This window comes from Haliotis cracherodii, unplaced genomic scaffold (assembly GCF_022045235.1).
Source record: "Haliotis cracherodii isolate W230 unplaced genomic scaffold, xgHalCrac1.p SCAF_17, whole genome shotgun sequence".
Taxonomy (NCBI): domain Eukaryota; kingdom Metazoa; phylum Mollusca; class Gastropoda; order Lepetellida; family Haliotidae; genus Haliotis; species Haliotis cracherodii.
In genome coordinates this window covers 21,287,602-21,493,121 of record NW_027266272.1, presented here as the reverse complement: position 1 = coordinate 21,493,121, position 205,520 = coordinate 21,287,602, and the positions used below count along the sequence as shown (strand labels likewise).

The window sequence follows — 205,520 nt, the reverse complement described above, 5'->3', positions numbered from 1 at the left end:
ATCAGAAGGCTAATATTTGCTCATAATTAGACGGGCGACTTGCTTAAAGACTTATCGTCAAGATGGCCGCGAAACTCGGTGTGCAAATAGCTTTAGTAATATGAGCATCTTTAAGTGGCTTCCTGCCTTAATTACTCATAGCATCGTCAGTGTTATACCACAACGTTTCGATTTCTGCCTGAGGACTCTGTGATGGGGCCATGAAGACGTGACAAGAAAATAAATACAAACCACTTAAAAGTTACAGAACTTTAATGCACCCATTCGGTATACATTCACACATGGTAACATCTAATGTATTTTGAAAGTATGCTGCGGATAAATGTTGTTTGTAGTTTGGTTTGAAATTGTATTTTCTTACATTTCTGCATTTGGCTTTTAGTTTTGTTATTGTGTGTTATTGAATGATTATCACGCTCTCTCAATGGCTTTACTTACGGGAAGGTACGGGGTAAGTGCTTTACCAATATAAACACTTACAGTGATGGTAATGTACTGATGGGATGGAAATGTCTGCGTCTTCTTGGATCCGTCATCCGATTATCTGTTTTCGTGTTGTTGTACATAAATAACATTCAAGGTAAATATGTTTACATAATATGTAGGTATATGCTACAGGTGTTTGATTCAAAGTTGTGACGGTTGTGTGTGTTGAGGTTTTTTTTCCAGTAAACACTACAAAAAGACTCACACACAGAAATAAAATTTATATCTTTCGCTGGTAAAGTTGGTTGGCCCGAAAAAAATATTTCGAAAACAATTTCTTTTAAAAAAATACCGAATTTTCAGAATGTGGGCATGTTTTCCGTGTGTGACAAAAACACGCCACGTGTCATATTGTACACGAGATGCACGTGCTGCACACACTACTAAGAAATGTACATCCTTCAGTTCAGTTGAGTGATGTGGTAACGAGTTATATTTTGACAAGCGCCGTCCGTTGAGTGGGTGAGTGAGTGAGTTGGGTTTAACGCCGCCTTTAACAGTATTCCAGTTATATCACGGCGTGTCAGCTCAATGTGGGAGGAAAGGCCGAAGTGATGCAGGTCTCTGACGTGTACCACTTCGGTGAAAACCCCGAGCTCGGGTATGGTGCTGAAAAACCTAGAAACATAATCGGGGCGAACCGGGATTCGAACCCGCAATCATAGGTTTCTGGCGTGCCTTTCGTTGAGGTTTAATGTCTTCATGTATGGCACCCATTTCTGAAACAGCTTGAACAGTGATAGCATCACATGGACCATTCTGGTTCTGCCTGTGACATGATGTCAAAACACGTTTGATTCAAGCTGCAACGATGAATTAAAGGGTTCATGTTCTAGACATACTAAATGCAGCAAAACAGGTGGAGATGAGGTGAAAATGAGGTTTTAATGTATACCCCAATAAGACACATTATACTAACTCCGAGACCAGTGAAAATCCAGGTTAGAATAGTTCTTCAGCAACCCGTAAAAGGCGACTATGCTTGTCGTAAGAGGCGACTAACTGATTCAGGTGGTCAGGCTAGCTGACTTGGTTGATGATTTTCACGGGTCTAATGACCGTAAACTGGACATGGTAACAGTACGAAGCAATCTCAAAGGCGATCGTTACATCCAGGACATCATTAATTCTGTTGTTGTGCCACATTTTGACAACCATGCACGTGCCACTCGACCTGTGTTTATCATCTTCCCGAGGTAAGTGAGTTAACCGAACTGGGATGGAATTCCTGGGCTCGATCTGTGGCTATCACGAGTTATGTCCCTTCTATGCCTGTCCTATGGACCAATCAGATTCCACCTATCACGTATCACGTATCACTTGCATTTGCTACAAACAAAATGGCAGCGTCAAGTCAAGACGATCTGATCGGTTATCCATGGCCAGATCTATAATTCTGATAAAACGGGCCTCACATCGCGAAGTGCATCAAATCACGTGAGCACCTCAATTAAAAACATGAAAAGATTTGAAAAATAAGTGTTGGCAGTGCACATGCTTTGCAAACCCAGCAATCGACCAAAATGTGCATCACAGTTTACGAAAGGAGTTCGATTTCGTTGCGCGATTTTGATTGGACTGTGCATAGACTCGTTAGTCCAGCCACAATATAACTCCTTAATACCAGCCTAGATCGGCAAGGGTGGAAACTGGACTTTTACAGTCAGTTAACTCTCTTGCCTCGGGAAGATGTGTGTTTACAGACGACAACATGGTTCTCGTGGTGAGGATGCATTTCGGCAAGGACACGCTATTGGCCCTTTGTCTTGCCCGCTATGAGTCCAGATTTGAATCTGTTTGAAACATCTTTGGGACATCTTTGGGCGTCTGTTGCAGGCAGTGGATCCACCAGTACTGAATATGGCAGTTTCAGAGGCAGCATTGCATCGAGAGCGGCAGCTGTTATCCCGTGATCGTATCAGAAGTCTCACTGGGGGGGATGATAAGAAAGGGAGAATCTGTTATCCAGGCACAGGACGGTTACACTCGCTACTGATTTTCAGGATTTGATTATTCTTGTAAGACAGCAATGAACGTTTTAGGACAGTAATTGTCGTTCATACCTGATCATGGAACTTCCTAGATCCATAGTTTTCGTGGTTATCGATTTTGCCCAACTATCGCAGCTTTGTTATTATTGCAATTAAAATATTGAACATATGCATCATTCTCAGTGTTTTCATTGGTAAAGGGTCTCAGCTTACACAAGACATTTAATTCTCCAACATAGCTCAGAATTGACGCGAATGATACCTTGTTGTTTGATAGATAATATTGCAAAACCCGGGGTGCTTAATTAATTTCCAGGTGTATATTTAGGTCAGGTTTTTCTTTAGGTCTTCCAGCCTTTGGGTGTAGCTCCATGGCTTCCTTAAGCTTATCGAAGAGTTTACTTATCTGTGTCTACAATTCCAATATCCCACATACGTCGACATCACAGAGTAAGCCCTCAAGGATTGTCTGCTTCTGTGGCTGCTCGTACTGCTCCGGACTTATGCCATATTTAGAGCTCGCCTGAGATACCATGCCGCAGTGGAACATGAATACCCAACTCAGACACAGTATACTGATTACGAGCCGACCAGTCCTTGTTTTAGCCCTTTAATGCCAAGCAGCAGGCACGGTAACAGCAAGTACCATCGTTTAACGGCTTTTGGTATGACGCGGCCGGGGATCGAACCCCGGACATTCCGCTCTCCGGGCAAACGCTCTATCCACTACACCAGTCGACATGTGATCTACGAGACAACTCAGGATAACTACAGGCAAACCACCTTCGCTGTTATGGTCTGGCTTATTGGTACACAATTACCAGCGCTCAACCCATATCCCACACCCCGACCCCCTCATCCCTCATCCCGACCCCCATACACCCGAAAAACATATAACTTCAGGTATGGGTGGCTCGTCTGTATTCATCTTCCCGAGGCAAGGGAGTTAACTGAAAGTCCAGTTCCCACCCTTGCCGACCTAGGTTGGAATTTCTTGGCTCGATCTTAGCGCCACCAGTGTATATTTCGAGTTATGTCCCTTCTATGCCCCTCCTATTGACCAATTAGATGCCACCTCTCATATCACTTGCATTTGCTCCAAACAAAATGACGGCGCCCAGTCAAGACGATCTAATGGATGATCAAGATATATATTGTAGTACAAAAGGTCTTACCTCTCGAAGTGCATCAAATCGCGTGAGCACCTTGATTAAAAACGTGAAAAGATTTAGAAAAGATCTGTCGACGCCAAGTTGACGGTACACATCCTTACAAATCCTGCAGTCGACCGACATCTGCAGGTTGAAATCCATGTTGTTTACGAACAGGATGTCGATTTCGTCACGCGATTTTGATTGGGCTATGTATAGACTCGTTAGTCCAGCCACAATATAACTCCATAATTCCAGCTAAGTCCGGTAAGGGTGGAAGCAGGATTTTTAGCGTCAGTTTACTCCCTTGCCTTGGGATTTGCTTGGTTCGATTTTTAACGTCGCTCTCAGCAATATTCCAGCTATATGACGGCGGTCTGTAAATAATCTAGTCTGGACCAGACAATCCAGTGATTAATATCATGAGCATCGATCCACGCAATTGGGATCGATGACATGCATCAACCAAGTCAGCGAGCCTGACCACCCGATACCGTTAGTCGCCTCTTACGACAAGCATAGTCGCCTCTTGCCTCGTGAAGATGGCCGGTATAACACCGTTGTTCGACGTACTGACTGGCACCACTCATCCCTGAGTCACACGCCCCGATTATGTCCCCTGGTGTGTCATCACAGTCGCTCACTGGCCCCACCCTGGTTGGCAATGTCAACCATGTTCGTGAATTCGGACTTCGATCGTTTGAAACCCATTTCTGGTGTCCCCCGCCGTGATATTGCTGGAATATTGCTAAAAGCGGTGTAAAACCATACTCACTCACTCACTCGGACTTCGATCAGACATTACGCTGGCGCGTTGTGATATAAATAAAACGCTGATCAAAGCGGCGTAAAACCCAACTCAATCAATCCCGTTTTATTCATAAAGACCGTTCGGGTCACAGGTTACACGGTGATATTGAATCTTATCGTTAGCAAATAACAAAGTCAAGCCTACGCTTGGGGGTTAACCGTCTCGAATCAATACTTTACAAGGGCTGATTAGTAGACCCCCGTACATGTAGGTACAGTATGATATTTTCTTATATATTGTATACATAGCTTTAAGGGCACTTACCTTGTCATTTGGACAAGTTATTGTGATTGATCAAACACATATGTAAGTTACAAGAGGAAATATTACGTTTGTGCGATGGGTTATATAAGTTTGTGTTGGTCAACTGTCTCGTCGGAGAATAAGGTAGGTTACATCACATTTAACCGTATCGTGAACCTCCTGTAAGAGTTTATACAACAAGCGTATATATTGTGTTTCAAGTGAAGTGTACACATTTCACGCTGAAAGCTCGTTTACCACATAAGTACAACATATGAAGTCCATTGATGGCGACCCCTGCTGTGATATTGCTGGAAACGTTAAATTAAACTTAAATAAATAAATAATGTGAAATGGCTTACGACTCTACTCACACAATCACTATTTCGACCCCTGAAGATCCGTGTAAGAATTGATCTTCAGCAACCCATGCTTGCCCTAAAAGGGGACGATGCTGTTGCAGGAGGCGACCGACGGGATCGAGTGGTCAGGCTCGCTGACTTGGTTGATGCATGCCATCGTATCCCAAGTGCGTAGATCGATGCTCATGATGTCAATCACTGCTTTGCCTGTTCCAGACTCGATTATTTACAGACCGCCGTAATATAGCTGGAAGATTGCCGAGTGCGGCGTTAAACAACAAAACAAACCAAGTGTACAGTACATACAATATGTGCACTTAAAAGAACCCACTCATCCGATAGTAGATGATCATCACGACTGATGCAATAACCAAAAACACATACACACACACACACACATATATATATATATAGACACAAAGACACACGCAAACACCCACACACACCCACCCATTAACACACAGACACACAGAGCAACATACAGAAACACACACAGACACACAAACACACACAGACACCCACCCATTCACACACAGACACACAGAGCAACATACAGAAACACACACACACACAAACACACACAGACACCCACCCATTCACACACAGACACACAGAGAAACATACAGAAACACACACAGACACACAAACACACAGAGACACCCACACTTACACACACAATTCTAATTGCATTTATTGGTAAATCTGAAACGTACGGCTACTGTTCAATGACGTATCGACTACTGTCATAACCAAGAAATCCTGCTTCAGACAGATCAGCGCATCTACGCTGTATATGACCTGTATCGCCTCAGACAGCTATGTGTTATATGTGGGTGATAAGCATTTTCATCCAATAAAACGGGCTATATATCATTTATTACGCAACACGTCATTAACATTTTCGATGATATTCAAACATGTGGTCATTCTTACACTATAAAACTGCCAATTGTGAAACATCGTGTAGTTTTAGCAGATGAATCACACAGTGACGTAGATTCAAGTGTTGTAGCGTGTCATAGATGACGTATTTTCCCGTGTTCTTCAAACATCACGTGCAGGAATCGTACTCCTAATAATCAATATGTTTTACTTTACTATTCTATCAGATTGTTTTTCAAACAACGATACCTGTATGCAGTTTAACTGCTTAGTAATGTACTCATGCATGTGTTGCATCGACTGATTTTCGTTTCGTTGTGATGGATCTGAATGTATATTTTTTATTTCTTACAGTCGACGACGAATGTCATCTGGAGTACCGTTATGCTGATGCAGTAACACAGAATGACGTTTAATATCGTGAATATTGCATCATTCTTCACGCAATCACAAGCTCTGCAACAGTGCCATCGATTAAAACTCATTCACTTTTAATGACATTGTTCATAGTAAAGGAAACGAACATCCATTAACAGAAAACTTCCGTGTGGAAATATGTGTTCAAATGTTCTGAAAGTCCCATTAAGCATGGGTATGGGAGTTTAAAGTGCTGAACAGGCAGTCTCTTGAGTGTTAAGACAAAGCGACGAGTCGAACCATGACGAAGTGGCTGTTATATGTTCTGTGAATGACACAAGAGGATATCATTATGATTCGAGGTTATTCAGGCTACCGCCAATGAAGCTCCGCCGTTAAATGATGTATTTACTGCGTGACTGTAAACCTCACTGCTGAACACGCCGACAGCGCTCAGCCGAGAGAGAGAGAGGTCGGCTGCGATTCGTTGCCAGTTGATTATTCAAAGGAAACGCGCGACGGATAAAGCCAGTTGATTAAAGTCGTCAACGTTCCCTGTCGTTGCTGTCGTTCACTCGCAATCATGAATGAGGTGGTCAGAGAAAGCTGATTTTCTGTATCGGATTACCATTGTAAAACATCAGCGATGCTCCAAGTGAGAGGTGTTTTGTCCTGGGGTCTGCTCTTCACGTGTATGTTTACATCAGGGGAGGGGGCAGTGACGTCGTGTCGGGACAGGTATGGGGTTCTCCCCCTCCCCACCTTCAAGGTGTGGTCATGTACGATGTGTTTTTCCTACCTATTCAGAGATCAGTTCGAGTTAAGGGCGAATCTCCCTAAACCCGAACTTGTGGCTGTGAATGGCTCGCGTTTCCAGTCCGGCACGACGTTCTTACCTGACATAGAAAACAACACCGTGGTTGATGTCATATGTGGGGCCTTGAATGCCGAGGACTGTGAACGATGGACGACTTGTTGCCATGCGGCCCTCAAGTGCTGTCACCGCCAGAACCGTCTCCCCCCTCCCGACCCCCAGGGACAATACTGTCCCCGCACCTGGGACGGCTTCGGGTGTTTTGATGACACCCCCGCTGGACAAAAGACCCACATTAAGTGTCCTGCCTACATCGAGCACAGCAACCCGAGAAGTAAGTTTTGAATTAGTTTTTAATATTATATTTTATTACCATTGACCCTGACTCGTAATATTTTCATAACGCGAAGGTGGTATGCTCAGAAACCAATGGATTAGTGTTCGGTATCACATCAGATGAAAGTATGAAGTGTCCTATATAGTTTTTGTATTCACCGATATGGATTCTAAAACAGAAGCGACTTCATATTATATATGCGGAGATTCAAGTTAATATAAGATTCCTAAGAGCTGTAATCTTTTTGAGCGATTTTTTAAGGTGTAAATAAGTTACCCATTACATAGGAAGCAAACTTGAAATTCGTTATGTGTCACCAATCACGTTGGGAATGTAAATAAATGTAAGGATTAACCTCCTACATAAGGGTAGTTATTTACGTGTTTGTAAACACATCTAGATAGTAAATCACGTGTTCTATATCTAGTACATTTACCCTGACATTTTTTCTGTGCGTCGTTGTAAACAACACATTTCGTAACCTACCAACCTCCCATTGGAAACAAACACAGACCTAGCAAACAAACGCTTTATCTACAAGGGTGCGCAGATGCAGTCACCGCAGTACGGAACTAGATGCAGTTACTGTAGCAGATGAAAGAGTTGGTCAATGATTTAACAACAGTTAAACAGACTTGGTCCGGCGCGCCGACCGCCGACCAACACCTCGTTCACACGCAGCTAACGACTGAGCCCCTCCCTGTCAAACTGGAACTAGGTGCGATATTTACTGCCTGATAAGACTTAAGGAATGTTTGCCTATCACAATGACATATTTATCGGTAATACCAACGAGTGGGGCGACCGCCGGACAAGGGGTGGGGATGACGAAACATTGGTGGTGGGGGGAGGGGGAAGGGAGGGGTGCTCTCTGGTGTTGAGGATGCAGGTTGAAAAAATATATTTAGCATCATATAAACATGTTATTATTATGCCATTATACACATTTATATACGTATACCACAGATATCAAGGTACTAGCATCTGCTCAAATGCGGTTTTATTTGTTCCCGACCAGTGGATCCGTTTTCATTCCAGTTACCATTCTCAACTCCCTGTGGAGTATACAACCTGAGCTACCTAGGGGCGCTAGAAGGTTTTTACATCCACCTGACATATCAGGTACCCATTCCCTGCTGGGTGAACAGAGGCACATTTGAACTAAGTCGCTTGCCAGAGTGACAGCACATACAAGTTGTGACACTTGTGTTTTGAGTGTCTGTACTTATTCGTGTTTCCACCATCTGGTCATCTACCATCGGATGAGTGGGTTCTTTTGAGTACACAGATGTACTGTACACTAAGCAGATAGGCTATATGGTGATGTATTTAATACAGGTATAAAAGTTGTGTTTTGGACCTTAATTTGCAGTGTTTGCAGACAGCTAAGTGACGTTTTGATACCGTTTGTAATTTGTTGATCAAATCCAATTTCAATTGTATACTTACTTTTGCCCGTCAGTTAATATCGTTAGGGCGGGGTCATGGTGGGGTGACGAAAACTAGAATTTAGTGGGGGTACTCAAGGCAGAGTGGAGTTACGTCCCTTAGGCGTGCAAGAATCCTATGATCGTGAACTCGATGTTTCTATTTCTATGTTTGTCACGCCATACCCGTGCTGGTGGCTTTATACCAGGTAGTATAATTGTCTGAAACCTGCCGACACAATAGGCCTGTCTACCGTCTTAGCTGACTTACTCTACTGTTCAAAGTGCAGTTTACTGAAACCAACACAATCACTCGCAAAATTCACTCCCTTATTCATTTCTCTTAAACTCACTTATTCACAGGGGCGGTCGGGTAGCCTAGTGTTTAACGCGTACGCTCGTCACGCTGAAGACCCGGGTTCGATTCCCGACATGGGTACAATGTGTGAAGCCCATTTCTGGTGTCCCCCGCCGTGATATTGCTGGAATATTGCTAAAAGCGGCGAAAAACCATACTCACTCACTCAACTCACTTATTCACAGTAATGTGTTTAACTCATTAAATTACCTCTGATCATGTTCAATGCAAGCTGCTATATATTGAACGTCAAGTTATTGTTTATACTTTTTTACATTAATGCTCATCTTTCAACAACACTATTAATATACCATGAAGAAATATACACATTAAAAGACCATATGATCTAAGAATAAACATTCGTCGTGTTGACCGTCATAGCAGGAGGTCGAATTCAAACATTTTGGGGAAACAAACAATAATGTTAAACAGGAAATTATGTTGTTAGTTTGTGCACGCATATGTACATTGTACAGGACATGAATACATGATAACCTCCAGCCACCCCAATACTGTAGTACAAAACAATTAAAACGAGAGAAAGACAATCATCTAACCAGTTCCACAAGGCAGCAGCTTGACATGTTTGAACAGAAGGCGATACTGTTTGTAGTTAACAGGTGTTTCACCGGCGTCGTGATTTTGTAGATAACGATGAAAATTATACTTCGAATTTCAAACGCCATTTTAACTCATGGTGTGCATTTTACGCCATTTTGTTGAAAAGGCAACGTAGAAGCTCCCATTGTCTGCGTTCATCAATCCCACGAAGAGATGGTATACTGTGATACAGGTGAATTACCCTTCATGCAAAAACCGAAATGTAGCTCACTCACGCAGTCACTCACTCAAATATTAAATCAGCATTCGCGTCGGAAAAGCATACTGAGCGATTAAGCATTATTAGTTATTTCTTCTTCTTTTGTTGTTGAGAGCGAGCGAGGGAAATAGAGAGAGGGAGGCACGGAGAGAGAGAGAGAGAGAGAGAGAGAGAGAGAGAGAGAGAGAGAGAGAGAGAGAGAGTGTAAAACCTGCAATCAAAGTTATGACATCAGAGCATTCACATGTTTATCCACATAGGCAGACAGTATCGCTACGCAGGCCAAAGCGGAGCCTTGCCTTGTTAACCGAGAACTTAGGTAGTGGCATGGATCGTTGTGAGAAGCTTTTGCTGTTCCCCAGAAAGATGCACAAGCTACTAATGAATAAAGCCCAGTCGGGGCTCGTCTGTTGTAAATCAGAGAGAAAGAGAGAATGTAGGGAAGAGGAGGGAAGGGAAGGAGATGAGGAGAGGGGCGAAGGAGGGAAGGGGAGAGAGAGGGGGAGGTGAGACTACACGACCACCCTGCCCGAAAACAGTTCACTGATCAAAAAAGGTTTATTGAACGAGTGATGCAGGAATTTGCTGCTTATCACAATATGGTAATCATGTGGTCTGTCTCGCTGGCTGGGTTGGTTGCTTATCGTGCCCCGACGGGAAGGTCGTTGCTCATTGTCTCAACAGCTGGTTTGCGTGGTCCAAAAACGATTTACAAACCGCCATGACATATTGGGAATATTGCTAAGTGCAGCTTAAAACCAAACCCAAATCTGCATTCACATTCTCCGATATCCATCTTCCCGAGGTAAGAGGATTATGGAGTAAGATTTTGGCTGGACTAACGAGCCTATGCATAGTCCAATCAAAATCGCGCACCGAAATCGAAATCCGGTTCGTAAACTGTCATGCACATATCGGTCGATTGCAGGATTTGCACAGCATGTGCACCGCCAACTCGTTGTCAACAGATATTTTCCAAATCTTTTCAAGTTTTTAATCAAGGTGCTCACATGATTTAAGCACTTCGCATAAGACCCGTTTTCTCACAATATAGATCTTGATTGTCCATCAGATCGCCTTGACAGGGCCGCCATTTTGTTTGAAGCAAATGCAAGTGATACGAGAGGTGGAATCTGATTGGTCCATAGGAGAGGCATAGAAGGGATTTAACTCGTAACAGTCACTGTTGGCGCTACGATCGAGCCCAGGAATTCCAGCCTAGTTCGGCAAGGGTGGAACCTGGACTTTTAAAGTCAGTTAACTCCCTTTCCTCAGGAAGATGCCGTCCTTGTACCCACTTGCACCTTCCTGTGTATTGACGTGAGCCCTGGGTGCAAAACCTTGAATCATTCTTCCCCGGCCACAGGTCTCGAGGCAGTAGAATAAGGATGACACTCTTCCACTGACACGATAAACTGAGTCTTCATCTCTTGCCCATTAGATAAATATCTACCATGATGTATTGCTCCTCGTTGCGCGATGAGTGAGTCACCCAGATCATCAATCGCGACACATTCCATCATATAGACAAGACTCAAATCAAGGGAATGGGGAAGATTAATAGAAAAAACGTTATCAGGAACAAATCACTATCTGTGTGTTTTTCTCAAAACATTTTACATCTGACACATCACTGACTGGAATGCATTATAGTTTTTATCTGGGATGGGATTTTGAAAAGATCTATTTCGCGAAATTAACTCATGACAGTTATTTCATGAGACGCTTGGTCAACCTGGACACATTATTGTCCGCTGATTTACAACAGACGAGCCCCGACTGGGCTTTATTCATTAGTAGCTTGTGCATCTTTCTGGGGAACAGCAAAAGCTTCTCACAACGATCCATGCCACTACCTAAGTTCTCGGTTAACAAGGCAAGGCTCCGCTTTGGCTTGCGTAGCGATACTGTCTGCCTATGTGGATAAACATGTGAATGCTCTGATGTCATAACTTTGATTGCAGGTTTTACTCTCTCTCTCTCTCTCTCTCTCTCTCTCTCTCTCTCTCTCTCTCTCTCTCTCTCTCTCTCTCCTATACCTTGTTGTGTGTTTCCATTGTGTATGGACGTGGAGGGATAGGATGAGCGGAAACAACAGTTTTAAATTGACAGTAAGTCAATCAGTCACACCAAGATCACCTGCGATGTTTATTGGTTCTCTGGCGTATTGTAACAGTTGCTGTCATTACGCCCATACTTTATCATAGCCCTCTTTATAGAATCAGGCCCCGGGGCAAGTCATAACCTGAGCTTTCACCTCATACTGGATATTTGTCATTGAATAACGGTATGATATAGTATCATATTGGATATTTGTCATTGAATAACGGTGTAATATAGTAAATTGGATATTTGTCATTGAATAACGGTATCATATGGTATCCTATTGGATATTTGTCATTGAATATCGGTATAATATAGTATCATATTTGACATTTGTCATTGAATAACTGTATAATATAGTATCATATTGGATATTTGTCTTTGAATAACGGTATAATATAGTATCATATTAGATATTTGTCATTGAATAACGGGATAATATAGTATCCTATTGGATATTTGTCATTAAATAACGGTATAATATAGTATCATATTGGATGTTTGTCATTGAATAACTGTATAATATAGTATCTTACTGGATATTTGTCATTGAATAACGGTATAATATAGTATCATATTGGATATTTGTCATTGAATAACTGAAAATATAGTATCATATTGGATATTTGTCATTGAATAACGGTATAATATATTATCCCATTGGATATTTGTCATTGAATAACGGTATAATATTGTATCATACTTGATAATTGTCATTGAATAACAGTATAATATAGTATCATATTGGATATTTGTCATTGAATAACGGTGTAATATAGTATCATCCTGGATATTTGCCATTTAATAACGGTATAATATAGTATCCTATTGGATATTTGTCATTGAAAAACAGTATAATATACATTTAGTATCACATTGGATATTTGCCAGTAAATACCGATATCATATAGTATTATATTAGATATTTATCTATTTGTATGGATTTCCAAGATATTCATCTCTGATTCATGTGAGGTATGTGTGGCGGATAGTGTTACAACAATGTATAACTTTACGTTTCACCAGCTCAACTCATAAAATATGCGCTATTTTCAATGTTTATAACATGGACACGGTGGTATTTAGTCTATATCCAAGGACATGCTGAAATACATTTCTTGTCTCTCGTGACCAATCCTAAGGTTGTCCCCGTCTCAAATATGATTTGTATTTTTAAGTCCTGTTAACAAACGCTTTTGGTTATGCACCGGGGTCAAAATTTTGGGTAGCCTCGTCATTCACAGGGTGTCGGATTCAAGATGTGGTCACCTACGTGGGCCTGCCTCTTCACGCGCAGAGTTGAGTGGGCGTGGCCAAAACAGGCCACGAGTGTGCTTGGTACACGTGATTCTAGGCTTTGTTCACTTTGGAGATGTGAAATCTGCTTCAGAAAACAATTCCTGACTCTACACAGATAACGTTCAGTCGAGCGTCATACCAAAAGAGGTTAGAGGATCGTTCTTGTTGTTTCCCTGCATGGCGCTCGGCATTAAGGTGTTAAGACAAGGACTGATCAGCTCGGAGTCAGTATACTGTTTCTGAGTTGGGTATTCATGTTAAACAACGGCATGGTATCTCAGTGGGCTATAAAACACACGCTTTAAAACCGGCGATAGTCCGGAGTAGTGTAAACAGACACACACAAGTGCAATAATCTTCAACGCTACGTCAAACCCCATTTCACCTCAAGTGCTAAATATCAGCATTATCATCGTCATCATCATCATCATCATCATCATCATCATCATCATCATGTACATATTAAAATAAATAATTGAAACAAGAGGGTTGGAGTGATTCAGGCACAGGTAGACTGGTTAGGCCAGACAGCGAATGGGACTTCTCCCAGGAAGCCCACCCAGACCTTTTCGGAGAATGTGAAGACTCTCCAACATTTCAGTCTTCTGCATTACCCAGATTGTTAGAAGGGCTGTATTCCTGGTAGCAAACCCGGGTACTCTCTCAATGTCAGTCAGCAGTCTGCAGTGATTGGCAGTCTGATATATTGCAACTTCATGACAACCGTTACTGCCAAGTGAATGGCAGCATAGTTGAATGAATGTTGTTTTACGCTGGAGGAACATTAAACTAAAACTAAATAATCGAATATGCAAGATTGAATAACTTGTTGATATTGACACAGAGATCAAACAATTTAGCGCAAACGTTGTAATGACTGACATATTCGACTCTATCGGGAGCCTCAAAGCCTTTTTACTTACCACATACCCACATCGCTTAGGGATTGGTGCTAAGTGTTCAGAGCGCTCGGCATTCCCCGGAGTATGCTTAATTAGTGGACATCTGGAGACATCATCAGACTCTCCACAATAGAACCTGGGCCATCTGGACACCGTGATTAGTAGTTATAACTAACAGTTAACGTAATAACGATTTGAAATTGAATTCCGTTATTATGGCCGGAATGTGACATTCGCAAACAAGACAAATGACGGGTCAATGTGGTTTTGTACTAGCAGCAGCTTACAGGAAGATGTTTAAAAGCTGCTGCAGATAATGGTCACAGCCTGGGGTTTGCTGTGGATGGTGTTGCTGATTACACAGTAGAATCGCGTTAGTTCGGCCCCCGTTAATCTGGAAACCTCGCAATCCGGACAACCTGGTAACGTCATGTTTCAGTCAAAGGCAACATTACTGGGCCTGCATTATTCAGGAATGCAGAAATTCGTTAATCTGGATGATTGTATCATGAACGGTATAGTCCGATTAACAAGGTTTTATTGTGTATACAATCATTGGTGATGTTACCGTATAACAGTGACTTTACACCGCTTGAAATATAGGCTCTTTCTAAATGCTTACACATGAACCGCACATGAAATACTTACACATGAGACAATGATACGTGAAACATGAAACACTTACACATGAAATACACATGAAACACCAACACATAAAGTACTTACACATGAAACACGTGAAACACTTACACATGAAACACCTACGCATGAAATATGAAATGCTTACACAGGAAATACTTACACATGAAATATTAGATGCTTACACATGAAACACACTTGAAAAACTTACACATGAAGTATGAAGCAATTACACATGAAATACACATGAAACACCAACACATGAAGTACTTACACATGAAACACGTGAAACACTTACACATGAAACACTTACACGTGAAACACTTACTCATGAAACACTTACACATGCAACACTTAGATATGGAACACTTACACATGAAACACTTACTCATGAAACACTAACACATGAAACACTTACACATGCAACACTTACACATGCAACACTTACACGTGAAACACTTACACATGAAACACTTACTCATGAAACACTAACACATGAAACACTTACACATGAAACACCTCCACATGAAACACTTACTCATGAAACACTTACACATGCAACACTTACACATGAAACACTTACACATAAACACTTACTCATGAAACACTTACTCATGAAACACTTACACATGCAACACTTACACGTGAAACACTTACACATGAAACACTTACTCATGAAACACTTACTCATGAAACACTTACACATGCAACACTTACTCATGAAACACTTACACATGAAACACTTACTCATGAAACACTTACACATGAAACACTTACACATAAACACTTACTCATGAAACACTTACAATGAAACACTTACACATAAACACTTACTCATGAAACACTTACACATGATACATTTACACATGAAACACTTACACATGCAACACTTACACATGCAACACTTACACATAAACACTTACACATGAAACACTTACACATGCAACTCTTACACATGAAACACTTACACATGCAACACTTACACATGAAACACTTAAACATGAAACACCTACTCATGAAACACTTACTCATGCAACACTTACACATGAAACACTAACACATGAAACACTTACACATAAACCCTTACACATGAAACACTTACACATGCAACACATACACATGAAACACAAACACATGAAACACTTACACATAAACCCTTACACATGAAACACTTACATATAAATCCTTACACATGAAACACTTACACATAAACCCTTACATATGAAACACTTACACATAAACCCTTACACATGAAACACTTACACATGCAACACTTACTCATGAAACACTTACTCTTGAAACACTTACACATGCAACACACACTAATCTGTTTGAATCCCAGGTAAGAATTTCTAATGAGTATTGGTTTGTCGGCATCATATATACCGTTACTGGAGTTTCAACAAAGCTGTGGATCCCTACGACCTGCCTGTAGTTTGGGTTTACCCAACACTTTAAACTGACACGCCGTGATATAACCGACACGCTACACATAGTGGCGTAAATCCGAACTCACTCAGTGTTAGAAACTCGATAATAGATTCTTAGAAATTCTTAGAAATTTACGATTCACCAATGAATGAGTTGGATTTAGTACCACCGAGAACGCATGTCTTAGACGTTTACAACCTTGGTACATCCCACATGCGGGTGTGGTGCTGACAAACCAAGAAACATTACGCCAGGCGAACCTTAGCTCCGTCCGACCGCCTCCGTGGTCTAGTGGTAGAGCGTCCGCCCGGAGAGCGGAAGGTCCGGGGTTCGATCCCCGACCGCGTCATACCAAAAGACGTTAAAAGATGGTACTTGTTGTTACCCTGTCTGGCGCTCGGCATTAAGGGGCTAAACAAGGATTGGTCGGCTCGGAGTCAGTATACTGTGTCTGAGTGGGGTATTCATGTTAAACTGCGGCATGGTATCTCAGTGAGCTAGCACTACAAATCGGCATCAGTCCGGACTAGTACAAGCAGCCACACAAACACACACACGTACATGCACGTCGCTATATAAGTTCAATAATCTTGGACGCGACGTTAAACCCCATTTCACCTCACCTCCTATGGTTGGTCCAGCACGCCAAGGGCCGCAACTCTGCACACGGAATTGGGGCACAGGACAACTGGACCACCAATGCCCCCCGCCCCCCCCCCCCCCCCCCCCCCCCCCCCACACACACACACACACTTACTGATGCTGATATGTAGACTTTAGTCTATTGTATTTATATAGCTATGGTTACAGTGACCTATATACTACTAATAGACGTGTCACGAATAAAAAAGAATGAAAAAGATGTGCGAGTCATAATGAAGCAAGCATTTTAGCAACGACAAATATGTAAACTGGTCGTGTATAGGTCACGTGACAAACCACTGGCACACGTGTACTACAGGCAACAAAAACAACGCGCTGTTTCGCGAATAAATGAATGTGCTCAATAATTTGACCAAATATGTAAATATATTTATTTCACTATCCCAGTTTTTATGTTTCAAATACAAGCTGTCAAACATTCCAAAATTGATTAATAAATTTTTCGTGTCAATTTGAATAAAGCGTTATTTCAAAATGTATGGCTTTTCTAATGTGATAAGTTGTTGCAATAATATTCGTTACAGTTTGCACGTTCCAACGAAAGAATAAACACCAGGACTTATTCCAAAAAGATAAGTACTGTGAATAAACTGGATGAATTAATGGTTCTGATCTTTTTGTCCCGGGTCGCTGGCGGGTAATTTACATGTGTATGTATCCGGTTTTCGGCCGACATATTGGCCTACAGGAACAAGGTGCTATTTACAACGGCTTAGCACTGTGGAAGCGTTGTCGACACCTGTTGTTATCGCTGTCATTTCAGCATAATTATGTTGTTTTAATGACGACTTGTTGTTCAAGAATGCTAAGCGTGTCCGTTACCAAGTGTTGTTAGGTCATGTGGAGCTGTGGAATGTAGATTGGCTGAGAAATTTCCTCAGCTGACCTTTCAGCTTACATATTTCATACTATTTGTATGTTTGTTTGTTGTTTAACGCCGCACTCAGCAATATTCCGGCTATATGGCGGCGGTCTGTAAAATAATCGAGTCTGACCACCCGATCCCGTTAGTCGCCTTTTACGAGAAGCAAAGTTGCCTTTTATGGCAAGCATGGGTTGCTGAAGACCAATTCTATTCCAGATCTTCACGGGTCGGGAAGTAGGGAGGATGGAGGGGGAATAGTGAGGATGGAGGGGAAGTAGGGATGATGGAAGGGAAGTATGGAGGATGGAGTTGAAGGAATGATAGAGGGGGAAGTAGAGAGGATGGAGTGGAATTAGTGAGTGAGTGAGTGAGTGAGTTGGGTTTAACGCCGCTTTTAACAGTATTCCAGTTATATCAAGGCGTGTCAGCTTAATGTGGAAGGAAAGCCCGAAGTGATGCAGGTCTCAGATGTTTACCACTTCGGTGAAACCGACGAGCACGGGTATGGTGCTGACAAACCTAGAAACATAATCGGGGCGAACTTGGATTTGAACCCACAATCATAGGTTTCTGGCGTGCCCAAGAGACGCAACTCTGCACAGCGAATCGCGTCGCCTTAGACGAATGGGCCACCCGTGTCCCCAGTGGAATTAGTGAGGATGGAGGGGGAAGTAGTGGGTAGTCGCCTTTTACGGCGAGCATGGATTGCTGAAGACCTATTCTACCCCGGAATCTTCAAGGGTCTATTTCATACTATTAACATAAGTCACAGGGTCTCATAGTTTAAGGGATCTCACACGTAACATGCATATTCCAAACGCGTCAAATACACGCCCTAATGCCTGCTCAATGCGCTACATTGTTGCACCCGTCAACGGATCAGTGTTCACGATTTTCATTCTCAACTCCCTGGGGAGTAAACAACCCAAGCCGCATGTAAGGCGCCAGAAGGTTAACAGCCTCGGGTTACGGTAAGATATTCAGAATACTGGTATTTATATTGAGTCAATTAATTAACTTTAATTATATAAACAGGCTTATGAATATGAATTTACTCATAACCACTCTGCAAAAATATTCATTGGAGCAACATCGAAATCTTTTCTGCGTTTGTTTTTTTTTCTCATTATTTGGTATGATTGATTAAGCCCTATACCTCTGTGACAGGTCACCGTGACATCCTCGGCAGACCTAATACCCATGTTCTGGTAAAGTAGTCCCTTAGTCAACTATGCCAGACTTCAGTGAATGAATCAATTATTGAATAAAGTCCTGTAGTCTTATATGTGTAATGCAAAACCAGCTCCAATACGGCTTTTCGAATTTGAAAGAGAAGGGACGAAAATTAGAAAGACGCTACTTCTTTTATCCACCATAATGTAGACTTACAGATGAGGGTATAGGCTAAATATTTGTCAGTGGAACGCTTCTATACTGAAGCATGATAGAAACGCAACATGAAGGCTTCTGCAGGTTCTGTCAAGGATGACCATTGTACGACGAGTGAGTGAGTGAGTGAGTGAGCTGGGTTTAACGCCGCTTTTAACAGTATTCCAGTTATATCACGGCGTGTCAGCTTAATGTGGGGAGAAATCCCGAAGTGAAGCAGGACATTTATTTCGGTGAAACCCACGTGCACAGGTATGGTACTGATAAGCCAAGAAACAATTAGGGCGAACCGGGATTCGAACCCACAACCATAGATTTCTGGCATTCCCAAAGGACGCAACTCTGCACAGCGAATCGCGGCGCCTAAGACGAGTGGGCCACTCGTGCATTGCCGACGAATACCAATGCGTTTAATGTTTAGGGATATAATACTGAAGTTTTCAGATCATAGTATTTGTGCTCTCTTATTCACTCCATCACACAAGTCCACCCCTTGCTCATCCTCTCAGCCCACCCCACACCATCCCACCCTACACCACCCCAACGCACACCCCCCCCCCCCCCCCCCCCCCAGTGCTGCGGCGACTGTCCATATATCACTGATCTATTGCCACTAAAATCTTACCTGTCTCCCCCTTGTGTTGAATGAGACATCTAATGTTGGCGTGTATCAAAGTGCACCGCCTACTGTGTGTTGTAAAAGGACTTCTACACAACCTTTAATCGTTATATAAAGATAAGAATGTTTTTGTCAGTAATAAATGTTGTGTCTCATTGCCTCTTTATACACAATCTTGTAGCTGTATCGTTACGTAGCATAATCGCAACACCAGGTGCCTAGCTGTCTAGGGTTCATGTCAAGTTTTAGATAAGGTCCGTTTTAGTCACCTCAAATACTCGAACACTAACACCTCGTTACATCAGGAGCTGGCTGTGCATAAGAGTGGGGATGTCTACTTCTTGCCTAAACATCTGCGCCTCCGTGGCCTAGTGGTGTCCGCCCGAAAAGCGGAATGTCCGGATTTCGATCCCCGGCTGCGTCATACCAAAAGACTTTAAAAGATGGTACTTGTTGTTACCCTGTCTGGCGCTCGTCATTAAAGGACTGGTCGGCTCGGAGTCAGTATACGGAGTATACTATACACACACACACACACACACGCACGCACGCACGCACGCACGCACGCACGCACGCACGCACGCACGCACGCACGCACACACGCACACACACACACAATCAATAGCTACTTTAACATACGTTCATTTTAAGATGAATATACATTGACACTATTCACTATGCAAAGTTGAGTCCCTTGGACGTGCCAGAAAATTTGATCTTGGGTTCGAATCCCGCTTCGCCCTGTTTTTCGGCGCCATATCGTGCACGTGGGTTTAGCCAATGTGGCAATCTTCAAAGACCTTCATCACCTCGGCTTTCCTCCTTCATCAGCTCACTCACTCACTCGACCCGAGAAGATCCAGCGTAGGATAGGTCTTCAGCAACCCATGCTTGCCATAAAGGCGACTATGCTTGTCGTAAGGGGCGACTAACGGGATCGGGTGGTCAGGCTTGCTGATTTGATTGATGCATGTCATCGATCCCAAATGCGTAGATCGATCCTCATGATATCAATCACTGGATTGTCTGGTCCAGACTCGATTATTCAGACAGCCGCCATATCGCCGGAATATTACTGAATGCGGCGTTAAACAACAAACAAACAAATTCACTCACTCACTCATTCATCGAGATGCCTTACGGGTTCAGAGGCAGATCACCAATACACCGTGCATATTTGGGTGATCCCAATATGTGACCTAGCTGATGTGTGTCAGTCAACGTTGACGTCGCGGTTAAATATTCACGTCAGTCCAGATTTGGTTATTTAGAAGCCGCTATATTGTAACAGTAATATCACGGACAGCCACAAACATTCCCTCACTCACCATACAACGACAGCTGTGGTGTCAAACACATAAGGGGCGGTGTAGTAGCCTGGTGGTTAAAGTGTTCACTCGTTACACCGAAGACCCGGGTTCGATTCCCCACATGGGTACAATGTGTGAAGCCCATTTCTCGTGCCCCCTGTCGTGATATTGCTGGAATATTTCTAAAAGCGGGGTAAATCAATACTCACTCACTCAAACACATAGATTCAAAAATGAGTTGCGTTTAGATTTTATGACTATTATCCATCAGGGAATATAGGGTTCGGTATCGCATGAACGATCAAATCTAGGTATCGATTGAGAATGTTTTTATCTCAACACATCCACTGGACATGACTGAGTATAAACTGTATGAATCCACGTAGAGGATTCTTATCAAAGTTTGCACATCGATTTTTCGATTCATACCTCAATGAATCGAAAAAATACACAGTCAATGCTTATGATTAAATTCGACAACGTAAATCATGATTTTCATGTTTAACCCAAAACAGTCGTATATATCAAAACAGACAAAAATAACGAGATTGATAAACATTCCAGGTGTATGAATATGTACTGTGGCGTGACATGGATCAGGTGATCGTTTAATTTATGCACACAACTTGACACGCCTACACAGTCAGTAGCCAATCAACGGAGAGTAGGATCAAAAACAATGTTCATTGGGCCTCTCAATCAAGGCAAGAGGCGATGACAACTGCAACAGTCAGACTGTAACGAACCGAAAGAAATAGTCAGGGAGAAGACGGCTGTTTCAGATAACATGGTCAGTTACCGCCAGATTTAAACATTACTTCCCTGAAAACACACTTGGAAAAGTGCTAGTTGGAAATGAAACCCGAAGACATGAAAGTTGAACTGAGGCGAGCGTGAAAAAACAGTTGAGCGAGCCTGCACGTTTGCTGTTTCATTCATTCTAGGCCTTCTGTTTCAAAGGGTAGTTTGGACAATGAATATGCATGAATGTCGCTAAATGTCCTGTGCATGACTATACACGTGAGCAGAAAGGGAATTCCTTCGACTGTAATATTGGGATTCCTAAACATTCCGCAGTAATAGAGGTGAAATGAGGTGAAATGGGGTTTATCGTCCCGTCCAAGCTTATTGCACTTATATAGCGACGTGCATGTACGTTTGTGTGTTTGTGTGGCTGCGTGTACTAGTCCGGACTGATGCCGATTTATAGTGCTTGCCCACTGAGATACCATGCCACAGTTTAACATGAATACCCCACTCAGACACAGTATACTGACTCCGAGCCGACCAGTCCTTGTTTTAGCCCTTTAATGCCGAGCGCCAGACAGGGTAACAACAAGTACCATCTTGTAACGTCTTTTGGTATGACGCGGCCGGGGATCGAACCCCGGACCTTCCGCTTTCCGGGCGGACGCTCTACAACTAGACCACGGAGGCGGTCCCCGCAGTAATAGAAATAGTGCGCCTGGGTTGGCGTGGCTTATTTTTTTACATTCATTGGGAAATGAAAGCAATAACACGTAACCAATTCATCTAATCAAAATGCAGGAATTTCAATGAACACAACGAAAATTTAATTATTAAATATTGAATAATTACCCTAATGCCGCTCACGGGTAGGTGTAAATTCTGTACGACCCTTCTCTGTTGTGCCCGTTTCTAAGACTCTTCTCGATACCACTGTCTTATCTTAGCTTTATGTTCAAGTGTGGTGTTAAGTACACTTACTTTTATGTTTTACGATGCCACAATTCACTCTCTTAAATCCTTCCAGGTTAAATTTAAACATGTATAAAGTGTCATTGGGTTGCTGTCTACTGCAACAGATCCACGTCAGATAGCGTCTGTGTACATACTTCGATATCGTATTAATACCTGGTAAGGCCTTACGGTTTTCTGTTACCGGCCCTAATCATGTTTACGTAATACTATTTTGTAACTCTGTATGTCAGTTCATACCTGTCATCAAGATGACGCGTTGACAGACACGTGGCTTATTTGAGTAATACTATTGCCCCGTCTTTACAAAAGACCACTCTGGCACCCCTCAAGGAAGGACATTTGGAGATTAAAATAACTTTATCTCGATCCAGACCTGGTGCTTTGTGAGATTAATGACACACATTTGGTTAAATACAACCGCGTTATCTTTATTGCACTTGTCAAATGACTTTAGCGATCGACATACCGCGCCCCCTCGTAGGAGCTTCGTTCAGTGTTACGGGGCGGTCGGGTAGCCCAGTGGTTAAAGCGTTCGCTCGTCACGCCGAAGACCTGGGTTCGATTCCCGACATGGGTACATTGTGTGAAACCCATTTCTGGTGTCCCCCGCCGTGATATTGCTGGAATATTGCTAAAAGCGGCGTAAAACCATACTCACTCAATCAATCTTTCAGTGTTACAAACAGCACTTTCAAAGTGTAGTGGTTACAGAACCACCAATGCCATAAAGCGTCCTCATTCAGTAAGACGATTGGGGCTACTGCTACATACACCATATGTTTTTATTGAGTGGGAAGGATGGCGTTTCTAGGCATCGGTTAATTACAGTAGTGTTCGCGCAGTGCCTGTTACAAACCAGACCCTAGAGCCACGCCCACACCAACACCCCCTTTCATTCAGCATAACGACTGGCGATCGACGCGGTTGGTTTATGTGTCCACTTACTGTAACGACCCTTACACCACCATCATTCTCTACATCCATTCAGACGAACTGGGCGTCTGGTCCCGGATCTCAGTAACCTTCAGTGTCCATCCCCCCCCCCCCCCCCCCCCTCCCTTCCCTCCTCCCTTCCTCTTAACCTTCAAATTCCCCGTCAGATGTAGCGTGACCTTCACATTGTTCCTCCGTTGGATCTATCTCAGGACCACCTGCCTCTGATGTCTGTCTATTCAAATGAAGACGTATGGCTAACCAAATTAGATAATTTGGTGGTTCAAACGTGAAGCCTCAAAGTGGTTAACACGGAAAGAGATTACCATATTCATGACACGTAAAGTTGCTTAATTTCTTCTGCGTTCCGTACAATAGACTGTGTAAACAATCATGAACCTGTTGGCCCTGGGTGTTAGCAGGCCCGGGGGGCTCTGAATCTGTCACCGAGTTACATCGGAAAATCTAGAATATGGAACGAGTCTTGAGGTCATAATGGCCTGGTCAGAACTGTCTGGAGCTGACTCAGGGATGTCACATTATACATGCATATGCTATGACGATGTTGAAGTCGCTTACTGGTTGAGCGATGTTTCTGTATGGTAGGCCTTTAGCATATATGAAGATTTTTATGGGCAAAGCGTACGAATTTCTTTTTTTACCAGGATCTACGAGAATTCCAATGTTAATAATGTGCAAGGAAATTTAAACGGCGACTGGCGCTGTGCAGACTTACGTCCATTGAGAACACCAGAAACCTATGGTTGTTGGTTCGAATACTGGTTCGCCCCGATTATATTTCTGGGTTTGTCAGTACCTTCCCCGTGCTCATGGGTTTCACCGAAGTGGTAAGTTTCTTTGACTTGCATCACTTTGGGATGCTTTTATTCAAACCTACCACGCTGCTGAATGTGAGGGTCGGTCGGGTAGCCTAGTGGCTAAAGCGTTCACTCGTCACACCGAAGACCCACCGAAGATTCCCGACATGGTTTCAATGTGTGAAGCCCATTTCTGGTGTCCCCCGCCGTGATATTGTTACAGTATTTCTAAAAGCGGCGTAAAACCATACTCGCTCGCTCGCTGAGTGTGTTTTTGTTTTTCTGTTGCTCTAAGCCATCGGGACAATGTGACCCAGGTATCGGATCCAAGCCTCTCCAGAACAACCGCCCACCAAGACTCACCGGTATCATTGCTATATGACTTTTATCCTTCTAACCTTATCGATATAACAATATATTCCATTGGTATTTCTATTTGAATTCACAGTCATTGAAAAATATACGTCAGTAATGACACTTCTTTGCTGTTTCCAAAGATAGAAATATATACTGACGGCCAAAGAAATACATTTTGGCACAGCCGTAGGAGCAGTATGTTTATATATTGAATGTTTAACAGCTGCAAATTCATATTAGTGCTGATGGAGGGAGACATTCCAAGACACATTTCCTCAAATCTCCCATAATGTCTATTTTTTTGCCTGAACCCCGATCCTAACATGGCGAAAATGAAAGCAATTACGTCGATGCGTGACATCTTTGAGCAGGCTTTCTCCCAGAACATTCCGGATTCCGGAAACACTGATGGATAACAACGTTTGGTATAAGTGTAGTTTAGACTAGCATCTGAATGATTTGTCTTTTCCACAGACACGGATGCTGTAATTCACGTAATCCGCCCCGACACATGTCAATAGATATAGGTTTGAGCCGAGCCAGATTCACGCAATGGATACCATAATTGACGTGCGTTCAAGTAAACGCTACACTGAGGACGATTCCTGACGTCAGTTATGAAGGGAGATAATCAATGTCTTGTGTTCCTGGAAAAGGAAGCGAATTTTCGAATGGCAGATATTATTATTCTTCAATCAAAGACCTAGGCCCACGTGCACAAGGCATATCTGTTGTACTCCTCTGTTTCTAGTTACAATAAGCCAAGCGCAGTGATCATTTCCTGCAAGCTTAGTCTATAAACTGTTTATAATCACAGTTAGGTGTGTGTGTGTGTGTGTGTGTGTGTGTGTGTGTGTGTGTGTGTGTGTGTGTGTGTGCGTGTGCGTGTGTGTGTGTTATGCATTCAGTAATTGCTTCAAAACATTTATGTGAAAGATATCGTGAAATTAAATTTAAACACAAAATCCTCCATATGTATTTTTTTACTTGTGGCACGTGACATGAGGTGAACGTTACTTTGTACTGCGTGTGACTTTGTGTTGAGATTCTATTCACGCCGATGGGTGAACCAGCCGCTAGAGCGTTAGCCTGTCACGTCAGAGGTCGGGTTCGATTCCAAACATGGGTCAATGTTGAGAGCCCTTGTTAAGCCCCTTGACGCAATGTGACTGGACTATAGGTGGCGTACCAGAACACTGCAGAAAACGCTACATTCATGACGATTCTTGACGTAAGTTATGAAGTGAGATTATCAGTGTCTTGTGTTCTTGGAAAAGGAAGTGAATTTTCGAATGCTAGATAATATTTTCCTTCCTATTATGATAACAGCGGGAGGCATGGGATGGAGGCAAACGATGTTAATGTAGTTTTCTATGAGTATTGTTTCCACTTGACGTTCCTGGATGTTGACAGTAATCACATTTGAAAAGATGTTTTGAAACAATCGCTATTTGCACGATATACTAAAACGATTACTGGAATAAAACTGACCATTCTACGATGATCGAACAAATAGTATTTAGTGCATCAAATATTACTTACTCACCGACAAAAGAAACGCTAATACCATAATATATGAAGAATTACTCATATTCAAGAGATAATAGATTGGTTCGACGCACAAACGAACATGCTGGTATGTTGTGTGAATCGAGGCTCATGAACGCATCACATGTGACGTCATAGATCCATGACTCGAGAGGCACCATTAGTCTCGTGCAGGATTAACTTGTACAGTTTGAAAATCACGTGCAGCATATCGTGATAAGATTAAAGACATAGCGGTAACACTTGACTGATTGTTAGTTTTGTCATTAAGCGGTACACATTGTGGAAAATCCCTTCTAAACGGACATATTTCTCAATGTGTTTCTATGGTTCGCGTTTCTTTTGGCGGTGAGTATATATACAATTATTTTAACGATTTTAATTGTTTGACAAGTTGGCGTAAGACACAAAGCAACCAAAGAGCCATTATGACACCTACACGAGGTTGTGGAATCAGCTGTTAATACAAGGTGTGCATGTCGTCATGTGTCTGATTCGCCAGTCAAAATGTATTGTGAAAGGTCATTTAAGAAAACAAGATAGCACTGATTACATCAGGCCTAGACTTTCAATACATGGCCATGACATATGATCTAAGGCGTTATGGCCAGTGTGTGTATGTTGGATAAACAGGAGCTAGGCACGGGAAAATGTACAGTGTCAGAAAGTTTTAGAAGATCATTGAAACATCGCAGTTGTCTGCTAACTCAGGTATCACGATGTAGATCAGTCATGCCATGACATATTTCACATTATTTTAACAAATTATTATGTTTCACTTTATTTATCACCCAGTCTAGGATCAATCTGGAAATAGTGAGTGAGTGAGTACGGTTTTACGCCGCTTTGAGCAATATTCCAGCAATATCACGGCGGGGGACACCAGAAATGGGCTTCACACATTGTACCCATGTCGGGAATCGAACCCGGGTCTTCGGCGTGACGGGCGAACGCTGTAACCACTAGGCTACCCGACCGCCCCCAATCTGGAAATAACTTCAGAAGGAGCACGCATGGAGATGGTGTTAAATGTTTACCATCAGACTGTACTGTCTGCTGCATGAATTAACCATCATTTTGCAAAATATTTTCACAACCGTTATATTGAATTCCCCAAGCTCCACGCAGAGATATAGTGTTTCCTGCTGACAGACAGCGCACGCGTCACGGACTGTGTTTAACCATACTCATATAAACTGGGTCCTGTCTCTCGGGCCGGACACAAGGCTAGAATGTTGTTGTGTAGGTTCAGGTCGCCGTGATATAGTTTGAATATTGCTGATGGAGTTAAACATCATTCGCTCCTTCCCTCCCCCCATCCCTCCCTCACGCACACACGCACGCACTCACTCAAACTACGTCAGGCGGGGAATGTCACCATTTTGTTAGAGCCAGTTCAATGTCTTGTTTGTAGAGTGTGGCCAGCATGACATGTGTCGAGTGAGTCAGTTGTGTTTAACGCCGCTTTTAACAGTATTCCAGTTATATCTCGGCGTGTCAGCTTAATGTGGGAGAAAAGCCCGAAGTGATTCAGGTCTCAGACGTTTACCACTTCGGTGAAACCCACGAGCACAGGTATGGTGCTGACAAACCTAGAAACATAATCGGGGCGAACCGGGATTCCAACCCACAATCATAGGTTTCTGGTGCGCCCAAGGGACGCAACTCTGCACAGCGAATCGCGGCGCCTTAGACGACTGGGCCACCCGTGCCCCCGGCATGTGTGAAGCAAGGTGGTCATCGCCATGCTAATAGGTGACATGTCCGATGAGCGTGCTGACCATGGTACTAGATGTCGTATTCAGCAAGTTGTGAACAATTCGCGGAACGTGTGGCGTTGTGACGCAAAGAGGTCGTCAGTGCCAGTACTATTGTTCAATACGCAGAATACCATTGAGTGAGTTCAGTGCATCATGGCTGAACGATATGCCAGTTATATCACGTCATGCCGAAGTGATGCAGATCTTGGACAAATTGTTTGATAGGCATTACTTAGAAGTTGATGAATGACAAGGTACTATCTTGAGATCTTGGACAGTTACCAATGTGAAACGCACAAACGCGGGTATGAAAACCCTAGAACGATTACCGGTGAGACCTGGATTCGAACCCACGATCAAACTTCCTGGGGTGCCTAAGGGAAGAAACTCTGCACGGCTTATTGTAGCTCCTATAGGCGACTGGGCGTTAGATCGACATCTATGATGACGGGTCTGATGGTCAGTGTCCGCACAAAGTGCTGAAGACTCCCCCACCCATACACACTCGTCATCTACTATCAGTTCTGTGGAGCCAGAATCCGATTATATCAGGAAACAGGTCTCTGTCAAACCCCCAGTGTCATCAGTACATGGTCGTGGCCAAACTCAATCTCCGTCGACGATGTTGCACTGTCAGCGTAATACCATGCTATGATCAATAGGCATGGATGCCAATGTACTTCAGCTGAGGACAAGGCACGAAGGCATGTAAAGCTGATGACGTCATAGTTAGAAGAAGATTCAGAAGATGAATGGTTCATTCATATCGGTAATCCTGTGCCCGGGTATCACGAAGTGTCCGTTCCTGTGTGGTGGCCCAGTGGGGACATCGTTTTATCGACTTCAATTACGATCGCGAGATTGCGATAAAGTGAACAACAGGAGACGAGAAAGCGATAGTTTCTCTCGCAACGATATCGCTTTCTCGTCTCGTGTAATCGCTTTCTCATACATACATAAATATTCACTAACAAAAGGAAATAAAATGCCCTTGCAATTGTATTCTAACATCCCAATAATGCCGAATACTTATTATCACGATCGCGTCAGTGTCGCTTGCTCTCCTAAACTAAACATCTCCTTCTAAACAAAAGGTTGTTATGGATATAACCAAAAGCTAAATTCATAACATTATTTACTTCCGGTACCATCATAATAATATTGATAATAAGACACGCGTGTATAGGGGAATTACTTCACTTCAAAGAGTCATCATACGACTCTTGCGAAAATAATTGTTTGATCACGGTAACAACATTCAAGGTCTCAGTAAAGTTTTCATGGAAGATATGTGTAGGGCATTTCCGATTTTGACGCATCAGTTACAAAAATGATGCTTGATGCTATTCCCGATTTTGACTTGTACCTTATAATTCCGTGTTTATTCAGATGAACAATTGACTTGCCTTTGAATGTGTTGGTGACGGGTGCCACAGGTCGGACAGGATAAGCTCACCATTTCGCGAACACATTGTATCATAACTATTTTTGATTCATATACTCATGATGTAGTCGCAATTGCACAATCAACTCTGCTTTTGGCAGAGACTTTTTTAAATATTGAACGGGTTTGGGCGCTTATTTATGTATGATTACATAACATCATATAACTAAAAGATCTTAATCCAAATAAACAAATAGAATGTGTTTATCTGAAAGAGACCACAATCTAACGGTGAGGTGAAATTGGGTTTAACGTCGCGTCCAACATTATTGCCATTATATAGCGACATGCATGCACGGGTGTGTGTGTGGCTGCTTGTACTAGTCCGGACTGATGCCGATTTATAGTGCGAGCCCACTGAGATACCATGCCACAGTTTAACATGAATACCCCACTCAGACACAGTATACTGACTCCGAGCCGACCAGTCCTTGTTTTAGCCCCTTAATGCGGAGCGCCAGACAGGGTAACAACAAGTACCATCTTTTAACGTCTTTTGGTATGACGCGGCCGGGGATCGAGCCCCGGACCTTCCCCTCTCCGGGCGGACGCTCTACCACTCGACCACGGAGGCGGTCCACAATCTAAAGCCAATGGAAGTATAATATAACGACATCAATGCCCTACTAGATAAAAAGGTCATGATAAAACTATGAAAGGATCATAATCCACTCTGGAAACACATTTTTATCCAGAAAACTCACGCTCTATCATGCCGTCATTTCCGGTTTTTGTTGATGGTATAACGGATCCTTCCCCCTGTGCATTCCGTGGTCCGAAACCTCCTGGAAGGCACAGTTGATGGGCATTTTATATTATTTATTCATTCAATAACGGAACATCTATCCTCAGAAACCTGCAAGGGATATTTTCATTGTTTAGATCGTGTTTGCCCGTGATTGCACTTAGCTTATTTCATTTAGCGACCATCAGTGAGCCGCTGGTTTTATAGAGAGACTTGGTAAGCCATCATCATCGGATAACACTATCAATCTATGGCGTTAGAAGCACTTATTCAAAAAGACAAATGTGTAAATAATTTCACGAATAAATGTTTCACATAACACAGGCTATTTTTGTCAAAAACAATTTCTTGTAAATATGTGGGTATATATTTATCCAACAGGGCTACAAAAACGCCTTAAATAAAGATTCTGCGTTGCCGTAGAGCAATCTTGGAGCGGTGCAATACTATATTTTTATAATGTTTGTTTGTTCTGAATGAGGAATCGAAACATAAACCGGTCTGTCCCCTTGTACATCAGTGTTGAATAAGATCCCTTCCGTGGTCTAGTGGTAGAACCTTCGCCCGGAGAGCGAAAGGTCCGGGGTTCGATACCCGGCCGCGTCATACCAAAAGACGTAAAAGATGATACTTGTTGTCTGGCGCTCGGCATTAAGGGGCTAAAACAAGGGCTCGGAGTCAGTATTCTGTGTCTGAGTGGGGTATTCATGTTAAACTGTGGCATGGTATCTCAGTGAGCTAGCACTATAAATCGGCATCAGTCCGGACTAGTACAAGCAGCCACAGACACACACGAGCATGCACGTCGCTATATAAGTGCAATTATCTTGGACGCGATTTCACACCATTTCACCACCTCATCAATCTTGAATAAATGTACTGCCGCTCCGTGCGTGTAGGTTACAATTCCACACATAGTGTTGGTTGTTAACTAACTATATCTGAAGGTTATTGTAAACTCTCGTTTATTTAAAACATATCATTTCACACTTGTCGCCTGTTTATATGCATGATTTCGACAGCATGCATTCTTTCTAGCACGAAGGTGTAGAATGTAGTATACTCGCCGCCAAATAATCTTGAACGCGACATTAAACCCCATGTCACCTCACCTACTTTGAAGTTAATGTAATGTCATTTGCCAAAAATGCCTATAAAAATAATAACCCCCAAAATCACATTTTTTTAAAATGTGGATGGAAATCTTATTACATATTTTTGTGGCTTGAAGAAATTATATTTTTTTCAAATCTGCTGATATGGCATAAAGTAATATTCACTCACTTCAGAGCTCCTTCCCTGAAAAGTAATACAAACACGGTTAATATAATCACCGCTAAATGAAACGCAAAACATACTATTTAGGAACATATTGAGAAGTATGTACGTTAAGATGAGATGTTTCCAATGTGTACCAATTAATGACAAAACTAACAATCAGTCAAGTGATACCACAGAGTGTCTTTATTCTTATCACGATATGCTGCACGTAATTTTCAAACATTACATGCTAATCCTGCACGAGACAAATGGTGCATCTCGAGTCATTGATCTATGACGTCACATATGATGCGTTCATAAGCATCGGTTAACGCACCATACCATTATGTTCCTTTGTGCATCGAGCCAATCCAATATCTCCTGAATGTGATTAACCTTCATATACTGACCAACATATATGGTATTCGCCACGCGAGAGAAACCTATGATTGTGGGTTCGAATACCGGTTCGCCCCGATGTGTCTCGATTATGTACTCGTGGGTTTCACCGAAGTGGTAAACGTCTGAGACCTGCATAACTTCGGGCTTTCCTCACACATCAAGCTGACACGCCTTGACATAACTGGAATACTGTTAAACGCGGCGTTAAACCCAACTCACTCACTCACTATTCAATATCATACATATTAAGTTGAATTCCTCCCTACTCCTTTCCAACATTCTAAAATCTTCATGAAATATTAGTGACGACATTTGGACCTTTGGAAGTGGCCATAGTTGTTCAACAATAGTTTCTACTGTTTCTGTTTCTTCAGGCAACAATTTCGCCTATCAGCCCAACTATGCACTTGTTATCATGATGACCTAGCCGTGTCCCGAGAGACATATGCGGTTATTTATTAACCAAGCATGTCCTCGGTGCTTTTCGTAATCAATAGTGGGGGTCAAAGTAACATCCAATTACGCCTTGTCGCCGACCCGAAAGTATTACAAGTACGACCCAGCTCGTTGTCGACCTATTTGCCATGAGTATCAGCTGCAGGTGATAGCACAGACTCTCACAGGGTGTAATGGTGCTAATACTGCCTTGACGTGCCTCCTCCCTCACACCCTCATCGTGTATTGTCAGAAAATAATTACAAAAAAGGGGATGTCTAGTGTTTACATCTCTCGAGTCATTACCTTGCACGTACTTCCTATAAGACTAACTGATAGTAAACTTAGGGAGATTGGGTCCAAATCTGGATAATGTCAGTTGATGGTGGCAAAAAGTATCCCCTTCTGTAGACCAGTTAGGTGATAAAGTTTTGATTCATTAAATTCTTATCATGTGTCGTAGCATTCCCATGTCGTTGAACGTGATCATGTACATACATAATGTCTATTAAGTATATTGTGACCTTCGAGTTATTTCTTTATCTCGATAATTATCATCCAAAACGCTTCCACATGATACATCGCTTAGGTGTGATCAAGGGATATCCCTGAGGAGATGTCGCTACAATGAAATTACATCACCATGCTTATGCTCTGGAAGCCTTTGTGACGTCCTCTATTATCATGACGTCACAATCAAAAGACATCGCTTATCTCTCTGCCACTGAAGTTGGTTATCTGTGCATTTTACCAAAAATGGATGACACATACAATCTCACCCTCGTGTGCTTTGTGATAATTTATATCGTCAAAAGGGGGGCACGGGTGGCCCTGTTGTCTAAGGCGCCGCGATTCGCTGTGCAGAGTTGCGTCCCTTGGGCACGTCAGAAACCTATGGTTGTGGGTTCGAATCCCGGTTCGCCCCGAATTTGTTTCTAGGTTTGTCAGCACCATACCCGAGCTCGTGGGTTTCATCGGAGTGGTAAATATATGAGACCTGCATCACTTCGGGCTTTCCTCCCATATTAAGCTGACACGCCTTGATATAACTTGAGTATTGTTAAAAGCGGCGTTAAACCAAACTCACTCACTCCCTCGTCGAAAAATAGTTAAAATCTCCTCGGCAAGCCGCAGAGTTTTGAAATTTTAACGACTCCTGTTGATATATTTGATGTCAAAACACACTCGTGCGAGATGCTATATATATCGTTTAAGTCGATTAAATATTATCCGGCAGAATCACTAAATGCATTACGCTCTATGACTCAGCTTAATCTTGAGACACGCAGAGCTCAAATACAGTCGATGTTCTCAAAGACTGTATGTGTCAGCGAATATGGGTGACAGTCATGTATTGTTTAAGTCGCTGTCCTCGTAGGATCCTTTCAATGTAGTCTATGATCACTCGTTGTCTCAAACAACGGATAACTCGAATATATTTGATGATCCCCTTTTTCAAGTCAGCTGTTTGTGTGAACGTTTCAGTCGGTGACGTCGTTGAGATTCCGGGTTCCAATCGACCCCAGTGCCAGATGTAAGAGTCAAAGGATCGTGTGGTCCGACTCGGTGACGTGGTTTATTCTGTGTGAGCACCCCGACGGCTTTGAACGTTGTTCACAATATCAATCAGTGGATTGTCTGGTCCAGATTCGATTATTTACAAACCGCCATCATCTAGCTGTAATATTGCTGAATGCAGCGTTAAACAAACAAACAAACAAAGATGCACATATTCTTCGATTATTGTGAGCTGATTTTGTCAATACTCCCACGCTGACGTAAGTATGGATTTTATGACACAGTTCAACGTCAGAATTGTAGAGCTCTGCACGTTGTTTCTACCATCTATTGTCATTCCCTACATCTTCTAGACGGCACGGCTAAATATAACTGTGTTACAGATAATATTGACACAGAGGCTCCAACGCATGGACCACTTATGACAACAGTGACAGCAAGGTTAATCGCTCAGTTTTTCAAGACAATTTATCAAGCATTATTTCGCTGACAGCGTAAAACGGTTTGAATTCCGGTTCAGGGCCTGTTTCTATTCAAGCCCATATCACGCCTTATAAGTGGATGTGCGACTCGTGTGTATTATGTTCTGTCGTATTTTGGGGGATCGGTTTGATTTGTCAAATACTTGTAGAAACAGCGGACCGTTATGTTTGTCCCTTGAGCTGGGTTTTTGTTTCTGACGTAATCGTGATCTTTGGCTGACAACCATCCTGTCAAATCTGTTGGGATCTGAAGTGGCCTGGCGAACTGGACGAATGAACGAAAATAGTGTCAACTAAAGACTGGTTTAATTAGCATCTCTTCCCTAACAGATCCCGTCACACTGTGTCCAACGCGGAGTTAACCGACTGGCGGATCAGAGAACAATTTGTCTCAGCCCCATACAAATTAGTCCGTGTATTCCACCGGATGACGCGTATCGATTTGAGAGGGTTTGTAATAAATCTCGTCAAGATCTCGTTCGAAACGTCAAATGACGTTACTTTCTTTTTGATGACGTTCACCTGCATATCGTCTTGTTGGCAGTGTTGTAATTTCTAAACGCGACGAATAACGCATTTAAAGCGTGATGACGAGAGGATGGAGGTTTATAGAAACCCCTGCACACAGGGACATTCTATCACCGCGTGTATAAATTGATGAGAAGTAATAGTTCTTAGAACTGCGGCGAGATGAATCGTGTTAAGATACGAGCAAATGAAATTAAGCCCCTTTCGTGTAAAAAGAATACATTAAAACCTTTACAAAAGTGTTACGTAGAACTGTGAACTATAGCTAACATTAAAGATATACAGCGGAAAAGGATACCGGAATAGAGTTCCACATGTCACAGGTAACACACGCGAACATGCTTGTCGTAAGAGGCGACATGGTCGGATGACTTGGTTGATGCATGTCATCGTTTCCCAATTGCGTAGATCGGTGTTCATGACATCAATCACTGGATTGTCTCGTCCAGACTCTATTAGTTACAGACCGCCGTCATATAGCTGGACTATTGCTAAGCGCGGCGTTAGACAACAAAAATAAACAAACATGTCTCGAGTAATATATGCTTGCCGTGACAACACAAGGGATAGGGCGGTCAAGCTCAGTGACTGGTTGATTGCGTGTCATACTGCCCCAACGGGCGGTCGGGTAGCCTAGTGGTTAAAGCGTTAGCTCGTCACGCCGAAGACCCAGGTTCGATTCCCGACATGGGTACAATGTGTCAAGCCCATTTCTGGTGTCCCCCGCCGTGATATTGCTGGAATATTGCTAAAGGCGGCGTAAAACCAAACTCACTCACTCACTCACTACTACCCCAACGGCGTTAATCGTAGCTTCTAAGGCGGCCAACGGTCTGGTGGGTCTAGACTTGACCACCAATACTTGCTGCCATGTTATGGCTGGAATACACCTGGCTGTTGCGTAAAACGACAAACAAACAATTATGTTAATATCACTTGTGCAGTCAAGTCAAATATCCCGATGAACAAGACTATAAGTTGGTCTGAGCTCTATAAGAACTTTGCAAGAATTTGTTCAAATGTGTACGTGGTACGTTAATCACTCAACATTAATTTAACAATAAGCAGCTTCTTTCATCGCCATACTGAACACGTACATTATGATTGCTGTCAATCGAATGTTTAGTCGTTGGTAGCGACTATGACAAAAACGATCCATCTGTTTCTGTCGTTAAACCAAAACATTTCAGATGAGGTTTGTCTTCTTCGCCATCAAAACGAAATCCTATTCCTGTACACGGAACATGTCAATCATGTTAATTTTGAATCTACATGTTTGAAAGGCTGTGCCTATAAATGGCAGACAGTGCATATCGACTTTGGACTAAAACGTCATGAGCACTAGACTACGTCGTAGTAACGGGCCCAGACATCACCGTTTGTTAAGAGAGGAAAAGTTCGGTTTAACGTCACGTTCTGGATCACTACACTAAGGTGTGTGTGTGTGTGTGTGTGTGTGTGTGTGTGTGTGTGTGTGTGTGTGTGTGTGTGTGTGTGTGTGTGTGTTTGTGTGCGTTTGTGTGTGTGTGTGCGTGTGTGTGTGTTGTGTGTGTATGTTTGTGTTTGTGTGTGTGTGTGTTCGCGCGTGCCTGTGTGCGTGTTTGTGTGATTGTGTGTGTGTGTGCGTGCGTGCGTGCGTGCAGGCGTGCGTGCGTGCGTGCGTGCGTCCATATGAAACATACGTACTTTATCGTCTCCGAGGTCAATACACTCCGGCCAATGACGCCTCGAATGCCTGGATCACACTGGTGATGTAAAAAGTCCCCACGGGAAATCTGCCCACATGTGTGTGTGTGTGTGTGTGTGTGTGTGTGTGTTGCTGCTTGTACAACTCCGGTTTTACAATGCTTGCCCACAGAGATGCCACAGTTTAACATGAATACCCCACTCAGACACAGTATACTGACTCCGAGCTGACTAGTTTCATTCCCTAGTGCCGTCGGCTAGACCACGGAGGCGGTTGACATGACAATTCACACAGATGAGGCTGGTCAATTGGTGTGGATAGTAAACAACCTGCTAGGAGCCATTGATGGACATTTTGGAGAAAGTGAAGCTGTGTAGATTTTCCTGAATTTTACAATACAATCTCTCAGAGTTTGTTCGTCAAGTTTCCGCCTGATATATGTTACCACACTTGCTGTTAATACTATAGGAACTGCATGACATTATTTAGAAACGTCAGTGAAGTGAGATCAGTAATTGAAATTGTCAAACGGACAGGTTTGCAAAAAAAAGTCGAATATGTCAGAATTAATTATCGTCCAGGCTATTTTAGTAACCAATAATCGCTGTGAAAAGTTTATCTTTTCATTTAAGGTTCATTTCATTTGTGTTGAATTGTACAGATTATTAAGGTTCCAATGCACTATAAATCGGCTGAAGGGTCAGTTGGGCCATGACGCTGTTCCGTGAAAGGGTCTCTAGTCGTGGGGAGTGGTGCGCCCGTCTCGCCCCTTTCATAAGCCGTACGGTACGTGGTTAATGTCTTGTCATGAAGTATTCGTGATACAGTAATTGCCAATTAATATTGTGCATACAAATATACTAATAGCTATTTGACATACAGTAAGCCTGTGTGGACATGATGGTAACGAAGGAGCAAATGTGTTGCTTGCTGCTATCCGTGCACACAAAAATATTTAAATGTTTAAGTGACAACAGAAAAATGCCATAGTGCCGGCGCACATTGGACAGTTGGTTAATGATCGCAATTAAGCCAGTGATCAGGCTTTGTGCTATACTGAGACGAAGGGTAGTGATTTCCCCTGTTGCGGAAGTGAGTGACACAGCTGGCGGAAGGATATACATCTGAGGCAGGCGGGAAATCAGCATTTCCGTCTCCGTGAGTAATATCCCTCTTGGACCTCGAAGTAGTACTCGTTTTATCTTTAAAAGGCCATTGTCGTGATACGTTTAATAGGCTCATATTGACACGTTCAGAACACCGACGGGTGCCCAGTCGTGTAAAGCGCTGCAATTCGGTGTGCAGTGTCCCTTTAGCGTGCAACAAACTCATGATCCCGAGTGGAAATCCGGTTCGCTCTGACAATGCGTCTGAGCTTGTCGGTAGCATTGCCTTGGTGGTGGGTTGAACCAGAGTTATAGATGTCTAAGACCTGCATGACTTCTGTATTTCATGATTTGGTGTAACTGAAATAAGGTTTAAAGTCTCTCACCCAGAACAAAGGTCGAATATAGCCGTACAGTGATTGAGTGAGTTTTAACACTGCATTCTTAGACGTTTACCACTTCCGTGAAACCCACGATCACGGGTATGGTACTGACAAACTTTAGTTACAAAAATAATCTGGGTCAACCGGGATTCGAACCACCGATCATTGGTTTCTGGTGTGCTCAAGGGACGTGACTCTACACAAAGAATTGCGGCACCTTAGGCACAAAGAGCTGTATAGAAGCTGTTAATACCATTTTTACTGACATTGATTAAGTATGAGTATTTAGATTTTTTTAAACGTATTATCTTTTTGTATTAAATTATCAATTGTTTGATAGGTGTTTGTTCGTTTGTTGTTTAACGCCGTACTCAGCAATATTCCAGCTATATGACGGCGGTCTGTAAATAATCGAGTCTGGACCAGACACTCCAGTGATTAACATCATGAGCATCGGTCTACGCAATTGGGATACGATGACATGCATCAACCAAGTCAGCGAGCCTGACCTCCCAATCCCGTTTGTCGCTTCTTACGACAAACATGGGTTGCTGAATTTCAATTCTAATCCGGAATCTTCACGGGACTGTTTGATATGCATTTCTCAGGTGTTGACGGATAACAAAGTAGACATTCTACTTTATCAAGTTATTGGTGTTGAAATCCTCGAAGTAAATGAAGAGCACGGGTTTATATCAATAAAAATCATTATAGGAAATCAGAATTGTTCCTATATCGCTGAGTTTATTTACTCAACCATTCCTTTACCTAGATGGTTTATTTAATCAAACATATCGGAAACTATGCACGTTTTTTAACAACTTCTCTCGTCGCATGTAGTTTATGGAATGAAACATTTCCTTTACGGGTATTTTTTTATTTCAACATTATTTCTGGTGGAAACCATCTTCCCGAGGCAAGAGAGTTAACTGACTTTAAAAGTCCAGTTTCCATCGTTTCCATCGTTGCGCTTTCTGTGGCTATTACGAATGAAGTCCCTTCCATGCCTCTCCTGTTGACCAATCAGATTCCACCTCTCGTATCACTTGCATTTGCTACAAACAAAATGGCGGCCCCTCATCTATACGATCTGGTCGATAATAAAGATCTATAGTGTGATAAAACGAGTCTTACATCGAGAAGTGCACCAAATCACGTGAACACCTCAATTAAAAACATGTAAAGATTTGGAAAATAACTGTTGACAACGAGTTGGCGGTGCACATGCTTTACAACTCCTCCAATCGACCGTAATCTGCCTGACAATTTACGAACCGGATTTCGATTTCGTTGTGGGATGTTGATTGGACTATGCATAGACTCGTTCGTCCAGCCAAAATGTAACTACATAATACCAGCCTAGTTCGGCAAGTGTGGAAACTGGACTTTTATAGTCAGTTTAATTCCTTGCCTCGGGAAGATTGGTGGATATTTCTGCATTGCAAGTTTCAGTTTCGTGAGCCGAGGGAACAGTCAATATCTTGTGTTTTAGGTCGTTACCGTTATCTTGACATGAACAGAGTTACGTATATCTGTAGTAAGTTCATTTGAAAAACACATGTCTACTTCTCGTCCCTTTTTAAGTCTGTATTACCATATATATGAACATGCATAACTGATGTTTCTGAAATGAGTTGACCTTTAAAATGGTCTTAATCTGACGTAGAGTAGAGTGATTGGTTACAGTGAATGGAGTATTGTTTTGGATGTGTATAGTAATACATCCACGGCCTTGATGGCCTTGGAAGATCGATCTGTCTGTCTGTCTGTCAGTTATACTAATTTAAAGTGCACGTTCAGAATGGCTATAGCGGGACGTCATCATATGATGATGATTTCCCTCTACAAGAGCGCGGGGGTTTGTACTACTACTGCTACTACAACAACAACTACTACTACTACTACTACTGCTGCTGCTGCTGCTGCTGCTGCTCTACTACTTCTGCAACTAGCTTGTCAACCAGCTTCCGATCCGATTCCGCTACTACATGTACTACTGTTAGTTGAAAACACTAACACGAAGTGCCATCTCTGATACAACGTGTGAGGCTCTCTGAAGATCGAGGAATGCAATTTGATTATCTGTGCCTCAGAGTGGGGTTTTCACACGAATGCCCTCATTATCACACGCCGTGGCGTTAAGTCCGTCCTCAGTACCAGGCTATGTAGTCTCTATCTTAGGCCACACACGACACATGGGCAATGGCAGTCGTCATCTTCATCCAATCAAAAGTCTGTAATTACAAATCTTAAGTACCTGCTCAGTCGGTTAAGACCCGGACCAGTTCGTGTGCATAATTTAGACGTAAGGGATATGAAGGAGAAACAGCTATCGTTTAATGACGAGTTTGGGCTAAAGGGTCACGCGGGCATTCGTCACCACTCGTGAGTTGGTCACGAATATACGCCGGACAGTGGGACAGCGAAGTAGGTCATTCGTGACCAACTCATGTATTCTGGGACAAGCCGAAAAGCGACTCGTGCCCCTCTCGTGGCCATTTTGTGCGACTTGGTTCCGTCTAAGCGATAACGGGCATAGCTAAAAGTATTGTCAACTCTTCGCGTAATGATTCACGTATATTTCCCCCATATATCATAAGTGGGTGAGTGAGTGATTATGGGTTTACGCCGCTTTTAACAATATTCCAGCAAATTCACGGCGGGGGACACCGGAAAATGGGCTTCACACATTTTACCCATGTTGGGAATCGAACCCGTCCTTCGGCGTGACGAGACAACGCTTTAACCACTAGATGTTATTGAAACACATGGGGACTTACGGTATTATACGGTATGATTGAACACATAAACTGTAGGACAAAAGAAACGCCGACAAATAAATAATAGTCGTCAGTTTTCAACAAAATTGCCAAACAGCACGAAAACAGTTGGGAACACAAAGCTGAAATTCAACTTACCTTTTTCCCTGTGAACATGTGCACGCGCTTCACGTGATTTGCGAGAAAAGTGAATTTAATCACGAAAAAGGGCAAAATGTGCACAAAGTTACCCGTATGAAAATCTGGTATAAAACATGAGCAGGATTGTACTCTCTCATCACATGAAACTCGACTAACCGCAGAGCAGAGGGAGAGAGCCATCGGTATGTTGCAAATGGGAGCGACGCAGGAGCACTCTGCCAGGATCATGGGCTGCTTCAAGTGCACAATTGCCAGATTTGTCACCTGTCACAGGCAAACTGACAGTACTTGCAGCCAGGCGAAAGAGTGGAAGACCCAAGGTCACGATCCCACAGGAAGACCGGTATTTACGGGTGGTCTAGATTCCGAACTGTGACGTCATCATCCGCAAACAGTCTTGGACATTCAGTCACCAGAAGGACCGTTGCTAGACGGCTGTATGGTCTCCGTGCCTATCGACCTTTCAAGGGCATGACGTTAACGTTTCTACACCGACGTCACAGACTGAGATGGGCCAGGTCTGTACAGCAGTGGCAGCAGAGAAATTGGCGAAGAGTGCTCTTCAGCGACGAGAGTAGGTGCCAGCTCTTCAAGTCTGAATCGGGTTTGAATCTACCGACGACGTTGTGAACGGACGGCACGTTGTTACGTCCAAGACGTGGAGCCTGATGGAGGTGGTAGTGGCATGGTCTGGGGTGGTCAAGACAACGCCACTCCTCACGCAGCTCGAGTCACTAGCGACTTTCTGAACAACGTGACCGTATTACAGTGGCCAGCCAGATCACCGGACCTGTCGCCCACAAAGCACCTCCTTGGACGCAGGATTCGGAAACGTCAACAGTCGCCATTGACAAGGGATGCATTGGCAATTGCCCTGCAGGAAGAATGGCGTAGGATCCCTAATCAGGATGTCTGGACACTCGCGTACTCGGTTCGACGTCGTATTAGGGCGTTGTTTGTTGCTCGAGGGGGTCACATCCGATACTGAGCCATGTGTGTAGCACGGGTCTTAAAAAGAGATCGACGTCGATTCTGCGGGTGTGATCGAATACTGGACAGTGCACCCAGCATGATAAACGTGTCTGAAGAACTTTAAGTACATGTTTTTTATCTTGTCATTTTCAAATACCGTTTTTGAATAATTTTGGGTTTTTTTATAATAAAACATCAACTGTTACTAAATTTTGCGTCTGTTTTGTTTTAGACCAGAAAGTTGTTTAGTGGCGTTTCTTTAATTTATAACTGTATCTTGGATACATATTTAGATGCAAGACATATGCAAAATCATTTATTATTCTTGAGGCATTTCGGGCTCTGTGAGAGTGTACAGTTACCACGGAGTGTTCTTTATAGATATGAAACAAAAAAAAGTATGTCGAAACATGAAATATGACGACAAAAAATTGTTTCAACAACATGTGATATGTCGATTAAAAATATAACTTGACTTCTCTGTCCCTCCTGGAAAGTAGATTCGACCGCACCGGGACAGTTTTACACGTGCAACACCTCTTGTGACAAAAAATAGCTCACTCACTCATAAACGTTTCCTGGGCGGTCAGATAGCCTAGTGGTTAAAGCGTTTGCTCGTCACGCCGAAGACCCGGGTTTGATTCCCGACATGGGTACAATGTGTGAAGCCCATTTCGCCGTGATGTTGCTGGAATATTGCCAAAAGCGGCGTAAAACCATACTCACTCACTCACTCATAAACGTTTCCTTTATGAGGATGCATCGTGACATTTGTAGGGTGACGTCATTGGATGTTTAAGATATGGAAAACGGTTTATCGCCTCATTCAGTAGTTATTGCAAATACGTCAAACATTTACGTCAAGATTATTGGGTTTTGTTCGAGGTGGCACGTGAGTGGGAAGACAAAACGACATTTATTAGCTGTACACGGCTCGCATGTTTACAGCCGAGATTCATGGGCAATGACGTGACATTGTGACTGACCTGACAAGGTATTTTGACAGCCAAATGCTACTTGGGAAACGGGCTGAAGTCCTGTAATTTTCCGTGTCTGTATTTTTATTAATGACCCATCATTTGATAACACCAAATGCCACGTGTTACATGTTTCCCGAACACGGCACATGTGCTGACAGTATTATCTATAGTATATAAGGTCAATATGGATCGTAGACAGAGAGGACCGCCTCCGCGATGCAGTGGGTAGAGAGTCTGCCCGGAGAGCGGAAGGTCGGTGGTTTGATGTCTTTGATGGCACACCAAAAGATTTTACCTGTCATTATCCTGACCAACACTTAGTCAATGAGAACATTTCTTTAAAACAATTATCATTATATTTCTTCGAAAGAACCTGTCCTCTTCTGTTGTTTTCAAATGGGTATCGGGGCGGTCGGGTAGCCTAGTGGTTAAAGCGTTCCCTCGTCTCGCCGAAGACCCGGGTTCGATTCCAAACATGGGTACAATGTTTGACGCCCATTTCTGGTGTCCACCGCCGTGATATTGCTGGATAATTGCTAAAAGTGGCGTAAAACCATTCTCACTCATATGTGAATCAAGCAAACTAGACTTGGTTAGTTTGATCAAGACTTGCCTAGGCTTTTAGTAAAGAGAAATACCTTAAAAATCATTAAAGTCATTATCCTGACTGGCGCTTGGCCTTACCAGGATACGAACTGGTCAGCTTGAAGTCATTATTATGTGAGGCACATAGTAAAGTACGTTTATAACGAACACGCTTATAGCGAACTGGCCGATGGAACGAACTTATTTTTTAGTCCCGTCCATTTGTTGTATAAATGCTGTATATATGCCTATAACGAGCTACGGTTATTACGAACTAGAATTAGTGGTCCCTTTGAGTTCGTTATAACCGTAGTTTAATGTAGTAGCTCGGTGGGCTAGCACCATAAAACCCGGGTTCGTGTCCGGAATTTGCGAAACACTTGATATCTGCCTTCGATTACAGTGTCGACGTGTGTATTGCTAAGCGCGGTAAAATCTACGTACGTCATGTATTACCAGTGCGTTGAATAACGTTATAACGTTCTACTGGCCCTTTTTAGGTTTCGTTTGCAGTTTTAGGTATCAATGCTACGTCAGCATGTCAAAGACGAGAGGGTTATCATTAAGCCCAGATATTAATGTGCATTGGAGAAATTGATGACGTTTCATTAAGGTTGATTGAATCTTGCGGTAGTCATTTGTTAACTTAGAAATGTTCAAATGACAAGTCGTTTATTTATTATCATAGACAAGCAACACGTCGTAAAGTAAAAAATAATAATCATTAGGCCTGTTGAGCTTAGAATATTCTCATAAAAGTTAATCGCGTATTCAAGTTGTTGAAACACCATAGACGGTGAATGGATACTTTAAGTCATCAGTCAGTCTGTTTAACCAGGTTTCCCTTGGGGAATTGATACCTTTGACCTTAGCTAAAATTGATCGTGTTAATGTTCTTTGTCTTCTTGATTCCGACATTGTGTCACAGATTGCAAGGTGCGTTCTCGTTATAAGGACCATACCGGCACCAAATCGAATGACATGACGCACATTGAGTAATGTATGACATTTTGAATTTTTGTGTCTGCTAATATCAGATTTATCATGCTAAACTAATAAATGGAATGTCTTTTTATGTGATTAATATTAGTTCAGAAATCATTTAAATCTTTCTCAACGAAGTATTTTCGTTACTCTGCTCGTTTTAACACAATTTACAAAATTCTGTGTGACAGATATTAATATAAACCAAATAGCTGTTCCTGGTTATTTAGTGGCTTAAATAAAGCGACAAAACCCTTTCCATATCCAATAGAAATCTCTGCATAAAGTAGAATCGATTGAACGATGCCGACTATATCTTGAGCATGTGTTTATGAATTACTATCAAATAGTGATGATACCAGGTGTTCGCGAAAAGGTGACCGTATCCTGTCTCACAAACACATGCAAAGGCAAGTCAACGTTCACCTGAGAAAACGCTGTCCCTGTTGCAAGTGGTAACACTGTGTACATCCATAAGTTAATGTCGACTCACATGTTTTCCCGCTATGACGCACAATTCTCATTTACATACTAGAAACCCTTTGGGCCATAAACTCTCCGCGCTGTGGCCAGCAAAGCTATTTACAAACTTTAACATGCTGCTTTCATGGTTGTATTTCTAAAAATTCCAAATTTAAACTAAGTTGCCCATGTGCGAGAATATTTTCCTTTGCTCAAAACACATCTTATTTGTTGTGCAAATAAAGGTGTGTCTACAAGTATAATGACACATAATTCAGCGAAGTGTAAATTCATTCAACAAATTTATAGCCTTATCAAAATATCTCGCGCATGGGCGAGAATATTTGTCTTTGCTCAAAACTCATGTTTTTGTTTTTCAAATACATAAGGGAGTGTCCACAAGCATCATGACACATTATTCAACTCATTTTAAATTAGTTCAACTGATAGTGCAATAATATATCTCGTGCATGAGCGAAAACAGTCTGGCCCCTACCATCAAAGTGTCCACGAGGGCAGGACATGCTATCACTGACATATACTCTGCAAAATAATTAATGCAAAAGTAATAAAGTCGTGAATATCCGACAGTTTTGCCGACATCCAAACGTAATACCCAGAATGAGCTGGTCTTGTCTGCATGGATTGGGATTGATTTGTGTGGAAATAATGAGGTACTACAGAAATTTGAAAACATCACTTGTTGGGCTGTAAAATCGTGGGGTTTTCATTTGCATGTCATCACAATCTTACAGCAAGTGAACAGCGAAAACATGCCACTACAGACGGAAGCCCTACACAACGACGCCATCGGCCGACTGCAAACAGGAGAATCATCTCCAGCTGTAGCACCAAGCACCATATACAAGACCGTGGAACCGCCATCAGATACACGGGACAACACAGGACCTTCCCAGATCCGATCCACCACGTATCACTAATAGAGCACACCACAGATTCATACGGCGACGTCACTAAAAAACCACCACGGCCACCTCTACAACTACGGCAATAGCAGGATTGCTTTTTTCGCGCTAGGCGACCAGTTCGAGGTGTCCTTTTGATGGACCTGCGACAAAGATGGAGACAAGTTTGGTTCAGTGACGAGTCACGTTTTATATTTCGCCGTGCGGGTGGTAGACGTCGTGTTTTACGCGTGTCCCGGGGAAATACAGCAAACTGCATACAGTAAATGGACAGATTTGGTGGTGGTAGCGTGGTGATGTGGGCAGCCATCTCCTACACTGGCAGAACAGTCTTGGTGCAAGTTCTGGGGAATTTAAACGGATGCGATTCTTCGGCCGACTGACAATAGCCCTTTGCAGGAGTCACAACACCCAGGTCTTGCCATGGGCCTTCAGGTCTCTAGATTTAAAACCAATCGAAAATTTATGGGATGCACTGAATACACGACTGCCAGCACGTCAGCAGCAACCTCAACAGCTGGCAAAAGCACTGCAGGCAGAGTGGGTGAACATTCCCCAGGCCACAATTCGGGATCTGATTTCTTCCATGGGACAACGATGCCAGTCAGTTTGGCCTCTAATGGTGGTCATACAAGATATTAAGAACAGATGACCTTCATTTGAAAATCTACTGTTCCATGTGTGCTATAATGATGAACAATCGAGTACAATCTGTTAATTATTCATATGATATATAAACTATACATCTAAAATCACCTAAACGTTTCTTTCTTTTTGCAGAGTACATATTATGCCTCTTTGAACAGTTTTTCAGTTATAACATGGCATATCAGGTTGATGTGGAGGGAAAGCCCGAATTGATGCAGGGCTTAGACGTTTACCACACCAACCAATGAGTACCGGCTGATAAACCTAGAAACGTATTCGGACGTATCTGGGAGCATCTTCCCGAGGCAAGAGAGTTACATGTAACTGACTTTAAAAGCCCAGTTTGCACCCTTGCCGAACTAGGCTGGAATTTCTGGGCTCGATCATAGCGCCACCAGTGGCTATTACGAGTTATGTCCCTTCTAAGCCTCTCCTATTGACCAATCAGATTCCACCTCTCGTATCACTTGCATTTGCTTCAAACACAATGGCGGCGCCAAGGCAAGACGATCTGATCGATAATCAAGATCTATATTGTTATAAAACGGGTCTTATATCGCAAAGTGAATTAAAGCACGCCAGCATCTTGATTAAAAACATGAAAAGATTTGGAAAATATCTGTTAACAACGACTTAGCGGTGCACATGTTTTGCAAATCCTGCATTCGACCGAAATCTGCCTGACAAGTTACGAACCGGATTTCGATTTCGGTGCGCAATTTTGATTGGACTATGCATAGACTCGTTAGTCCAGCCAAACTGGAACTCCATAATACCAGCCTAGTTCGGCAAGGGTGGAAACTGGACTTTTATAGTCAGTTAACTCCCTTGCCTCGGGAAGATGACCTGGGAGCCGAACCCACAATTATTGGTGTATGCCACGTCTAAGGGACGTTGCTCTGCACATGAATCGCAGCCCGTATCAATTAACCGAATAGAATAGAGAGATGAGACGCTGAACAACTAAGTATCATATAACTGCTGAAAAGTAAAAGGCATTGTTATAAGTCAAAATAGGACATTGCATCCGACATCATTGCTGTCACCGATGCGTCACATTTGGAAATGTCCTCCACATGGCTACCATAAAATGTTTTTAAAGCTTTGCTTTGACCTTAAATGTTGTAACCCTGGTCAACTTTATAGCAAGAATCTTATGCAGTTCTTTCAAATCTTGAGTTACTGACAAGAGAGGTGGCGACTTGACGTCGCTTGTGAAACGAAGCTAGGATGCTGAGAAGGTTCATGGTATTTATCGGAACAGAATTAACATATAATACGCTGGATAATCACAGATGCGTCAATTAGAGACGACATTTGACCGAGGTTTCTTCACAACGCGAAGTTTCCCAACCTGGTGTTTGTGTCTGAAAACAGCGCAATCCCATTCACTCGATATGCCGTTAAAGATGTTGTAGGTCCATGGGTCCGACAGTTGTTGTGGATAATATAGTAGAATATCGACACTCCGCCTTGAACTGTACATAATTTTATATGTTATCGAAGGCGCCTTGGACTTGAACGTGTTGAGATTATCTGGGTTTTTTATTAATGGACACGAGCTCCCTGTGTTGCACTGCAACCAGAATATTTGATATATGGCCTGGGAGTTGATCAAAGAAATATATTGTCCCCAAAATTGAATAATAAAATTTTGCTTTTCAGTTTCATACTGTTGAGAAAAAATCTTTTTTTGCCACGAAAAATACACTGTCATAAGATTTTAAAAAAAATTAAAATAATTAAAGCTCATGGTTTTCATGAAGAATATATCTCTTTTTGTAGTTAAAGATGAAACTCTATCAAGTCTCCACACAAAATTCCAGCCTACCCCTACCCACAACAACACCCCCATCCCCATCCCGACCTACACCCCCATCCCCGTCCCCGCCCACGACCCCACATCCGACCCGAAAATAGAACGGTTGATCCCTTACAAGCTAATCAAATAATTGACGGACAAGTTGATAACATTCATGAACGAATCTGTATCAATTCAATAAATTTCCCACGAACCGAGGCTGTGAAACATACGATATAGACAAATTCATAAAGTTATTCATATCCGCTAAAACGTGATCACTGAATTTCGCTGACATACGTAAAGATAGTTTTTTTGCTGTTGTTTGCCTAATTAGTCAAATGCATTTCATTTAAAGCAGGCCAGGTTAAGGGGTCATATTAGGGAACGGGTTGACGACCTCCCAGTTCCTTTGAATTGGCTGGTTTAATGTTTCGTAATAACCGTAGTTCGTTATAGGCATATATACAAATGGCTTTCCGCTAATGTTTAACAGACACACCGGTTTTGTTTGTTGTTAAATGCCGCAATCAGTACATGTTCTATTGTACTGCTCTGGATATTTGTTAGACCCTTGAAGATCCGTGTTAGAACAGATCATCAGCAACCCTTGCTTGTCATAAGAAGCGACTAACGGGATCGGGTGGTTAGGCTCGCTGACTTTGTTCATGCCTGTCATCGTATCTCAATTGCGTGGATCGATACTCATGATGTCAATCACTGGATTGTCTGGTCATGACCGCAGTCATATAGCTGGAATATTACTGAGGTTTCGCGGAGTTAAACAACAAACAAACTTAGCTTCGTTTAACTAAAAGGCCAACTGCGTTCTATGAACTGTTGTTGAAATGTATTCATTCCATTGGGTAAATGACATGGAGTACATAGGACGTGGTATATCATTGTAGATATCAGGAAATAACACAGGAATGGTGATGATATCAGTACTTGAGAGAGCGGGAACTGTCTGGGAGGTGAACACTTAAGACTGACAGCCCCTCAGCTGTACGTTGTCCAGTTGATATAGAGGTCAGTGGCCTAAGACGGATGGTCATCACTACCTCTTCAGCCTGAATCAACGTTGCTAGGTCACGTGACGTGATCGTGATGTCGGCAATTTAAAAGTGATGATTGCTAGCAATGTGCTTTCCAGCCCCGTGTTATATAGCATACAATCTATTCTGTAAAATGTCCAGGGGAAGTATCGTAGTTCCAATTGGTCCAAAGGTCTCTCTGATTGTCCTGATTTGGCTAAATATTCAAAAAACAATTTGACATGCAAATCATAGCCTTAACGTCGAGCATCATTGTCCTAACTTATTTTCAGGTCGATTTAGAACACAATAGCCATACGCTGACACACATCACAAAGCAATAGGATACGTTTGTGTCACCATAACTATCATCTTCCCATGTGTACGTGGTATTTAGCTTGTGTCAAGGACTGTAAACGAAAACCAAACAGAAGTGATTTTTAATGAAAGTTATTATCCCTTTATCCTTCAAAGTTTTCAAAACATTTTTTTCCAGAAAATTGAAACCGACTCAATCGTTCTTTTGTTATATTACACAAGTGCTGTTTCCACTTAAAATAGACGCTTTCACATTTATAAGAACGCTAAACGTACAAGCTAAGTTTACAAGGGATCAGGTTGTTTGTGTTTGTCAATCATTGCTTGAAACAGAAGTCTATACAATTTCATGATGATTGCAATAAAAAATGTTGAAGAAGCTTCATCGGATGAGGTTAAGGAGACAGTTGATGACGTTCAGATTTCACCATAAGACTGAAATGTGAAACGACTTTTAAATTGTTAAAGGTTAATATTGTTATCAAGTTTTATAAAGTTGATTACATTCTTCCAATTTAAAGTTAAGAGTAAGTTTGAATTGGTAATTTGCACATATCTTTTCATAAAACAAAGCAGAAGACGATAAGGTGAGATTGAGACAAAACAGTGAAACTCCCAGGAGGCGGGTGAGATTAGAGCGCGGGGTGGAGGGGTGTGTGGGTCTGACGTCATGAGATCTGAGCTTCAGGGGTTTCTCTGTAAGGGCTACCGTGACCGCCTCCGTGGCGTAGTGGAAAGACTGTCTGCCCGGAGAGCGAAAGGTCGGTGGTTCGATCCCTGACGCATCATTCCAAAGACGTTCAAAGATAGCGCTTGTTGTCTCCATGCCGGACGCTCGGCATTAAGGGGTTGGAGCAAGGACTGGTCGGCTCGGTGTCAGTATACTCTGATTGGCGTATCCATGTTAAAATGCGGCATGGTATCTCGGGAGGCATGTTCGTCACTATGTAAGGGCCATAATCTTGAACGCGAGGTTACACCCCATTTCACCCCACCCCAACACACCCCAACACACCCCACCTCACACCACCACACCCCACCCCACCCCTTGAGGATACGTACGTAATGCCAGTGCCATTTGAAACTAATTTCGCTGGTGGGCTCTGTGGTGTTACGGTGATTCATAACGGCGTCCGTGAGATATTGAACAGTTTCCAATACCAATAACGAAATAGTTATTTAAAAATTATAACTTTTTAAAAAATACCTCATAAATATAAAACGTCGATGGAAGAGAATAACCAGGCTTGATTATCCACCGAAACAGATTCCATTTGGCGCAAAGGGCAACATAGCTGTGAAAGTTGAAAATGGTGATCTGGTTATTAGTTTTGAAAAAGGGTGACAGTGATTTTGAACACGAATGCTGTGTACTTGCAGACTGTAACTTGTCTGCACTTCGTTTGTTTTTATTTGGGATATTTTACACATGTGATGCTGCCTCGGAAATCCATTTATTCCGATGATTTAAGGAAACACACCATCCAGATGATGTGGTGTGGCACATCATCCAACATACTGCACACCTGTCGTTGGAACTTGGTTTGGGTATCTCCCAGGGAATTAACTGAGAATTTACTTTGAGTGTACGCTGACCTAAAGAGTTATAATGATGAAGTGTCATCTGGCGATTATTATTATTATTATTATTATTATTATTATTATTATTATTATTATTATTATTATTATTATTATCATCATCATCATCATCATCATCATCATCATCATCATCATTATTATTATTATTATTATTATTATTATTATTATTATTTTTATGTACAGATTAAAATTTAAAAATGTAGCAAAGGAGGTTTGGGGGATCCTGGCACACTCATCATCAGCTCAGGGCCCTTGCCCCCCTCTACACGCAGCCCAGACAGTGAATGGGACTTCTCCCAGGAAGCGCTGCCTTGTCAAACCCACCCAGAAGTTTTCGGAGAATGTGAAGACTCCCCAGCATTGCAGCCTTCTGCATTACCCAGATTGTCAGAAGGGCTGTATTCCTGGTAGCATACCCGGGTACTCTCCTAATGTCAGTCAACAGATTGGGAGGTACCAAAGCTAAGGCACCGAGAACAATGGGGAGTCGGACAACTTGGTACTTGGGATGCAAGCGTGATACGGGTCTATTCCAAAGCATTTTGTATTGATCATTTTCCATGACGCCCTCTATATTTTCTGGGTCGGACCATGGATAGACCTCTGTGTCAAAACCACAAGCATGGCGAAGACGGTAATAAAAGGATCGAGCCACTCCACCATGTCGCTTAAGATACTGTGTTTGTGCCAAGGTTGGGCATCCACTGACAATGTGTTAGACAGTCTCATCAAATCATCAACATTTCATCCTTACATTTTGGTGCAAAATCACAAATTGACGGTTTCGAGTAAGGAGTGACTGGTCCTGAGCAGCAAACAGAAAGCCTTCTATTTCACTTTTCAGGCCAGCCGACTTCATGTAAGCGAAGGACGCTGCAAAGTTGCTGGTCTTTTCATGCAGGGGTCGTTCTGATAGTCTCTTATTGAAAAACTGAGTCTGAGCCGATTTGATATGGCACTTCGCTCGCTTGACACTCATTGCTGTACCGTCCAGCAGTACAGAACCATCAACATAATCAACACTGATATTGAAATTATGTTATTCATCCTTGGCTCGTTAACTGTTGAATTCCATGTTTTCATCATGAGTCTTGACATGCTTCACAAGAGGATCGTCAGCCAAATTAATGTGTGCAGAAGGGCACAATACAGTTGTCATGAAGAGCCTCCACGTTAATCAAACCACACACTCCCATAATGAATGGTAAATATAAACGATTGAGGGAAGAGCGGTGGTGGTGGGATCTATTGTCTGACATGATTCTTCGAATGAGGGTGCCAATGCCCTGAATGTCTTGTTTCGCCCAACTAACAACACCAAAAGAATACGAAAGGACGGACACAGCAAATGTATTTGTGGCTACCCAGGTAGAACACACCAGATGTGCATTCCGTTTAGCATTGCAACGCATTCCTAAACATGTCTTGTCTGTGTTTACATTCTTAACACATATTTACAGTGCGGTTTAAGGAATGAATTATACTAATTTGATATACTAATCTTATTCGTACAATCGACCGGGAGTAAAAGCGCAGTTTACTTACCCTCAGGTCGCTGATCTTAATCAAATCAGAAGAATTCACAAGACCTTTTTTCTCGGTGTATAGAAGTAGATCATATGGTGCCATAACTTTGGCATCTGAAGAAATACTGAGTAGCGTACTCGCCTATCGAAACACAGGAACAAGAAGGTGAGGTGAAATGGGATTTAACGTCGCGTCCAAGATAATTGCACTTATATAGCGACGTGCATGCACGTGTATGAGTGTGGCTGCTTGTACTAGTCCGGACTGATGCCGATTTATAGTGCAAGCACATTGAGATACCATGCCGCAGTTTAACATGAATACCCCACTCAGACACAGTATACTGACTCCGAGCCGACCAGTCCTTGTTTTAGCCCCTTAATGCCGAGCGCCAGACAGGGTAACAACAAGTACCGTCTTTTGGTATGACGCGGTCGGGGATCGAACCCTGGACCTTCCGCTCCCCGGGCGGACGCTCTACCACTAGACCACGGAGGCGCTCGTATGTGACTTGAACACCATCCAGAGTGAATGTCTGCTTACCCATTTAACCACGCCACATAATAGATGTATGTATCAAACGGTTATCATTTCATATTTTACGTAATAAGTCTCCGAATTGCATGTCACCAAAACTTAGCTGCATTAATATGAAATGAAAATAAGAAATATAACGAAACCTTCACTGAAAGGTTGAATTTTTAACGATTGAAATCTTCGTGTTTCTGTGTGGGTAGTCAAGTCATGTAAACGAAACGCGTGTTTTAGATATCATCATTTGGACTTCATTTCCTGCCCAAGGGCATTACCACTACATCCAGCCGTCCAAGTCCCGGGGCTCTGTAATTAATACGGGATACCCGCTTATTTCCTTGGCTGAAATTGACATGTCGGTCTTGTTTCAACAGCTGAGATTCCGGGAAAATAGACAAGCCTTTAAAGACAACTTCTGAAACTGACACGCAATTAGCACGAGTTTATGGTTTTAATGCCCTAGTCCCCGACTCGAGTGTTTGGATTTCAAATCTAATTTTGCGAGATATTATGCATGCATACCACAGAATATAACTCGAGTTGATTGTCGTACACGTCAAACTGACAAGGGTTAGCTGTGAGAAGCCTAGTCCATAGAGACACACGTTAAACAGACATCGGTTAGCTGTGAGAAGCCTAGTCCATAGAGACACACGTTAAACAGACATCGGTTAGCTGTGAGAAGCCTAGTCCATAGAGACACACGTTAAACAGACATCGGTTAGCTGTGAGAAGCCTGGTCCATAGAGACATACGTTAAACAGACATCGGTTAGCTGTGAGAAGCCTAGTCCATAGAGACATACGTTAAACAGACATCGGTTAGCTGTGAGAAGCCTGATCCATAGAGACACACGTTAAACAGACATCGGTTAGCTGTGAGAAGCCTGGTCTATAGAGACACACGTTAAACAGACATCGGTTAGCTGTGAGAAGCCTGATCCATAGAGACACACGTTAAACAGACATCGGTTAGCTGTGAGAAGCCTAGTCCATAGAGACACACGTTAAACAGACATCGGTTAGCTGTGAGAAGCCTGGTCCATAGAGACACACGTTAAACAGACATCGGTTAGCTGTGAGAAGCCTGGTCCATAGAGACACACGTTAAACAGACATCGGTTAGCTGTGAGAAGCCTGGTCGACCGGTCGGTTTACTGTCGGGTGTAAATGTAAATACATTATACACATATGACAACAGAACCCAGACGCCAAGGATTGCGACAGTGAGTATGTGAGTATGTGGTTTAGTGAGTGTCTGAGTGAGTGCATGAGTGAATGGATTGGTGTCTGAGTGCGTATGCGAGTGTGTGATTTAGTGTCTGAGTTTGTGAGTGTGTGGTTTAGTGAGTGTTTGAGTGAGTATGTGAGTGTGTGGTTTAGTGAGTGTTTGAGTGAGTATGTGAGTGTGTTGTTTAGTATCGGAGTGAGTATATGAGTGAGTGGTTAGTGTCTGAGTGAGTATGTGAGTGTGTGGTTTAGTGTCTGGGTGAGTATGTGAGTGTGTGGTTTAGTGTCTGAGTACGTGTGAGAGTGTGTTGTTTAGTGAGTGTTTGAGTGAGTATGTGGTTTAGTGTCTGAGTGAGTATGTGAGAGTGTGGTTTAGTGTTTGAGTGAGTATGTGGTTTAGTGAGTGTCTGAGTGAGTATGTGAGTGTGTGGTTAGTGAATGAGTGGGTGTGTGAGTGTGTGGTTTAATGTGAGTATGTGTGTGGTTTAGCGTCTGAGTGAGTATGTGGTTTAGTGAGTGTCTGAGTGAGTATGTGAGTGTGTGGTTTAGTGTCTGAGTGAGTATGTGAGTGTGGTTTAGTGTCTGAGTGAGTATGTGAGTGGGGGCTTTAGTGTCTGAGTGAGTATGTGAGTGTGTGCTTTAGTGTCTGACTGAGTAGGTGAGTGTGGTTTAGTGAGTGTCTGAGTGAGTATGTGAGTGTGTGCTTTAGTGCCTGACTGAGTAGGTGAGAGTTTAGTTTAGTGAGTGTCTGTGTGAGTGCATGAGTGTATTGTTTAGTGTCTGAGTGTGTATGCGAGTGTGTGGTTTAGTGTGTGAGTTTGTGAGTGTTTGCCCTTTGCACCAAATGGAATCTGTTTCGGTGGATAACCTAGACTGGTTATTCTCTTGCACTGACAATTTATATTTAGTGAGTGTATGTGTGAGTCTCTGAGTGAGTGTCTGAATGGGTGTCTTAGTGATGGACTTTTTGATTGTGTGAGTGAGTGTCTAAATGGGTATCTGAGTCAGTGCCTGAACAAGTGTCTGAATGGATGACTAAATAAATGATTATTTGAGAAGGTGTAGAAAGCGTTTGGCTTTGTGGGTGTCTGAGTGAGTGTCTGAGAGCCTAGTGGTTCTGAAACACATGCTTATGGTATGGTCGAAATCGCACAATGGCCTCTGATTTTAGTAGGGATTACGTACGATTATTGAAATGAGTTTTGTCAGTTTTGTATCAGTAACGTCAAAGATTAGTTTGGTTCGGGGTAGAGAATTATACTGAAATAAGAACCGTAATAAAAGCGAAAATCAATACACAAGTAATATCAACTTAACTTTAATGAAACATAAACACAATTATGAGAACCCAGACTTCCACGATCTATCTCAAAGAGCTCCTCGCAATAAACGTGTACAGTTTTCAACCATGTACCGATCAAACCATTGATATTTATTTCGCATCAGCTCCATGTTAAGCCAAGTTAGAACAGACAGGGGCGCCTGCGTGCTATGTTAAAGACATATTTATAGCAACGCGATACCTATCTATTTTAATTAAGGCTGTGGCGTACCTCCTTTATTTCAAATACGTAAGAATGTAATGTATTTTAAATGTGTCGCGATTACTTCGATTCCTTCGAAAACATATCTTTCAGTTTGGTAGCCGACAAGCTTCAAAATACATTGTGAGATCACTGAGTAAGAAAATAGCCTGGGGAGGACGTTATTCGTAAAATGAAATGGTTTACAAAGATGAACATAACATATAGCGAGTGTATGCGTCCAGATTCCTCAGTCGAAACAGTAATTTTACATCATCGTGTTCACAATACATCCACTAATGTATAATGGTAAATACCACAATAATTTCTTATATTAACCACATAAGTACACATGCTCTTGTAACCCAAACAGTTCTTTGATCTGGTTTCGTAGTTTTTTGATGTTAGAAGTCGAGTTGGTTTGGACTGAAACAACGACGAGCAAAATTAATCATTAAGTTTGAATTTGAAGAGTTACATGCGTAAATAAAATCGTCAATAATTTTACATGGTTGCAAGGTCAAAGTGGAAGAGCATTGCCTTTTGTATTAAGCAAACAAGGTTCAGTCCGTTTTCGGCAAAACTTCATGACAGATTCAAGGTCGGACAGATTCAAAGCTTTCAAAACGTTAAATGGTAGACACGTGGAGACATTTCTGAATTTGAGACATCAGTGACAAAAATGAGCAATTCTCTATTTTGACTTGTATCATATGTTGCTGTGTTTGTTTTCCAACAATTAACTTGCCTTTGCATGTGTTTGTGACGGGTGTCACCAATGGGGCAGGATACGCTCACCATTTCGCGTAGCACTTGGTATCATCGCTATTTGATATTGATGCATAAATACATGCTCATGATAAATGCGGAATCGTAAATCGACTGTTTTATCAGACATGTCTTTTGGCTACGGAAAGGGTATTGTCGCTTTAATTTGCAATTATTTATAGTTTCACACAAACATCAGAAGCCAAAGCTATTTACCATTTCCTATTTATCAGTTCATTTATTTGTTAGTGTGCTTTACTTCTGTGAGGGGTGCACAGTGTATGGTAACCTGGGCAGGGTTGGTTCAATTCCTCCAATAATAAAGAAGACACACTTTATGAATAACAACTTCTATGATAATATTAATATAATACCATTATTGCTATAAAGAAATGGCTGTCAAACAATTCGTCCTTCTCCGAAATTTCGAGATTTGTGAGCACCATACCGTGTTTGTGGTTTTCTCGTGCTCGAGATTTCTCATGCTTATGGATTTTGGGGTTTTTTGGGGGGCTTTTATTGTCATCAATGTGGTAAACACAAAGTATACCACATAGCTTCACATCAAGTGGTGATAACTGAAGCGTTGTTCAAAGCGGCGTTAAACCTGGCTTACTCACTTGGTAGACCTTTCGTTGACTGTAGGGATCTGTTGCATGATTTGCCGTCCATGTAACATCCGAGGGAGTGCCATGTTGACTACAGGAAAACCATAAATAGTTTATACCCACTGATCTTACCAGTGGCAAGTATACCCCTTGCTTGGCTGAAAGGTAATTTGGTTCACTGGACCTCACAAAACGTCATAATTGTCCCATACGTCATGCTAACACACAGTGGGATGTGATTGTAATGTCGATATGCTAGCATAAGTAGTATCACAATCACTCAATATGTCATATACAGGATAACCATCACGCCATGTTGGCCTGTTGTAGTGGTCAACCGTTGACTCGTGCTGTCCTTGATCGCCATCAAGACGCATTATTCTCAGCTGGTCATCAGATTCGGACTTTGATGGATCAAGCGAGATAGAAATTGACCATCCAGTATATTGAGGTCAATTGGTCAGTTGCAGAGATGGGACGGTTTTTCTCTCGACACATTCTTGGAGACATTAGGTCACTGGTACCGGTCAATGACCCTATGCACGAAATGCTTTTTTACAATTAGTATGTTCTTATCGGTTTGGGTGTAGCCCTTGTCTCCCTTGTCTGTTTACATATTATGCTTGATACAATATGCATACATTCTATACAGAAACACCGGGTTTCCGGACTAGACAACATCACACATTGGTGAGGGAATATGTTGTATGCCAACAATGAGGACTATGTCGCAATATTTTTTATTGCTCTATTGATATAGATATAGACAAAATATATATATATATATATAACAGTGTGTGTCTACTTTTTGTCCCTTCATGCGGTGAATGCTTCTGTATAGATGAACACTATTTTGTATTTACTTCTTGTCTTCCATCAGGTGAATCCTTCTATATTGATAAACAACAGTGTTTGTCTACTTCTTGACCTTCATGCGGTGAAAGCTTCTGAATAGATGAACACTATTTTGTATCTACTTCTTGGCTTTCATCAGGTGAATGCTTCTATATTGACAAACAACAGCGTGTGTCTACTTCTTGACCTTCATGCGGTGAATGCTTCTGTATAGATGAACACTATTTTGTATCTACTTCTTGGCTTTCTTCAGGTGAATGCATATGCTTCTGTATTGATAAACAACAGTGTGTTTACTTCTTGCCCTACATCAGGTGAATGCTTCTGTATTGATTAACAACAGTGTGTGTCTACTTTTTGTCCCTTCATCTGGTGAACAGGTTAATTAGGGACTGCTTCTTGCTTCTTCATCACTGGTCCACTATGACAATGTCCACATTACTTCCAAACGGAACATACATTTAGTCACAAACGATTCTCATGTTTAGTTTGGTTGTTATCGTCGAATAAGGTTTTATATTTATTTTGCACCAAAATAATGCATTCAAAACGAAACCTGACCGAAAGGTAAAAACGACTATTATATATTCCTGGATACTACACTGCTAAGCATGAGGAATCCCGGTGTTTTATCTTTAATTTCGATTACCTTTTTTATCATTACTACAAACAAGGCAGTTTAGAGATTCGGAACTCGTTTCGACGAACAAATAGACAAAGAGTAGTGGCCATATCGACGTTATAAAATAAATCATTAGATTATTTCTATTTGATAGATCAGCGCGGTCTGCTCAGTGACCGCCGACGCCTTGCTTTGATGTGAAACATCCTTCAGTCCCAGTATTGATCAAAACCTGCTTCTACACTACCAGAAGCGAAATCTTACCTTTTGAGCCCAACATCGTCTATTCATCTACTACAGAGAATAACACTGTCCCTATCGCTATGCATCGCGGATTGGGTATAGTCTGAATATAGCCTCTTAAAAGTAACATGTTCGCTTTTGTGCCAACTATCTAACCGCGACGGCTAATGGCTAAGACCTTGCAGTGACCTAACCCCGTATAAGACAAGCCAGCGATGCAGTTGTTGCTGTCTAACTAGCAGTATTGATGGGCTTGTTTTGGTTTACATCCGGTTGGAATTTCAACTGCCACCAAACGCACGCACACTCCTAATGACTTGCGTTTGTTCTGTGTCCTGACGTCAATCTTCCGTTATTGCTCCTCGGGTTTCTGGTTACGAAAACCTCGAATAAAGTTGTGTTTCTTTTGCACATAATAGTAAATAAGGCTGCCGGCTTTTTTCGTGGATTATATGGACGACATTTTACAACCATGAATAGTGTTAATTCAACACAATGCCTCGTCGCCCTTGGGCGCTGTATTGATGACATACGATCCTGGATGAGCTTCAATTATCTCAAACTCAATGAAGAGAAGACTGAGTTTTTGATCCTTGGTTCGCGACAGCAAGTCAGAAAGCTTCACCCTGACTCTGTATACCTTCATATTGGTGATACCACTGTGTACCCAACTGCCAGGGCCCGTAATCTGGGAATCACCTTTGATTCAACAATGGCCATGGACACTCATATTTCACTAACCAGCAGAGCATGCTACCATAGCATCTATAACATCAGTAAAGTCAGCCATCTACTTGATACTCCAACAGTTAAATTGTTGATGTAATGTCTTGTGACCTCAAAAATGGATTACTTCAATGCATTGTATGCTAATCTTCCCATGAAAGCCATATCAAAGCTACAACGCATTCAGAACTCTGCAGCTAGATGCATCTCTAAAGTTCCAAGATCCAATCACATCAGTCCTGTCCTCAAAGCACTACATTGGCTTCCAGTCTCCTTTCGTATAAACTATAAGATATGTATCATCACTCACGACTGCCTTAACAATAGCGACTATCCAGACTATCTCAAAGAGCGTATATCCCTGTACCCTCCAGAGCGTGCTCTCCGATCCTCTGATGGAACTCTACTGTATCAGCCTCTGTCTACTTCTGCTATGTCTGACCGTGCCTTTTCCTTTTGCAGTCCACAGTTATGGAACTCTTTGCCCTTGAATCTGAGAAACTCTGCTTCTAAGGAAACATTTAAGTCTCTCCTCAAAACCCACTTCTTCACTTCAGCTTTTCAATAGATCTCCTGATTGTTGGCATATGTACATAGACATTACTTTTTAACTTTGTCACAGCGCCAGTGAGCAACTGTCGATGGATATTAGGCGCTTTACAAATCAATTATTATTATTATTAAGTATTGATCACGAGATTCGTTTTCTGTCACTTAATATGTAGAACTTCCTTGTTTCCATCACTTACCGACCCGTGAAGACCCGGGGTAGAATACATGTAGGTCTTCAGCATCCCATGTTTGCTCGGAAAGGCGACTGTGCTTGTCGTAAGAGGCGACTAACGGGATCGGGTGGTGAGGCTCGCAAAGTATAGTCGCCCCTTATAGCAAGTATTGGTTACCGAAGACCTATTCTATACCCGGATCTTCAAGGGTTAAAAAAGCAGAGGTAGGTACTTGTGAGAAGTAGTGTACAAGTGTACAAGTAATGTTACTCTTTCAAACGACGATGGAGGTGGTGTGTTGTATCTTTTCTAAATTTTATAAATATGTCATATCATACATCATAATCTTCGTAACCAATATTGTTTAGCTCAATAGTTGATGGAACGTTTTATATATTCATCCGTCCACCTGCCTACTGTATATCAACCTGCTCTGAAAGGAAGGGAACTAATTTCCCGTTTCAACTCTCGCTGTATTGTTTGTAAGAGATTTGTGAATGAGAGAAGACATATGTACACTAACTGGCTGGAGGGCACGGCTGGCCCATGCAGTCGTCTGATACAACGCAATTCGCTGTACAAAGTTGCATATCTTGGGCATGATAGAAGCCTATGATCGTGGGTTCGAATCCCGGTTCTCCCCGATACTGTTTCAAGGTTTGTCAGCACCATACCCGTGTTCCTGGGTTTCAATATATTGGTAAACGTCTGAGACCTGCATCACTTTCCTCACACATTATGCTGACACACCTTGAATAACTTGAATAATGTTAAAAGCGGCTTTAAACCCAACTCCCTCACTCACTGTAACCCCTAAACATCGACCGTTCGTAAGGTCAAGGTCAAATTCTGAACATTTTGGTACATATCTAAATCCTCAACGAAAGGTTAATTTTTATACCTATTTTATGTTATTATGTCGCCCGCTTTCTCTAGAGCTGGGTAAGTGAATGAGTATGGTTTTACGCCGCTTAACAATATTCCAGCAATGGCACGGCGGGGTCACCATGGGCTTCACATATTGTACCCACGTCTTCGGCGTGACAATCGAACGCTTTTAACACTACGCTACCCGACCCCCCTCTACAAATGAGTGCGGACCTGGAAAACACATTAGATAGCATGAATGATATTGTATGGCTGCGATACATTCTAAGACATCTCTCAACAATCACGGGCACGGTGACACCGTTTGGAAAGTGATGAAGCTCTTAGATTTTTATCAGAGTGGTTAAACCCACGAGCAGGGGCCAATTGGAATACTGTTCAAAGCGGCGTTAAATCAATCGTAATGATTGTCACTCTCTCACAAAGAAGTTAAGAAAAAGAGAATGACGTCAGGGAAGGACGCCTTTTTGAACATGATACATTCTGTACAAATTGGAAAAAAAACGAAACTGGTGACAAATGTAGTTTAGCCTTATTACGTTGTAATTAAACAGCCAATATATCCCTGCACAAACTGCTCCAAGCTCCTGTAACGAGGCTGTATCCATGGTAAAGAGTTACAGTCTTTCTGATATTTAAGACGTCATACTGAACATCGCCTATCCCTTATCCGAATGCTGCAGTGTTAACGAGTCATATAGGACCACATGGTTGACATCATCATAAAGATGATTGACAGTTCTCGATGAAAAGGCCAAACTTGTTTGTGGAAAACTTAGAAAATTCAAAGATTTTTATCTATATTTGTCTCTCATCTGAGTAGACAAGTGAACTAGCATTGACGTGCGTCGGTTCTGTGTCTCATGGTCGTGTGCTTTCATTATACGTCTACTTTCCCTGGGTTCTACTGATGTGGAAAATGATGCCAGATTTAGGCTGGGCTGGGCGGATTCTTCCCGAAAGTGAGTTGTCTAAGGCTGTCATCTCTGAGCGCAAATATGTCATTATTCCGTGACACTGAACCAAGCCAATGCTAACAGGCTTACTGTCGTTGATCTCAGAGTATTAGGACCAAATTATGTTTAATCATGCCAACATGTTTGTACAATACTACACGCTGGAGCTATGGGAGCGAGATGGTCATTGATGGCTGGGTGGGTGATTGATTGAGTGAGTGAGTGGGTGGGTGGGTGGGTGGGTGGTTGAGTGGTTGAGTGAGTGAGTGAGTGAGTGGATGGGTGGGTGGGTGGGTGGTTTGTTGGGTGAGTGAGTGAGTGAGTCGGTGAGTGGGTGGGTGAGTGAGTGAGTGAGTGGGTGAGTGAGTGGGTGGGTGGGTGGGTGGGTGAGTGAGTGAGTGAGTGAGTGAGTGAGTGAGTGAGTGAGTGAGTGAGTGAGTGGTAGAGTGAGTGAGTGAGTGGTTCTTGAGTGAGAGAGTGAGTGGGTGAGTGGGTCTTGAGTGAGTGAGTGAGTGAGTGGGTGGGTGGTTCTTGAGTGGGTGGCTGGGTGGGTGGTAGAGTGATTGGGTGAGTGGTTCTTTAGTGTGAGAGTGAGTAAGTAGCTCTTGCGTGAGTGAGTGGTTCTTGAGCGAGAGAGTGAGTGGGTGCTGTTTAACTCCATCAGCAATTTTCAAACTATATCACGGCGACCTGAACCTACTCAACAACATCGTAGCCTTGTGTCTGTCCCGAGAGACAGGACCCAGTTTATATGAGTAAGGTGAACTTGTTCGTGACGCATGCGCTGTCTGACAGTAGGAAATGCTTTATCGCCGTGTGGAGCTGCGTGGAGCTTGTAACAGTATGATCCAACTGTCTAGTTGTGTTCATCTTTTAATTAAACCAATATAACGGCCGCGAACCTATTTTGCAAAATGATGGTTATTACATGCAGCAGACAGTACAGAATCCATCATCTCCATGTGTGCTCCTTATGGGGTTAGTTCCAGATTGATCCTAGACCAGGTGATGAAGAGAGTGAAACATAATATTTTACCAATATAATCAGAAATATTTCCTTGCGTGGCTGGTCTACATTATGACACCTGCGTTAGCAGACAACTGCGATGTTTCAATGATCTTCTAAAACTTGCTGACACTGCATATTTCCCCTCTCTCCTGTTCATCCAGACCGCCTCCATGGTCTAGTGGTAGAGCGTCCGCCCGGAGAGCGGAAGGTCCGGGGTTCGATCCCCGACCGCGTCATACCAAAAGACGTTAAAAGATGGTACTTGTTGTTACCCTGTCTGGCGCTCGGCATTAAGGTGCTAAAACAAGGACTGGTCGGCTCGGAGTCAGTGTACTGTGTCTGAGTGGGGTATTCATGTTAAACTGCGGCATGGTATCTCGGTGGGCTAGCACTATAAATCGGCATCAGTCCGGACTAGTACAAGCAGCCACACAAACACACACACACGTACATGCACGTCGCTATATAAGTGCAATAATCTTGGACGCGACGTTAAACCCAATTTCACCTCACCTCCTGTTCATCCAACATACACACACTGGCCATAACACCTTAGATCATATGTCATGGCCATGTATTGAAAATCTTGGCCTGATGTAATCAGTGCTATCTTGTTTTCTAAAATGACTTTTCTCAATGCATTTTGACTGGCGAATCAGACACATGACGTCATGAACATCTTATATTCAAACAGCTGATTCCACAACCTCGTGTAGGTGCCTAATGGCTCGTTGGTAACTTTGTGTCTTACGCCAAATTGTCTAACAATTAAAATCTATAAAAAAGGTATATAATATCAGATGTTTTACAAATACTGTATACTCTTAGTTCGATGAAAGTAGACCGCCTCCGTGGTCTAATGGTAAAGCGTCCGCCCGGAGAGCGGAATGTCCGGGGTTCGATCCCCGGCCGCGTCATACCAAAAGACGTTAAAAGATGGTACTCTGTCTGGGGCTCGGCATTACGGGGCTAAAACAAGGACTGGTCGGCTCGGAGTCAGTATACTGTGTCTGAGTGGGGTATTCATGTTAAACTGCGGCATGGTATCTCAGTGGGCTAGCACTATAAATCGGCATCAGTCCAGACTATTACAAGCAGCCACACAAACACACACACGTACATGCACGTCGCTATATAACTGCAAACATTTTGGACGCGACGTTCAACCCCATTTCACCTAACCATTTCACAAATATACTCTTAGTTCGATGAAAGTAAAAAAGTCAGTTTTATTCAGTTATTCTATATTATTATATCGAGCAGACAGCGAATGTTTCAAAACAAATATAAATGTCGATACATAAAGTATAAATGATAATAATCACAGAAAACTACATTAACTTTATTTGTCTATATCCTATGTCTCCCGTTTTTATGATGTGAGTGTACATGCACACCACCTATAGTCCAGTCATATTGCGTCAGGGGACTTAGCAAGGGCTCTCAGCATTGACCATGTTTGGAATCGAACCCGATCTTTGACGTGACATGCCAACGTTTTAGCGGCTGGTTCACCCATCGGCGTGAATAGAATCTCAACACAAAGTCACACGCAGTACAACGTCACGTTCATCTCAAGTCACGTGCTATAAGTAAAACAATACATATGGAGGATTTTGTTTTAAAATTTAAATTTAATTGTACGATATCTTTCACATAAATGTTTTGAAGCACTTACTGAATGCATAACACACACATACACACACACACACACACACACACACACACACACACACACACACACACACACACCTTACTTATAAAGACCTTCCGCTTCCAAGTAACAATCTCTGCACTTGGCCCATTCTAACTCAAAACAGAGGAGTACACACGACGTCGCTTTGTGCACGTCTTTGAATGAAGAATAATAGAAATGAAAATATTATCTGCCATTCGAAAATTCGCTTCCTTTTCAAGGAACACAAGACATTGATTACCTCCCTTCATAACTTACGTCAGGAATCGTCCTCAATGTAGCGTTTACTTGAACGCACGTCAATTATGGCATCCATTGCGTGAATCTTGCTCGGCTCAAACCTATATCTATTGACATGTGTCGGGGCGGATTACGTGAATTACAGCATCCGTGTCTGTGGAAAAGACAAATCATTCAGATGCTAGTCTAAACTACACTTATACCAAACGTTGTTATCCATCAGTGTTTCCGGAATCCGGAATGTTCTGGGAGAAAGCCTGCTCAAAGATGTCACGCATCGACGTAATTGCTTTCATTTTCGCCATGTTAGGATCGGGGTTCAGGCAAAAAAATAGACATTATGGGAGATTTGAGGAAATGTGTCGGGGAATGTCTCCCTCCATCAGCACTAATATGAATTTGCAGCCGTTAAACATTCAATATATAAACATACTGCTCCTACGGCTGTGCCAAAATGTATTTCTTTGGCCGTCAGCATATATTTCTGTCTTTGGAAACAGCAAAGCAGTGCCATTACTGACATTTATTTTTCAGTGACTGTGAATCTAAATATAAATACCAATAGAATATATTGTTAGAAGCATAAAAGTCATATAGCAATGATACCAGTGAGTCTTGGCGGGCGGTTGTTCCGGGAGCAGCGTGGTAGGAATGAAAACCAAGTCTGGAGGGTACAGACGAAGGACTCAGGAGAAGGATACAGAAAAAGGACACAGAAGAAGGATACAGAAAAGGGACACAGAAGAAGGATACAGAAAAGGGATACAGACGGAGGACACAGAAGAAGGATACAGACGAAGGACACAGAAGAAGGATACAGACGAAGGACACAGAAGAAGAATAACGGGTTTCAGCTTAGCAGAAGTAGGCGGATAATCCGGACTGAACGGAAAGTTCTCCAGACTGAACAGAAAGTTCTTCAGACTGAACAGAAAGTTCTCCAGACTGAACTGAAAGTTCTTCAGACTGAACAGAAACTTCTTCAGACTGAACAGAAAGTTTTTCTTAGACTGAACAGGAAGTTCTTCAGATTGAATAGGAAGTTCTCCTGACTGAACACATAGTTCTTCAGACTGAACGGGACGTTCTTCAGACTGAACACAAACTTCTTTAGACTGAACGGGAAGTTCTTCAGACTGAACGGGACGTCCTTAACACTGAACATAAACTTCTTTAGACTGAACAGGAAGTTCTTCAGACTGAATAGGAAGTTCTCATGGCTGAACACAAGGTTCTACACACTGGACAGGAAGTTCTCCTGACTGAACACATAGTTCTTCAGACTGAATGGGACGTTCTTCAGCCTGAACGGGACGTTCTTCAGACTGAACACAAACTTCTTTAGACTGAACGGGAAGTTTTTCAGACTGAACACAAAGTTCTTCAGACTGAACAGGAAGGTCTGACTGAACACAAAGTTCTTCAGACTGGACACAGTCAGCACGTTCTTCAGACTGAAAAGAAAGTTCTCCAGATTGAACAGGAAGCTCTCAGTACTGAACAGGAAGTTCTCCGTACTAAACACAAAAGCCTTCACACTGAACAGGAAGTTCTCTGGATTTCGGCGCCGGGACCATGGACAACTTGTTAACCCGTGTCGCCTATCATTTCTTAGAGGCATGTCTTACATGTACACTGTCTTCGCAACATGTATTATCCTATTCCTAATATCGTTAAATATTTGAGAGCATTCGGATAATAAAAAGGTTGTTGGGCTTATATACGTTTTATATACTACAGTTATGGATGGTCTTTTTATACGTACACGGTTATAAACTCGGAATATGTCTTTTAATGTTCACCGTTACATGTTCTAACAAGGACATGATGTCATCGTTTACCTCTAATTGGAGGTGATTATAGCTCATTTGATCCCTCGGAAAGATTACCTTCAGATAATCTATTGACGTCAGAAGTACCCTTTCGCTGTCCTGTCTGTCTGTGCATCCTTCTCCTATACTTCCATGACCTTGACCTCTTACTCCTGTACTAATAACGTCGACCTTTAGGTCGCTGGCCGGAAATCCCTATTAGTACGTTATTATCTGGTCATTATCAAATTCTTCTTTGACATCGTTCATAAATATTTATAAGCCCTAGACGGACAAATGACTACACTGGTCGGACGATTTTCGAGTTAAATGGTTATCAATACCGGATAACCAGGGCAGCTACGGCCATCAAAACAATTCTTTCACAGAGCTGTGTTCAGATCTTTCCCAGATGCCGTTGTTTAAAGAACAACGCCAGTACTGGTTTAATCCAATTAGTCTGTGGGCTGATTGATGTTGTTTCTTGGGTGTTTACGAGGGAAAAGTTTAAATACCTCATAAAATTCCATGTTCATTTGAATTATGGTATTTTTGATAGAATTGTGTCATGAATGACATTAGCGAGATAATGCTGTTAAGTGTCACGGAATGAGTGTAGGCTAGTAGTTTCGCCTTATCCCACGTTCTGTTTTGCATGTCTGCGTGGAATCTTCTTACGTTTGGATCTGTTTTATCATGCAAGAATTTTATGATAAGCCGTAAAAGGAGATTCAGGAAGCGATGATTCCGTGATCTAAGAGCTGAACATTTGACAATAAGTGTCCGATATCCGACTCTTAGTACGAAAATAATACTAAAATAAAACAAATACCCAGATCCATTATGCTCCTGTGATCCTTTTTTTGTAATTTATTAAAATGCTGATGTCGAGTTATCTTTAAGCTTAAGCTTTGTACTTTAATGGATGTGAGCCGTGGGGTAGCCCCGTGGTTAAAGTGTGGCTCATTACACCGAAGACCTGGGTTCGATTCCCTACATTGGTACAATGTGTGAAGCCCATTTCTGGTGTCCTTCGTCGTGATATTGCTGGAAAATTGCTAAAGGCGACGCAAAACAGTACTCGCTCACTCACTGGAGGAGATGTAATGCTGTGAAAACAGTGGTTGAATTACGTAGATTGGAGCAGAGGATGTTACAGCGTTATGGTGGTCGCAGTGGGGGGCACGTATGTACGGTTAACCAGTTGCAGAGTTGTCTCCCTTTTCTGCCAGGATCCGCTGGTATTTTGTTCGAATCCTATATTCATACTGATCATTACCCTTGGTCAATTGTTATGTCTAGGATTTTGTATGTGATATTCTTTCTCAAATGGTTCACTCTTTCCATGCTGTAATACCGACGCTATGCGGACAGGTTAGATGAAATGTGGTTTAATGTCGCCTTCGAGATTATTTCACTGATCAAGCGACGTACGTGCAAATGTCCATGTGTGCTTGTACTAGTCCGTGCTTGTTTTATAGCAGTAGCCCAGTGAGATACCATTACGAGGTTTAACATGGATTAACACTCAGTATACTAAATATGAGCCGAGCAGTCCTCGTTTTAGCCCCCTAGTGCCGAGCGCTAGACAGGGTAACATCAAGTACCATCTTTTGAGCGCCTTTTGGTATGACGTTGCCTGGGGATTGCGCCCTCTGGGCAGACACTCTATCCACCAGACCACGGAGGCGGTCTATGTAAAAGGTGGTGATTTGTATGTGCCGTTGCCCTTTGACCTCTTTACTGAAAAACTTCAGAACTGTCAACTTCATACCCGTGCTCGTGGGTTTCACCAAAGTAGTAAACGTCTATGACCTGAATTACTTCGGGCTTTCCTCCCACATCAAGCTGATCATGACACGCCGATATTGACCAGACGGCGTCAGACCAAACTGTTATTTAACACCACACTCAGCAATATTCCAGCTGTATGACGGCGGTCTGGAAATAATGGAGTCTGGGCCAGACAATCCAGTGATTGTCATCATGAGCATTGATCTACCCAATTGGGAGACTGGCCGCTGGAATAATGTACCCAGAGAACAACGTCTGTGTTCACTCTGTAACTCCCCAGCAATAGCAGATGAATTCCTTTATATATTTCGATGTCAAGCTTTTGATAATAAAAGACTTGCACTTACTCCTAGCAGATATTTAACTTGGTCAAATGTGCTTTCTTTAAAAAGCCTATTTGCAACAACTAAACTAAACGAGCTTAAACGTTTATCAAAATATGAATAATTTTAATTTACCACTTTGAATGCTAAATCTAAATGCACACAGTCGTCTTTATACTACATTCTACATTTATTTCTGTACTGTATATATGCTCTTGTACCACCGTCGGTGGTCCATGGTCCACCTGTATAGACTGTATAAGGATAAGATGACATGCATCAACTAAGTCAGCGAGTCTGGCCACCCGATCTCGTTAGTCGCCTTTCATGGCAAGCACGGGTTGCTGAAGACCTATTCTACTCCGGATCTTCACGGGTCGGTCGGTCGGTCGGTCGTGAATGAAGGCAAAGTGCTTGATAAGATAGCTGTATAACACGGAGGTAGACTGGCCACAAGTGGACGAGAGATCATCCGAATATTCTCGTCAGACAGTGTACGACTGATCCATATGTACACATCCACGTCAGTGACCACATCACATGCGTCGGCAAGTCTGTTCAATCATCCCCTAATTACTGTTATGTTACCTAAAACCTGCTATATGACCCTCTACGATCTTCCAGCTTCATCCAGTTCCACATGTGTTCCTTAAAGATAGCTGTCCATTGCATGATCCGTAATTGACGAGAGGAGATAACAGCTTTCATATTTATTCTGTTGGCGAGCAAAGGGAATGGCAGCGACAAGACTCTTTATCATCGGGATTAGCAGCATCACAAAGTGACAGACGATCTGGACGGATGACCCAAGCAAAGATCATACAGATTAAAGAACCAGTTCCATCTGTAAACAGGCACCATGAGATATGAGTATGCGTCATACATCAAATAGTTTGGGCTTCGGCCATCGTAAATATGGCTGTATTGACATGGTGGTGGTCTGGGGGATGAAATATAACAATTTATAAATCCGTGTGTAAACAACGTCAATGGTATATTGCTTGTGGTTAACGTGATGAACCTCGTCTTTACTCTCGTTGGTGACCCTCTGCAAACCTTTACTCTCAAGATTGAATTGTTTTGACCCGCGGCCGGTTAATCAATCAGTATTTTGATTTCAGAAGACTAAATGCATGCATGTGTTGCTACGATTTTAACTCAAGATTAAACAGTTATGTTTGTGAATTTAACCAGCAGAATATTTCAAACTCGAGCCAGAAGTAAAGAGATTGAATTCAAAAGTGGATCATATATCTATCTGGTCGTCTTTTGAGCGGGGGCTGGGTTTGATTTCCCCTTATATAAAAGTGTATATTTTATCATCAATACAAATATGGACGCATGTTTTGCCTCTCGGTTGATTCGTGTCGGTGGTGTTGCGAAGACGGCGTACACTACACCGCGACTACCGAACACAAGTAGATGCCGTGTGTGTCTCCAGCAACGTGAGGTGCTGATTGAAAGACGAGTGAGACGGCATTTCAACACCGTCGTGCATGAGCCATTGACATCCGGGTTCTGATGAGTGTCAACAAACGCCCCCGGAAGCGAGTCTCTATAGTTTGGACAGCCACTTACAGCCGGATTTGCACAAATAACAAAAAAGGAGTATTGTTTGGCGTGTTAAGCGGACAAATGTATTAAGTCTGTGTTATCTCCGGAGATTGTCTTGCCGAAGGTGGCACATTGGCGGGCGACTTCCCCTAACACAGTGTAATATCCGACAGTTACTCTCCCTAATCCCCGATCCTTTAGCACGCTCTTTACACAACAATTAATTTCATAAAAAACTACTTTGATTCATCGGTTTTGATTAAAACAAAATACATTGGCTGGTGTGAAGTGGAATATCAAGTGAGGACCGCTTCCGTGATGTAGTTCATAGAATGTCTGCCTGGAGAGCGGCAGGTTGGTGGTTCGATCCCCTTGCGGCGTCATGCTAAAAGGGAAGTTTGGTTTGTTTGTTGTTTAACGCAATCAACAATAATCCAGCTACATGACGGCTGTCTGTAAATAATCGAGTCTGGACAAGACAGTCCAGTGATTAAGAACATGAGCATCGATCCACGCAATTGGGATACGATGACATGAATCAACCAAGTCAGCGAGCCTGACGACCCGATCCCTTTGGTCACCTCTTACAACAAACACGGTCGCTTTTGACGGCAAGGTTGGGTTTCTGAAGACTTATTCTACCCCGGATCTTCACGTGTGACCAAAAGAGAAGCCGAGAGCTGGTGCTTGTTTCCCCGATGTTTATCTAAACAACAATTTGTTTACTATTTATTTATTTTTTTCTTGTATAGGTATTCCCTTTAGTGCATATATATCTCTATTCTCCATATTCACAATCTAATTTAATCCACATGATACCGTCAACGGAATAGAATATATCTAAAGTGGGCGTAAAACTCCCCGCTTGGCATAAGGAGATAAAGTAAGCATTGGTCGGGTAGGACACACACACACACGCACACACACACACACACACACACACACACACACACACACACACACACACACACACACACACACACACACACACACACACACACACACACACACACACACGTCACTATATCAATGTAATATTCTTGAACGCAGCGTTTATCGCTTACTCACCTATTGATGTCGGCCACACTGTAGCTGGAATTTTGCTGAGTTCGGAGTTTAACAAAAAACAAATGTTATTTAAAGGTTATATTTTGTTCCTCAGAGAACGTTCTATAGTAATACACAAGTCAACAATATCTGTGCAGAACCCGCTTAATTAGGTCAAAATCCTTATAAATTAATGTGAAGTAACATGCCGTTGGCTTACACCCTTTTTACTGCAAGGACGAATGTACCTCGTCACTCAATGAACCGTTATTTCAGGCCTCACCTTAAGATAATGCTCATCAGGAGTGACACGTACATACTTATAGTTAACAGATTAAGACTTACAGGAGTACACATTGCATTGTGAAACTCCTATCATAGCACCAGTTTGGTTTCACTTGGTAGTGCGATGATAACACTGTTGCTATATTTAAAGTTGATGTTAATGCTCACTCCATTAAGTTCTTCAAATAGACTACAAGCAGCAGCTGGTTAAGATCAGTCTGGGGATATATGTGGCAGTAGAGATCCATTCATCGCTACACCAGATTGCATTTTACATGCATTGGTAATTTGAGCTGAAAACTGTTACTATATAGAAATGCGATTTAAAGCATTAACATGTAACGGAACTGCTTAATGGAGGAAGCAAATACCTCGTTGTGCCAAGAGTTGTCCTTTTTTTCTCAAACTGTTTCCTTTCCAGATTTCATAGGTGACTGTAATGATCCATGATCTGATCGAGTTCCGCCACACTGTCTTCGTGGAGTTTAATAACAACGCGATCCTCTATTGGCCGTCCAGTGCCATGTTACTCTTGTCATGACCCATCCATCTTCATTTAACATCAACTGACCCAGATGATTCAATGATGTGATCAGTTTTGAATTACACGATCACAGATACGGTAGGGTTGTTTCTATTACTATCACACATACCTCTTTGCTGTGACACGAGACACGATCACAGATACTGCAGGGCTGTTTCTGATAGTATATCACAAGATATCGGATATATGGCAAAGCTGTTTCTGACAACAGGGCGGTCGGGTAGCCTAGTGGTTAAAGCGTTCGCTCGTCACGCCGAAGGCCCGGGTTCTCGATTCCCGACATGGGTACAATGTGTGAAGACCATTTCTGGTGTCCCCCGCCGTGATATTGCTGCTAAAAGCGGCGTAAAACCATACTCACTCACTCACTCACTGTTTCTGACAACAACAGACCCGTGAAGATCCGGGGTAGAATAGGTCTTCAGCAACCCTTGCTTGCCGTAAAAGGCGGCCATGCTTGTCGAAAGAGGCCAAGGAAACTACGGGATCGGGTGGTCAGGCTTCCTGACTTGGTTGAAACATGTCATCGTATCTCAATTGCGTGGATTGATGCTCATGATGTCAATCACTGGAAAGCTGGTCAAGACTCGATTATTTACAGACCGCTGTCATAAATCTTGAACACTGCCGAGTGAAGCGTTAAACAACAAACACACACACACACACACACACACACACACACACACACACACACACTCTGACAACATCACATACATGTCACAATCTCTTCGTGCAAGATAATACTGCCTTCGTTATGTCTCTCTCTGTGTGTGTGTCTCTCTCGCTTTTTCTCTGTCTCTCTGTCTATGTATCAGTCTCTCTCTGTGTCTATGTCTCTGTCTCTCTGTGTGTGTATGCGTCTGTCTCTCTCTCTGTGCATATGTCTCTGTCTCTCAGTGTCTATGTCTGTCTCTCAGTGTCTATGTATCTGTCTCTCTCTCCGTCTATGTCTCTCTGTCTCTCTGTCTATGTCTATGTCTATGTCTCTCTCTCTGTCTCTTTCTCTGTCTCTCTCTTTCTCTGTCTCTTTTTCTCTCTATCCTCTATCTATCTCATTTTTTTTATCTCTCCCTCTCTCCCTCACTATCTATCTCTATCTCTCGCAAAGGAAAATATTCTTTTTCATTTTCGCTTTCTTAGTATTCAACCATGAAACCAGCATGTTGAATATTGTAAATACCTTTGACCGAGACTGGCCACATCATGGAGAGTTTCCAGAATTTGACGTATTTTATTGTATGTTGGTTATAGCAGGTCATAAATCACTTGTTGTTAAGGGCTTGGAGGTAGAGATCACGTGACCTCAACCACAAATAGACTGTATATCTCATCCGTCTGCGAGTACGCGACTACGTTGATATCAGTGAGACGTTGATAAGTACGCTCGGTATGTTTTCTATATAGTACAGCAGACATAATGTGAAGTGAAGTGATCACGTAAGGTGCGGAGGTCATGTGGTGTGGCCATCAGCATCCGTACCTGGTTTCCACTGGTCTAAACACATGCTTCGGTATCAGGCTGTGTATAATGAGTAGTTAATGAGACCGTGCAGAGTGATGCCACTGGTACATGTACTTCATAAATGTGGGGAAATCTAGGAATTGTTACCTTGTTTCTCGCTGAATTGTTGGTGGTATACAGTGACTAGTCGTGTGAATGAAAGATAAGAAATGTAGATTCTGTAAGGCTTTTGAAACAAATGTGCGACCGACAGGACCTGTTAAGATTTACTGGTATCAGGTCAGAAGGTCAACACAGGGTTTGGCAACTTTCTTTACGATTTCCTTCAAAGTTTTATGTTCTGTCTAATATGGTCAAAATAGGATGCTCTAAGATAGAATCGCCAGAATGCCATTGCGGAACTGTAGCCTATGACATAGTCAAACACATTTTTATGGCATGTACTATCAATATGCAAGAAAGAAATGAAATGTTCGAAAATATCTTTGATATCACAGATGCGAATTCCTTTGTTGACCTTTGGTCAAATGATGATGATGTTATCATGTCTTTCCTCTTAGGCGGACTGCCTGATTGCATGAAAGACCCTGATCTTGAAATATGGGGCGAAACTATGTTACTAGTCTCTCATTACGTTAACAAGTGGCAACACTTGTTCATACCCCCTTCACTATGACATGTAACTACTTTGTTTAGTTTTAATCTAATTCATGTATCTACAATGTATCTTATATAATGTATCTTCAGTACTGGAGGAAATAAAGACAATCTATCTATTGTTTTTCACCAAGTAGTTAACGGGTCCCCGGTGGGATGTGATAGCAGAAAGTGTGCATACCTTGGTTATACATGCAGAAGCAGGGATTGCCATCTGTATACCATACTGATCCACACTGACCCACTGACCGGTATAACGGCGTACCAGGTTGAATGATCATTGCATTGTGTGAATCCTGAACCGTTAGCTTATTGGCAACTGAGCTGTAAAAGAAGACGATTAATTTACTTCCCGAATGACACCTGTCCCTCAATTTGCTCTTTCAAACGACCATTTTCTGGTGTCCCCCGCCGTGATATTCCTTGAATATTGCTAAAAGCGGCGTACACAAAATACTCACTCTTTGAAACGTAATAAGTAGATCTAATATTTTTGTTCCAAGCGTTCCAAATTCGTATATTCATTATCATGAAACATTCCTCCTTATTTACTCCCGGTTGTTTAGCAGTTTCTGTAAGTTATCTTAGCAGGACAACTGATAAAGAATAAACTGACTTCCATTTAATGGAACTGTCTTTGTTTACAAATGTTTATGAAACGTTGGCATTCACAAGACATGGCATGTTACATATCACTAGCATCATCATTACAAACTATGCGTTTTCATTATTTTTCCTGATGTTGTACATTTGGGTTACTATATTTCATCTGACAACGTAACATAGTCTATAAGGTTTGTTTCATCCTTGGAACGTATAAACACCATTCGTGTCTGTGTAGGTTGTTTCAAACACAGACAGATACTGCGGGTGCTAAATTCAACTCCAGGTCTAAAAAAACATCTTCTTTGATTTTTCCAACATTGCAATTTACTAATATAGACGGGTCGCTTTGATCATGACTTTTTGCATTCCAGTACATGATCAAGAACTACGAGATATAGCTATCATTTATCAACACGTACACGGTATCCCGGAGTCTTCACGAACGAGAGGCAAGAACAAACGAGCAATGTACGATGTGGATCACCACATATTCCTGAGTATACGTGTTTCGTCGGCCTTTTTATTATCTGCCACTTCCAAAATGTTTACTGGTGATGATTCTATGAAGTGTAGCAGCGATATAATCCCTACTTCAAACAGAATTTTAAGGTTTTCTTTGTTGCGTCAGAAAAAACTTAAATAGCAGACCATTTAAGACAGGCGAAATTCGACTACTGGCAAAGTTATGAAAATTATTGTTAGAGTGAACATTGTTTTAGAACCTTTGAGTAATACTCTTGTCATGTCATGGAGGGTGGGGAGATACAGTATGTTACTATATGGGGAATCGACCCTGGGTCTTCGGCGTGACAAGCCAACGCTTATACTACTAGGCCACATCGCTGTGTGTTGTCTTCAGTGTATGAAGTTAAACTACAGATCTAGTCAGATCTAGTGTGTTCTAGTATCTAACTGTAGTTTGTCTATTTGAAAGATATACAAGGAGTGTATCTAACTCGAGTTTGAGCTAGTTTAAAAATATCTTGTTTGAACACGTATTTAGCTATAGAGTGGTCAGGTATTCGGTTTGTTTGTGTGTTTGTTTGTTTGTTTGTTGTTGTTTATCGCCACACTCAGCAATATTCCAGGTACATGACGGCGGTCTGTAAATAATCGATCATGGAACAGGTTATCCAGTGATTGACATCATGAGAATCGATCTACGCAATTGTGATACGATCACATGCATCAACTAAGTCAGTGAGCCTGACCACCCGATCCCGTTAGATGCCTCTTACGACAAGCATGGGTTGCTGAAGAACTATTCTAACCCGGATCTTCACGGGTGACAGATATCTAGCGACTGTGTGGTGAACTATCAGATATGTACACATCTTCAAAACTTTGAAGTTGGAGACATTTATTTTTATATTATTTTATTAAAGAGCTGTTCAAGGTATCTGTGCGCATTAACATCGAGTGGCATGATTCACAGGGAGCGCGAATGTTTGACAGTACTGGACGGAACATAAAACAAAGACATTAAGGGGAATATTAATCTATCTGTGTTCTCAGCATGTACTTTGGAAAATACTAATTATGTGAGGCGGGGTGTTTGGTAGTGAGGCGGGCAGGAATTAAAATCGAATTATTAATTTGCTACGGCACAAAATTACGACTGAGGATAGAATTTCATCCGGGAGAATAAGGTGAGATAGCCATGTAATGGACACGTGTGGACACGTGTGGACACGCACTTGGATTATCAATTACTCGGAACGTCAGAAGCTGGTATACTGATTAAAACAGATATCGCGATGGGAATCTGCGCGACCTTTCACGTATTGGGATATTTATTTCTGAAAAGAAGATAGAGTCATTGTTTTAAATTCTGCTTGTGTTTCCACGGGAATATGACATCAATCTTAAGTTCTGATGGAAGGGCAGATGAATGGATAGTGTTTCTACACAGATAACACATGTCGGATTTCACACGTAACATAAATCACATTGACTCACCTTGAGCGATTGATTTGATCGGTTTTGAGTGAGTGAGTTAAATTTAACGTCACATCGGCAATATTTCAGCCATATCGTGACGAGTGATCGGTTTGAGACAAAGTATACAAATTTATGGAAACCAGGCTCCCGAAGGATCGAAGGGTCTTCTAAATGTCAGTTGCAGTATCGGAATTCGTGTCTAACTTCTAAAAAAATGATTGCATAATAACCGCTCTACATTACTGTAAATCATGAAATTTGTGCGAAAATTGTGAGTGTCCTTGTGGTGCATTTGTATGAGGCCATATTGGAGTATATTGTCATGTCATGTGCACTGCACATGGACAGAAAGAATGATATGTATACTAAGGCTCAATAAACCATTGTGGTCGCACTCGCATCAGTTTCATGACGCATTAATTTCATGATTCACAGTGTACCACGTTAATGTCATGAGGACTACACGTCAACCACTGATGGGTCCTTATTGCAACGGCCCTCACTCCTCCGTCATACTCACACATTGTGACGCAACGACTGTTGAGCATCAGTTGGTGATTGAACTGGGTTTTATGTCGCTCTCTTTTTTTTCCTGGGGCACGGGTGGGTGCCCAGTCGTCTAAGGATTGTGATTGTGGGTTCGAATCCCTATGTTTCTCTAGGTTTGTCAGCACCATACCCATGCTCGCGGGTTTTAAAGTGGTAAATATCTGAGACCTACATCACTTCGGGCTTTCCTCCCATATCAAGTTGACATGCCGTGATATAAATTTGCTTAAATACTGTTAAAATCTGCGTTAAAAATCACTCAATCACTGTTATTGTCCTGGAATTAGCTCGACGAACATTTGAATATGGTCAAAGAATTGCACCCACAACGGGATTCCTTTCCATAAGGACCGCCTCCGTGGTCTAGTGGTAGAGCGTCCGCCCAGAGAGCGGAAGGCCCGGGGTTCGATCCCCGGCCCCGTTATACCAAAAGAAGTTAAAATAGGGTACTTGTTGTTACCCTGTCTGGCGCTCGGCATTAAGGGGCTAAAACAAGGACTGGTGGGCTCGGAGTCAGTATACTGTGTCTGAGTGGGGTATTCATGTTAAACTGCGGCATGGTATCTCGGTGGGCTAGCACTATAAATCGGCATCAGTCCAGACTAGTACAAGCAGCCACACAAACACACACACACACACACACACGTACATGCACGTCGCTATATAAGTGCAATAATCTTGGACGCGACGTTAAACCCCATTCCACCTCACCACCTTTCCATAAGCGTAAGAAAGCAGAGTCCACTGTAGGACTATCTATCATAACAATGCTTGACAGCGAGGTGGGGCTCACAGGGCAGCGTGAAAAGAGGACGCGATGTATAGTGTTGTACCATGTTTATTGTATGTTGGTTGCAGCTGGACATAAATCACTTGTTGTTAAGGGCTTGAAGGTAGAGATCACGTGACCTCAACCACAAATAGATTGCATATCTCATTCGTCTGCGAGTTCGTGACAGATATATGTGCAAATATTTTAAATTGGATCGCGACCAGGTTGATAAGTAAAACGTTGATAGGTACGCTCGGTATGTTTTCTACATAGTACAGCAGACATAATGTGATGTGTAGTGATATCAAGGTGCAGAGGTCATGTGGTGTGGCCATCAGCATCCGTACCTGGTTTCCATTGGTCTAAACACCAGTCTTGCTTCTGTATCTGTAGTTAGGGAGTGCGTGTAGTTTCATTGTTGTCATCACTACGCCTCTCTCAACATTATTCCGTGCTCTCTCTCTCTCTCTCTCTCTCCTATGTCTATGTCTTTGTCTCTCTCCGTGTGTCTCTCTCTCTTCTTCTCTAGCTCTCTGTCTCTCTCTGTCTATGTCTCTCTGTCTATCTCTCTTTCTATGTCTCTGTCTCTCTCTCTGTCTATATCTATCTGTGTGTCTATGTCTCTGTCTCTCTGTGTGTCTATGTCTCTGTCTCTCTCTTCTCTTCACTATCTCTCTGTCTCTTTCTGTCTATGTCTTTCTATTTCTCCCTGTGTCTATATCTCTGTCTCTCTGTGTCTATGTCTCTGTTTCTCTGTGTGCCTATGTATCTGTCTCTCTCTCCTTCTCTATCTCTTTCTCCGTCTTTGTCTCTGTCTCTGTCTATGTCTATGTCTCTGTCTCTCTGTCTCTCTTACTCTCTCTCTCTCTCTGTGTACCTAGCTATCCCCTACTCAATGAGGTCTTGCATCTGTAGTTAGGGAGTGCGTGTACTCTCATTGTTGTCATTGCTTCGCCCCCTTCTCTCTCTCTCTCTCTCTCTCTCTCTCTCTCTCTCTCTCTCTCTCACTCAAATACACGGTTGCATCTCACAAGTGAGTTGTATTTAGTTTGTCAGTGCAAAGATGTGAGTTTCAGGTTTGCCGTAGCCCTAAGCAAGACGTTCTCCGCCTTAGTATCTGGTTAATTTGTCATGAAGAGAAGGTGCCAGAAAAACATTCGACGTTTAAAAATACTCTTTAACTTGTTATCTATTATCGATCCCAGATTCGGATGCTGATTTTGTTCTTCTGAATGTTTTCATTTATATGAAATAATTCATTGCTACTTGTTCCGATACGTGTATATGAAAGTACATTGTTAGCTTCCTTATTTCGCCAGGAGTGTTCTTAAGACCTTGAAAGACATTATCCTAGAAATTGTAGCCTCCGGTGAAGCAGAGGATACACAATAACTCATTCTTACACTCACTCATTCATACACACCCTTTTTCATACATTCATTCATACACACTCACTCATTCATACACACCCATTCACTCATTCATACACACACTCACCCATTCACGAACACAGTCGACCCGTGAAGATCCGGGATAGAATAGGTCTTCAGCAAGCCATGCTTGCCGTAACAGGCGACTATGCTTGTCGTAAGAGGCGACTAACGGGAACGGGTGGTCAGGTTCGCTGACTTGATTGATGCATGTCATCGTATCCCAATTGTGGGGATTGATGCTCATGATGTCAATCACTGGATTGTCTGGTCCAGACTCGATTATTTATAAGCCTCCATGATATAGTTGGATTATTGCTGAGTGCGGCGTTAAACAACAAACAAAACACACACAGTCATTCATTCATACACACGCTCACTCATTCATATTCACACTCAGTCATTCATTCATGCATATACGCATTCATTCTTACACTCATTCATGCATACACTCAGTCATTCTTACACTCATTCGTTTTAAAACTCATTCATGCATACACTCATACTTTCTTTCTTACACTCAATCGTCCTTACACTCTTTCATTCCTACACTCATCCATTCTTACACTCATTAATCCTTATGTTCATTCCTACAATCATTCATTCTTACACTCAGTCATTCTGTCACTCTTGCATTCCTAAACTCATTCATTCTTACATTCAGTCATTCTTACACTCATTAATCCTTACATTCATTCCTACAATCATCCATTCTTACAGTCATTCATTCTTACACTCATTCATTCTTACGCTCCTTCATTCTTACACTCAATCATTCTTACGCTCATTCATTCTTACATTCATTCCTACAATCATCCATTCTTACACTCAGTCATTCTGTCACTCTTGCATTCCTAAACTCATTCATTCTTACATTCAGTCATTCTTACACTCATTAATCCTTACATTCATTCCTACAATCATCCATTCTTACAGTCATTCATTCTTACACTCATTCATTCTTACACTCTTTCATTCTTACATTCATTAATCCTTACATTCATTCCTACAATCATACATTCTTACACTCATTCATTCTTACACTCATTCATTCTTACGCTCCTTCATTCTTACACTCAATCATTCTTACGCTCATTCATTCTTACATTCATTCCTACAATCATCCATTCTTACACTCATTCATTCTTACACTCATTCATTCTTACGCTCCTTCATTCTTACACTCAATCATTCTTACGCTCATTCATTCTTACACTCAATCATTCTTCCATGCACTTATCCTTACACTCTTTCATGCATTCATTTGAGGTTGTTTTAAATACTTGGTCATGTTCAGATGTCAGACGAACAAACTGCCTGGCAGTCACAATTTTCACCACACAGTGATGACAAAATATCCTTTTTCGTGGTAATTTGGCAAACCTAGCTCTTTAGGTGTTACAAAAACTATATTTTTCAAAGATCGTAGTTTAATGTTCTATTATTCCTGGAACCAATGGCTTTGTTACATGCCCCGTTGTGCCCCGATGTCTGAGACTGATTGCGTGCCACTGTGTCTGTATGTGTGAGACTTGATTGCGTGCCACTGTGCCCCGATGTGTTAGACTTGATTGCGTACCACAGTGCCCCGATGTGTGACACTGATTGCGTGCAACTGTGCCCAGATGTGTGACACTGATTGCGTGCCACTGTGCCCCGATGTGTGCGAGTGATTGCGTGCCACTGTGTCCCTATGTGTGAGACTGATTGCGTGCCACAGTGCCCCGATGTATTACACTGATTGCGTGCCACAGTACCTCCGATGTGTGAGAGTGATTGCGTGCCACTTTACCTCAATGTGAGAATGATTGCGTGCCACTGTACCCCGATGTGTGACTGATTGCGAGGCCCTTTGCCCCGATGTGATGACTGATTGCGAGACTGTGCCCCGATATGTGAGAGAGATTGCGTTCCAATGTGCCCAGATGGGAGAGTGATTGCGTTCCACTGTGGCCAGACGTGAGAATGATTGCGTTCCCCTGTGTCCTGATGAGACCCCGATGTGTGACTGACGCGTGGTACTGTACGTGCCCCGATGCGTTAGACTGATTGCTTCCCACTGTGCCCTTAAGACGTGGACGATGATGATGCGTTCAGTCTCTGGTTTGCCTGGCCGAGACTTGATTATAAATTCCTGCCATTAAACAACCGGCGTTTTACAACAAACACCGACTACATCGTTACCGACGTTACGTAGGCCACGTCTGTACTCTCAGGTAGGCGTCCGTTATTAACTTCCTGTGTTTTCGTTCCAGTCAACGCCGCCAAGCTCTGCACCAGCAATGCCACATGGTTCCAGGACCCGGGTACCCAGCAGGAATGGACTAACTACACCACGTGCGTCGGCATGGACGTGAGTACCAGCATCTAGTTCCTGCATCTACACAGTACCTTGGGCAGCACTGGGATGGTCATATTCCATGTTTTCACTGCAGTCCCTCTTCACCATCGTACAACATGGCGAATGAGTCTGAGAAAATGTTTGAATTACGTTTACACTTTGATACAGAGCACATCTGTATAAGCATCGCGACTGTCTTCATATTGTGTTGTATAATGTAATAGTGACGAGAACTAGTGAAACTAGCAGATCGTAGATGTTAACCACTTCGGGGAACCCACGCATATTATGTTGAGAGACCTAGGTTCTCACACTACGCTGTGCCATTTACTTCAGTGCAATCAAATAAAACTATCGGAATAATGCTGTGTCCAAGTCCTTTGTACTACACTCCCTTGAACCTTTTTGACACATCATAGATTTCCCTAGAACAAGGGGGCACGGGTGGCCCAGTCGTCTAAGGCGCCGCGATTCGCTGTGCAGAGTTGTGTCCCTTGGGCACGCCAGAAACCTATGTTTCTAGGTCTGTCAGCACCATACCCGTGGTCGTTTGTTTCATCGAAGTGGTAAACGTCTGATACCTGCATCACTTCGGGCTTTCCTCCTACATTAAACTGGCACGTCGTGAAATAACTGTAATACTGTTAAAAGCGGCGTTAAACCCAACTCAGTCACTCACTCACCTTGTATAACAGTCATTATGACCTGGAGTGTGTTAAGATTATAAGTCACATCGTCAATATTTCATCCATATCGTGACCAGATCAAATTATATAATACATAAATTTAGAAAGAAAAACTGTAGACAAAGGACAGTAAAAACAACTAGAATATCACAGATATAGGTTTAAAGTTAGTATATAACCATAAAATGTGACTATTCATAACAAGACAATATAAAAAATTGGGCTATGTATCACCAGCAACTAAAGTGAGGTCACCACACTGGACCATGGACAGTACCTTTGCTACCTGCATGGACCCCAGCAGGATGTACACCATTCCTTTAGTCACTGGTGATTATGGGGAAGGTTAAGCCATTGATTATAACAAACCATGACGTGGGCTTACCTACCCTCTCAGGGAACCATACGTTTACGCTTCTTCAATCCCAATCAAGGATACAGCCACCAGTATGACCTACAGATTGACTCGTACATAATTTAGATGAATAGATGAGACATGTTTGAATATCCCGTCCTGATGTTGAGTGACCCGAGAGGAGCTTTTACTAATATTTCCTTAGGAACGGTCGGTTTGTTTGATGCTTGTTAAAAGAGATTGGCTTCACAAGAAAATGGGAATGTTGGGCTAAAATGGGTGAGAGTGATTTAGTGCCGCTTCAAGCAATATTCCAAATGCAGATATCAACTTGACTTCGTGCATTAGTACCATATAAAGAATCGAACCGGCTGTTCAGCGTGTCGAACCAACACTTTAACAAATAGACAACCCCTCATCCAGCGCCTATAGCGATCGGCGACACTCGCTGCCTTCTAAAACAGTGCGTCGTCTCGGCGTCTTTGTTCTGTCCAGAGTTTCCTCCCTTCGATGTGCCAGGAACCTATGTCCTCGGGTTCGAATCCCGGTTCGTCCTGATTATATTTTCTAGATGTGCTCGTGTGTATCACCACATTGGAAGCGTTTGAGGCCTGCATGACTTCGGGGTTTCCTCCCACATTAAGCTGACACGCCGTGATATAACTGGGATATCGTTCAAAGTGGTGGTAAACAAAACTAACTTACTCAAAAACAGTGACATAACGTGTGCTATGCTTTTTACTTGAAGAAATTGCTTTCAAATGACAAACAGACAAGCTGACATAACGGCTGAGCAATACTTAATGATGAGTTACCCACGAGACCATGATTTATTTGACAGGGCGACTGGCAAATTAAACTGAAACGTCTAAAACATCAATAACTGCCAGGGTTGGTTTCAAAATAGCATCGCTACAAACATCAGCTGCGAAAGTGCACGATAAAGCATAAATCATATTTACCATGATTCAGTGTATTCCATCGGTTAACAGCGTTGACCACTGATTTCTCACTGACCATCAACGAAGCAAGTCGTATCGTAACATCACTGAAAGCAATTTTCTCAAAATAGTTGCGCTACTAAATTGACGATAAATTAGGATTTGACACATGTTGAAGTGATACTGATCTTCGAAAATGCTGTGGTAAGCAATAACGGTTTATGGTACGTTTTGTCAATGACCCAGAACAAAGACGGGTACAGGACGCAACTGTCAATATGACTAGACTGTATCCCAGTTTAACCAGTTCTGTAGTCTATTGCATTTACTTCCTGTATTCGATTTTGAGGGATCGAGTGACCATCTATAAAACTCACTAGACATTATCGCTAGTTCCTGTAAAGCATTGTTGACTTTCCTTTTAGTGAAATATATTTGCTGAAAATATAGGCAGGAATAACCAAGCGTGACACTTGATGTTTTAATCTTTTACACAGCCGCCACGAAATAGAAAATATAATCTCACTTTATCAAGTCCGTTGTACAGATAATATCATGAGTGTGTGTTTATGGATCACTTGTGTGTATACCAAAAGACCCGTGTAGATCCCGGGTAGAATAGGTCTTCAGCAATCCATGCTTGCCGTCAACACACTGCACACGTACTTAAGGCAGTGGTCGTTCAGATAGCCTCTTCCTGAAACACTGAGTCTGTGTTGCATTATTGGTTGTGAACGATGTCGCTGATTTCGTTCCGTTCTCTACATCTGTTGTGTTACTTATTAAATAAGCAGTCTGTCAAGTTATCGTTGATAACAATTTGGTTTTGCTTTCATTGAGGTATAAACGTAAATATCAGCGTGCATATTTTGTGTAAATCCGATAAGCAGGTTTTCACAGTGTGCACGCCGGTTTTAGCAAATTTACGCAAATTTTGCACCTACCGTATTCGACGTAATAAGAGCCCAGGGCGCTCTCAAAATTAGAAATAGAGGGCTCTTATTAGAATATTATTTTGGTGGAAAAAACAGAGTTGAAAGATAAATTTCGTGGTTTATGCTGACGGCCTGAACTGTTTATATACGACATTTTTCCAGAATTTATTTGCCCATAATTAAGGGTGCATATAACACACGAGTGCGTATTATACATGAATAAATAAGTCTTGTGTACATTGATCAATCGGAAGGGGTGCTAATTGGGATTGTTCACTTGCCAAATTCACAATATATTAGCAAATATCGCTGTGGGCGCTTATTAGAGCGGGGCGTTTATTACGTCAAATACGGTATATGACCGAAAGTGAGCTAATGTCGTGACATGTTTGTCCAGTGTCCGACGTCAGCCGTGCTTCGTAAACATCTCCTCAGAAACCACTGGACCATTGAGGCTGAAACTTCCTAATACAGCAAACTACGGTTATAACGAACACGCTTATAACGAACTGACGGATATATCGAACTTACTTTTTGGGTCCCGACTATTTGCTGTAGTTATGCTGTATATATGCTTATAACGATCTACGGTTATAACGAACTAAAATTAGTAGTCCCCTTGAGTTCGTTATAACCGTAGTTCGTTATTTGCTGGGGGGTGTTATGGGACGCGAAGCCAAAGTTCAAGCAACCGTCATCCACATCAGCATGAAAAGAAACGGCAAACTCACACCCCTGTTAACATGGATGGATTCGCCCAGTTAGCAACCAAGCCCATTGCACTTGCACGAGCCTGCTTACTTGAGCGTATAAAAACATCCTTGGGTTTTATAACATGATAACCTCATCATGTAATAACCTCATCATATCAACCGAAATACAGCATTAAAGTTGATGGTTGGTTGGTTTGTTGTTTAACGCCGCACTCAGCAATATTCCAGCTATATGACGGCGGTTTGTAAATAATCGAGTCTGGACCAGACAATCCAGTGATTGATATCATGAGCATCGATCCACACAATTGGGATTGATGACATGCATCAACCAAGTCAGCGAGCCTGACCACCCGATCCCGTTAGTCGCCTTTTACGACAAGCATAGTCGCCTTTGACGGCAAGCATGGGTTGCTGATCGAAGACTTATTCTACCCCGGATCTTCACGGGTCCAGCATTAAAGTAAGTGGAAATAATCGCCCTTGTTGTCGAACGGGACAAAATGACCTGTAATGCTTGCTCCAAGCTAGTATCTGTCTTTACATTTCCTTGGAGCAATGAACCGCCTCCGTGGTCTAGTAGTAGAGCGTCCGCCCGGAGAGCGGAAGGTCCGGGGTCATACCAAAAGACGTTAAAAGATGGTACTTGTTGTTACCCTGTCTGGCGCTCGGCATTAAGGGACTAAAACAAGGACTGGTCGGCTCGGAATCAGTATACTGTGTCTGAGTGGGGTATTTATGTTAAACTGCGGCATGGTATCTCAGTGAGCTAGCACTATAAATCGGCATCAGTCCGGACTAGTACAAGCAGCCACACACACACACAGACACACACACACACACACACACACACACACACACACACACACACACACACACACACACACACACACACACACACACACACGCACACTCACACACACGCACACTCACACACACACACACATGTGCATGCACGTCGCTATATAAGTGCAATAATCTTGGACGCGACGTTAAACCCCATTTGACCTCACCTCACCTTGGAGCAATGCTGTAAATTAATTTCACTATAGGAGTCGTACTTCCCTATTTCAATGATTTGATTGATGGCAACGCTTATATCTCTTCTCTTAACGTCATTGACTTCCGACTGTGAGTAAGCACCATAACATATAAAACATTCATACAACCAACTCAAGAGATGTCACTTTGGCACGAATGTGTCCCAGTGTTCAGTGATGGAATGTTTGGAAACCTCGGGTCCAGAGGGTACGCAAACGTTGAAAGTGTTGAGACAACAAAACACGCGAAATGTCTGCACCAAATGGCACCAAGAACAATTCCTAACGTTTTTAGGGCATCAGTTTTGTTCCTCTTGAGCCTTCACTTAGTGAGAGAATGTCGTTGAAGCATACGTAATCAACTACCTTAATGCAAAGCCAGCCAATGTGTCTCTCATTCATATCAATCAGTCATTTATTATTGAAGTGCGGGAGAGCATCTGTCCACCAATAGCCTATCATTGTAACAATTCATTGGTCAACAAACACGTAACTACTTACGCTAATTATCGCAGATTTATCACCTATCGATCCTGACTGATTGATCGCTGTATCCGACGAGCGCACAGCTCTAGCTGCCCTAGAACGAAAGCCTCGGCCGTGGAAGAATAGGTTACCGGATATAAAAAAACGGAAGATGGCGCCATTCGCTCCGGACGTCGTAAAACCAATTTATGTGTATTGTTTTGTCTTTGATAAGTGATTTGGCCACGAACACCTTTCAAGACATGTTTTAATAAAATGTTTATCTTCATCTGTGTGATGTGTATATACACCTCTACTATCTCTAAGTGAACCATAAGTACTATCTGTGATACATCTGTACCATCTGTGATATATATGTACTCTCTGTGATATGTTGTTTGTTTGGTGCTTAAAGCTGCACTCACCAATAATCCAACTATACGGTGGCGGTCTGTAAATAATCGAGTCTTGACCAGGCAATCCGGTGATTGACATCATGAGCATCGATCCACACAATTGGGATACGATGACATGCATCAACCAAGTCAGCGAGCCTGACCACCCGATCCCGTCAGTCGCCTCTTACGACAAGCATAGTCGCCTTTTACGGCAAGAATGGATTGCTGAAGACCTATTCTAACCCGGATCTTCACGGGTCTTGTGGGTATAAACACTAGTGATCCATAAACGGTGAGGTGAAATGGGGTTTAATGTCGCGTCCAAGATTATTGCACTAATATAGCGACGTGCATGCACGTTTGTGTGTGTGTATGTGTGGCTGCTTGTACTAGTCCGGACTGATGCCGATTTATAGTGCAAGCTCACGGAGATACCATGCCACAGTTTAACATGAATACCCCACTCAGACACAGTAAACTGACTCCGAGCCGACCAGTCCTTGTTTTAGCCCTGTAATGCCGAGCGCCAGACAGGGTAACAGCAAGTACCATCTTTTAACGTATTTTGGTATGACACGGTCGGGGATCGAACCCCGGACCTTCCGCTCTCGGGGCGGAAGCTCTACCACTAGACCACGGAGGCGGTCCGATCCAGAAACACATGATATTATCGGTGCAACGGACTTGATAAAGTGAGATTATATTCTACCCCGGATCTTCACGGGTGCTTTGTGATATGTGTCCTCTATGATATACAGCTGTAAACCTGCAATACATCTGCAAACGTGTTAAAACTGTACCCAGTACGTTTTAGTGTTAAATGTCCCTTTAAGTTAACTGTTTGAGAAATTACAACCACAGTTGCCCGCCAAGGGTTTTAGGAAGTTAGTGACACCCAGGGTTCAGTGTACACTTGCTTGGTCTGCCCACTGTTTGAGTGAGGAATACATGCAGAAGCATTCAGGATTCAACCCTATTAATTCACCCCTACACACATGTCAGTCTGGATTTATGCCACCTTGAACAGTGACTCGGTTATATCACGGCGTGTAGCTTGATGTCGGTGGAAAGACAAGCTTGGCACATGTCGCAGGTGTTTTGTCCTTTCTGAAACCAACGAGCATATATGTCATTGTGTCAAACACCGATAATGAACCTGGGCGAATGTGTGAGCCGCGGCAACCACTTCCTGTCATCAAAGGGACGTAACTCTGCATATGGAATGACGGCGCCCGAAACTCATGCCCCTAAATTAATCGTGGGTGCAAATTTCTGAATGTTGGGAGGGGTGGGTTGGAGGGGTGTGTTGAGGGGCGGGGTAAAAAATTTCAAACTTTGGGGGCAAACAATTAGTCAATTAATTGTCATTTTCAGGCCATGCCGCCAATTGAATTTGTTTTTATACATATATGATCGGCAGTGCATCTAGGATGTGTTGGGATATGTGATTGTTCAACGTGTATATTGTGGGCGGGGTGTACAAGCATTGTCGCTTGTTAACAATAAAATTTATGCGCTTTTCCTTCGTGTCGATACTTTGAACACGAAACTGAACTGACTTTATAATCAGTACACTCGAGCCGATATCTAGCCCAGTGCCTTTGTTAATGTCTGGATTCTCCTTTAATAAATATCTCCCTTTTCCAGTTGAAAATGAAGCACCTTCCAAGCGTGTGACACTATCGTTACACTCTCGGTAACGTCGCTGCCAATCTCATTAAAATCAGATCTAATTATAAGTTATCGCTGCAGCTAAACTAAGCTTTGTTTAGCGAAAGCGAAAACTAAGATCTGATTTTAATGAGATTGGGTCGCTGCCGTCAGTGTGGGCGCGGCCATTACAGGAATTTTGAAAATTGCCCTCCAATATAGGTAGTAAAGTTTATACTATTGTTTACGTGTTGGGGAATGCCATCTTAGCGAATTTTGAAAAGGTTTCCGCTGACCAGATTTCCCAGGTGAATTTACCGTTTCCTTTGTTTTATCCGATTGGTTAGAGATTGTAGCACCTGACTTCCCCCTTACATTCTTACTTTGCCAATTACATAATTAAAGTTGAAATGAATAAAAATAGAAATTCAAACTGACAAACAAAGCGAATAATTAAGTTGGGGTGAGAGTATTCAGCGTCAAGGCTGTCATCACTTGTTTGGAAACATAACGGTCGGTCGGCTGCGAGTTCTACTCCAAGCATGATTATAGCCACCTATCACTGTGGGGAGTTTTGACTGGTGGCAGCGACAGTATGGAGAGCTCCGCGCACGGGATATCGCTGTGAGAAGCTTGGTTGAAAATTGGAAACAGTGTGCGAACTTGGTAACATGTACTATGACGTCATCGACTTGGCGTGTCATTCGTCACCACTCGCCCCTTTCCGTAACCTGCAAGAAGATTCGTCCCCCTATCGATGAATGTTATGTGCGAAAATACGACAAACCAATCAGAATGCGCGTATGATTTCAAGTTCTTCGTCAAAGAATCCCTCAGAAATACTTTTTGATTTTACATATATCTTGCATCTAAAAATATATCCAAGACACAGTTAAATGTGTTCAATCATACTGTATAATTCCGCACGTCCCGATGTGCTTTAAATTGCATCTGAAATATATATAATATATGGGGAAATATATGTGAACCATTACGCAACGAGTTGACAATTGTTTTAGGTATGCCCGTTTGCGCTAAGACGGAACCCGGTCGCAAAAATGGCCATGAGAGGGGCACGAGTCGCTATTCGGCTTGTCCCGGATTAACACGAGGTGGTCGAGAATGTTGGCGTGTGTGCGCGCGCCAGACACGGTACGGCTGCTCAACACGTCGATATCATTTTACACTTTCTTTACACCGAAATGAATATCAGATTTCCATTTTGAGAGTATTCAAAGAGTGTATCCCTCACAAACTTAACTCCAAATAGAACGATAGTGCATAATCCGCTTTCACCACCCCTTCATTAAGACAGCCAATGTGAGCTTCAAAAACATAATCAGCTTTAAATCTCATGGCCCCCTTTAGGGGACGATACGCACTACAGGGGAAATAAAACCCTTCAAAAACCCTCAACGTGAAATTGACAAAACATCAAGTGATCCGTTATCAGCAGTTACGCAATAAACAGCGTACTGAGTGACACCTTGTGAGAAATAGCGAAAGTTTGGAATTTTAATATCATTGCACGTTTAATGGAAAAATGTGAAATTTGGTATTAAAAAGGTATAATTTCCACGCTGTGTTCTCATCTTTGTAAAGGTTAAATCAATTATTTTGATTCTGTATAGCGTTCCTGTCACTTAGTCCAGAGCGTCAGAGATATTGCGTAAGGTTTGACTTGCAGATGTATAGGTCAAGTGTCAATACAATAATTAGCGGAAGCTGTATTATCAGCTGTGAAGCTCTTTGAGAAAATATTTGTGAACATATCTCTCGTGTATCTTTTGTGATTATCAGAAAACCGATAAAGTAATAAACAGATCATGTTAGGCGATTTACTTTCGATAATATATGAATAAATATATGCGGATGTAAAACTAGTCTTATAAAGATCATTTCTAATTGTCTAATTGTTCTGAGTGAGTATAGTTTTACGCCGCTTTTAGCAATATTCCAGCAATATCCCAGCGGGGGACCAGAAATGGTCTTAACACGTTGCACCCATGTTGGGAATCGAACCTGGGTCTTCGGCGTGACGAGCGACCAGGCTACCCCACTGCCCCTGTAATGAAATATATACGTCGTTGTATGGAACTTATAAATAATTTAGTGTGGTTGTTTGTTTAGGTTAACGCCGCTCTCCGCAATATTCCACCTATATGACGGCGGTCTGTAAATAATCGAGTCTGGACCAGACAATCCAGTTTCAACTTCCCGCCTCTACTTATATACCCCTTCCGAAACCAAGTTACCTCCCTCTGTTATGCTTTCCGACGTTAGGAGAAAATAATTTCGTTCTAATTCGTCCCTCAAACGAAAGGAATTATATTTCTCGCTCGCGTGCTGTCTGCAAGACGGTGTCCTTGACATTGGCCTAACGGCAGTAGTATCCCATAGTTACATTGATCAAGTTGACACAACAAGTAATAAAGAAAGAAAAGTGAAAGAAAAATATACCATATCATATATACGTTTCTAATTAGATATATGACACTTGTTATGTCTAACACAGGAGGCTCCAAGCAGATTAGGTTTTACATGGGTGATTTCACTATTGGGAGGTAAGAGGTAGTAGTCTAGCTGTGGACTCAACCAGGAATATTGTTGTCATCAGCTGTCTGACGACTGCCTGTCTCACACTTGGGAGATTACTTCCAAAAACTTTCTAAGGTTACCAAACATCCACGGCAATTTGATGTTATTTTTAATTAGGGAGACTCTCAACGCGTGTGTTTCTTTAAAATCAGTTTGGGTCACGTGACCTTCATTACGCACCGAGATGCAAATGTATAACCACTCGATCATCTCACGGAGATTTACGAGTGTTCCGGAACCCCGGGCGACAAGGTACAGTTAGATCCAGCACGCGCGGCACCCGTGGGGGACATCAGACAAGACACGGCATCTGACACGCATGCAGGAACGGGGAAGATTAATTAGGGGACGACGCAAGTGATAAAAAACAATATAGTATGGCGGTGAGAGAGGTATCGAGATGAGTTTTATGGGAGACAATTAAATCGACCCTGGAATTCGATGGAAGAAGAGGAACAGAAGAAATTGAACGACCCCTAAAGGCTAAAAATATAGCTCACCTGGGCACGGTTCCTCCAAGTAATATTGCGCTATTCCATCGTATGTGATCAAATGTTTAAGTTAAGAGAGGTCTAGTCCTATACGAATGCTAACATAAAACTGTTAAGGAAAGGACGTTTTATCATTTTAATTTAGTGTTGGGGACATTGATTTGAAACGTAACCTTTCAATGTCACCAGTGGTACTTGGTATCTTTTGATGTTGAACTGCACACGCGTGATAGTGTGGATTGGGTCCTGACCTACACCCTTACGTTTCCTCAGGCAAGTGTGTGTGAGTTTGTGTGTGTGTGTGTGTGTGTGTGCGTGCGTGCGTGCGTGCGTGCGTGCGTGTGTGTGTGTTGGGTTTAACGCGGCTTTAAAAAGTATTCCAGTTATATCGCGGCGTGTCAGCTTAATGTGGGAGGAAAGCCCGAAGTGATACAGGTTTCAGACGTTTACCATTTCGGTGAAACCCGTGAAACGAGCACGGGTATGGTGCTGACAAACCTAGAAACATAATCGGGGCGAACTTGGATTCGAACCCACAATCATAGGTTTCTGGCGTGCCCAAGGGACGCAACTCTGCACAGCGACTCGCGGCGCCTCAGACGACTGGGCCACCCGTGCCCCCTTCCCCATCCCCCACATCCAACCCACCTCCCCACCCCCACCCCACCTCCCCACCCCCTCAGACAAGTGACTTTGTTCGAGATATGCCTCTGTTCACCCAGTAGCGAATGTATATACCCGACAGGAACAGACGGTAATGACTGTTAATCTTCTAGAGCCTCACAGGCAGCGTGGGTTGTACAATCCCCAGGGCGTTGAGCCCCCTATACACGCAGCCTAGACTCATCATCAGGTCAGGGCCCTTGTCCCCTCTACAAGCAGCCCAGACTCATCATCAGCTAAGGGCCCTTGTCCCCGCTACACGCAGCCCAGACTCATCATCAGCTAAGGGCCCTTGTCCCGTCTGTACGCAGTCCAGACAGTTCATCATCATCAGCTCAGGACTCTTGTCCTCTCTACACACAGCCCAGACGGTTCATCATCAGCTAAGGGCCCTTGTCCCCTCTGCACGCGGCCCAGACAGTTCATCATCAGCTCAGGGCTCTTGTCCCCTCTGCACGCAGCCCAGACGGTTCATCATCAGCTCAGGGCCCTTGTCCCCTCTGCAAGCAGCCCAGACGGCTCATCATCAGTTCAGGGACCCTTGTCCCGTCTGCACACAGCCCAGACAGTTCATCATCCGCTCAGGGCTCTTGTCCTCTCTACACACAGCCCAGACGGTTCATCATCAGCTCAGGGCTCTTGTCCCCTCTGCACGCAGCCCAGACGGTTTATCATCAGCTAAGGGCCCTTGTCCCCTCTACACGCAGCCCAGACGGTTCATCATCAGCTCAGGGCTCTTGTCCCCTCTGCAAGCAGCCCAGACGGTTCATCATCAGCTCAGGGACCTTGTCCCGTCTAAACACAGCCCAGACGGTTTATCATCAGCTCAGGGACCTTGTCCCCTCTACACGCAGCCCAGACAGTTCATCATCAGCTCAGGGCCCTTCTCCTCTCTACACGCAGCCCAGAGGGTTCATGATCAGCTCAGGGCCCTTGTCCCCTCTACACACAGCCTTGTTCATCATCAGCTCAGGGCCCTTGTCCCCTCAGCGCGCAGCCCAGACAGTTCATCATCAGCTCAGGGCCCTCGTCCTCTCTACACACAACCCAGACGGTTTATCATCAGCTCAGGGCCCTTCCCCTCTCTACACGCAGCCCAGGCTGCGAATGGGACTTCAGGAAGCGCTGCCAGGTCGAACCCACCCAGAACCTTTCGGAGAATGTGAAGACTCTTTAACGGGCGTGCGATTTGATATCTATTTTAGGGGGTAGAGTCCTCTTTTTTGTTCTTCATTTTTATGGGCTGAGATTGTTTTTTTCTTCTCAAAGGAGAGCTGAGATTTTTTTATGCCAAATTTTAAATTCAACCGATGGATTGAATGTTAAAATTTTCTCATTGTTCACTATAACATCATAACTGTTCAGATGTAGGTGATTTTAAACAGAACAATAAAAATAGCAGTTACTGTAAAATATAGCATTTTTATAAATTAAAGACCATCTTTTACAACACCACGTGAAGCAAAACCCAGTCAACTTGACATGTTTGTACTCACATCTACTTGAGGAATATTCTTCATTAATTAATAAGATTGTGGATGAAGGACACAAACGCCATAACTTTTGATGTAAGTTTTAAAGAAACGTTACTAAACTGATAGTAGGACAGACTGGGTCCAAACCCCGAACTTTGTTACAAAATGGTTGAGAATCAATCATCCAAACAGGGGCGGTCGGGCAGCCTAGTGGTTAAAGCGTTCGCTCGTCACGCCGAAGACCCGGGTTCGATTCCCGACATGGGTACAATATGTGAAGCCCATTTCTGGTGTCCCCCGCCGTGATATTGCTGGAATATTGCTAAAAGCGGCGTAAACCATACTCACTCACTCACTCAATCATCCAAACATTAACACAACAATGCTGAGTGATGCACGTGCTATATTACCCAGATCAGTGGATCTTGAGTTTGACGTGAAACTTTTGCTGCACTTGCAGCATGCCAGCTTACAAAGATGTGGATATAAAAGGAACGATGTACTGTTCATTACCACCCTAACCGTTGGACGGTGACAAATAACGTGCTAAGAGTAACGGTACTGTAAGAACAAGCCATTTGTATGATACATCAAGAAGGAACGCACGACCACGTTGCAAGGAGTTTTGGCTGCAGCCAAATAACAGTCGCCAGGCTAATGGGCCGTTATTGGCACTCTGGATGGACGGGAGATAGGCGATAACAGGCTTTGGTGGTCAGGGCGCCATACCAATACCCCTGAACGTCGTGGACCTTAGCCCCAAAAGCATTTTTAAAATATTGAAAGTCTAAGTACACAGTAAAATGCATTTCTCAAATCACAAAGATAAATTCTTGCACAATTAGGGCACGCTCTCTTCCATCACCACAAAATAGATAGATACAGATGATGCCAGACTCATTAGATTCCCTTTTTTATAAGCAAAACTCACCTATTTCCTTATAGAATTTCCAGACAGGTGCAAGAAATGTTTGCAGCCAATATAATTCAGACCAGTTCTTCCAAATGGAACTCTCCCAAAGCTCTCACCGCTTTGCCTTTGATCATGGACACATCGATGCAGTTACCTAGCCTATATTTGCCCCTCTACCACGTTTTGAAGATGTCGTTGCTGCTGCCAATATGTTTAGTGTCCTGGATTGTGCTAGTGGCTTTGTGCAAAAACCACTCCATCCAGATTCAAAACACAAGTCGGCCCGATGGTGTTTTTGAATGGAATCGTCCCCCTTTCCGCCTCAAAAATGCCCCTGTGGCATTTCTCCAAACCATCTAAGAAGCAATGAAGAAAAGAATTGGCGTTACATACTGATCGATGTACATGACATCATGATATTTTCTGAAACGCTTTTGGAACATTTGAATCAGCGGTCCAAAAGGCAGTATTCCAAAACATCAAAGAAGCAGGACCAAGCAAATGTGAATTTGCGACAAAACAAGTCACCTTCTCAGGCCATTTCCTTAGCAAATGTGGCATTCACGTCCATCATTCAAAAATATGTTCAGTCACACAGATCCCACCCACTACAAATGTCGTGTGTCATTTCTTAGGTTTGGCCTCATATTATCACAAATTTGTAACAAACCTTACTGGCACCCCCCCCCCCCCCCCCCCCCCCCCTCTCCGCGCTTCCCTTCTAGACAGCCTTTTGAAAAAAAGACGCATCTTTCGAATGGTCCAACAATTACCAACAGGCATTCGAAAAGCTAAAGCAAGCCCTTTCAACAGCCCCCATCCTTGCATATCCCGACCAAAACAAACCCTTCATCCTCACAACTGATGTATCTCAAACTGCAATAGGGTGCATTTTAAGCCAACTTGATTCCCATGGCGTTACTTTGTTAATTCATGTCTTTTGACCGTACAAGTAGCTTCCTGTTCTGTTTTTAGGAACAAACAATGGTGATTGGTAATGTAACGTTTCTTTTGCTCATTAGTTTAGGTCATTGCAATAAACTTTTTTTTAAATCTTTATTTTTTTCCCAATGGTCATTGCCCATCACAGTCAACAACTTTTATGGCCTCTTGAAATGGAAGATTTGAAATGAATATTAATAAATAAGGGTAACAGACATACTGTCTCTCATGGTCATGTCTCTCTGTCAAAGATTATGTCTTTGCTCACGAAATACTCTGTATTGATGAGGATGGCCATAATGAGGTCGGGACTTTTTATTGAGTTATTTGTTTTCAAGCAGATGGAGGCTGATCTTTTCATTTGCAAACAAAATTATAAGCTGTGTTTTCAGTTTTGGATGATAAAACGTTGATTCCGTCGTTGCTATTTCAAATATGGCGTCACAGCGGCCATGTTTTTAAAATCTCTTTTGACACTTAGATCACTTGATGTTTAGTATCGGAGTATACTGAATAGGTAATACAACCATTTTCAAATTATTTCCTGTCAACTCAGGCCGTTTATCGACAGTATGTTCCAACACAGGTTCAACAGTCCTGGTGACACTTTCCATGTTTGTTTCAGACGTACATGACGTTGTTTAAAGTGGGCGTGGCCTGTAACGCCATCAGCATCATTCTCCTCGTCCCCGCCTGCATCGTCTTCATCGTTTACAGGTACGTCGTCGTTACTTGAGTCAATGGCAGGTAATGACGTATTTCATAACATTGAAGGTTTGCATTCCCATACCCCAGCACTAGGATTGGACAGGCAAGTAGTCGAAGCGTTGATTTGTTACCAATCTCATTAAAATCAGACCTTAGTTCTTGCTACCGCTAAACAAAGATGTGAAGACATCCCATAAGGGGTCACGTCAGAACGACCTTTCATCCGACCAATCAGTGCGTCGCTTACTAGATTATGAAAGTGACAGTCGGCACGTGATTTCTAATCATGCAATCTCGAAAACTTTAACATGGGGTATTCCGAACGATGGTTACGGGTTTAACGACCGAATCCTTACAATTTAGAGCATCTATTAGCCATTCCAGGATGTTTTTTGTTCAGGTTTCAAATTTGTAATCGAGAATTTGTCAAAATATGTTTCAAAACGTAGTCGCCAGTTTGAAATTTGTGCCGTAAAGCACGATAAAAAAAGCCTTCTGGTTGGTCATTCCATTGGTGGGTCAAAGTTCGTGACCCAAAGTTCTGACGTGACCCGTAATGGGATGTCTTCAGATCTTTGTTTAGCGGTAGCAAGAACTAAGGTCTGATTTTAATGAGATTGGTAACAAATCAACGCAAATCAAGAAATGGTCATCGAGAAGTTTCTAGATCAATATCACTAATTACAGCGATTAAACCGAAAATATGGACACTGATCGTGGAGCAGCTTTTTAAAAAGTGCATTGCTATCTGCTATGAATCCGTACAATTTCCGGATAAAGAAGGTTAACGTTTCACTTTATACATACACCGTATTCGACTTAATAAGCGCCCCGCTCTAATAAGCGCCCACGGCGATTTGTGCTAATATATTGGCCAGTGAACAATCTCAATTAACACCTCTTCCGATTGATCAATGTACACAAGACTTCTTTATACGCACTTGTGTGTTATATGTGTGTTATAAATATTTCAGGCTGTCAGCAAAAACCACGAAATTTTCGATCTTTCAACTTTTTTTTCACCAAAATAGTATTCTAAAAAGAGAGCCCCCTATTTCTAATTTTGAGAGGGCCCTGGGCCCTTATTACGTCGAATACGGTACATTATATAACAGATGCACGTGTGTACGATGATCTTTTAACAGCAGATTCCTTATCTGTAGTAAATAGCTTCTCCCTTCCTGTAAGTCTTGAAGTCGATAATCTCCTATGTTTTAACACCTCGATTATTTTTGAACCCCTCCACGCCATCTTTATGTTTGTTATCACGCGACACGTGTGTGTTCTACAAATAATGTACAGAGTTGGGTCGATTGAGAAATCTGTGATTGTGGGTTTGAATCCCGGTTCACCCCGATTGTGTATCTTGGTTTGTCAGCACCATACCCATGCTCGTGGGTTTCACCAAAGTGGAAAACGTCTAAGACCTGCACCACTTCGGGCTCTCCCCCAGCACGAGTGAGTGATTGAGTGAGTATGGTTTTAAGCCGCTTTTAGCAATATTCTAGCAATATCACGGCTGGGGACACCAGAAATGGGCTTCACACAATGTACCCATGTCGGGAATCGAATCCGGGTCTCCGGCGTGACGAGCGAACGCTATAACCACTAGGCTACCCGACCGCTCCTCCTCCAACACGAAGCGGAACCGACGTTATATAACTGGAATGATGTTCAACGTGGCGTTTACCCCAATTCACTCACTCATTCTACAAATAATGCCCCATGTGAATTAAGCTACTATCTATTTTACGCTTTGAAATGCACAGGTCTGCTCAAGAAGTATTTAATACAACAATAGGTACCTCCAGCCTCAGACGCCGAAACAGCCGAGTCATTATGGAAAACACAGCATTATCCAACGGCCAAAACTAATCTCTTTCGGTACTAAAAGTCATCATATAACAGTTTTAGGCTCATGTTTTTGTAAATATTTCGATAGATTCAATTTGGCTGACGATTTCGTTTTTCAACATTTTGTTGTATCAAACATCTACTCGGCGTGTGTGTTAAATTACGCAGTATGAAGAAGTGATGCACTCAATGTTTGTCTCCCACAGACAACTGCGGCTGCAGCAGCGTATCAAGCTGCATCTGTGCCTCTTCGCCTCCTTCATCCTCACCAACGTCATCCTCATCCTTTGGGACGTTCTCGTGTACAAGGACAGACTGGACAAGCCTAAAGGCCAGACACTCATGTATAACAACACGGTAGGTGTATGACGCTCATGTATAACAACACGGTAGGTGTATGACACTCATGTATAACAACACGGTAGGTGTATGACACTCATATATAACAACACGGTAGGTGTATGACACTCATGTATAACAACCCGGTAGGTGTATGACACTCATGTATAACAACACGGTAGGTGTATGACACTCATGTATAACAACCCGGTAGGTGTATGACACTCATGTATAACAACACGGTAGGTGTATGACACTCATGTATAACAACACGGTAGGTGTATGACACTCATGTATAACAACACAGTAGGTGTATGACACTCATGTATAACAACACGGTAGGTGTATGACACTCATGTATAACAACACGGTAGGTGTATGACACTCATGTATAACAACACGGTAGGTGTATGACACTCATGTATAACAACACGGTAGGTGTATGACACTCGTGTACAACAACACGGTAGGTGTATGATACTCATGACTACAACACGGTAGGTGTATGACACTCATGTACAACAACACATGTGTACAACAATAATGTCAGTGTATGACACATATGTACAACAATAATGTCAGTGTATGACACATATGTACAACAATAATGTCAGTGTATGACACATATGTACAACAATAATGTCAGTGTATGACACATATGTACAACAATACTGTCAGTGTATGACACATATGTACAACAGTACTGTCAGTGTATGACACATGTACAACAATACTGTCAGTGTATGACACATGTACAACAATACTGTCAGTGTATGACACATATGCATCAATACTGTCAGTGTATGACACATATGCACATCAATACTGTCAGTGTATGACACATGTTCAACAATACTGTCAGTGCATTACACATGTACAACAATACTTGTCAGTGTATGATACATATACATCAATACTTGTCAGTGTATGATATATATACATCAATACTTGTCAGTGTATGACACATATGCACATCAATACTTGTCAGTGTATGACACATGTACAACAATACTGTCAGTGCATGACACATGTACAACAATTATTTCAGTGCATGACACATATGCACATCAATACTGCCAGTGTATTACACATATGTACAACAATAATGTCTGTGTATGACACATATGTACAACAATACTGTCAGTGTATGACACATATGTACAACAATACTGTCAGTGTATGACACATATGTACAACAATACTTGTCAGTGTATGACACATATGTACAACAATACTGTCAGTGGATGACATATGTACATCAATACTGTCAGTGCATGACACATGTATACAACAATATTTGTCAGTGTACCACACATACGAACAACAATATTGTGTATGGCATATGTACAACAATACTTGTCAGTGTATGGCATATATACAACAATACTTGTTAGTGTATGGCATATGTACAACAATACTTGTCAGTGTATGGCATATGTACAACAATACTGTCAGTGTATGACACATATGTACAACAATATTTGTCAGTGTATGGCATATGTAAAACAATACTTGTCAGTGTATGGCATATTTACAACAATACTTGTCAGTGTATGACATATATAAAACAATACTTGTCAGTGTATGGCATATGTACAACAATACTTGTCAGTGTATGGCATATGTACAACAATACTTGTCAGTGTATGGCATATGTACAACAATACTTGTCAGTGTAAGGCATATGTACTACAATACTTGTCAGTGTATGGCATATGTACAACAATACTTGTCAGTGTATGGCATATGTACTACAATACTTGTCAGTGTATGGCATATGTACAACAATACTTGTCAGTGTATGGCATATGTACAACAATACTTGTCAGTGTATGACATATGTACAACAATACTTGTCAGTGTATGGCATATGTACAACAATACTTGTCAGTGTATGGCACATATGCACATCAATACTGTCAGTGTATGACACATGTGTACAACAATAATGTCAGTGTATGGCATATGTACAACAATAATGTCAGTGTATGACACATATGTACAACAATACTTGTCAGTGTATGGCATATGTACAACAATACTTGTCAGTGTATGGCATATGTACAACAATACTGTCAGTGTTTCACACATGTACAACAATACGGTGTTGCACCTGTGTGTGAAACTACGTTGATAATGTGACTCATACCAAAACACATCAATATTTTGATATTGCAATGCACGCGGACAAGACATATATTTGAGACGATTACATGCAGTACATCTCATGAATTACTGGGGGCTATCGTCCTTCCATTCCCATGCTAACGTCTCTCACCTTCAATCACTGGATTGTCTGGTCCAGACTCGATTATTTACAGGCCGCTGTCATATAGCTGGAATATTGCTGAGTGCGGCGTTAAACAACAAACAAACAAACAAACGAACAAAGCCTACTGGAGTAACTTTTGTAAAGAGAATTTCTCTTTCAAGAACGTCATGCACTGGCGTTTATGAATGATCACGTAACTTGTTCATGTGTATTACACAATACTGACGTTTAAAGCACATTATTGAGTTTAGTTTTACGCTGTTTTTAGCAATCATAGAAATGGGCTTCACACGTTGTACCCATGTGGGGAATCAAACCCGGGTCCTCAGTGTCACGAGCGAACGCTTTAACCGCTAGGCTACCCGTCCGCCCTCTAGAGAACATTTAATATGCTTTTGATATTGATGTCCACGTGTGATGATATAAAATGTTGACGATTATCACTTCCCTACACGTGTGTAACAGCATCATTTATCAGCAACATTGATCTCTGGAACATTGAATCACGTTGTATTTTCATAATAGCGTTCGCAATCATATTCTACCGTTAGATTCCCGTTTCCAAGTATCTATATTGGAGGCAAGTATAAAACATAATGTTTTATTTCATTTGTAAACGCGTAGATTCATGTATTTTAAAGCGTTTATTTTTGTACAACTATTCGAAATTGGAATGGACTACTGCTATAGATATTTCCCCGGACAGACATTGATTTTTGAAGTTCGGTTCGTGTTTTCCTGACATTGGATGGTAGTAGGTCTTCAGATTCAGACAAGTGATTAACGGGTCTTTGTCGGGGAGAAGTTATGTATGGGTTGGTCAGACAAATTAGATGGCATAGCCAGAAGGTTCATTTACTTAATCATTTTTCCGACGTCGTGATGACGTCAATATGTATATGTTAATTATAATTGTGCACGATAATGGCGCGATCTCCGGGAACCATAGACACTGTATCCGCTGTTCAAGAGAAGCTTGCATCGCGACTATGAATTTAAATAGTTTTGAACGATAAATCAGGTGTTTATTTTTATAATTGTTTGGTGTTTAACGCCACACTCAGCAATATTCAAGTTATATGACGGCAGTCTGTAAATAATCGAGTCTGGACCAGACAATCTATTGATTGACATCATGAGCATTGATCCACGCAATTGGGATCGATAACATGTATATACCAAGTCAGTGAGCCTGATCACCCCATCCCGTTAGTCGTCTTTTACGACAAGCATAGTTGCCTTTTACGGCAAGCATAGGTAGCTGAAGACCTACTCTACCCCGGATCGTCGAATTCACGGGTGAATAAATCGGGTGAATAGTGTTGCACTCCATTTTTCAGTAGAATAGTTCATGCGATCATTTTAGGGGTTGTTTGTATTTACTTCTAAAATTCTTATGTGAATTATCCAAAACTTTCGGCAATATTAAGCAATATTAACTCCATAAATGACCATCTGTCATTACGATAAAGGGAGACAATTTCAGGGGAGGTCACTCTTGTATGACAATAGCTCCGTGAAAGTGTTATGTTCACCGCAGTGAAATATCAAGTGTTATGTTCACTGGAATGAAAATATCACTTTTGTCAACTTCGTAAAAGTCTTTCACACTGAAGAATGTCATAAATCCCATAGGGGCACACGGGTAGCCTAGTGGTTAAAGCGTTTGCTCGTCACGTCGGAGACCCGGGTTCAATTCCCGACATGGGTACAATGTGTGAAGTCCATTTCTGGTGTCCCCCGCCGTGATATTGATGGATTATAGTTAAAAGCGGCGTAAAACCATACTCACTCACTCATAAATCCCATATCTTTGAAGTCACGCTCTCTCGTGAGGCGTGATGGGGGATTGCTTTTCGAAGCTTTAAACCACACCAGACACACCACTCCGGGGAACACCAAGAATCAATATTACATACGGTTCAGATGTGGAGAATCGAACCCGTGTCTTTGATGATACGAGCAAATACATTAACCACAAGGCTACCCGATCATATTATCAGATATGGCTTATAGTGATATTACAATGCATTATGTTTAACGCTCTAAGAAACGGAAACTTTGGACATAATGAACGAATAAGTAAACACAACATCATGAACAAGAAAGTAAGAAGAAAATAAGGTACAAGTAAGTTAGTACATGTATACTATAATCAAAAAGTAAGTTACAAGTAAACTACGTTTATAATGAACACACTTCTAACGAACTGACCGATACAATGAACTTTTTTTTTAGTCCCAGCCATTTGTTGTATATATGCTTATAACGAACTACGGTTATTGCGAACTAAAATCCCAGCCATTTGTTATATATATGCTGTATGTATGCTTATGACGAACTACGGTTATTACGAACTAAAATCAGTGGTCCCTTTGAGTTCGTTATAACCGTAGTTAACTGTAAGTACAACGTATGAAACAAGTGAGTGAGTACAACATCAGAAACAAGCAAGAAACACAGATGTGTGTTTCGCGCATATAGTAACAACGTTTTAGTGATATCACGTCTGAAAAAATGTTGGGGAAAACGCCTCGGTGGTGTTCGGGATGGAGTGTCTTCGGTTTTATATCCTGGCCTCGTCGTAAAAGAAATAGACAGAAAAAGATGGAACTTGTTTTTGTCCTATAAATCAAGGACTGGTCGGCTCGGAGTCAATATACTGTGTCTGAGTTGGGTATTCATGTTAAACTGTGGCATGGTGTCTCAGTGGGCTAGCGCTGTAAAACCCAGCTGTAAAAGCCAGGCGTATGCATGGTAATAGAACAGGACACACACACGTCGCTGTATAAGTGAAATAACCTGAAACGCGACGTTAACCCCATTTCACCTCGCCTCATTTCACCTAATGTACGACTGCCTCCGTGGTCTAGTGGTAGAGCATCCGCCCGGAGAGCGGAAGGTCCGGTGTTCGATCCCCGACCGCGTCATACCAAACGACGTTAAAAGATGGTACTTGTTGTTACCCTGTCTGGCGCTCGGCATTAAGGGGCCAAACCAAGGACTGGTCGGCTCGGAGTCAGTGTATTGTGTCTGAGTGGGTTTTTCATGTTAAACTGCGGCATGGCATCTCTGTGAGCTAGCACTATAAATCGGCATCAGTCCAGACTAGTACAAACAGCCACACAAACACACACACACGTACATGCAGGTCGCTATATAAGTGAAATAATCTTGGATGCGACGTTAAACCCCATTTCACCTCACCTCACCTCACCGCACTTAATGTACGAGGAAAACCTGAATTGATACAATGCTTTGTCGTTTAGCACCTTCGCGAAACCACTGAGCACAGGTGTGGTGCTAGCAAGCCAGGAGCCACAATCGGCTACGATTGGAACACGATTTGCGGATCCTGGTATGACCATGGGAAGTAAACCTAACGAACACAGTTTTGGTTTCTCGGAGTTCAAACCCAGAAGTGACCGTATAGTTTTGTTTTTGTTTCACAGGTTGGCTGCCGACTGTTATATACGTTGATCCGATACGCCAGGACCGTCAACTTTCTCTGGATGTTCCTGGAAGGCTTCCACTTACATCGACTCATAGTGCAGGCGTTCAAGGTCCCCAAGTCCTTGCTGGGATATTATATAGGAGGGTTTGGTAAGTGGAGAAGCGTTGTGGTGTGACAATATCGTACAAGCAACAGTTTTGACAATGGCTTGGTTTATTTCATCTTCAAACCTTTCGTGTCCGTGAATTGGTACGTTTCAATTTCTCTGAACGTGTCCACGACCAATCATTCGGATTTGTTGGAATAATGCGGTTATTTGGGTCTAATTGGTTTCTTAATGAAAACAAGGATCAGTTCATGCCTACAAGCCTATGCTTAATTATGGTTATAATCTGGAGGTTGGAGCAGATTATAGTGATATTAAATATCCCTGTAAGGCAGGATAACTACCTCTCCAAGACTGCCATTGCGGGGTCATGGGGGACAGTGTGTTGTGAGGTTTCTTTGTTTAAAGCCGCACTCACCAGTATTCAAGCGGTCTGTAAATAATTGTGTCTGGACCAGACAATCCAGTGATTGTCCCTATGAGCATCGGTCTACGCAACTGGGATGCGATGACATACATCGACGACGTCAGCGAGCCTGACCACCCGATCCCGTTAGTCGCGTCTTACGACAAGCATAGTCGCCTTTTGCGGCGAAAATGGATTGCTGAAGACCTATTCTACCCTGGATCTTCACGGGGAGTGAGACAGTGTAATCAATCCCTACAAGACAAGAGTGCCAGAATGTTGTATAGTTTCGTCCATCGTGAAGGAAAGCAGCTCTTTGAATAGAAACAGTTTCCATTAAACTCCATAGTTGTGGTTCTTGTCAGTCAGTCTATTTTAATTCAAGTAATTGGAAATTCAAGGTTTCATCTCCTCAAAGGTCACTCGCTTCCACGACATAATCTCACTTGTAAGGTTTAGTTAGTCCAAATGTCTTCTTTGTTCGCGACTTTCTTCTGCGAAACGTTTTCATATATACGGTTTTTTTACGTCACTCTAGGTTAATGCAAGTCTCTGTATTCTAATATCGTTCAATGTGCCGATTCCTGGCTGGAAATGTTCAAAGTACCTAATGCAAAGTGTGAGTGAGTGAGTATGGTTTTACGCCGTTTTTAGCAATATTCCAGCAATATCACGGCGGGCGACACCAGAAATTGGCTTCACACATTTTACCCAAGTCGGGAATCGAACCCGGGTCTTCTGCTTGAGGAGCGAACGCTTTAACCACTAGGCTACCCGACTGCCCCTAATGCAAAGACGTTAAAAGATGGTCTTGTTGTTACCCTGCCAGACGTAGTCTTTAAGGGGATAAGATAATAATTATAACTGGTCGGCTCCGAGTCAGTATAATGTTCCTGGCTGGGGTATCCGTGTTAAACTGCGGAATAGTATCTCAGTGGAATGGACAATGAAACCGTCATTCCGGACTAGAACAAGCAGCCACACACACACGTGCATGCACGTCGCAATACAAGCGTAAATATATTGAATACGACGTTGGACCCCATTTCACGTCACCTCTAAACCTTGCTTCAAACCCCGTAACGCAGATAATGAAAACTCTATCCCTGATGATTCGACGGATTTTAATATTAATTTTGATGTCAATAATTGTAAGGATATTTTAAACACTGATATAAGCGAACAAGAAACTGAATGCGCCATCAATCTACTAAAGAATAACAAGGCATGTGGCCAGGATAACATTATCAATGAATATATAAAAGCTTCAGTGCCAACATTTTTACCCTTGTATACCAGACGATTTAATCTTATATTTGCTACTGAGATGTTTCCCGAACAATGGTTTAAAGGAATTATTCGTCGGATTTACAATGGTAAAGGAAGTACAGAAGACCCTGGAAACTTTCGGCCTATAAGTCTTATAAGTTGCCTAGGAAAACTGTTTACCTCAGTTATTAAAACAAGATTAAACGATTATGTTGAAAGTAAAAACATCCTGTCAGAATCACAAGCGGGTTTTAGAAATGGCTACTCCACAAATTATCATATTTTTACCCTGTATGCAATTATTGATTCACTAAAAAATAGAAAGAAAAATGTATTGTGGTTTCATTGATTTCCAAAAAGCTTTTGACAATGTTCGGCGTATAGGTTTATGGAACAAATATTAGCACAAGGTATTGATGGGAAACTTCGTATTATTGTAAATATGTACGATGGCATTAAATCATGTGTGTACAAACGGTTTATATACATAACAATTCCCTTGTCTTATTGGTGTCAGTCAAGTTGAACATTTGTCCCCAATATTGTTTTCATTGTTTCTAAATGATCTGGAACCGTTTTTATATTCTCAAAACTGCCCTTGGGCTTCTATTTAATCTCAGTCACTTAATGGTCTGTTAGATTTCTCCGTTGTTTTGTTCGCATTACTATATGCAGATGATACTATTTTGTTAGCTTTTAATCATCAAAATTTACAAAATATGTTTGATATTTTTTCACTTTACTGCAAAAAATCGAGATTGCTTATCACTAGTAAAACAAAAAATATAGTTTTTGGTGGTACAAAAGAGTAAAAGACAAGAGTAAACATGTTATTAAATGGCTCACCAATCGAATATGTCAATGATTATAAATATCTTTGAATTCACATTACTAATAAAAACTCTTTCAAAACTTCTGTGAAAGCAAACTGTGATTCTGCCAGTAAGGTCATGTCCTTTGTATCACGTAAAAGTAGAACATTTAATCTATCCATAAAATGTCAATTATATCTCTTCGATGCCATGGTAATACCAATTCTATCATATGGCTTTGAAATCTGGGGTTTTGATAATTGTAAACAAATTTAATCTGTTCACGTTTAGTCTTTACGTAAATTACTTCCCATTAAGAAAAGTACACCTTTATACATGTTGCATGGGGAACTTGGAAGAATATCTTTAATTAACTCTATCAAATGTCGAATGGTTTGTTTCTGGGCTAAGTTTTTATCTGACAAAAAAGAACAAAAGTTAAAGGATGTCAAATGTTACATAATGAAGTCTGTACAAACAATAGCTGTCAAAAATGGATAAAAAGTTTGGAAAATATTTTCAATGAAACGGGCTTCAGTTTCTATTGGTTAAGCCAAGCAGTTCCTCCTCATGTCCTTAAATCTAACATGTCGTTAAGATTATCTGATATAGCAACTCAAACATGGAATACAGAGATTACACATACTTCTAAAGGTATCACATATCGCACATTTACAACTGAATTCGTCCTTGAAAAGTATTTAATGGTTATCCCTTTCTCTTTCGCTGTAAAATTCCTTTTGTTTAGAATCTCATGCCACATTTACCTATTGAACGAGGTAGGTGGCACAGCATCCCTGTCAGTGAACGAACGTGTCAACTCTGCGATATGAGCGATGTTGGTGATGAATTCCATTATATTTTTCTTTGTCCTTTTTTTAACACCAACGGAAAATACATGTTCCAATTTCATATGCTAAAAACCCAAATATGTTTAAACTTAAAGAACTTTTTAATTTAAAAAAAATAAATGTTATCAAATAATTCTGTACATTCTGTAATGTCATTATGAAAACGGTAAAATGTTCCATGTGTAAACCACCTGGCCATCTTATGTATATACCGTTTGCAAACTTGTACTTCATATGGAGAGGATACCGGGCTGAGAGTAAATAAAGTTCTGCTCTGTTCTGCTTCTCCACACAGAGTAGCACTCAAAACAACTGACCGAATAAATAAAAGAGTAATCTGCCATAATTTGGTACTTTTTACCCAAATAACGAAATTTCACCACCTTATTGGTTTCATTGGGAATATGGGGTTTCAGAATAAAAAGTTTGAGATCTACAGTTGTCTGTGGTGACAAACAACACCGTTACTCCCGCACCTCCACATTCCAGACGAGTCTGATAAGAACTTCTACACATTCAACACAGCGTGATAGTAACGATCTTCGCAGTTAGGAAGCCTTGTCCAACACTTGGTTTCCAGAACTGGATTGACTAAGTACATATACAGTTAATGGAGAAGGTATCGATCAGGCTTACTTAGTTGACGTAACTTGTACACTATCCATTTATTTCACTTTGTGAATACAAAATGTTTAAACCAATATACCATGTTTGTTTATGAAGACGTACATAAGTATAACCTTTCAGTGTATTACCATATTCATGCCCGTGAAGATTCCGGGGTAGAAAAGGTCTTCAGCAACCAATGCTTGCCGTAAAAGGCGACTATGCTTGTCGTAAAAGGCGACTAACGGGATCGGGTCGTCAGGCTCGTTGACTTGGTTGATGCATGTCATCGATCCCAATTGGATGGATCGATGCTCATGTTATCAATCACTGGATTGTCTGGTCCAGACTCGGTTATTTACAGACCGCCGTCATATAGCTGGAATATTGCTGAGCGCGGCGTTAAAGAACAAACAAACAAACAAACAAACACTTTGTGAATACAAAATGTTGAAACCAATATACCAACTACTGTACACAAAGGTCGACAATTTAAAACGACTTATTCATCCGGAACTGAATTTGTAAAAAAATTTCTTTGGAATAGGACATTCACAGTAACCAACTTTTTTTCTTTCCGATGGTAAAGGAAGACATGTGGTATCTCTTGTTTCAAAATGGTTCTTTGACTATTCTATGTTGCAATACTTCATCTTAGCTTTAACTTTCATAACATTTAAAGCAGAATTATCTGCAGTGTTAAGCCCTGATGATGAGACCCAACCGCTATGATATCATACAGGCTTACTTCTGAACCAGGGACGTCTTTGCTGTTCGTGGGCGTGTGACTGTAACTACCATTTTCCATGACTGAAGATTAAGATGAACCAAGTTGGTTGTATCCATTATTTGTGGGCACTGCTGGCCTCGGGCTCTAATGCGCCGCATAGAGTTACGTCCTTTGGCGTGCCAGAAACATATAACACTGGAGTCGAATCCCATCCCATTATGGTCCTTGGTTTGTCCAGCACCATACACGTGCTCTTGGGTTTCACCAATTGCAAATAGTAAGCATCTCTCAGACGAAGCTAACACAGTGTATGAATGAAACATTGTTCAAAGTGGCGTTAAACACAATTCACTCACTCATGTATTTGATGTTAAAGAGCTAGTTCTATGACGTATGAAGAACGACCTTCTTGTGTTTCAGTGGGGCCGATGGTGCCAGTCATTGCGTACGCCATTGTCCGCGGTGTAAGGAACGACCAGAGGTAAGGGATGATCCTAATAAACACGTTAAATATTTGAATACTAGTTCAAATATATTTTTTTATAAAGATTTTTGGCCGTGAAATTTTATCTTGAACGAACATGTCCCTTTTCATGGTTTTTTGTTGTTGTTTTGGGGTGTGTTTTTTTCATTTGAGCAAATGTCAGATAATTAAGGTATACTGTGGCAGAAAGGAGAGACAACGTTTGAAGTGAAAATTGCAGTCATTTTACACATTGTGTGTTACATATTCATGTTGACGAGTTGTAATTGAATTCATTCGTAATGTCAATAGCCACATCATACACTTTGAACATAAAACTTAAGATCAGTTGGTCAAGATGGTTGTCTGAAATATTATGGTACATGAATCAGATGGTCATGAATTCAATTTACCCGGTGACATTTGTGCCTTCAAACTGAGCTTTTAGTATTGAAATGCCAGGTCTGCATGGCCGCCATATATATCCCATTAAGATAGGCCAACAGACGTATTGGAGTCTTAACACTTCCGAGAGCAATGCAACCCTTCACTCACTGAAGAAACATAATCAATACCTGCACGACGCCATCATAAAAGTGACCCAAACGTGTGAATTACTTGTCTCAAATGGCGCGAGAGTCCATCATCCCACCTGTGACCTTTTGAATGCATCATGCCCAGTTTAACATGCTGAACGGTTATTTGATGCTACAGGGATGAAACCATTTTCCCATCAGAATTCTACTTCAGTGAGTTCAGGGTTGAAGAATGCAGAACAATTGGGGAACAGTTTGAAACATAGATGTGACAACAAACGCCATTATGTTGTATTTAGACGTTCAGAAACCGTCGGCCGTATACGGTCCTAGTTTTCTCCATCTCTAAATATGTAAAGCGGCTCTTACAGATAATTTAGAACTCTTCTTGAAATAGATATTTTGTTATGATTAGTTCACAGAGATGTTTTGTGATGCTAATGTGTTTTACAATGGATGAACAGGATCTCCTTTTACAGGAGAGCACGAATGCCGGGGGTATTGGCGCTCGCGTCTGAGACAAATGAAAAGTCTCCGAGTCCAATTGTTATTGCCAAACTTAAAATAGAAGATCTCGGAATCGCTATAAAGCTACAATGGTCACGCTAGGGGTCAACGACGAGGTACACGTGTCCATTGGGAAGCAACCGTAATGATTGAAGGTCAAGGTCACGGTGCTCTTGATTCCAATTCTTGGGTCTTAATGTGCCACATGGGTTAATGTGGCCACATATGGTGTCCCCCGCCGTGATATTGCTGGAATATTGCTAAAAGCGGCGTAAAACCATACTCACTCACTTAAAAATGTTGCGTCAGTGATTGTCATACTCTTGTAATGCCTTCAAACACCTAGATCTATAAATACTCCCCTTTGTCACTGAATCATTTCCCCTCTTTTCTAGTTGCTGGGTGCGACACGCGGGTGGCTATGAGTGGATCATATATACACCCAATCTCCTGTGTATAGTTGTAAGTCTTCCATCTTAACTGTAATACATTCACTCCTTCCATAGTTATAACAGATCTGTGTTAAAAGCAGAGTCCGGTGTACGCTTCCGAGTTAAACAACGATTAAGGAGAAAGTACGTATGAGACATAATCTCACTTCAATGTATATGATTACTAATGTATAACTAGAAATTATAACGTCAAAATTCGTTTAGACGCTCGAGCAAACGGAATTCGTCTGTACCATCACAATATAACATTATCATAAAGAGAAACTGATGATCTGACAAATAATACTATGGTCTGCTTTACGTTAATTATTGTTTTTCTTCTTCTAGATTAACCTGTTTTTCCTTGCCAGTATATTACGCATCCTCCTCACCCAGCTTCAGTCTCATCCCAACGAACCCAGTAATTACAGGTGAGCTACAACAACAAACTTCGGATATAACGCGCAGTGGTTAACGATCTGTGATTGCCATGCAGTGGTTAACGATCTGTGATTGCCATGCAGTGGTTAACGATCTGTGATTGCCATGCAGTGGTTAACGACCTGTGATTACTATGCAGTGGTTAACGAGCAGTGATTGCCATGCAGTGGTTAACGATCTGTGATTACTATGCAGTGGTTAACGAGCAGTGATTGCCATGCAGTGGTTAACGATCTGTGATTACTATCCAGTGGTTAACGAGCAGTGATTACCATGCAGTGGTTAACGAGCAGTGATTACCATGCAGTGGTTAACGAGCAGTGATTACCATGCAGTGTTTAACGAGCAGCGATTACCATGCAGTGATTAACGAGCAGTGATTACCATGCAGTGATTAAGGATCTGTGATTACTATGCGATGGTTAACGAGCAGTGATTACCATGCAGTAGTTAACGAGCAGTGATTACTATGAAGTGGTTAACGAGCAGTGATTGCCATGCAGTGGTGAACGATCAGTGATTACTATGCAGTGGTTAACGAGCAGTGATTACCAGGTAGTGGTTAACGAGCAGTGATTACCATGCAGTGGTTAACGAGCAGTGATTACTATGCAGTGGTTAACGAGCAGTGATTACCATGCAGTGCTTAACGAGCAGTGATTACCATGCAGTGGTTAACGAGCAGTGATTACCATGCAGTTGTTAACGATCTGTGATTACCATGCAGTGGTTAACGAGCAGTGATTACCATGCAGGTGTTAACGAGCAGTGATTACCATGCAGTTGTTAACGAGCAGTGATTACCATGCAGTGGTTAACGAGCAGTGATTACCATGCAGTGGTTAACGAGCAGTGAATACCATGCAGTGGTTAACGAGCAGTGATTACCATGCAGTGATTAACGAGCAGTGATTACCATGCAGTGGTTAACGAGCAGTGATTACTATACAGTGGTTAACGACCTGTGATTACTATGCAGTGGTTAACGAGCAGTGATTGCCATGCAGTGGTTAACGATCTGTGATTACTATGCAGTGGTTAACGAGCAGTGATTGCCATGCAGTGGTTAACGATCTGTGATTACTATGCAGTGGTTAACGAGCAGTGATTACCATGCAGTGGTTAACGAGCAGTGATTACCATGCAGTGGTTAACGAGCAGTGATTACCATGCAGTGTTTAACGAGCAGCGATTACCATGCAGTGGTTAACGAGCAGTGATTACCATGCAGTGATTAAGGATCTGTGATTACTATGCAATGGTTAACGAGCAGTGATTACCATGCAGTAGTTAACGAGCAGTGATTACTATGAAGTGGTTAACGAGCAGTGATTGCCATGCAGTGGTGAACGATCAGTGATTACTATGCAGTGGTTAACGAGCAGTGATTACCAGGTAGTGGTTAACGAGCAGTGATTACCATGCAGTGGTTAACGAGCAGTGAGGACTATGCAGTGATTAACGAGCAGTGATTACTATGCAGCGGTTAACGAGCAGTGATTACCATGCAGTGGTTAACGATCTGTGATTACCATGCAGTGGTTAACGAGCAGTGATTACCATGCAGTTGTTAACGAGCAGTGATTACCATGCAGTTGTTAACGAGCAGTGATTACCATGCAGTTGTTAACGAGCAGTGATTACCATGCAGTGGTTAACGAGCAGTGATTACTATGCAGTTGTTAATGAGCAGTGATTACCATGCAGTGGTTAACGAGCAGTGATTACCATGCAGTGATTAACGAGCAGTGATTACCATGCAGTGGTTAACGAGCAGTGACTACCACACAGCGGTTAACGAGCAGTGATTACCATGCACTGGTTAACGAGCAGTGATTACCATGCAGTGGTTAACGAGCAGTGATTACCATGCAGTGGTTAACGAGCAGTGATTACCATGAAGTATGCAGTATAATCACCTAAAACAACAATATCGGAGCACATTCAGCGGCAGACTTTAGGTACAGGCTATTATCGGTGTTCCTTCAATTCAGATAGAAACTCCACTCACAACACAAACGACGACTACTGCGGCTTCACTCAATACCTTCGTCAACATTAAGTACTTCGGGTTTTATTTTGTAATAGTAAAAAGGAGATAAACATATTGTGTGGTTTTTTTTATAGTAGCGCCAGGTTACCTGTATAGTCAACCGCGCTAATTTGAATTTTGAATCGAAATTGAATTAACGAGCAGTTGTTAACTAGCAGTGTCTGACGAACTTGGATAAATTAGCAAAGGCTAACGTTTAGCATTCAGAGAATAACCGAGCTATAAGGAATTACAGATTGTCTGTCCCGAGTGCAATGGATGTATTATACCCGAGCCGGAGAAACCTGTTGTACGGAAACCTTTAAGGGTCATTTGGCGGTTTGGGGGTGTGGTTTTTTTTAAATTTCACTGATACTAAGTTGAAATTTCAAGATACATACTAAGTTGAAATTTCAAGATACATAAGTTGAAATTTCAAGATAATGAAAAAACAAATGGCCCTAAAAGGCTCCCGTACTGTTGTCTAGATGCCGTCATGATACCAGTTTGTGACGTCATGAACAAAGGACGACTTCATATCGCTTCAACTGACCAATCAGCGATGAGAGTCGCTAAAATGCACCTGCAAAGTTATTATACACGCTCACCTCCCGCCCCACCACCACCACCACCACCACCCCTCCCCCCCCCCCCCCCCCCTCCCCCCCCACACACACACCGTCATCCTCCCCGCCCCCACCCCCTTATGATTAATAATAGTACATTCTTGCCCATGTTTGCTCAAATATTTTATGACTTTATCGGATGATAATGTAAAACCTTTGTTGATGTATTTCCAGGAGAGCGCTAAAGGCAACTTTCATCTTGGTTCCACTGTTCGGTCTTCAGCTGTTTCTGGTTATTTACCGACCCCCCTCTGAATGGGAGGGATTCTTCTACTATGAGGTTTTAGCCAAGGTCGTATCTAACTCACAGGGAGCAGTTGTCGCCCTTATATTTTGCTTCTTCAATGGCGAGGTAAGAAAAAGCACATTATTTTTTTCAGTTTTTTTTTAATATTATGCTTGGCCTGCGAAGCGATGTTGTAATGTTATTCATTATTTGTTCCACTGATACGTGTTTTTTGCGATTATATTTCACTGATAAATGGATGTTTACTTAACGGACATGTGATATAATGGTTGTCAGCCCACAGCCGAGAAAGCACTATGTATGGTAATCCAAAGAAAAGTTCCATAACTTTATGCTAAGCGTTAAGTGCCAACTGTGTCAGTAAATTTACTTGTATAACCTATCAAATATTGTTTTTTAAATAGATTTTCCTAATCACAGCAAATTCACCTAAGAGACAATAGACCAAGGTGTCACTATTAATATTTTTAAACCTTTTTATTTTGTTATTAATATAAATATTGTATTTGTATATTTCGTTGGGTAAGGGGTCCCTACACGTATATATCAGCTTGAGGTAAACATGAGTTATTTGTTAAAGTGTTGTAGCGCTGCTTTCTATTTTTAATTGAAAATGATAAGTAAGTACAGTTCCATCTGTTAAATTTACATGTTATGTTTAATTGTGGCTTTGAATCCACAATCTCATAAACAACAACATCAATGTTATTGGGGGGGGGGGGGGGGGGGGGTGGAGAGAGAGAGAGAGAGAGAGGGGTATGAGGGGCTGGGGAGGGGACTGGGCTTTTATTTAAATAATTGTTCCCAATAAAACTGGAACAAAAATTACGTCGGTTCAGGTTTTCAGAACATGTTACAAAAACATTTTCCTTGACATGCTAGGTGTCCTTAAAACACACATACACACACACACTAACACACTAACACACTAACACACACACTACCCAACCTATTATTCCGCCGAGTAAATACGAATGACTGCATACTTTATTTTTTGCTTCATTGAAATATTCAGTTTGCACACATTCTGTTTTCAATGCAGACTTTAGGTCTCCATTCGCACACGGACATAGCAACAAGTATTTACCGAAATCAATATCCCTTTAGCACATGTTTAGCAAAGTCGTAACAAGCTTACATCATCTCTATATCCGACACATACACATAATCAATAGTTAATATCAAATCCATGTGTGACTGGATGTTACCACGCATTCTTTTACTTCTTTTACTTCCGCTATATATATATATGCAACATATTTTGCAAGAATATGTTCAATATTGACATAAACTTTATGTGCTGATGGCATGCTTTTTACTCAACAGCACAAAGGATAGATAGCTTTGGTTTTGTGATATAGTATACAGTGTATACGACATTTGTAACATGTCCCTTACTTACGTTTTCTGTTATGATAGAGTATTACAAGCATAAGGTCTTTGTCATATGCCCTTACGTTTGTGTTATAGTGTACAGAATTACAAACATGAGACATTTGTAATATGCCCCTAAATTACGTTTGTGTTATAGTGTACAGTATTACAAACATAAGACATTTGTAATATACCCCTTACTTACGTTTGTGTTGTAGTATGCAGTGTTACAGACATATTACATTTGTAATATGCCCCTTACTTACGTTTTGTGTTATATTGTAGAGTATTACAAACATAAGGCATTTGTAATATACCCCTTACTTACGTTTGTGTTATAGTGTACCGAATTACACACATAGCACATTTGTAATATACCCCTTACTTACGTTTGTGTTGTAGTATGCAGTGTTACAAACATATTACATTTGTAATATGCCCCTTACTTACGTTTTGTGTTATATTGTAGAGTATTACAAACATAAGACATTTGTAATATACCCCTTACTTACGTTTGTGTTATAGTGTACCGAATTACACACATAGCTCATTTGTAATATACCCCTTACTTACGTTTGTATTGTAGTATGCAGTGTTACAAACATATTACATTTGTAATATGCCCCTTACTTACGTTTTGTGTTATATTGTACAGTATTACAAACATAAGACATTTGTAATATTCCCTTACTTACTTTTGTGTTATAGTATGCAGTGTTACAAACATAAGATCTTTGTGATATACCCCTTACTTACGTTTAGGTCCACGCTATACGAAACCAGAAGAAGAGTACACTCGTGATTTTAGTCAATGGCTTGGAGGAGATCGGTAAATTTCGACTTTTTTCGTATGTCCGTCCACTAACACTGCTATTCAGTTTGTAAACGAGCTTTCATTTTCTCTGAAAACTCCTGACAACAATTTATCATACTTCGCCCTTTGTGATTATGTCACTCTTTGTACTTGTGTCTATTGAGTAGACTTATTACCTTATTTTGATGTCTATTTTGATCATTAAGCTTCTCTTCGGATGTTCAGTGTCGTGTTATGTGAGTTTGTGTATATGTGTCAAGAAGATATTTCTTATGATCATGGAAATGGGTTTGATCGCTTTTATTACACCAAGATTCCGTCCGTCCGTCAGTCCGTCTGTCCGTCCGTCCAAAAACTTTGTCCGCGCGGTTTCTCTTAAACTATTCAGTGGATTCATCTCAAACTTAGTACATATAATCTGTGTCATATGGAGGGGTGCAGTAAAAAGAAAAAGATGTTTTTATTAATTTTCCATTTTTTTATGATTTTTTCAAACCCTAACGTCCGTCTGAAAACTTTGTCCGCGTGATTTCTCTTCAACTATTCAGGGGATTCATCTAAAACTTAGTACATATAATCTGTGTCATATGGAGGGGTGCCATCAAAAGAAAAAAGTTGTTTTTATTAATTTTCCATTTTTTTATGAATTTTTCAAACACTAACTTTTAAATGTTTGTAACATTTAACATAGCGTGACGCCAGCACCCCTGGAGGTTCAGTGCATTATGTCACGATGGAGTTCTTCCCCAGGACTCTCCTCACTTACTTACAGTGAAACACTGTTAAACCGATGTTCAGTATACCGCGAAAATATACCTTATCCGTTGTTCGAGACAAGAGGACAAGCCTAGACCAGTGTCGTTATAGAACAAGTCGGGTCATGCAGTCACATCTTTCTAAATGATGTATCGAGTAACAGGAGTTCGGATTAAACAGATGTCGCTGTTGCAAAATTTCAAGTAATCAGTGTATGATGTCTACAGTCGGAATATTCATAGATGTGGACCTAAGTGCGTGCAAGATCATTTCATATCGTTAGGGTTTTTTCCAAAAAACGAAATAACCCCTTGAGGAAGACGTCGAAATAGAGCAAAAAGGTTTATCGCTTGATTGCGTAATGCTAGATTGAATATATAAACTTCCACGGTTTTTTCGCATCCATATTGGGTTTTTTAATCCTTTGCGTTTTTAGCCGTGTAAGGAATTGGAAGCAAAAAGGTTGCATCCATAATTGCCCAATGAATATTTCAAGATTATTGCTCCTGGCGTTGTAGGTTTTGTATTTGTATATTGGCGCACCTGTGTTGCATGTATGTTTGAGCACAAGGGTAATGCTACACATTTGTGCTTTCTCTGCTTCTGGTTTTTGGTTTTGTCTTGATGCTAAATGTTGTATTCGTTATTGTGTGGAATGTGGAATGGGTATCAGTGTTGAATATTAACATTCCTGAAGTGTTGTTTAATGGGTTCAATTACATGTATGTGGCAATTCTGTGCTAATTCAGAAACTTCGAAAATGTATTGGATGTAGAATAATATACACTGTATGTGTGCTTTCAACTCATTAGTGCAGTATGAGTGAGGGAGTGAGTGAGAGCATTAGTCCAGCACAGGGAGAACCACTTCTGAGGTGAAATGGGGTTTAACGTCGCGTCCAAGATTATTGCACTTATTTAGCGACGTGCATGTACGTGTGTGTGTTTGTGTGGCTGCTTGTACTAGTCCGGACTGATGCCGATTTGTAGTGATAGTACACTGAGATACCATGCAGCAGTTTAACATGAATACCCCATTCAGACACAGTATACTAACTCCGAGCCGACCAGTCCTTGTTTTAGCCCCTTAATGCCGATCGCCAGACAGGGTTACAACAAGTACCATCTTTTAACGTCTTTTGGTATGACGCGGTCGGGGATCGAACCCCGGACTTTCGACTCTCCGGGTGGACGTTCTACCACTAGACCACGGAGGCGGTCTGAACCACTTCTGATAACCATGGGGGTGGTTGAAAACGGATCTGTGGCGTGACGAGCGAAAGTTTTAATCACTGTCCTACCTGACATTCATTTTAAGCAGGTACATTATTATGTACACATTAAAATACAAAATGCAGCAAAGAGGGTCTGGGTGATCCTGGCACAGCCAGGCTGGTTAGGCTCATCATCAGCTCAGGGCCCTTGACCCCTCTACACGCAGCCCAGACAGCGAATGGGACTTCCCCCAGGAAGCGCTGCCTAGTCGAACCCACGCAGAACTTTTCAGCGTATGTGAAGACTCCCCAACACTGCAGCCTTCTGCATTACCCAGATTGTCAGAAGGGCTGTAACCCTGGAAGCAAACCCGGGTACTCTCCAATGTCAGTCAACGGATTAGGAGGTACCAAACCCAAGGCACCGAGAACAATGGGGAGTCGGATAACTTGGGACTTGGGATGCAAGCGTGACATTTCGAAAGCGAGGTCTGCATATTTGCCATGTTTTTTCCAGAATCTTGTCAATCACATTAGTATCAAAAGGAACAGAAAATGCAGTACTATAAATGATTTCATTGGATTTATCAAAAAGGACAAGATCAGGTTTGTTGGCCTGGATAGGTCTGAGACTGTATACGGGCCTGTTCCAAAGAATATTCCTCCATCATGATACTGTGTTTGTGCCAAAGCTGGGCAGTCACTTACAATGTTTCGGACAGTCTCATTAAATTCATTGCATAATCTACATTTCATATTTACATTTTGATGTAGAATCACGCATTGACGGTTTCGGGTGGTATAATTATTATTATTATTATTATTATTATTATTATTATTATTATTATTATTATTATCATTATTATTATAATTATCATTATTATTATTATTATTATTATTATTATTATTATTATTATTATTATTATTATTGCTGTTGTTATACTCAGTAATAAAGCTTTCCTCTCAGAGATCGCGATCATTGTCATCGTTGTTGACATGACGTTCTACGTAGTTATTGGGGCTAGGGTGGCTGTGCAGAGTTGCGTCCCTTGGGCGCACCAGAAACTTATGATTGTGGGTTCGAATCCCGGTTCGCCCCGATTATGTTTCTAGGTTTGTCAGCAGCATACCCGTGCTCGTGGGTTTCACAGAAGTGGTAAACGTCTAAGACCTGCATCACTTCGGGCTTTCCTCCCACATTAAGCTAACACGCCGTGATATAACTGGAATACTGTTAAAAGCGGCGTTAAACCCAACTCACTCACTCACTCATTCCATGGGTAAAGTTGCACAACCAGTACATGTACTTGCTTCCCGTGATCTAGTCTGCGCCTTGATCGTGGAACACCCGCAGTTAATGTTATCAAAACCAGTCTAGATGATAAAACCAGGCAAGTCGAGTTCACGATAGTTGTGCTGTCGAGTCTGTGTTGTAATTTCGAGATGTCTGGATATTAGAGATAGCGAGGCATGGACAGCGAGAAAGATCAAGTAAAAGTATGTCTGATCTATGCCATGTAAACAGCGTGTTCAGAGGGAAATTAAAATCCCTTGCGGTCTCCGTTTTTATTCTATTCCGGATTCCAAGGCCGTATTTCGTCTGCACCCTGTGTACTGTCAACTTTCTTTTGCTTGTCGGAGTTGATAAATGAATCAACTTCCCATGAAGGATGAAGGACTCCTCTCGGTTATGGTCGATGAAAAGAGTCCTCGGCAATAGGTTATCGGTAATCTCACTTTGCCGATACCCTCTTCCCGAGATCTCACTTCCTCGGCCACAACTGAGGAGTGCTTTATCTCACTGATGAAAGAAATACGAGAAAAAATAAGAAAATATAGAGATACCTTATAGTGTAACAATACAGTGTGGTATAAACGGAATTCGATCAAAGCGTGCGAGAGAAAAAAACACGTGCCGCATGGACATTGGATTCTTGACATCTAAACTTGAACAACTTTTAATTACAGTAAAGTACGGTTATAACGAACTCAAAGAGACTACTAATTTTAGTTCGTTATAACCGTAGTTCGTTATAAGTACATATACAGCATGACTACAGCAAGTAGTCGGGACCAAAAAGTAAGTTCGTTATATCCGTCAGTTCGTTATAAGCGTGTTCGTTATAACCGTAGTTTACTCTACCTGCCCTTGTAGTTCAGAGGGAAAACAGTGGGTTACAAGACTAAACACGATATGTGAGGTTGCAGATTCGATTCGCGTCACCCGTCATGGAAACTTTCATTTGTTGTTTTTGATTTTAGAACATTGGGCGTTTGAAACACCAAGTTCAAATTCCATCTACGACTCATCATCAGGTCATACTAAAAAGTACTCATGGAAATGAAAAAAAAAATGTTTTGCTGGATTTAATAATCGACACAAAGCATTGAGTAGATGTAAATACGAAATAACAAAACAACTGGAAAAGTACTAGTCTGGATTTGCTAGTTTTATCTCAGTGCTCAATACAAAATGTACTTTACAGGAGGTAATTTGTCGGCACTTTCAACATTCAAAAATAAAACTAAGTCCAAATTGACATGGCAGAAACAGGCTATAGGCATTATGCAAATTAGCCTGGAATTTCTTTTATAAAAACAGCAATAAAAATAACAGCTATGTTTATGTACATAATAATAATGACATGTAAGTTGTTGTTTGAGAAGGGAATATGTTACTTTTATGTTCTGATATTTTGACGATGATTCACTATCCCACAATGCCAATCACTAATCACTAACCACTGACAAATCACATGCACGTGGGTTTCAAGCACCTGTTTTCACCTGTCGTCAAGGTGTCATAGGTCATGGACATTCACCTTCATCTACTAACACCTGGTTATGCTCAGTTTCTCAATAGTTTGTTTTGTTCATATTTTTACACACTTTTACGTGTAAAAAGACATAAAAACCTTTGATACGCTGTATTTGTGCCAAGGCCCAGTTAGTACTAATTGAGTTGTTTGAATATTTATATATTTTGTATGTTAACTGCATTTATATAAAATCTGAGATCGAAAAAACAGGGTTTTTTTCATTTCCGTGAGTAATTTTTTTTAGGAAAAAGTAAAACCTCATAACTGGGATGAGAGATTGGGAAAAAAAGTAAAATCTCCCTAAAGGTTATTTATAATTGCGAGACAGGAAGATACCTACAATACAAGAGGCAAAAGTGGCAGAAAGTTTATAACCCCAGATCAAGTCCAGAGTCCTTCACAGAATTGCTCACCGCTATCTGAAAATTTGGTTGTTTTTTTACGCTTTTCCAACTGTTAAAGTAGCAAATGTCAACTTCAAGATAAAAGTAACAAATGTTAAATTTGGGATGACACTTTCTTAGTAAAGTACTGATTATCTTACTTTTTTTGGATAGCGTCCCATCCGGAATACTAACCCACACTGACAGAGTGCTACTGTCAGCACCCGAAGTCAGCGATCTAACCCACTCAGCGACCGAGGCTTCCACAAAATGACAGTCCGATAACTGGTAGACTAGATCACGTACTTTGTGTACCCCTCTGACAAGTGTAAATTGGCACGGTTCCCATGGCCGAAAGCTATGAACACACAATACCATTTAGAAAGTGGTCAAATGTAACAAATGTTATATTTGGGATAACACTTTCTTAGTAAAATACAAATGCTCGTACTTCTGGGGGATTGAGTCCCATCCGGGATTCGAACCCACACTGCCAGAGTGAAGCACCTTATCGCCAGCACACAAAGTCAGCGATCAAGATAAAAGTACATGATTATATTGTAAAACCTAAATTTGGACCTAGATAACCGACCTCTGTATAACGAAACCTGGTTGTATTTGAGCATTAGAACACAATTGTAAGAAATGTAATTTGTAATAAGCGATTCCATAGACTAAATGTTCATCTACATGTGACCGAAAACGCGTTATTCATATTCGTATTCATATTTGTATGTATAAAAAGATTTTTAAAAATGTAGATTACAGGTTTGAGGACCCACGTACACGGTAAAGTCACTCGTGGTCAATACCCTCACGACAAGTCGTGACAATAGACACGTCTATATAAGTCCGACACCTCATAACGGCGTGGGCGCGTGTCTTCACGATGATTGCAACATGTCGATGCACTGGTCAGATATAAAGTTTGACCACGTCACTGATCAGCGTGGACCGTCACTGACCACTCTTAAGTTTCGATCATAAGTGTACTTCGGGGGCAACGCATTATTTCATGTATTTAGCTCAAGTGGATGAAATGAAAGGTTTTGTATCTTCGGATATATTTCAGTGGTAACAAGAATTTGGTATTGATTAGGCATAGGTGAGGTGAGGTGAGGTGAAATGGGGTTTAACGTCACGTCCAAGATTATTGCACTCATATAGCGACGTGCAGCCACGTGTGTGGCTGCTTGTACTAGTCCGAACTGATGCTGATTTATAGCTAGCCCACTGAGATACCATGCCGCAGTTTAACATGAATACCCCACCCAGACACAGTATACTGACTCCGTGCCAACCAGTCCTTGTTAAAGCCCCTTAATGTCGAGCGTCAGGCAGGGTAATAACAAGTATCAGCTTTTGGTATGACGCGGCCGGGGATCGAACCCCGACCATCCGCTCACCGGTCGGACTCTCTACCACTAGACCACAGAGGCGGTCTGTTAGGCATAGAAACGATATACTTCTCGAGACTACCTTTTAAAGTGAGACCCTGTTTATCCGGACTAAAACGTACAGATTAACGAATCCCTCTTCTGAGTGATGACCTTTGTAAATGTGTCTCGTGCCGCGCTAAGCGACATACTCGCTATCTGACGATGACCTGTTAATATCGAGTCTGGACCAGACAAACCAGTGATTTTCGGGGGAGGAAAAATCACCCGATTCATTTGAGTCACCTCGTACGATAAGCATGGGTTGCTTTGGATCTATTGTAACCTTGAATACCTACGAGGTCCTCTGTATATGTAGACGTTCAAGCAAGTATTCGTCCGTAAAGTGGGGGTTCCAGATTAACAGGGTTTCTCTGTGTTTTAAAAGAACAACGGCATAGACATAGCTACCAACTTAAATAATGAAAACATAACTGTTATTCTTTGGCCACGAGCTTTGAATATGGTCTCATTTAAAAACATATATAGTCTCGCACAGAAAGTGTTTGTTTGTTTGTTTGTTTGTTTGTTTGTTTGTTTGTTTGTTTGTTGTTTAACGCCGCACTCAGCAATATTCCAGCCATATGACGACGGTTTGTAAATAATTGAGTCTGGACCAGACAATTCAGTGATTGACATCATGAGCATCGACCTAGGCAATTGGGATACGATGACATGCATCAACCAAGTAAGCGAGCCTGACCACCCGATCCCGTTAGTCGCCTCTTACGAAAAATATAGTCGCCTTTTACGGCAAGCATGGGTTCCTGAAGACCTATTCTACCCCGATCTTCATGGGTATGACAGGAAAGGTGCACCTTTTCGCCTCTACCCTCTTGTAGACATGGATGGGTGATAATGAAATAATACGTCATACAGACCATATGTGTCTACCAGGCTACAAAAAAAAGACGTTAAAAGATGGTACTTGTTGTCACCCTGTCTGGCGCTCGGCATTAAGTGGCTAAAACAAGGACTGGTCAGCTCGGAGTCAGTATACTGTATCTGAGTGCGGTATTCATGTTAAACTGCGGCATGGTATCTCAGTGAGCTAGCACTATAAATCGGCATCAGTCCGGACTAGTACAAGCAGCCATACAAACACACACACGTACATGCACGTCGCTATATAAGTGCAATAATCTCGGACGCGACGTTAAACCCAATTTCACCTCACCTCACCAGGCTACACCTTGGTTTGACTGTGTTACAGAAGCTAGGACGTCTAGAAACGTAAGTGCAATCGCTGAAATACTAGTCAAATTGTCATCGATGTCAATGTCGTAGGGTGTTGTGTGCGCTTCATGGACATCGCCAAATCGGTTTTTTTATCTGTAAAAGTGGAAACTGCAATTACGGCTATATGGACGCTATTGAGGACTATTCACAACGGACAATTAATAGAGCAAGTTTTTCTTGAATCGCATCGTCTTGCATAAGAGCAACAGTGTAAGTACACATTAGCCTCCACATGGTAAAAGATGTCTCAATTAAATGCACAGGAAGTTCATATTCTTTAATAATTTATTGAGACGTGGGTGGTATTGCGTTGAGATTTGCCCTTACTGTGGTTACAGCAGATTTCTACTTCTAGATTGGCTACAAATAATAAAATATTTGTTAATAAATCTAATATTTAGTAATAAATCTACATCCCACGTTCTTTCGTAATCTCTTACCTCCAAATACGCAAATACCGTTCTTCGTTGAAATTTGAAACAAGGATTCCAGATCGAAAACAAAAGCCGAGTTTTTGTTAACCTCAGTCAAAGTTGAGTTTCGACGAAGAGAAGTGTAATATCGTGATAAGGATTGTTATGTAAATTTTAAAAATATTTTATTATTTGCAGTTAATATGATTTAAATCCCATTGGCAGACTTTTAACGGGACGATCCGCTGCCCCAGTGGTAATATATAGAACAACTTACATGTATATTACTGTCTGGCGCTCGGCATTAAGGGGCTAAAACAAGGACTGGTCGGCTCGGAGTCAGTGTACTGTGTCTGAGTAGGGTATTCATGTTAAACTGCGGCATGGTATCTCAGTGTGCTAGCACTATATATCGGCATCAGTCCGGACTAGTACAAGCAGCCACACACACACACACACGTGCATGCACGTCGCTATATAAGTGCAATAATCTTGGACGCGACGTTAAACCCAATTTCACCTCACCTACATGTATATTAAAAGAGGAAATGACAAGAAGACTTGTGTTGTGCTGCATCAGCACGGAAGCAAACTCTTGGTTCATCAGATTAAATTTACAATGAAATAATTACCCCAAAACAATTAATCAACTCTGGCATGTTTGTCACAATATGAATAATTTCTTTTACTGTTTTAGATCTTAAACCATATTTTTGACTATAATGCTATTACCTCCCATACATTCTGAATTTGATAAGCAATGTCTTTCAACAGTCAAACAGCACAGTAGCCTATTCAAGTGGAAACTTGGTCAAGCCGCAATCACCTTGTGACGAACACGTAGACATTGTCTATTTTTTATTATTGTGGTAAACGTTCAAATAAATGTCATGCATTTGAGGATTTAAATAAAAATAAAATTGAACAAAAGTCGAGACGCTTAAAAAACTACTTCACCAAATGAGACTTTTTATAAGCAGTTGTTTTTAAAAAAATAGAAAATTAATGCATGTACTTTTTATTCAATTACCCTAAGACCACATTTGAATTGTCGACAAGTCCCATATGCTTTTTCGAAAACTATTACAAATAGACTTTAGAGTAGAGTTAGATGATGCGGTAACTGCAAATGAGGATTGACCCTTCAAAGGACCCGAGGGTATTCCGGTGATCTCCGGTCATCTCCGGTGATCTCCGTTGTACTGAGAGTATCCGTTAACCACAACGTTATGCACAAATTACACACGTATTAATCTATAACCACGTGTGTAGAAACGATGTTCAGTTGGATCAGTGGTGATTGTATCTGTCAATACTTTATATGAGCTGATCTGAAAGCGAGGCTTGACGAGCTGGCGATAATTCCTCATCTGTGTCTAAACTTTGTAATTAGTGTCGTGTGCAAGGGGGCGTACCTCTGTGGTACCATTGTCGAAATAATTAACTGTTACATTGATTTACGTTGAAGACACACTTCGAGTTACGGGATAGTTGCTTTTGAGGTAATTATATCATCAGACTCGAGCCTCGTGCGTCTTTAATTGATCACGTCACGATATGGCTGAAATAATGCCGATGCGACGATAAATTTGAACTCTCACACTCACTTTAACTGACCATACTGACTAGGGCTAAGTTTGTAGGAGCAGGGGGAGAGAACACGATATAAATCGTCTGAGAGAGTGTATTTAAAGTTTTGGGATAACAGTGAGCTTAAAATGTGTTGTCTTCCTATTTCCACTTGTGATGTCATATCTTTTGCGTCAAAATGGGTGAGTATGGTTTTACGCCGCTTTTAGCAATATTCCAGCAATATCACGGCAGGGGACACCAGAAATGGGCTTCGCACATTGTATCCATGTCGGGAATCGAACCCGAGTCTTCGGCGTGACGATCGAACGCTTTACCACTAGGCTACCCGACCGCCCCTCGCGGTGAAGATCTAAACCTTGCAAGGCTTACACCATTTTCTTCAGACCCGTGCTTGTCGTAAGAGGCGACTAACGGGATCGGGTGGTAAGACTCGCTGATTTGTTTTATCATGTCATCGTATCCCAATTGCGTGGATAGATGTTCATGATGTCAATCACTGGATTGTCTGGATTATCGCACGGGTATCCCAATAGTCTGAATTTACTTCCTCAGTTGTGCCAGAAATCTATAATCAAGGAATCGAATCCCAGTTCGCTCTGATTATGTTTCTTTGTCAGCACCATTCCCGTGCTCGTGGGTCTCACCAAGGAAGTAAAGACCTGCATCACTTCGCGTTTTCCACCCACATCAAGATTACACGCCGTGATATAACTGGAATACTGTTCAAAACGGCGTACATCGAAACTCACTCTGTCTCGTATGGGTCCTCAATTAAACATTTTGGTAATTTGTGTTTAAATTGTGATTTCGAAGAGCACAAAGGCTTCACGGTGTGGTCTATGTTTGGCTGGATGACCTCCTTGTTGACCCATGAAGATTCCGGGATAGAGTAGGTCTTCAGCAAAAGGTGACTCTGCTTGTCGTAAAAGGCGACTAACGGGATCGGGTGGTCAGGCTCGCTGACTTGGTTGATGCATGTCATCGATCCCAATTGCGTGGATCGATGCTCATGATATTAATTACTGGAGTGTCTGGTCCAGACTCGATTATTTACAGACCGCCGTCATATAGCTGGAATATTGCTGAGTGCGGCGTTAAACAACAAACAAACAAACAAACAAACCTCCTTGTTAAGTAAACATATCGCCAACTGATAATGTCCACCAATCGTTGAACGGCAGTAGATACCTACTTATGTGATCTTGCGGTTGTGTTGCCGACGGGTAACGATGTACCACCACTGCGCTTCTGTTGGTCGAAAGTTCATCGCTTTTCAGTTGGTGGAAAGTTCCTCACTTTTCAGTTAGTGGAGAAGGGAACGGCATACCGCCCGTAAAGAGGGCATTGAAGAGCTCTTGAATAGGCTTTGACGTCAATGCTTCTCTCGGGAGAGCGTCTGAAGTAGGGTTCCGAAAACAATCTTTGAAAACTTGCATTAAAGAAACAAAAAACCGCTGTAAGACAATGAATTCTGTGGGCTTTACATATGGTATGTGACGATCCTCGTGTAAAGGTCATGTAATTAAAAGCAGCGTTTTTTCACTTAGTCTATGTTCCAGCAGGTTTTGTGTAGTTTGTCCGACTCAAAAGTTTTGATTGCTTTTGCTGAAACTTGATCAGGAAATATTTCCAAACCTCTAATCGCTCTCTATATCCTTGTATAGTGATACATACAGTGACGCCGGTATTTTAATATGAGATAAGACGGTTTGATTTAAAGCGACAAAACCCTTTCCAGATTAATATAAAAAAAATAAACTCTGTGTTGAGCATATGATAGGAGGTCGTTTTTCTAACCGACAAAAAGACGTGAATACAATTATGATACATAATGGTTAATATACTGAACTTCAAAAGAAACGTCACCCCAAGTAACATTGCATGAAAAGTTGTCATTTAAATATCTGGGTATTTTTTGTCAAAGTTTCTCAAATTTAGCATTATCTTGTCCAGAAAAATGAAATTTGATGATAAAAAACAAAGCAGATGACAATAAAACCGATCGCCCAAACGCATCACGACAACGGCCATGGTAACCCGATGCACGCGAGTTCCGTGCAAATTGAAAGGCAAATGCGTTCCCCCATTTCTTGCCCTATGAAAATCCACCCAGATAACATTCATTTGTTATTTAATTGCTACCGCATGCGCATGCAAAGACTGACAAGAAATCAGCGACACCATGCCCTTGGACGATTGCAAGCTGGACAAACCGCCCGGCAAGTCGCCAATGCATTTCAAGTCCATCTAAGGACCATATACAGGCTCCAGCAACGGTACCAGACCACCAACACTACAGATGACCGACCACATAGTGGAAGACCAAGGGTCACCACCCGACGTCAGGATCGTCAGATTTTGCGACAGCATCTTCAAGTTCGCTTCGTTACTGCTGCGGAAATTGCTCGACAGACCATGGGGACACACCGGCGACACATTAGTGCGGACACCGTGCGTCGACGATTGACGAGCAGACACCTTCACTATCACAGGCCACACCGAGGACCCATTCTGACAACACGTCATCGCCGGGACCGTCTTCAGTGGGCAACATAGCACCAACAATGGCGCCACCAGCAGTGGAGAAGAGTCCTCTTCTCAGACGAGAGCCGTTACTGTATCTCAACAGCAGATGGTATAGAGAGAGTCTGACGACGCTGTGGGGAACGTTATTCGGATGCTTGTGGCGTTGAGAGAGACTCGTGGGGTGGTCCGAGCATCATGGTGTGGGGTTGAGTTGGTCTTGCACATAGGGTCGGCCCTGTGGTCTTCCAGAACATCGGTCCAGGAAGAGGCTATTATGTCACAGCAGCTCGGTACATTGATCAAGTCTTAAGACCACACGCCATACCTCATTTGGCGCGTCGCCGTAACCACGAGTTTCAGCATGATTACGTCCGTTCCCACACTGCGAGAGCAACAAGAGACTTCCTCCAGCAGAATGGCATCAGAACCATGCAGATGCCTGCCCCCAGTCCCGATTTAAATCCCAGTGAGCACCTGTGGGGCGAGATTCAAAGACGGCTGAATGACGTCCGACCAAGGCCGACAACTGCAGCTGAACTGCGCCAGGCGTTCCTCAGAGTGTGGGCTCAAGGCCTATGGCCTTTATCAACCGCCTCATCCATTCCATGTATCGACGTTGCACGGCAGTCATCAATGCACATGGCGGACACACGAGATACTGACTTGTGATGCCATTGTCTAAGAAACTAGTGTTGTGTTTCACTGTTAGGACATTTGACACTTTAATTTCATCCTTGATGATCAGTTTTGCCAAGTTTCATATTTTTAATATGTCTCAAAGTATGATAACATTGTTTGGACAAATAAGGTTTCTCATATATCTATACATGGTGAAGTTTCTTTTGCGGTACGGTATATATGAAGAATATTTCATATTCAAGAGATATCAGATTGGTTCGACGCACAAACGAACACACTGGTATGTACACCAGAAATGGGCTTCACACATTGTACCCATGTCGGGAATCGAACCCGGGTCTTCGGCGTGACGAGCGAACGCTTTAACCATTAGCCAACCGACCGCCCCTGTAAAGTTTAGAAATCACGTCCAGCATATCGTGAATATTCAGAATAACGATACGCTTTGGTAACACTTGACTGATTGTTAGTTTTGTCATTAATTGGTACACATTGGAAACATCTCTTCTTAACGTACATACTTTTCTACATGTTTCTATCGTTCGTGTTTCTTTTAGCGTTTCTTTTAGCTTGTCTTCTAACAACGGAAGAATCGACTTTGTTAGTAGTCAGGAGGCTTCTCGACATAGAAAGTGAAATGAAACATTCACGAACACCTCTATTAAGGAATCACTTTTCGCGAACATCTGGTGGTATCTAATTTCCCCCGCTATTGTACCTCTTACGCCCAATGGAATCTGTTTCGTCGGATAATCGAGACTGGTTATTCTCAGGCGTTGACGTTATATATTTACAGTATCAAAAGCCTCACTGGTGAAGGTGTTATTTTGAAGGTGTTTAAAAGACATCTTTTTGTACACGACCATCCCCAACATAGACCTTCAATGGATCATCACATAGTAAATGAATAGTGGGCTGCTGTTTTTTACAGTTAAATCGCGGATTAATATCGAAGGATGACGAATAAGCCCACATGACACAGATCGGTGAAATTTACCACTTTTATGAATCCACCACGGGCATGGGCATGGTGCTGATAAACTAAGGATCATAACCAGGGCGAATCTCTGAATCGAACTGACGATCAACGGATCTTGTGACAACTAAGGGACGCAACCCTGTACAGCGAATTGTCGCGCCTTAGATCCCGTGAAAACTGCTAACTAACTATATATGTATATATATATATATATATATATATATATATATATATATATATATATATATATATTACGTGTTATACGTGATCATAAGAAGAACACAGCAACTGCTCTTCCCATAAATAGCCCGCCCATCTAACTTTGTAATTGCTTTCGTTAAACTGACGTATCGCATTTCCAATTATGCCAGGATTGCGTGGTGCGTGATCATTCCATTGTTTTAAACATTGTAAAAGTCAATATCCTTCCACACTGTTCATTTTATAACGACATAAAGTTTAAAAGTAACATTGTCCTTGAGAACATCGCCGAGCAGAGGCGTTCTCAGTCTTTACCAATTTACAGCCAGAGTCTGCAACAGAACACAATGCTGTTGGAAAGAACTATCCCCGGTGCGATGCAATAAACATCCCCTTGTGTTTTGCTGTAATCTCGTTGTTATTGCCAAGATTGACTGGTTGGGGAAAATTTGATCAAATTCCTTCTTCGTTTTGCATATAAAAACTTGCCTTTATACCTTGCCCTGATGTAATGACTGGGTCTTGTTCTTGTTGCACAAAGGTTTGAATCCGTTCTCCAAGTACTGTCTTTTCTTTCCATTAATTAGATAAAAGTTCAATATTTCGAATTTATTCGGGAAATAGTTTTTAATCATTTGAAAGATATTTTTTTATAAATTTAAGGGTAACTTATAGAATGGTAATTTATAAAAGATCAAATATTGGAAGGAAACCTGTTTTTGCGAAGTGTCTGTGGATCCCCTTGTGACTCGATGCCAAGGTGTAACCCAGTGGGTGATTACCAAACAGCGAAATATAGTGTCTTGAATACTGTAGGGTTAAAATCAATCTCAGAGCAGGGTAACATCAAAATTTGGTAGACAGGTTGGGGGATAAATTGCCATATGTTGGGTTGGACATGTGGTCACCCTCTACCCATATATCGATAATATGTCTGCTATTTTCATATTAATAATTAACTGCTTTGGTTTTGGGGCGCAGGGGGTAACAAAAACAAATTCATAATTTGTATGGGTCTTATTAACAGACGTTGTATAAAAACTCCACACCACCCCTTCTTGTAATAGATCACAGGATAAATGACAGAAAATTCAAATTAGTACATAGAAAGCCATAAATAATGCAGGAGTAATTTAAGCGCATACAGAAAGTTGAAAAAGTAGCACGGAGTTTAATGTGAAAACCCAGAGTAACTCATTGAAGGTAGAAAAAATACAGTTTCATACTCAAGTCGGAGAATGGCTTTTCATTACCTGACCCCAGGGAAGTGACTTCTCTAAATCAGCCTCCCACAGTCCATCCTCATCCACTCTCACAGTGTCTCCCGCTGAGTGTTTAACTTGAGCTGAGCAAGACTCTATTCTTCAAATCTAATTACTTCATCGATCTGTTGTGTAGGACGTGCCGACCCTATTTGCAAACGTTGCACGTCGTGCACGCATTTTGGGGGGATTTGTGAATGACAAAAAAAAAGGTCAGGTTCTTGACGGAGACAAAGGGGACGTAAAAGCGTCACGTGCAGGTGACGGGGCGTCACGCCAGTGCGATATGTGAAGAGAAATTGAGTGAGTGGGTGTGGTTTTACGCCGCTTTAAGCAATATTCCAGCAACATCACGCGGGGGACACCAGAAATGTCGGGAATCGATCAGGGGCCTTCGGGGTGACGAACGAACTCTTTAAACACTAAGATACCCCACCGCTCCTGTAAAGAAAAACTTACTGATTAATATTCTTCACAACGAAACAACACGCGTGTGTCCCTTTGTCTGACATCTAAATTTACTCGTATCTCAGGTAGCCCAGTGGTTAATGTGTTCGCTCGTCACACCGAAGACCCGGGTTTGATTCACGACATGGGTACAATGTGTGAAGCCCATTCTTGGTGTCCTCCGCCGTGATATTGCTGGAACATTGCTGAAATGGGCGTAAAACAATACTCACTCACCAGTTCTAGGTGCAATTTTTCGATTTATTGATGGAAACTAATGCAAATACATGCATGCACATAGCCTAAACTGTTGGGCACGTCAACGCGTTGGGATAGTTAACCTTCTATCACAAAAACGAAATGTTTGGCAACAAAATGGAAGCTTGTGTACGCTGATGACACCAACTGTTCGCGAAAATAATGAGTACATCCTGTCTTACCAACACGATATGTTCCCAATTCGCCAACAACTCCGCCACAGTGTCTTGCTTTAATTCAACAAAAGCCTCATTTACACATCTTCACGAGGCAAATGATTTAATTGACTATAAATAGTCCAGTTTCCATCTTTACCGAACTGGGGTGGAATTTCCAGGCTCGATCGTAGCGCCACAAGTGGTTTACACGAGTTATGTCCCTTCTATGTCCAGCCCCGTAAGGAATAGGTAGAATAGGTCTTCAGCAACCCATGCTTGCCGTAACAGGTGACTATGCTTCTCGTAAATGGCGACTAACGGGATCGGGTGGTCAGGCTCGCTGACTTGGTTGATGCATGCCAACGATCCCAATTGCGTGGATCGATGCTCATGATATCAATCACTGGATTGTCTGGTTCAGACTCGATTATTTTACAGACCGCCAAGTGCTGAGTGCGGCGTTGTACAACAAACCAACCAACCGACCAACCCTTCTATGTCCCTCCTGTTGACCAATCAGATTCTACCTCATATGACTTAGACTTGCTTCAAACAAAATGGCGAGGCCCAGGCAAGACGATCTGATCGATAATCAAGATGTATATTGTAATAGAACGGGTCTTACCCCGTGTGGTGCATTATTCACTGGTGCACCTAGATTAAAAACATGAAAAGATTTGCAAAAAATATGTCGACGCCCATTTGGGCGATTCACATGCTGTTCCAATCCTGCTGTCGCCCGAAATCTGCACGTTAAAATCCACGTTGTTTACGAACCGAATGTCTAGTTCGTCACGCGATTTTGATTGGACTATGCAAAGACTCGTTACTCCAGCCAAAATGTAACTCCGGTCATCGCACTTGAGAAGGCAGTGATTGATATTGAGAACAAGAATTTTATCTAGTAGGATCACAATCGGCAAAGCGAAAACTGGGACAAATTCCGGTCATGACGTCACACCATATGACGTCGCGATGTGATGTCATCAACAGATGTTGCACTGTTATTCAACATGTTCATGAATTTAACCATGTGTGGACATATAAATATAGGAAACATGACACAGATCTGAAAATACGCCACATATTTGAGTCCTCATATTTTTCTGAGGTTTACGCATTATGATATAAGACTCCGTTATATATGTGTAAAATGCACTGGGGAGCCTCTATCAACGGTTACCCTTCATAAAATTCTACGCTAACTAAGTTTCTTCTATTTCCAGGTTCACTCTAACCTGAGGACGCTCCTTCCACGGTCACTGAGACGAGGGGGGATGTACAAGTCGGATGTGGTGAGAAGCAACTCCATGTCAACTCAGTACACCACAGACAACCGCTCCATCTACACCAAGAACGTTGGCAGCCACGTAGACGACAAAGGGAGCTACATCCCCCTCACCGCCATGAACGAAGACCAAGCTAATGGCAGGTGCAACGGAAAGCACTGAAAATGGTGATGCGGTATTTTGGATGGTGGAGGAGGAGGAGGAGGAGGTTCAGGAGAAAATCCTGAAGAACAAGAAGACGAAGGATGGACAAGAGAATTACAGGATGATGTTGAAAGAGTTTAAAGTGAAAAGGTTAACTGTGAATTGAACATGGTCTTGTTGAAAGAAGGCAAAATTGTTGTTGAAACTGAAACGAATAGTTTGGAATTGAATTTGATCTTGTCGAAAGAAGGCGGATTGATTGTTAAAGATGAAAAGGTGATAGTTAAATTGAAGAGGATCTTGTCGAAAGAAATCGAAATGAATATTGAAGCTAGAGGGGATAGCTTTGAATTGAACATGATCGTGCTGAACGAAGTCGAAACGACTGGAAAACGTAGCTCGTTGTAAATCTTGATGTGGATGTTCATCATAGGGGACACTGGGGCACTGCAGTGACAGTGACAGTGACACCAGCTACGAAGGGACCTTTGTAAGTTTTGAAAAGTCAAATACAAAGGTGGTTGTGGCACTACACGTACGGCAGTTGTATATTGGAAGAGAAGGAAAATGACATCATGGTGTGCCAAAATACAGAATCCAATATACCGTGGTCACCTTGAGAAGATCGAGGAACGACAAATGTCGGATGGTGTGATGGTAATGGTTGTGTTTGGGTGTCTCGGCACGTATCGGGCCACACGGGTGAAGTACCTACTACTAGGAATACATCTGTTTGTCTTTGTAGAATATATTTTATATAGTATTATGTATAGAAAATGTTATTGGTCTCTCTGATTTTCACAAAGTCATAGCACGATGGAACCTTGTTCGTTTATGATCATCTGAAAACAAGCGACGTAGATGGTTAGGAACTTTGCTTTGGATTAGTGTGAGTGTCATGATGTTAAATAAATATTGAATGGCTGAATTGCTTGGGCCTCCAGCTTGACAGTGGGGTTGTTTGGTGTTTTGTGATAATGCAGCATCACAGATATGTATATATACCGTGGACAAGTGACTGTCAAGGAATATATTTTCAAGGAGGCTACACACATTGCCCACTGCTTGTGTGTTTTCCTTTCGTGACACAGCAGTGCTTTCACAGACAGAGAATAATATTCGACTATGATGGTGATGAAGACATGTGATTAGAAGCAACGAAACAACCACGAACATGTGAAGATGGAGTAGGCGTCCTCGTCACGTGGTGCTTGGTTGACGTTAACAATGTCGTACAAATGTTTTGTGATTACTTTTTACCAGGGTCAAGGTTTTGAGATGTAACTATTGTTTTTTGTGCAAACGATGTGTGATGAATATAAATATATACACCTTACGATAGATGTGATCATTCATGCACTCATTATTTTACATCAATATACACGTTATTACATAATAAAATGTACATTAATTACCCGTAATGTTGCATGAGGCTCTCAACCTGAGGGTGTCATTGTGAACTGAAGCATATTTGGTTGATACATTGTGTGAAAAGTATTCAGCGTCAGCCTATAAAACTAGGAAGCGTTAAACCAAATCACTCACTCATTCAAAACCAGTAAATACTCTACAATCATGTACATATTGTTATCTTTTATATTAAAAGTGCTTTTTATACAGTTATGCTCAAAACAAACGACCCTTACTTGCGACCTCTCAATTTTTTTATTTGGAACACGAGTCATTAGTGTACTTACATACTAACATGTATCGGTATAAAATCTCCTGTGTGTGGTTGGTTAATTTTGGGGTACATGTTTGTAGTTTTGGGTTTAAATGGCCTTTTCTAATGAGACTATATTTTGGAGATTGACAGGAGTGGTCACATGTTGAGATAGACATTAGAGGATTACTTTTATCACACATCTGTACGTATTGGTTGTACCACAGCAAGGCAATAGTCATAATTTGAAGACAGAAGTAATGCTTCATTGTGATAAATATGACCTCCCATTTGGGAGTTATCAACTCCCTATGCCGGTCGGGAAACATTTTCATGTCCAATTAGCGGAGGCAAAATGAAAACATTTGCAATGTTTATTTGATTTTGTTGTGTCCGAAACTGGTCTGTTTATTGTCATGTACTCTTCGAATCATACTGACCTCGTCATGACCTCATGTGACCTTCAGTAGCCAACTGTACAGTTCAGTACCAAAACATGGGTAAAGGGATGATTCGACTGTGTAGCTTGATAAATAGTTGGTATATTTTCATAAATAATGTAGGTGATTTCAGGTCTCTTTACACCCTGATGTGCTTCATTGGAACATCAGTCTCAATCCCGTTTCTCTAACATAGACTGATACCATTGGTCTAAGGTGCCGACCGGTATTCACTGTAAATAGTTACGTCCCTTGGTCATTCCAGGATCCGTTGAAAAACTGTCCAAGTACTAGAGTAGCAAGTCGTATTGTTCATTATTGTGTTAAGGTCACTTTGTTGAACCGGGCCTAACGGCTTGTGTTGGCTTTTGTGTGATTATGTTGTTTTGGTTTAATCAAGACGATGATCCATATTGTATTTATGTTATGAAAGATTCTTCTACTCGTCATATATCCAATCATTAATAAGCCAGAATATGACAGGCAATGGTCAACGCGGACTGTTAATTGAGACAGCACAGCCCTTGTTGACCACTGTCCAGTCATCCAGGTCAGTCCGTTTTTCCTACTTTCGGACTTTCCGAAGAGTGGTAACAGTTTGGTTTCTTTCATCGCAGACGTTTGAATTTCCATTTGTCTTATAGTATGCACTCCTACAGTGCAGTGGCTGACGTTTGGCGCCGACATCTATGTGACATCGGTGTGACGTAGGTGCCGACATTGGTGTGACATCGGTGTGACATCAGTGTGACATCGGTGTGACATTGGTGTGACATTGGTGCCGACATCAGTGTGACATCGGTGTGACATCAGTGTGACATCGGTGTGACATCGGTGTGACATCGGTGTGACATTGATGTGACATCGGTGTGACATCAGTGTGACATCGGTGTGACATCGGTGTGACATCGGAGCAAACATCCATGGAATGGCGTAAAGCCAGCTTTGGGGTTGACCACTAAGTACGGGTTCATATGTTATTCGTTGATCATGGTTGATGAACAGATGTTACAGGTAAATGTTGTACGACGTTTCCGCCACGACCAATATTATGTCACGTTGACAGCCTTTACGTCAATCACTCTACTAGTCAGCCAGCATGGTAGAAATAGATATTGATCATGTCGTACTCTCAGTCTTCAAGGTCATCTAGGGGGAACGGGTGGCCCATTCGTCTAAGGCGCCGCGATTCGCTGTGCAGAGTTGCGTCCCTTGAAGCACCTTGAAAGTCAACCATTGGGACATTTGCGTGCCCTGATGGTTACTTTTGTTCAAAGCACACTTCTATCAATCATGTTTATTTCACGCCCTTAGTCAACCATTTTCAAAGTCGATCATGTTGGCAGCATATTTCAGGGCTATTATGTCGAAAGTTCATGTTAAGACAAAAAAGTAGAAAACGCAGTCAGGTCAATCATATTCGCGAAACCTTAGACAATCATGTTGAAATCATATTCAAAGTCAGACATATTGACATTCGTTCAGAGCCACAGGTCCTCGGTGCTGCGGCATTAAATCACTTAAAGACTATCAATGCTTTGTCTTCAAGGTCAGTCATAGTGCCATCAAGGTCAAGCTTATACTTCCGTCATTGTCAATCTCCTACTGACACCAATAGCCACATTGTGGCTAGCTCGAATGTTCAACTTGGTAGCGGGGGCGCGGGTGGACAAGTCATCTAAGGCGCCGCGATTCGCTGTGCTGAGTTGCGTCCCTTGGGCATGCCAGAAACCTATGATTATGGGTTCGAATCCTGGTTCGCCCCAATTATGTTTCTAGGTTTGTCACCACCATACCCGTGCTCATGGGTTTCACCGAAGTGGTAAAGGTCTTAGACCTGCATCACTTCGGGCTTTCCTCCCCCATTAAGCTGACACACCATGATTTAGCTGGAATAATGTTAAAAGAGGCGTTAAACCCAACTCACTCACACTCACCATGGTAGCGATGTAGCGGGCACTCGTTATGTCCAAGTTATCTCCATGTTACAGGGGCGGTCGGGTAGCCTAGTGGTTAAAGCGTTCGCTCGTCACGCCGAATACCTGGGTTCGATTCCCGACAGGGGTACAATGTGTGAATCCTATTTCTGGTTTCCCCGCCGTGATATTGCTTAAATATTGCTAGAAGCGGCGTAAAACCATACTCACTCACTCGCTCACTCCATGTTACAGAGAAAACATGACAAAACGAGTATCGAAGTAAACGGGATTTATTCAAATCTGCTTGCATTGTGGTCCACTTCGACATAAACACTGTTTCGAGTTAATTGGGGTGCGAGAACAGAGTGTATGACCTCGAACGCCACACACGGCAGTGCTAACGACAGGACATAGATATTCTCGCCTGTTTAACAAACACTAATGTTCTTCAAATGTCTGTGACTGTATCTTGTTTCATGAATCTGTTGCTTCCGTTTTCTTACCATTCCATTCCATTTCGTCTTAGGCGCAGCAATTCGCTATGCAGAGTTGCGTCCCTTGGGTACGCAAGAAATCTAAGATTGTGGATTTGAATCCCAGTTCGTCCCTATTATGTTCCTACGTTTGTCACTACCATACCTGTGGTCGTGGGTTTCATATAAGTGATAAACTCCCAAGACAAGCATCACTTCGGGTGACACGCCGTGATAGGATTAATGGCGAGGTTAAACCCAACTCACTCACTCCATTCCATTTGTGTTACCGATATGCGCCCCAGACATTGGCCTTTTGATTCCGTCAGTCTTTATAAGTGATAAAAATACACATTAACTATCATAATACTTATCATTAGACAATTTAACCTTTTAAGGCAATGGTCTAAACACTGCCAGCCTTGAGGAACTCCAGCTAAAGTTAGGCCTTGATTTCAGATCACGTGACTGACATGGGCAGGTTTCAAATAGATTTCACTATACACAGCAAAACAAACCTCTATATATCCCCAATCGGGCGTGTAACCGAGACAGTACGACCCCGATCGGGGATACATGGCACTTTATAAATTCATCTTATTGCAAGTCAGATTTGTATTCCTTTAATATTTCCACGTTGCACAGGAGTACTCACGTATGTAAATATGTAGATAGTGTATAAAGAACTCCACAAGACGGGACCAATACGTCCTACATCTTTATACAGTTCAGTTGAAGAGTATTGTATGTTTGTCATTAGTGGCTGAACAATTGTTTGCTGACGTGCCAGTTGTATGTGTGTAATAAACTATTTCAAATCTTGAATTGCAGGTTTTGATGAAAAATCGTGGTTTGTTTATGGATAGATGTCCTTGTCCGAGTGCTGAACTTATGGGAGAGTTATCAAAACACTCTTCGTCATACACATGTGACCCGTGAAGATCCTGGGTAGAATAGGTCTTCAGCAACCCATGCCTGTCGTAAGAGGCGACTATGCTTGTCGTAAGAGGCGACAGTCGTCTAAGGCGTCGCGAATCGCTGTGCAGAGTTGCGTCCCTTGGGCACGCCAGAAACCTATGATTGTGGGTTCGAATCCCGGTTCACCCCGATTATGTTTCTATGTTTGTCAGCACCATACCCGTGCTCCTGGGTTTCACCGAAGTGGTAAACGTCTGAGACCTGCATCACTTCGGGCTTTCCTCCCACATTAAATTTAAGGTATAAAATATAACTTTTGACAGTTAGGGTTAATTCTGATACCCTTATGAATTACATCAACATCGAATAACCGTTTCTTGTTTGTTTCAACTTAGCCACCATCAAACACGGTTGTATACTTTTGTTTGCACGGTTGTGTAGTAAGGAAATGGGTATGGCATCAAGTATCCTTGTAAACGTAAGCGACGAAACCCTTCTCATATTCAAAAGAAAAGCAGAATCGACTGTACAATTCCGACTATTTCGTGAACACGTGTTTATGAATCACTATTAAATCATGATGATGCCTAAGGGTTCGGGAAAGGTGAGCGGATCCTGCCCCACTGGCGGTAACCCTCACAAACAATGGCCTTCGTGCCTGCTTGGTCAGGCTGGGATTCTGACACTGTGACGTCAATGTCTCTTGGAACAAATAACAACAACGCTGTAAGAAGTCGAAGTATATGTACAATCTAGATTTTTGTTTTAACAGGTGACTGTTCATAACGCTATACATAAAATAATGGTTTAATAAAGCCATTCCCTTTGGGCAGTCGTCTGAGGCGTCGCGAATCGCTGTGCAGAGTTGCGTCCCTTGGGCACGCCAGAAACCTATGATTGTGGGTTCGAATCCCGGTTCACCCCGATTATGTTTCTATGTTTGTCAGCACCATACCCGTGCTCCTGGGTTTCACCGAAGTGGTAAACGTCTGAGACCTGCATCACTTCGGGCTTTCCTCCCACATTAAGCTGACACGCCGTGATATGACTGGAATAGTGTGAAAAGCGGCGTTAAACCCAACTCACTCACTCACGTAAGAGGCGACTAACGGGATCGGCTGGTCAGGCTCGCTGACTTGTTTAGACATTTCATCGTATCCCAATTGCGTAGATTGATGCTCATGATATCAATCACTGGATTGTCTGGTCCAGACTCGATCATCAACAGAACTTCGTCATATAGCTTGAATGTTGGTGAATGCGGTGTTAAACAACAAACAAACAAACAAACAAATCATAAACATGCGTTCACTCCGATAGTAAGCCCTGCTTGGATCACGCCATGATGGGAACTGTACATGTACTAACCCCCCCCCCCCCCCCTCCTGTATATAACGGGGGCACGGGTGGCCCAGTCGTCTGAGGCGCGGCGATTCGCTGTGCTGAGTTGCGTCCCTTGGGCACGCCAGAAACCTATGATTGTTGGTTCGAATCCCGGTTCGCCCCGATTATGTTTCTAGGTTTGTCAGCACCATACCTTTGCTCTTGGGTTTCACCGAAGTGGTTAACGCCTAAGACCTGCATCACTTCGAGCTTTCCTCCCACATTAAGCTGACACACCGTGATATACTTGGAATACTGTTAAAAGCAGCGTTAAATCCAACTCACTCACTCATTTTATACAACAAGGCGATAACCGGACACAGATTTACATATCGACAAACCTAGTCTTGAAGTTTATAAAACAGACCACGGATGGTGATTAAATGATCATGGCAATCCCTTCTTTGACCAGTGCATTATTACATGCATTTGTTTCTAAATTTGCAGAAATCTTGTTAAAACACATTTAATATTCCTGGACTAACTATTCACTGCATTAATAACATCATTTTTTCTTAACATTGTCACATTTCCGTATATGAAAATTTCCGTATTTCGTTCTCGAAATCATGGTGAAATCGTATACAAATGAATACGTTAACTCGAAGTCATAATCCCTTGTTATCCGTACTTCGAGACTAGGAGTGTGATATTACAACATAGTGCCGATCATGAACCATAACACTACATCGTCTAAGTCGAATAAATGGCCTTCGAGTTAACAAGCTTCCTCTGTTTCTAGTCTAACTTCACTACATCCGTTTTTATCTAAGGATATTTTAGCATCTGTTCTGTGTCATGCGGGGGCGGTCGGGTAGACTAGTGGTTAAAGCGTTCGCTCGTCACGCCGAAGACCCGGGTTCGATTCCCGACATGGGTACAATGTGTGAAGCCCATTTCTGGTGTCCCCCGCCGTGATATTACTGGATATTGCTAAAAGCGGTGTAAAACCATACTCACTCACTCATGCACGGGCGGTCGGGTAGCCCAGTGGTAGAAGCGTTCGCTGGTCACGCTAAAGACCCGGGTTCGATTCCCGACATAGGTACAATGTCGCCCAATGAAGCCCATTTCTGGTGTCCCCCGCCGTGAGTTTGCTGGAATATTGCTAAAATCGGCGTAAAACCATACTCACTCACTCACTCCTTTCAAACGTGTCAGAAACCTATGCCAGCAAAGTACTGATCAAATGAAATGGTACACCGTATCGAATAAAATCAGAATAGAAGCATTGTTCATAAAGATTATCATTATTCAATCGAGGTCCTAAAATATATCGTAAAAGTAACACCTTTCCAATAGTATAATATAACGTAATATGTATCGCAAGTACTTCTTTTATAAATGTTGTATTCTTCACATTACCAGCAACAAAGACTTCACACAAGGCACAAGACGTGTAAGAAAAAAGTGCTAGTTGTGTCATGTATCCGTCCTCGGTGTTGTTAGAGCGACGTCGTGCAGTAGACGTCCTACTTTGGGCACAAACCCGGAATGCAAGCCTGATGATCGCGATCACGAACCACTCTGCTACACAACTACATTAACCTTGACCTTGAAGTTGACGTTGACCTTGATCACACGTGCATGTTTATTTTCTGACTTCTAAGTCAACCCTGACAAGAAAATATCCATGCATGAAAATGCCTTTCTGTTGTAATTCTCATCCTACTGCAAAGTCCTGACTTTGGAGCGTGGTCTCGTCTTTATCCACTAAAGGAAAACTAGAAGCGATATTCTTCTGATCGTAAGACGTTTTTCCTCATGTACCACGTGACAAACTACTGACAGGAAGGTTGCGTCTGACCGAACGGTCTTCAAAATCGATCAGCGGTTATCGATTAATGAAACATGATTGAGGAGAATTATGAAAAGTTCTTGCCATATTTGCTGGGTCGATGATTGCGTGAAGCAAAATGGCAGTTCACGGTCATATTTCAACACCACGTTTGTCAGCGTAGGAATAACAAGCGTTGGGTCGCTACAGTGTTCCATCCTCTCTCCTGGGGGGATTTCGATATTCCCCTCTGGCCATCGCTAGATTAACGTAGTAGTAGGTGATGTTTCACACTCAATTCACTGACACACACGTCCCAGCCACCGAAGTATGTCACAATTAGTCGATGCATGTTTGGTATTTTGACGAAGTTTGGCGATAATTGATAATATAACATTACTAAATCTGAAACATTATCAGTAGTATGGTGTGTAATAACTTCATTGTTAAATTTAAGTCTTTAAAGGCATTTATAAGTGAAATACACAAGGAACGGATTTTACGGATGTCAACTTCCATATTATAAGGAACACCACGTTATTGAGTATATGCTTACTCCTTTATCACGTGAATGAATGCTATGAGCCAGAGAGCACTTTTCGTTGTCCTTATCTGTACATATATATGCTCTCTGCCTCATAGCATTCAATCACCTAATGAAGGAGTAAGTATATACTCCGAAACCTTGTGACATTCATATATTCCCTTCCTTTCATGGTTAAAGCCTCCGTGTTATTGTCTTCGGGACGGTATGTCATGGTGTTTACAAGAATACATTGATATTGAGTCTTTTGATCGCAAATAAGGTCAGCTGTTTCATAGGATGTGAAGATGATAGGTATTGAGTACTTTACAAATGTCTACCAAGCTTATCTATTTTATATCAAAGAGAAAATGTGATTCCATTGTATGACCTACATGTATCCATCATAGGGCAATGTCTACCAATTTGTCTTCAAATCAGTCAATTCTTTTAGACTCCTAACATTAGCTGGGGACGTGCGTTGCTTATCTGTGATAAACGATGGCGTTTTGTATGACACTGTGATTATTTCGTGAACTTCTGTGAACATATATTGCTGTACTTCGCCAGCTCGTCGAAAGTCAAGGTCAATTATTGTTATGCTGTTGTTACCATGTTGCACATTTACCATGTGAATTCAATCATAAATATATTTCCGCCATGGACGTCAACGTTTATTTTGTGTTTTTTATTTCATGGTCAGATTTACCCTATAGCAGCCAAGACAACCTTCACTGCTCTGTAAAGGGGGTATGTGATGTTGTGGCGCGGTCCTGCCTTTCGGTAGGTTAACACCCATTGTGAACAATGAGGTGGTCAGGTGAAATGGGGTTTAACGTCGCGCCCAAGTCTATTGCACTCATCTAGCGACGAGCATGCACGTATGTGTGTGTACCAGTCCGGATTCATAGTGCTGAGATACCATGCCGAAGTTTAACAGGAAAACCCCACTCAGACACAGTATACTGACTCCGAGCCGACCAGTCCTTGTTTTAGCCCCTTAATGCCGAGCGCCAGACATGGACACAACAAGTACCATCTTTTAACGTCTTTTGGTATGACGCGGCCGGGGATGGAACCCCGGACCTTCTTCTCACCGGGTGGACGCTCTACCACTAGACCACGGAGGCGGTCGACACGCGGGGAGGTAGGGTGGGACCAGTTCATTGCTTTCTGGGGAAACAGTTCGGACACGGACCTGAATTATTTAACTTCGTAGTTTTGGACGTCTGATGGTATTACCCTCTGTTTCATGAAGGCCGCGGTCCAACACGGAGATGAGGTTTTGCTGGAGGAAAACCTCATCTCCGACTTGAGTCGGACTCACCGCACGGGGTAGAATAGGTCTTCAGTAACCCATGCTTGTCGTAAAAGGCGACAAACGGGATCGGGTGGTCAGGTTGGCTGACTTGGTTGATACATGTCATCGATCCCAATTGCGTGGATCGATGCTCATGATATCAATCACTGGATTGTCTGGTTCAGACTCGATTATTTACAGACCGCCGTCATATAGCTGGAATATTGTTGAGTGCGGCGTTAAACAACAAACCAACCAACTGTAATTACCACCAGGAGAACTGCATCACATTGACGGGATTCGAACCGGGCCATCAGGATGATACTTTGGGACACAAGAAGTCAAACTTCGTTCCTAGCAAGAGCCAATAACTTGAGTCAGTGACCAAGTTGAAATAATCTGATTCTCTTTCATCAGATTGTTTGGGTAGCATCGCGTCAAATTGTCTGATTTGATGATATCGAGAATCACAACTTTCTGTGTTGCTAAAACTTCCAATCTATCATCCCCATCTGAAGCAAATAAACACATCATAGCAGTACAATGCTCGGCTTCTTTGTCGGATCGATTTCGTAACTACATTGCATCTCACAAGTTGATGATGCCAATAACGTGACACCCCTCAGTTCATGCACCAAGAATATACTTGTCTCAAGTAAACCCTGCTGATTTCAGAAACTGACATTTCGATTAAGACTGCTGTCGTACGTACTCGTCGTTCCGTCAGTGAGAAATCTGTCTGCCCGTAGTATAAGATCCGTCGTTGTCGTGGTATAAGATCTGTTTGACCATGGTATTAGATCTATTTGATAATGATATTAGATCTTTTTGAACAGGGTATTATATGTTTGACCATATATTAGATCTGTTTGAACATGGTATTAGATCTGCTTGAACATGGTACTAGATCTGTTCGAACATGGTATTAGATCTGTTTGATCATGATATTAGATTTGTTTGAACATGGTATTAGATCTTTTTGACCATGGTAATAGATCTGTTTGACCATGGTATTAGATCTGTTTGATCATGGTATTAGATATGTTTGACTATGGTATTAGATCTGTTTGATCATGGTATTAGATTTGTTTGACCATGGTATTAGATCTGTTTGACCATGGCATTAGATCTGTTTGACCATTGAATTAGATCTGTTTGACCATTGAATTAGATCTGTTTGATCATGGTATTGGATCTGTTTGATCATGGTATTAGATCTGTCTGACCATGGCATTAGATCTGTTTGACCATGGTACAATATCTGTCTGACCATTGTATTAGATCTGACGGTACCAGTGTTTGATCTGTCAATGACCCCAGTGATTAATATGTCGGTAACCACAATACTATGTGTATCAGTGACCATAGTGTTTGATCCGCCAATGACCCCAGTGATAAATATGTCGGTAACCACAATGTTATACTTGCCAGTGACCACAGTGTTTGATCTGTCAGTGACCATAATGTTTGATCAGTCAATGACCCCAGTGATAAATATGTCGGTAACCACAATGTTACACTTGCCAGTGACCACAATGTTTGATCTGTCAGTGACCACAGTGTTTGATCTGCCAATGACCAAAGTGATTAATATGTCGGTAACCACAACATTATACCTATCAGTGACCATAGCTATTGACATGTCAGTGACCAAAGTGTTTGACCTGTCGGTGACAGATAGTTGAGGTTGTCATGTGCATATGATCTATCAGCGGCCATGACAGGAGAGGCCGCCTCTGTGGTGTTGTGGATAGAGCGTTTGCCCTGACAGCGACAGGTCGGTGGTTCGAACCAAGTGGTAGGCGCGGAGTCTACCGTGTCTGGGTGAAGTATCCATGTTAAACTAAGGCATGGTATCTCAGTGAGCCAGCACTATTGAAGCGGACAAGTGCGAGCAGCCACACACACACGCACGAACGCACGAACGCACGAACATACACGCACGCACGCACGCACGCTAGCATACACGCATACAAGCATACACGCACGATCGTGTCACTATATAAGTGCAATAATATTGAGCGGAAAATTAAACCCCATTTCATCTCACAACTTGGTAACAGAACTGTGGAAACTCCAGCTCAGATTACTCACGCCAGATGCGTCACACATTCCTGCTGATCGATTTAAGGAGTTAGATATCATTTATATAAATAGAGTTATATTTGATGAAACTGAGAAACTGATTATCACGACTTGTTACTTTGATGTGGATGGTAAACCGAACTTGCACGACATTCCTCTTAAACGCGCACCTGTTTCTTGCTATTCCGTGTCACATTTGATATTATTAATATTTCCGTATTAACAAGTGAAAGGCGTTATGTTGGAGGGCTTAATATCTAATATTCCACACTGAGGAAAAACTAACCACTACAAAGTGATTTAGATTTGTTTATGTAATGATGCAAACTTTGTAATTAACTGTACTTTATTCTATGACATTAGAGCTACACGCGTATATTGCAAACGTATGTCGATTTCGAAAATTAAAATGTCTTTAATTTCACTTTTACGACATTTACTCGCGTTTGCGGCACAATCATGTTGTCTAACTGAAAAAATCAACTCCATTGTGTTTAAACTGCTAATATATCAACTGTATATTTAGAATGTATTATGTAATGGGTACCTGATATGTCATGGCAATCTCGGTTTCAAATTGATCCTACTGAACCTTTTTGTATCTAACGTTGGAATTAAGTTCAAACAAGTATTTTTAAATATATCATAATATCGGAGCATCAATAACTGCATTATCTATATAAACTGCAGGGCAAAAGAATATATACACTTAAAGGTGAGGTGAAATTGTCACGTCCAAGTATACTGAACTTATATAGCGACGTGCATGCACATGTGTGTAGGAGAGAGAAAGTGTGCGTGCGTGCGTGCGTGCGTGCGTGCGTGCGTGCGTGCGTTCGTGTATGGCTGCTTGTACTTGTCCGGCCTGATGCCGATTTATAATGCCAGCCCACTGAGATACCATGCGGTAGTTTAACACGAATACCCCACTCAGACACAGTATACTGACTCCGAGCCGACCAGTCCTTGTTTTAGCCCCTTAATGCCGAGCGCCCGACAGGGTAACAACAAGTACCATCTTTTAACGTCTTTTGGTATGACGCGGCCGGAGATCAAACCCCTGACCTTCCGCTCTCCGTGCGGACGCTCTACCATTAGACCATGCACTTAAAAGTTGGATTTGACTACATATTACAAATTTTATCAAAACGTTTCCAGGCTGAAACAAGACGCCGAAACAATGTAAATTTAAGGTATAAAATATAACTTTTGACAGTTAGGGTTAATTCTGATGCCCTTATGAATTACATCAACATCGAATAACCGTTTCTTGTTTGTTTCAACTTAGCCACCATCAAACACGGTTGTATACTTTTGTTTGCACGGTAGTGTAGTAAGGAAATGGGCATGGCATCAAGTATCCTTGTAAACGTAAGCGACGAAACCCTTCTCATGTTCAAAAGAAAAGCAGAGTCGACTGTACAATTCCGACTATTTCGTGAACATGTGTTTATGAATCACTATCAAATCGTGATGATACCTAAGGGTTCGGGAAAGGTGAGCGGATCCTGCCCCACTGGCGGCAACCATCACATACAATGGCCTTCGTGCCTGCTTGGTCAGGCTGGGATTCTGACACTGTGACGTCAATGTCTCTTGGAACAAATAACAACAACGCTGTAAAAAGTCGAAGTATATGTACAATCTAGATTTTTGTTTTAACAGGTGACTGTTCATAACGCTATACATAAAATGATGGTTTAATAAAGCCATTCCCTTTGGGCAGTCGTCTAAGGCGCCGCGATTCGCTGTGCAGAGTTGCATCCCTTGGGCAAGCCAGAACCTATGATTGTGGGTTCAAATCCCGGCTCGCCATGATTATGTTTCTAGGTTTGTAAGCACCATACCCGTGCTCTTGGGTTTCACCGAAGAGGTAAACGTCTGAGACCTGCATCACTTCGGGCTTTCCTCCCACATTAAGCTGACACGCCGTGATATAACTGAAATACTGTTAAAAGGGGCGTTAAATCCAACTCACTCACTCACTTACTCTTTCCCAAATGTTGTTTTATCAAGTTTACAACACCCAATTACTCAGTAAAGTTTTCAAAAAGTTTTATGGTAGACATGTGGGGGACATTTCCAAATTTGACCCATGGGTGACTAAAATGATGTCCGATGCAATTCCTTCATTTAACTGTCGTTCCCGTGTTTTGTTCAGGTAAACAATTGACTTGCCTTTGCATGTGTTTGTGACGAGTGCCACGGATGGGGATGGATACGTTCACAATTTTGTATCATCACTATTTCATTGGACGCACATGGTACAATCGTAATCGTACAATGGGCTCTGCCGTCAGCGGTGATTATGGAAAGGGTTTTGTTGCTTGTATTTTTTAACAACGTGTGAAGTTCTTTTGTGAGACTTGTGATAGAGATACAACATAGATATTCCGGTTGTGATGAGGAAAAGACTCCAGCCCATCAAGCACCTCGTTATATGCCAGACAGGGTGGTGTGGTTGCCCAAAGGTGAAAGTGTCCGTTCGCCAAGCCGAAGACCCGGGTTCGATTCCTCAAAATGTGAAAAGCCCAGGGATTGTGTTCCCCGTCGTGATATTGCTGGAATGTTCCTAAAAGCGCGCAACAACATACTCACTCACTCATGCTTATACAAACAATAGATGATAACGCTAGCACCATTACGCTTAGATAGTCTTCAGAGTCAAACTGCTAACTGTTAACCCAAAGATGACAACTTTGTACCCGGTTTGTATTGCAACAATTTACAAGCATTATAAACTTTTGTAAAATATTTACATCTCACAGCATAATATTTGATGTACAATCACTTACTGCTTTGACGAACCTACATGCTCTGAACGTAGCATCTGACATAAGAACGCCCACACACATAAAAGATTCATTTAAAAGAAACTTGTAAATATTGACAAATGCGTCTTGTCATAGCTATGTCCCGCGATGGCAATGACGTCCGTTTCGTCCATAGTATGTGGAATATATTTTCGAAAGAAATACAAAAAATCATTTCTTATACCTTCACTATAGACATTCACCATACCAAACTAATGTTAATTCCGTCTAAATGCTGATTGCCACTCCAGGGACGGAGCCGATCAGTATATGTGGGAGTAAGCCTTGAAAGTAGGGGATAGCACCATCTATCTCATACAACATCATTTTCTTCTGTATCCGATTCTAATGTACATTAATTACGGATATATGTAAATGACCCCCAATAGGGATAAACGGTGTTTCATGAGACACAGTACAACCGTTTCATCACGGCGTGTCATCTTGGTGTGGGAGAACGTCTCAAAGTCTTCGACGATTACCACATTAGCGCGGGGATGGTACTGAATGGCCAATGCTCATCATTGATGAATAAGCACACACGAATTAAACATTCACATTTCCTCATAGATTAACAACACCTACGGTTATGGTGATACACATGACAAGCTAAACATAAACATTGAGATTAATGTTTGTTTGGATGAAATTAATATTGAATGAAGACCGCAATACGTTGAGCAGAGTTGCGTCTTCAGACGTGTAAGAGTCTCATGGGTGCGGGTTCGAATCCCCGTTCGACCTACTTCTTAGTTTGAAAGCACCATTGTCCTCACCAGAGGGGTATTTGTCTAAAACCAGGGTCACGTTCCACTAAGTAATTTTAGCTCTGCACTTTCGTAAGTAAATGTTAAAGTTCGGGGTTACCATCACCTTCGGTCCAAGATCGCACAGTTGAACAAGGCGCCACAACGGGGTTTCATCCCACATTACGCTGACACGCCCTTGTTTAACTGAAGTCTTGTTCAAGGCGGTGCTGTACCTCACTCACTGACTGGTATCGACTGACTATAACTGGGGCAGAGGCCTGAGTGCGGCTTAAATGAAAACCTTGATTAGAGGAAGCACCAAACATCCCAGTGGGGTCATCAACATCGCATCAAGCACCTGCTTGCGTGTTCACCATTTTACAAATCACCCACTCGGGGCCCAAGGCTTATATTGCTAAAGTTTATGTATAAAAGGAAAAAAGTCCGATGTATGGATACTTTGCAGCCGGAAGTCGACGCATGACAGCACAAATTGTTACGTGGTAACAAAAGAATAACACAGTCTCCAATTAAATGAGATGTGCAGTTGTTTTCCTCATTTATTTACCAAGGTAAGAAATGATATTTATCTTGTATGTCGTTGTACGCTTGTTTGGTAAATAGGTAGACTAAGTCACGACTAACAGTCAAACGTTTAAGTTTCCTAGACAACCCTACACAACAAAGCCGACAAAAACCAATAACAGTCGTCTAGCTGGTGAGGATTAATAACTTGTCACAGTCTGGGGCTATAAGTATATTTGATTATTCCCTTGAGAAAGGTCTTGGCTGAACGTGTTTTACCAAGTCAGGTTTCAAACAGGGATTTTCTAATCAGCACTTTTCAAACAAAGGATTGTTTTTGTAAATGAGTATTCAGCAAGGTACGTGTATAATCATACGTAACACAAAAAAACGCGTGGTTTTCTTCCTGGATCATGTTGTGTTTTACATTTAATGTGTTAAAGTCTAAACCAGTGTTGTTATGAAGCAGGGAGCGGTATTTGCACAACAGTTTGGCCTGTGTACCAAGTTCTATATTTCACCCATACCACTCACAGTGGTACACGGTACTAATCAGTAAGTGTATGTATACCACTCAACATTTGCCAAGGGCCACATATTTGACTAAATATGGCTATTTGGGTCTTTAGATAATGTTGAGTTGTATATTTATAGGAGGCAGTTTCACAATACAAACTTGATAGTAATGGTATAATGATGACAATTGGCCAGTGAGAGCTATTTTAACACATCAGTGATAGTAATATCATTATTATCATATTTATTTTAACTTCTGAAATATACAACCAATATACATGCACTTACTTAAACGATTGAGTGTTCTACTATCATTAGTTGTAAATAAGCATTGGAGTTTATAAACGTTCGGATCTATACAACAATATTTTGGTAAAAAAGCATATCTTTCAAGTCTTAAACAACCTCACTCGAACATGTAATGATATTTATCTCCCACCGAGACACAAATCGGGCAAAGTCCGTCAGTGAACGGAACAACGACCCGTTTCTACGGGCAAAATAGTATTTATTGTCCGAAATTGTAATATAAGTTCACTTGGGATATTTTAAGTGGTAACAATAGATAATTCTCAAAGAAAAAAACAGGCTTAATACAAGTATTTATCATATAATTGATAGGTTTCTCGGCAGGATTAAGCCAACGGATAAACACGATATCCTTTGGGGTCATACACAGATAGAGATGCAAATATTAAAGGTCAAGCAGGGACTACTTTCAGTGTTTACAAACTAACATGGCGTCGCCTTGTCTTTCTGCATTCGAGTGAGAATTAACCATCGGGAATTTGGAGAAACTACTGGGATAGTTGCTGTCATTATCACAAGAATAGTCTAAAATACTTAAACCCATTGTCAAACTGATCCAATGCTCGCTAAATACAATGTTTACTCCTTATACAGGATATTTACCATCCCTAAACACACTCTCCTGATAACCTTTATATACCTTTCCTTTTGAAGATGAGGATAGGTCATGATGCCAACTTTGTAAAAAGAGGTCTTTTAATGTCTGTTCTACGACACAGAGCAACCATTTGTATTACCTACAACCTGGTTAGTCCAAATATATGATAAGCCACATTCATCAAAAATATTTATAACAAATGCAATCCAGGGTTGTTTATTCTGGTTGATCACAACTTTTTGGAGTAAAGATTGATATACAATAACAGATAACTTATTTTGGTTTTTAAAAAGTTGGCATCATGATCTATTCTTATCTTCAAAAAGAAAGCTGTATGAAGTTATCAATCATGCGAGTGTTTTGGGGAAAAGTAAATATCCTGTATTAGGAATAAACATTGTATTTAGCGAGCAGTACCTAAAATACAATATCTTTTTGCTGGCTCGCCCAGAACCATATATAACTATCTTTGTTTTACTAACGTTGAGTTTAAATTACCACTTCAAACAATAATCTTTAAAAACAGTCAGAGTGTTCTGCAACTGCTCTGGATCAACTGTCATCGGCGATTATCAATATAATTTATTTTTTTTAATCCTAAACTTACCGGAATTCTAACCCCTGAACAGCCTAAACTACCAATATATGACTCAACGTCGTTTATGAATAAAGAGAAAAGTAGAGGCGATAAATACTCTCCTTGGCGAACTCCCTTTTAACACCAGAAGAAAGATGATTTACTATCCCCAGATGAAACACATGATTTAATATCATCATACCTATTATATATTACATTTAGAATTCTTCCAGATATACCATATGATCATAATTTATGCCATAAACCTAGCTACACGTTAATCCCTTTCAATATGTCACGAATTTACCTTTATTGAGTATGTGTGTGCGTGTGTGTTGTTTTAACCCGCAGTCGTCAATGTGTCAGCCATGTTTCAGCGGCTCTTAAATAATCGAGGACAAACAATTTGTTGCTAACATGATCACAGTTCCAGGCCGCTCGAAACCCGAACCATGTGAGGTGAGGTGATATGGAGTTTATAGTGCTAGCCCACTGAGATACCATGCCGCAGTTAACATGAATACCCCACACAGACACAGTATACTGACTCCGAGCTGACCAGTCCTTGTTTTAGCCCCTTAATGCCGAGTGCCAGACAGGGTAACAACAAGTACCATCTTTTAACGTCCATTGGTATGATGCGGCCTGGGTTCGAACCCGGACATTCCGGGTAGACCTGACACACCATGAACTATTTGACCGATGTCCAGTTTTGTCGGACTTTGCGACCAGCATGGCGCACTGAAGACCTATTCACACCGGAATACAAAGGGGAGAGTTCGGCATTGTAGGACAAACCTTCATGGGTGAGTGAGTGAGTTGGGTTTAACGCCGCTTTTGACAGTATTCCAGTTATATCACGGCGTGTCAGAGGAAAGCCCGAAGTGATGCAGGTCTCAGACGGTTACCACTTCGGTGAAACCCACGAGCACGGGTACGATGCTGACAAACCTAGAAACATAATCGGGGCGAACCGGGATTCGAACCCACAACCATAGGTTTCTGGCGTGCCCAAGTGACGCAACTCTGCACAGCGAATTGCGGCGCCTTAGACGACTGGGCCACCCGTGCCCCCAACACCTTCATCAGGTCCTAAACATAGTCATCACCACGATGACGGTATACTTCTCTTTTCTATTTACCAATGGATTAACCAAAGTTTATCCAAAGGGCGGCTATAAATGACACTTACTTGGGCCGGTGAATGACACATGGGTGATGCTTGGTCAGTCGGAAATAGTATCAAAGGTTATACAGGTATTAACCCAATCTGGGGTCACATCCGGTTTAAGCAACTGGCTGTATACGAGTTTGGCATGGTGTATTATGGTGTATTATGGTGTATTATGATATCAGACACGGCCTGCAGGCAGGGGATTTCCACGTGATGAAACTTTCAGAAATATGTCTCGCAAATACAGATACACATTCCATACCTGCATCCAGAGGGATTTGCGTGTAATGGCGACTCACGTGGAGAAATCCTTTCATTCTTCGAATGACAGCCATGCTTTGCATGCCGCCCCGTTGACATTCTATGAAAATCAATAATAGTTTCCAATTGGAGAAAAGTACCCCTTGACTCTAAGTCTAATGGATTTTGACTCGAGTTGTTCTCATTTATATTACTAATACACTATGATCTGAGGATGGTGTACATTCAATCTGTCCCGACGGACACACAAACCTTCAATTACATCTTACCCAATATACAGACCAAGAAATAAGCTTCTTGGTTTAGTACATAAATAAAGTTATTGAGGCACAAACATGGCAAGACAAGAAGTCCATGACACCCAGTCTCATATATAGATACGTCACCAGCAGGCTCGTATTGTTGGGGTAGTTAAGAGGACGGTTTATCACATATTGGAAACGTCATCACTTATTTCTGGACGTTTGTCTCAGGGAGTTACCATTTGATTTTCAGACGGGAGTAATGTTTCGGGGAGTGGGGATTTACTCTAAATTTTTCTCTAAATAATCATATGCTTCATATTGTAGGAAAAGAAATAGTGTGCCTTTTTCTTGCAGATAAGTTTCCAAAGTATATTGGAAAAAATAATTGAGCTTCTAAAGAATGAAAAAAATGCTCATCTCAACCTAAAATCCCGCCCCCACCCCCATCCCTTAAAATCAATAGTTTGCCGATAATTGGGAGAGGGGACACAATCAGCCAAGCCGTTTTAGTCACCGCAACTCGCTGTGAACATGTTGCGTCCTTAAGGCGTGCCACAAACTTATGGTTGTGGGTTCGAATCCCAGATTCGCCTTGATTTTGTTTCTAGGTTTGTCTACACCAGACCGGTGCTCGAACATCTGAGACCAGCTTTCCTCCCACATCAAGCTGACACAGCGTGATATAATAGAAATACTGTTCAAAGCGGCGTTAAACAAAACGGCAAGTTTTCAGCTTATTTTTTGCTTAAAGTGGTGTGTGCCTCGTTGAAGGCGTGTGTGTGATATAGTGAATGAGTGAATGCTGTTTGAAGGCGTATTCAGAAATATTCAACCTGTATCACAGACGCCTGTAAATTATTACGTCTGCTCAAGGCAAACCAGTGATCGAAGTCATGAGCAGAGGTCCACGTCATTAAGGTACGATGGCACGCAAACAGAGTTGTTGTGTGAGTATGGTTTTACGCCGTTTAGCAATAATCCATCAATATCACGGATATGATACACCAGAACACCAGACATGTGCTTCAGACATTGCACTCTGGTCGGGAATCGAACCCTAGCCTTTGGGCACGCATGTAGAAGGTGAGGTGAGGTGAAATTGGGTTTAACGTCGCGTCCAAGATTATTGCACTTATATAGCGACGTGCATGCACGTGTGTGTGTGTGTGTGTGGCTGCTTGTACTAGAACGGAGTGATGCCGATTTATAGTGCTAGCCCACTGAGATACCATGCCGCAGTTTAACATGAATACCCCACTCAGACACAGTATACTGACTCCGAGCCGACCAGTCCTTGTTTTAGCCCTTTAATGCCGAGTGCCAGACAGGGTAACAACAAGTACCATCTTTTAACGTCTTTTGGTATGACGCGGCCGGGGATCGAACGCCGGACCTCCCGCTCTCCGGGCGGACGCTCTACCACTAGACCACGGAGACGGGCACGCATGTAGAAAGATCACCGAGTCTGCTCCATGTTACTGGACTCTTAAGGCAAGCAAGATTATTTGGAGACCAAATATACCTCGAATTTCTCAATGGGTCATTGGTGATGACGGAGGAAAAGTCTTTGACACTGGGGTTGCTGTAAAACGATACAAGATGCACACAGAAATGGCTATTAGTGAAAGAGTAGGTTTCACGTAAAGGGACCTACATTCGCATTTTGTGTTCCGACCAATTGGGGCGGCATATGGTTAATTTGCTGTCACTCTCGAGTGTTATTTTAAATTTGAATAAGGGGTAGCTAGAGTACGTTTACGAGAGCCCGTCACACTAAGGGTAGCGTTAGCAGGCAGTAGAGTAAGGGGTAGCTAGGGCACGTTTACGAGAGCCCGCCACACTAAGGGTAGCGTTAGCAGGCAGTGGAGTAAGGGGTAGCTAGAGTACGTTTACGAGAGCCCGTCACTATAAGGGTAGCGTTAGCAGGCACTAGAGTAAGGGGTAGCTAGAGTACGTTTACGAGAACCCGCCACACTAAGGGTAGCGTTAGCAGGCAGTGGAGTAAGGGGTAGCTAGGGCATGTTTACGAGAGCCCGCCACACTAAGGGTAGCGTTAGCAGGCAGTGGAGTAAGGGGTAGCTAGGGCATGTTTACGAGAACCCGTCACATTAAGGGTAGCGTTAGCAGGCAGTGGAGTAAGGGGTAGCTAGGGCATGTTTACGAGAGCCCGCCACACTAAGGGTAGCGTTAGCAGGCAGTGGAGTAAGGGGTAGCTAGAGTACGTTTACGAGAGCCCGTCACATTAAGGGTAGCGTTAGTAGGCGGAGTAAGGGGTAGCTAGAGTACGTTTACGAGAGCCCGCCACACTAAGGGTAGCGTTAGCAGGCAGTGGAGTAAGGGGTAGCTAGAGTGCGTTTACGAGAGCCCGCCACACTAAGGGTAGCGTTAGCAGGCAGTGGAGTAAGGGGTAGCTAGAGTACGTTTACGAGAGCCCGCCACACCAAGGGTAGCGTTAGCAGGCAGTAGAGTAAGGGGTAGCTAGAGTACGTTTACGAGAGCCCGCCACACCAAGGGTAGCGTTAGCAGGCAGTAGAGTAAGGGGTAGCTAGAGTACGTTTACGAGAGCCCGCCACACTAAGGGTAGCGTTAGCAGGCAGTGGAGTTAGGGGTAGCTAGAGCCTACCTCGTTTGGTTTAATACCACGAGCCGGAGTGATATAACACTTAATTTGGGACACATAAAGCCCCATGTACCCCGAGTGGTCCTGCTACAACGAATTCATCTCATCGACTTTGATATTGTACAAAAATAAAACAAATTCAAAATTGATAGAAAAAAGCTGTTCGACTGAGCTGAGGTTAACTTGTGCTATGTCGCGTGACTTTCATCGACTCGGAAAAAGCGTGCGGCAATCAGCCATCGACTTGCAAGTACGCACACGCGTAGGGTGGGACCAGTTCATTGCTTTGTGGGGAAACAGTTTGGAAACGGATCTGAATCATTCAACTTTGTAGTTTTGGACGTCTGATGGTATTAGCCTCTGTATCATGACGGCAACGGTCCAACACGGAGATGAGGTTTTTCCTGGAGGAAAACCTCATCCCCGACTTGAGTCGGACTCACTGCCCAGTAATTTTGCACTGGAGTAGCCGTGAGATTTTACGTACGTTTCAAACACTTCATTCGTCGTTGCCACTGACAGGAAGGCCACGCAGTCTTTTAGGTTTACTGTTTAGGCTTTGCATAAAGAAATAAAACTTCAACGTTTTGTTGGTGACTATCATAAGGATAAAATGAGCTATACAGCCATAGACTTATCTTTCCGTACAGCCTTGGAGGAAAGGCTACTCCCTGGGGATCATACAACCCAAACAGCATATAAGGCGCTGGAAGGTTGTCCCCTCCTCATCCTACCGGGTACCCATGGAAAGAGAAATGTTTCCAACAAAGTCACGTGCCTAAAGAGACTAAGATTGTGTGGAGAGTAACCACCGTAACCTCTACCTTTACACCATGAATTAGACCTAACATGTTTGCGACAAACGCACTCTCAACACCACATGTTGCAACGGGTATATTGTTTGAAGCGTTGGTAAAATATTAGACCTGTAAACTGGCACTCCGGATGGAATGTATCTCATGAAGTAAACAGGAGAGGGAGGGGGGAATAGGTCCCCGAATGTTTGGTTAATGATTTGTTTGTTTTATGTTCACCGCCGCACTCACCAATATTCCAGCTATAATAATGACGGCAGGTCTGTAAATATTCGAGTCTCGACCAGACAATCCAGTGAATGATATAATGAGTATCGATCCACGAAATTGGGATACGATGACTGGCGTCAACCAAGTCAGAGATCCTGTTTGGTTAAAGATTTGTTTGTTTGTTGTTTAACGCCGCACTCAGCAAAATGCCAGCTATATGACGGCGGTCTGTAAATAATCGAGTCTGGACTAGACAATCCAGTGATTGACATCATGAGCATCGATCCACGCAATTGGGATCGATGACAAGCATCAACCAAGTCAGCGTGCCAGACCACCCGATCCCGTTAGTCGCCTCTGACGACAAGCATAGTTGCCTCTGACGACAAGCATAGTCACCTTTTATGGCAAGCAATGGTTGCTGAAGATCTATTCTACCCCGGAACTTCACGGGTCGTTTGGTTAAAGAGTGCTCCCTGGAATATCGATTAAGTATATATGTTTCATAATGATAACTATATATATATATATATGATTCTAGAAACATTTGCGTGCGTACATGTTTGTTTTTTTCGATGTTTAACGCCGCACGCAGCAATATCACAGCTATATGACGGTGGTCTGTAAATAATCGAGTCTTCACCAGACAATCCAGTGATTGATATCATGAGCATCGATCCACGCAATCCGGACACTATGACGTGCACCAACCAACCAACAATGAATCATTTAAATTGATGTCATACGATTTGGAGAGTGAGTGAGTGTTTGTTTATTTGTGTGTTTGTTTGTTGTTTAAAGCCACATTATTCCAACAAGCATGGGTTGCGTCGGCACAAGCGTGTTATACAAGTTCATCCCATATAGTGACTGCTTTTCACTATTCATGTTCTAATTTCATTCATAATACCACACCATAACAATCAGTGCTCCTTGAAACTTTACAATGGCTTCAATTGTTAAGTGCAATGGACTCAACGATAACATATGATAATGCATGTTATTGTGTCAGTGTTGTGTCAGTCTTCTTGCTGATTTAGACTCAGAATGTGCTCATTCGAATTAGGTACGAGAATAATTGATTATCATGAATTATGCAGTTAAGCGGTATACATATGCATGTGCACTGTAAATGTATTCACATCAAAGTTGAATACGACCTTCGACCTTCGCGAGCGAGTTGAATGGTCCATGTTCATTGGAGCGAGATGAAGACCGGTGTATAAGTTTTGAAATGTGATAAAATGCACGTAGGTTGGTTAAATATGATTATGAAACGAATTTCGTTTTAATTCATTTCATTCAAGATGTCTTCGGAAATTAAATAATGCTGACAACAGAGCTAACTTGTTTGGAGATGTGACGTTAGCCAGATGAGACTGTACATGTGAACACACAGATGCACCGATTACAGCATACATGGAGGCTCTTTGTTCAGGAATACACAGGACATGATATGTAACAATTCTCTGTGTACCTATTACATGTTTTGATGTCATCAGTTCTGTGTTCTGAAATACAGTGATGTAAGTAGCTACGATTAACAATACATGCATATAATACAATTTTAAGAATTAACTCTCTGCTAGAAAGTGTGGTGCCAATCATTCGATCGGGTTAGAATCGTAAAATGTATGACTAGACGAGTCAACTATTCATACCCGGTACAAACGTCCAGTCAGATTTTAGTGCTATCTCACGACAACTGAAAATTCTAATTAGCAGATAAATTAGAGTGAGTGAGTGAGTGAGTGAGTATGGTTTTACGCCGCTTTTAGCAATATTCCAGCAATGTCACGGCGGGGGACACCAGAAATGGGCTTCACACATTGTACCCATGTCGGGAATCGAACCCGGGTCTTCGGCGTGACGAGCGAACGCTTTAACCACTAGGCTACCCGACCGCCCCTGATAAATTAGAGAAAGTGACGACATGTACGTAATCCCTATTACTCAAAGCTGTCTATAAACTGAAAATCACATCTATCGGAGAGACCCCAAGTATTGTTGAGTTACGAAGTTTTATTCATGACTATATTTACTACAATTCAAAATAATTTAGTGTTACATTTTTCAGAGGAAAGATTTATAGTGCCTCCGTGTGTGAAATCACGTAATACTTTGCATACAAGGTCTCAGCTTTACAATGCTTCACACAGATGGTATATCTGAATTTATAATGTGTATATGGAAGTATACGCATAGCATAAAAACCACTTGTTATTCGTCACTCTAAAACAACTCAAAGCAGTCAAACAAGTTTGTGTTGTGTATGAAATATCCTGTCCTGTGCGCAGGCAAATTGTTTAGTACAATATTAGTATTTTTTAAGTTCTATTTTCAATTTTGTTTCCACCATTTTCTCTATACCCTTTTATGTAGGTTCATGATCATAAGGGGGCGGTCGGGTAGCCTAGTGGTTAAGGCGTTCGCTCGTCACGCCGAAAACCTGGGTTCGATTCCCGACATGGGTACAATGTTTGAAGCCCATTTCTGGTGTCCCCCGCCGTGATATTGCTGGAATATTGCTAAAAGCGGCGTAAAACCATACTCACTCACTCACTCATGATCATAATCTGACGTTATAATATTTCCGATCATAACTATCATCTAATACACAACAGGCCAAGACATATTTTATTTGGTTTTCTTGTCTGTCTTAAAATTGATGTCTTTAAATCTTATGTTCAGTTTATATTTTCACAAATAGGACCGTTAGCTGATATAAGAAATGTAACATCCAGTGATCTATCAGTTATCATACTTACTGTTTTCATCAAATAAGAGGACTGTAGACAACATACGTCATTCTGTTATCGAAGTTTTTACAACTATATTTTGAACAAGACAGTTAAACCACAGTGGTGACAGATAGGATTGTATGGTAGCTGTGGCAGACCGATTGACAGACTTAAAAAAATGACGTGAGTGAGTGAGTTGGGTTTAACGCCGCTTTTTAACATTATCCCAGTAATATCACGGCGTGTCAGCTTAATGTGGGAGGAAAGCCCGAAGTGATGCAGGTCTCAGACGTTTACCACTTCGGTGAAACCTACGAGCACGGGTATGGTGCTGACAAACCTAGAAACATGATCGGGGCGAACCGGGATTCGGTTCATAGGTTTCACAATCATAGGTTTCTGGCGTGCCCAAGGGACGCAACTCTGCAAGGCGAATTGCGGCGCCTTAGACGACTGGGCCACCCGTGCCCCCACACATACATGTAATAGAGTGAACCATTAAACGATTATACAAATCAGCAACGCGGAGAAAAAACAAGATTCGTTCTATATCAAGGCACCAATTCATCTTTCATGACCTTTTTCTTTGTGCCTAATATATCCACAATTAACGAAAATATGTAATTTATGTATCTACAGTGAGTGAGTATGGTTTTACGCCGCTTTTAGCAATATTCCAGCAATATCACGGCGGGGGACACAAGAAATGGGCTTCACACATTGTACCCATGTCGGGAATCGAACCCGGGTCTTCGGCGTGACGAGCGAACGCTTTAACCACTAGGCTACCTCACCGCCCCCTATGTATCTACAAACATATAGGGAAAGGCTAGGTAGTTGCTCACAGCAACGGTATCAACCCGCTTCGTCTAATCTTAAAAACAGATAAAAAAAAGTAGCTGTTAGACAACCCAGGCATAGATAGGGATAAGTGACTTTGCTCGTTTGACAAAGTAGGCACGTGGAGCAACCCATTTTACTGTGAACAGGGGTGCAAAAAATATAAACAAAAAGACACCATTCATTTATCTCTCTTAGCACTAAAAAAAGAGACACAAGCTTAATGTTACCAACAATTATTCAACACAGACACTTCGTTGTTCACGTAAACGTAAATGAACACCTAGAGTTGAGCTGTTTTCAAATCCCCATACTTCGCATCCGTAGAGAAGAACTGGTACAACCATATTGTCAAAAAGCCTCAGTTGACATTCGAGTGATAAATCTAACTTCCGTCATTTGCATAACATAGAACATAGCTTTCGTTGCTTGTGCTATTAACTTTTTCTTTATTAGAGTGAATTTTGATTTTTTTTAAAGGTAACACAAAGGTAGTATAGGAATCAACCTTCTCCAAAACATCAAGACCAATGCTGAAATTATGTTTACAATCATTTTTTGATCCACCAAATATTAATACTTTAGTTTTGGTAGTATTAATCTCAAGCCTCCAGTTCTATACAATAGCTATGAAATGAGTCTAACGTGGTTTAGTTCATAAGCATGTGTGGATAATAACACAGCTTCACCTGGGTACAGTGATATAAATATTGTTATAATATTTTCGATCATAGAATTCATCTGGTTTCAATTGGAAACCTTTACAAAAATCCTCTGCAAGTGCAACTTCGAGGTCATTTAAAAAATATTACAAACAAGACAGGCGACAGGTTTGCTCCTTTTCTTACTCGAGATGTACACGAAAAGAAACTTGTTAAATTACCACTACAGGAAACACATGATTTGATATTCTTGTACATATTATAAATAACGTTAAAACAAGTCTTTGAAGGCATTTTGAAATAATACACATGAGTAAAGAATTTATGGATGTCAACTTCTTTATCATGCTAACTCCTTCATCATGTGTAACCAAACCTGATTGTTTGGATGGCATAGAAATAGATGGTTAAAGATTATATATGAAACATTGGTAAAAGAATAAGAAGAAACTCAGGGGTTATCGGAGTTGCAATTAAAGCTATACATAAACAATTTACCTCACTAGTACACGATGATAATTCATATTATAATTATATTATAATTCATGTTTTAAGGGCAAGGGTTTCTAAGGAATTATTTAATATTGATCAAGATATGTATACTGACATAGTCTTTATCCCACCTGAAGGTTCAAAGGATGTTACTAATGATGCTTTCAATGAACTAGAAAAACACGTCATCACTAAGTATCAATTAGTGACTTAGTAAACCTTGTTGGTGATTTCTTAATCGATAATCATGTTATTGATGAATTTGATATGAATCTAGCAGAAATGGAGAATGCCTTTGAAGCAGAGACTATTTCGAACGAGCTTAATCTACATCATACAAGAACCACACCACATAAAAAATAAATAATGAAGTTAATAATTTTGGATTTAAATTAATAGAAATGAGGAAAAAATCTAAATATTTTTATTTCAATGGCAAAATAACAGAAGGGAAAATAGTTGGCAGAACAACTGGTATAAAATAATTCGAGAGTTGATCTCCTCCCCAATGTGTCTGCCCCTCTTCAGGGACACAATACTAACAGCCAGACCAAACGGTATAGTAATAGCAAGTCTTGACTGTCAAAATATACATAAACTGTACTGAAAATCTTAAACATCTCACGGAACAAGCAAAGCTAGCACACGAGGAAAACACCGATACAGACAGTATCAGCAGGCTAGCAATTGGCATCCCACATGTGCGAAATCGCGCGATCCAAACTAGTCATAAGAACAACAAGAAAAACAAACCATGGTTCAACCAAGAACGTAACTTTATGAGAGAAACAATCCTCAAAGCAAAGAACAAATACAACAAATATAGGACTCCGTCAACAGAGTGCATTTCTATCAGATATCCAAAGCTTCTAAAAATGTTCAGATGTACAAGAAGGAAGGTGATAACTTACACACAAATTCGTATCGACCAATCACTATTTCGAGCTGTTTTGGTAAACTATTTATCTGTGATATGAATATAAGACTCACACAATTCCTAGAAATAAATAACATATTGAGTCCTGCTCAAGCAGGTTTAGAAACGGATTCTCGGTAAACGATCATTTATTTGTTATACACACAATTACAGAAATATTAAAACTTGCAAATCTAAATTCTATTACGTATTTATAGATTTTTTACAAAAATGTTCGTAACAGTCTGGGGAGCCGGATTCTGGTATAGATTGTTTAATTGTGGGATAAAGGAATAGTTCCTGGTTCTCATTATAAAAATGTGTACCATATTATTAAATCTACAGTTATGCTGGATAAAAAAATCTGCATACTTCCCATGAAACTCTGGTGTTAGACAAGGTGAAAATTCTCCCCCTTTACTATTATCTATCTTTATTAATGATATTGAACATTTTCTGCTAAAACAAATAGATATCGAAACTCTTAAATTATCCAACTTATTGTACAAATCTATTACTTCAAATGGTTCAGTTTTTTTCTGAAAAGTTACAATGGATATTATTTGTCAAGTAAGTACTCAACGAGTGTGGGTTTCCAGGAGTTTATAAGAATTCGCATATATACATTATGGTAGAAACATCAAACTTTGCAAAATTGGCGTAGTTCTATCAGGAAAAGCTCTAAAGTTTATAGTACCAATAATACAAAGAAAATACATGTTTTGTGAAAAAGGACATTTGTGCCCAAATCTATTTATTTCCCTATTTTAAAATTCAGAGCGAATAACCAGGACCGGTCGCTGGAGTAATACCCCAGGTAATGAACGTTTGTATAATTTATGTAGGATAGGATAGGATAGGATAAGTTTTATTCCATACTGAAACGCCTCAGGCCCATAGTACAATTCTGTTTTCGGGAGTGGTTACAGATCCGTTTAACAGGTCATATTCTAATTAACATAGCATGATAAATGAACGTTGATAAGATTTTTTAGAGTATCTTTATCAGTTGTTGACATGATATATTTTATGTAACTCACCTGCTGTTGGAGACGAGTTTCACGATGTATTTCGATGCGAAGCTCTTTCCATAACAGCTGATTTTGTATTTTCCGGAATTAGTGTCACATCGTATTGTATCAATTAAAATTAGATGTGTTATACACATTTGTAAATCTATGGACTCTACCCTGTAACAACCTATGATTCCAATCCCTGCTAACTCTGGTATGCCGCCCTTGTATTTAATTCATGTGTATACAGATGTACCACCGCTGGCGGGTTTAGAGAAATAAATTTGACTTGCAGGTCTCCATATTTTTCATCCGAAAAAGTCAACTTCCCGGACGTTTTACAATTCAAGTAAATATATAATAGTGAACACCTGCTGTCAACATCTTGTATAACTTTCAGGAGAATAAACTGCTTTCCAAATATCAAGTGCGATTGATGCCAAACAGTTACACTGCATGCCAACTGGGATACTGCTCCAAGCGGCGTTAAGCCAAACTTACACATATCAACTGATCGAAATTTGTCATCATATTTGTAAGAGGCAGATGATCATGAGTATTTTTGTATCATATCCTTCTGAAGCATTCGACAATGTATGGCACAAAGGTATATTGCATAGGCTTTAAAAATAGGGTCTTACTGGTTTAGCAGCCTGGTGTTCTTGTTATTGAAAAAAATTGTCAGGTCGTTGTCAAGGAGTGCTCGTTTATGTCAAGGAGTACTCGTTAGTGGTAGTTTTTAAAAAATAAATTCACTGAGACAGGGGTCCATGCTGGGGCCTTTCCTATTTCTAGTTTATATAAATGAGATAACTGACCAGCTTCAAAATATTACTAGATTATTCCCCAATGATAAATTCGCATATGGTACTCAATCTGGAAAATGTGTTGCATCTTTTGTCAGAAATTAACAGTTCATATTTTTGTACACACATATAAAACACAATCCACTTCTATATTCTCACTTTTATGATATGTAAAATTAAATATCTAATTATAGGGTTTTGCTTTGTTTGTTTTTCTTCTTGTTGAATGGGTATTTTTTGTGTAATTATATCTTCTGGGTTTCGTTGTGACATCTTGTTTGGGAGCAATGGGACAGTCTATAACACCGCAGTGAATACCCCTCGTCCTTCACAAACTTGTATAACATTCCGGCTGACATAGCAAAGGTTCACATTGTAGAGCATGGCTGTGGCAACAAAAGACGTACTCATAACGCATAATAGATACTTATTTTTCTTTACCTTGAATACATATGTACATATATCCTGAACTAACATTTTTCACATTTCCCAATGTAATAAAATGTATGAAAGAGAAGGGCTCGTAAGTGCGTCACTTGTGCTTAATCCATTCAAATTTTGTAATATAATATTTTTAAAATAATGAATGAAATCTGTTTCGGCAGATAATCGAGACTGAGTATTCTGTGGCGTTGACGTTTAGATACACAATGAAAATTAACGTCTTCTCCGTCGTAGGTATATGAGTAACAATCAGGTGATCATGAGTATTTATATATCATATCCTGTGATATTTCTGAAGCATTCGACAATGTATGGCACAAAGGTACACTGCACAGGCTTCAAAAATAGGGTCTTACTGGTTTTAGTAGCCTGGTGTCCTAGGTATTTGTCAGGTCGTTGTCAAGGAGTACTCGTCAGTGTCAAGGAGTACTCGTTAGTGGTAGTTTTTAAACAATAAATTCACCAAGGCAGGGGTCCATGCTGGGGCCTTTCCTATTTCTAGTTTATATAAATGAGATAACTAACCAGCTTCAAAATATTACTAGATTATTCCCCGATGATAAATTCGCATATGGTACTCAATCTGGAAAATGTGTTGCAACTTTTGTCAGAAATTAACAGTTCATATTTTTGTACACACATATAAAACACAATCCACTTCTATATTCTCACTTTTTTTATGACATGTAAAATTAAATATCTAATTATATTGGTTTGCTTTGTTTGTTTTTCTTCTTGTTGAATGGGTTTTTTTGTGTAATTATATTTTCTGGGTTTCGTTGTGACATCTTGTTTGGGAGCAATGGGACAGTCTTTAACACCACAGTGAATACCCCTCGTCCTTCACAAACTTGTATAACATTCCGGCTGACATAGCAAAAGTTCACATTGTAGAGCATGGCTGTGGCAACAAATGACGTACTCATAACGCCTAATAGATGCTTATTGTTCAACCTGACGAGCTGGAACAATCCACCAAGTACAACATGTCCATCAATATATAATAAAAACAAACAGATGCAAGTATTAAATTTAATCTTATGTAACAAGAATTATGTATCACCAGCTAGTTCTCTATTGTATTGTCTTTTCCACGTTACTTGTATAATATTATTTAATACATGTTGGTTATAATACAAAAAGTCTTTGTTATATTCATATATCTTATGTTATATTTGTTTCTGTTAGTTTTGGTATTTGTTATGCTATTGACGTAAATCAATAATTTTCCATGTAAATATCGCAGTATATAGCTTCCGCCCCTTGCTTAAATCATCATGTTCATCATTGACATCGTTACTGTCAATACATTTAAGATATTAAGACCATTGTCTAAATTAACTATAACTATGAGAGTGTGGGGTGGTTGGGATGGACGGTGGAGGAGAGGGGTTACCTTGAGTACATTATTCACATTTCCCAATGTAATAAAATGTAGGTAAGAGAAGGCCTCGTAAGGGCGCTCAAAGTGACCATATTTTCAAATCTAGTGATTATCTTAGAAGGGCGCTCAACGTGCCCCTATTTTCAAATTTAGTGATTTTCTACCAGTCGATAAAATAAATAAATCCATCGGCCATGTATAATGAAACACAAGTCTGTGATTTAGAACAGTGTTAACGATCTAAAGATGTATGGAACTCAATATTTGAAAATGTGTTGCACCTTTTAAAAGAAATTAACATATTATATTCTTGTACAAACATATGAAATACAATCCACTCCCATACTCCATCTTTATATGATATGAAACATGATATATTTAATGACGTTTGTTTTGTTTGTGTTTTTTCTTGCTGAATGGGCATGTTTTGTGTAATTTTCTTTTCTTGCTTTCGTTGTGTTATCTTGTTTGGGAGCAGTGGGACAGTCTTTAACACCGTAGTGAATACGCATCCTCATTCACAAACTTGTATAACATTCCGGCTGACACCACAAAAGTTCACATTGTAGAGCATGGCTGCGGTAACACATAACGCCTAATAGATACTTATTTTTCAAACTGACAAACTGGAAAATGCTACCAAGTACAGCGTGCTCGCCTCGTGTGGGAACGGAAGATGTCTTTGTTGAAGACTGGTGAACTTGTAGCAATTACCGACCACGTCCAATAACCAGGTAGATAATAGGCACGACAGCTGACAGCTATATCATTATACAGACGTGCGACGTACGGGGCATTAAACAGAAACGACCTGACCTCATCAAAATCCCTACCTCAGCATTTTCCCTTGTAGCTGTTCAGGGAAAACTGTAAGGGCCCGGGGGAGTGTTTCGTGTGTTCTTCGAGGCACATTTTAGGGTGAAGAACATGAAAACTGGTAATAGATTTCGCCCTTTTGTCGGTTCGAGCCAAGACAACAACTTAATATCAACAGAATGTGCACTCGGTAGTCAACCTTACGGCACCAAAGGTACACCGTACAACGGATTCGACAAAGGGGAATGGGATTTCTTTTGAAAAAATAACTTTGTCTTAAAGATCTCCCCCGGTATAATAATGTTCGGTCCCAATGAGCCCATTTCTGGTGTCCCCCGCCGTGATATTTCTGGAATAGTGCTAAAAGCGGCGTAAAACCAAACTCACTCACTCGGTCCCAATGTTTATCGATACAAGATTATCGCAAAAAAATGTTCACACAAGATGAGAACACTTGGAGAACTTGAAATGTATATTGTTCTCAATAAAAATAAATCAGCATGCATAATAAGTATTCATGGACTGATCATTTAATAAAGGGTAGGGGAGGGGACTCGTCATAGAACTGTATGATATTTTGCTGAACCCCACCCCATATTTTATGTAACGCTTTTGCATGCCATTTCCAATTTATGTAACAGTTCTTTTCATTACCCCTCCCTATAATAAATGATAAGTTCAAATTAATTATATTTTTATTGGTTAAAAAGGGTTTTCAAAGTTTCTCGTTAAAACACAGTACAAGTACTTCCCACATCTACTGATCATGGAAATAATCGTGTAATCAAAGGTCAACACGACCAACGCTTGACATGAACGCCTTAAATGCAGCCTTAAACAGACGGCCGGGGAAAAGATGTTTTTGATTTGGTTTGTTGTTTAACGCCGCAATCAGCAATATTCCAGCTATATGACGGTGGTCTGTAAATAATCGAGTCTTGACAAGACAATCCAGTGATTGATATCATGAGCATCGATCCACGCAATTGGGATCGATGACATGCATCAACCAAGTCAGAGAGCCTGACCGCCCGATCCCGTTAGTCGCCTGTTACGACAAGCATAGTCACATTTTACGGCAAGCATGGGTTGCTGAAGACCTATTCTACCCCGGATTCTTCACGGGTCTTCGGGCAAAAGAAAGTATACACCCTAGTTTGATGGTGGCTAAGAATGAAGCAAACAAGAAATCGCCATTCGATAGTGACACGGGTATCATGGTTGTGTTCAAGTTTGCGGGTTTGTGGCGACGGTTTTCAGCCTGGTAACGTTGTGATAACGTTTGTACTTTTTTGGACAAGTTCAATTTTCAAGTGTATACTTTCCTTTGCAGTTGAATTACGCCGATGTCTTGGAAAATAAACAATAATCAAGTGTTTCTGCACACATATTAGAGAGATAGGTAAATATGCTCAATAATTGCTTAGGTGTGTATGTCACCGAGTTTAATACCCTTATCATCTGGTACGGTCGGGTTTTGTGTACACAGTTCGACGATTTTATATTCTTAGGGTGCCTTGGATCTTGTTGCGAAACTTACTAGAATAATGCTGTCAATACAGATGTGCCCGCTGCTTATCTTGCAAACATGGGTTGTAGGTCTCCTTTTTGGGCGGTAGGGTAGCCAAGAAGTCAAAGCGTTCGCTCGGGTTCGATTCCCCACAATGTGTCAAACCCATTTCTGGTTTCCCTTGCCGTGACATTGCTGGAATATTGCTAAAAGCGGCGTAAAACAATACTTCATCGGTGTAGAGCTCCTTTGGATGTCTCCTGACCAGAGACAAGGGTTGTGCGCCCGGGTGACGAAACAAATAGTCTGCTTCTAATAAAAAAATACCTTATTCGCTGCTGCGTTTGTGGATTGACTCTCATTATACTGACTTCTGTTCGTAAAACATTTCTGAACCAATTTAATTCAAGTGGTTTCACAATGGCTTGTTTAGAGAATCATGCAAACGTCCGAATAATGATTGAAAACTTTGCTAACGAAAAAGTTAAAGAATTAATTTGGCAGTCTATGACAGTAAAACGTCGTCGCGCTTTTGGATACCTAGAAAGAGCGTGAAAAGTGTTTACGTATTCCATGATAACTTGTGACGGGTTGTTTATATATAGAATACTAAACGAGCTCCCGTGAAATACCAATTTTATGAAACGAGTGAATAGTTCTGGTGCCTGACGAGCGAAAGCGAGTCAGATACCACAACTATTTACGAGTTTCATAAAATTGGTTTTACACGGGAGCGAGTTTAGTATTTTATTTATCACTGGCCATTTATAACGTTTTTAGAATTATACTGTTGAGTGTGAATAGGCTGACACCTACACGACCCACGGCATAATCCAATTGAGTTTAATACAGTAATACTTCAAACACGTCAAAAGTTTAAACGTATGAATTTAATACCATACAACGGTCCACCTTTAGAATTCAGGCGTCCGTTCCACAAAATTATCGTAGCGTTAAGGTTATCGCGACTCACATACTTTAACTTAGACCAACGACTGTCGTTGCGCTACCGTACGATCGCCTTTTGGAACGGGGCCTTGCACCTCAATGTTTACAAACACGTCACAATACCCGATGACGTAATTTGTGGAATTTTGTTGCAAGATCCTTCGGCGAAACAATGCCATGTGACGTCAGCCTAGCAACAAGGTTGCTTTGGGTCATCGAGTGTGCATAAGCTCCTTTCAGTGATCTATCAACTCCACACGCAGGGTCGTTGAATAAACCAAGGGATGTTGAGAGCTTTCAATATTTGTTCCCGAAACGTGTTCCGAGAGTACATAAGCACGCGTTTTGGTATTACACAATGTGTAATACAGCTGTGTGTTTATAAAACGGGTGATCTCTTCACGGGCAAGTAATAAATATAGTTATATATGTAGTTATGTAGTTAGATAGTTACATAGCAGCAATATCCATGCGCTTTTGCATGAGTGTGGTAGTGAACAGAGCGTCTCTGAGAGCTATAGGTGTGTTTTAACTGTTCTTTGAATAATTCATTTATGTCTTCGGCACTCTTGAGGTCGATGGGAATGTTGTTCCAAAGTGTTAAATCCAGCCTTTGCAAAACATCGGTCGTCAAATACTTAGTCCCTGCTTGAGAAACAACCAGAAACTGATAATATTCCATTCTGGTCATAAGCCAAATATATATGCCTTCTTTGAACTTACTAAAGGTTTCAAACGTTCTGACACTTTTATCGAGTACGTTTCGGCCAATGAATCGAATATGGAAATTCATAGATAACACCCACATTGAGCGTATAAATAACAAGTGTATCCTAGCACAATATATGTGGCATAACGAGAACATATAAAAAGGAAATACCAGTATATTCTATAAAGAAAGGTTTGTAAAAGGTATACGTTTCATTAATGATCTTCTAGATAATAACGGACAATTTATGTCATTCGAAAACTTTAAAACCGTTTTCAATTTGAAACCATTTTTTAACCCACACAGGTGTTCTTCTCCATGTTAATCAATAATGTGGAAGCCAACGATTATCACAATTTGCCATAACCCTCTAATCTCACTTCTTACCATTTCATATATATCATCTGAACAAACAAAAGCAAAGGTTCACAGTATTTCTATAAAATACTTATAAAAAATATATGTGAGAGAAACAATCATTTTGCCAAATGGGAGTAGGAACTTGGACAAGACAGGAAGATGATCAATTCTATCCCGTTTACGTGCACCAACGTGACTAAACTACAATGGTTCCAGTTTCAAATTGTACATCATATATTGCCAACAAAATGTCTTCTAAATAAAATGGGATACGTATACAGTGCAAGTTGTAGCTACTGTTCTAACGAAAGAGAAGATGTTATACATATATTTGGGGAATGGAACAAAGTAACACAGTAAGCCCCATCTGCCGAGACATTGAAATTTGGATTTGGCATAAAAACCAAACACCCGGTAACAATATCCAAAGACAATTTTCTTTTAGGTTATTTATCGAAAAATAACAATCCTTTAAACCTTATCGTTATTTTGTCAACACGAATCATTTTCAACTTTAGAAATAATCAATATCCACCAGAAGGGGCTCACTGAATTTTATAAGTTAAAAAAGTATACTTCCGTCATTAATTGTAATAGAGATTACTTTAAGCTTTGGTCAAGCTGTCATGCTTTATTTCTGTAAATTGTTTTCAAAACAAATGCTTTAGAAAAATAAAAAGATTATTTTTAAAAAAACTATTGAACTTGACGTCACCGATCCCTATCCCTATGACGTCACTTAACAACGGGCGTGACAATGGTCCGTCGTCAAGCAATATGAGGGCATCATCAAGTTACAGTGACCCGCTCATTTCTGATAACACCAGGGCGGTTTAATGATAATTCTATCTGATTTAGCTATAATATATGATAACAGTGCAACAGTGTTACGTGAACGACAGTAATGAAGGATGGTTCAGACACATACCGAGTGAAGTAAAACTGTATATAAGCAGTCACGTGAAGGTAGGTGGGCGTATTTTAAGAGACCGATTGGAAGCTTAGACTGGCTAAACCGGTAAACAAGGATATTAACAACGCGGGGATCAAGGACAGCTTTGGCAACCACAACGACCCGCATCCACAACGACAACAGTCCTTCGTCGTTGAACCCACTCATCAGGGACATCAGTTTCGACATCCGCAGCGACAGCCACGTACTCACAGTGGTGACATAGCCAGGCGTGTCAAACGTGTTGATTGTATGTGCTGCTGACAATGCTAAAAGCCGTTATTGTCAAATGATGAGTCATTTTAAATCTGTCCGCAGGAGAAGATTCGGCTCTAGCTTGTATAAGGGCGGGGCGGTAACCCAGTGGTTAAGTCGCTCGCTTATCACTCCGAAAGCCCGGGTTCGATTCCCTACATAGGTACAATGTGTGAAGCCAATTTCCGACGTGATATTGCTGGAATATTGCTAAAAGCGGCGTAAAACCATAATCACTCACACCAGTACTCATCAATTACCCCCTAACCTGAAAAACGTAATGCATTCCAAACTTTAGGGGCGGTCGGGTAGCCTAGTGGTTAAAGCGTTCACTCGTCACCCCGAAGACCCGGGTTCGATTCCCGACATGGATACAATGTGTGAATCCCATTTCTGGTGTCCCCCGCCGTGATATTGCTGGAATATTGCTAAAAGCGGCGTAAAACCAAACCACTCACTCATTCAAAACTTAAAACCTTTTCTGCTGGCATCTTCAAAACGGAGAGCATGTTAATTTCTTGCTAGCGATACATGTTATTGCATGCTCAGTAAACTACGTGTGCAAACGTCTTTCGCGTTTGCAGTTTAATATTTGGCGCAACGAAATGATTAAATGAGTTGTCACTTCGGTCCTTGTTTACAATGAGATCGTGCAGCGAGCTTTGATGTCTCACTTGTCGCTATAAATATCTCGAGCCTCGACTTGGGATGTACTTCTGGTCAGTACAGCGTTCTCGTGTCATTACACGTGTACTAAACTCAAGCCCCGGGCGCCGCCAGCATTTTAAATTAAAGTCATTCGGAACCAATTTTGTCTTTCAACTCAGTTTTTATTACTTATTTGAATACCCTTGTTACACACAGGCAATGCCTCAGATTGTCTCACAAAGCTAAGTTCACACACAGACTGACAACAGCAGCGGACCGGCACAACCAGTGTCTAATGTAGCCACATAGACTAACATCTAGTCTCTGAAATGAACACATCTTACATAAAAAAACAGTTGTTCAGTTATCTTAATAAAAATATAATAAAAAGGAGCCCAGTGACTCTCTTCATTTTCAGATACTGCAGTGATCTAGACTTGCCAAACATTATAGACTTGCATGGGCTGTATTTGATATATATTTGTATCAGGGTCTGTAAGACAGACTAGTAGCCACACAGACGGACCTCATCCGCTGGTAGTTCTACCGCATGCGAGATGTGCGGGATTGTGACGTACGAGGGAGGAGTGAGTGAGTTGGGTTTTACGCCGCTTTTAGCAATATTCCAGCAATATCACGGCGGGGGACACCAGAAATGGACCTCACACACTGTACCCATGTCAGGCATCGAACCCGGGTCTTCGGCGTGACGAGTGAATTTGACTTAAGAGACGTAAAGCCATAAGCGTTATACCATATGATTAAATCATATTTGTTCTGACATAAGATTCAGTCAAAAGCGTTCTCACATGAGATTCAGTCATAAGCGTTCTGACTTAAGATTCTGTCAGGAGCTTTCTGACATAAGATTCAGTCATAAGCGTTCTGATATGAGATTCTGTCATAAGCGTTCTCACATGAGATTCAGTCATAAGCGTTCTGACATGAGATTCCGTCATAAGCGTTCTGACATGAGATTCTGTCATAAGCGTTCTGACATGAGATTCAGTCATAACTGTTCTGCCATAAGATTCAGCCATAAGCATTCTGACATGGGATTCAGTCATAATCGTTTTGACATAAGATTCAGTCATAAGCGTTCTTCCTTAAGATTCAGTCATAAGCGTTTTGACATAAGATTCAGTCATAAGCGTTCTGACATTAGATTCAGTCCTAAGCGTCCCGACATAAGATTCAGTCATAACTGTTCTGCCATAAGATTCAACCATAAGCATTCTGACATGGGATTCAGTCATAAGTGTTGTGGCATAAGATTCAGTCATAAGCGTTCTGGCATAAGATTCAGTCCTAAGCATTTTGACATAAGATTCAGTCATAAGCGTTCTGACATTAGATTCAGTCATAAGCATTCTGACATAAGGTTCAGTCATAAGCGTTCTTCCTTAAGATTCAGTCATAAATGTTCTGACATTAGATTCAGCCATAAGCGTTCTGACATAAGATTCAGTCATAAGCGTTCTTCCTTAAGATTCGGGCGGTCGGGTAGCCTGGTGGTTAAAGCGTTCGCTCGTCACGCCGAAGACCCGGGCTCGTTTCCCGACATGGGTACAATGTGTGAAGCCCATTTCTGGTGTCCCCAGCCGTGATATTGCTGGAATATTGCTAAAAACGGCCTAAAACCATACTCACTCACTCATACTACAATGAATTAATACAAACTGAATTTCTATTCTTATAATTATTTATATCACTATTTTTTTACCTCGAAGGATGTATATCTTTTATAGATGTATAGATAGACTTTCTTTTAGTACACGTGACTTCATATTTACATTAACAGCCATACAACAACAAGGTGTGTCGCGGTATAAAATGAGAAGTGACTTGAACGCATGCATGCTCATTGACATCCTTTGTAGTTTTTTTACAACACATGTATTCAAATAATTTCACCATTATTGTCTGAGAACAATCTCAGTAAGTCAGTCACAGTGCCAGTGTGCTAACCCATGCTTGCCGAAAAGGCGACTATGATTGTCGTAATAGGCTATCGGGTTGTCAGGCTCGCTGACTTGATTGATGCATGTCATCGATCCCAATTGCGTAGATCGATGCCCATGATATTAATCACTGGATTGTCTGGTCCAGACTCGATTAATTTGAGACCGATCACCCGATCTCGTTAATCGCCTCTTACGACAAGCATAGTCGCCTTTTACAGCAAGCGTGAGGTGCTGAAGACCTATTCCACCCCGGATCTTCACGGGCCGCAATCTCTAATGAAATACACCGAAAGTGTGTCTCAGATGACTGGCTATTGACATGAGGAATGATATGTTATGATTGACAATACGTAAGATGGACAATTTGTCTTGTAACCAATGCTATATTTGGGATAGCGCTTTCTTCGTAAAGTACAAATTCTAATACTTGTTGGGTCGAGTCCCATCCGGGATTCGAACCTTCACTCCCATAATGGGGCAGCCTATCGCTAGCACACAAACACACGATCTGACCCACTCAGCCACAGCGGCTTCCACAAAAATGGAAATTTCGACAACTGGTAGTCTAGATCAGGTACTTTGTGTACCCCTCCGACAAGTGTACATTGGTACGGCTGCCATGGCCGAAAGTTGTGAATACATTTTTGTCCTCCTTGACGCATTTGATCACCAGATATTATTTCGCAAGGTGCAGCAAAGAAAGCGCATCTTCTGTTCCTGGGGAGTAATTTCTAATACCTTCCTCGAACGGGTTTTTGTTTACAATGTCCATACTATGACAGTTTGAGACGTGAGGTTCTACCTTATTATTTTTACACAAATGTAACTTTTGATAAATTTGTAACACTCTGTACATCCAAAACGCCATGCATAATTAATGCTTTAGCTGAATTTATATTTCTTGCTTTTAAAAAGCGTAATAACTTTCTCATTGGTTCTGAAATTGTCTAACTCTGATATCATGTATTGTATAATGGTCCGGTGATCCCTTTACTGAAGTAAAGCTCTCTCGCTCTCTGTCTCTCTGTCTCTCTGTCTCTGTCTCTCTCTGTCTCTCTCTCTCTCTCTCGAACACACGCTGCGCTGATCACAGATATGGCGTTCGGGTCTTTTTGGAGTAATGCTGTTGTCAGGTCTGTTAACGAACTAGCATTGTTTGGCAGAATGATTTGTTTCATTAACATGTTGTTTCTTGCCTTAACCCCCCCCCCCCCCCCCCCTTTCTTTCATCCCAAATCAATAGGATTTAATCCTATTGACTCCTAATTGGGCTCAGCATCGTTAGCAATTATGTACCCTCTTGTTCTGTATTTACTGGGACCATTTTCCGTAATGCTCACACATCTCAAAAGAATGAGTGATATAACTCACATCTGACATGTTGTTTCATTTTTGAAAATTTTGGGGGGGTATTTATTTTGTATATAAACAGTGCAGCCAAGGATAAAAATGAAATCATATCAATATAAGAAAATAGAAATCATATCAATACAAAAACAGCTCTCTCTGTGTTCATTAATCAATTTACTGTATAAACATTGATGTTAATAAGTATATATATACCTATGTTGTTTAGCACTATCAATCACTTGCTCGATAAAGGTGTTAGGATCTACACAACACCGAAACGTCGCACTAATTTTAATAAAGAAGTTGTTCATCCATGGAACTTGTCTTACTTCATCACACCAACTTCTAAATGCCACTGAAAGAAGTTAGAATTTATGTGAATACCAAACTAACAATAGATATGTGTACCCCACAGGAGTCCCTAGGAGAGACAGGTCAGCCGAAATTGCTTAGTCAGAAGGCGACCTCTTAAACACTTAATGCAACAACAACATATTCATTTTGTATGTGGTGGCACGTGGTCCTGTGCACATCGCACAGATCACAAATCAGCGCTTGAGGGTGACTGCGTTAAGCAGCTTGACTCCTGAGAGTTTCCAGGGCTTCGGTCCTGCCCCCCACTGAAGCACATGTACCACATGTGGTGTCTCCTTGGACAAGTGACTGTGTTCGAAATGTGCATCTGTTCACCCAGCAGTGAGTGGGTACCCGGTAGGATGAGATGGTAATGTGGCTGTTAACCTTCTAGCACCTCACAGGCAGTTTGGGTTGTATACTCCCCAGGGAGATGAGAATGAAAAATCGAGTGCTCACTGATCCATTGACCGGGCTAAGAATAGTGTAGCGCTATGAGCATCCACTTGGTGAATGGAATCTGGCGCATTATAAATGCACTTATTATTATTATTATTATTATTATTATTATTATTATTATTATTATTATTATTATTATTTCCCCCTACCTGTTCTGAAGCATCTTTGTAAGTATAACTGATATATGTTCAAGTAAGGGTACATTAACATACTTCCAGTTATATGAATCAGTCTACATGAAAATTCCACTGATTCACATATGCACTAGTGCACACTCTACATATGTAACCTCATGAACAAATGAACTATATTTATGTTTAGAGGAAAGGGAAAAGTGAGTGTGTAGGCACATTGCAATCAAAACCCAAATATATGATACATATGCGTACAATTTTGCAGATGGGTAATACCAATTAATGCAATAGAACTGCCTTATATAAATCAATACCTCAAAATTACCATAACATATGGTACGATACAAACATGCATACATATTATGTACATTATGTAAGAATCACATTTGAAAACATCATAGAAAAAAATAATGGTTAATACGCGAGGTCTTACGTCATCCAGACATCAACAATTTACACACGCTATGGAATGTTGTTGTTGTTGCATTAGTGTTTAAGAGGTCGCCTTCTGCCTAGGCAATTTCGGCTGACCTGTCCCTCTTGTGGACTCCTGTGCGTGAGAAGGGTTCACATATCTATTGTGAGTTCGGTGTTCACATAATTTCTGTTTTTGATATGATTTCTATTTTCTTATATTGATATGATTTTATTTTTATCCTTGGCTGCTCTGTTTATATACGTTCGAGCAGCTGTCCATCTCTCAGAAATAGAGTTAGTTTGGCATTCGCTATTGCATCTCTTGGCTTTAGGAGATCTATGACAGATCTAACTGCAATTCTTGTTTTAACCTAGCCCGGGCTGGGGCATGGTCTTGACATTCTAGTAACACGTGGTCAATGGTTTCGGCCTGATTGCAAGATGAACGCCATGGAAGTGGATTTTATACTTATATAATATGCCACCGTACCAACGCAGGGTGAAATATAAAACACACACACACACACACACACACACATCCTTGAATATACAAATACACGACATTGTACCATCTACATTATTGCCACAATCCGTCAGTCGCGTAGTTCTAGTATGAATAGATGCTATTATGTAGCCTAGCTAGCCTGATGTTTACTCAGACGTTGTGTCAATTATAATCTGATGCATTGCTGTTGTTGAGAAGGTTTCGCTTGGCCAAAGTCGATATGATAAGATAAGATTATATTTTATTTGCGTGTCGCGCAGCATAAAAAACATACATTCAGAGTACATGACAAAATATATAATATACCACCCGGCCAGTTGGCCTATCAGACACGAGAGATAACAAATAACTCAGTTCTATGTAAAGAGATTATACTAGTATCGTTTAGTGAGATACAAATGCAAAATATATACCAACGTGTGGCAACAGAACTATGTTATAAGTACTTATTTGAAAATGTCCCATTGTTAATATCTTTGTAACTGTTGAGGAATCCTTTAAGGAAGAATACCATACAAACTAAATATATTTAGACTTGTATAAACATGTGGTTAAATCCTATAAGGAAGAATAAAAATTACTTGTGGATCAGAAGTGCACTATTTACAATGCAAGTTGAAATTTCTTCTTTTATACATAGCAGTAACAACTGGGGCAAGGGGAATAGCTAGACTATCATTCTACATGACATATATAAATTGGTCTTTTGGGGTTAAACTGCTTAGACAAGTATGTATTGAAGGAAACAAATGAGAATAGTCATATCGTAGATCAGAGTAGAGTAGTATTCGGGCGGGGGGGGGGGGGGGGGTCAGTCGTCTAAGGCGCCGCGATTCGCTGTGCAGAGTTGCGTCCCCTGGACACACCAGAAACTATGATTGTGGGTTCGAATCCCGGTTCGCCCCGATTATGTTTCTAGGTTTGTCAGCACCATACCCGTGCTCGTGGGTTTCACCAAAGTGGTAAACGTCTGAGACCTGCATCACTTCGGGCTTTCCTCCCACATCAAGCTGACACGCCGTGATATAATTGGAATAATGTTAAAAGCGGCGTTAAACCCAACTCACTCACTCTCTTGAGCTACGGTAATCCCCTCGTTCTTGGTGCTGACAATCTGGGATGAGCGAGAGGTACAATGTCAGTACCAGAGGGCCTTGGATCTTTTACTGTAGCTACCCCAACAAGCACAAAGAGTGATCTTCGTTCACCAGCTTTCTATTCATTCTAGTGTTGTTGGTCAACCCACTCTATGGTCACTCTGTTTGTTAAGAGACTTCGGCCGCAAGGCTTCAGTCCCGAGTCAAAATACTGGAGGTTTTTGTATGGCTTTCCGAAATTTAGAACGAGACCACAGTGTCCAAGTGGGATTCTCCAGCCGCCCCAAACCTCGGGTTCCCTCGTCTTTTTACTCCCGACCTACTCATTTTTTCTTTTGTCATTGGCCATCCGCCTATCTCCACCATTAGGTCATCCTAGCCCACTCTTGTCTAATCTCCAGGTCCTTTTTAGGACTTGTGGTAATGAAGAAGAGAAAATTGTTTTATTAGAGTGTCACATGCTGCAGTACAAAATATATAGACATATAAATATTTCATTAAAAAAACAGCACCCGGCCAGTTGGCCTACGAGACACTAATTACATAATTGTACATTTAAAATATTAAAGAGAAAAATTTAAAAAAATTAAAAAATTAAAAACTAATAACCACCTCAACTCCCGGAATCTGGACTAGGATTATTTTTCCACCTAAAATCAATATTCACAACCCTGAAACTTAGGATTGACTATTAATATTCTGGGGAAGCAGATATCGATGTTAGGATCATTTGTATCATATGTAGGAAGACTGCTCGACATAAAGGGAAAGTTAGCGATTGGGAAGTTGAAGTCATAGTGTCTTGTGGATAGTTTTTGTCACTCTGAATCTTTATGCATAGATCTAAATATGAAACAGAAGAGTCAGTTTTACTGTCTCTTTTCTTTCTAGTTCAGGTTGGTAAATCAGTGAGCAATATTTGTGCATTATTGAACGATATCACATTATTGACGTACCTGAAGCTTAACCCGTGAATATACCGGTTAGAACTGGTCTTCAGCAGCCCATGCTTGTCGTAAGAGGCGACTAATGGCATCGAATGGTCAGACTCTCTGACTTTGCTGATGCATATGAACGTACCCCAATTGCGTAGATCGATGCTCAAGATGTCAATCACTGGATTGTCTGCTCCAGACTCGATTTTTAAGTTAAATTGTGTTCAAAATATGAACTAAAAGAGCTAAAAACCTGCTTAATCATGCTCAAAGTGCTTGGGTGAAATCCCAATGTTTACTGTCCATCTGGAAGATGGAAGTTGCTACGTACCAATTTCCGGTTTGACATGGGCAGCGTTTGGGTATGTCGCACTTTAAAATCTTCGTAGAAAGTGTACGTAGCTCAAAGTTGTGAAATGGGGATATTGATAATGGAAAGTCACCTCCCTCATCATTCAGTCTGGACAGTGTTATCTCTCTACATGGTTATTTCTACGTCAGGTGGATGTGCGAGGTCGGGTAGCCTAGTGGTTAAAGCGTTCGCTCGTCAAACCGAAGACCCGGGTTCGATTCCCTACTTGGGTAGACTGTGTGAAGCCCATTTCTGGTGTCCTCCGCCGTGATGTTGCTGGAATATTGCTAAAGGCGGTGTAAAACCATACTCGCTCACTCAGGTGGATGAATCATTGGAAGGGATCTATATCACATCAACGATATGTCTGAAGATTCCGGGGTAGAATAGGTCTTCAGCAACCCACGTGTGCCGTAAAAGGTGACTATGCTTGTTGTAAAAGGTGACTATGCTTGTCGTAAAAGGCGACTAACGGGATCGGGTGGTCAGGCTCGCTGACTTGGTTGATGCATGTCATCGATCCCAATTGCGTGGATCGATGCTCATGTTGTCAATCACTGGGTTGTCTGGTCCAGACTCGATTAATTTCAGACCGATCACCCGATCTCGTTAATCGACTCTTACGACAAGCATAGTCGCCTTTTCCGGCAAGTATGGGTTGCTGAAGACCTATTCTACCCGGATCTTCACTCGATTATTTACAGACCGCCATCAAATAGCTGGAATATTGCTGAGTGCGGCGTTAAACAACAAACCAATATACACAAAGAAATAGATCAACAAGGATAGGGTCACAAGTATGGTTTTAACCCACCTTGAACAGTATTTCCGTTAAACTACTCAAGTAGGGTTTGTGGCAAGACAGATTAACTATAGTATTATGAAATAATGGTCCTTAACTTTCTTTGAGTAGTATATACCAGGGTGTGACAAATCAAGTATCATAATCAAGATGAATCTGATTTCGAACCCACGATAATCAGATCCTGTCAAAAAAATAATTTACACCGTGTTAAGGTCACATTGCTTCGGTACTCGTACCAGAATTAAAATCAGCGTTGCTGATGCAAAATATAGCAGTTTCACTTACTCACACTGAAATCCGACAATGCTTATATAACATCAGCATGGATGGTTGCGTTACATGTCCTTTGTAACGTGACACGTGATACAGGAATGTGACACACATTAAACACGTGGTACACAACATATTCTACTTTGTGCACTGTCTTATGAAACAACGTACAGATATATCATCGTGAGACACGCCATGTTGTTACTGTCTGTGGTGCACCCATAACACCAAGGAGATGATAGATTGGTGATGGACTGTGGTAAAACTCACAGCACAGGGGAAATAGTTTCGTTAAGGGGATCTGTTTGGGCGTGAGATGGGGTGAAAAGGGGTTTCGTCACGATTATTGCACCCGTGTGGGGTGTATGTATGTTTGTGTGTGACCAGTCCGGACGCACTATAAAGTGTTAGCATACTGGGTGAGGTGAGGTGAGGTGAGGTGAGGTGAAATTGGGTTTAACGTCGCGTCCAAGATTTTTGCACTTATATAGCGACGTGCATTCACGTGTGTGGGGGGGTGAGGGGTTGGGGGGGGCTGCTTGTACTGGTCCGGACTGATGCTGATTTATAGTGCTAGCTCACTGAGATACCATGTAGCAGCTAAACATGAATACCCCACTCAGACACAGTATACTGTCTCCGAGCCGAGCAGTCCTTGTTTTAGCCCCTTAATGCCGAGCGCCAGACAGGGTAACAACAAGTACCATTTTTAACGTCTTTTTGTATGACGCGGTCGCTGATCGAACCCCGGACCTTCCGCTCTCCGGGCGGACGCTCTACCACTAGACCACGGAGGCGGTCACGTTCATGATTATTGCACCCGTGTGGAGTGTATGTATGTATGATTGTGTGTGACTGCTTGTACAACGTACCAGTCCGGACGCACTCCGGTTTTATAGTGTTAGCACACGAAGACCAGTATACGGACTCCGAACCGACCCGTCCTTGTTTTATCCTGTAAATCCGAGCGCCAGGTAGGGAAACAAGAAGTATATTATTTTACGCCTTTTGGTATGACGCGACAAAGGGAAAGAACCATCTATCTATCTATTCTATCTATCAATCAATTCTATACACTACACCACGGAGGTTGTCAGGTGTTCGAACCACAAACATTCAACACTTCGGGTAGTCGCACTATCCACTATACCAAGGAATCCACTCGAGGACCGACCACTAACCTTCCGCTCTCCGGGGAGACGCCCTATCCACAGGACCACAGAGGCAGCTAATACAAGAACTAGACATAAATGAGACCACGTTCCTCAAAGCGATCATAGCGTGATCGTAACCCTATGTTAAAGTATAGGACTTATGATCACCTTAGCGCTAGGATCGCTTTGCGGGACGGGGCTCAGGAGACCAATGAGACCCCCTCATCCGTTTCCTATTTAGATCTAGGTATAAAGATTCAGAGTGACAAAACATTCTCCACAAGACTGTATGACAAGAGGGATGACTTCAACTTTCCAAGAGTCAACTTTCCCTTTATGTCGAACGATTTTCTTACAGCTCCAGCCTTTTGTGGCCACATTTCAAATCCTTTGAGGTACAAGCGAGCATACAGCTCTTGCTCAAAAGTTGTTTGATCAAGGTTACAACATACAAGGCCTCAGGAAAGAAACCGGTGAGGCAGGATCCGCAGCCTTTCACGGATATCACTGCTGATTAAGGTGAGGTGAGGTGAAATTGGGTTTAACGTCGCGTACCAGATTATTGCACTTATTGCGACGTGCAAGTACGTGTGTGTGTTTGTGTGGCTGCTTGTACTAGTCCGGACTGATGCCGATTTATAGTGCTAGCTCACTGAGATACCATGCCGCAGTTTAACATGAATACCCCACTCAGACACAGTATACTGACTCCGAGCCAACCAGTCCTTGTTTTAGCCCCTTAATGCCGAGCGCCAGACAGGGTAACAACAAGTACCATCTTTTAACGTCTTTTGGTATGACGCGGTCGGGGATCGAACCCCGACCTTCCGCTCTCCGGGCGGACGCTCTACCACTAGACCACGGAGGTGGTACTGCAGGTTAGGTCTTTTGATATCTATGTATCATTTTATGCACATTTCCCTGCCGGTATTATTCCAACAACCATTGACTCGTAGGGTTTTTGTTTTGTTAAATATCTCAGAATGTATTCATCACATAAAGGTTATTGCGTCCCTTGGGCATGCCAGAAACCTATGATTGTGGGTTCGAATCCCGGTTCGCCCCGATTATGTTTCTAGGTTTGTCAGCACCATACCCGTGCTCGTGGGTTTCACCGAAGTGATAAACGTCTGAGACCTGCATCACTTCGGGCTTTCCTCCCACATTAAGCTGACACGCCGCGATATGACTGGAATACTGTTAAAAGCGGCGTTAAACCTAACTCACTCACTCACTCACATAAAGGTTATACATTGATACAAATCCTACAACAGCATAACCCAATTGCGTAGATCGATGCTCATGATATCCGTCAGTTCGTTATAAGCGTGTTCGTTGTAATAGTAGTTTACTGTATATACGTTAGATTTACTTCAAAATATTGACTAGAAGGGTTAAAAACTTGCCTAAAATCATGCTCCATGTGTTCGGGTGAAATCCCATTTGTTAGTGTCCAACGAGAAAATGGAAGTTGCTTCCTACTACAGTAAAGTACGTTTATAACGAACACGCTTATAACGAACTGACGGATATAACGAACTGATTTTTTTGTCCCGACTATTTGCTATAGTTATGTTGTATATATGCTTATAACGAACTACGGTTATAACAAACTAAAATTAGTGGTCCCTTTGAGTTCGTTATAACCGTAGTTTACTGTAACTTCGGGTTTGGCATGGACAGCGCTTAGCCCCTGTGGTACGTCTCTCGTATGTTGCTCAATCAGGTATACATGCAAGGCTTTAGTTAATGCTTTCAAAACGTTACATGGTAGAAATGTAGAGGGAATTTTCAAATTTGATGAATCGCTGACCAAGATAAAGTCCGATGAAACTGCCTATTTCGAGGTGTTTTTTCAGGTGAACACTTGACTTACCTTTGCATGTGTTTGTGACAGATGCCACCGTTGGGTAAGGATACCTTTTCGTATTTGATAGTGATTCGTACACACATGCGTATGATATCGTACGGTGCACTTTGACAGAGGTTTGTTATGGCTTTTTAATGTGTTTGGTCGCTTGTGTTAACTCAGACACGATCATTGGATTCTGGAGTGAGTGAGTATGGTTTTACGCCGCTTTAGCAATATTCCAGCAATATCACGGCGGGGGACACCAGAAATGGGCTTCACACATTGTACCCATGTCGGGAATCGAACCCGGGTCTTCAGCGTGACGAGCGAACGCTTTAACCACTAGGCTACCCGACCGCCCCCTATTTGATTCTGGAACTCGGCGCAGCGTGTTGCGATGCTTCAGACGACTTGACCACCGTGTTCATATTTCAAAACTCTACATCAGAAAGGGAATACCATGAAATGGACGGTTGTGTCATGCGTGGGTTTTTATTTGTACGAATCAGAATTGCCAAACCAAGCTGGGATAAAAATGAAGCCGAATCGTTTTAGAAAGCTGACAGCTTATTGGTCAAAAACCCAAGCACCCTTCTTATTGATTGGGCGGTGAACATTCAGTCAGAATTCACCTGACTCGACCGTCTGTGTTGTACTCAGATTGCATTGAAGAGAGGCATCCGATCAGAGTAAAAGATCTGAAAGGTCTCACTATAAACGCTAATGCAACACATAGTGCAGATGATAAAATAATGCAACATATAGTGCAGATAATGAAATGATAATGCCACACATAGTGCAGATAATAAAAAAATGCAACATATAGTGCAGATAATAAAATGATAAAACACATAGTGCAGATAATAAAATAATGCAAAACATAGTGCAGATGATAAAATAATGCAACATATAGTGCAGATAATAAAATAATAAAACACATAGTGCAGATAATAAAATAATAAAACACATAGTGGAGATAATAACATAATGCACCACATAGTGCAGATAATAAAACAATAATGAAACATTTATTGCAGATAATAAAATAATGATGCCATGTGTAGTGCAGATCATAAAACAACAATGCAAAATATAGTGCAGATAATAAAATAATGCAACACATCGTGCAGAAAATGAAATGATAATGCAACACATAGTGCAGAAAATGAAATGATAATGCAACACATAGAGCAGATAATAAAATAATGCAACACATAGTGCAGAAAATGAAATGATAATGCAACACATAGTGCAGATAATAAAATAATGCAACATATAGTGCAGATAATAACTTAACAATACATAGTGCAGATGATAACATAATAATGCAACACGTAGTGCAGATAATAAAACAATGCAACACATAGTGCAGATAATAAAATAATAATGCAACACATAGTGTAGATAAATAAACAATAATGCATCATATAGTGCACTAATGCGCCATATAGTGCAGATAGTTGAACAACAATATGGATGCCACACCGTAAAACCTCACATGACAAAGTGATGTCATGTACGTTGTAATGCTTCCCACGTGAATGCGGTCACGTCGTACTGTCCTCGTGCAGAATCCTATTTCACGATACCTTGTGTGTCCATTTTATTGTTACAAATCTGTCATAACATATGTGCTGATCGTGTTTACAAACTGATCACGTTGGTATCTGATTACCCGTTCATTTATAGATCCGACGGCATCATGAATGATGACTGTTAATGTTGTAGTATTGGGAATATAACATATCTGGGTTCGAACCGCGGTCGTCACGTGCAGGGGTGGGGATCCTCGCACCAAATGCTGGACATGGCTGAATGTGTACCATCGTGCCCCGATGGCGGTGATCGATGTATATGCTGCTGTCAACCACGTGTGCGCCTACCTTAGACTCGGTAATGCTGTAGGGGTCGATGTCGACACAGGCACAGGAACAGGCACAGACACAGGTACAGGTACAGACACAGGCAGGGCACAGGCACAGGCACAGCCATAGGTACAGACACAGGCACAGGTACAGGAACGGGCACGGGTACAGGCACGGGCACAGGAACAGGAACAGACACAGGAACAGACACAGGCACAGCCATAGGTACAGACACAGGCACAGGTACAGGAACGGGCACGGGTACAGGCACGGGCACAGGCACGGGCACAGGCACAGGAACAGACACAGGCACAGGTACAGGAACGGGCACGGGTACAGGCACGGGCACGGGCACAGGAACAGGAACATACACAGGAACAGGCACAGGCACAGCCATAGGTACAGACACAGGCACAGGAACAGGTACAGGAACGGGCACGGGTACAGGCACAGGAACAGGCACAGACACAGGTACAGACACAGGCAGGGGCACAGGCACAGGAACAGGCACGGGTATAGACACGGGCACAGACACAGGTACGGGTACGGGTACAGGCACTGGTACGGGTACAGGCAGGGGCACAGACACAGACACAGGCACAGGCACGGGCAGGGGTACAGGTACAGACACAGACACAGGTACAGCTACGGACACAGACACGGGCACAGGTACACACACAGGCACAGGTACAGTTTCGATGACATGCATCAACCAAGTCAGCGAGCCTGACAACCCGATCCCGTTAGTCGCCTCTTACGACAAGCATTGTCGCCTTTTATGGCAAGCATGGGTTGCTGAAGACCTATTCTAAACCGGATCTTCACGGGTCTCTAGTCACTTAAAATACAATCGCGGTGATTAATTAACGAAGATTGCTGCATGTGTGCCTATACATATAAAATGAAAACAAGCCATTCCGCCGATAAGGGTATTGAAATTGTGCGCACAATCTTCACTAAAAATATCCTTCGAAATATTCACGCACGCACGCACTCTCGCACGCACGCACGTTCGCATTTAATCACTTACGGGAGGTGACGATACAATATATATAATTATTGGTTTTAGTGTCCCGGTCAATATATTTCTAGAATATTGCTAAATTTGGTGTAGGTGTGATAATATTATATTACGTGTTACCTCGAAAAAAGTGTCCTTATAATTAATAACCAGAATGTATTTGTTTCTTTTCTTTTTTTATAATTTCATAATCACACTTTTTTCAAGAATATACTAATGTTACTTGTCGCTGGAATCAGCTACATTGTTATGAAACAGGATCCGTGAAGATTCGGGGACGAGTAAAGGTCTTCAACGACCCATGCTTGCCGTAAATTGCGACTATGCTTGTCGTGAGGGGCGACTAACAGGATCGGGTGGTCAGGCTCGCTGACTTGGCTCATGCATGTCATCGTATTTGCGTGGGTTGCGTGCTCATGAAATCAATCACTGGATTTTCAAGACTCGATTACTTACAGACCGCCCTCATATAGCTGAAATATTGCTGAGTGCGGCGTTAAACAACAAACAATATCATTAAACAGAATGGGATTTGTCTCGGCCGAAATAAACCCGCTATTGGGTTTAACGTTAAGACATGAATTGTGCTTAACGGAGGCTTTAAGTCTTAGTCGTATTAAAATTATATTTGCAACTGAACAATCTTCTCATATTTCCATCAGTTGCATAGAAACAATCCTGATTGTGATGTCAGATATAAACAAACGCGCCTGGCCAATGAACAATTCATTATAACGCTATCGCCAACAGTTGTGAAGAAACAGTCGTGTTTGTTGTGTTTCGCAATAACAGGTCCATGTTAGAATATTTCCGGGCTGTTTCTATGACATCCTGAGACGAGAACTCGTTTTGTCTGACAGAACAAAGAATCGATACCGCCTTATAGCGAGAGAGTTAATGTGCAACATCACTGCGCAAGTGCAGGCGACTCATCGGTTGATTACCGCCATTGTCGCAATATTTTGTTTTACTCAGACTAGTTGTGCTTTTTTAACGCAAGCACGCGTAATCCAGGTTTAATGTGGTGTTCGGTCACGTGACGTCACGGTCAAGAGATCGGTCACGCTTCGCCGACAAAAGGCCCACCAGGCAGGTCGGGAAACATTCACTGCCGGCGAGTCAGCGAGCGACAACTGTGGCGAATTTAGCCGACTGGGAACATCAACTATTATCAAGGTAGGGGATGTTTTAGCGCGAGATGTGGAGTGTATATGTGCTGTGTGGTATATGAAGTTATTTTGCTAGGATTTGAAGCTAAACCTCACGTCACACAATCGACTGAAAAGTGAAATATCCCGCATTGCCCGAGCGATGGTGATGTGGTATTCGCCGAACAATGAAGGAACGGACATGCTTTCTAAATGTGCTGTGCCGGAAATATCTGTACTGCATGTATTGTACTGGGATTGAGTGTATAATTATTTCTCTTCCTTCTTCGAAGGAAATTAATACGAAGATTGTTTGGACTATATTTGAACACAAAGTCATCCTAGTTTAAAGCGAGTCCATGTTGACAGTCTGTCATTGTCAAGTACTGTCTCAGAACTGACACTTTCTTCTAATCACTACAACTTTTGGCGTGGGGTTTTAAAAAGTAGTGACATATTTTCGACCGGTTTCTTTAAGTTTTTGCAAGCTAGTTATACAGGCGAAACCGTCCCTTTCATCGATTAAACGCATTTTTTTACGTCGGCAAATGTACACATTCATAGGCTCAACCAAAGACGTATACAGAATCCGTGGCTCAACCTAACGAAGGCCTAACTATTCCGCCCAGTGCAGTACTATGGACTCTCAATAGATCATGGTATCTTTTTAACAGCTTGGACGTTCTTTTAAACATACTTTCTTTCATATGTGTGGACGCCACGGTCGACCTCCCAAATTTAGTCAATTATGATTGCAAAATTGATGATGCGGCAGAAAGCGATATCTCTTTCATTCTTTTGCACCAAGAATTATATAATGTGTTATATAACGTGTTATACAATTTGTTATTCAAAGTATTGTATACACAAAATATTTGACGGGGGATGCGTGTCAAGGGCCCACTTGCACAAAGGGATTTTAGTGCAGCGACCATTGTGAGCCAATGTTAAAGTATGGGAGGTACGCCGCTACATAAAGTCGTTTTGTGCAAGTGGGCCCAAGTGATGTTTGAGATGATGTTGTCCGAATAACGACCATTTACACAAAGCTAATATCATGTCTGTTGTATTTAAATTGCATCGTATGACTTTGTGGAAAATTCTGTCAATACTTTAGTTCGAAAAAAGAAACAGACCCAATCATATCTTTAATATACAAGTCTTGAGGAGGTTTTGAGATGTTGTACGAATAAGGATGCGATTTGGGCTGTTGAGCTTCTTTTCATGATTTACAAAAGTAAACATATATATACGTCGTTGTGTCCCGCATTTCGTCATAGTGTGAGCTAACACAGGAACCCTATCAGTTGAGTAGTATTGTTCAGTTTTTTTTGTGTGTGTTTTTTTTATTTCTTGATAAACGCGCACTCAGCAATATTCCGGCTGATTTACGACGGCCTGTAAATAATCGAATCTGGACCAGATAATCCAGTGATTAACATCATGAGCATCGATCCACGCACTTGAGATACGATGCCATACATCAACCAAGTCGACGAGCCTGACCACGCGATCCCGTTAATCGCCTCTTACAACTCCATAATTCCTGCGTGCATGGTCGGCAAGGGTGGAAACTGGACTTTCATAGTCAGTTAACTCCCTTGCCTCGGGAAGATGAATCAGTTGGTGTTGGATCAATATTGGAGTAATCGTTAATTGACCAACAGATACACTCCTAATGTTTACTCTTGTTAAATGTTGTATGGTGCGGGATCTAAATAATGTTTTTGTAACGTAATTTATTACACAGGGTTACGAAATTACTTTTCATTTGGGTGATGACGTTTCTCATTTTGAGGGTTACGAAATCACCGCAATCACACAACACAAACACCTGCTGTTTAAAGTATGCAATACCTATTGCGATATTACGGAAGTTTTCCAAATCTACGAACGAACTCTCCCATGTTTACCCTTGTTTATTGTTACTTAAAGTGAATAATAACATATTTCTGGTCCAGCCCAAATCGCATCCTTATTGGTACGCCAAAACTTCCAATCTATACTTGTATATTTAACTATATGTTTGGGCCTGTTTCTATTTTCGGAATAAAGTATTGACAAATTTTCCACAAATTCATACGATGCAATTTAAATACGAAAGCATGATATTAACTTTGTGAATGTGCTTGTGCTGTTCTTAGTATTCCAGTACGTTTCACAATTCATTTCACCTGAATTAACATTATAAGACTAGACTTGATAGAAATAATAAATTAACATGCTAGCGACACACATCAAAGACGTGCATGAAGTCAGTCACCATGGTGACAGGGCGTGCTATCCATATCGTATATCGCTCGTTTCGTTTATCACGCTTCGAAACTTAATCCCGGATTACCGCGTTGATATTGTGAATATGACACGTGAAACTGACAACACTTTAACTCGTGTCATGTGGCAGCTTGAATGACATCTGACTTGGTTTATTTGTGATGAATCAATTCTTACATGTTGAAAATAAATGTAATTACAGTAAAGTACGGTTATAACGAACTCAGAGGGACTACTAATTTTAGTTCGTTATAACCGTAGTTCGTTATAAGTATATATACAGCATAACTACAGCAAATAGTCGGGACCAAAAAAGTAAGTTCGTTATATCCGACAGTTCGTTACAAGCGTGTTCGTTATAACCGTAGTTTACTGTATTTATGCTATCATTGAGGAAAATGCTTCTTAAGTTATAAAATATAGGCAGATTATGGAGGATGATGTATATTTTATGAATATCGGTTGCGGGATCGGCGATTTTTGTACCTCTCTATCCATATCTTTAATCAGTGTTTTCGAACACGCTAAAAGTAAAACCATTCTAGTCATGTTTATGGACCAGGGTCCCTTCCAGAGAGGATCGTAGGTGATCCTAACTCCCATGCTGTGACATAGACTTACGATAGTCGTGCTTCGCTTCACTCTATATGAACAAAGAGGAGATTAATAGTGAAAACGTAATGGTAGTATTTTTGTAATATAGGGCACTTGGACAGTATTACCGAATAAAGACTGAATGCCAGAGACTAATGATCTTAAAGCTTCCCGCCCACAACTCGATCAGGGCTACGACGGTCGTAGGTCAGTGTTAAAGAATAGGAATTATGATCGACTTTGCGCTAAGATCGCTTCGCGCAACGTGGCCCAGACTTTTGGTCAATACAGTTTTTTAGCTTTACATGCTTACAGTTACGTTTTTAGAGTAACTTAAACAAGAAAGCGTATATATTTTAAAAATTAATTTCATAATGTGTTGGTTTGCCAGAGCCCCGGCGTTTAAACGATTTTAACTTGCACGGTTCAGAGAGTTCATACTCCAGTAAACCAACACGATATGAAAATCATTTCTTAAATGTAAAACAGATGCTATATATCATGACGCGCTGTCAGTGTATGGGTGTCTGGCCTAGCGTTCCTGACTAACATCTTGTCTCTGAAATGAACATAACTTACACAGTTGTTAAATTATCTCAATAAAAATATAATATAAAGGAGCCCATAGACTCTTTTCCTTTTCAGATACTTCAGTAATCTAGACTTGCCTAACATTATAGACTTGCATGTGCTGTATTGGGTATATTTGTATCAAGGTCTGTATGACAGACCACTAGCATTCCAAAACACTATGTTGTAGCATGTGTACATGGGAAATAAGAATTCGATTATCCTCGGGGTGTGTATGAAGATTAGCCATTATTGTACAGTAAATTACGGTTATAACGAACACGCTTATAACGAACTGAAGGATATAACGAACTTACTTTTTGGTCTCGACTATTTGCTGTAGTTATGCTGTATATATGTTTATAACGAACTACGGTTATAACGAACTAAAATTAGTAGTCCCTTTGAGTTCGTTATAACCGTAGTTTAATGTACTTGTATGCAAGCTTGACGGGGCATGTATGTATGTCTTTTTACTACGCGTAACAAGAATCTAGTTACAAATTATGACAAGTTAATGGTATGTGTAATTTATTAACGAAAGCGATGTGTAAAAGGGGGTATTTGTATTTCCTTGTCAAAAACCAACACGAAGTTACCAAGTGGGTGGACAAAGTTGATATCTCCAAGGGGTAATGGAATGTTGCGTCTATCCATTGATCAGTTAGTTTTCGATAACAATCTTGAGGCATCCAATTTAAACCGTTTTGTTGAAAAGATGTTTGTGGGGTATGCCACTCGCAAATGATCTACCGTGGGTATATACATATCTATCTACATATATCAGCTGTGTGAAGCGAACAGCGTCAGATATAACCTAAGGTTATTTGCTAACGCCGAAACGGCATAAAATCATATTCACTCACATCGAAAAAAAATAATCTCAAATGTTTCACATTCTGTCTTAAGAACCTATTGTACAGTAAACTACGGTTATAACGAACTCAAAGGGACTACTAATTTTAGTTCGTTATAACCGTAGTTCGTTATAAGCATATACACAGCATAACTATAGCAAATAATCGGGACCAAAAAAGTAAGTTCGTTATATCCGTCAGTTCGTTATAAGCGTGTTCGTTATAACCGTAGTTTACTGTAGTTGTTTCACAATGAAGGCGAAATAATGGTAAAATGTGAGTGGTATATCAATACTGTGCTATCGGGGCATACGACCTGTGCCTTTGAATAAACAACATATGCCACTACCCACGTTTTCGACTACCATGACATTGGTAATTTTGCTGATGTAGGCTTTGGTAACGTTCAACGCGCCACATGTTACGTAATTCAAATGACATATTCATCAGCAGGAGCCTGTATATAGGATACCTGAAGGCGCATCGATTAGCAGAGTTGGTCTTCACCTGATGTTCCCATTGTATATATACGTGATCGTGCTGATTGTTCGTGTCACTTTGTTGTAAGCTTGTGTAAGATTTTGCAATCGATGTAATAACGCCTTCAGCAATGTGTTTCCCATCACGTCAGTATTATTGCCCCGTGTTGATGTAACAGAGCACTCGTTACGGTGTACTCCATCCCATAAAACAGAGCAACGACACAGCTGGTGAGTATCGTTTGGCTTCAGATAAATGTAGGTTTATATGGGGGCACCGGTGTGTGAAAACGACACCACTGGAAGCGCTCGTTAAGTCGCCGACAAGGCCGTTTCAGATCTTCAGCTAGCAACCCATGCTTGCTGCTTAGGGCGACTATGCTTGTTGAAAGAGGCGACTATGCTCGTTGAAAGAGGCGACTAACGGGATCGGGTGGTCAGGCTCGCTGACTTGGTCTTGCATTTCATCGATCCCAATTGCGCGGATCGATGCTCATGATGCAAATCACTGGATTGTCTGGTCCAGACTCGATTATTTACAGAGTAAATATAGCTGGAATATTGCTAAACATTAAATAAATGAACAAACAATATAGTCTGATGCGACAATTCAGTGTCCATATTTACGTTATATCTCGTGCCTTGTGTGAAATAAAACATTGATGCCATAACATAAGGGCTAATCCACCTTTGTTAGGTTGTTGAAGATATTAAAACTTTAGTTAGCAATATTTGAATGGCCTGAATTGAACCAAGTAACCCAAGATTAGGTCCACTTTGCCATAAAATAGTCTGTCAGAAAAGGTTCAGGATTACTGAAACAATATACACTATTCTATCTGTTAATGTACTGTTATATTGTATATTCGAAGTGTAATTAATCTTCATTTTTCTTGTTTAAAAAAATATAACTTTGCTATACCGGTTAAATTGTGTACCATGATAGTAAATATAACGAGCATAAAATAATGAACGGTTTGGAAGTTCTGCTCCAGAAACAGCACTACCGCCATTTTCAGTCCAAGTCAAAGTCATTGCTATAGAAACTCGAAACATATTTTTTTACATTAAATCAGTGTTGACAGCAAGTGTGCGCTGACGTTGTCGGTAAGCAAGTACAGTACATGTATTACGATGTGGGGTTCCGACAGTTCCCTACACCGACGAATGTATTTGCTTATGGTTAAATATATTTGTTGAAACCAATGAAGACCAGTGAGATATGTTGTTTAACGCTGCACTCGGCAATATTCCAGCTATATAACGACAAGCATAGTCGCCTTTTACGCCAAGCATGGGTTGCTGAAGGCCTATTCTACCCCGGATCTTCACGGGTCTAGTGTATATATATATATATATACTACTCAAAAGAAGTTAAGGATCACCCGATTCTTTCATAATGGTAAAGTTATGTCATGGCACGAGAGATTAACTATACTAATATGAAAGAATCAGGTGATCCTTAACTTCTTTTGAGTAGTATATTGCTGGTATTCGGTTCCTTTTTGTATCTGACTACTATTTAATATCAGATGTGGGGAATTGACATAGGATTCCTGCTGCTGCTGGGATATCTGCGATTTTGTGTTTCGATCTATTTGACTTATATGAACATTGTAAGATTTCATGAGTTTGCTGATGCTTCCAAATAAGCGCATTATGCATACGTCGGCGAGATACGGCTGGCTGACTGGCAGGCTGTTATATAACTGGGTTTAACAGATGGTTCGTCAGCATCTACACTGGTATAAAGGTATATATGACCTGCATCATATTTCTTATGACAACTATCTCTTAAGGCAGAGATTATTTTCAAAATGCTAAAATTACTGTCTACGCTCTAAATGCTACGAATACTGTCTACGCTCTAAATGCTACGAATACTATCTACGCTCTAAATGCTACAAATACAGTCTGCGCTCTAAATGCTACTAATTCTATCGACGCTCTCTTAATGCTACGAATACTGTCTACGCTCTAAATGCTACGAATACTTCTATGCTCTCTAAATGCTGCGAATACTGTCGATGCTCTCTAAATGCTCCGGATACTCCTAAGCTCTCTTAATGCTACGAATACTGCCTACGCTCTAAATGCTACGAATACTTCTATGCTCTCTAAATGCTGCGAATACTGTCGATGCTCTCTAAATGCTCCGGATACTCCTATGCTCTCTAAATGCTACGAATACGTCTGTGCTCTCTATATGCTACGAATACTTCTATTTTCTCTTAAGGCTACGAATACTGTCTACGTTCTCACTATTCTCTAGATGCTAAAATTATTCTCTATGAAGTTAGTGCATGCTCCCAAATCGTTTTACACACGTGAACATCCGGGTTAGAATAGGTCTTCAGCAACCAATGCTTGCTGTACATGGCGACTAACGGGATCGGGTGGTCAGGCTCGCTCCTCCCATATTAAGCTGACACGCCGCGATAGAACTGGAATGTACTGTAAAAAGCGCCGTTAAACCCAACTCACTCACTCACTCACTCAGACCGCTGTCATATAGCTGGAATTTTGCTGAGTGCGGTGTCAAACAACAAACAAAAACACAAAGCCATTCAGCCGCAATGTCACAGTACCAAAAACAAGAACACTGACGAAAAAACGAAAAGTAACTTTTGTTTCTGAGTTTCGCCTGAAATTATGTACAATGGACGTTTTTTCTAAAACATGTTAAAGGAGTTATTTATGCTACTCAAAACAAGGAAGATATTGAGTTTAAAAGACGATTATCCCGGAGATTCTTAAAAAAAGTCGGTGAAACTTTCAGTCCTTACATCACCATGTAACAGGGGCGGTCGGGTAGCCTAGTGGTTAAAGCGTTCGCTCGTCACGCCGAAGACCTGGGTTCGATTCCCGACATGGGTACAATGTGTGAAGCCCATTTCTGGTGTCCCCCGCCGTGATATTGCTGGAATATTGCTAAAAGCGGCGTAAAACCATACTCACTCACTCACCCACCATGTAACATCAGCATTGACTCCAGGGTCCCGTTCCACGAATCGATCGTAGCGTCAGAGATCGTAACTCCCATGCTTCACCATAGACCTACGCTGTCGTAGTGCTGAGACGATCGTAACTCCCATAAAACAAGTTGAACAACACCCACAATTTGAAGGCTGTGTGTTGCAATACCCACCAGGGGGCACGGGTGGCCCAGTTGTCTAAGGCGCGCTGTTCGCTGTGCAGAGTTGCGTCCCTTGGGCACGCCAGAAACCTATGATTGTGGGTTCGAGTCCCGGTTCGCCCCGATTATGTTTCTAGGTTTGTCAGCACCATACCCGTGCTCGTGGGTTTCACCGAAGTGGTAAACGTCTGAGACCTGCAGACATATAACAGTTGTGTACACTGGACGTCCTTTGTCTGCGCAGGGACTTTATATATAGCCATTGCCCTTGATACAAGATAGTGCGGTTATAAGTATAGGAATCCATGTTCGTCATTTTTCTAAATTAGACAACACATATGTTGTTAATGTTGTTGATATTATTCCATGTGCGATCCTCACAATCATTATCGCCTAACATTAGCATCGACAATTATCAAAAGATAATTTACCACCCACTCTCATTTTGTGTGCCGAATCTAACAATATTCATTTCAACGTTACATTGGTGTTTATTAATTCTACCGCCTGTATAGCAGTATTAATGTTGAGACGCCATGAATTGGATTTGGAATTTCCATTAAAGGTTCGCACATAACGTTTAATGTTATGTGACATGATAGTAAACATTAATAATTGCTTGTCCCTCTGAAATGTGACCTACCGCGTGACAAAGTGCATGGCCCGTTCTACAAAGCGGTCCGACTTCCGTCAGTCAACATATGGGCGTTACTGTCGTTTTGGCGCTAAGATCGCCTACTGGAACGGTGTTCACGACAGCTATTTGTAACCCTGGATAATTGCCACGCGTGTAGCTGGGCAGGTCAAGAGGTTTCTCGGACATACGATCTACCACGTGTACGTGCATGGTTTAACTCTTGAACCCCCTCCATTACGTAACGAACAGATAATTAGCACCAGGTGTACATGTATGTACAGTTCGTGACATCTAACCCACTTTGACCGTTGACCTGATCTTGTTTGACGCGATAAGACACTACGTGGTATTCTAAACCAGGAAACTGCTGACTTGACTACATGTCACGTTCGGATTGTCCAGGTAACCGACCGACCTTATCAATGTGTGTATGTGTCTGGTCAACAAACTCGTGTGGGTCAGTTTATCTTATTGGAAAAGTATCAGCATACAGACCAGTAATCCCCTCAACCTTGACCTGTGTGATTACAAGCTGTCTGACAATTGGGGTGTCTGACAAATGGAAGAGGGGGCACCGGTGGCCCTGTCGTCTAAGGCGCCGCGATTCGCTGTGCAGAGTTGCGTCCCTTGGGCACGCCAGAAACCTATGATTGTGGGTTCGAATCCCGGTTCGCCCCGATTATGTTTTCTAGGTTTGTCAGCACCATACCCGTGCTCGTGGGTTTCACCGAAGTGGTAAACGTCCTGCATTACTTCGGGCTTTCCTCCCACATTAAGCTGACACGCCGCGATATAACTGGAATACTGTTAGAAGTGGCGTTAAATCCAACTCACGAAGTCCTTGTATATAGTCTGGACATGAAGGGCTATGATCTGGTTCATGGAGTGAGAGACGGACTAGTTTTGCGAGTAAAAACAATAAAAGATCAAGACATACGTGACACGAATACCAGCACTATTACTCCCAACCTTCACCTCGAAGGTGGCAATAGACTTGGGCAGTCTCCTTTTGGATGAATATTTCACATTATCTTAACAATCACATCAAAAGCACTAACAATAATTTGAACTGTTCTTTCTGAGAGGTTTCCATAGTTTTTAGTTGCTGTTGAACAACCAGATATCAAGGGAAATATAACTCGTGTTGGGGGTATTATTTTTGAGTATATTTTATGAACGGACATCTATGGCGACAGTTATTCTGATGTTATTGGTGTCCAGTGAGTATTAAATGTTTGAGTAAAGTTGTGACAAAAATGGGGATCTGTTGGGTACCATGGATGCTGAGTATGGATACCATTTGTCATCACCAGGAAACTCGAACTCGCAGCTGTGTATATTGCGACCGCGTAGGCTACCCCACCGCCCCTGACTTCATTTGAAGTAGTGTAATATTATGTTATTGAAAATAACATAATATTTGGTCATTTGTCTGATCATTCGTCTTTATCATAACAAATTCATTGACAAAACCCATACCTGGTAACGGAGACGCTCTTAAAGAAGAGTGATGTAAAATCGAGTCTGGACCAGACAATCCAGTGATTGACATCATGAGCATCGATCCACGAAATTCGGATACCTCACGTGCATCAACCAAGTCAGCGAGCCTGACCACCCGATCCCGTTAGTTGCAAGCATGGGTTGCTGAAGACCTATTCTAAGCCGGATCTTCACGGGTGTAATGTGATAAAAGGACTGGTCAGAGTCCGTATACTGTGTCTGGGGTATCCATGTTATTATACGGCAAGGTATTTCAGTGGACGAACACAAAAAACGGCATTATAACTGACTTGTTCGCTCACACACACACACACACATACAACACAACACAACACGTGTCAATAACTGTCCTCACAAGGAACGGTTTATTTCTTGTTGTGAGCACCGCACCTGAACGCACTCGTCTGTCCGAATCTTATCATAGTATAACCTGATGGTTAAGACAGTCTCTCCAAATCCGGGTTCGATTCCCCATGCACATGGGTACAATACTCCCCAGCCAATCTTTGATATGGCTGAAATATTGCTGAAAGTTAAAACCATACTCGTTGTTCATAATACTGAACTAGCTATTCATCATACTGAACTAGCTATTCATCATACTGAACTAGCTATTCATCATACTGAACTGGCTATTCATCATACTGAACTGGCTATTCATCATACTGAACTAGTTATTCATCATACTGAACTAGCTATTCATAATACTGAACTAACTTGGTGCTTTGTTCCTTTCAGAAATCACCATGGCGGGAGAGGATGAGGTCGAAACTACCCAGAAGAAGGACATGTTGGCGATGGCAATGCTGAAGGGGACGATGGACCTCCACGACAAAGCTGAGAAGTGTTCCTACATCCTCAGGATGATTGAGAGTCGGATAACCAGGCCGCAGTATCGCCTCCTCCTCGCCGACCTGCACGTCATCTACTCCGCACTGGAGGTGGAAACGGAGCAACTCAAGGAAGACCCGATATATGGCCCGATGTACTGTCCAGACGAGCTGAATCGAGTAGACGCTCTGGAGAAGGACTTGCTCTACTTCTATGGTCGTAATTGGAGGAAGTCGATCACACCTACCAAGGCGGCTTTGAAATACGCTGACCACATACACGAGATTGGTCAGAGGCAACCCTGTCTGCTTCTTGCCCACTCCTTCGTCCGTTACCTAGGCGATCTCTCGGGGGGACAGGTTTTGAAGTTCAAGATGTCTCGCTGTATGTCAATGCCTGCTTCCGGAGAGGGGCTGTACTTCTACCAGTTTGACAAAGTTCAAAACGCCATAAGGCTCAAGAACTACCTGATGGGAAGGATCAACAACCTGGAAGTGGAGCCACAGCTCTTTGACGACCTTCTACAAGAGGCTCGCCTTGCCTTCCAGCTTAACATTGACGTGTTCGAAGAGCTGGAACCAATGGCGGAGAGGATCAACAGGCTTCGGAACCCTCCCCAGAACATTGTACTGTTCGAGAAGATCTGGCAAGCGTCAACTGTTGTGCTGTCGTTTGCTGTTATGTACAATCTGTCTAATACACTGTCCGCCATTGTCTGAAAATGGCCAAACGTGCTTCCAAGTTTCCATTATGCAGTGCCGCAGGGAATCTTGCCGGTTTACACTGTCTGCGATGAAACGATAATAACTGATTAGACTCGTATCAACATCCTCATTATTACCTTGACAACATGTGAAGCTCGTCATGGATAGCACTCACAACCTTGTCTCAAATGAAATCTCGCGAGATCGTAATTTGAGTCATCTCCCCTAAATGTGACATACAAGTAACCTTAGCAACAACTTAATAATTGAATAATTGTGATCTTTGACGTGTCATAGGAATGACTGTTCACGGTGCCTTCATGGGTTTGTTCTTGTAGAAAATATTGATTCTCAGTGCTATGACATTGTTCTTATTGGTATCAGTGTAACTGAACGAATATTATATCTCCATTGACATTATTGTGCATGTGTTTAATTGATGCTGTTGATAATATTTCCCATTTAACAAGGCTATTTATTCAGGACAGTTTATTATAAGTACGCCGTTATTGAAGACTAAAGTAATGAACACACAAAAAAACAGATCAAGAAATTATTTTTTGTGTGAAATATGACATAATGTGCTCATTCTTCACTTCAAAACAATAGTGATCAATATCTTGATTATGATCTTCAAGATGACGCGATGAGTGAATTGTGTTATGTAAAATATTACGTTATTAAATGTGTACCTAAACATCCAGGTGCTTGAGCAGAGTGTTCAACCTGTTCACATTATGGAGTTTATCGGGGCACGGGGGCAGTTCACTGTGCAGAGTTGCGTCCCTTGGACAAGCCAGAAACCTATGATTGTGGGTTCAAATCCCGGTTCGCCCCGATTATGTTTCTAGGTTTGTCAACACCATACCCGTGCTCGTGGTTTCATCGAAGTTCTTCTGAGACCCGCATCACTTGGGGCTTTCTTCCCACATTAAGTTGACACGCTGTGACATGACTGGAATACGGTTCAAACCGGCGTTAAACCTAACTCACTCACTCAAATTTTGTCAGATACAATTCTGAAGTTAAATTTGGGATGACGTAATATGTCTGCAAGTTACCCCACATCTTTTAGGGTGATTTTCAATTGAAGTCAATAAATAACAATTACACTTTATATTGTGGGAACAGCAACTCTTTTTCAGGTATGAGGGGCGGTCGGGTAGCCTACTGGTTAAAGCGTTCGCTCGTCACGCCGAAGACCCGGGTTCGATTCCCGACATGGGTACAATGTTTGAAGCCCATTTCTGGTGTCCCCCGCCGTGATATTGCTGGAATATTGCTAAAAGTGGCGTAAAATCATACTCACTCACTTTTCAGGTATGAAATCGAATTTTTGTATATCCTTGTTAATGTTTAGAACTGCTCTTATCGTTCACCGTCATGGTGTGGAATCTTGTCATTGCAAAACAATATTAGAGCTTAGAGCAATCGATAACGACGTTGACTCATATTAACGACATCGACATCGACGTCAATTGATGCGCCTTGGACGATATGTTCACGCTGACGCGTGGACCTTGATATGTGACGTACTTTTATCACTGCCATTCTGTTTTTAAACACGTGACCATGCTCAATGTGTTTCAGGACTCCGCCGTTATGGCTGAAGGGAGTGTTCATTAAGCAGCGTAATTCCTTCGTTGTTTTACACACTCAATGACTAGCTTTGTCAGGTTCATTCGGGACCACTCGTGTCTTTCCGGGACCTCTTGACGGCCATCTTGTTGACTTGGTTCCTTCTCAAGAAACCATAGAGACAATAATTGACGTAAATGATGTGATGGCTGCTTTTACATAATCTTAACAGCAATATTACTTTCTACAATCTTTTGGCCCTTAGAAGTAACCCATAAGTAATTCCTTGCAGAGGTATTATTTGACCGACCTACTTATGTTCCTAAGTACATTCTGATTGGTACATTGTGCTCACATCTAACGTCTAAAAACGGTCTCCTTGCAGTTTACGGAAAGAGGCGAGCAGTCACGAATGGGTCAATTTTGACCCCAGTGATTATCATTAATTAACGGTTTGATAGATTATTTGCATTTTCATGACTTTTGCACCAAAGAATGTTAATCTTGATGTGTTAATTAATATTGTCACAGTATTATGAAGTTAGAAATTCCTTTATGTAATTGGAAGTCTCAGATAAATTAAACCATTAACTGGAGTTTGTTTTATCCATGTTTTGTTTAATTCCGAGGGCCCCGTGGTCTAATCGATAGTGTCTGACAGGAGAGTGGAAGGTCGGTGGTTCGATCCCCCGGCCGAATCATATAAAAAGACATGTTCGTTTGTTTGTTGTTTAACGCCACACTTAGAAACATTCCAGCTATATGACGGCGGTCTGTAAATAATTGAGTCTGGACCAGACAATCCAGTGATTGATATCATGAGCATGGATCTACACAATTGGGATAATAAGTATTGATTCACGCAATTGGGATACGATGGCATGCATCAACCAAGTCAGCGAGCCTGACCACCCAATCCTGTTGGGATCTTACACACTGCCAATTCAAGTATTGTGTGCATCTAAGTATCGATGATATTGTAGGTATCAGTGAATCGTTACAGCCAAAGAAACAAATACAGTGTATCCAGTCTGATGGGAGCAGCAACATCGTGCCTACTTTATCCCGCCTGTCTGGAGTTGATCTAGCACTACTGTGCGGCCGAACTGTCACAGAACCGCAAAGGGTAGAGTGTCACGCCGACACGTCGCGATATAACTGGAAGACTGTTAAATGGGGCGTTAAACTCAACTCACTCACACTCACGACCTGATGAGGCTGTTTACATCCAGCTTGTTCATTCATGACGGGGGCGGTCGGGTAGCCTAGTGGTTAAAACGTTCGCTCGTCACGCAGAAGACCCGGGTTCGATTCCCGACATGGGTACAATGTGTGAAGCCCATTTTCCGGTGTCCCGCGCCATGATATTGCTGGAATATTGCTAAAAGCGGTGTAAAACATCACTCACTCACTCAGTCATGACGGGGCTGCCATGGTCACGGTGATCATACGTTCTGCACTGTATGCTTTTAAACATATGTCAAACACAGTTGACAGGGCATTACA

The 205,520-nt window shown here is 41.6% G+C and overlaps 2 protein-coding genes and 1 pseudogene across 2 annotated transcripts; all 3 read left to right on the top strand.

Moving 5' to 3' along the window:
• The first annotated feature begins 6,738 nt into the window (after positions 1-6,738).
• Positions 6,739-141,096, top strand: LOC139464959 (calcitonin gene-related peptide type 1 receptor-like). Its single transcript, XM_071246590.1, has 10 exons — positions 6,739-7,431; positions 82,797-82,894; positions 97,773-97,864; positions 99,916-100,066; positions 105,773-105,923; positions 110,975-111,035; positions 112,456-112,522; positions 112,840-112,922; positions 115,765-115,942; positions 135,574-141,096. Exons 1-10 carry the CDS (start codon positions 6,930-6,932, stop codon positions 135,796-135,798), a joined length of 1,608 nt encoding a protein of 535 aa, XP_071102691.1. The 5' UTR covers positions 6,739-6,929; the 3' UTR covers positions 135,799-141,096.
• LOC139465079 (uncharacterized) lies at positions 108,506-109,483 on the top strand (annotated as a pseudogene).
• Positions 141,097-190,639: 49,543 nt separating the features above from the next.
• Positions 190,640-204,591, top strand: LOC139464531 (heme oxygenase 1-like). The gene is made up of 2 exons (XM_071246056.1): positions 190,640-190,879; positions 201,640-204,591. The coding sequence occupies exon 2, from the start codon at positions 201,648-201,650 to the stop codon at positions 202,449-202,451; it is 804 nt and encodes a 267-aa protein (XP_071102157.1). The 5' UTR covers positions 190,640-190,879; positions 201,640-201,647; the 3' UTR covers positions 202,452-204,591.
• The last annotated feature ends 929 nt before the right edge of the window (positions 204,592-205,520 follow it).

What these genes read in the sequence shown, in the direction of transcription:
- LOC139464959 (XM_071246590.1), top strand. Translation starts at nt 6,930, where the DNA reads ATGCTCCAAGTGAGAGGTGTTTTGTCCTGGGGTCTGCTCTTCACGTGT. An exon ending in CCAATCTCCTGTGTATAGTT is followed by an intron (nt 112,523 to 112,839) that starts GTAAGTCTTCCA and finishes TTCTTCTTCTAG; the next exon opens with ATTAACCTGTTTTTCCTTGC. An exon ending in TTTGCTTCTTCAATGGCGAG is followed by an intron (nt 115,943 to 135,573) that starts GTAAGAAAAAGC and finishes TTCTATTTCCAG; the next exon opens with GTTCACTCTAACCTGAGGAC.
- LOC139464531 (XM_071246056.1), top strand. Translation starts at nt 201,648, where the DNA reads ATGGCGGGAGAGGATGAGGTCGAAACTACCCAGAAGAAGGACATGTTG.